Source organism: Passer domesticus, chromosome 20, assembly GCF_036417665.1.
Source record: "Passer domesticus isolate bPasDom1 chromosome 20, bPasDom1.hap1, whole genome shotgun sequence".
NCBI lineage: Eukaryota > Metazoa > Chordata > Aves > Passeriformes > Passeridae > Passer > Passer domesticus.
The window spans coordinates 6,585,630-6,873,987 of NC_087493.1; the positions used below are offsets into that span (position 1 = coordinate 6,585,630).

Below are 288,358 nucleotides of genomic sequence, written 5' to 3' on the forward strand. Positions count from 1 at the left end.
ATCTCAAAAATCACAAATATTTTTCAAATAACTTGAATTTAATCAGTAAATTTCCCATGTTAAAGGCTGTTTCTAAATATTTTTGTGTTATGTCAGTTATTTTTCACTCATCAAGTCCTGTAGCTACTTCTGGATTAGTGTGTGCGTGTGGAAGTATCCTCTTGCAGACAAATTAAACTGCGTTACTCATTGCACCAAATACAGGAAACCAAAACATAAAATGTTCAAAAAGGAGACCAAATATTGAATCACTGAAAACACAGGCACATGCACACACACACAGAGATATAGTTGTCTTCCTCTAGACATTTGCAGAACTCAGATAAAGACCTTATTACCATTTTATAGGAAAAAAAATAATTTTACTGATGAAGGACGGAACAGGTGTTCAGATCTCATACAAAGAGAGAAAAAAGAGCCCGTAGTGAGAAACAGGAGAGAAGGAAAATTACGATGATAAACGGGAGCACATTGTGTAAAAAATAGATTTTAATCATCACTGTTAGGTTACGTGAGCTTATTTGAGTCTAAGACTGAGATAAAGTCCCTGAAATTTTAAGCCCTGTCACAAGTCTTGAAGGTTTCAATTTTTTCATCTGACTAATTGCTAGATGGCAGAACTTTTTTTGTGCGTTAATCTCAAACTGAGATGTAACAAAGTCACCTGGCTCAGTGGAAGGAGAACATTTGTCTGTAGTCTAATGAGAAAGGAAAGCTGTATCTCAGAGGAAATGCCAAAAAAGTGCCAAATTGGAAAATTAAAAATATTTCAGGAAGGATACGCAAAAAAACATCTACCCTTTCCTTTTATATGTGTTCAGTATTTCTGTCTGGATTACCCACAGACATTTTTAGCAAGGTAGCCAAATTGAGTTTGACATCACTTGAAGGGAGATTGAGCTGATTGCTCAAAATTTTGTTTGCTCACACCCACCAAGTGAACCCACCAGTCAGGGTGTCACAAACAACTGAGATCTTGAATCTAATACCTAAATATTCTGCTCTATTCAAGAAGAATTTGGGATAGTTTGAGCCTGAAGTTTCTCCTTTGCTCACACAAACTGAAGATTGTGAAAACCAGTTATCATTATAGTGCAACCAAATATTACTGCAAGCTTTGGGGGTTTTCCTCCTTTTTTTGTGGATTATTTTATTGAGGGGTTTTAAATCATCACAGTTCACTAACCAGTAACAGTTAACTTACACTGTTAAACATTTAATTCCCAAATACACTCTGGTTTGTGTTTTGTTTGTTTTGTTGGGTTTTTTTCCCCCAGGGAAGGTTTGGTTTTCATAAAGATTATTGCTACATATTCAAATGTAAGATAGGTTCTGCAGCCAGCAGGTGCTCTTCTGCCAGGTAAATTGTCATAATGAATATCTGCCTTCTAAGGTAAAGCTGGACAGAGCATTTTGTTTCCTAAGAAAGTGACAAAAGGGTAAATCTATCTTCTGGACCAAATGGCCTTCACTAGAAGCACAGCACCTCCAAAAAGATAGCAGTGAGCAGATCTCAGCTTATTAGATACTTGTCAATACTGGGCAGCTGCACCTGATGCAGGTGACAGCAGGGAAAAAGGATGACTTTAATATTGCTGCCATCCCAGCAGCAATCCAGTTAGGCAGGGAGCAGAGATACTGCCATGAGCAGCACTGCTGCATGCTCAGCTGGCCTTCAGCTCTCCAGTTTTCCTACAGAGCGCAGAGGTTTTTCATATTTTGGCCACAAAATTATCATGTGAGACAGGAGAACTACCCCTCCAACCCACACAAATGTGCTTTTTGTGCATTAAGTTCCTTTAGTCTAATAAGAGCCCCTAAAAAGAAACTGTACTAATTTTGTGTTGGCATTTGTCAGAATAAGCATTTAAAAATATAGATAAAAGAAGATATTTTAAGGCCATTATTATTGTGGCATCCTTTGGCAATTGCTTTCCCAATAATTTTATTCTGTGTCTTGAACTACTGGAGTTTTTCCACTCTTGTCTCTATAAAGACCCAAACCACACTTTTTTTCCAGTACTTTGGGACAGAATTTCCTCCTCTATAAACGGTCACGCAGCCCCAGTCTCTCCAAAAATTCCAACCATTTTTGTGCTGTTCCATTAGTTTAATGGGGTTTACAAAAATCCACAAAACATCAGCCATTAGAGAACACTCGTTTATGCGCAAAATTCACATAGAATTGTTGAAGACCAAAATAAAATACTCAGAAGCAGCAGATTTCCTGGTTTCAATTTAAATAATTTAAAAATACAGATATTTATAACTGTTTATAAATATTAGTGATGAGCTGTTAGATTATGAAGGGCACATTACTAATAAAAATTAATATTTGAGTCATTTCCAAAAGCATAAAACTAGAGACAACCAGACTGGTGTTGCTGAGTTACTCAACACACTGGTCTGGTATTTACTGGAGGTAAAGACAATGCAGCCACCCAGAAAACAGGGTAATACTCAAACAAGTTAGAAAAATAGATTTTATATTTAATGGTACCCATCTAATTTTAATTTTCAAAGGCATTTTCAGCTAAAACAACTTGAATGATTCATCTTTCATCTCTCAGCAATGATGCTATTTACTTTTCTTATTTTTTTCCATTGATAGGAAGATTTTACTATAAAGGAGCATGAGCTTTTATTAATGAGTTACACAAGAATGGCATTTAGAGTTGCTGCTTAGAGAAGGAAAAATGATGACAAATATTTCATTAAACTTCATTACATTTCTGTCTTTCATGTAAGTGAACTGCCTTTCTTTCTCATTGTCAGAAATCTACATTTGGAATTGTACAGCGACTGCTTTCTTAATTATGATCCCGCTCAAACTCAATTGAGTTTCTCTCTGTCTCTATTTCTTCCTTTTCCTCCTGCTGCTGCTAATTAAGATAAATATATCAGAAGTGCTGTTGCTGAAGGGAAAGCTAGAGCAAGTGTCATCGGTCCCCGTGATATTTCCCATTTTGCCATGAGCTGTCAGCAATGATTTAGGACCAAGTGCCAAGGATCATATTAATCTTGATAAAATTAGCAAATGTTCTGTGATGTTGACATCCTTTGGTGCTAAATGACATTCCCCTGGCTGGACCATTACCACTGAGGAAAAAATACTCTTTTTTTCTCTGAGGACAGCAAACGAGGGCATAAGGTGAACATGTACTGTTTTCCCCAGAAAGGCTGAAGGACAAATTCAAGTGTTACTTGCTCTAAACATTTAGCCTTTGTTTCAGCATCATTGGTGAAAATCTGTGACAGACTCTTAAAGGATATTAAAAAGCTCTTCTGAGGCCAAGGAATGAAGGAGGAAAGAATTCTATTATATGTCTGCTTGATGGAGGAAACTGTTGCACAAGGAAATACTGCGTGAGGAAGATTATCTTTGCACACAATGTACAAGAAATAAAAAATTTTTGCTGTAAAAGTATAACCCTTCCTGCAAACAGACGTATGCACATGTCCACCTCGTGTACATCTTCCTGGACACAGGGTTTTCCTAAAACTTTCCAAGCCTGGCTCTGTACAGCAGCCACAGACAAAAATCACCTCCAGAACAAGTGACTGTGTCAGGCTGAGCAGGGCTGTCCCATTCCTTCCTTTCTTTGTCCACATCACTCAAGGCATCTGTACATATTTTTTTCAGTCTGAGGGAGAAAGACCTTATTTTAATTCTCTGAGTACAACCTCCCCCAGCCCAGGAGACACAGTAAATAAACCAGAGCTTTGTTGTGCTTAGTTAAAAGCTTCATTAACCAGCTATTAAAATATGTTTTCTTTGCACCCCTGGGCAGGCAAGAGGTCAGCTTGTGAGATTTGTTCAGCTGTGTGATCATCCACACTCATTTTATGCTCATCATGGAGAATTCCACTCCTCACAAGGGCTTTTTTTGACCTTACACATGACCAGAACCACTTCCTACAGGACCAGAGACACCAATGCTGGCTAAAAACTTATCACACGCTTCCAAAACTGACCTCAAACCTTTCAACGGGGCTCATATCTGACCTGACAGCTGAATTAAGCTCCAATGAGCAACAGCTCTTTACTCTCTTTGAATAAATATGCTGATATTTTAGGAAGGGTAATGCTCAGGCTCTGTCTTCACAAGAACCTGGTTCGTGCTCCAGAGCTCCAGCCTGAGCGTGGCCATTTGCAGGATCAGGGTTTGCCATGGCTGTGCTAATGCATCTTAATACTGAAGTGACCCTCAGTAAATTCTAGAGTTTATGGATTTGCTGCCACTGCAATTTAAAAGTAGACAGCTCTCAGCAAGGTTGAATTAACATGTGTCAGCACAGATTTACACAAGCTTAGCTGATAACTTCCTGGCGGAAAAGGAGGAAAAAGTTATGTTTAAATGAAAGCCTGGAAGTTGTAAGGAAAATGCAGAATGAAGGGAGAGGTGCAGATACCTTCTCAAAAGGAGCCCAGCTCCAAGTGTCATTTTTACACTTCTGATTTTCATCTGGAAGGATTCTTGTTGGAGCTTTAGAATTTTAAACATACATAAAATAATTACTATATAAATGCTACAGAATGTGATAATAAAAACATTAAAGGAGATCCATTATGTTTGGTAAAAAGTGTCAGACATGATTTCATACTCTCACTGGAACTGCTGAATTAGACTATATATGGTGTATGAAATTGTTCAACAAGACTTTGCCTATAAAGTTTATGTAGTCTACTGACTGGCCGTTCCTTAGTTTAATTTTCACTTTAAAAATAGGGATTGTGAAATAGAATATTTCTCACCCTATTTAAGGCTGGCTGCTATGACTGATTAAGGATACTATGTTTGCTTCCTGAGTACATTAAAGCCAGGGATGATAATTCTTGCAATACTGATTTTTCGAAGGTTTGCATTAACACAGGAGAGAAATCTGTTAAAAAACCCAAACCAACAAGTGTTCAGGGACATCCATATATGGACAAAAAATGTGCACATCAGTATTTAAACTTGAAGTAAACTTATGGATGGCTTAATACATATTCAGGACTGTTTAAAAATATAATTATCCTATTGTCACACTTCTTATTTCCAGTGGAAAAATGTGTACATACTGCTTTCATAATCCCTGGTCAAATAGGAATGAATGGATCATGTAAGATTCAGACTTTGAGAGCAAAATGCAGTTGGAATAAAATTTCTGCCTAAGAAAAATATTCTCCACAGAAAAGCAAATATAATCTAAAAAGATCTTATCAGTGGGGGAGGGGATGTAGGGGCTGGCTGTTCATACAGAATATCTCCACCAAATCCCATAAGATCTGATTCATCATAGGCTCTCCTATGATTTCCATCCATTGGATAAGACCACACTCTACTAAATCAGATTCAGAAGACAAATTGTCTCCAGTATTATGGTGGCTCATTTAAAGACTGTAACCCATGGCCAGGGCTTTTAATGTTGACTATTGAGAAACTCTTCTGTAGAGCCAAATACACTCTAGGAACATCTCCCTAAGTTTCCTCAGCAGAGAACTTTGGGAAATGCAGCTCTAATCCTCAGCCACTTTGGAAACAAACTGCTATAAATTTGTCTTCTCTTCAAACTATTGCTGTTACTTATTTACTTCAATCCAGGACTATTCCTGCTCCAGTGCAGAGATTATAAGAGATACTTATGGAACAAGTGACTTTTTATTCAATTTTTTTAAAAAGCATAATAATTATTTCCTTGTTCTTGCATAGGACTTAAGAGGCAGCTACCGGTTTCTTACCAGGAAATTGTTTCAATCACCCAGCAAAATCTTTGCAATAAATAGCACATTTTTATGGAAAGGACAATAGGAAAGGATTCTGAAGCAGGATGAGAGAATACTAAAGGAAAAAAATTCAGTATAGGAAGCTGCCCTAATGTCTGCAACACAGCTTGTCAGCTGTTACTCAAGAGGATTTTAAAAACATTTAAAATGTGTTCATCTCTTTCTAGCAACATAACAAGAGCTAAATGCTTTTAAAATCTAAGCTATTTCTGCTGAGCTACAATTCCTGTTGTCAGGCCAGTTCTCAACAAGACATTCCATCAATCATTCTACTAGAAGGAAACTCTGAGTTTGAAGACACTACTGAAATAGAAGAGTCTCATGTTTCATTCATAACATTAATATTTATACTAAAGTTCTCCTTGTAACCATGACAGGCAATTAAAGAAACTGAAAGCTATTAGGAAATCCAGTTTATAAGAGAAAGTTTGTCAACTTCTATTATCTGTGCAAGACTGCAGCTGTCATGGAGGAATTCAGCTCTCACTGCTTAAACAAAAAGTTTAAGAGCAAAACCAAAAGTTAAACAGAAGTTTAAGAGCTCCCAGTCCCATCGTAGAGTCTGCAAGTCCACAGGGGAGGCAAAGGCAGAAAGAAATAGGATGGCTCCTGCAGGGACAGGAATGTGCATCACATTTTCTCACCATTACATGCTGTAATGCAGGAACTACCATCAAAGCAACAAATAAAAAAATTTAAAAATACTGGAACACTTACTACTATCAAGGGCACCTTGCATTTCTTGTAAATTAAGAACAGTAAAATCACCTCATGTGTCTGCCTAGTGTGGATCCATTCATGCAAGGAGAATGCAAAATCTTTCACACAGGTTTGGATCATCCAGCTGTCAACAAGAACATTAAATAGAAATATTTAAACAGTTCTCAACCACAGTCCAGACACAAACTTTGCAAAGCTGAGTGGGCTTGAACGTGAAATCTGGACTGTTCTACCCTAAGGAGAAACAGCAGGGAAAAAAAAATCACTGAGACCAGAAGTGAAATTTAAGGTCTTCAATTTGAGTCAAATAGGCTGTTTATTTCACCAAAGAGCAAAATGAAATATTGAACTATTTTGATTAATAATGTTAGACTTTGTCATAAAATCAAACTTGTGTTCCACAAGTAATTCAGTCGTTTCAAAATTCAAATCAGTATGAAAAGCCTGAACTGGCATTAAGAAGTCATCTGAACAGTTTCTTGGTTTATCTTAATAACCATAACAAGAAAGAAATTCTGAAGGTATTATTTAACTTCACTCTGCTAAAAAAATCAACTCAGACTTTCTGAAAAAATTTTGTATTTGATGGAATTGCTATTTGTGATCAAAAACAGTTGTTGAAATTTCCCTCCAGCTCCAACAAAGATGTTTTCAAATATGTTCTCTGTATTAAGCTCATTACTTTGATTTTATAAAATGTCAGACAGTAAAATTTAGCATAGATAATAATGTAAATGAGAAACCCTGTAAAACCTAAATTGACATGCTGTCTTGGAGTTGGAAGAGTACTTTCAGCTTATTCTTTTGAATACCATCAATTTTTCCACTCAGTTTAATATAACTATCAAGCAATTAACAAACCAATCAGAATATTGTGAATTTCAATTCATTTCACCAAATCTCCACTGAAATGCTCAATTCATTCAGTTGACAGATTACTATGGGCTCAGAAACCCACTGTGATCCCCCTGCTTCTGCTTAGCCAGGAGGAGCTGGCTAATAAAGAGGAATGGGAATGATGGAAGTAGCCCAGAAAATAAAAACTTTATTAACCAAAATAGCAAACATGGCGCAGGTACAGAGACTAGATTTCAAAGACCCTGAATGGGACGAAGGCAGCCATTCAACGTATAGGGACACAGGTCCAATCACAACATGAACTCAGAACCTTATTCAAACTAGGCAGGAGCCAACTGGAAACAAGAACTGGAACCTTGAGCAAATACAGGGTAGTCCTTTTAGCACACTGGCTCCCAAGAACCCATGGTTCCCACTACGTGCCCCCCTCAGTATACTGAGGCATACTTTGGTCTGTGGCCAAAGCCCTCTGTAAAAGCATCTGCAGTAAAGATCTCAGCAGGATGAGACTCCACAATCACTATTAAAAAGCCATTACATTTACCATGGGAAAGGCTGGTAGAGAGTATTGAGAACACCATCAAAGTTCACACAAATGCCACCAATTACTCTATTTTAGCAAGAGTAATTACTATTTGCAACCAGAGTGATGAGTTTCATAAAATTATTGATTTCTACTATTTTAAGAATAACTGCACTTCATCCATAAGCCATCACATATGGCCAGTGGGTCATTTAGTTCTTTCCCAACTGAGTGTTCTTAGCAAAGTTCCAGTCTGTTTTCTTCCAATCATTGTCCAGTTTATACAGCTTGAATCACTGCTCTACGCGTAGCCTTTGCCACAGTCGGTACTGCTCCGGCGGCAGCAATGCCTGTTTCTGCTTCCCGAGCAGCGGCCGGTGAGCCCGTGTCTCGGCCGGCCCCGCGGGGCCGACGTTCCCTGTTCCACAAGCTGGCTGTGCGTGCCGATTCCACTCCCCTGTGCGCCGCAGCCTGCCGGGGAACCATCCTTTCACGGGCAGCCACCGCCGGTTCCTTCCCCGGGCACGGCGGGCGGTGGAGGCATTGCCCTCAGGGCCGCTCTCTCGCGGCTTCCCGGGGCATGCGCGGGGAGCGCCCACGCCCTCAGGGGCTCCGCTTCCACCGGCGGCAGAAACCCTGAGGAGCCGCGGTCGGTCTGTCCCTTCGCTTTCACCACCTCGAATGTGACAATCGCCTCCTCCTTTCTCCCCGCGTGTAGGTCGGCTGACCCGATGTCTTTTACGCTTCCACCACCACAAGCCACGCCGCTCGTCATGGGCGGGGCTGCGCCGACAGTCGCCAGATAGCGGCCCCCGAGCCCTGGAGCTTGTACCCAGCCCTTCTGCCCCGCGGCCGGCAGCTGGTTGCTCGGCAGCAGTGGCAGGAGATGCTCCCCCGCCTGCTCCAGCTCCTCCAGCCTCGGCTCCCAGCCGGGACGCTGTCTGTGGTGCTGAAGATCCCCGGCTCTCCCCGCCATTCCCGGCCCGCCCGCCACTGCTCGTTTCAGGCTGCCAGGGGACACGGACAGACCAGAAAAAAGAATGAGGAACAATTCTTATCTAAACTTGCTGCACCTGCTATTATGAACATGTAGAATGTGTTATGGAGATTGTTTACCAACAAATTTGTTTCTTAATTAGCCAATGGTGATGGTGTTTTGATTGGAGGACCAGTTAGGTCCAGCTGCATTGTAATTGTCTATAAAAGTGTGGGCTTCTTAATAAAGATTATTATTCAGCCTTCTGTAATTGCATGGAGTATGTGTAACTTATTGCCCGATCCTATCCTGTTGCGCTGACATCCTTAGGTTTAGAACAAATGTAAGTGCCCAAAGTGTGCAATTATGAGTTAAGGAGAGGGATTTGTACTTTATGAACACAGACACCAAACCCCCAGTTGGTACTAAAGACAGGAATTCTTGGAGAAGATAAGGAGCTGCAACACACAGATTAGCCTTACAGATAAACCAGGAGATAGCTGAAACACCCATTGATTTGACCTTCTCACCCTGCCCTATTTAAAATGTGATACAAACATGATCTTCAGAGCATGGCCATGTGAGAGAGGCACTGCTGCCGTCCAACAGCTTCCAGCACAGGATTCCTGGTGGGAATTTCAGAGGTAACAACACTCAGAGGGTGAATGTTGCTCTCCAATCAATATTTCCTTGTGAATAGATCTGCTTCTCCTACATATGCATAGAGGAAAGACTTTTCACTGCAAAAATGAAATTGTCAATGCATGTATAACATCTCTGGGGAAAGTAACGCCCTTCCCTCTAAATAAGAAACACTTAAACAAATGTAAGTTGCTTCACAGGGAATTTGAGAGACTTCAGAAAAATGTGTGTGGAACAGATGAAAAAATCAAAACATTAATTTATGTGAGGTCTGTGGGATCTTGCATCAGGCTTGATTTTTTTTCTTCTCTATTATTTCATTCTTAAACATTAACAAGTACCTGAAAAAGAAAAGAACTGTCCATTTCCTATTTCCTACATGAGGCAGCTAGAATGCTTTCTTCCAGGATTCAGTGGCTTCCCTGCAGTGTGGCTACTGCATCATCATCACATCTCTGCTCCCAATTGTCATAATTGCACTTCCTTTGCTAAAGGAGCTCCAAATTTAAGCCATCCTGAGATCCAAAATAAAGGTTGAATCAGTTCAAAATAAAAAAAGAGCTGTTCACTTAAATTAATGGAGAACTGAGCCCAACAGATCACTACAAGCAGAAATTGCAGGGGGTTTATGACATGTTCTAAAGCTACTTTTGGAAGGATCTGGGTCAGTAAAAATTAGGAATTAATATGGAATGGGTGTGAAATGCAAGTGGGAAATCAAAATATTCAAAACAGAAAAGTAGAAGCTAGTACTTGTCTTATATGATGGAATTCCTGGTGGATTGAAGAAGTTCATTGTATTTTCCTTTGCTATCTTTACCCAATTTTTCTTTTACCTCTGGAATCCCAAAATCTCACTATTAGAAACTTGTGGAACTTTTTTTTATTGGGTTTTATCCTTTTGCCATTTAGTGTGGGTGGTGACTTCCTGTCCACAGAGCCAAAAGGTGTAATCACTGCTGATTGCTTGGCTTTGATATCCACTACAGTGTCCCTCAGTCACCTGTCACACAGCTGCCATGTGAAAGAGGGTGTCATACACTGAAAGATTAGGATCCTTTGGAAGGAGCAAGGAAGATGAGCAAAAATGGTTCTTGTGAAAAGGGCTTGCAAAGGAAACCCTATATTTTGCAACCAGAAATTCTCATATGATATGTAGGAATGGAAACTGCCACCTCAGTGTATATGTTCTTCCATTACTCTGTTTTCTTTCATAATGGGACATTTTTTGCACCATGACCCTCAGATACCTGCTCTCTGGAGTGTCAGCTTTTCTCCCTGAATACTAATAAACATGATAAGCTGACTTGAATTCACCCTGAAAGGTGCAAAATTAACAAAAAAGGTCAGGGCATGTGTTTGGATGGGGACAGAATGTGCCATGCTTGTACCCTCACCAAGGCTGGTGGGAGCCCAGTGCACGCAGAGCACTCTGATGAGTGTGGAGCACTTCCCCCACGCTAATCCTGGAAATCCTTGCCTTCCAATCCATGCCTTACAATCATTAGCTTGTGTTATGTGTGGGTACAAGTCCCAATTGAAAGAGCAGCTTACTAGAACTTTGAAAACACAAACATCAGGATTTCCATCTGATCAAGTCAGCTCTGAGTTTTGATAGACTGTCACCTGAGGCAGCTCTGATTTTCAATGATTAACAAACAATTGCAGTGATTTTTATAATTCAGCATTTGCCAAGAAACGAGGGAGCAAACACTTGTCACTGTACCATGCATAGGGAAAGGGAGGTCTTGTAACTCCAGCATACATCTCCCTTACGCCTTGAATTATATCCTCCTCAAAAGGCATAAATGCTTGCAAGCAATGGTGCAGATAGGAGCTAATACAAAACATTAGCAAAGGTGTAATTTCATCTTGCCCTTCTCTGTGAAGACTTGCAGGATTTAATTTCCAAAGGGACTGAGACAGTAATCAACTCATGTCCATTTACACTGCCCAGTTATGAACACTTCTACTGTGCCCTATTGAGACAGAGGATAATTTAGGAGACTCCAGGTCACTGCTTCAGAGAACTCTTATTTAATGCTGGTACTCAAAAATACATTTGTGTTGAACATCTCTGTTGGATTGAAAAGTCTAAGAGTGTGGTTCTGCTGGCAAGATCCTGCCAGGACTTAAACTGATTTTTCAGATATATGTGGCTGCTCAGCTAATTTTTACTTTTCTGCCTGGTTTGCTTAAGGGCTTTATTTCAGTGACTGTGCAGTGTGCTCCAGGAATACTGTTTGAGGCTCTACAACTGCATCATGTTGAGGAGATAATTTTCTCTCCAGCTCCCTGCTCTGCTGGGAGCTGTTTTACACTGTTAGTACCAGGAGCTCTCCCCACTTTGCTCCCGGGCTCTTCAGTATATTAAGCCCACCTGCTAGTTAGACTCCAAGGAGTCACAGGGATTAATTGGATAAGCCATATGAAGTTAAGACTTGCTTAGACCACTGCCAGCTCCTGCCTTCAGACACATTCCGCCTCTCCTGTCCTGCTTTACCCTGAAGCCCTAAGCATCCTGATTGTAAATTGTGATCATTACTTCAGCTGTTTGCTGCTGGGGAGCTGTGCTAACTCTGGCTCTCTAATCTAGCTGAAAGAGCCAAGCCAATCTCCTAGTCTGGAAGGTGCAGGGTGATTCCCACACATGGATGATTTTTGGAGCTTGAGGTCCTAAAAATTGGACAGCATTTTCTTTGCAAGTTCAGCTGTCAGGCCAGGTCTGGATTGTCAGCTTCGGAAAGCACCAGCCCCATGTTGTACCGCAGTTGCTGACCTCAATATTTGCCAATCCAAAAAAAACCCAAACCCAACAGTTGTGCTATAATGGCACAGGAGCTCCTAGAGTTAAATGTCAGTATTTCCATTAACAACCCAGAGAAGTACTGATGTGAGATCAGCTCATTTTGGTCACGGTGCCAGTTGGTGTCCTTCACCCTCCAGCATCAGTGGTCTCAGCAGAAGCACATTAGACTCAATAGGTTTAAGGATTTACCTTTAACACCCCAACCAGAGCCAGGCCAGCAGGCTTTGCTGGGTTCTGTCCAGATTGTTGAAAAGCCTACAGGAGCCAGAAGCATCACACCAAGGTGTTCTACAAGCCCTGGCTTTGCATGTCAAATATTACCAATATTTGGCAGCAAACGTCACTTAATTAACAATCTCCTATTTTAAAAGCAGATATATTATTTTAACAACACTCCTGCTGCTTTGAAGAATTCAGAGAAAGATGAAGCTGGGACCTGATGATAATTCCAAGCCACCTCATTGCACCTTCTTGGCAAAGCTGTTCAAAAGCCCTGTTTCACTTCTGCACTGATCAGTGGATTGGGTGCTGCTTTCAAGCTATAATACACATTTTGTTTTTTGATGATTCAATGGGGAAGTTGATGTAAATAAATAAAAGAGGATGTCTTTAGAAACCAAACTTTTGAGGAAGATAAGATCTTAGGAGCAAGCTGGAAAGTGTCTAAACTGTATCACAGCACACTCATAATGGAATCTAAGCTGTACATAGAGTGTCAGAGATTTAGATTTCAAAATGAAAAAAAAGCTATTAGAATTGTTAAAATGTTTTAAAGATATTATGCAGCAATGTTGCAATGTTTTTGCTCTCATCAACGTGTCATTAAGACATACAAAACTCTTCCTTAGTCCGTCCATCAGCACTGATACCTCCAGCATGGCAGAAACCTTGGAAGGGATGACAAAACAGGTCTGAGGTACTGGAAAATCTCAAAGACACAACAAAACCAATAAACCACAGAAACCAAAATACCAAACAACAGCTACCATCACAAAAATAAAACAAGTCTGGGTTTAAGAAACGCAACTCACTAAATGCTGGTGAGCAGGGACACACTTTCTGCTCTAACATCCAGCTTTCAACATGGGTGAAAATTCACTAGTTTAATCTCTTTAGGAAACTAAATTATCACAGCTTTCTCTCATAATCAATTTGGCAGATGGCTTGGTTTTCCTAGAGAGATGACAGCATTAGAAACATTTTGAGAGTCATATATTCACACATGTAGCATTCTTTATCTAAAGAAGTTTACATTTCCACTACAAGCTGCTAATAGTTTCTCATAAAATTAAAGACATTAATTATTAGCAACTGATCTCTAAAGGTAAATTACCTTAAGTAATTCCTCTTTGATCCACATTAAATCCTCCATCGTGCTATTGATTTCTCTTAGGCTCCACTTACAGAATTTATGTTTAAAAAATAAGGAAGGAATGATTGGTAATGGGTTGGCATTACACTGAAATGGCTTAAATTCTCATCACCACCCACAAAGTTTTTCCATACATTTTAAACACAGTGATTCCAAGAGATTCTAAGAGAGTCACTAATACACACTGCAAATGTCCCTCCATCCCTTCAGGGAATTACAGCTCTGACACACACAGGTTTGGGGGAAAAAAAATGGGGTGGGATGGGTTAAAAGGGTTAACTAGCACCCTGTCAGCTCAACAAAGAGTTGGAAATTACTTTTCACCTCCTCAAGTTACAGAGTCTCAGAGTTAGTACAAGGGATTTGCATAGACACAATTATATGAGAGTTTAATTTTCAGCTTTTGCTAGAAAATTTGCTAATTCCCTATAGTTTCTTCTCATGGGTATTTACTTTATAGTTCAATAATGTCAGGGCACAGGTCAGTCACTAATGCTCTCCAGAACATTTACCATGAGACTACTAATTAAATTAAACAATTTATGTAATCTCACTTTCCAGTCTTCAACCTGAGCACAAAGGCAAGACAAAGAGAAAAAAGCCTTATAAATAAACTTTAATTTTCATAAATATTAAGAAAGTTAATGACACCCCCTATCCCAAAGTAAGATGTCAACCTGCTCCCTTCGTGCAGCCTTTCACATCAACCATTAAATTTTAATGCAGCAGTAGCAGTTCTCATATACAAGGTGTCTAATCCTCCTTCCAAAATCACCTGCTCCAACATGATACTGTCTACCACCATTCAGTATGGTTTGTGCACCCTTTGCACTCGAGGAAAAGAGGGAAGTAAAAAATGAAAATTTAATAAGGCTCCATTAAGTTGAGCAGAGATAAAACACACCATTATTCTCAAGCGTTAATTCAAATTAAGAGGCAGTCTGCATCAATCACAGTGACTTGCAGTTCTTGCTTCCTGCACACACTTTTGTAAGTAGCAATTGGGTTACTTATAGGAAAGTAGGAACAGGAACAGGAAAAACACCTCTTCAAACTGCAATAGCACAGTGTAAAATTCAGCAGGGTCCCTCAGCCTTGGAGATCAAGTCCTGCCTGTGGAAATGTCTGCTTCCAGAACAAGATATTCTCACCATCTAAACACAGCCCCCAAAGCACTGTTCAACTCCCTGCTGCAGGTAAAAGTTTGGAGTGTCACCTGCTTAATCAACCAGCTCATGAAAGGATGAAAACAGAGTAAATACACCAGATGCAGTTTTCAAGAAGGGCAGTTCTACTAATATGCTCACCCGCTGTAACTTTCCAGATCAATAAAAGCAGCCAGACAGAAAGCTTTTTGCTGCAGATAGAGACTTTCCTTGCAGGTCAGAGCCGTGAGCGTGGCACAGTGGTGAAATACCAAACAGCACAGGAGAAGCAGACCTGTGCAGAAACATTTATCTTGTTGAATACCAACAAGCTACACTCCAACAGTGGAGCTCTGTCAAAGTTACTGGCTCTGTCAAGCCTGTTTGCCCAAGCAGGAAAAATCAGATCAATTAAGCCACAACTTTTCCTGCCCTCAGTTTAGAAACATGTAAACATGGACTAGAGCTCTCCAGAGTTTTGAAATCCTCAGAGCATTCCTTTATTGACACAGAATTGGGAAAATGAAATCTAAAACCAGTTATAAATTTCCTGTGCTTTTTTTGTGTGTGTGAGATTAGGAGATGAACTGAGAACTCCCTTAGTTTTGTACTAGTCACAGGTCTCAGAACTCTCTCACTGCTGGCTACATTGACATTAGGCTGCCATGAGACTCAGCAAGGATTAAAGCAGTAGGAGAGCATTTTTAGCAGTTTGATTATTATTTTTTATTACAAAAGATTAGAAGCACTTCCTCGCTTCACTAAGGGGAAATAATTTCAAGCCAAACCAGCAGAACAAGTCCACCAGGAAAGCTGTAACAAAGGTCAAAATAATTCCAGCATTAAACATTTTGAGATTTTTATGCAAGAATGATAAAACAAGTAATTCCATAAAACCTGAAATAAAAAGCACTTATTTCAATGAGTCAAATATTTGATTTTTTTCTTTCCAATTAATTTCATTAGCATAGTTTGAAAATATGGTTAATAATGTGTTGCACCCCTTGAGGATGCCCAGTTATGTATTAGGAAATTGTGACGTAATGTTCTCTGCTGCAGACTCCTTCAGTCCTCAGCCTTTTTTGTTGTACTTATCTATTGCATAACTACAGTTCCCATAGAATTCTGCATGAGTCCTTGTTAAAAAATAGCAGCAATAAATTTTCCTCCAAAATGCAGGTAGGAATCCAGAGTCAGCTGTTTTAAAATTTATGAAAAGAAGCAGTAATTTAAACGTGAGATGGAAGCAATTTTATTTCCATTTCAACTAATGCTAATGTTCAGATTTCAGTTATTAAAATTAATTTGCTTCAATTATATTAAAATCGGTGGAATTGTGTGCCACTGTATTGATGGATAACAGTAATAAGCACTAAGTATGATGTTTGAAACCTCTACTCACTGTCAGCAGGAAGCATAAATGCAGCCACATAGGCAACAGAAAATGGAAAAGGAAACTCATCCCTCTCATAAGACAAAAGCAGAAAACTACACACAAAAAACCTTGCTATCCAAAACCCAAAATTCTGCCTGCATTTTAGGTGAATCATACTTTGATACTGATACCATATTTATAGACTTAGTGAAGCCTGCACAGCTCTCAAAATTCATATCCTACAAAGTGCTCCTGTGTTCATTTTATGACACAGAGTTCATCAAATTCTCCTGTGCACTTCCATTACATCAGGTAAAGCCAAAGACTGGTTTTCCCCCCCATCACCATTGCCAAAACCAGAGATTTTAATTTCCAGCAAAATGTATGGGTAGGGCTGCAGAGCAATGCTAGGAAAAAAATATCTTCATCATCTCGGTAATCTTTAAAGGAGCTTTGATTGATCTTGTTTACAAAAGGTTTACATGGATCTAGTTTTACTTAAGATTGGAGAGCATGTAATAGGAGACCATAAGGCTAATGAATGTAAAATTCTTCAATATTGCGATCAATTACCAGCTACCTTACATTTATCACAAGTGACTGTTTTTCTCTGAGCTGATTCTAAGCCCTTTATCTTCTAGATTTCCCTTCTTCCTTTCTCTCTCTCTTTTTTTTTTTTTTGTAAGCTTATTGCATGTTTAGAAAACCTTCAACAGAACACAGAAAAGAAATGAGTTGGTACAGTATTTGTGCTTTCAGGCAAATCCAACTGAAAACCAAACCCTCTCCTCATGGATCCATTGGATCCTTCCCAGTTCTAGCATGGAACTGAACAGAATATTTAGGAAGAACCTGCCACAGACATAATATCCCTAAGAAGTCTCTTAATTCAGTGACAGCTGTAATTCATCAGGGACAGCCTCTTTGAGGAGGATGATATTATGGGACAAGTACTCGTGTCATCTGCAGCGTTCCTTCTTGCTCTTGTTTGAGCAACAGCACCCACAGAGATCCACAGTGCTGGGAGGTAAGAACAGACCCTTCCAGATTTCACAGGGATAATGATCCCAAACCTTACTAAAATACCTGCAATTTTTCTGCTGAACAGGTTTTTGTGACTTTTTTTACACAACTCAGATCTCAGCTCCATTGTCCCACGGTGCTGCCCCAGAGGCACACCCATGGTTTTGTGCATCCCCACAGTCCATCATCCAGCCAGACAGGCAGAAATTTCTCAGCCTTCCAATGCTGCAGTCACAGCAGTTCACTGAGCATCTCCTCATTGTTGATTTTGCATAAAGAGAAGAACAAGCCCCAAGGCTGCTGGATTCCCAAACAGGATTTTTTATTGTCTACAGCTCAAGAGATTCTGGAGTTGTAGAGACAGAACCAAATGGTGACAGCTTAGTTACCCAGTTACTTACACAGCCTTGAAAGAAGGTGTGATACTTAAAATACACAGGGATGCCACCAGCTGGAAAATCTTGACTGGGAGACAGTAAAATAGAAATAAAGATTGTCTGAATGATTGAGAACTTGCTCTTGTGTGCTTTCATGTACTTCCAACAAAGACAGCCTTTAGACAAGACAGTAGTGCAGAAATTAGAGTTTCAGAGCTTGGAATTCATTAACTGGATTATGGCATTTTTGTTTAAAACAGTGTTTAAATATGCAGGTTGTTCCTAAGCAACATTATTCCCTTAATCCCTGAAGCTGAGGAAAGATCTGCTGATTGTAAACGTCCCCTTTGAATGGATCATTCATTGCACCAGGGTTTTCAGGCATGATAAATAATTCCAGCCCAAAAGTTTGCATTTACCTCTGGTTTTTGTTGCCCTTTACTTCCCCATGGCAGCATTAGAAGAGTTCTCTTTAGGGCTCAGGTATTATATTGCAAACTAATGTGGACCTTTGCTAACATTTTGATTTATTTGTAGTGTGAGTTACAGATCCCTTCAATGATATTGAATGGCCAAATGATGTGAGGTCAAACAGAGTTTGCCAAAAGCTAATGCATCTCATACTAGACTGCATACGAAACTTGTCTGCTATCATTCTTCCACCATATTATTATTGTTGTTGTTGTTGTTGTTGTTGTTGTTATATTTATCTTCTACCTTTGGAGAGGACAAGACAGTCAATATGGGGATTCATCACAAAGTAGGCAGAACTTTTCCAAGGAAGGAGCTTGCTAATGAAAGTATTGCAGAATGGTCTGTACATTTTAATGGACCTTGAACAAAGATTTGAGCTTTTCTTTTTCATTTTTTTAAACACCACATGAATTTTTATTAGTATATTACTCCAGACTTGTTTTGAATACTTAAGGGTCACCTTCCTTGTTGGAGCCTGCATAATGGCAGAGAGGGCAAAGTGGAGTGGAATGAATAAATAAGGGAAGATTACACTGTACCTTTCAAGGACGGGAACTACAAACAAAGTTTGGGGGGTTGTTTGTTTTGGTCTTTTCCCCCTTCTCAGTTTGAGCCTTTTTTTTTTCCTCTTTAAACTTGTCAACACCTCGTGCACTGTTAGGAATGACAAACACCTGTCATACTTGGGACTGGTAATTAATTTTTAAAAAAATAATACAATATTTTTCTGTCAACCAAAAGCAGTCTTGATAATTCAAGCTTCAAATTAGTTTTTGCCTAAGGGTACCAAACAAGAGCTAATGACAACTTCGCTATAGATGTCATTAAACATTTAACCCGACCACATTAAGCAAAGCCCACCCCACATTCTGCAGTCAGCCAGGAGGGGAAAAATATATACTTTTTGAGGATAAAACCTGATATATTCCAAAAAAAATCTGGGGTTTATGCAAACAGAAGGTAAGCTACACTGATAGAGTGTAGAGGTATAAACCCTGGTTCTTGGCATTGGAGGGAGGATGCAGAAACATGAATTGACCCCAAATGCAAAAGCCTTGACCAGTACTGATGTGTGGATTAATATCTAGAGTACCCTACACATGAATTCCTGGGGACAAGGGCATGGAAGGCTCAGAGCTAAGGAGAGGGGTGTGCCCAGACCTCAAAATCCCGACAGGAAGAAGGATTAAAAAAGTCAGTTCACTGCCAAGAGCGGGTTGCATGTTCAAAGCCTGATGGGATCTCAGGATTAGGGAAGAGAAAGCAGCAAGCACACACGGAAGTGGTTCAGCTTTTTAAATAATAATTCAGATCACTAACATCCTGACTCTCTCCATGGCAACTAAACTGGATTGCCTTGGAATGAAATTGTGGGTTGCCAGTTTTGAACCCTTGTCAATAAAGAGGCATTGGAGAAACCCACTTTGGTGCATTTGAAACTGATTTTCCTCAAGGAAGTGATTTAGTATACTTGTACTTTTACATAAAAATATTAAAATTATTTTTATTCATTGTTGAAACCAATAAATGTAGGTGAAGTACTCCCAAAACCTTGAAATAAAATATTCTGCAGAACCATTGACAGTGGAATGTGAAAGTTCCACTAAATATGGGCTTAATTGTAACTTCCCTAAGAGTTTTTAGAAAGTCATTTTGCAGCCACCTGTAGAAAAGAAAATACTTTCTGCATGACAATGGACAACAGAACCAGATAAATGTGTTCTCTCACCTGGCTGTGTTGAGATGTTCCCTCGATTTTATTGTCATATCAAAACATGGACTTCCAGAGAGAACAGAATAAAATGAAGAGTCATGCCGGGATCCACAACTAATCAGCAGAAAAACACTTGTAATTGTCATATTTGTTGCATGGGGGCTTAAATCAGAAACCTGTAACTCTTTTCAAGATACAAGTAATGGAGGTGCAAAAAACCAGAAAACTCCCAAGACTATGACACTGTAAACTCTTGAAGCTGAAGAGCACATTTTGCTCTTTCTTTGTTAAACATTGTATCACAGATATTAAAAAATGCAGGTCAAATTCTGAAAGGTTCTGAGCACATTTGATGACAAATTACTTATCCCTTGCGCACTCAGTTGAAGAGGGCAGTAGATTCTTTATGTGATTCTCTGTGAATCTAGATAAGATCAGAGTTATATTTGACAGAACTCCCTCATGAGGGATCCCTCACCTCTAACAAGATCTACTAGCTTTGCCATAAAGTCTGTTGTCTGCTTTGTCTTACTTCAGGGACTGAGCCAATGCATTCCTAAATTTCTGGTGGCAAGGAAATTGAGACCACTAGGAGAATATCTATTGTGGCAAGCAGAACTCAGGCATTTCTATACCAGAATGTAGCCCCAAGTCAGAGTAAATCTATCAGCAGTGGCCAGCCTTTGCTTTGCTTTGGCCACGAGTTAGCTATTGGATACCTGCTCTGCAACTGAACATTTTCTCCTTGAGGAGAGAAAAGTAGTCTATTTTTGTCCTTTTAACTGTCAAAAAGAACTAGGATCAAGTTTCTGATTTGCCAGATTTTTATTTTAGCAATCCACTGAGCATCTCTCCACCTCGGTTTTGTGGAAATAGAGTCAGGATTTTTCTGACCCATGGACATAGTCAGGATTCATAGTTACCCATCTTTACTTAGTCTTGACATTGATGGGATTTGCCTGATTTTGCTCCTCTCAAGTCAACATTTTTGCAGTCATTTAAAAATCATGTAGGGACCTGTCCTTAGGTGCAGTAACAAACTCCTGTTTTGATCATGCAGTGTAATCCAGACTCAAATAAGAGTCCCTTATTCCACATCACAATTTATGAATTCATCAGTCTGAAAGGCCATTATCAGAAACTCCACAGAACATGACGTGGTACATGTCAATGCTGAGGTAATTCTGCCATGATTATTTTATTCAGTGCTTATTAGCAACAGCCAAATTTGCCTCACAGTCAATTCTTTGGGCAAAAGGCAAGAATACAGCAAAAATGAAAACATGCTATAGGCAGCCGTCATTAGCAAAACTGCCTTTTCTTGCTTCAGGAGTGTCACAATTTATGCTCTATCCAGACACATTACTTGAAAAACAATGCCACTGCCACATGGCAGCCTTTCATTTCATACCAGCAAAACCTCCTGTAGCCTATGCCAAGGGATGATCAGCTGTGAGGGTTTGTGCTGCTCTTGAGTTTCTTGGCAACTTCACAGGAAGTCTATCTGCATTAAAAGATTTTAAAAATCAAGCCCACTTTTATTGTCTCAAATTCATTAGCCTGAAAAAAATCTATTAAAAATAATTGAAGATGTCTCATATAGTTATTCAAGGTTTTATTTATCTTCCCATTATAGTTTGATAGATTATGACATCTGTGCATATGACATCTATGGACAACCTTCATTTTCATCAAATACCACCTGAATTATGTCACACATCACATAGAACCTACCCTAGGAGTACAATCACCCCAAACTTCACAGAAGTGTCTCCTTAGAGCTGCCAGAAAAGGGCACACTTCTCTTAGGCTTCAACAACACTGTCAGCTCACAGCTGCTCTAGATTTCACCATCATTTTTCTGGCAGCTTTGCATATTAATTTCTGCTATTGATTGTGCAGAGCACTGGGGTGTGTAAGGGTTTGCTTTGAATGTGAAATCTATTCAAAATATTTAAGCAATACCCGTCCCTTTATAGCTTCTATTTTACTATCCAAAGTTTAGCATTTCCCATCACTTTTTAAGCTTCTATTTTACTGTCCAGAGTTCTTGCTTATAATATTGATCATTCTTGAGTTTCTGCCATGACTTATCCTTACAGGTCTCTAAGAAATGGGATAGTATTTCATCCACATCCCATACAGCAGCTTTCTAATGCCTGCCTTCACATCTTGCTCATCAGGAATTACAGACTTCAGGTAAAAACTCCTGTAAAATGTCATCCCCAATTATTTATTTGTTTTCAAGTGACTTTTAATTAAACGTTGATGTGTGAAAAATGTCAAAACCAACTTTTCACAGATCCCTGAATGCAGTTGTGATCAAGTTTTAAATAAATAAATAGTTGTCATTTTAATCAACAGCACAGAGCTGAGGCAGGAAACAGTGCAAGAGCACATTCAGAACAAAATACAGGTTGTGTTACAGGTGTTCCAAGGATACTGCTGTCAGGCTCTTCTGCTGTTCAGGAGTAAATAAATCAAGCATGAAGAGAACTAGAAGTCAGCACTCTAAGAAGTGATCTAAGTTTGCTGGTAGCTGGTTTTCCAGAAACAGTAATTCAGTAAAGATTTCATGGAATACCTAGCATCTGCATATTCTTGTCAAAATCTAAACTGATTACAAGTCAAGTCTGCCAGCAGCCTGAAACAACAGAGATATATATATTTATGATGGATGTGGGAATGTATATAATTTTAAAGCTGTCAAGAGGACACAGAGTTAAAGAACTGCATTATTTGGTTTTCAGCAGATAAAGAAAAAAAAGAAATATCGAAACAGGAGTCTTGTGTTCTGTCACAGGTGGGTGGAGCTTGACAATATTCATCAAGCCCTCACAGCTAATTGGCATAGAGATAATGAGCAACCCAGCATGAAGGTGGCAATGGGGGCAGACAGAGCTGCAGGAACAAATTCACCTCCTCCTCAAGTGTGTGCCTAGGACAGTGTCAGGGGCTCTTTTGCCCAGCTCTCATTTACAGTCCTACAGCACAATATTGCAATAATCAGACAAACTTTCAGACCCAACTCCCCCTGTCTCATCTCTCATTCCACTCATTATTCTACAAAAAACCTTAAACCAAAGAGCAAGTTAGTCAGTTAAGTATCCTTTGTGAAAATACTGTATTGTAGCTTGAATAATGATATGGTAAAATTTAGTCCAGTGGCATTTTGCTTTAATTCTACAATGACTTCTGAATTAATAAGTTCTTGACAACATGAGCTCTGTTCCAAATAGATCTCTTAATGCCACCCATATGAATGACAGAGATATTACCAGTGATTACTCTTGATTGGTTTGCCTATTATTCATTTTGTTACCATGCAAGAACAACTGGCCTTATTAAAGTACATGTTTGAGTCTCTAACTTCAGTTAATAAATCAATATTGAGTATTTTCCAGAACTGAGAAGTCTGCATTGAACCATACAGTTCTCATGCAAGCAAATTAAGTTTAAATAAGCAACTAAAGACTATCAATTAAATATATTAAAAATATCCATATTAAGCCCAGTTTTTTTCATTTGGCTTGAATCTTAACAAGTAGGTGATCAGCTCCATTAATAACACAAGTGCTATCCTCACACTAGTACACTCCCACAAAAAGAAAGCAAATATATTGCAGATTGATCAAAGAAAGGTGTTCAAAACCACAACTTTGATAATCAGAAATTAATTAATTGTTCCTACAGTGCTTTAGAAAGCATCCCACAATATTCAAATCCAATTGAACTGTGCTTCTGTGCAATAAGCCAAGCACTTTACATTTAAAATTACCACTGTCCCTTCCAAAAGGAACTATTGCAATTAAAAAGGTGTTAAGAACAATCATGATCTGGTTCAGAATTAAATCCATCTTTACACCGTGGTTAAGGATTGTAAATTAAATAGAAGATAACTTCTCACCTCTGAAATTTGTAGTAGTATTTCTCATTAATTTGAGCTCATTTAGTCCAAGTTGACTAGAAATGCCCCGAAATCCCCAACACCAGATATTTCCTGTAGGTGGGACATTGTTGTGTTAAAATGAGAGGTGCCAGTGTGTCCCAGGGTTACATACAGGCTACAACAGCACTGCAACCTAGAGCAAAATGGTCCAGAAACTTGCACGTAACAGCAGTTGAAGAGGTAAAAAGTTACAGATGATGCAAAGGACACAGACAGCTGTCATTCTTCCTGGGAAAATAAGATGTGGTCAAAACAAACATGATTACTCAATTTACAGGAGAGCAGAGTAGCCCGTCTGAATGTTCTCTTTGGCCCCAGGATCTAGACATTTTCTCATGCTTACATTCAGTTTCCTCTGGCCTATAGTCAAGCTTGCTTTCAAATGGGTTTTTCCTGTGTCAGTGATCACACTGATCAATGGATACAGGGCACAGGATAAGGTCTAAAGGATATTTATCTATAAGAGTTCACAAGGCTTGAGTTTATGTAGCTGGAGATACTGAAATATCTGCATTGTCAGAGATCCCTAGGATGTTTGCCTCTTTAATGAAATGGAGCATAGGTGCCTTTAGATGCCTAATTTTGAGTATAATTCATTGAAAAAATCAGCAAATCAACCATTCTCAGACCTGGCCTGAGATTGTTTAATGCCATAAAACTGAAAGGATGGAAGCAGCCAGAGAGAAAATGGAGCAGCAATTCTGAAGCCAGACCAACACAAGGGCTCTGTTTGGAAAAGCAAAGGAGCTCAGGATGTGCTCAGTACAGTCAATGCCTTGTCAGAAATATTGGTTAGAGACAGGCAGAGTTTGGCTATGGATCAATGATGGCTGCAAAGTAGGGGAATGAGGAGGACATTTACTGAACCATAAACAGCTGGAAAAATCATTATCCTTCGTTTAAGCCTGCTTTATAATTTTCATGGAAGGTTTTGGATTGGAAGGGACCTTAAAGCTCATCCAGTTCCAACCCCCTGCCATGGGCAAAAACACCTTCCACTTTAGCAAGTTGCTCAGAGACCTATCCAACCTGGTCTTCCAGGGATGGGGAATCCAGAATTTCAGTGGTCAGCTTGTGCCACTGCCTCACCATCCTCACAGTAAAGATTTCCTCCTAAGAGCTAATAAAAATCTACCCTCTTTGAGTTTGAAGACATTCTCCCTTGTTCTGTCAATGCATGCCCTTGTAATCTTTTTATCTATGGGGAGTAGCCTAATCTGCAGAGCACACTCATCAGACCAATTAAGACTGCACAAACATCACTCTGAAAAGGAGCCTCTCCCCAGTAAACATCCACTCTAATATGATCACATCTCAATGCAAAGAGGGAGGTATGAAAAAGAATGCCCATGTTTGATATATTTACGAATTTAAATTTTAAATACTCTTGCATAAAAGGCTGTAGCTCCACAAAGAATTTCAGCTATGGGAAACAAACTGGCATACAAAACCTTTCATCCCTGCATAGCTGGGGGTCATTAACACAGAGTCCTCAGGCTAGGGCATTAATTTCCCCAGCTGTCTAAGAGTGAGATGTACAAAATATCTTTTCATTGCATATTTGAACAGTACTAGACTATTAGACTGCACCAGGGCTGACATTTGGAGTCTTGGCTCGAGGGGTGTGTGTATGTGGTGTAGGTTTATTGTTGGTTTTGGTTTTGTTTTTTATAGTCTAGCTGTTTTTATCTAAGTGAATATGTCCTGCATTCTGAGACAGTCACATGTGGGTCTGAAATACAGACTGAAGTTTAAGTTACGAATCTTTCAAAAAACTTTAAGGATATTCCTTTATAATCCTTGCCCTTGTTAATTCCTCAGAAATACATTCTATGACAAAAGATTGTCAGATGAGCTAAAAATTAATAGCAGACAGCTGTATTTTCAAGTCATTTGACTTCCTATTGCCATCCATTCTGGATTTGCCCCACAAAACCCACACAAATTTGGGGCATAGGCGTTCTAATTATGCAAATGTGGACAGGAACATCTATTGCATCTGGAAGGCAAGGGAGAAAACAGAGAGCTGAGTTCAAGCACCAGTATCTTCATCTCTAAGTGTTAGACCACCCATACCCTGATAAATGTGGGTATGACAGCCCTGAGTCATTGCTTCTCAGTCTACTTGGCTGAACCAGCTCATTATCAGAGTTTATTTGAGCACCTAATAAAATCACAGCATTTGTAAAAGGTACCCTTTGTCTGTATTTCCCACAGAAGGACATTTTTCAGTCCAAGAAAAGGTTATGTTACAAATCTTAATGATAATATGAATATAAAGAAATCCTTTACAATTTAAACAGGAGCAGCGGGGGAAAAAAGTGTAGGTAATTTTATCCACTTATTTTTTTATTTTTTCAAGACTCTCTCTGAGAGAAAGAAGTTGCAGTGATATTTTGAATTTGTTGGGCAATTGAGTGGGTTGGCAAAATAAAGCCAGATGGCAATGGATTACCCAAATGTTTCACTGTGGGAAGTCATTTGCTGTGCCTCCAACAGGATTGTTTCACAGATCCCACTGGGCTCAACACTCCCACAGCTTACACACCACCTGCTGCCCTGCTGTGGGGTTTATGGCATGAGGAGCAGCTAGACAGTGGCCAGTTGCAGGTGGCCACTGCTCCATCAGCTGTGGGGACAGCAGGGAATGGAGTGGAGACTCCGCCACACACAGCTTTCAGTGCAAGGTGTGAGTACCAGTGGCCAGGTCCTACTTGCTTTGAAGTCACCAGAAGTTGGCATGACAGTGAAAGCACCAATTTAAAGACATCAGTGGTGTCCTGGGTAATTTATAATTGTTTTGCAAGTGCATGACAAATCAGGTCAACTCAGAACTGCCCAGTAGCCCTGATTCTCCACTCTCAAAGTGATGCCAAGTGGATACAGATTAAGCACAGGAAAGCACAAACCTGTAGCCTGTGCCTGGCTAAGACACAGAGCAGTGAAAATCGCTGCAGTAACAAACTTTCCAGGATGAGCATCACTCAAAAATGCACCCACTACCTGGACTAAGAAACGCCCAGGCAATGACATTCTGGGAAACCAAATTTGTGGCATTCACATTCTCCGAAAAAATCCCTTTGCCCGGGATTTTTCTCCTGGGAAGCTGAGAGGCCTCAGAGAAAAGGAAAACATTTCCTATCTCATTTGTTTCTCCTGTGTTGTGCTAGACTGGAATGTGTTTGGAGATTGTTTACCCAAAGATGATTGCCTTTTTGGACTTGGGTGTGAGTTGTTTTGACTCATTGGCCAATTAGTGCCAAGCTAAGTGTTGGGACTCTAGAAAGTCATGAGTTTTCATTTATTATCTTTTTAGCACTAAGTATCTTTTCTGTATTCTTGAGTATAGTATAGTATTCTTTAAAATAATACAGTAAAATAAAGTAATAAATTAGCCTTCTGAGAACATGGAGTCAGATGCATCATTTCTGCCTTCATCAGGGGTGCCCTGCAAATACAATACAAATTTTTGTTGCTCCTCTAAAGCAACCTTTTTAAACAAAAGTATTTTCAAAAATAATCAGTATTGGAAAAACAGTTCATGTATCTGGTTCTCTTCCACTAAAGCACCAAAAAGGCTCATTTCCAGGGCTGACTGATGGTGTAATTCAGATACAACTCTGGAGTGGACTGTTCTCTCCATCAGTCTTTCCTTTAAGTAGACAGACCAAAAGACAATAAAAGTTCACAGTCTCTAAAGCCACATTTTATTACAAAATACAGAAATAATAAAGTAGAAGATGAGTCCTTAAATATAAAGAATTCCCAGGTTTGCTTAGGGAGACAAAGTAAATAAAATGCTCAGAAACAACCCACTTCAACAACACCAGGAAGGATGACTCGAGTTCTTTGTGCACCAAATTTGTGCATAGCTTGTCTGCAAATTTCTTCCTCTAACATGGCTCTTACCATGTTCAGGCAATGCTTTTATTTTTTGAATGCAATTAATCCATCCTCTGCTTTACACAGCCATTGCAGGTCACACTCAAGCACCTTAAATTTCTCCCCCCTAAAAGGGCGTCATTCACTTACATGCTTGAAAGCATTGTGGCTACTTAAAAGTCTTCAGTCCAAGCTGTGGACAAACCTCATGGGACATTGATCCTCATGTCCCTGTCCACCACCAAACTACAGCAGCCAGCTCCTGGTGAGCCATGGGATGTTCAGAGCAGGTGGTGCCTCTGCCCTGCAAGTCAGGGGTCTGTAAAATACCCCCAGTCATCCACCAGAGCTTCCTGGGAAAATAGCATTTTAGTACCTCTTAGTACAGATAAGCTGAGGCAGCTTTTATCTTTTTCATAGTTCTGGTATTTCATGCTGTCTGTGCAGCCTCAGCTTCAGACAAAATTCACACAGATTGTACCCCCATCTCTTCTTTTCTTATATTCACACATAATAATGAGGGAGGAAAGCGGCTGTCAAATGCTATAGGAAATCAGGAAAAATAACTTCACATTTCAATTACTTTTACATATCATTAGGACTGTTTTGCAGATGTCTCCTTTGCAATTTCAGGAAACCATTTTAATTCAGATGTTCCTACAGCCAGGTAGCCCTAGATTGACTATCTTTGCATTAAACCACTGAAACTTGGAGAGAGGAATTTAGAGCAGCTAAGTTATAAATCTCTTGTTGCATTAAAGGGTTTCTTGTTAAAAAAAGAAGAGGCTTGTTTCTCTCTTGTGACATGACTGAGCACTGGGATCTTTTAGTTTAGGTCATTAACACACCAGTATAAATCTATTTCTTGCCATCCAGTTTCACTCATGATCCCTGTGACAAAATACGAAGATCGGGGATTTTTCAGATTAAAACTCTCAGTCAATTCAAACAAACTCATGAAGAATTACAGAATAATAAGAATGCATAAAATGTTGGATTTTAAAATTATTTTTTCAAAGGATTCCTGAAAGTTAAAACATTATTAAAAACAACAAATGTGCAGCTATTTTATGCAACATATGAAACATTTTGCCTTTGACAAAATTAATGCAAGAGCTGAGACTTTCACACAAGCATGACGAAAAAGCCTCACTATAAAAATGTCTCCACTTCAATAACAACCAAGTATCTGAAATACTCTGTTTTTTTTGAGAAGAACAGAATTAAATTGAGAATGCTGAATTAACCATTGCCAGTTTTAAATGAGATGTGGGGAAATGAAACACCTTTCCCACAGTGCTTCAGACTTCTCTGACTTGAGCCCTTGTGCTCTTGGGCCACAAAGGAAAACCAGCTTCATTCAATACCTTTGATCTTTACCAATGGTATCAGAGGCTACATTACTATGTTCTTATCCATTTGCAGTTAATCAGATTAAATGAAGAGGATCGTTGGGTTAATTAGGTGAACAAGGCTGACTAATGGTAATAAGCAAGAGAATGCATAGAGCAGGCTTCAGTGGATAAAATGTAATGGCAGCTACTGGCATGAAGCAACTACAATTATTTAAATCAGTTTCTGTTGAAGAAAAAGCAAAGTCTGGTCTAGCAGAGCACAAAACCCTCAGCCAGCCATCCTGGCCTCAGTACTCACCTGACAAAGTCAGGTCTGAAAACAATTCCTGAAAAAAGAGCACAAATTGCAACCTTGTTCTGAGACTCTCTTCCTAACTTGGAGACTCTTCCATTAAATTTCACAGGCAAAACTTATAGTCTGGATTTATGTCAAGGAGAAAGTAAAAGTTGTCTAATTTACCATGTGCAGCTCAGCTTTGACTCAGATTCTATTCTTGAGCATTGCATTATGCAAACTACTTCATAAAGCTCCATAATCCCCTTAATGCAGCCCACACTGGTTTAAAAATTTAAAATCACTATTGTTTCCATTATCCTTTTAATTGGATGATGGCATGACTAATATACAATATAAAAGTAAACTATTTAATCACACATAATCATCCTGTTTTACATTTTATTCATGCCAGGTACTTCTAAATTCAGATGTTATAATGTCAATCAATATAAAATTTATAGCCTTCAAGCCTTTCAGACCCACATTACCTCCGAGTCAGTAAAATATTGAAGCATGACTGAAATGCATAGTAGGAATGCAGTGTAAAAATCAATAATTGTATAGCAGAGAGTGGATGCTCTAAACATTTCATGTCAGGTTGTTGTGATTCCTCGGTGCGTGTGAGTGGTGGAGGGAGAGCACAAGGAGCATTATCCCTAATAACAAGGCTTGTTGCATTGGCCTCAGCTGCAACGCTCCTGGGAAACCCAGAAATTCTGTTCTGCTTCTCTACCAGAGGATGAAGGAAGAAAAAAAATGAGGAGATAACATAAGCCCCTGCCTTACTCAGCGATTTGATGAGCTGATTCCTATGCTAAATTGAGCACCATGCAGAAAAAAAGCATCAGAAACTCCTCTAGCCATGCTCACTTTTCAAGAGGAATTCTTTCTGGCTGAAACAATGCCCCATGCAGCGTTACATTGATACTGTAAAGATATCATCTGGTATTTTACACTATTTAAGTGCCTGACTACCTAAATTATTTTGTTAGAGGAAGGACTGCACATGGATTGTAGCAGGCAATACCAAAACAGAACAAAAATGTCCAAGATTAAGGTACACAAGCAGCTCTTTCTGATTGCCAACAGAGAGGCCAGACAGTACATTCTTAGTTAATGCTCAGTGGTCTTGTCTGAGTTATTTTCTAAAACATCTCCACTAGAGCTGCTCATTATTTTAAAAATTTATTTTCTCATAATGCAGATGAACTTTCTCTTCTGGTAGAAAAGAAAAGCAAATACAAAACTATTAAGCTGCTGAAAAGTCATGTTTTGACATTATATAATCAATTTCTTCACATAGACTTCAGAATTACAGAATGTTTTGAAGTTTTTAGGTTTTGTTCTAAATGTAGGACAATAACTCAATGAAGTGTCTTGATTAACTTAGTTCATATTTTTTTATATTCAGTTCACTAACCATTCCAAGGCTTGAACTTTAGACTCCTGCCTCAGAAATATTTCTCTAAAAGATCAGATGTTCATTAGACAGAAAAGCTTTTTATTATTCATTCCAGTTCCAGCCTTCATTCCCTCTTTAAAGATAGGAGCATCTGTTTTCCTCATGGTGAAATATTAATGGATCATAATTTATACAAAGGAATTCAAGAGAATGCTTCTAAGTTTCTATAAAATATGGTACCTATTTCAATGGTGGAGAGCACACTGGATCTATAGGGGATGTCTTTTGGGGAGGTCAGTGTATGAAACATCTGAAAAACTCCAGTTCTTAGTAAGAGAAAGTTGAGATTTATGCATTAGAATACAGTTCAGAGTAAAGGACAGAAGGTAGTACTTTTCATAATAAGGTAAGAATAAGTTACATGTAATTTAAATTGCAAAGCGATTACAGAAAGCAGGAGTTCTTAACGCCTATATAACAGTGTTATTACAAAAAATAATTTTAAAAAACCAAACCAGTTTGCTGTTATTAGAAATAAATAGTAACTGGTTGAGCTGTACAGTTCCAAAGCTGTCAGATGAAGTCACTCTTTTCCTGAATTAAATAGCTGCCACCTACAAAGCAGATACAAAGCCACTTCAGATGTGTAGAATCAGTGTAATCTGAAACAAAACAAAGAACACCAAAAACACACCAGTGAGAAAGTAAGACTGCTGAAAACTAGAAATGCCAAGGTTCTGCAATATTTGCCAAACAGTTTCTAGAGTTGTCCATCACAAAGAGGAATCAACAAAGCTTATGTGTTACCAGGACTAAATGACTCAACATAAATGGAGCAACAACAAAATATTTGATTGGATTTGGAAGGTTTTTGGGGGTCGGGTGGGTTTTTCTAGCAAGAATTGCACATGTAGTTTGTTTTTGAAAGGTTTTTGAGAACTGCATTGCAGGTAAGAGATCTGTCCTTCATCTCTTGCAGCTGGCAGCAGGTCTTGCAGAAACTATTCAAGTTGGAATTTATAGACTGATTCCAAAAATTCCTACATGAAATTTATGTTCTGTGTTAGGCAGGAGGTCAGGCAAGATGATCACAAGGATCTCCTTGGTCCATAAAACCCGGGAGCACGTGGGAATGGGAATGACCATGGAGTGTCAGTGGCTCAGCTTTTCCCCTCTCACAAACATGGAACAGAGCTTCTTTACACCCTGTCCAACAGCACCAAGGCATAGCAGCCCCCACTGAGACAACTGGAAACAGGGCTCAGGTCAGGGGATTATATTCCCCTGTGACACCAGCACTGTTTACAAACCAGACCCAAAAGCCAGGATTCTCCTTCCCCTTTTCATCCCAGAACAGAAGGTTTCACATTTATGTGGCATAAGACAGCCCAGGACAAACCCAAACCTTCTGCAACAGGATTACTGTCCTGAAGAAAAGCTATAGAAGCTTGGATAAAAATTTTTACTGTTCCTAGGAAGGAATAAAAGCTTTTCCTGAGGCAGAAACAAATGAGTGTCAGAGCCACAACAGCAGGAAAAAGACATAATCGTTTGCTCATATTTCCTCTCTTTCAAGTGAGTGGAAAGTGGCCCACAGCATCTATAAGTACGTTTGTGTACAGTTGCTGTTTGTAAACAGTTGCTGTTTGCTCATCTGCTTTTATAGGTAAGGTCTTTTTCAGAGTGCTAATGTGTTTTGTAGATGCAATAAATCAAAATAAGTATTCATAAAGACTTGGGTTTCCCCAGAATTACTCCCTTTCACATGCCTGCACAAGTTCTACCAGAACCATTTTAGCTCATTTAGTGTCTTCTGTACAATGCTACTGCATAATGCTGTTTAAGAACTACATCCATCATTGATTTCTTCCCCTGAAAATACAAGGAGTGAAATCAGCCCATGTTAAATCACAGCCGGCTTTAAACTGGATCTTGTTGAAAAGACAGATCTTCTCACAACTTCTGTAAGTCATTATTTTTTTTAACTTAACAATAAGAACAGCTTCAACTTCAAGCTTCAAGACACCGTGTTTGGTAGGTTTTGCTTTTGTTTCATCAAGAGCAATTTTAAAGTATATTTAATTTTTTAAAAATTTACCGTTTACTCCGCATGAGTTTTATTCTTGTTTCTTGCACTACAAATCTGTTGAAATGAATAACTGAATTATTTTCAGTAAGACCTTAAGTAGAGAAAATTAATGTAGAATAACACAAATAGTTATGTAGAAACAAACCAAAAAATGCTTTGAGTTTGGTAAACAAATACTGAAATCAAGTCTGCCTCTGCATGAAAAAAGCATGTGAGTTTTTAACAGAAAATAACTCAAATTTTCCATATGATGTAGTATAAATTTAATGCTAAAGAAAAAAGGATTTCAATGTGAATCCACAGCACCAGCAACTCCCCATTCACATGTCAGGCATTGTAGGGCTCCTATGAGCTTCTTCTCTGTAAAACTTCTGTGAAAGCCATTAAAACACCATCAGAAAAGCCAAACTTTCAAAGGCCAGGCTAAGATAGTGCCTCTGTTTCTACTGGAGAAAAAGGAAAGGAGAATCTGGGTTCATCTCTAAGACTGATATTTTCAAAAGGGCTTTTCTTCTTCTGAAAGCAGAGGACTTCTTCTGAAAGAACACTTCTTGAAATTAATGTATGAGTGTTCAGAGCAATAAGGGTTAACTTTTCCATCAATTTTTCAAGCCAGACCGACCATTCCATGTATTTGGGGTAAAGTCAACAATAGCAATAAATATCGTTAATGAAGCTTATTAGAGTTACATTTAGACGTCATTGTGCTGTACAAACGGGGTAGGGAAGTATTTCTGCCCTGAAAATATCTGGCAAGGAAGGAAAAATACAATACATGAACTGATTCAAACAAACATCAGGTCTTTTTCTCAGGTATGGGAGGAGTTAGTAATTATTAGGTAAAGGAATGTGGGGGAAAAAAAAAAAAACACCAAGAAAATACTAAGTGAAATTTAGAACTGAAGAAAGAGCAGGTGGTATGAAGTGAAAAATATTGAGGAAATAGTCAAGCCCACACAGCCTCCTGTCCAGGAAGGATATTTCCCAAATCAGCCTTAGGAAATCACACAGCATTTACATGATGACAATGCCACATATGGTCCTATTGTTTATAACTATCTTACTGGTAAAAGACTCTGAGTAGCATGAGCACATTCAAAAAAAAAAAAAAAAAACCAGCTTGGCTGGCTTCCCTACAGAACTGCACTTGTACAAATATTCCTTCACAGAAAAAGAACAATTCAGAAAAAATAATTAAAAATATAAATATATCAATCGAAATGATCCTCCTCCCTCAGTGGATCCCCAAAGCTGCTGTACCCTGAGAGCAAACCCCTTTCTCCATTCCAAGGATGATGTGTTTGCAGGCAGGTGAAGGCTCAGCAACCTGCTAATGCAGTAAATTGTACAGTGGGGGAAAGTGAGGGTGACAGTATCCAGCTGTAACACCAGGCACACAAAATATAGGTAAACAGTTTAATTACTCAAACCTTGTCAGCTCTGTGGAGAAACTGGTGAAAGATTAAATTTCTTTTTTTATCCCCTTACATTTCCCCCATGTGAACATTCCCCTCCCAGAAGTACAAACCATCTGTTCAGTTAAATAAACACAAACACAGCCTGACCATTCCTTCTCAGCTTCACTTCAAATCAACCTTGTACCACCCCTAATCCTTCTCCTTGTCTTCTGGATGAACAAATGCGTTTGTGGTAAATCAGATTTTCCTTTTCTTGGTATACAGTCAAGTCAAGGGGAAATCATTCTCTGTGGAAGATTTTTGAACCTTATAAATAGGAATTTAAGGCTTTAAATAATCACATATCTGACAAAACATAAAAGTGGCACATGACCTATGGCGGCCAATTTGGGGTTTGGTTATGGTGGTAACAGCAGGGCTGCTGGAAACTTCAGCTGAAACATCCCTGATCCACTGCCCTTGTCCCTCCCAAGGCACTGCCACCTCCAAGAGCTCTGTCCCTTGTTCAGAGCCCCCAGCAAACAGCAGCAGGTGAGTGTGCTCACTGTGAGTGAGCAGAGCCAATGGCTCAGAGCAAACCAGGCTTGTGGCAAGTCTCTCCCAAGATGAAGAAGCAGACTTTATTATGCAAACGGCAATTGCAGCAATCTTTACAGAGAAGCTGTTGACAAGCTTTTGGCAAGGTAAAAACAGACAGAAGAAAGCAATTAATTTATTATTTTCCTGAGTGAAGAACGGTGTGTCGGTAATGGCCCATTGTAAGCATGAATAATACTGAAGCTGGGAGCAACATGGTATAATTTTAACATTCTACAGCCTTTTTTAATCAATCTTATTGATGTTCATCACATCCATAAAGCTGCAAAGAATGGGTTTACTAAACTTAAGGAAAATATAAGATCTCATTTTGCGCCTTTCAGTTTCTTCATTATGTTGCCATAATGTCATCTGTGTAATATATTTCACCCTTTTGCCTCTGTTTTAGCATTCATTTTTTGATTCTGCTGTGATCATGTCTGGTTCTTTGAAGCAATGAAACGAATTATTATATATTGCTTTTACTCCACTGCCACATCCAGGAAAGGAGCAGGATGTGCTGAGAGTCAAAAAATGTTCCCTGCTTTAGGACTGGGAAGTCAATGTTAAAACCAGAATATCTCATCACCCTCTGTACTGTGAGAGCTACACCTGGGACCAGTAGAGCCACCTCCTTCTTTGCAGGAAGACTTTAGACAAAGATTGGCCAGTTTAGAAACAAAATCACAGAATTGTCAAGGTTGGAAGAGACCTTCATGATCATCTAATCCAACCATCAACCCAGCAGCACCCAGAGTCACTGTGCTGAAGTCTGTGGTATAAAAAAAAAAGTCCAGAGCCCTGTGCATACCCCTGGACAAAGGCTGCAAATAAGGTTTTTTAAGCCAGCTCTTTCAGAGAAGATATGCAATGTCCTAGATCATGGTAGATCATCAACCTGTAATGGGCAAGATCAACACTGAGTGTCCCTCTGAGCCAGCAACTCGCTCTGTACTGATGGTTTTAATAAGATAATCCAAGATGAAACAGCTGTACTGGAGGCACAGATGTATTTTGGTTATGAATGGCTCATTAAAAGTCCAAATCAGGCAGAAAAAACATTTAAACTACACCCATCAGCTACTGTGTCAAAAGGCACTCTTGCCAAAGTCTTCCAGAGTTGGTTGGGACAAAAAAAACTTATTTTGCTAGGGCTCATCTCATTTTCTCTTTCTTTCGAAAGGCCACCATCCTCTCACAAAACCTAAAGAGATCACTGCACAAGGGCTGAGATTTAATTAAGAAAATAAACTAAGTTTGAGAACTGAAATACATTTTTTTTTAAATTTCATGCCTGAATGAAATATCAGAATCATTTTAGACTTTCCTTGGAAGAGACAAAATAAAAACCATAAAGAAACAAAACAAAATGAAGATGCACACACAGGGAATTGTTATCTGAAGGATTTTGCTTTATTCAAAAATTTTGTTTTACCTGCAAAGTTTTCAAAGTCATTACTGAGTATCTTAAATGAAATTATTCAGAAGTTGTTTGTAACCACATGCTTGCCCTCAATCTGCCTCATCTTAGTTTGTAATTCCTCAGGGAGAATGACACATTTTTTAAAAACAAAAAAGCAGAAAACAATGTATTGGAATCTTGCCACTTATTAAAATGAGCATCTACACCCAACTAGTTGTGTGCAGACAAAAAAAATCTCTGAATACATAATTTGCAGCACAACAGCATGTAAATACATTCAACAATTCATTTTGCTCAAGAAGCCTGAGGAAAAGGGACACAAAACAAAAATATGTGTGAAGCATTCCAAGTGCATCCTGCTATGTTTGCAGTGATCTCTTAAAAACAAAAAGGGCAATGAATGGGAATTAGATCACCCATTTCACCATGACTCTGTAAAATGGTGATCCAAAGAGAATGAGGCCACAGTGAGATGTTCACCATCAGTCTGATTACAACAGCTGGAGCAGCAGCTGCCCTGCCCACTTCTCCGAGACTCCCTAAATTAAATCACACAGCCCCTGGAAAGGAGGGATGAACACCTCAGGGAAGGAAGGCTCGTTTAGCCCGACAAAAAAATTCACATGTAACTATAGGCTAACAAACTACAGATGAAATATTAAACCCCTACATTCACATTTGAATAATTTAAGTCATCCAAATCTTTAAATTAATTTACGTCCATCTATGTTTCAATTAATATGATTCACTGGTAGATTTTTAACATTGTTTAAGGAGTTTTAAAGAAACGCCATGGAGTTGTGAAGTTTTATTTTGCTATAAATGTTATAAACATCAGTGTGATATTTAGCCTACTTTTCAACTGATAATATAGGGAAATATGTAGAATTAGAAGCTTTACAGGTAAGGTAATGAGCAGTTTTACAGATTAGCCTGCTCTGTACTCGAAGTACGGCACTCAAACAAGCACAGTCCAGTGTCTGTAGTGTAACACACACCTATCCAGACAAAACACCACAAATTTCCACATTAGTAGGTGTCAAAAACAGTGCCTATCAAAGCTCAATTAAAAATCCACCTTTGGACATAGCCTTAATACAAGTTTATATCCTGTTCAAGCTTTTACTAGCTCTCAGGAATCCAGTTATTCCATCATAACATTTATATACCTGTTTCCTTTAGTAAATAACCAGGTAAGTCCTCAGGGACTTAGGCAACAATGGTCAAATGTGCACTACATCCACAATCTTATAAGTGGGAAGGAAATCCCAAAGTTTGGGAATGACCAAAGTCAGGGAGCTCCTATCACATTCTCCTGTGACTTACATTTCATATCCTGTGATCACATTTCATATGATAATGAAATGTTCCCCAAACTTTTATTATTTTGTCAAAATGCATCACAGTGCCCAAGACTTAAGCACTCAACATATGCTTGCAAGAAATGTCTCTCACTTAAGGCAGATGTTTGTAAGAAGGTTTTTCATTTGGATAAAGGTCACTGACTACAGCTGGACAGGTCACTCTGTGCCACATGGCAAAGTGTTTCTTTGACTCAACATGAGATTTAATATCCTGTGAATCAAAGCAGAATGTGCTTTTTGTTTGCTTACAAAGAGGTTTATTACCACACACCAGCAAATGCTGGCAGAACAGAATGTAATGACAGAGATGCACAAACCTCTCTGTCCTAAAAGCTCCAAGCACTGAGCAGTACTCATTAGGTGGTCACAGCACAGGGAAGAAAAGGGATGACTCTGACCATAACAGAGGGAGGCCTTTCTCTGTTTCTCAAAATATCACTTGTAATTTGGCTCCCAAGGCTTTCTCCCTTTTCCACAGAGACAAAACCAGAAGCACTCAACTGCCAGGGTGTGTTTAGACCAACATCTCCCTTGCTTTCACTATCCCATGGCTCTACCAGAGACTCATTCACAATTTCAGTGGAATTGGGATAGCTGGCTCTGCGGGTGACACAGGTGAGATAATCAGGCACGAGATGCTTCTGGGCTGCTTCACGACCTTGATGTATGAGTTTAGTCAGCCCTGAAAGCATGAAAGCATAACAAGTTAGTCCATAAAATGTAAACAGATTTCTTGTATGCTTGGATATTTTCCACTCTGTATTTAGGATAAAAGATATACTTTATACTTCGCAAAAATCCCTCTACTCTGGATTTTACTGTTGGGATTGAAGTAGAAGAGCTGTTGTGAATAAAGGAGAGTTTGTGCTACTCTTCTACAATATCTCAACACCAGCATCTGTTTTCATGGATTTATCTGACTTTTTCTTATCTTTATTGAATAGTTACATGGAGGGTAAGATATTTCTCTCCCATATCCTCTATCATGAAATGAATGAGTAAAACCCATGACAGTGACATTTGTGGTGTCACACAGAATCACAGAATAATGAGATTGGAAAAGACCTCCACCTCTTCATCCTGGTTGGGTGGACAACAGCAGACTCCCAGTAGGATGTCAGTCTTGTTGGTCTTCCCCTTAATTCTCATCCATAAGAACTCCACTTCATCCTCATTAGTTTCAATACCTATGACATCCAAAACCTCCCTAATATAAAGGGCCACCCCTCCACCTCCTTTTCCTTTCCTGTCTCTCCTGAAGAGCTTGTAGCCATCCAGTGCAGTACTCCAGCTATGTGGGCTATCCCAGCATGTTTCTGTGATGGTGACTACACCACAGCTCTGCTGTTGGACCATGGCCTCCAGCTCTTGTTTTCTGTTACCCATGCTGCATCCACTGGTATCCATGCACCTCAGCTGGGCCACTGATTTCTCCCCTCACACAGTCTTACCGTCCCTGGGCCTGCTTCCAGAGAGCCCAGCTGCATCCCCTTCCCCCTTCAGACCTAGTTTAAAGTTCTCTCAATAAGGTCTGCCAGTTCATGAGCTAAAAACATTCTGCCCTTAACAGAGAGATGTACCCCATCTGATTCCAGTAGAGCAGGTGCCATAAAAGTTGCCCCGTGATCACAGAATCCAAAATTTTGCCGATGACACCAACCCTTGAGCCACTTGTTAATGACGTGAATTCTCCTATTTCTTTTATCATTTTTCTCTGTCAGAGAAAGCTCAGGACGTGAGAACTTGATGTAATAATAGTGCCTGATTAAATGCTTGATCTCTCAATTTTTTTTGCAATTGATAGAAAATGAACACAAGAACCTTGCAGAAGCAGAAGACTGAACTCATCCCCAGGTATTCTAGATCCAGTAAAAGCTTCCACAATCTTTCACTACCATTTTTTTTTGTCCCGCTTCAGTTTTCTACACCCACCAATAACCCCTGTGCTGCGAGCCCACCTTGTGAAAATTTCAGGGAAAACACACCACTAGAAGAGACTGAGTCTGTCCATACAGAAAAGCCCCAACCCTCGATATTCATTTTCGGGTGTTATCAAGCCTGTCGATGCATTAACATTTGGTTTAGCTATTAGAAAGGACAAAAATCTAACTGCAACAGAAGCTTTCTACAAACAGGCAATTAAATGCAGCAGGTCCTGCCTGTCAGCAGCTGCAAATCCCACACATGTGGCTGCTCCTCCCACCACGCTTCGTTTGGGAGCCCAAAGCTGTGAATACCAAGTGCCTGCTGTGAAGCTGAAGGCACAGAGGTCTTCACGAGCAGAAAGCTGAGAGTCACCCCTTTCGACTACTGCCAAGTGCCCCAGGGTGGAAAACCACAGCAGCATTCAGACAAGGAGATGGTTTAGAGCAGGAGAGTCTTAGGGGATAATTAGCCATAAATCATTTAACCACAGAAAACACTCAGAGAACAAAGAGACTTATTTTGCAACCGTTTTTCAAAAGATTACTATAATAATCTTATTATTCAATTAGCAGTGCTCTTTAATGACCTTGTATTTGGTTTCAAGGCCTTACATTCACAAAGTATCTTTACACTCAATCTTCCCACATTTCATCTCAGACATTTTACAAGCAATCACTGATCTAAATTCCACCTGAGTTATTCTTTACAGCATACTTAAAAGGTATCAAAGTACTAAACATAGTACAACAAACACTGGTATTTAATTCTGTTATATAAAATATTTTCATCGCCATCCAAAAAGATAATGCAGATAGCAATTATGATAATAGTGCAGATTATAGACTACAGCACTTATAATTTACCTGCTACAATTTTACTAAGGCAAGCATTCTGTAAGTCTCCACACTGCATGTCTATTTGCAAATTCACTGTTCAACCTGCTCTGGCTGATGTTATATGTATTCATACATATTCAAATGAAAACTGAGAAAAGTAAGTATATGACTGTGAGTGCTTATTAGAATGCACATCTCCCAGCAGATATATTAGCAAGTAGCTTTGGGTTATTAGCACTGCCAGGGCAGGACTGCAAAAAGGAACATTGTCAGCCTTGCTGTTCTGGACAGGTTCCAGGGCTGGTAATTGCTTTCTGCATGCTGGAATCATCCCTGCATTTAGAGTCAAGACCTCCAGTTCCCAAATACTGTAAGCTGAAGAAGACTTTGCACTGGCTGGCTGGAGGGACTATCATGTGTTAAATGACTACAATATCACAACAGAAAGCAGTGTCACAAGCCACTGTAGTGTACACTGCAGGGATCAGAAGCCTCTAAGTGTAATTTAAAGGTGGCAGTCTAAAAGGAAAAAAAGAAAAAGGAGAAAAAAATAAGATGACAAAAAGTCCTTTTAGATCTCACAAAGAGCTTCCTTAAAATCTGTACTATTAAACTAGAAGTAAACCAGAGAGAAAAGGGATTGAAAAAACAAATCCTTTCTATTTCTAATGACTTGGTAGACACTCATCATATAGGTCTTGTTGGCTCATGTTCTTGATTAGCTTATCCTCAGCATGGTGAAGGAAAACTAACAAACCAGAGAAAGAGAAAGATTTCATACTTCTCTTTCAAGATCTCTTGTTAACCTCAGGGTTTTGTGTTGGGTGTTTTGGGGATTTTTTGCCTCAGATGAAAAGAAACTAAGAACAAAGAAAATGTCCTTACTCTACATCATCGTGTAGGCAAGAGATTCTGTCAAAGTGATGTGCCTCTAGGATTTGTTACAGAAGCTGACACTTCAACAGGTTTTAAAATAAATTTTAAATTAAATGAGCTGGAAAAAGAAGAAAGAGATTGCAGGGAATGGTCCTCAGATAGATGAATGAGAGCAGCAATGCTGAAGATTCCAGAACTAAGTTTAATTCAAGCTAAAGATCTCACATATTATTTCTTTAAGGTAAGTGAAATTTACTGCTCAAAGGAAAAGCTTTGTAAGATTATTTACAACAGCCCATCTGAGCCATTTGCTTGTCAGTGCAAGTGGCTCAATGCAGTGCATCTTTTCCAGGCTAATCCTAGAAGGCAGGACACCTCTTAAAAAGGAAAAGCAACACCACAACTTAATATAACTCAAGCAATTATTAAACCCCTCTTGGATTCCTGTCTATTTTAAAGTATTTTAAAGTACTCCTTTTCCTCATTGGTATTTTTATTATTTTTTCCATCTCTTTGCAAGGTTTTGGAGTCTCTAAGTTCAGTTGTGTTGACCCACTGGGTTCACACATTAAACATCTCCTGCAGGTACCACAGCATCAGTTCAGCAGAAAACCCTCATGACCTCCCTGTTTATCCTCCTGAGTCAGCCCAGGTGGAGCAAATTAAAAACACTGAAGGAACTCAGTTCCCTTGGCTCTGAAAGGGAAGGGAACAACAGTGAAGGTGGACATTTTCTGGTAGTTTGTTTTCCTTCAGAAAGATCCTCTCTGACAGCTCTTTTCCAAAGAATCTTGACTATATCCCAGGCAAGGAAAGAACTACAACTAGAACACCATAAATCTAAGGGAAAAAAAAAAGAAGACCCAACAGTTTGGTTTTTTTAAATCAGTGTAAGATATGACCCTCATCTTTTAATACTATTTGGAGTAGCACCAATTTGGAAATAAAACCAAACAAAATAATCTCTTTTAGACCAAGTATCCAAACATCTGCAGCCAGTTAAACAAATTGAGCAGGATCTGTTTTGGAGAGCTCTATCACAGAGCATTTAAATTTTAAATTTCTAAGGAAAATGAAAGTCTGTTTTCCAGGCATAGTTGATGGCAACCTGAGCAAGAATAGAAGAAAATTAATCTAATTTTGGTTATATATAGAATGATTCACTGTGCATATTGACAACAACTATGCTAGATGCACATCCCTTCCATTACTGGCAGAATTATTGATTTTTTTTGCCTAGTTTATTTCATTTTCTTCAAACTTTATCTAAAAAAACAAAAAGAAAAAAAAAGGGGAAAAAAAACCCCCAGCAAACTATTATCCAAGCAAGACAGCTGGTGCTCAGAGCAGCAACTGGAAAAAAGCATCTAATTTGTTACTAAGCATTCAGGATGCTAGCAATCACCTAGACAGCTCACCATGGGAAAAAATCAAATGTGAATGTTATGGGAGAAAATGCACATACTCAGAGATTGCCAAGTGGAATGTCTCTCTCCCCTCCCTGAGATTATTTTACTTTTATTTTCTACAGAAGAAGCTGTGGAGAACAAGCAGGGAGCACCATTTTGAGTTCCACACTTAGCAAAGCCACCACAAGGACCAACAAGGGCTTTCCCACAGAACCCACCACAGGACAACATGCAGCTGGGTGCCAAGAACATTCTCAGTTCTCCATTTGAATCACACACTCTCAGGTTAGCTCATTTATAAAGTTGTCTTTATAAATATAAATTGTCTTAGGTTGCAATGTAAAATATTGTAATTTTACACAAAAGGGAATAGGGAAACACAGGTGTTAAGTGCCTTGCCCAAGGTCACAGAGCGTGGCTGTACCAGAGTTAGACACCCAGCCCTGACTTTCCAGGATGCTGCTGAAGTGATGCTGCTCCTCTTCAATTACAAAGCCTTGTAAGTGCTCATGTGCAGCCTGTGAACATCTTTAAAACTCTTCTGAAGAGAAGACCCTTCATTTCTCTGTTGTGCTGCCTGGAGTGGGGAGCACAGCTGAGGGGAAGGGCTCAACAGCTGCCCAGCAGTGCTGTACCTTCCCTTTCCTGCACCTAGCACCTGACCTGGCCCAGAACTGTGCATGGGAAGAAGGGAAGGCCACAGGGACTGAAGTGTGCTGAGGTGTTGCACCACTCAGTAATCCTTAAAAATTAAGAATTCTGGATTGTATTAATCTTCCATCACCCCTTCTTGTTAGTCAGGCACCTTCCTTAAACATGGAAATAATGGCCTCAGAGCAGTGAAGGCTCACTGGATGTTATGGGGACATATCAGATTTGGGGGCTTTGTTCACATGTCTATTTCTAGGAAATGAGAGAACAATCTACAGGAAAAGGGGAAAAAAAAAAAAAAGCAAACCACATGTATATTATATTTTTCTCTCCTAGACAGCTTCATGATCTATATTGTTAATATAATGGCTTAGCTTGTTGCATTCTTCAATTGCTTGTCACCTGAACTTGGCAGACTTTGGAAGGCCAGAAATGGAGAGGAGGCAGCCAGTAATTACCCAGGGCAACCCTCCCATCGTACTAGTAGGAGAAGCAGAAGACATTAATTATTGGATATCTATCTTTCTGTTGAAAGAAAGTGGCTACAGTTTCATGACAATATGCTTCTGTTAATATGCCACATCAAAAGTTACCAAACCCATCAATTTTCATCAGTATTTTTCAAGCAAGAATAAGGAATATGTGTATTTCTTATGGTCTTTGGTAGCTGCACTGTCCCCTGGTACCCAGATAGTGTTGTATTGATATTGGGTGTACAGTTCAAATGGGATTAAAGCATTTTGTTGCACAAAGGTAAAGCAGTGGGATTTTGTTTTATCTGCTTCCCAGCTACTAAGAGTTTTTGATACACAGATTTATCCTCCTTTAGCAGTTCCATCTCTCCTTAGTTCATTAAAAAGTAACAAGACTAATTAAGCATCACTTTGAGAATTCATCATCTGCTAGGGGGAGAAATGTTTCCAAATATCATGGAATTACTCAGTTTTCCATATTAGAAAAGTGACAGTGTCTGACAGAGATAAGTTTTCAGCTCTTTTGATTGCTATAGCTGTAACCACACTGTAGTTGTTGGTGTTATTTACCACTGTTTACCACAAAGCTAACACTTCATTCACAAGAACAGTTATTCATAAATACAAGCAGAGACACCAAAAAATTAGATTAAAGGCCCTATTGCCTGTAAATGAGCTCTTTATGAATAAGGATTACTTGCAAGAGCAGAAGGTGCTCAAGGAGATCACTAAATCAAAACACAGACTCAACCCCAAAAAGGAATCTATTATAATGAGAACCAGAGAAAAGTAAACAGGGCAAACATTTGGAGTTGGAGGAGAGTGGTAACAGAGAGTAACCTGCACCTCCCACATCCTCAGTAGTGTAGAAAGAATCATTTTTGCCTATTGCTGGCAGCAAAGTGGGAATATTGCTCCATTAGCACTATCCCATGGCCTCATGCCTTGTCCCCTCCATAATTCCTCCAGACTTAACCCCTCTCCTCACCTTTTTAGAAACAGGGGAAAGGGTGGCTGCAAACAGCTACTTCCAGCAGCTTTCTGATGGCACAGATTTTCTCTTCATCAGAAGGATTCCCCCAAACACTTCTCAGATTACTTTTAACAGACTTGGCACTGTGGGATTCCACTTGCTTCACATAAATTTGCCTAGTAAATTTAAGAATTTAGTGCTGTATTATGAAAATATGTGACTCATCAAAACGAAATCCTGAAAAGCCTTACAGGTATAGAAGACAATAAAAATTCACCTTGTCAAGTTCACAAATGCTACATTAGTCTATGTAACATGGCAAAATAAAAGAAAATAAATTGCAGATGTTGAAAGTGGGATCTCTAAGAGGATATTCTTTGACAAACAGTAAGGGGATTAGAATAACAAATATGAGGTTAGGGTAGTTGCATTTCAAGCCTTCATAGTTTTGGTGAAAGGAAAAACCTACAAACTGACCTTGTGGCTGGATTACTGGATCAAGTAATGGATCTGAGGTATAATGATCACAAAATGGTTTTTACTGATTTTCACTCATTACCAAGACCCCTGGAATTCAAGCATCCATGTTAAGAAACTACAGGAAGTAGAAGTGTGGAAAAAGTGGGATGCTGCTGGATTATTATCCTGGCTGACAATGTGTCATATCCATTCTCTAGTCAGCACATCTTAATGACAAAAGAGGCACACTTCACAGTGAGAACAGTCTTCCCACAGCCAAATTGGAAAACTGGACTAAGTCCATCTCTTACTCTATTTGTGTGTTTTGGTTTTCCCCTGAAAACAGGTTCATGGAATAGAAATCAAGTAGGAGAGTGGAGAAGCGTGGCTGGACCTTTATATTATGAGATATTCCCAGATACTTCAGCTCAGGTGTAGCTTTTGATAATGCATCACAGGTCACCAGCACTAAAAAAAATGCATGTGTGCCTTATGTCTGATAAAATATTTAATATGACTGTACTAGAAACTCTAATTATGTGTGGAGAGTTGAAGGAGAACCATCCAGATTGGATAGTGACAATTAACCAGCTGTGATGGGGAACAAAGGGAAAATAGCCTGGACTAAGGAGCAAACAGCAAAGGCATTTACATAATTTACACACATCCTTACATTTGTAAATCAGGACTGGGAAATACCAAAGCTATTAGCCCCACATAGGGTCACCAGGCACTTGTGTTTCTACCAACACTGAAGAAATAGACACAGGTGTGGGTAGGAATGAAAGTCATCCAGAACTCAAGGAACTACAGATGTAATAAAAATAAAAGAAAGCATCCTATTTACAAGATTAAAAGTTCCCCTTCAAACTGTAACCACTCAGACAGTATATAATTTATTTTGGTTATATCTGAAAGGATTGTATATTGATACTGAGCATTTCCTGAGAAGGTTTTTTAAAAAATGGTCTCTTAGCTGCTTGATTACTTCCCATTGGCACAATTAAAAATTCATTGTCAGTAACAGCACACCAAACTTTGTATGAAAGAGTAATCAGAGTGGAACCACTTACCCACTCCATACAAAGAATATTCTTACCACTCATTGACTGTCCGATGTTTGATTTAAAGCAGGGTTTTTTTCCTCAATTTGATTGGCAATTAACAAGATCAAGACATTTTTATTCTTTTTCACTCCTATGGAAAACTTCTGCCTTTGTATTACCTCCAAATACAGGATCACATTCCTTTTATCAATTCATAATTCAAGTAATGCACCCTTTCTTCTCTATAGACTTACACTGCAACAATGCACATTAGTTAGAGATGCCAGTGTATGCTTTATTACAAAAGTCAAACTAGGCTTTATCCATAATTTTCTAAATCTCATTAAAGGGTTTTTCATACTGCAGATAGGATAAAGTAGCACTTTGTAACTGGTGCAGTGAATCTATTTCCATCAGTAGTTCCAGCAGATGACAAAGGAATGCCTTGGGGGTGAGCCTGCTCACATGCAGATAAGGTGCCCTGCAATGAATCACTGTCCTCTGCTTGTTAATAAAAGGTCAGGGATCACAGCGTCACTATTTTTCCAGCAGAAAGAGAAACAGGGACTGGATTTTCTTTATCCTTTTTTTTTTTTTCCCCCTTTCCTCCTCACTGAAGTACTCTCAAGCATCCATTCGTGTTCCCAGTGTCTCTGGTTTGCAGATGAGCTCTGCCTTTTGAGACAGCACAATTGTGTGATGCATTTCTAACCAGCCTGTGCTGCTACAGACCTGGAGACTGCACATATCTCAGACTGCTTTGCAGGATGTGATTCAGCTCTACTTTTCTTGTTTAGAACACACATTTCTCAGTAACACAAAGCCTCCATTTTTAAAATAAGGCTTATACCAAAAGCTATGCCTTGGAGGACGTTTCTAATCAAGGATTATCTTCTAGGCCTGTCAGTTATGGCACTTTTATTACTCTTGACTAATTCCACGACATAATTTTTTGAACAAAAACATAGTAATAAAGGTTTCTCTATGTAACTTGTCAATTTATATCTGGCAGTCAAGGTGAAGTTTTGATTTGAAAACTTCTTTAGCCGCAGGCTGTAATTCAGCAAAGAACTTAATATCATGATCAAGTGCTTTGCAGCACCAGCATTTTGGTGAGTGCATCTTGGCTCCACGGTCATTTCACAACCTAAAATTCCATAAACACCAATCACAGCTAGTCAATTCTTCTCATTTAAGCTTGCATTTTGCCAGAAGTCTGCCCAAATACCCCGATATGTTGTTATCACAATAATTTACTTAGTGAAATTTGCAGTTAAAAACTCCAGGGCAGCCATTCACATATTTAAACTGAAAAGATAGTACTGGTATAAGAGCTTCAGCTAGCCAGGAAATATTTCCCAACAACATCATATATAGTTGGTAATCCGGTTTAAAATTATCAAATACACTCTAGGGAGCCTGCTCCCAGAATAAAGCAATCCAAAACGCATAGACAATCAGGTCCCAGAGATAATCCTTTTTATTGCATTTTGCAGCAATTCTTTCTCAAAGTGATCCAAAAGCAGCAGGGCTGCAAAATCCAAGAGGATAAATAGGAAACCTTCCCTGAGAAAGCTTCTTGACTGACAGATTGGAGCAAAGGGGAGTCAAGATTCCAAAGGAAGCATCTGGTCACTGCTAAATGTATTTTATCAAGAGTGGAAGATTAGATTTGATTAACCTATACAGATACACTGGATACAATTCACCTGAGCAGAGCAGTGCATTTTACACTATAGCAGACTTGCAAGACTGTTGAAGTGTTGTGTGGGTCTTCTCCTGATATGAAATTCCGGGAAGAAAGGGAAATAATAAAGGAGAATCTTGAAAGCCAGTTTCCCTCACCTGCTTTTCAATTTTCTTGTTAGAAACTCACATTACAGCCCCAGCTCCTCTGACCTCATCCTTCCCCTAGAGAAATCTCACAATTTTGAAAGGATGTTTCTCAGCTAGCTATTTATTATGTAAGTAGAGAACACACTCCACATGGTATTTCATGTCTTCTGATACCTAAGAATTGCCCCAGAATGCCAGCCTTGCAGTCTGGAAAGGAATGGCAGAGGGAGTCTCTCATTAAACCTCCTTTGGTCTCAGTACAGTTGTTGGATGAATCACTTGGAATGGCAGTTGTAGACCCTACATCAGACAAGAAAGGCTCACACTTTTTTGGGGACTGTGTTTCTCCTTTCTTGGCTTAGCTCCCTCCAGCATCTTGGGACATTTTGCTGAATTTTCTACATCAGGTAAGACAGCACAGTCTGACTCTCTACTGCAGTTATAGCTGAACAAAAGTGATACAAAATTTAAAAAACTTGTCAGCATTTCCAACACTTTTCTATGGATGACCAAACCTGTGGGAAGGGGAAAGGAATACAGTGGTCCTGTGAAATTCCCCTGTACACAAAATGTTGACTCTGAAATACGTGTATTTCCCATAGAGGGAGGGAGATATCCCTGTCACTTTCCCTACTTACAATTTTAGAATGTATTGGAAACTCAGAGGAACATGCAATCTACACCACGCTGAACTCAATTCTCATTTATACAATGCTCCATTTACAGCACTCTGTCAGCTCAGAGGACCTCTGCAGCAGGAGTAATTACAGATATGCACACTTCATGGCCCCATTATTCCAACAAAGTGGCGTAAAGAACCTCTGATGCAGAAGTAAATCAGGCCTACTTATTTTTTAATACAGTGACTTTAATATGGTTGTGTTTTATCTTCAATTCTGTCTATATATTTCAGTCCTCTCTTGTGCTATTGCATGGTATTGCTTGATACTATAGTCAGTCTTCCTGGAGTACTGCATGTTTAATAAAATATCAGAAGGCTACAGGTGAAGAGTAAACTCCTAATTCAAGTCACATTCTCAGTGACAGGGGAATGAGAGCCCATGTGTTTTGAACTTGGGCCGTTTTCATTCTTTCAGATATATCTGCAGTTCTGCCCTGACTTCAGGTCTGCAATCAGCACTTTATTCATCAACAGCAGCTCCACGTTCACAGCATGGTGGAGATTTCTCAACTCAGCTCCTGTGATATCTCCAAGTGTTGAGCTGATTTGATTCTCCTTTCTGGCAATACTCTTTGCTCTTGTTTTCCCCAGCTTTAGTAACTAGTAAAATAAAGGAAAAAACTTATTTTCTCCCTTTTAATAATCTTTCTACCATCAACCAAATACAGGGATCATCCTTGTACTTAATAGGAAAATTTCTGGACTTCTTTTGGCATCTATTCCACCATATCATATTTTGGAAAGTTCCCTAAAACTGTAAGATAAAATACAGGTATGCTGGGACAGGCTGTAGCTAATCATACCAAGGGACTGAGACACAAAGGGACATGTTCTAGGTAACCATCTCAGTAAAGCTCAAAGTGTCCTTGGGGTTTAGGTAACATAGCAGGGATTCTGGGTAAACATGACAGGGATACCACACCTACCAGTTCTTGGAAAGCCTTTGGGATATCCCTGAAAAGCTTTACAAAATTCCTAGAAAAATTCTAGTCAGCGACATCCTTGAAAAAAACCTACAGCAAGAAATTATTAGAAAGCTCTGGAGAAAGTCTAGAAAGGTTTTCAATTGGGAAGTTACCAGAAAACATGAGGGATTCCCCCAAAAGGGTATACACTAAGCAATTTATGAAGAAAAAAATAGCCCCAAAGAAACAAAAAAAAAATCATGGAGAAATTCAAAGAAAGCAGTAGGGAATTAATATCTTTTTAATTTTCTGGAGTGCCATACTTCTGGGGTTAGGCATCATTAAGGAAAAAGGAAAAGTTATGCAGCAATGAGAATAAAGAATAAAAGGGGACAGAAGGGCAAATGACAAATTAAGAACAGTTAGTTAATAATACTAATAAAGCATTCCTTATTGTTGTAAGAGACATCCATTCGTTGCAATCATCTCCAACATGACTTTGAAGGATCTTTATCTCTTCTCACCACAGAATCTCACTGTGTTGCTGTGTCTAATCCTGCTGTCCAGTCTCTTTGGGGGAAGCCCACAAACCCAGTGAAATGTTCCTAAATTTGACAGAAGTGTGGAGGGGGCTTGAAGGTACTCTGACCATCGAGTTTTTCATTTACACCACCTCTGTGCCAGGTCTACTTCATGATGAAGATCAGTGTTAAGTGTTGTACAACCACTGTACTTCATGGTTTAGAAAATATTATATATTATAATGGTCTTGGTGATGATGTAGCCAGAAAAGGACCTTTTATCAACAATTGTGTTGAGGAAAGAAACATGACTGCAGTGAACTCAAAGGTGAGGAAGGGCCCTACTTGAAAAATCTGAGTTGGCAGCATGAACTGTTTTAAAAATAAAATGTGAGGGAAAAACATCTTGGGGAAAGGACCAAGAGGGAGGCAAGAAGAGCAGGTGCTCTGCCTTAGCCTTGGGTCATGGCAGCCCATGGATCCATGCACACAGCGAGGTCTCAGGAGTCTGAACTGCTCCTGAGTGAGTCCCTCTGCATGACATGACCTGGAAACTGAAGTGATGGCACAGGGGAGAACTCCTGACCTGAAACAGAGGCCAATATGAGGGTAAGCACCTCCAGGAGGGAACAAATTTCCCCTGCCTGGAGGCCAGCAGACTCCACCCAGATGGTGAACAGGTGATTCTCCAACTGGAGTGCACCCTAATCATCACAGTGCACCCCAGAGTGCACTCTTCCATGCACATTTCATGTTCTCACATCTAGATTTTCTCAGTGCAGAAAAATCAGGACCAATGGTCTGGACTGTAGACATTTCAACAGATTTGAGCTCCCAGTGATTCCTTCTTAAACTGATAAGAACTGGTAGGAATTTTCAAGGAATTATCACATTAATTCCAGAATTTCCTGTTGCACTTAAGAAGTCTCTCATCCTGAATATGGTCCTAGTCCAGGCTTTGGTGCTCTCCTGTGTTGTACTGCTGTGGACATGATCAACCAGCACAAGACAGGTCAAAACCAGCACAAGACTCAGATCAAAAGACTCTTTATAACTAATTCAGCAACAAATATATGTTATCAATCCCCTTTGCAGAAGGCTGTCTAAAATGACTACTTCACTGTTTGCTGGACCATGCACGACACATTCAATAGATGGGACAAAAAGAAGACATTGTTGAACAAGAACCAGAGGATATGGATGCATGAATCACACTGAAAATGGTTGCTATTATGTTATGGTTACTAAATCCTATATTGCCTTTTTTTTTTTTTTTTAATGTCCCCAAACAGACTGAATATAGAAATGTTTCACTTACTGGAGCACTATTAATACACGTCTGGAATAACAAGACCTGCCTCCTTGCCCTGGTCTTCCAGTTGTCCCCTTTACCAATTCCTGTCACTACAGCTCAATTAAATTGTTACAGAGCCTTCCCCACAATACTGTAATTTCAAAGTAATTCCTAACTACATCCATAAATTATAAAGCCCTCCACTTGCTCCTGGATCTCTGGGGAAAAGTAACCAGTGAGTTTATGTAAGAATGCCTTGCACAAGGGAAAACAACTGAAACAAATGTATGTAACTTAAACTTGTTGGTCAATTCCTGTTTGTTTTATGTGTCTGAACTGTTCAGCTCAGACAGGACAGCAGCTGCAGGCAGAATTTTCAAGGAGAACTCTCTGCCTGACATCTTAAAGATATCCCTCCTAATCTCCACCTTTACTTTTGCATTGACACTGATTTTGATGAAGTGACTTGTCCAGTGGTGGAGGTTCTAAAATGGATGATTTCTGTGTAACATGCCAGAAATACAGAATATATTCTCTTTGGTGTTTCACAGAGCAATACTGCCACAGAAATACACATTACGAAGCTGATTTCTTTGTGGTGGCAAGTAGTGTTTTATAGGAGGAGAGGAAGAAATCCACACAATGGTAAGACCATAATACCAAGGAATTACTAATGAGGAACAAGGGAGAGACAGATGACAAAGACTGGAAAATAAATGCAAAGATGGATTTATTGCTGCTAACAGATTGAATGAAATGTGGTGGAAAATGCAACAAATTGGGAAAGAAATATTGAACTTCTAGATGCTCAGATAGATATGACTAATGTTTATAAATTGGGAATGTATGTAATTCCAATTCAGCTGGCAGAAGATAAAATCCTAGAAAATACAAGGCCTTCAATAACCTTTTTACCAGTTAGCAGTCCATTATACTGAGTTCTTTTGACTTGATCTGCTCATAGACTGATGTTACTTAGAATTTTACTTCATTTTACTTTTTCTGAGTGGCATTATACATTTTTGTACAAAAGAGGCAAAAGAGTTTAACGTGCTTTTACTACATGAATATAGAAATTTTAATGAACTCATTTATAAATGATTGTCTGTAATGCTACTGTACAGTGCATAAAGAAATCTAATTAAGTGAGTCTAGTAGCACTTACACTGTCAGTCAACAGAGCTGCACTACATGATGAAGTTATTATGTGTCCTATTTGCTCTATACACAAATTAACATTTTGGGTGGTTGCTACTATGACCCTTTTACAGGCTGAACTTCACATAAAGTAAAACACATACCAAATGGAATTAAATCTAATTGAATAATGTAATCCTAGCCTCCATCTATTTTCCCCGATCAAAGATATAATAGCATTTGTAACACTAATTATTAATGACTTGCAACTTGTCAAACAGGTTTTTAATAGTTGAGTTAGGATACCCACCATCCTGTAATTTTAAAATTGTCTGTTATTTACTAGGATTACAGATTTTAATAAGTGATGAACGCCTGATGCACTTAGTAAATGTTGGCAAAAGATGGTTTCTGTATTCTGCACCTGCAGCTCAACTGAAAAATTATTATTATTATTCTATTTAATAGCAGGACACTTAAATAGTACAAACATTTCTAACCCCAAATAAAAGTCCAATAGCTCTGCAGAATAACCCATGCAAATTTATGTGCAAACCATACAAGAAGAGCAGATTGGTGGCTCTTGGTTTTCGTAAAGATGAGTGTAAAAGAGATGATTGACATGAAGAAGTAATAACTAAGTTTGTAGATAGTGTGGATGGATAATTTTTAAAACTCCAAAATACTGCCTCTCTCCTCTCTAGCCCATGGGATTTACCTCATGTACATAAAACCAGGCAGCACAATCTCCCTGGGCCATGTTTGGGAGGGATTGGCAGTGCCAGAAGACAGAAACCCTCCAGCACCTCAACCTCTGGGACATCCAGCTCCCCAGAAATGGCCTGACTGCAATCATGACTGTCCTGTCACCACGAGTGACCACAGGGGCAGGGCCTAAGGGGTCAAAATGTTATACATGTTAATTCCAAACATTTTCCAAGTTTTTTTTTTTCCTTGATGAAGATTATAACTGAAATTCTACCCTGTATATCAGCTTACTCATGTTAAATGAGGTTTTTTGTTTCAATGATTAAAGGTACAAGGACAGAAAGCAACTTGTGGTGCACAAAATAACTTGTTCATGAAGGAGTTAAAAGTGTTCATCATAAGAAGCACTTTGAAAACACAGGAAATTCTGATTCATCACTTAGCTGTGGGCTTATGTGACATTTACAACAAGCATGTATATTTTGAGATAGTTGACAATGACATCTTTATGTTTTTGTTATCAAAACTTCCATCTTACAATCCCCTTTGGTCGTGAGTATTGTTAAAAATGTGCCAGGGTTATGGCTGTTCATACCTTTCCACTTCTAAGTGGTGCGATGATCAGAGAAGAGCAAAGTTTTATGATCCCTTCAAGGTATTTGAAAATGACATTAAATGATGTTTATAAAGATTTCTAAAAGTCAGAAGAGTCTTCTTTTCTTTTTGTGGGCTTGTTCTCATCCTTTTGAATTGTGATAGATGTCAATTCCTCCACTCTCCTTCTAGAAAAATACAAAGCATAAGTTTCGCATGTCCCATAAATCCACTGGCAGCACCTGCAGATCAGTCATCATGGACTTCCTTCAAATAACAGCTTTTCTTAGGACTCACATGGTATTTATCACCAGAGCTTACTGTGGGCATTATCTGCTGTATTTTTACATCTTTGTGAGGAGCAGCAGCATTTCACAGAGGAAAAGTGAGGGAGATGAAGCCGATCTAGAAGCAGGCATCAGCACAAGCAATTCATCCCAGAACCTGGAAGATTTAGAGGAAGGAGTTAGGAGAGAAATGTTTTCTTCTGCAAATGAACACACAAGTTCAGTTCACACAGGAGCTGAAGAAGTGCCATTCCAGCTGCAGCTATTCCAGTTATTGACTACAAACTGCAGTTGTGCTTTTTGGGACACTGTGCCTCTCCAAGACTTAAAAAAAAACCCCAAAACCTGAGTGCATGGTTTGTTTTAAGCACATTAATAATTCCATTTGCTCAATTACTTTTGTGATGAAAGTTATCCAGCCAAACTGAGGCCTAATTTCAAAGGAAATGTGCCAGAAATCAAAGGGTGAATCTCCCATTCACTTTTTGGGGAGAAGCTCAGGCCCATACTTGTTGCTTTGCAACATGTGAAAAGTTGAATAGATCAACATTTAATATTGGGCATGTTAATCTCTGGTTCCACAGCACTCATATTTACTGATTTTGCTTAAAAAATGATACTGGAGATGTAAGGTATTTTCTTGCAGAATAAATATCTGTTTAAAGAAAACCTTGACTACAAAATGTTTAAAAATCTGGAGACAAGAAGGACTAAGCATGCTTCTCTTCCTTCATAACTGCAGAAAAAGACAATGTATTTGCCAGACGCAAAATGCATAAATACAGAAAAATAGCAACTAGAAACAGGCAACAATTTCAACAAGATTGTGCCTCATTTTCCACACATCCACAAACCAAACCCTCCACACAGAGAGAAGCCAAGGAATGTGACCTTTTTTTCTAGATGTTCCTCCTTTAGGTTCTAGAACAAAGCTCAGGAGAGAACAACTTCTAATGAGCTCACACACCTCATCCTAGGCAGTCACACAGGAATCAATGTGTGCTCAGAGTTTACCTTTTTCCTGACAAACGTCCTAGTGGCAAATCTTAGCACAATGGGAGAAGTGGCAAAATACCTCTTACCTCATGTTCTAGTGGAACATAAGTATTCAACTCAACCCACCTCAAAAGCAACATCTACTTAAAATTTCCAGCATAGCCACCTTGACTCACACATCTAGAATATTACTATAATATTGCAATCACCATTTCTAAGAAATTATATGAAACAGGCGCCCAGGTGACAATTGGCTGTCAAAGTCTGTAATGTGGAACCAGTGAGATCCATTTCAGAAAATGTTTCAAGATGTGTGCTCTTTACTTTCATAGTGAGATGACAAAGAATTCCCAATATCAGAAAATACACATTGCTTTTGATCTTTTAATTAATTCAAGCTTGCAAGAGATAAGGAGGAAGGCAGAGAAACAGAAAGCAAAAAGTTCTCTTTTCTGCTTTGTAGCTACTGCAGGTGGTTGTAGAAATAGTCTCCCTCACACCAACAGAAGTTGCCTGAATGCAGCAGAAATGGTCTTGCACAGGTTCTGGGGCAAGGTGCAGTGTGGCAAACCAGGCACCCGTGACTGCTGATACAAGAAAGGGTCATAGAAGAGGCACCAACAGAGGCCAAACAGCCCTGTTTGCCTCGATGACCCTGCTGGAACACTGGGAGTTTAGCAAAACTTCCATCTGCCCATAATCTCTGACATGAGTCAGACAAAAACTGGATTGCAAGAATGTCCTTTCTCATAATCCGCCTCTATTGGACGATACTGCAGTCAGTACAAAAAACAACTCAATCCCCAAACCCTATTTTTTAATATTTTAATTATTTTTAACAGGCAACTTTCCTAATCTACTCCCCAGCTGTGGAAAATATGAAATATGATATGAAATGTGAATACTACAATGACTGTAACCACTGTACCACCTGAAGTCCATTTCGTCTGGTGACTTTGACACTAGCAAAAAAAAAAAAAAAAAAAAAAAATCAGTTTTCCCACTCTGTGTGCCTACTCAGAAACCCCCAAATCTGTGGGTGCTAAACTGAAAAGAATCCCAGGAAATCTACTGGGGTTTGTTGAGGAACTGCAGGATTGCATGACATTTTAAACACTTTTGTGACTGACTTCTCCCAGAAAAACTAAATCACGGCATTTTACATATAGCTTTTTGAATTTGAAGAATGTTATTTCACAAATACTTGCTGTCTTAGCACTGTTTGCTGGAGTTCAGACATGAAAAAGGGGAGTTGGACTGAAAATAAGTCTTTATGATAATGAATAGACTAACTCAAAGGAAAAACACATTGATTGACCTCATAGTTAAGTGTCAGTCATCTACCTTCTTTCTTTGTTGGGGGTATTTTTAATTTCAAATAAATTGCATCATTATCTCTACCCGCAAAATGGAAATTCCATCTTGGTTTTGATAAGGACAGTCAATATGAGAAAAGAATTACTTTAATGCTCATTGAACAGATGGGTTCTTAGGGGGCTGTATTTTTATAATGATATGTTAAATTTTTTATCAGTTTTCCTAGTGAGATCAGCATTATTTATAAGCACTGAAGACATCAGCAAATACAATCATGCCAGTAAGAAAATGTGGAGCAGGAGCACTAGAAATTAGTGGCAACATTACCACTGAGTAGAGGCACATTCTCAGCAATTCACCAGCAGCTTTTCAATGGTGACTTTCTTAACCTCTGAACCAAGAAGTTACTTAAATATCTTTGTCATTTGAATGGGGCAACCTAAAAGCTTAAAATGAGACATGTGACTGAGGGCTGAGCTCAGACACAGACGAAAAAACTCATAAGTTCTTCCATCATCCCTGCCATGGAGCCAGAAACCCCTGGGACAGGGGGAAATCAAGAAAGAGTGGGAACTGCTCCAGCTCTGCCAGCTTATTGCTGGAAACATGCCAGAATCTTTAACCAACTTCAGTAGAAGGCCCTTGCTGATGGGACTTATTTTAACAGCTTTGAGCCAGGGAATGCACAGGGAAACTCCAGGATCTGACTGGGGGAACCTTCAGCAGGGCAGGAGTGAGGAAAGGCAGCAACCTCCTCCAGGGGAAGCCACAGTTCAACCTATTTTGCTCAGAAGCTCCCCAGTTCAGAATAATTCCTACAACTGATCTTTCCTGATCCAAGCTAATTTTGAGTCAAATGAGTCAAAGTGTTGGCTCCTCTGAGCAGGTATAAACCTGTGTTATGTTGGTATAAAAAACCTTTCAGCATGTGGAGTTAGTAGGTACCTTTTAAACTCTGTTTACAGAGCTAAAAAGGTGTTTCTATGTGGATCTGGCCTGAAGAAACTTGGGTGTCCAGCTTGTAACCAATATATTGAATGCTTCTAAGCTGCCAGAAGTCCCAGACGAAAATCTGAGATAGTAAAATCCTCACAACTGAACTACACAAATATACTTCAGAGACCTGTCTGAATCCACTTTGCAGTCATTTTAACTTCCAGACATGAGTAGTCAGTCCAATGACTCCAGTACAGCTTAAAGGTTGCCAAGATTAAGAAGTTTAGCCAACTGTATAAATAGGAATGGAATTCAAATAAGGGCAGTAAATATCAACCCCCTTCATTTTAGTGAGTTACAGGAGTTTTGAATGGAAACACCTACAATTAAAAAAAGGGTGCTGCAGCCAGAATTTTCATGTGTTTGGAATGACCCTGCAATGTACACAGCAGACTGATGTTCTGCTCCTGTCTCCAACACACCCAACTATATTAGACCATTTCACTTGGGATCAAACAGTCTATGCCAAATTCTGCAGTGAAAGCCTGATCCAAACATCATCTCAGTCTGCAGAAATATTCCAATTGATTTCAGTGGGCTTTGGAACAGGCCCACATTGGCATCTATTCAATTTTATTGAACTAAGTTTTCCTGGGGAGCTGCAGGAGCCAATATGGGCATAATGACTTCAAAGCCAAGCATGAAGGCCACTGCCAGTCAAATCACATCACAGTGAGGAAATGACAGCAGAATTAATTCATTATTTAGCTAGATTAAAAAAACCCTCAAGATTCCAAGATCACTACTGTATTTTCCAGGTGAAGGAAACTTCCACGTTGCCTTTGATCCCTCACAGATTTTTCAGTCTGAGTCACGAACTACTTATTTATCACAGGCCACTGAAATAATTATAAGGTTTGCATGAGGATTATAAGCTTACTAAAATCATGCACAAAATTTAATATATTTGGGAATTTTGGCTATCTACTAGCAGCCAACATCAACTACCTAATTTTTTTCTGCCATTAAACTCATATTAAAGTCCAACTGATCATCAGTAGGAGTTAAACATGAGCTTGCCCTTAGGATTTTGCATTCTCTCATCACCAATTCAGTTCTTTGCTGACCTAGTGGTCAACACGCCCTTTTACAACAGGTCATCTCACTTGAGACATTTATTTCCCCACAGGTGATGCCATAATTTTAAGGAGACTAGTTTGGGAAAAAGAATGACTGTGTAAATATAAAAGACAAGGTCTCTGTGGGGGTTTATTATGTTCTAGATTGGGATGTTATTTTAACAAATTATTTGGGAAAACCCAAAAGAGAATTCACAGGCAAATCCATGGAAAACATTAATCTGTTTGAGTAAAGGAGTTTAGTAAACATCAATGGATCAATACAAATCTTTACTGAGCATTTCCTAAGTGTGCTTACATACACCTAGACTAAAGATAGATAATGCTACTCATACCTTCTACAATCCCAGAAGAGGAGATATTATTCTGGATTTTAATACGGCCTAAAGAAGACAATTGCATAGAATACTTAAGTATTAAAATGATATTAAGCATTCTGCAAACCTGTCAGGGAAAGGATTTCTTCCTGCTGCAGAGCCCCATTGTTTAACAAAAGTCTATCAATACATATAGGAATTGTTGTCCATAAACCTGGAATGACAACGCCTCATGTCCAGACTCACTGTTCTCACTGGGCAGATGATAGCAATTAATTTGAGTGTCTTTGTAAAGCCATAAGAAGAGATGTAGGAAACATCAGCAGAGACTGCTGCAGTGCAAAGAGCACTTGCACTACCCTGGAAACCAGCAAAATTAACACAAGCAACACACTGACTATTAAGTGCCTGCAGTCTAATTCTTCCTTTCAAAACAGGGATGATTTTGTCCCATCCATTTGCTCTGAAGCACTCAAGGATTTCTTGATCTGCCACAATTAAATACCATATTTGAAACCTCGGAGTTCCACACTTTTCTCAGAGACTATGGGAATAACGTAGCCCTGTAGTTTCTTCTCTTCAAGATGGTTTCCTTCCCCGTTCAGAGATCCAGGCATCCTCCTTTTGCTAGAATCCACACAAAGGTGCATTTTACAAGTGTGCCCCTGTTTGCCCCAGGTATGCCCAGGTTTGAGAACTGCTTACAAACCAATCTGTTTTCAACCTATTCTGCATGCATCCCCCGCCGAAGTGTTTGTAATGTGACCTCTGCACACCTGCCAGGAGCTGGGAGATCAGTTTGATACCCAAAGCATCTTTCTCCCTCCCCCTTCCCCCTGGTTTGCCGTGACCACCGGAGGCATCCGCAGTGGATGGTTCCCCGTTCTCTGAGCCCGGTTCTCTCCGTTCTCCCACGGCACCCGAGCCATCCCGTGGGCGCCGGGGCAGCCCCGCGGCCCGCCCAGCCCACGGCCCCCTGCCTCCGCCAGCGCTGTCTTGCCGTGCCCACTTCCCGCAGCCAGGGAACCCGGCTCTCCCCGCTCCAGGTGCTCCTCTTTTTTATTTATTTCTTTTTTCCCCCCTGGGGAAGCGGGTGAGAGCAAAATTCTCCGCACACTTAAACACAAGTGAGCAACATCCTCTGGAATGCAGAAGACACCCCGGCCAGCCGGCAGCCCGGGGGAGCTCGGTCTGCCGGGCGCGCCCAGCCTTCCGCCGCCGCTCCGGCCGGCCCGGTCCCGGCGCAGAGCGGCCCCGCCGCCGCCGCCCGCGCAGGCACCGCCTCCGCGGCGGAGCGCGCCCCCAGCCCGCGCCCGTGCGCGCCGCCGCCCAGCCCCGCCGTGCCCGCCGCTGCCGCTCGCGGCCCCCGCAGCACCGGCTGCACCCGGGGACATGGCGGAGTAGCCGTGCTCCGGGGAGCAGGGGGAGCTCCGAGCAGCTATGGTACCTCCCGGCAGCTGAGGTGGAGATAGGCGGTGGCGGCTCGCAGCTTGACCTCGATTTGTTTTTGGGACTGCAGGCTGGACCGGCGCGTCCGGTGAGCTGGGAGAGATAAAAACCAGGAGGATATTTGGGGTAAGTGAGGGATTGCCCAAAAAACTGGTGCTGCTTCTCTTTTTTTCTTTTTTTTTTTTTCTTTTTTTGGCCGGGGAGGAGGGAGGGGAGGATATGCAGAACTGTTGTACCCGGGGAATGCTATCAGATATGCACTGCAGCACGGGCACTTCGCTAACTCCCGGCTGGAGCCTCCCGGTGCCCTTCCGCCACCAACCCGACAGAAGTTCGGCTCTGAATCTCTTTTCCTTCTTGTTTAAATAAGTTTTTAAAATACTGGCATCCTCAGCCAAGCCGCCGGACGATGCGCACAAGCCGCGCTTGATGCGGACTCCGCACTTGTGCCGTTCGCATTGGGGGACACACACACACACACTGACACCCACACGCACTGACACCCACACACACTGACACCCTCCTCCGCTGCCATCCAGCCCCGTTCCCACTGGCGGGGGGCTGCGGGGGCGCATCCCGGGCAGGGCGCTCGGTGCGCGGGGCAAGCCCGACCCCTGCAGTCGCGCGGCGGAGCCGCCGCGGCGCGCCGGGATTGCGGCGGGGCCGGGAGCCGGGGCTGCGCGCTCCGAGCGCCGCGGGGATGGCGGGGCTTGCCGCCGGTGTTAATCTCTTTCCACTCATTCCGTAGCAGCAGCAGCAGCAGCAGCAACAGGAGGGGAATCCCCCTCGCTCCGCCGCCTCCTTGCCCGGCATGCCGGCACTGCCCCGCTGAGACGTGCAGAGAGTTTTGGGGTTAATTTGCGCCTGGCCGTCCCCTGGAATAGAGACTCGCCGGATATCGGATCGGTTGGGGTTTGTAGTCTATGTCGTGTTGGGAAATCTGGTGGAGTTTTTTCTCGCTCGAGGAGGAAGAGCCCGGTGTTGGCAGTTGGCTTCGTGGTCTTTTTTGGAGGGCGAAGGAAGGGAAGGGATCTCACTTGAGCCGTGCGGAGAGAGAGCTCGGACATGTGTTGTCAGCACATCTGGGGAATACAGTCTGCAAGTCCGAAAGGAAATTTGCTGGGATCGTTCAAACTGCGATATTGATCTTTGTTATTTTTTTTCGCCGAGGGATGCACTTGGCATGAGAATCGGAGGATGGAAATTGTTTGGGAGGTGCTTTTTCTTCTGCAAGCGAATTTCATCGTCTGCATTTCAGGTATGCAGCGAGCACAGAAAGGGCAAGGGAGCGGGGGAGGCACCGTACGGGGTTCCCAGGTGTCCCCTTATTAAGGGGTAAGAGGAACAGTTAAACCCAGGTCAGAACTGTAGCTGAAAAATCCGTGAATGATGTACTGTGAGTGGGTTGTGACAGAAATTGACTCTCGTAATTTCCCTCTCCCCCTTAATTCCAATACGTGTGTCTTAATTATCATTCATTGGTTGCAGTAGACAATACGGTGTACTGATAAAGGAAATGCGTATAATTCCCTGTGTACCTGATTGTGATAATTTTTTGCAACATTGCCGTGATCCCAGAATTTCATATCTCTTCAAGTTCTTAAACTTGGCTGATATGCAGATCCTGAAGGGCTTGTGGGTTCTGGATGGAATTGTCATGTTCTGGTGTCACAGTTCCAGGTCTGCAAAGGGAGGCATAACAGTAAAATGTGCTTTTAAAATGAGCTTTACTGTGTCTGTGCTCTGAAAATTATTTTTTTTCTTGAAAAGAAAAAAAAAAAAAAAGCCCCGTTCAGGGAGCCTCTGTGCTGGCTGGGATTTACAGCTTTATTTTAAGCTTGCAAAGATTGCTCTCCCTTCAATATGTAGAAAGTCAGGTCATTTCAGTTGTCACCACAGCTTGTCCAGTTAATGAACAGGCATAGCTAGTTGTCTAGCATAAAGGATTTGAACAATTTATTCTTGGGGAAAAGCATTCTCTGTGACTGCAAAAGCCCTAGCTCCCTTGTTAATTTGTCACGTTGATCGTGCTGGAATAATTACGTTGTGGGAGGCAGGAGCGGTGAGGTGGCCAGTTTTCTACTTGGGGACACTTCAGGGAAGCCCATGGGTTCTGCCCCATGGGAGATGCCTGCATCTCCCACTGCTCCACTTCCCACAGGCTGCCTCTGCCCTCCAGCCATTGCATAAGTGCAGAAATGGGAACACGAGCAGCACAAGCAAGGCACTGCTGGAGGGAGATCCAGGGTCCAGGTGGCCATTTCAGTGTTCAGCCTGGATGTCCGTAGGGAGAGGCAGCTCCAAAGCTCTCCTGGGACCATGCAGAGATTGGCTTGGGCTGTGTCCCAGCCACAGCCCTCAGGCAGCAGCACCTGCAGCATCCCCCCCTGGCAGCTCTGAGCCCCACTGCATTTCCTGCAGCATCTCCCAGTTTATCCACCCCTCCAGCCCCTGGGCTGGGGCACACATGAATGCTGGGGGCTCAGCATCCCTGTTAATTTGTCCTGCCTTCACCTGCCCTTTTATTCCTGAACAAATAACATCGCTGTCAGCCCAGGGTATGCATCAGCCTTCCTTTTATCCCTGCAGACTGGCACCATCTGCCACCAGGCACCCGGGTGACACTGCCAGCCCTCCAGGCTGACCTTCCACTCGTGCCCATTGGTACCATCAGAAAAATTCACTCTCCTTAGAACAGCAAAACCTGCTGCCTCTTGTCATTGAAATCTCACCTATTTAGCTCAGTGTGATGTGCCACTTGTCCAGTGCTCCTCAAATCAGGTACTTTTTGAAGTACCACAGTGAGAAGAGCAAGCTGCAGCTCACCGCTCTCTTGGCCATTGTGACAGTGATATCCTGAGACAGAAAGAAGCTGTCCCATTCTGTGCAGCTGCTTATGCCTTGCATTTAGCTGTCAGCGTTCCCTGAGCTCCTGCCCTCCTTTCCTCTTCAGACAGGGGAGCCCAGGCTTCTGAACCAGTGGGATCAGTCCTGCAGGGGCTCCTATCGCTCTCCATCTCCCTCTAGCACTAGTACCTGATACTGTACACTCACACCACGTCTGCTTGGTTTTTCTCTTTTTTCTTCTTTTTTTTTTTTTTTTTTTTGAGGGAATAAAGGGAATAAATGAATGGTAGGATGCTTCTGCCGCATGGTTAAAACTGTGGTTTCAGATAATTTTGACCACACAAAGACTGTATATGTGCTTCAGCCGTTTTCTTTTTCCTTTTCCTGGGGATTTCGGTTTTTTTTTTCAGGAATCCTCACTATCTGTCGTCTTAGTGAAAAGGATTAAGATCTGTAGATATCTGACTGGCACTAATGCTCTGTATGTTGCCTCTGCCATCCTTTTTACACTGGGTTTTGTAGCAAATTATCTAGCTGGAATGTCTGGATAACAGTGCGAGTAGGAGATGTCATGAAGCCTGTTAAGGGATTGCCTCAGCACAGGATTGCAGATTGTATTTTAGCACTTCAGCACTGGTCATTCATTCAACATGTTACTTTAAAAACCCACTAGTTCAGCACTAGTGCTGCAAATTACTGGATTGTGAATTAAGGATGTGGCAGTATTTTCTTTTTTTTTTCCTTTTTTCTTTTTTATTCAGTTGTTTCATCAGTGAAGACTCAAGACAGGTCTGCTGAACGTGGATCTTTCCTGAACATTAGCAAATGCTTGGTTCAGTGTCTGTTTAAACCTGTGATCTTCCTCCTGCTAATTCCAGTGGTTATTTGGATTAGGGCCTATTAGGGACTGCTCTTCAAAGGGATAATGTCATTCACTGAATTGAACACTGTTAAGTTCTTTAATCATTATTAATAAACTTATTAAACACAGTTCAGTGTTATGTCTTTTGCTGTGTATGTAACATTTAAGTATAAATTATACTGAATGTAGCACTTGTGCTGTGTTTCTTATTTAAAGTAAGTAATGATGAAAGTATACAGTTGACTTTTTGATATCTTACATTAATGAATTTCTTGAAGACTTTGTATATGGAAAGTAATGTAATCTGTTAAAAAGAGGTGTATGTATATTTTCAATATATTTTATACTTAATTTTTTTTTATGAGTCAGTTACTTGTGTGTATGAGAGATTGATTGTTTTGGAAGAAATTATACTGAGATCTAGAAATTGTATTGGGGTTTGTTTTTTTTTATTACTGCCTCTTCCATGTGTTTGGGAAATAATTTATCTGTGAACTTTAGGAACAATATTTTTATTTTCTTGGTGTACTGAATAAGGCTTTTGCTGCTTGGAATTGCTTGTTTGAAAAGAGAATCTAGTTTCCTCATGCAGATGCAAATGAGAAATACAAACAGGCTGAAGGACCACAAAAACTGTTTCTGTCCTTCAGACAGAAATGAAAGCCCTTGCTTTCCTTCAAAGTCATATTTAGTCCTTTGAGTTGTAGTTTCTGAGAAAAATAGTCATTATTTGACTTTTGAGGTTTTGTCCTTTTTATGATACTGTTCAGCACAGAAGGAGCACAGAGCAGAGGAAGTGAAGATGTTCTGTAGACAGAATGCTGGAATAAGCCCCCACTAGATGTTGTTTCTTTGAAGATGCAGGTACTCCTGGCACAAGAATTACACTGTTTACATACAAAGAAGATAGTAGTTGTTGGATGATGTCCAGAATTTCCTTCCTGAGTAATAATACCACCAAATATGAATTAGCATCAATGTTCTCAGGTAGCTGACACCTTTGCTTACACAATCATTTGTATGAACCATAAGGAAGGCTTTTTGTGAATTCAAATATTAACAATCAGTTTCAAGGAAAAAAAGCTAGGAAGTTGTTATTAAAACTTTGCAGGATTCTTGGTTAAATAAGAAAAATGAAGTTGTTGTGTGAAGTTGTTAAGAAGGTTTCCATGTACATTTTCTGTTAATACATCAACAAAATTATTTCTAAAACCTATGTGGTCAACATATTTGTGCCTTCCTATGAATTGATATACTCCCCCTTATTGGTTTGGCTTCTGGGAACTAATATGGATAGAAGCAGTCTTGTTATTTGGAAGTATTTTCATCCTTTGCCATGCTGTCAAGGCACATGGGCCAAAATCCCTTTTATGATGCAACTTCTGTGGCCTGTTTGGCAGCACACAACTGCCATAAATCATGTATGGTGAATAACTGAGGTGGTGTAAAAAACCCTTCACCTATCCAGGCATTCCACTGTGTATTGAGCATCTGATATGGCATCTCCTGGCACTGAGGACTGGAGGTGGATTTGGAGCACACTGGCACTTCATTTTCTGTCTTGAAGCTTCTGCAGTCTCTGAGCTCTTATTACTTGGCATAACACAGAGATGCCCTATAGGAGCTCTAAATTATGCCAGGGCTGGAATTACCTGTGGAATCATGGGCTGTTAAGTCTGATAACTCTTCTTCTCATAGCATCACACAACCTGAGATAATTCAAACAGAACTATTCTTGTAGACGAGAAGAATATCAAAGCTCTAATGTCCAACATTAGAACAGTGAATGGTTCATTATTAGGACAAAAATGTTGAAACCGTGTTAATTATCCTCAAATAGTGTCACAGAAACGGCTTTGTCTGTCACTTTTAAAAGTAAGATATGTAATATTCTAGGGGAAGGAATTATTCATAGGACATACGTGTATATATGTATACACACACACATATATGAAAGTGGGCACTAGGCATAAAGGAAGGTGTAACATGTAGAGGGTTTCTGGTAACTAAGAACTTTACCCATTACAGTATTTTTTTCCTGCTTTAATACCATCTCCAGAGCCTCATGTCTGTGGGCAAACCTTCATGCCTGCGTGAAGTTTGTTGATGATAATGAAAATCCACATGGATTCAGTCTGTCTGCTGACATTCACAGAATGGAGGGACCATAGGTTGGATCCAGAGGCTCTCAGTTCCTCAGCTCTGGAATGCTTTCTCACTTGAGTGATTTTTTTTTCCACTTTCTCAAAAGGTGTGAAGATGTTTCTGCTTGAAAATTCTATGGAAATAGCCTTTGAAGTCTTCTGTAGTCTGCTTTTACCTTTTTTTTTTTTTTACATCTTGTATTTTTTATAATTTTATTTATTTTTATTGTTAGTTTTACAACTAGAGCGTGACCAGATAGGCACTAAAGTGCTGGAACAACACACATATTTTTAAGTTATGTTAAGATAGTAAAAGGTAATGTTTATGAACGGTTTTTGCACACATTACGCTGAGCTATTTTCCATCCAATAAACTGGTGGAAAGAAACTGGTTATTGCTGCTATTCTTTTCCATATCTCAGTGAAGTAGATTCCCAGTTTTCAAACCTCTTCATTGTGTTGTGTTGCCTCATTGTAATCCAGTTGAACTAGATATCAAGCCTCCAATATAAAATTATCAAAATAAGGAATCAAACCCCACTCAAATAAAGTGCTCTCTATTTAAGGGTGCTCTTTAAAATGCAACTGAGGCTATCAAGAAGTTTTGCCCTTGACATTTTTGGAAAGTTCTCAGTTTTTAATTCTACAACAGCTAGATTTTAAATGTAGCAAGTATTGAAATGGGTTTCCATTTGCATTTTCAATATTTCTTGCGTATGAATGAACAAAGAATTCCTGCTCTCTCTAAAAGATTTTTTTTTCCCTGTTGCTATTGGTCAAAATATCACTTTCTTTCTTGGTTGAAAGGTGGTAATTCAGCTGAGGAGAAAGTTGCTGTTTTCATCATTGCTGATTGTTTTTGACTAAACTTAACATGGCAAAGACTGAAGGGGATGATTGGCCCATCTGGGCTGTTAATAGAGAACTATATAAAACTGTGCCATCATTATCTCATTACCAGCTCAAGCAGCAGACAAAACTAGATGACAATCAGTTATGGACAATACTGAAATACTGTGATAAGTGTTATTTTGATCGTGTCTTGATTTTATCTTTACTGCACACCATGTTGGGAGGAATATGAAATAGGGATCAAATTGTAATTGACTTGTTTAGAGGCAACACTCTACAATGGGACTGCATTTCCATTGTAATGCAATCAGAAAATAGTTAGCAAAAAAATGGCACTGTAGTAAATAAATTGAAACATTATTTGTAAATAAATGGGAAATAATTTTTTTCAAAGGATAATAATCTGGCATTTGAGAGAGTCGAGGCTTTACAGCCAAACCTATTTACAGTTGAATTCAAAGCAGTAAAGTATTTTATTGCTGGTTTTAACAATTGATAGTTTAAAAGCTGCCAAGGGTCTTTTAATAGAATTTCTTGGAGATAAAATAGTAAGTTATTGTGGTCATGAAAACAGAGGGCTGAAACATGGTAGGCCTATATCCTGTGTAGTGCCTTTCTGGTGAGGTAGTGCCTCATTCATGCACATGGGTGTTCATAAGTGCAAACTTCCAATTTGCAGAATTTATCATGTATTGCTTAGCAGGTGACAGTTGAGGTAAAGGTAACCTATATTTACATCCACCCTAAAAGTCCTTGCAACTCCCAGAAATGTTATAAAGGGCTTTGGTGTTACTGAGACTTGGGCCTTAAAATTGCAAAAATTGAACTGTCAGCAGTGAGAAAACCCTCAGCAGTGAGAAAACCCTTAGATGGCAGGTGTCTGTGCTCCTGTAGACTGCCAGGTAAAACCCTTCAGGATCACAGCCATAAAACACTTAATTTACTTCTACTCATCTTGGAAAATGGAAGGTGATCAGTTTCTACATATGTTGCATTCAGAAACTGAAATCAATGGTCAGAACGAAAGTGAAGAAATACTTTCATTGTCAGATGTATGTTTCCACATGGAAACATTTCTGTTTTGAATTCATGAATCTGTAACATTTGGATTTCTGTAGTAAAAATAGCATTAAACTTAAATGCACCACAGTTTTTAACTTTTCTGATACTGTTGCTAGAAAAATACCACAGTAGCTGTAAGCCACAAATAACTAATTAGGATATACTTTTTAGAAAAATACTAAAATAGGCATACAGTCTTTTTCCCTCCCTTTATCTTTAGTCCTTAACTTGGTCAAGCTTTAAGTATGGAATGGAAAGAATCGTGCACTGAGTCAACCAAAGCAGCTTCCAAGCACATGCATGGAGGAGGCAGCTAAGCAACGTTATCCTTTTTTTTCCCCCTCTAAATGTGTTGACATCTCTATGTTTTGGAAATAGCATTTGAGTAGATGAATTTAGAGGGAAATGTGGTTTCTGAAAAATCATCCTCTTGTCATTTTTGTGGGTTGTTTCCAATTTAAGTTCCTTCTTGCTGTTAACTACTATACAGCCCTGTTCTGCTTCAGGAATAATCCCAACAGGATTTTTTGCTTTGCCAGCAGGACTCCTATGGATCGTTAATGCTAAAATAAAAAGATAATGAGTGCCAGTGAAGGGTCTTTTTTACGTGTGACCATGGAAAACAAGTGTTTGAAGTGATGTTGAAGTGGCTATGTCCTCCAGCAAGCCCTACCATTCCCAGTAGGATGGTGTTTGGGTGGCTAAGGGAGCAGGTCAGGAAGGGTTCCTGCTGCCACAGCTGAAGTTTGTTTGGCAATTCGACATTCTTGGACTGCTAGAAAAAACATTAACTTGCATTTGCCACCATGGCAGAGAAAAGAAACTTCAGGAAGAAGGTGGTGCTGAAAATTTATACCTGCTGGTAAAAAAGCACAGTACTTCAGTAGTGTTCCTGGGAGTGAAATTTTATGCAGAATGAGCTCTTTGTTTCTACATGATTGGAATGCCACACGAGTTGGAGTTGAGGCCTGCTATTTCCCACATGGGAAGCAGCAGTTATGGAAGGGAAGGGCTGCTGCTGCTGGAAGGGAAAGGTGTTTGAGTGACCCTATGATTGTCCCCACTGCTGGAAAGGAAAGGAGTTTAACTGACCCTGGTTTTAATCCTACTTGCTGGGGTGTGTGTAAACACTTACTGACAGGAGAGTTCTCTGAATGGGACTGCTTGTCTTGGTTTTTCTAAGAATGAAAGGTATGAATGAAAGAGCTTTGCATTACATTTCAGTTTAAAAATATTTTTTAAAAATTTTGTTGTCAGAACTTTGAGCAGTTTGCAGGGAATATAGTGTTGGCCACACTTTCACAGATGGAGAAGTTGAGATAAAATGTCACATGGAAAGTCAGCAAGACTTTGAGTAGTTGCAGTCCATTTTCACTCTCATTTCTGCCTTGTAACACAAGGATTGCCCTTGGCCTGTGTTTCTGGTCAGGGTGTGGGGCTGGATCCCCTCAGTGAGTGCAGGGTCAAAGAAGAGCCGCAGAGTGTGTCCCCCTCAGGGGCCAGATCCTCCTTCTCTCTTTGCCTTTCTACTACGAGGTGTTTTTTCTCCTCATCATACATGCAGTGAAGTTATGTGAGATACAGTTATGGTATACATAAGAATTAAATCAATTGGAATTAAATAGGTTTTCAGAAGTTAGCACGATATTAAGGAAAAATTCAGATGCAGACATGGTTCTTCCATAAATGTGTGTTATTTAAATTCTGTTTAAATTACTGAGATTCACTCCGTTGGCCTTTTTCTGGTTCTGTTTGGGCTGTGAGTAATGAGTGGGTTCCTCCAAGTGCAGCACTTTGCTGCCTCGTGTTTCACATCCCCTCACTGTGGGGGTAGGTGACAACACACAGTAAAGGGCACCAGAGATTTTGGTCCTAAATTGTCTCTCTGAAATTTGCTCTCAGCAGCCCAACAGGTTCCTTTCTGTACTGCTGGAATTCTTGGATATGCTGTGAACACATACGTGAATTTGTTTTGAGGGTGAAACCTCACCCCAGGGCATTTTGCCCATCATGTCTAACCCCTCCCATTTTTTATTTTGCATTATAATCACCTGGATTCAACATTTTTGGTGTTTTGGGATATTTTTTTTGTTCACATTCATATTTATAAGCATTATCTTATTGTTATACTGGTTTTTGTACCTGCATAATTTTTATCTTCAGTAGCCCTCCCAGTACTCTCTTCAAGTTGTTAACAATTCATCTTTGCAAGTCTGCAATTGTGCCTTTGCTCTGGAGTCACAGGTATTTAGCTCACTGTGAAACAGGATGGAAAATACAGTAATAAATAATATTATTTATTTTATTAGGTAGCATAAATATAAAAGCTAAAAACCGAGTCATCCTCTTTACATTTATTTTGATATATAACAGCCAGATTCAGCAAAATGCAAAACTTAAAAGACATGTTTAGGTGTTCTGCTGAATCTGAGTCTTAACATGTAATTGTATAAGACAACTTAGATTAAGGATGTGTGAAGTGCTTTGCTGAAGCAAGGAGTAGCAGTGGTATAATACCTGAATAATACAAAATCTTAGGAAAAGCCCAGCTAAGATGAGCAAAAATTTTCATAATCTCGCTTTAAATTATATAGTTGTATAGAAAATAGGTTTTTATCTGGGTAAAATAATCTCAGTTCTGTGTGGTAAAGCAGAGATGCAGGCTTTTCTAGGGTGATGGAAACAGCAAGAGAAACTGTACAATCAGAATTCATATAAACTGGATTGTATTTTGTTAATTCTCACTATGTGGATGCCCTGAAAGAGACACATCATCTTCCACAATAGTAAACACAAACCAGAAGACTAGAAAGTGAAACTACAAGAGGTGAATTGTAATATGCAATGTTTTTTATATGTGAATTTCTGTTCCACTTTCTTCCCAGCACAGATTTTAATTTTCTCTTGATTTGATCTCAAGTCCTGATGCAAAGAGGACATTCAGTGGAATGGGGACTCATCTGTGGGCCAGGTGGTACCTACAGAGATGTTTGGGACACCCCATGCTAGTTCTGTGCCAGCAGCTGGCAGAGTTTAGATTGGATAAGCAGAGTTTAGTCCGACTGAGAGAAAACTCTTTGGGAGGAAAATATAAAATACTTGAGGATCTGTTCCTCTGTCTGAGACCAAGCGAGGCAAACATTCTCTACACTGCTAGTGGCATATTCAGTCTGTGTCAGCAGAAAAGTTGCTCCTGTTTTAAATGAGGTAAGGCTCATTTATGGTATTATGAATCAATTTCTACCACACACAAAAAATTCTTGTACTATTTATAAAAACAGCTGAACGTCTCTGCAATACATTTACATCATATTTATGTATTTGGAGTATATCTACCAAAGGGCACAGAGCTTGTAGACTTTCTCCTCTCTCTCCTCCAGCCCTTGTCCTACTTTTGTGCTACTTAATGCTTCACAAACAGCAGCAAGTAACTCTCAGAACTGTCCCTTTTTTCGTTCTCTGCTCTGTGTGACTGGGACCTTCTGTGTTTGCTGTGTTTTTATGTTTTTAAATATTTATTTACTTTGCAGTAAATAAAACAGTGTTTGTGACTACAAGATAGTCACCATCTTACTTTTAATCCTCCTGAAAAGGAGCCTGTGGCTCAGATTTCAGACCACAGGTAGCAACAGCTGAATTTAAATCCTTTTTGCAAGGTGTCTCTTCCAATAGCTTCTTTACTGATATGCTGATAACTGTTGTGGAGGACTAAATGATGAAATGTGTCTGGATCGCTTAATTTTGTCACATTACTGGTCATTTAAGAATTTATTCTAGTCACTGAATACTCCAGAAGTTAGTATCTTTGAAATAAAGCACTCTTATATTTAAAACCTAGTGCATTATTTTTAAAACTCCAGTTTTTTGGATGTAACTTTCACTGCTATTATATAAACTGTACAGAAATAATCTCCTGGCATTTGCCTAGGATGACACACATCAATTCTTACATGTTTATTTAAAATCTTATGTAGAAAATGAGTATTTGTTTTTGGCAACTTTGTGTTGTACATTTTTCCAGGAAAGAAAGAAAGCTTTGCTAATACAGGCTGAAATGAAATGCAAAATAAAATCTTCAAAATCAGCTGTTAATTCAGGGAGGTAGTGTGCAGAGGCATTACTCTGCCATAAATGTTGGCCTAGAGTTTAGTTAAAAATTAAGCAGAGCTCCCTTGTAATAGTCCCTTGGTAAATAGTCCCATTAGAAAGGTGCCATGACCTCTGCAGTGGGGATGAAGGTATGGGAGCTCAGGGACCATGCTCAGGGTCTTTAGCAGTCACGTGTCAGAATGATTTTCAATCACTTTGGTTATTGCTGGATTAAAATTGAGGCTGCAGAGATTAATGGTCTGTTGTTACTAATCCACTAAGCCCCTGTTCCTAGATCTTTTAAATTGACTGAACCGATAGATTGTTAAGTAACTGAGAGATATGGATTTGTAACGGTTTTAACTGTCTTTCTTCATGTTTGGTGTTAGCAGTGTCTTATTATTTATTGCTCTTTGAGACTGATCTTGGCTGTTCTTGAACAGAAGTGAACTTCATGCTTTTTTATTTCCCCTATTCTATAGCACACAAAGAGTGTGTACCATTTCTAATAAATGTGGATGAAGAAAGCGTTACATTGTTTAGATATGAGCTGGCATTAGTAGAAGCTAAAATAAGAAGTACAGAAATTAAATGTTGGTTTTGCTTTGTGGACAACTCTCCCTGACTGTTAAAGCAGCCCCTATGTCCCTTCAGTCTGCCATTAACAGGGCTGGTTGTCACCACAGGTGGGTTTTACTGACATTTCAGGATGAGGCTGAAGTCAAAATGGCTGCTCAAGCTTTTGCAGAATTATGTTTTGTAAACTAGCAGAGTATTTGGAGTGTCAGGGCCCAGGGCTTTTTGCAGAGATCTAGCACAGTGAGACAATGTCTGGACTTATTTTCAGTATTTAATTTCTGTGCAGGTATAAAAAAAATCTCCAGGTAAAAAGCAATGTACAAATTTTTAAAAAAATCCAAAAACACAGAGGAAGAAAATAATGAAACAAGTCATCTGTCTACTGAGAGACGAGGCGACTTTAGACACTACAGTGGTTTGGGGTTTCAGCAGGGGTCTGTAAATAAGAGTTTTAATAGGTCTTCATCAGTACAGTATGGGTGAGACAAAAGTTAGGGCAGAGGGAGTGGACTGTGGAAGAAACCAGACTGGTGGAGGCTAGGAGAGTTTGAGGGGCGTTTAATCTGTAGGAATGTCTTTATATGGGGCAGAGAGAAGGATGGAGTGCCTTGTGTGTGTGACTCTATTCACCACCTCTATATGAAAGACTGTGAACTGGAATTTTTTTTGGCTTTCATATGTTTGCAGTTTGGTGCCATGCCCCATGCTAAAAGTAAAATTAAAGAAGAATCTGATTTTGAGTTCTAGAAGAATGCAAAATACAGTTTTTCAAAAATTATTTCCTTTAATGAAAGGAGCTGAGTACCTGGTGCCTGCCAGAGTGGTGTGGGCATACACAATGTCTGTATGACATACAGAAGGGGTGTTTTATTTTGGTTTTGATTGGATAAATAATGGCAGTCTAAACAGCAAGGTTTAGTGTTTAAATAAAGTTCAATGTGACTGTCTCCTTAATAGGAAACACAGTTGAATGATCACCTAATTATATCTTGCTCTGAATGTGGTTTTGATTCCTGTCTGTGATAAAACAAGCAGGGATTTTTTGCCTTTGTTTTCTCTGCAGAAGTTATGAAACAGAAGAAAGTATAGTTTTGTGTTTTAACGGTACTTGGAATAATCTGTTTGGAAAATGGAAGTAATCTTTCTTTGTAACTTGCATAAATTAATAACCCATTAAAATCACGGAAAAATAATGCATTTCTGATTCAAAGGGTCAGTATTTAGTAAAATTTGATTATTATTAAATTACTACAAATGTATTCTACATCTTTATACTAGCATACAGCAAGGTAATGTGCCTTAACGTTATAATTGACTTAAACTCTGCCAGGGAATTCCTGGGATTAAAATAAACCCTTTATCTCATGCAACCATCTTTGTTTCTGAACCCTGGTGACTTGGCTTATTCTTTTGCCTTCTGGTTATCTCAGTTCATAGTATGTCTTGATTAAGGACTGCAAGGCGCTTTTACATCTGTTCTTGTCTCAAAGCTTTGTAGGATAAAGTGGGCCAAAGATACCTGATCATGCAAACTATGGACCTCCAGTTATGTCTTTCAGATTTAATAATGTGTTCAAAAAAATGTGTTCAAATAAAACTGGGACTCTGGAAGTAAACCCAAAGCACTTAGATTAATTTCTGGCAAGCTTTCTTGATGAAGAAGAAATTAATGATGAAAGACTGAAATGTATATGAATGGATGAAGAAAATGAAGGTTTTGTCCTATCAGCTATGAGGAAATACTGTCTTACTTTGTTGTATAGGCAATACTTTATGTAAATCAGCATAACTCAAAAAAGCTGTTCTAGTACATTAACAAAGGAGTGAGCCCAGAGTTTGGATCCTGCAGGTTCAGGTCCTGGGATGTGGCATTTTTCCAGCATTTGGGTGAGCCTGATATGCTCACTAGCTCTGTTAACCTGAATGTTTATTGCCTGGTTAAATCCAGGTTCAAGACTGGCTTAAATATTGTAACTGTTGAAAAATAAACATGTAGTCAGCTCATTTTTGGGAATTTGTTTTAATAGCAGTCATACATAGAAAACCCGATTATTGATGGTCCATTTTTCTAAAGCTTCTGCCATCTCATGCACTTTTGGTATTCCTGTTTTTTTTCTCAGTTGCTCTTAGAGGCAATATTAACAGATGGTAGGCATTGCTCATTAAATCTGCATCTACACCTCTCCAAGGACTGCAAAGATGTTGGGAAACAGACTATGTTACTGTAGTGATTGCTTAGAAGCCTGGAACTTACTGTGCTATTCCTACACAGTTTTCACTATCAGTGGATTTTGAGCTGTTGCTATAGACTATAAATACATTGGTGAAATTATTCTAACTTAACCAGGTATGTATATGCATCTCCCTCATTTTTCCTTCTGCATCTGAAATGAATTTACATTTTCCTGGTGGCCACTAGTAGTGAATCTGCTCTCAAATCAGCCCTTTCTGAAATAGCCTTTTCTAGAGCTTTTTTTCTTTGGGATATTAACATGTTATTTTAAACACCTTGTCTAATTGTCTTCAACAATGCAGAAATGTTGAGCCCTAAATGTGATATGAGATCCATACTGCCACTTACAACTAAACAATTCTGTGAAAGGGATCATTAAACTCATCATAGACTTCTTTTTAAAAAACCCTGTTTTGAGGCTGATGAAAGAACAAAAGCAAAAAGATTGAGTAAAATGTCCATGTATCCAAATGTTCCATACTTGCTGTATTTGTGCTTTGGCAGTGTCATAGTCAACAGCTCTTCCCTTTTACCTAAATGAGTTCATGCTGGACATAAAACCTGTATATCTGTAGCCTTTAGTGGCCCACCTTGATTTCCATGTCACCTGAGCTGCTTTTCCTTTGCCTTGAGGTCACTTTCTCTATAATGCTGAGCTCTTCTTGCTGTTCTGTCCCCAGTTGTGACACTTTGAGGAGATGAAATACGGAGATGTTCCATTGAGGCTGTCTGACCCTAGAGATGTCTTTGCCAAAGAAGCTCAAAAGGGCTTCATGCCAGTGTGGAATTCACCTTCCACACGTTTCTGAATTGTTGGGGAGAGATGCAGAAACCCAACTAGCAGATAAGAATGCTCATTTTGTTTTCTTGATTGCTCTGATTTGGAACTAATGGGATCTGACTGGCAATCCCAAACACATCAATATAACCAGAAACGTGGTACTCCATTCTTGTTCCTCTGAAGCTTTTCTTTTCTTTAGTAAAGTGCTGGATCAGAAAGGTGTTGATTCCATGATTCATGGAGAGCTAGGATTTAGTTCACATTCATTTTATAGTTGACCCATGTTTGGGGTAAGGAAGCTCAAATGCAGTACTGCATTAAGTGAAAATGAAATCTGCCCCTACCATTTTTACAGAAAGAAAACAACCCTTCTGTGTTTGAACTAGGCACAGCCAGGAGTAAAAATTAATTCTCATAGGATTCTGCATTTGTTGTTTATGATTTTCTGTTCTCTAATGTTCTGAAAGCAAAGGCTGAATAAAAAGGTATTTTAAATTAAATACCAGTTTCAATAAAGGCCTACAAAATATTGTATAGGCAGTCCTAGGATGAAGTTAGCCTGGTTTGTATTAATTCAGTTTGTTTATTTGGAAGATGCTGAAGTGAATCCAATTAAACCAATCTAAATATCTCCAATACAATTTCTGAGCATAGACAAGAGGATTGTCTACCTTATATGCACATTTTTTCCTCGCAATTTACAATATACTCAGGGAGATTTGCAATATGAAGGAGCCATCTAAAGTAGCAACAAGAAAATAAGAGATTTTTTTAAGTCCCCAGCATCAATTAAATGAAGAGTGGGATAGTGAAGAGTGGAATAAAGTGTTCCTTCATATACAGTTAATAGAAATTGTGTCCCTAAGCAGGATTAATACAGAATTAATTGATAATGATTGTTAATTATTGACGTGCCAGTGATGGGATTTTTGTCAGTAGCGCAGCAGGATCGATCCTGTTTCCTAAAGGTGCAATATAGGAAATGTATCAGTTCTCCATAATTTCAAGTAATAAAAGCGAGAATTGAAGGTGCTCCACTGAGTAACTGGAATACTTAAGCTGTTCTTAATTCTTCCAGGAGTCTTGTTTCTGATCCCAGTAAAACCACTGAAGTTCTTACCATTAACTTTCACTCTACCAAAATTGGGCTGTGACTTTCACCTAAGGTATTTCAAAGCTTAGGCAGTTTGAGGTCATTGACTTTCATTCCTGAGCATAATTTTCTCCTCACCATTGTCTGTCATTGCTTGCACTCCAATCCTGAATTCTGAGTTAGGAGAGAAGAAGAACATGGGGAGATCAGTGAGGGATCCCCCTTGCAGAGAAACAAAGAATATTTGGTTGTGAAGGTTGAAGTAGAAAAGTGGAGAGACAGATAAAAGAATGAGATACAGATTAATAGGGAGAATGCAGGTAATGGAAGATAGCAGAGATTGGGTGTTCCATATTGTACTTTGCCAGAAACAGATGAGAAAGAGCATTGATGAGAGTCCACTTTCCTAATTGCTTTTGCTTGTGGTCCTAAATAGTTAGGAATTGGACTGGTAGCTCCCATAGGAACAAGACAATGTCTTTGTTTGAAGAGTCACAGAGATAGAGATGTAGAGACCCTGATTGTTCAGTCATCAAATCTTGATTATTTTTTTAAAACTCAGAGCACAGAAGCTGCCAGAATAATTGAAGACAGAATTGTTAATAACTTAAATGCTGAAGTTCTCCACTGTGTTGCTGTTGACCTTTGAAGAGTCTGACTGCTTACTGAGATTATTTCATTAGTATTTGCACATTGACTTCCTGCCAAAAAGTCAATCTGCTTTTCCTTTGCATGGTTTTGTTATTTTGAAGGTCTTCAGCTGTGGAATAAAATCCGCTATGTAACAAAGAGCTGACAGAGTCAGATGCTTGCCAGTAAAAGCCTTCCCAGGTACAAATCTGGTGAGGCTGAAATATTACAAGTGTTTTATGTGGCCTCCTTTCCCTTGTGCCTTACCTAACATCCTTGTTCCTGAAGAAAGGCAACAGTTGGTTTTAGTTCCCACTGTCCCCAAGAGAATCTTCTGCTTGTTATCTACGGGGTAGAATTTATTTGAACCTGGGACCTTGACTTTGCTTTTGTTCTTTTATCAGCCTCAAAACAGGTGTTTTTTAAAAAAAAAAGAGCTTAATGATCCCTCTTGTAGAGTTGTTTAGTTAAAGGTGACATTATGGACCTCATGTCATATTTAGGTGCTCAGAATTTGTGCATTGTTGAACACAATTAGATAAGGAGTTTAAAATGACATGTTAATATCCCAATGAAAAAAGCACTACAAAAGTCTGTTTCAGAAAGGGCTGATTTCAATTAGTTTCATATGCAGAACAAAAAATGAGGAAGATGGATGTATGTTATCTCTTCTTTTTATTCTCTTTCCATGATTTCCTCCCCAAAAGGAGAGGAAGGTCAGAATGTCACCTGAAAGATCTGGATGGAGCTATCAGCTTCCCATAGGCAGTTCAAGATGTCTGAAACATGAATGTTCTGTTTATTGAGCCTACAAGGCTGAGATCAATTTTTTTATGATAGACAGAAAATGATGATCCTGTCAAACATTTGGAGCCTGGAGGACGAAGGTAAGTTTCATAACTTACCACTAGGCCCTGGGTTCCATCCTTTAGTCTACTGGCAAGGTCTGCATTCCACAGGGGATGCACTAAAGTAATTCTCATGTTCCAGGCCAGTGAAGTAAACAAACAGCTGCAATCTGCAAATGTTGCAGAATCGGGATGAGTTTCAAGGAGAGCCCAATTAGAAGCATATGAAGGCAGCCTGGCCTGTCTCCCTGGAATAGGGCATGCTTGACTGTGGGTATTCATCTGGTGCCTGACAGGATGGAACTCTCCTCCTAATTGGAGCTTTTGGATGCTACTACAGCCTAAATGATATTCTACACAGTAAGTCAGCATAGCTCCACTGATCTTTCTAAATATACACCTGAGTTGTCCTAGCTAGAGACTGCCTCTTCCTAGAGGTGAGAGCAGTAAGGATTATTGTTCTGTTATTCCTAGGTTAATGCAGCAGAATCTCTGGCTCAGAAGATTCGTAAACCTCTACCTGTTATGGCAGGACGGTTTAAAATTAAGGATCTCTCTTTGCTGTCTATTTCTGTGTTCTTTTTTCCAACATTTTGCTGCTTACTAGCAGTTCCCAAACTTGTTTCCACCTGTATCCAGGGCATGGGATAACTGGAGATGGAGCAGCTTTGAAGGCAAAAAAGCTGAAAAAGCTAGTGCTCAGCTCAGTACCTGTGTCCCCAGCTTTTCTTCCTGTTCCTCAAGTGTCCTTTCATTGCTGCAACTGCCAGTCTAGGGACTCACTTCCCCAGGCATATCCCCTCTCCTACTCCCAGGAGCTCTTCAGTAACCCACTGTTAAAGGAAGCATTTGTGTCTCATCTCTGGGTTGTTCCCAGGTTGCTTGATCTCATCTACTGTTCTTTCATATAAATCAGATTCACATTTATTATGGTTGCAAATATTATGCCCACAGATGCACACCACATCACACATATGCACAGATTTGCATATATGATTGTGAGAAAAATGGAGTTGGCATCTGAGGGAAACAGATTTCCTTGGAAAGCTCAAAATAAGTTCCAAAGCTTACGTCTTATCAAATGAAGGGCTTTAGGCTAGATTTTGTGATTTTCTATTATCTAGGAATGGCTGGGTGAAGACAGTTGTGCTGGGGTGAGCAGATGAGCAGACACCTGCTGTGGAGGAGATTGTGCCCAAATGAGAAGCTATGGAATGGTGGAAGCAGAAAAAGGGGAAAAATTAGTTTGAGAAAGTAGAGAGTTGAGTGACAAAGACTGGAAGGACCTCATTTTGTAATCACCTTGGTAGGTACTAAATCAGACTATTTGATAAAGGATTTTTTTAAAGTTTTATTTAAAAATGAGAGGAGAAGCAAGTGAGGAACTTGTACATCTTCACAACTAAAGTTATCTTAACACCTTAGAAATTTCATTGCAAAGGTTGTGTGGGAAAAGGCACTAATTGAGCACGTTATTTTTTAATGCAGAGGTTGTGGGATGCAGTGAATAAAGCAAGGGATTGCAGGAAGAGGAAAACATAGTCACTGAGGAATTTAAGGCTTATCTAGAGAATAGAATTTCATCACTGTCTCTGGCAGAATTTGTGTTGCTTGGCAACATACTTTAACCAAATTTTTTGACGGTGTTCACTAATTGTCTGTTCCAAGTTTCCTCCAAGGCCTGATTTGGAGAAGTATTTACAGCTGAAACAGTTCAGTGGGAGAAATATTTTATATGTATCAAATGGCCTGCAAGTCTAAATCCTGTTAAAATGTTCATTGGGGCTATCAGTTGTCTACTAAAAGATAGAGAATCTTTCTCTGGCTCTGGCTTTCATTTGCACATTTGAATAAAAGGGACACCACTTCTTCAGAAACATTCAGGGAATGAAACTGAAACATATTGGGAGTTTGAATTGTGTGCTAAAAATCCATTATACTTGTACCTTGAAGTGCCAGGAAGTCTGGCTGATGTGGCCTTTCGTGGCACTGCTGCTTGGCTTCAATTAGTGAGCTTTTGAGGGTTTTCTTCAGCACTGAGGGTCTCAGCAGCAGCCCCTTCTCTCTAAGTTCAGTCCTGAGTGACAGGGTGAGGGAAAAAACATCAAACAGCCATCTTAAGCAAAGGATAAAACAAAGCCAGTCCCCTCCTTTTACCCAGCTTTGCCACTTCCGACTATGAGCTTCAGCTGAAGTTCTAACAGATCATCTGACCTAGGAACCGTAAAGTTCTTCATAATTGTTGGTGCAGATCTGGGCTCACATCATGTTCTGTTGAAGTCATTGTGGATTTGACCAGATGCAGTAGAGGAGAAAAAAGACCAGATCCCTAACAAGACAGCTTTTGTGTCCTGCTCAGCAGAGATATCACAGCCTTGTAAGGAGAGCAGTCTTCTTCTTCACTGTGGTTTAGAATGAAGGTTGGGAACCTTTTCTGTCATGAAGTCCAGACAGGTCTTTTTGAGAGGAAAGAGCAAACACTAAAATTCATCCCATTTTCGTCATGTTACTGTAGGATACTGTTAATCTGACTGTGGACCATATATAACTTAGGGGATTCATCCAGCTCCTAAAGTGCTGATTAATTTGTGTATTGAGGATCACAGACCATCCAGCTCTGCCAATGCATGGAAAAGTATTAACAAATTTCTACATTAGCCTTTTATAAAAGGATACCAGCATGTGTAGGAGGTAAGTAAAACATGTCCTGTTCTCATCCATTAGGAGTGACTGTGGTTCTTACTTCAAAGCCTGGAGAAATGTAAGCTATTAAAGCAGTACTTTCTCATTTTACAATACCTTTTAGTCTAATATCTCAAAATATTTTCTATTACTCATTATATAGAAATAAAGAGATGCTGCTGCTCAGGGTGTACAAACCTCTCTGGGTAGGTCAGAGACAGCTGACTCACAGTTCACCGCCAAATCAGAATGGTCATGCTTTGCACTGCATTTCACAGATATAATTGCCTAGACAAACTAAAGTAATGAAAAAGCTGCCTTGAGGGTCTGGAGGCTCACAGGTCCAAATCTTGTATTATTCTTAATGCAGATTTATGTGAGGCAGGGCAGCTTCGAGCTAGTTGATACTCAAAATAGGGTAAATTATGCCATTTTTTATTACATTACTTAAACTCAATACAGATGTCTCTGTTAACATTTTAAGTGGATTCTGACCTCATTTATGCTGATTTATGGTTGAAATTGTGTTTGGAGTAGTGACACTAACCCTGCTAGTATTGTACTAGTTTCTATTGACTGACTTCACATGAATTGATTGAGCCCCTCTGGGTGTCCCCACAAGACTGACTTCATTGAGAAATAGTGCTAGGGAGAAGGATGATGATGAATATATGATGAATGATACAAAATGCCTGTTTAGGATAATAATTAACCTAAGGAAATAGGCCATTTTATGTCCCTCGTGTCATTTATTACTGTCAACCACATTTCAGCTCGGCACCAGTGCAGATGATGCCACACTAAATTCAAGAATGTTGCTGAATGCAAATGGACAAAAAACGGAGCTATTAAGTAGGCTTTTGAAGTTTAGGGTTAATTTATTTTTCTTAGTTAGCCTGTCTTTAGCATTTCTTGTCACTTTTTTTACAGCTGAGGTGAATGAAAAGTTGTTCAGTGAGAGCAGAAAGACTGGCGCTTGAGATAGGCAGTGGCAGGATTTTAAAATTGTTGTGCTTTTTGAGACAGTTGAAATTTGCTGACCTTCCAGAACACCTCGACATTTACTCAAATTCCAGCAGTTATCTGTGGATTCCCACTGTGTTTAACAGCAACAGGATGGGGAATGTCTTAACATACTAATGTGTGCCTAGCCTTTGATCTGTGACATGTCTATGATTGTGTATTGAAAATTCTTTAAAGATGTCTGATGAAAAGTGATTAGTGACCACTTTTAGATTATAATTTTAATTTCCAAAATGCAATGTCTAATCTTTGGGGGTTCGTTTTAACACTCAGTAATGTAGCTTGATGGCCCACAAAACCTTACCTTTTTTTTTTCTTTTACTCTTTGATGTAAAATAGCTACTTAAGGAATTAAAGGAAATAATATATTGACATGCTTATGTGGTCAAGGTTGAGTTTGCTAAATGCCAGTCAGGCCAAAATGTCACTTTACTTATGCCAAATACACCAAAAAGTTGAGCAATTGAATTAAATACCACCAGGCTAAAAATTGTTCTTTTACTGTGAGCTGCTTCTGGGATAGAGGAGAGGGAAGGGTGTAGATCTTTCCACTCAAATCCAATCTACTGTTATCCCTACAAAGACTGTTAGAATAAATATTGCCTTACAACTGCTAGGATAAATATTGAGCATTACTGGATTGCCATTGAAAAAAAGCATCTTTTAAGAAAGCCTGAACCCAAAATTTATTATTTTGGGGTAGTCTCCTGGTTCTTTGGGAGTAAAGATACAGATACTACTTACTTCATTACTATCTGAGTTTGCTCTGTGCACTGTCCTGACATCTCCCACTCACTCAGGCTTGCTTTCTGAGGGCAGAAAAGAATGAGATAGAGTAAATATCATCACCATTGTGTGAATGTGCTCCTGGAATAGCCCTGCATCCAACCAGCAGAGCTGGGCAGCAGCAGCACAAATCCAATGCCACATTCTTCACATCTTCTTCAACCCAGCTGAGGGTTGAGAAAATCACAGTTAAAGAAATCCCTCCTCAGAAAGAAAGATTCTGATGCAGATGGGTCATGAAAAACCTTGTGTTTGCTCTCTGCTGGTACTCAGTGCATATTTGAATTCATCAGGAGAATTCCTATCAGTCTGAGTGCTTTGGAATGCCCCTGGTGTAAGCTGCTGTGAGAGCAGCATTTATCAAAGTGTCGTGTTCAGCAGAGTGCTGCGTCAGTCTTGTTAAATCTGATTAATCATCACTTGGACAAGAAAACTCTTGGAGTTACACTGGTTGCTGGCATTACTGAGAGTTATAGACTCAAGTTCCTTAGGCTGTGCCAATAAGAAGACCATAAAAACACATGAATTGGAGAGCCAGGGAAAGAGGACATGGTCTAACTTTGGGAGCTGGAGACAGAATGGATTTGGCCAAAAGTCTGACAGAATAGTTTGAAGCAGCTGCAGCTTGGTTAAACTGTTTGTTCTCCAGTGCAATAATGGGGGTCTCCCAAGTGACCTGTATTTTACACTGGCTCTACCATATGACCACAACAACTTCCTGGGGGGCTAAAAAAAAAAAGCAAAAAAAAAAAAAGTCTTATCAACATATTGCTGCACAAGGCTGTGTTGGGGAAAAAACAAACATATGCCACATACAAGTACCATAAGGGTTTAAGAAAACATATTATTCCTTTTAGGTACATGGCTGGATCAACTCCAGTCATGTGTGGAAGGGAGGGGATAAGTCTGAGTAGCGTGAAGTCAGTTGGCATCTTCTGGTACTGTGCTGAGTTTCCTGGGTAGCTGAGGGAAAACCTGGCTTTGCCTCATGCCACTTGCAGTGAAACTGGCTTGGGATGAAGTTGAAAACTGGGTAAATAACCCTAGTGTGAGATCCTTGCCAGTTCTGTCATTCAGTTTTGGCCCTAAGACTCTGCCTAACAGATCTCAAAATCAAATTTACAGAATCAATAGTATTGTTTGTTGCATAATTGTATGATCACCCAGCTAGAGATGGTGGACTCTGCTTGTGTGCAGGATTCATCAGCCCTCACTGGGTTTCCCTGGTGGTCACTGTAGAGTTTCATGAGCAGCTCAGCAGGAATTTATACCAAGGGCAGAACCATGATGAATTAGTTGAATGTCTCCTGACAATTTTAATATCTGTGAGGCTAATGTCAAACTTCCTTATTTTGTGTTGACACAAGCAATATTTTGTTTATTATAGATTAATTTCAATATTCCAAATATTTTTTTGAGAATCTGCTAATCTCCTGAGTAGTTTGCCTAGTAGTAGCATTCAGGAGGTTTTTTCAAGTGGACTTGAAGATTTTTGAGGCTGGCTGAGATACCATGCATAAAATTCAGTATATTCTAGTTCAAAGATGAAAGGACTGGAAGTAACTGGAGTCAGACTTCTCCCATCAGCATCATTACTGACTTCTGCATGCCTTTCCACCCTTTCTTTGGCTTTTTCATTTGTACCTCCAACCTTTTCTTTATCTGTAAATCCAAGACTTGAGTGGGAAAGGCTGAAAAATGGGGAAGGAGGTGAGTACAGGAGACACTTGGTTTAGGAAGTAGATCTGTAGATATGCATATCCCATTGTTCTGTGTTCTCATCCACAGTGCTCAGCATATGAGGGAGACTCAGCAGGCTTTTTTTTTTTTATGGCTAATCAGGTATGGGCTGGCTGTGTCTCCAGGGCTTGTAGTGTGTTCTGCAGGCAGCTGCACAGCAATGAATTTGCCAGGGTTATTATCCTGCTTTGTTCATTGAAGCATTCTCTGATCAGAAGTAAGGATCTTAACTGAAAGAAATAAAGCTACTCTGAATTGGCCTCAATTCAGGGACATTTCGCTGTATTTCTGGTATTTTGAAAGCTGGTGTACTGGGCCTCTAGGAGTTACTGCTGTTAGAGTATATTGCTTTGTACTGTTGCATTGTGGTTGTGTTTTTTAAGGTTAAAATCTATTTGTATTAATAGATGGACAACTGTTTAGTACTTTTATAAATTACATGAGTTAGCCAGGGAGTATTATTGATGGGCAGGTGTCAGAAACTTGAACAAGAGGTGTAAAGCTCTCTGGTCTTCAAAGGACACTGAAAACTACTAATGTCTCTGCTTTAGATACACCAGACTCATAAGAGGGGGAACACATACATTTAAAATCTGTGGCTTCTATTTCCAGTTCCTTGGTTTTGCCCTCACCAAAAAAAAAAAAAATCTTTCCTCTTGCTACTGGAAGAATAAAAGATTGCCTGAAACTTTAGTGGATTTTGATTTGGAAGAAAAAGGAGCACACAGATGAAAAGAGGGAAAGCTTGGAAACCCCTGATGAAATCTCTGCAGTGGCATATTTCTTCTTTCAGTTCTTTTGAAATAGATACATTTTTAAAATTCCTATGTTTGGTGGCTTCTAAATCTTTTTCTTTTATCTGTATCCAAAGTCATATCTCATATCTCAAAAGGCTGGTAGACAAAGCCATGAACAACAGGTACTTAAATGAAGGTAGGCTTTTTTTTCTTCCTGGGATTTCTGCATCAGTAATTTAGAAAGCAATTAAAATTCCAGACCAGAAAAATGAAGCAGGCAGGTTCATCACAGCCAGCATGAAACATCTTCCATCTTAACTTCAGAACTAAAATGGAGAGAGAAAAGAAGCAAATCCAAATTACTGCTTTTGACTCATGGCTTAAGTGGTTGCAAGGATGAATAGGGGACACCCTTGCAAGGACCAAGAAGCCAAGAAATGTGGTTGGGTTCAGAAGGAGCCCAAGGTGCACTATTTCTAGTCAGGAATATTGTTAGTCAGGATAGGATAACACAATAGCTGCATCCAAGTGCCGGAGTAGCACTGCTGCCTCAGGAATCAGCCCAATGAGTGGGAAGGAAATTTTTTCTTCCATGATTAGTGGATAAACACAACTAGATGGGTGGTAGAAATACTCTCTGGTGAATAATTCACAGAACTGCAGGCCATGGCTGGCACTGGGGCTGCTCTGTGAGGGCAGCAGTGGAGCACCAGGCCATGGCTGGCACTGGGGCTGTGGCTGCTCAGTGAAGGGAACAGCAGAGCACCAGGCCATGGCTGGCACTGGGGCTGTGGCTGCTCTGTCAGGGAACAGTGGAGCACCAGGCCATGGCTGGCACTGGGGCTGTGGCTGCTCTGTCAGGGAACAGTGGAGCACCGGGTCATGGCTGGCACTGCGGCTGTGGCTGCTCTGTCAGGGAACAGTGGAGCACCAGGCCATGGCTGGCACTGGGGCTGTGGCTGCTCTGTCAGGGAACAGTGGAGCACCAGGCCATGGCTGGCACTGCGGCTGTGGCTGCTCGGTGAAGGGAACAGCGGAGCACCAGGCCATGGCTGGCACTGGGGCTGTGGCTGCTCTGTGAGGGAACAGTGGAGCACCGGGTCATGGCTTGCACTAGAGCTGTGCCTGCTCAGTGAAGGGAACAGCGGAGCACCGGGTCATGGCTGGCACTGAGGCCGTGGCTGCTCTGTGAGGGAACAGCGGAGCACCGGGTCATGGCTGGCACTGGGGCTGTGGCTGCTCTGTCAGGGAACAGTGGAGCACCAGGCCATGGCTGGCACTGAGGCCGTGGCTGCTCTGTGAGGGAACAGCAGAGCACCAGGCCATGGCTGGCACTGGGGCTGTGGCTGCTCTGTCAGGGAACAGTGGAGCACCAGGCCATGGCTGGCACTGGGGCTGTGGCTGCTCTGTCAGGGAACAGCAGAGCACCAGGCCATGGCTGGCACTGGGGCTGTGGCTGCCCTGTGAGGGAACAGTGGAGCACCAGGCCATGGCTGGCACTAGAGCTGTGGCTGCTCAATGAAGGGAACAGTGGAGTACCAGGCCATGGCTGGCACTGTAGGTTGTGCATGCTGTCGGCAATGCAGGAAATGCGGTGGCGGAGGCCATGTCTGGGTGCAGGCAGCCTCTGCTCCATTGGGGAAGTAGCAGAACACCAGGGCATCGCAGCAAGGAGCTGCCTTGTGAAAGTGCTGAAACAGGGCATGACGTGTGGACAGGGAAGACAGTTGGGGAAGAAGCAGGACCGCAGAGAGGAAAAGGCAAGGGAGGGAGGACAGCCAAGCTAACCCTCCAGGCGAGACCCCACTCCTTCCAAGGAACAGGAAGAAACTGGCTCCCTGCTTGTGTCCCAGTTAACTGGTTTTATTTGCCAAGTCTCCTCCGACAGCCCTTTTTTCTTGGGCATCTGGGCATTTTTTGCCCCACCAGCCGGTGTGGGGGTCACTCACAGCCCCATCTTGGAAGCCTCCTCTCCCTGGACTGGCTGTCAGGAGAACCTTCCCCAGGGACAGGGCTAATAGCACATGTACAGCCCCTTACAGGAATTCTTCACATCATATGTAACATATGTTGAGGCATAAATAAAAATCAGATTGGTCCCTCTCATATGGCCAGAAAAACATTTTTTTTTTACTTGATGATCTCAGAAAACTCCAGGACATCAAGTTTAAGTGCTGAGGATTTAGGTTGTCCAGTTAGCTGTGAGATGATCTGGATTAGTGCCCTGTCAGCCCCAGGATGACTGAAAATCTGGGACTCTGAATCCAGGTCAGTATAATCAAAATAATTTTGCCTCCCCTTTGCCATTAGCTTTTGAAGGATGGTGGTGTTTGTCACATTGCTTTTTCTTGGGTGTCAGCCAGGAGAAAAGGACTCTGCCTGTCTCAGGCATGAGCATCAGTTTGTGTTGACTCAAGTAAAGTTTGCACAAGACCCACAAAGTGCCACTCCTAGTTCTCCTGAGTCCTCAAGGGACATTGAAGGCACCCTTTCCTCTTTTTCAGTTATCTCCCTTGTCAAAACCATGGGAAATAGTCATAATAGTATTGCTTAAGCATTTTGAATTCTCTGTATATTATGCATCTCTTTGAAAGGTTTCCATATTGCATTATGGACTGCAAGTTTCCACATGCTGTAGAATTCAATGGGATTTGAGGCTGTGTGTATTTTCTAGGATCAAGCACCTAATACTGATGCCATACCATTATTTTTGAGGTTAATTGGAAGACCTTGATTTTTACCCCTTGAGTCTGCCTAAGCAGTAATGAATACTTAAATTCTGGACACAGCCCTTTCATGGGAAGACTGACGAAGAAATAATTTCTCTTTCCTGAAGTGAGAGATTTGGGAAAACAACAAAAAAAACTCATGCCTGTGGCAGCTAACAGGACAGTCCCCAATTGTTTGTGCTACTCCCGATGAGTAACTTTGTGTTTAGAGAGTGCAGGGAGCAGCTGGGGGCAGAAACCCAATGAGACATCGATACTTGTATGTGCTGCTCAGGAAGGAACTTAGTGGTTTCCTTTTAGAGGAAACCCTATTAATTTAGCATTAATAATGCATTGAACTTTAAAGCCTCAAGGAGATTGAGGCCATTTCTTTGAAGTTGCTGAGTGTCCCCAAACCATGCTGAAATTGATAATTTGTGGGAGTGGTGGGTGTGCAGGGTGATGGAAACTATGAGCTGCTGTGAAGTTGGTATCACAAGATACCTTGCTGCTTGTTATTGTATTATTTTGTAGAGCTTTTCAGACTTTATATCTGCACATAATTAAACAACTCAGGGGAGAGGAATTAACACAACACAGAATAGGCTGCTGGGTGTGCTGATGCTCCCATCAGAGACTCGGGGAAACACCAAGACAGCCAAATTGTATTAATGTAGTTTGGGTCTGCTGAAGCCCTGAGTGTGCCATCAGTGACTGAGATGAAAGGTGCTGAATCCCCCACTCCTTGCAATCAATATTATGTTCCACTTGCTGCTATACAGCTGCATTTTTTCCCCAGCAATATTTTAATTGCTTTTATTTCTTACAGTACTTCAGCTCTGGAGAAATTTTGACTCTTGTGCCAAAGAAGACAAAGAGCAGTACCTCCTTCAAAAGTAGTATGAACCCCATAGGGGAATGGGACCTGAGGAAGCAGAGACTTGCATCCCTAGTTGGTAGTAATCTCTAGGTAAAACCTTTGGTATTCTTTCACTCAGAGCTGCTCAACTTCCCCAGACAGCAATACAGAAGTTCCCTGTCTCTCAGTTGTTCCAGAAGTGAAATTTTGCCAAAGAAGAAAACACAGAACATGTATTATTTTAAAAATTGAAGCCAATTACATTGTGTAATGCTTCCTTAGTACTCCAGAAAGTTCTTGTAGAGGGCAAACACCGTCTTTTACGTTATGTGGTCTAACTCCTGAACATGGGTTTTAGTCACATTAAAAGCAAAGCAGCTTTATAGGGATGTTTGATATTCTACAAATTGAGTTAGTGGTGGAGAGTTTAATGTCCAGTTGGGTGTTCTTCATAAACATTATTGGGAATTATTCCTGCTCACAGATAGCTTATTTCAACACATTTGATAATATTGAGAGGTCAGAAGTTGTTAAGTAATTTTATTTCTACCCTCCTCAAAAGCCACCTACAGGGGACCAGTAGGTGCAACAGTTTGCTTTTTTACAGTGTAACACCACATTGTCACTGCTGCCTGCTTCCATATGAGCCTGCCTGTGTGAAATCTAACCCTTTGGCCAAGGTTTATAATTGGAATCTTATCAGAAAACAAAATCACAATAAATAGAAAATAGACAAAATAGTCACGTCTCTGTGCCAGAGCAGAGTTCCAATGGTAGTGCCTTACTTTTGCCCTCAGATGTGATAAAATCAGGTCACATCCGCTTTTCTTGTGTTGAATACTGCTTGGAATTCACGGCAGCAGTGAGAGCTTTTACACATGGGGATGGAGGAAGAAGGATTTATGGAATTGGAAAGTATTAACTTAATGAAAGAGCATTTGCATGTTCTCTGAGCAAAATGTTATCCAGAAAAAAAAAAAGGAAAAAAGAAAAAAAATCTGGCCTAGCTTATGAAAGCATTTTATTTATTGGTGCCTTTTTAATCCTTTGTTATGTTTCTCCTCCCTCAGTGTATGCTGATGCTCACAGTGTAGGCTGTGAGATTCATAAGCAGGCCAGCCTTTCTTGTCCTGTAGCTACTCATCTATAAATGATGCTTTGTTCAGTGCCTGAAATGTCTGTTGTTAGGGTCTTTTAATATAAAAAGGCTGCATAAAAAACATCTTATATATACAGCTGAAATTATGTACAGACTTGCTTTAAACAAACTAAATATTAATTACTGAATTTTCAGCTTAATGCATCTGCTTAGTTCCCCTACTGCCAGGTCCATTTCATCCTATTTGCTTTAAGAGGTGTTTGTTGGTGTGAGCCAAAAGCTGGTACTTGTATGACTGAAGGTGTTGAAAGTCATATTTTACATTGAGTAAGTCTATCTTCCCTCCAAATTTTAGGTAACCTACCCTTGGGTTTAACAGTGCACAAAATATCCATGTAAAATTCAGTAATCAGAACTACTTAAAATAATTACAAAGCAGGTGTTGCATAAGATTGTGGAAATGGAGTTCAGCAAAAACAATTAAAACTTTTCTTAAAGCTTTCCTTTTTATTTTGTTTTAAACTGCCCTGTCCTGTTATCTGCAGGACTACATTTCTGTTAGGACTCATGATCTTCTGAAACACTGCAGGGAAATTCCTCTAATTTTAATCTCTGCCATTGGCGCAGCTGTCTTGGATTACTTTGTCAGTGACTGACTAAGACACCTTGAGTGTGAGGAAGCTGCTCAGAGTGAGCTGTGGAACTCTGATGGAAAATCGAGTAGCATTAAATAGCTAAAGCAATAGGCTTATGCTGGCTGGGAGAGAACCAGGATAAGGTTTCTAAGTGAAGATCACACCAGCATCTAATACCATGTAAATATATCTTTCACTTGCAGTGTTCACCATGGTAATCACAGATTTGAGGATTTTATTTTTCTTGTAGCAGACCCTCTGCAATTTTTGTGTGAGTTCCCTATCAAAGCATTAGCAATGACTTAATGTTACACTAAGTTTATGAAACTAATGGCTCATAGTTGCAGCTGGTTTTATTTTTAATCTCATAACTATGCAGAAGGGTATAAATTATAAAAATGTTGTCATATATTTACTGCCATGGCAATACCAGTCAGGTTATCACAAGCAAAACTTCTATGATGTTAGATGAGATAAACCTGCAGAATATTGATATAGCCATCAGAAGAGCTCAGATCAAAAAAATCCAGGTGAAGAAAGATCTTTTCCTAACTGCTGCAAGCCTGATTCTCCCCAGCCTAGCATTTTTCATCTGTGTGAAATGGCAGTAAAGTGAATGGAGAATTCTGATCTGGCAGGGTTCTACTCTTGGTTCAGGCTCAGATATGAATGACATATATGGTGCCATCAGATAAAAGCCTTTCTATGATTCATGTAAGTATAGAACGTAAATAAGTAATTGTAGAATGGCTTTTTTATATCTTGCAAATAAGCATATTTACTGAGGGGCGTTCTGTATTCGATGCAGCATTTTCTGTTATGTTAACATCAGCATTCCAGCAAGATGAAGACTTCTTAGCACTGCAAATGCTTTGCAGGTATTCCTGCAGGTGCTGTGCAGCATCTGCAACGTGGTACCTGGTATCCAATACAGTCCTGTCTGATCATCTTAAAATACATTTACTCGCCCAGTAAGAGCCTTTCTTTTTTGAAACATGAGGCTACTCACTTTAGCCTCTGAGCTAGAGGGAGTTAACTGCTGACTTTATGGGGCATTGGCACTTTGCTGTTTGCATTTACTGTGCATTTTTCTGATCCTGTACAATGCTGTTGCCCTGTGCATGGAAGTGCTAGGAAACAAGAATACACAACAACTTGCAGAATTTAGCCTGTAATTTTTTGCTCCACAATGAGACATACCTACAGTAATCTGACAGAATGAAAGCAACATGTCATATGAGCTCCAAATAAATATCCTGTCTCCTCTGCAGCAGCTTATTGAAAGAGATCTGACATAATGGTGCTGTATCAGCAGAGCTACTAATCTCAGATACCAGAGATTTCTGTGCTAGAGGAGGGAACACTGCACAAATGGAGGTCATTCAGTATCCTGGAGCACTTGGACAATTTTGTCATTTTGGACTGTTCCTGCTAATGGCAGAATACAATGCTGCTGCTAAAAATGGCTGTTGCAGAGTTCCTTGTGCAGGTAACCTTCTGTGGCTGTTCAGAGGAGCTTGTTTATTTTCATGCCTTGTTAAACCAACAATGTTTCTAGGAAGCAAAAGCCATACTCTGGGTTTTAGTGGTAAAAGCAGGAGCCTTGGAGGTATCACAAGTGGAAGTTGTGGGGTTTTTTTGTTTTTTTTAAGATATTTAACCCTCTTTAGGAATAAAGGATTGCTTTCTAGACCTTTTGTCTCCCCCTACCAACAAGGAGCTGCCATGGAGGAGCTGCAGTGTTCTGGTAGGACCACAGCAGTGTCAGAGGCCACACAGAGAGACACATGTCTGTTTATATGGTCCTTGGGTGAGAGAATTGCAGGAAGAAGTACAGTAGTTTAACTGAAATCAGAAGGATGCTGAGAGAATTTTGCTATTTTCATGTGTCATGAGATGGCACATAGGAAGAATCCATTTCCTTGGCAACAATCCTTGAGCCATAAGGTTGAACCTGTTTACTCAGGCACAGAGCCATTCTGTCAGATGGGTATTAATACACCAATTGCAGAGAGCCTGTGTTGTATGTGCATCAGGTGTGAGTGTCCCAGATAGGATTCCCAGCAAGGATTGTCCATATGGCTGTTCATTCTAAATTTATATTCCATTGTACCATTACTAATCCAGGTATGGGTCTGATTATATTTCGAAAATAGGGAACAGCTTTTTCCCCCTTTCGTAAGTCCTCTTGCCCACTTGCATAAGACAGTTTGGAGTGATTGTTTAGAAGTTTCTGGAAGACAAATTTTTCTCCCTGGCCTTACCAGACCTCTTCCTTCTGCATTCAGAGAACTGAGAGCTTTATAAATCTTTTCCCTTTTTAAGTATCTTTTCCCTTTTTAAGTAAAGTCCCTGTAGGGTCCATCCAAGTAAATCTTTGGCACCAAGCTGGATTTCACATGCACTGCAGAGTGGAAATCTGTGTTCAGTCACTCTCTGCATTACTTTGCAGGATGTTTTGCCTGGACTGCTATAAAATGTTGAGGTTTCAGGGTTCAGAAAAGAGCACAGCACTGGAGATTGTCACCCTAACTGCCTCCTCACAACCCCACCTGCCTTGCCTCTTGGTTTCCTCAGTGGACTCAGTTCTCTGTACATCAACAGTGCTGCTAGGGTTGCTCTTGCTCTCCCTTAGATATAGCTAGGGCACAACATCTTAGTTTGGTATTGTATTTCCTGTGTTTCATTTTCATGTGAATTGAAGACATAAGGATCTGATGTCTGGGGAATGTGCAGAGTGATGCCAGGTCATGCTCTTCTCTGATAGCTGAAGCAACTGCACTGGCATCCAATTATTTAGTACAGAGCTTTGATAATCTAGTTTTCTTGCTCATTTCATGCAGCCTGTTCCATACTAATGAAGCAGATATGAAAAAATGTCATCAAAATACTTTTTCCTGCTATTCCTTTTGGAATTAGCTATTGTAAGTATTGGGGTAACCCACTGAAGCAGAACTGCAAAGCCAGCATATTTCAGTTTTGGTTTAATATAAACTCCAACTCTTCTGGACCTGGCATGTATCATTCAGATTGCCCCAGAGTGGGAAAAAGCAATATATTTTTCAATTGTATACATTTTGATGAATGCTGATGTTAGGCAGCTGCATTTGAAAATATCCATCCTACCCGAATTCTTATCTTGCTTTTACCTCTCTAAATATATATGATTTTTTTTCAGCTACTTCTAAAATGCATCTGCCTCTTCCTGGCTGAACCGATTTGAGCTGTGTGTATGACTAAAAGATGCACTTTAATGCAGTGTAATTTCCTGGAAAATTTTAAGTAGAAGAATTATGGCTCTACTTTGTTTGGACTCTTTAGTATCCTCTCCTACTGCCATTTTGGAATCTTTAAGAACTTCTCCTTTTGAGGACATGAAAGCAAGGGCTGAGATTAAAAAAATTGCAGTTCAGACTGGATAGTAACAATTTTCTGCTCATATATTTTGATTGTGAGTTGGGATTTGCCATTTTGCAAATGTTTTTACAGTGCGGTCTAGCACAACTAAGCCATGCACAGTTGGAGTTCTCCAGGCAATGTTATAAAAACTAAAATATGAGGACAATTTCATCTGCAGACTGCAAAGGGTGCACAGTGGAAGAGTCCCTTCAGTGTAACACATCACTACTCAGTTAATGGAACAACATCAGTCCTGCAATGAGAAATCTACATCCATGTGTACCCCATCCCACTGGCATGGCTGGATGTTGGTAAGGCAGTGTATAGGTCCTTCTGTCAGTACATTCCATTAAAGTACATTTAATTAACAGGAGTTTTATTTTTGTTCCTGCAATATACAGTCAGTTAAATCATAAATACTCTTTTGTAACTTGATAGAACACTATGATGGTCTTTATCTTGTATCCCTTTTAGCCTGAATTTCACATCCTCTTCATAATTTCTAATGACAGGAACAATTTTTATTACACTGCTGGAACTTTTCCCAGGGTAGTTGTGTTTTTCATAAATAATACGTGATTTAGAATTGAAACTGCAGCAATAAGCTGGTAAATCCAGCATCTTCTGTAACTGAAAATTTATGTAAAGAAAAATTTGGCCCTAGTGAAAGAGATTGAAAGTGTCTTAAAAAAGAAGACAACTTCAAAATCTAAGTCAAATGATGCACAAGGTAACTGAGCTTTCCGTAGCTCAGGGAGAGTTGCTCTAAATAGGAACATAGCAAGCAAACCACAGGTGAAGACAGAACATATTGGTATATCAGCTCTTTGCTCTTATGGAGATCAGCTGAATGTTTGTCTTGCTGTGTGTCTGTGTGCCCTTTGAAAATATTTCCAATTAATAGTGACTTTACATTTTGACCACAAAGTTTGCTCGAATTCCAATTTAAAGACAAAGAGAAGCGATGACAAAGAGCAGCAAAGATGTCCAAATTCTGCTCATTTCTGCTCTTGGCTTTTCAGGACTTTGGAGAAGTCATTTAGGCAACAAGTCTTATCAGGGCAAACCTCATACAAAGCTTAGGCTTTTTGTGGCTACAACCTTCAGAATATTGATCAGAGAAACATTTTCTTGTGTTCCTGCACTGTGCTCCAAGATGCTCTCACACTGTGAAAGAGCTGCATGTCAGAGACACCAGTCACAAGCATGTTTTTGCCAAGTTACCTGGGTGGCTGAAGAGGGGGAACAGGTGTGGGTGCTCCAGAATTTGTGAGTTGAAATATATGAGAAAATCTTTTGACAAAAAATAGCTCACGAAAGGTATAGAGCGAAATTGAGTGTTGTGCTGGTGCTGGCTAGCTTTGCTAACTTCTTGCAGTGCAGATTTTTTCTGTGGAAGAACCAAAAACAAATGTTTGGGTGACCTTAGCCAAGGCAGCAGGCTTGGACACCATATGCCTGTCCAATCTGAACTCGGAAAAGCTTTTTTCATCCTGTCTGTTTGGTGTGCCCATAAAAGGTTGTCTGATACCTAGGTATTATGATCCCTTGACCAAAAAGCAACTTAATATTAAATCAGCTGAGGTTGCCAAAGGGAGCAATGCTGTAGCTGATTGGGACATTTGGACCAAAGAACTAGTGGTACTTTAGATACTTGGATGTGTGCAATAAATGACGGACAAAACTATCAAAGAAATTTTTATCGTACAAAAGAGAGATGTAGGAAATAAAATCACAGGAAGTTCTCAAGATCTTACAGAGATAGTGGATACAAGTGTAGACATATCTGAAGGCTTTAATGGACGAGACTTATTACAACAATAAATAGTAACTACTATCAGATTTGACTTATACCCTTTGAATAGATCTTTTATAGCATTAAAAATTGCAGTGGTGTAAAATAGTAATGCTTAAAGCAAGTAAGAGAGGTGCCTGAAACAAGCAAAAAGAAATATGTATTGTAGTAGAGCTTTGTAATGCAATGTAGTCAATAAGAAACCAAGTTAAGAGAGTTTCTTTGTGGTTGTACCAAGAGGGGGAAATATGGGAAATGGTAAAGGTAAAAAGATTTCCAGAAAGCTGTAAAAGCAGGCCTTAGAAAGAGAAAGGAGAGAAAACTTGGAACTAGATGCAGCTGCAAAGTCTGAAAGTAGAAAAAGTTACAATAGTACAGTAAGCAAGGACACGGAACAATAGCTTGAGTTTCAGACTTGGCTAAGATGGATCTTAAGACTGTAGAAAAATATGCTTTGCAAGGTAATTGGAGGTTCTAAGCTTAATAATGAAGTACTGTGTATTGTGAATAGAGAGCATACAAGCAGGCACTGTGTGAAGCGGGTGTGCTTTTAGTGATTGCCTAGAACAATTGTCTGTAAGCTTTAGCAATATGCTATTGGCTGGAAAGTTTTTAAAATGCTCTGCAACAAATAAATCTTCGGCTGCTGCTGGCAAGACGTGAGCTATTGCCATCTTTCTATTGTCTCAACCATGTAATGAGGCTGATGCTGCAGTGAAATCTCAAGGAATGTATCCCAGCAGTCCCATTCTGTTCATGAAAAACCACCAACACAGACAGAGAAGATGGAAAAAACCAAATTCCCGCCTCAGCACTGGAACCTGAGCCAGTGTTGGGGAAGCTGTGGGCTGTGCCTTTCTGGCCTGGTTTTGGAACTCGGAGCTCATGGGATGACATGGAGCAGTGACAGACACAGATATTGTTGGCTGTGGTTCACTCTGCCACTTGTTCGCATGCAAAGTGAAAGATCATTGGGAAACTCAGGAAAGGAAGGGCAGAAACTGCTTTTCAGTCAGACAACTTGGACTCAGCTATTGACTACTCTGCACTCGTTTTCTCAGCATTTTTATCCCATATTGACTTTATAGGTAGCACAGAAGCTACTGGTAGTGCTATAAATCCTCATTTTCTACCTGAATTGTTAAGTTTCATGATCAAGTCTTCCAAAGCAGAGTGTATTTTACTGTGTGATGAACAGGGACAAAGTTCTCCAAGATACATATGCATAGCATGATTCTATAGATTGAATAAATTGAATAAAGGTCACCTAGGAATTGGAGTGACTCTTCTGTAGAGGAAGAGTTACCTTGTAACTTGTACACTCTTACCTTGTTTAAAGTTCCTAAAGTTTAGCTAATTAAGTCCTATGTTTTGCCCTAATTTTATAGTTTCTTTGATTATTTCTTTCTAGCTCAACAAAATTCACCAAAAATCCATGAAGGCTGGTGGGCTTATAAGGAGGTGGTCCAGGGAAGCTTTGTTCCTGGTAAGTGTAATTTTAAAATTTTAGATTTCCTTAAATTTTTTTTTTACTAGAATTAATATAGTTGGATTTTGGGAAGATATTTTGTGTTAATTTGTTTTCATTGCAAAGTTTTTTAGTTGGCAAGTACTCAACATCACACTATTGGCAAAGTGCAGAAAGGTTTCTGTTAATCCATCATCCAGACCGTGGCTGTTTTTCAGGGAAGAAATCACTTTGATGACATTCCTCATTTCTCTCAGTAAAACCAACATGATGCTGCTTTGTGAGTGTGTGTGTTCTGTACGTAGAAAAGGGAAAGGGGCTGAAAAGTATTACTGTTAACTGGATGAAATAATTTATCTGTTGCAACACTTCTAGGTAATAGCATTTCTACAATTTCAGTTAGATTTTAGAGTAGATTAGCACAGGAACCCACTACATGCAATTGTCACTGATTTTTGTTTAGTAAATAAACTGTGACAAAAAAAAATTAAATAACTGGGCTTCATTGAGATTTAGTAAATGATAATCAAGAGGCAGCTAAAAGGATTCTGTGCAGTATCTTTTCAGTGTGATTGAGATTAATATGCATTACTTGATGTGTATTAGCTATATCTTATAAGGTAAAGTAGTGCTTCTTCAGGTTTTATCATGAATGCATCAAGAAAACTGCTATGTGATCCTTATTTTCTCATAATATTAGAAAATGTTGCTTGGCTGTTGTGTGAGCTGTTCGTGAGGATCTGTAGATTTGACCTATCATCAGCTGCTTTCAGTGTTGTGGGAACTGTTACAACCTGACAGTCATCTGAAATTCCCAAAATGCTGATTGCTGTGTTATGAATTCTAGTGCAAATGAGATTAAGTATTTCAGCCCACACATTTCTGGCACTGAAATGGTTGTGAAAATCTACAGGCCTGGAGCTTAATTACATATTGATGTAGCATAAAGTAGCTTTTCAGATGTACTTGAGATTGGTTTGGGCTGTCAGACACACTCCAGTGTATTGTGCATGTTTAGTTCCTCATAGTGACAGCAGGGGAAGAAACCTGTAGAATATAATCACCTGATTTCAAGATTTTTCCGCCTGCCTGAGTTTCATAACTCAGGTAGATTCCTGGCAGAAAATGAATGAAAAAAATATTTGCTAAACAGGCATAAACTTAAAGTTACTGAGAAAAATAATATAATTGTCAGAATGTGTAAGAGCCATAACCAAGGATGCAGGGACTCCAGGCAGCTTATTACATCCAAGATGTCACAGCAGTCTGAGGTTGTGGGTGACAGAGCCTGTGCCCACAGCTGTCAGCTCCAGCTGCAGACAGGCCTGAAGACCCTTTAATTTTGATTACAATGCATTATATACTTTTCTTTGCTGAGCATCTTAATACAGAAGAACCAAGCTATAGCTTAACTTTTACCTATAAACTATCATAACTACTGTAATTACCGTATTCATGTTACTATTCTCCCATCACTAAAAGTTAGTATGTTACGGTTTAAGCTAGAAGTTGTTTTTCAGTTTTGTTGCAGTGGAAAATTCTGAGACCTTTGTTCTACTTGCAACATTGGTAGTCTTGTTTGCCTGTGGTATCTTTATTCTTGGAAACAACATCTTGTTGAGGTAGGTTTATCATTTGCTCTAAGCCATAAAAACCCCTTCTAACTAACATACCCTTTGCCTTTTTAGTTATCCAGTAAAAGTGGATCGACAATTCTTTTCTTCTGTATCAAAAGTTGCTTTCATTTTTATTCCTTCTTCTGATTCTACATTCAAAAATCTTTCTGCCAAGCACACATATCTGTGAGACTCTCTTGTCAAACTTTCATCCTTCCCAACAAGAATGTAAAGAAACCTGTGATCAGTTCATGCTTATGGTGTTCTGGTCTTAATACTGTGAGACATTTAGGCTTAGGAACATCCTTGAAATATGAATGAGGAAATAGTGATGACTCAGAAACTTCTGGGAAGGAAGAACTTTTAGAGTGGTGTGGAGGGACACCTTTCTGAGGGAAACCTGAATTATCAATGTGTTGAATATCTGACTAACCCAGCACACATTCTCAAGAACTGGTCCAGAAAATCAGTAATGAACAACTCACTGAAGCAACCTTGAAGAAAGCAAAGGGAATTTGGATGTACCTTTCTTTCAAATTAAACTGCAACATGTCAGCCTCAGCAGAAGAGAAAAATCCCGTGAGACTTTACAGTACAAACAACTAATTTTTTCTCCTAGATTTGGGAGCCTTTGAAAACCATATTTAAAGTATTTCAAGGCTGCATTTGTGGCTGTGCTCTCAGACTAACACATCACAAAGGATCTGTTGGTGCATATTAAGATTATCCATGTTGGTGGCAGTCCTGTATCAGATCTCACGTGAGATGCTAATTAGCACCTGAGAAGTGAGAGCTGCCGGGCAGACTGAGGAGCTGTTGCTGGAGTTGCTGATGTGCACTGAAGCAAACAGCTACAGCCATCTGCCATGGATGTTTTCTTCCCACAGCTGTTTGTCCTGACCCAGGGCTGGAAGTGAACACCCCCAAAGATATTAGAAAGGAGTGTTGGTCCACCAGCCTGTCACTGCAGTTCAGAACTGGCATCTCAGCTAATATCACATGAATCCAGCTCTGTAGCTGCTTAGGGGAGCAGCCACAAATGCAGAGATGATTAATTAGGGGCAATATAATTATAAAACACTCCAGGAGGAGTTGCCGGAATTTGTCTATCACAGCTTTAGCTGGGTAAATACTTTTCACCTACGCAAAGCCACTGTGTGTCTTTGAACTCTCACTTCTTCCATGAAGAGCTGTGTAAGAATGAAGTTAGGAGTGTATCACCTGGGTTAGAATGTGCTATTCATAGGTTTTTCTGCTTAGTTTGTTTTGAAGCATTTAAGCCAAGTCCTAAAAATACACTGGATCCTGTGCAGATTTGCCATTGAGCAGCTCATAAAATCAAGGCATATTTCATTACATTTCCCCAAATCTAGACTCCCCATATTGTGGGATAGATTTTAGAAAAAAATAATTTAAATCCCTTTCTAATGTTCATCTGGACACAGGTTTTTTCCCTGCTATAAGCCACTGAGCTGGAGTCAAGGATGTGTATCTCACAGAAGGGAAGGATGTAGGCAAATTTCCCAAATTTTCTTCTTTCAGTGCTCCAAGAAGAGGCAGCATTGAGAGCTGGCAGGTTCTCTCAGCACAGGAACTGTGGCTCAGGTCTGTCTTGGTGCCCAGCCTTGAAAGAGAGATGCAGAGTTCTCAAATGCAGGAAGGAAAGTTAATCAAGGCTGGATTCGTGTATCTGCAGCTAGAGCAGAAACCACTCTCCATCTCTCAGCTGTTCTACAAACAAAGAATTGCTCTTATGATTTAAATCATGTAGACAAGTAGAAAAGTAGAAAGTAAGTAGAACTTCAAAATGTTAATTGAATGCAAATTAGGTTCCAAATTAAATTTCAGGGAATGTTCAAGGATGAAGAAGGAATACTTTCCTTTATGCATGGTGATTTGCATAATAAAAAAATAATTTATATTATTACAAACGCTTATTACATAGACTTTTTCTGGTGTGGAATATCGAAGTAGTTCTTGATGGGTTAAAACACCTTTAAATAGCCTTTTTCATGTCTTTTCTTTGGCTGTGACTATGAATATGTGGTGTCACTGAAGTCATGCAAGCAATTTCCAGCTGACCAAGACACTCGTATTCCAAATTCATTGGTATCTTGTTGTTTCTTCAAATAGATGTGTATAACCTTTGATAATCGTTGTGATTGCATTGACTCTTTTCATACTGGTCCCGTTTTTTCATACCATTATGAAAGTGGGCTTTGGTAAGCATAAAATATAAAGGTTGTTAAATCTAATTTGTGATCACAGAGTGCACTTGGCAAACCTCCATTCTGTTGTGGAAACTCTGGACTATGTGATAGTACAAGCATGTAAGTGTTTCCTTGCCAGGGAAGACATTGTCTTGGGCTCCCCTACTGAATTATACCAAATCTAAAGTTACTTTATAGGGTGCTAATGCCAACCTCAGCTAACAGGAGGATATCCATCAAATAATGAGTGAACATTGCTGAGGGAGCAAATGATGTTCTCCTTCCTTGTAATAAAAGCTGTAAATGAACTCTGATTGCAGATGAAGATCTCCATCCACCAGGATTCATTGTTGGCCACAGATCACCAGTCAAAGCCTGCCTTTTTTCCTGAGGTTCTGAGATGATAAATCCCCTGTTCATGGTTCCTTCACAACTTGATTTACACTAAAAGGGAAAAAAACTGCTGGAGTTCTGTGATGCTATTCCTGCCTTTTGCAAGGATGCTGACCTTGACCACCTGGCAACGCAGCACTGGCTCAAAACATGGGCACTGGTTTGTCCATGGCTTGAAACTGAGAGATGAAAAACTCAAACCCACACACTTGTTAAACTTTCAGCTCTCAGTTGTGCCACCCTGCAGTCACAGAGGGGCCTGTGTCATACACTGAGATGGTGATCACTTAGTGTGGCTGCCTGAACAGCAAAAACCAAACCTGCTGATTCCTACTCCTGCACTGCTCACTTTTCTAACTATAACATTTCTCCTGGTCTTATTTTGGAACTTCAGGAGGCTGCAGCATCTCTCACCATCTGGTGCATTTTGCTTATCAGTGAAAACAGTGGTGCTGTCTGAGCTACAGCAGTACTTTAAACAGTATGCACACACCCTTCAAAATCATGCAGTCTGCTGTTGCCTCTGAGGAATTAACCAGCCATATATAATTATTTATTGGAACAATAATAGCAGTTTTTCTTTTAGAAAGCAATATTTTAGAACAGTTCATTTCTTCAGGGTGATGGAACATAGATACTGGAAATCATTCACTTAGTGATTTGAACTTAGGTTACTATATATAATATGTCAGCTTTGGTTGTCAGTTAAAAATAGCTTGAAGGAAATATATTTCATAACAGAAATATTCCTGGTTTCTCACTTCCTTTGGTGATTCTGCAAAAATTGACTCTTTACAAACTATGTAGCTATTAAGGAGACTAGATTTAAAAAAAAAAATATGGGAGTTAAATATAATACAACATGGACTTTTTCCCAGTTACAATACCTGGTGGCACCATGATTTGGTGCCACCCATCTATTCAGTCCTTTCTAAAAGGGGGACTTTTCAATAAAGTTACTGTTTTACATATGGCCTGTAACTGCAGCCATTTCACAAATAGATCTCTAAATGCTGTTTTTCCCTCTAATTCAGTCCTTTGATGAAAGAAAAAAAATGTTTTAGGGTGCCAGCAAAGTGAACTAATCACAGTAAAGTGCTCTGAAGACCTAAAATTTTAAACCTTCACAAACTTGTGACTGAAACACAGTTCTTTGCTAATGTAGTCTCAAATCCATTTTCTTTTAACAGCCTAATCCTCTTTCTTAGCTGTGGCTTTTCCTCCTCAGTTACAATTGGTATCCATGATGGTACCATGGCGCAGATGTACCCTGGCCTTTACTTTGTTATCCTGACATGACCAAATGATTCAAGTTGTCTTTCTGCCTGTTCCTAGTCCCACCAGGCACTGCAAAGGTCAAGCTTCCCTTGTTATAACCACCACATGAAGTGCCAGGTTGGACCTTGCTGTGCCACCAGCTGTCCAGGGCCTGTCCTGCTGCACCTGCAAGTTTCCCTGCCAGGACGTGAGCAGTGTCCCTCTTCTGCTTCAGGAAAGTGCAAATAAGGAAAACCTTGAAGGCAGTGACTTGCAGATTCTTGTCAGATATTGTCCCTCACACTGGCTGCTAGGTTAGATAATGTTTTTGGTGTGGGAGTACTCCAGATGAAGTTGAAAATCTTCTTTCTGATGAAGCTGAAAATCCTCTTTCCCACTATCCTGAAGCGGATGCTGTTTATCTTGCAGTGACACTAAATATGGGTTACAAGCACAAAGAACAATTAAGTACCAGGAATTTTTTGCATAACTGTAGCTACCAAAACCTGCATGGATGATGGCTTGTAGCTGGGAAGAAGTTCCAGAGGTTAATACCATTTGGACAGTCATTTACTCAGCAGTATTCAAAATATGCGCTGTCCTACAACACTGTGTGTTTACAATCTCTACAAAACCTTGCAGTGAAAAGTCAGTGTGTGATCTTACAAGGGTTCATCATTACATGATGAGCACATCCTCTTAAGCTTCTGCTTAAGAAAAGAAGGCTCATCCCTGTGCACTGCCTTAGCATATTCTATGGGAATAGAATATATCTTAGTATTGTAACCTGAGGCAGTCAGGTAGGAATTCAGCTTCTTGTTCACTAAGACTGTTCACATCAGGATATTATAGTGACTTCAGGAAGAAGATTCTAATTACACTAGTGATGTAATCACCAGCACCAATGAGGACTTTATATAAACACAGTGTGCAGCTTTTAATTTGCACATCTAATTAAGAATTTAAAAAGAAAAGTAAATGAGACTGTTACCTAAAGGTGGATACATCCTATGGTATGCAAGTACTCTCCTAATAGACAGCTATGCTTTTACTTGTAAATACAGATTCATGGGGTTATTTGATCATAGCATTTCTTCAGTAACCTGAAGAACGTGGAACTATTATTATTATTTGGATATTATTTTATATTATAATATTATTTTATATTATATTTTATTTTTATTGTTATTATTATTGTTGTTGTTATCATTATTATTATTACTATTGTTATTATTGTTATTATTATTTGGATAACGTGGAATTATTATTTGGAGAAGTTTTACATGCTGTTACTTACACAGAGTAAAATACAAATATTCTATACCATCAGCCCATCATGGCATATCTGGGCACATACTGTTTGTGGTCAGTGATAGATTTATCCTCTCAGAACTCACCACAAAATAGTCACCTACTTAATGCATTTCCAGGTACCTGCTGTCCCTGTGAGCTGTAAATCACATTATTGTGGTTAATGAATCTGCCCAAAAAAGGAACCTTCCTGAATCTTATTGATTTTTTTTTTTCCTAGCACTGAAAATATTACTTTAAATTGTCACCTTTTACCTTTCTGGATAGAGACTGATTTTATATTGGGGCACTTGTTCACTTCATATTTATATAATGTACAAAAAAAATGCATTAGTATTTCCAGACCAAGCAGTCACCAACTTTATAGCCAGGACATAAACCCTGAAAATAACAGCATAACATCATAATGGGAAACCTGACAGGTCGTTAACTACAGCAGTGCAAACAGCATGCCTGTAATTCACAAGTGCTTGTAGACAACAGCCTGGCCTGCAGCCTTTCAGAGCCTGCAGCATTTCAGAGCCTGTATGACCCATAAAAATACTCAGGGATGGAGCACAAAATAACCAGGTCACACTGGAAGTTGTTCACTTGACACCAGAGCACATAGCAGACAGATGTTCTACCCCAGCACAGAGGTGGTTCTTTAGGACCCTTTTATGACCTCCTCTAATTTATTCTTCCTGTGTCTTTAATATATATGAGTTTGTCGTGAGGATTTTGGTGAAGAATGAAGGTCTTTATTCAGAGAGATCATTTTACAAATATTAAATGAGATGCAGACTAAATGGAAAAATGGATAAGCTGAGTTCAAGACAGCAGTTGGAGGCTGGGAGAGAATCATGCAGCCAGTTCAGATATGTCTGTGCCATCAGGCTGGTCTGCCTGGTGTCCCTGTGCTGTTGATTAAAGAAGAAAAAAATGTTCCTGTGGATCCTTTGAATCAGCCCTGTGCTTTGGCTGACATGAAGCAGTGCAGCTGGCCCAGCAGAGAAGCAGCAGGATGGGCACTGAGGGCCTGGCACCTCTTGCACAGGCATTACCAGAGCTGCCACTGCAATTAATAGAACTGGAGAATGTTACAAATTACTATCTGCAGTGACATTTTGTCACTATCTCATACTATAACTTCAGAGGCAAGGCAGGAAGGAAGCTGGATATGTCTAGGCCAAGGAACAGCCCCATTCCACAGCCACTTGTTCCAGTTCAAAATGAAGCCCAAAGGCTGAAAGCACTTGCAGTAAAACAATGACATTTCAATCGACAGATGAAGAGATTGGATTTTTCCTCCTTGCTTATAAAATTGGTCAAGTTGGGTTTGGTTGAGTCTCTGAAATCCAGGCATCATGTGGTTTCTACACTAGAATAATTAGGATACAAGTCTGGCTGAAGTAGTTGCTACAAAAGCAAGAGCTGCTTCCGATTTAGAAAATCCTAGGTTATTACTCCTGTCTGAAAATAGGTCACACTGGAAACAGTGGGATTTGCTTGTTGAGACAAATACTACAGCCCTTGAATAAAGGCCATTAGAAGCTGATTCTTAAAAAAAAAAAAAAAAACAAAAAAAACAAAAACAAAACTATTTACAAGATTGTATTCCCTTTACAGTGGTTTTATTTAAAACCATCTCTTTCAAGTTTTTTAACTGCAGTGAAATTATTTATTTCCACAGCTGTGCAGTGAGCCTCCATCTCTTTTGCCCCAGAGTGTTCACACTGCAATTCCATTAATAATGTCCTTTTTGAGGAAATCACATTTTAATACTGTATCCTGTGCTTCTCATGGAGGAGAGGGGCTGAATGGGAGGATTAAACCTGTGCACTGGCATCATGCTGGTGTTACCCACAGCAGTACCAGGTAGAGGATGAGCAGCAGGATGCTCAGCTGTGAGAGGAGCTGCTCCTCCAAATCTCAGTCAGGTGCAGTTAAAGCCATATCAGGATGCAGCTGGGAGTGATAGCTAATTCCCAGCTTTAGTCCCAATTTAGAACTGCAGGATTTAGCTTTCTGTATGACTCAGAATACAGCGTATGACATAGGAGAGAACATCTCAGATTATGAAGTCAACGCTTCTGTTTTTCCAAACTGGGCTACCTACGTAGGTCATGGCTTCAGATTTCCCTTTCATGAGTGCATGTCAGGGCATTTCCCAGGAAGGAGTTCAGATTACATTTTGCTTTTCCTATACTGCAGTTGGGCATCTTCAAATAGCTTTTCTTCCTTCAGATGAGGCTTTCCTAAAATAAAGAACAAATGACTAAAGTCTAATTGGCTATGGCTGAAACACTTATATTGCATGGCCTTGGCAGGCTCTATTATCCACACACTGACATCTTCAGAATTACTTAATATTTTAATGTGCATTTAAAATTGGTTAACAGGAGTATAAATTAAACTAACAGCAAAACTTGTCTCTCAGGGTTTTATTGCTCATTGTAATTTTATGTTTATGGGCTTGCTGCTTTGTGGGAGGACTTGTGCTGGTTTAGTTTCAGAGAGTGCAGTAGGGAGAAAGAAGGTGGTGCCTCACCCAGAGCCTGGTGAAACTGATGGAAGTCCTGCCATTTAACTGTCTTGGGGCAATGGTCACATCTTTCTCACTGCCAAAGACTTGGATTTACTTTTCCAGTTTAGAACATTGTCCAGAGAAAATTTATATTTAAATACAATTTGAAATACTTTTCCCAAACTTATTTTACATGATTCTTCATGCAACTCCTGTGCCTCGTTTAGTAAAAAAAGAGTAACCAAGAGGGGAAAAAAAGATGAAAATTACATATTTGTTGAGCTGTGACATAAGGGTTGTGTGTTAAAGAAGCTGCTCCTCTTGACCTTAACAAGCAGCTTTTTCCCATGAGAAAGTGCATACAAAAGATCATCTGCAACCATAAAAACCTGTGTGAGAATGCTTCAATTAAGCAGCCCAGAACACTGGACTGTGGAGGCTGTGTGGAATGTGTGAGAGTGTCCAAGATCAAAGAGCAAGAAACATCTGCTCTGCCATTTCTTTGTGTGATTGGTTAGTCTCCTCATCACTATGGCTGCATAGTTTGATCCTAAACTTGTACACTGAAAAAACATATAAATACTGGTGTGTGCTTAATAAAGTGATTCTGTTGACTTAAAACAGGGTCTGTGTTTTTTCCAGTCGCTACACTTTTTGTAGAGATATGACTCAGTTCCTACACCTCTCAGGGAAACCCAGATGGAATTCTGGAAAGGCCAGAGGAAAAGTACTAATTAAAGTGGCAAAAATTTAATTGAATTAAAAGACATGAAGCTCTTCTCCTTTTCGCAGTTTTTTCTGCCTTACCATTATTTGTCCTTTGTTGCTGATTCTGTAACTACTCTTTTCACAGCCTTTTCTCAATTAATACATTAATAAATTACATCTGGGCAGGCTCAGATATTTGCTTAAGGAAGTAGTCACTGTAAGAGATGACTCAGAAACTCTTCCAGCTTGTTACATCAAGTAATGAATATTTATGGTTATTGGTATCCGTTTCTCATAATAAACACTTTACATTTGCATAGTTTTTGCATTAAAACTTTGCCTAAAATACCATTAGATTGTAAACATAAAGACATGAAGGAGCTTCAGAATGTGAATATTATGAAATACAGAAGAAAAAGAAACTTCCTTGGTTTCACACACAACACACACAACTTTGATTTAGAAAGTGCAGATTGAAACACAGGAGTTGTTTTTTCCAACAGTTTTCACTTTCAGAGCTGGGTTAGTGTAGCAGTGTGAGTAGATGGTGAATTGCTGCTATCTTCCCAAAAGTGTCTCCACTGGAAGGCATTTGGGCAGGCACACAAACAGTCACACTGTCCGCACACACCACGGACAGCTTGATGAATGAAAAGCAGGAGGGGTCTTCTGTATGGAATTCCAACAGAGTTTGTTGAAGCTGCACGCCAAAGGAGTCCAGGGATAGAAGACAGGGAAAAAAGAGGGTCCAAGTTTAAGTATAGGGAAGCAAGAGCGGGACAGGGCATGCAGGGCACAGTATCAGGGACCAATGATCTGAGGGCACAGGGGTGGCACAAAGGCATGGCAAAGGGCAAGAACCAGTAGGGAATGGAATGCCTGGGGGGATAAGTGGGGATACAAGGACCAGTGAGCAAAGAGGGAACAGTGAGCTTTCTAGAACTGGGGTACCAACATGGTAAAAGGGGTAGGTAAAGTCAACTGGCCAATGGGGAAGGCAGAAGTGGGATCAGTTAACATGGTGCCACAGAGCACCGTGGCAGAAGCTTTTTTCCTCAGCTTGACTTATGGGGAATACCTGGAGCCTATGGTCTGTGCTTCCAGGGCATGATCATCAGTCCTTCCCTGGCATGCTCATGGGCCTCCACAGTTTAGCAATCTTAGTTCTGGTTTGTGGGCTTGTCGAGATTGATGTCTAGATCTGCAAACTTTATTCAAGTACTTCAAAATGCAAATGACTGGCCAAGGAAAAGAAGGTAAATATGTGATACACAGCTTCTTCCAAAAGGCTCTGAGAATTTGGCATCTAACTGGCTTAGGTAAGAAGATCCCAGGAGGCACCTACTGTATCATTTAGTGCGTGAAGATCCTCATAATTCTGTCTGTAAAGTTCCAAAGAACTCAAATAATCTTTAAGAACTTCAGTGCCTGGAAGAGTATCCTTTGTTCTCTTAGGGGTTGAAAGTTGGGTAAGTAACTGAAAAATCAGTTAACCCCCCACCTCCTAAACCCTGCCACAAATGGAAATCCAGAGAAAGTTAAATGCCTTTAAAGAACTATAGGCAGCAGAAATGGGTTCAAGTGAAAGATGTTCTTGTTTCTTGCCTGCTTGTGGGAAGATTTCTGGTAAACTGTTTCTAATGTGCCCTTCAGGAAGCTGTTACTGAGAGACTGGCATTTAATTTTCAATTTCCTGCCTGACCTTGTTCTGCAATATTTTGCATTGGTTTTCATGCATAATGTACACTAAGACACCTTCAGCTACTCAGTTCATAATAGTGTTGCTGGGCCATATATTTACATTGAGGATTTTGTGAAGCATGCTGATCCTAATTGGAGGAGAGAGGATTCTGAGATTGCAGACTTATAAATACAAAGCTCTTGGAATAATGTCAGCTGGCTTTAGTAAGAAAATGTTTTCCCAAGTGTTTTAAACATATGGTTTTGCTTACCAATCGCACACCTACAGTTTTCCTAAACTACATTGAACTGCAGTAACACCTGCCTCTGAGAGGAACAGGGTACTAAATCCTGTACCATGACCTGTCTGCAGACATCACCTCTCTGGGACTGGCCAGAGGGGTGCACTGGGTTCTTCCTTGAATTCCATACACTTTTATACAGTAAAGAGTTGTCAGCACCTCTGCCTTTTACCATACCTGGGCAGAGAGAGGCAGTGAACATTTCTTTTGTCAGTAAAGCAAAGCTCCACTTTCCCTCCAAATGTCTGGCTCTGTGGCTTGACATACCTGCTTTTATAGCCAGAATCTGCAGTCAAAAACAGTGCACTGGGCACTCCAGGCCAGAACATGCTCTACTGTGATTATGCCAAAGCTCCTACTGATGAGACTTCTAAAACCGTCTTGAACTTCACAGGAGTCCTCCATACTGTAATGTTAAATATGCAGGAAATTGATATTTTAGGAAAGTGCTTTTCTTTACAGATGGAGTTTAACAAACAGAACCAGATTCAAGTGTCCTTATTCCGAGACTCTAAATATGGTGTGTGTTTTCACTCCCTAACTTGCCTCTTCACTTTGTGACATATTTTAAGAGAAGTCAAGATGATGGTGTGCCTCACCTCCATGTAGCTGTGGATAATCTTGTCAAAGAACAACTTGATTTCCCATTCTGTCCCTGCCATACTTCACAAGAAAGTAACTTAAATACAGAGAGAATTTCTGTCCACTATGAATGGACAGAATTGCAGATAGAGAATTTCACATTATTGATGGACATAATCCCAACTATATTTACATCTCCTCACTGGCTGTCTGAGATAATGCCCAGATTTGTTCATTGTCAGAGTCTGAATTCAGTACAAGCTTAACAGAAATGATGAAACTTGAGCATTTTCATGAGCTCAGTTGGATATTTCATTCCTTAAACTCCACTGATTCAGCAGACATTCAGCCACCAGCAGAGCTCCATAAAACCACCTGCTCCAAAGAACATGCAGAAATTCCTGTGTCATTGCACTAAAAAATGATAAAATTCTGCTTCATATATTTGCAGCCAAAATCTCCAAACAGACTTAGCCATTGTGTAGTGCAAACCAAAAACCCAGCAGCCAGAGAAAATCACAATATTATATTTCACCAGCTTCTAACACCTTAATGTCATTGTTCTCTTCATGCTGATACTCGGTTTTTGGGTTTTTTCAAGCCTCTTTTTTTAAAACTGTCTTCCTTCCCATATGGCTGTCCAGCTGAGCTTCATACAGACAAATTTGTATTTGTAGATATACCTATGCCTATAGAGATAAATTTTCACATTTAAGATTAAAATGTTTGAGATACAAAACGTTTATCTACAGCATACCTTCTGTAATACCAGGAAACAATATATGTGTGGTAAAAATTAATCTAGTGGTTGAAGAACAGCAAATGTTAATTATTTTACAAGAGAGAACTTAATTAGTGGAACTTTATGATGTCTGAAGATGGATAAAGTGCTCCTTGAATGCCAAGATCTTTGTATGAAGATGCACAAATAATTCCAGGTTGGATTTTAATTTTTTTTAATTGCTTTTAAGAACTGAAATAACTACTGGGATGTAAAAACTTTTTTTCCACAGTGTTGCCTTTTCAGGAGTCTGTCCCCTTATTTTTGCATTTTTCATGGTTTTTAACATTGAAATTTTTTTGTGAACATGTCACTGATAGGATTTGGGCTTTTAACAATCAGTTTTCTAGTAAAAAGCCACAGGAAATCAGGATATGATATCTAATTCCAAATTAATATCAGCTAACGAATATTGGGAAGATCCTATTATCTTATTTGTAGATGCAGAAGGTGGATCATCTTGGTAGTTTCCAATGTCTCTCTGACCTTTTTACCCCATTTCTTATTCCTAAAGAATTTTTTCTCTGCTCTTTTTTTTTTTTTTTTGGTAATTTCACCACCCCAAGTACTACATTGTACACAATGCTCAGCTCTAGTTTCTTCATACACCTTCAGAATACTCTTGTGATTATTTTAAATAGCTTGCACCCTGTCGTTTGCAAATAATGTAGAATATTTTATCCAAACCAATGTTTTCAGTGATAGCTGAATTGGGGATTTGAGCTTATTTTAAATTTCAAATGCAATATCAATCATTGAACCCTCAGACCAGCCTGATTCTACTTTCACCTACAAAAAATAGATCCCAATTTTACACATGAGAAATTTTGTGCACGTTTCTAGTATGGAATCTACTGCAGGTAATAAATTTGATAAAAGATCATAGGAGTTTGGATATTTAATTCCCTCATTTCTGGCCTGGTGAGTGTCCAGTGTTCTGTGCAGACACAGGAAGCTACTGGGGCCAATCAGCAAACGAAGAGGATGTTTGGGATAGAGGAACAACATTTCCATATTGTGCAAAGGATAGCAGCAGAAGAGCTACCACATTCACTCTGATTTAGCTATGCCACTTAGCACGTGCTCAATCCAGCATCCTTTCCAGTTGCAGTATCCAAAGTTAGGAATGTACTTAAAGGAGGAACAGCAACCCACAACCAAGCTTAAGAATGTCAACAGCAGACTTAGCTCTCATTGCAAGGTCCATGAGCAATGGTTTCATTCAGATTTGGTTTTTGCTTTGACCAAAATAAATGCAAAATTTTATTTAGTAAAAACAGTGAAACCAGAATTCCTCAACAAAACTGGCAGCTGAACCCAAGAACATATGTCCAATTTACTGTGTGGGCAAGGCATTTCTACATAACTCTAAAAATAAGTTGTTGTGTATGTTTTCTGAAGGTGGGAGTGACCTTCTGGAGATACTTGAGCTTTTAGGAATCATCTTCAACGGGAAATGAATCACCTACTGAGTTCACTGTGTTCTGTAGGTATTTCTATTCTAAATTTAGTGTCTCCAGGACTGAGCCTCTTCTCATCATTTTTACCTCAGATTTGCTCCAGTATAAAGGGTGTAGAGAATAATCTGGGTGTGTGGAATTGCTTCTGAATTCTACCACGACCAAAATTATAGTAATGAGGTAAAAAGTTAATAATTGATCGTAGGTACGCATGATATGTAATTATGTAAGACTGGTATGGAGCTCCTGTTCTAATATTCATTTTTAAACTGATTATAATTAACTGAATAAAATGAAGTAAGATTTCCTTGTTATAAAGCCTCCCAAAGCATGTCAGTCTTAAAGCAATAAGCAATATCCTGTATGTTTGAGGTTTTAATTCCTCAGCTCTGCACTGCATTGCCATTCAGAGTGTTACATGTGATTGTAAACAAACAGTAGGGAGCCTCAAGGTTAGTTCTTGCTTCAAGAAAGAAGATGATTCCATTTCTCTTTACTAAAATCCTATTTTACTGAGAGATAGAAAGATAACATGAGAAACAATCACATGTTGTTAAGGAACAGAAGGGATTAAAGAACATGGAAAATTATGTAAATTGGGTATTCTTCAGCCATGGTCTCTGGAATAGGTCATGGGAAGTGTTCATGTAGGCAAGCTAAAAAAATGGGAGTAAAGACAAAAGTCATAAGTAAACACTTCCAGTTCTGGTGTCACTGGCTCTCCTGAGAGTCACACAGCCATGCCCCCACCACAACCAGTCAGGCGAAGCCCTGCAAATCTGAGCTTTTGAAAGAAAAGCTGCTCATCAGCTTTTATAGTGAAGAAATACCAAGCAATTCTTGTTTGGAATGTGTACTGTGATTCTATGGGCAGGCTTCCCAGAGAGTGGTGGCACAGAGAAGCTTCCTGGCAGCAGGCCAGCTGGCACCCTCAGCAGCACGCCGTGATCTCTGGAACCCCTGAGAAACAAGCAGAGCTTCCTCCACAGATGGCTATCAGCCTCCTCCTCATCCGTTCCGCAGCCTGTGACTCCCAAATCAATATTTTCATAGGCAATTCAAAATTCCAGCTGTGTTGGAGTGCCAGGCTCTTTCTTGCTCCGAGGTCAGGATGAATAAAACTCGGGAGATGTTGTTTTTGAAGTCTCGCTCTGAAGTTTGTTATCCTTATCTATTACAAACTCACAAGATATGAGCTCTCTCTAACGAGTCAAGAAAGTGACCTAAAATGGTGTCTGTTCAAGGCTATTTAAGTCCCAATTATCCAATAAACAGTTGACATCTATATTATTTATGCTTCTAACCCAGTTATGATCACCCAAAACCCGCAATGTGGACATCTTTCACACAATTATTAAAAACCACCCAGATTCCTGAAGAAGAAGGAAGAAGGTGCAAAAAACACAACTAACCCACACCCAAAATTCTCCATCTTGGCTCCCATATATCACCATATACTAAAATCCCAAATCTAAGTTTTTTCACCCTGTGAGATCACACAATACAAACTATATCGCACCATCCAAACTACACACACACACTGTTTCTGTCCTATCACACAATTTTTGAAGTCTTTTCCAAGGTGTCAGGTCAAAAAAGGTGTTTACTTGAGGGTTGGTACCCTTAAATTCAGAAAGCTTGAAGTTTTCAGCCATCAGAGTTCCAACAGAGCTGGACCTTCTGTGGATGTGCACTCCTCCAGCCTGTGATGGTAACCATTTTCTTCCATTTTTACATGGCTTTAGCCAGTGGTTTCTGATTTTGAGAGTCTTAATCCCCAGTCACGAGGGACTGCACTTTCCAAAGGAAGTTGTGGCATCATCCGTTTGTCTGGAACCCTGCTGTCCTCTAAAGATTACCAAAGCAAAACAAAATAACTTCGCAATGGCAATTGGATCAGATTCTAACTTGAACAATGAATAAATTTCTAGGTTTAGTTTCTGCCTTTGCCCTTGACCTTTGTTTTGAGTTACTTGAACTCATCCTTCAACATACAGAGAGAGAATCAGGGGTTCCAGAGAGGTACCTTCTGTTTTCTGTTAATGAACATCCTTAGTCTTATACAGGATTTTAATCTGGCATCATATTTGAGTGGAAGAAAAATCAAGACTAATCCTATCTTGAAACTTACATCATGAACCAAGGTTTCAGATAACAGTATTTGCACACTTGAAATTTTGTTTTCAAACACCATAATTAAAGGAATACCAAGGAAAAAATGTGAAAGTAATACTGGAGGCCTTGCTGTACCCTCAGATCACAAGTGTTATAGATGAGTCATGGGATGGTGGGCTCTCACAATTAAGGGGTGAACATGATATGTATGCTAAGAAAAGTTTTGTAGATGTACAGTTATGTTACTGTAACATGTGCTCCCCACATCAGGGGATAGCCTTGGTAGTCAGGGCATTTGGGAGGGTTGCCCTGCTACTATGGGAACACTGATCTCCAATAAAAATGTAAGAAAGTGAACTCCACCACGGCACAGCAAGGAAGGATTCCACTGACAGGATTCTCTAGGAGGAGCTGGAGGTATAAAACTGGGATTATCTATTTTGAAGACGAGCCACATGGCTGGTAGTCACAGGCAGGAGGGTGGGCAGGCTCCCAGCACTGTAATTTTAACTTTTTTCTTCCTTTTGTTGTATTTTTGTTAAGGTTTGATAAACCTTTAAAATTTTAAAAGTGAGCAGTCATTTCTCACACTAAGTAAAGGCATTCTTGCAGGTCAAGTTAAGAAATACCTAACTCACTTTCATTAAACATTGTTTTATAAGCATTTCCTTCACTGATTCATGTTACTACATTAACTTAATTATAATTTTGTTTTTCCTGGGGACACAGAAATGTAAGCAATGAAAATAGAACAGAAGTCCCAAAACATTTCTATACAAAAGTACTTGCTCTGGGCTTTATGTTGTCCAAAGACATTTTAAAATTATTGTTCCTCGGTTGTATTTATGAAATAAATGGATTACAAATACTGGACATGCAGCATTTCTGGTTTTTGCTAGGTATTTTGTCTTGGTTTGAAAGGCAGGTGTCTGCTAGGGAAGGCAGGAGCCTCTCCTGGAATGGAGAATGTGACCCCCTCCCTCCAAATTATTATATTTTTTTTTAAATTAAGGGTCTCTCAGGCAAAGATACAAGGATAGAGATAACAGTTCTTTACTAGTATGTATAACATCTTTTTACTTGCCCCCCAGTCTCCGGTATCTCTGTCCCTTGGAGAGAAACTCCAAGAAAAAAGAAGTGTAGCCAGATGCTCCATTCCTCTCCTGACTTCAGCCACAGTCTTGTGTCTTCCTTAAGTACCCATAAGTATCCATAAATACCCAGTGGTTAGTTTCCTAGCAATTTATGGGGGAAAAAAATTCTATAAGTAAAAGAAAAAAGAAAGAAACCCAACACCCAACAGTATTAAAACTTTCCAGTCTTGATCTCTGCTACTATTTAGATATATTTTCTGTATTCTGTCACTTTTGCACTACAGTGTTTCATTTCATTTCACTGAAAACCTCTTACAGATGGCCAAACCGAAAAGATTATTTTTAGAATATTTCAAGGCTGATCTGAAAGGGCATTGTCAGACCTCCAACAGGGTACAATTTAAAAATCTTAATCATAATTTTTAGCAGCAGAAGCTTGTGGCTTTGCACACTCCATATATTCCATATTTTTTAATATAAATGTTAGTACCAAATTTCACTGTTCTGCCAACTCTTCACACATCTCAGCAAAGGATGAAAGAGCGCTGACCTGGCTTTGTGAAAATGTGGTCTGGCAGCAACTGTAGTGTCTCCAGAACATCGAGGCTTCTGTTGTACTTATTGCCAAACCACTGTCGCTGTCCTGATAAGCTTTTGTCATGTTTGTCTTTGAACAGCTAAATAACTGAGGTTTCAGTTGTAATGTCTTTGAGATTAATTGTAAACATCTGCCAGTCGGTGAGGACAGCAATTCTTGTAGTTGTTCAGCACAGTTCCTGAAAGGACACTGGTTTATTTATTTTGTAAAGCCCTGCTTTGCAATTTCTTTGTAATTTAAGATTATGTGTCTGGATTTTTCCTTTCTCTTTCTCATTAACAGATGTTTTATGTACAATTTTTTTAAATGTTGTAAAAACTGGAAGTAGAAATCATCATCATAGCAAAAGTTAAATTGCCCATTAATGTTACATTTCATTGTGGAGACGGCATCATTCAGAAGTCTGTGTCTATGTGATCTGTAAAATCCTATTCTATTGTCAATAAGAAAAATTAATTTAAAAGTTTCACTGAAACCTGTTCTGTAAGGAAATAAAACTTTTACACTATCACACAACCATTTGTCAGAAGCAAAAATGCTTCTTTCAAAGGCCAGTACAAGCAGGAATAGATGTGTACATAGATAAGCAACCTGAGCAGATGGCTAGAAAAATGAAAGTAAATGGCTGAGAAGACGTCCCTCTGACATTCACTACTAGAGACAACAGTGGCTGTTAATAAAGCAGAGTTAATTCTATAGCAAGGAGTGAAATATTTAATCAGCACTACTTCATACATAATTCAATTAACTGCCTTCACTCATCAGTATTAACAAGAGCTGGAGCTTGGATTAATGTGCTTGAGCTTCATCACAGCACACACAGTCTGCTTAAATGCTGCCAAAACTTAATAAAGTGCTGCCAGTCAAATTATAGTATCTGAGCCTAGTGCATCAATGTGCTGCTATCACAAATCATCCTCTACTCACATTATTGTTTGCTAATTCCTTATTTATGCTGATCTCTGCACTAAACAATTTAATTAGTGCACAGTGGTAGAACAAGTTTTAATTTCTTATCCCTTCCTTGATGACATCTTTAGTATCATCCAAGTTACTGTAAATGGTGTAGCCATGTGTTTTCAACCCCCTCATTTTTTTAAATAATTACTTTAATCAGATACATGGATTGACACAGCAGAATTTCTACTAGTCCAAAAAGGATAAATGCTAAATTAATTTCTGTCTTGGTTCTAAAGAACATTCCTATTGGGGTCTGTGTTTTTCTGTGTGTAACACAGATCTGACTCTCAGCTCCCATGAATAGCCCTGATTGTGCCAGTTGCTGTGGCTTGTATTTTTTGTGCTTTCTGTGCCTCTGGGAAGTGAGAAAGGACAATGAAGGTTTCCAAAGTAGTTTTCTTTCTGCCAATGAGGGACTTGATTCTCAGAAGCTGATAAACCTTTCTAAGTAGAAGCTAAGAGTATGATCCTTTGGCATTATGTCCCATCCTGTCCTACCTGTGGCCAACCTCACCCGGGAGGCTTTGGAAGAGCTAAACCCAATCTTAAGAACTGCTGAAAGGGAAGGGAAGCAGCCTGACACTGCTTATTCCACCTTTAACTCTTCTGAAATAAATCTCTGCTGCTTCACAAAGCCCTTGGCTACTTTTCAGCTGGGTGAATTGAGACCAGACCCTGGCATCCAAAAGGAGATTTGAAAAGTGCTTTGAAATTCAAGTTCTGGAAGCATTATAAGCCGTCATAAGAATCACAGCAAGATAAATGACATCACAGAGAAAGGCAGAGGAACAAGCTGTTTTATATATATTTTTTTTTTCATCTTACCAGAAGAAGAGAAATGAAGATGTCAGTTGCAGCTTTTGGTTACAGCCAAGAGCCTGAGTTCAGGAGTCCACAACATGAGTTTGAGGGGAATTTTGTTGGAAAGTAATTTAGAGTTGTAGAACCTTCAGAAACCTGTTTTGGAGGGACAGAAAGGCGTGTGCAATTCACACTTGACTGTATTCCACCTGAATAGAGTGTCCCTTTCACCATATATTCCTGTCACCTGGAGTACGTGGAATCAAAGGAAATCAAAGGTTTCATAACCATCCAGTCCCTCAATCCACGAGGTGAAACTAGTGGAGGCTGAATTGGAAGTGGTGTCATTCTTTTGGGACCTGTAGCCCTGTGCTTGGCATCAAGTCTCTTGAGGACAAGTGAGGACTAGGGAATGCAGCACAATACATGAAAGGAAGAGACAGCAGCCAGAATTTCTCAGAAGAACAGAGAAACTGGGTCACTCAAGAACTACATAAGGAAGAATGCTATTTATGCTATGTGTTCAGCAAGTAGTGCCATCTGAGGAATTAGCAACTCATCCAAAAATTAGAGGTTAAGGCTAAGTTGGTTGTATTTTTAAAACAGAAAACAGTGGAGAATCAAACTCTCAACTCTTGATACAATGCAGCATGACTCCATTAATTTAACCAGAGCCCTCACCAGTTCAGAACTGTTCCTTGCAGTTAATATTTGTCCTTTACCATGTTTTGATAGGAGTGTTAGCAGCAGCAAATGAAATGCTAAGTCAATACCAAGTATTTCCTGACCCCATGTCCTAATCAGAACCTGTATAACAGTCACAGATTTTCAGGGGTTCAGCACTGTGCAAATGCCTTGCAGGTGGTAAAAGTTTCTCTCTTAAAGGAGCATAAAATGAGCTATGTTCACACTGGAGAAATAGTTTGAATCTGCTGATAAATTTGAAATCCTACTTCATCCTTTTGAGTTCTATTTAAAATAGAAGAGATACAGATCATCTAAAGGGAGACATACAGTGTCTACCCAAAATCTGGTTTAGACTACTAATGAGGCACTTAGGCTTTCAGCCTTTTAACAGAAGAAGGACAATCACTTTCGAAATCAGTTTCTTAGTTTCAGGCACTTTTGGTGACATTGAAAATAAAAAAAAATATCCAGAAAATAAGCAGACAACCCATGATGTGAAAGTGCTGGTGCAAGGAGTGTTGCAAAATGGAAACAGTAGAGATGGTTATGAATGGGCTGCACCAGGATTTTTCTGTGCAGTGTCTGCGTTTATCAATGAGATAAAAACCTGGCAGCAAATATAGCACTATTGACTTATGAATTATTTGGACAGAGTCAGTTCAGAAACAACAGAATAAGGAGCTCATGCAATTCACTGTAGCAAAAGAAAATGGCGTGCTTGCAGTGGGGGGACATTAGAAAACTTTCTTGTTCCCCCATGTGTAGTCCTGCTAGTAATTGTCCAAAAAAAAAAAAAATCAGAGTTTTTAATAGTAAAAAAAAGAAAAAAAATTGATAGATCTTCCTGACAACCTTTTCTGCTTGTGAGCTTTCTGCCCTGCACACAGGGAGTGAGACAGGCTCTGTGCTGAATGTCACTGTTGGCCAGAGCTCCAAAGGCAGCTGTAAATTCACATCTCTCACAGCAAGAAGATGGTGCCAGATAATGGGTATGGATTTTCTGTACATCATGACTCTGTGTCATCCAGCTACCACCTGTACTGAACCTAATGATTTGTCTGAATAAAGCAGTACTCCATAAACTTTACTGCTGAGCAAACAGCACGCTGTTGGCAGCATCATACTCTGCTGTCCCTTTCAGCTCATCAAAAGATGACTCAATTACCATTTAAAATTTTATACTGCCTATGAAGTCACGGACTGGAGAATTAGTAGTCATCTTGAAGGTATTTTGAAAAGACCAAATATGTCTTAATGTGAAGAAGTAACAGGTCTGCATGTTAGTGTTAAAAGGACAAGCCAGTGTTGGTATTAATGTTTTAGGATGTGCACAGTGAAGAAAATTATGGATTCTGTCAGCATCTAAGAGGGGATGATCAGAGATGCCCAGATTATTCAGGGATTAGAAACAGAAGAACTAGAAATTACAATTTCTTTTCCTTCTGGAAAATTCAAGGCAAATGGTTAAGATAGTTAATTAGAAATAGACTTGGGAAGCTTGGCATAGTTTCCTTTCTTAAAAGCTGTGGTAGGTGTTTGTCTCTAAGGTGCTTTTATCTCATAGCAGAATTTCAGGGAAGCTGCCTTAACTTTACATCTTATTTAAGGTTGAGTCTAAGTCCAAAATATGGGTAACATCTTATTTAAAACTGGAAAGAAACTTACTTAATTTTATTGTGCCACATGGTCTTGTATAGTCAGTGGTCGGAACTGTTACCTGAAAGCACTTTTTAACAGGGATCTGGTGAGCATGGCAATTATCTTCTCCTAAGTTTGGGTGTCCTCATTAGGTGATTTTCTTATTGTTTGGATGTCCACAGGGTTTGGGATACCCAAGTAGGTTTTCAGGGATCCCAAGGTCTAGGATTTACTATCCAGATGATTCTACCTGAGAGTGAAAAAAACTTCCTGCAGAAGATTTGAGGAGAAGCCCCTTCTCCTGCTTGGAGAGGGACCAACCATGTTTTTACCAGAAAGTGCAACTCCTGAGCAGGTAGGTAGAAGTGGATCAGTCACTCACGAGTTACCTCTAATGTCCACATAGAAATAATTCCCAGGAGAAGACTGACTCCATCAAAATATGCAGAGTTTTTTATGGTGTTAACACCTACTTTGATTGTGAACCCAGGGCAGCCTCAGCCTGAGGAGAGCAGCAGCTGCCTTGGAAGCTGATCTGTTTGTTTTGAGTGCAGAAAATGAGGCTCACCTGCTTCGTGAGTTACTGAGTGTTTTCAGACTTTTAAGGAGTTATAAGTGTTACCACAGGGAAACAGAGGCCTTTAAAGAAACCTCGCTAGGCTGCAAAAACTGTGCTTCCTACTTTTTCAAAGACATTTCTAGAACTGGAGGCTTCCCAATCACTGGCATGTGTGGAGATGCCCAGGCAGGTCTGTGATGAGTGCTGGGGACTGGAGCATTAGTCAGTCCATCTGAACTGCTCTATCCAGACAACATTTCATAAGAACTTTTGATTTAAAATGCATTGCAAAAATCCTACCAGCAGCAGAAGCAGTTTCAGATGGCATCAGAGAAGAAATTTCCCAAAGGTTACAGTTTATGGGGTTTTATTTCTCACAGAATTGGGAGTGCATTTTTTGAAGTCAGAGAAAGTGAAAACAGGCTAAGTCAATTGTGTGAACAAAGACATATTCTTCCTCAAACCCCTGAAATTATCCCCTCTGTTTAAAAGGTTGTGCCTATTTTGATTTTATTATATACTACACTGCAAAACCAGAACATACATGAAACATGTGGAAGTTAAAGGGGGAATTTCAAGGATTGTAAGAGATATCAGGCATAAATTTGAAATTAGATGTGGACAGCTTATTTAGTATGTTTTGTCAAGTGCTGTGTATTCAGAATGTATCCATAGTTGAGGGAAGCTCTTAACTGTAAGCACTAAAATTGTATTGTTCCCTTCTAAAGCTCTTAAACTTATGATGTGGTGATGCTGAAGGTTTCAAAGGAGTGATTATTACTAAAAAGCACAATCATAGCAAATCAGTGGTGTAACAAGAACACAGGCCTTGTGAAGTTTCTGAAATAATTCACACACAAATACAGCAAAAGGTATTATTTCACATCATAAGACTGACAAGTAAATCACTGGGCCAAATCCCGAGAAATGATATATAAAGACCATTTTTTTCTATTAAATTGGCCACACTTAATGCTACAGAGACTAAATTGATACTCCTCTTGTAGTAGGCTGGTTGTAAGTGGTCCAGGAATTGTCATTCTATTGCTCTGGTGGTTTCCTTTGGCAGCGTAATAGATATATCTGTTACTTCAGCTGACAACAGCAAATAGTGCAGAACAAAGAAGAGGCATCACTATTGATGGAGGTAAAGCCTCCAATGACAATTGCCTGCCTCAGAGACACAAACTTTGCCCTGTTCCTCTTGCACAGAAGTTAAGTATTCAAGGAAACTTTGAGTAGTGCAGTTCAGGCTTTAGGAAAATCATGAAGCCACGAGAGTATTTGTTTTGCTAAGGTTTTGTGATTCCCATTCAACTTTCTACTATTGTGAAATCTGTTTTCAGGATTATTCTGTGCATTGATTTCTAAAAGTATTTAGCCTGTGACACAGAGGTGAATTGAAATTCATATTTTCAGTCATTATGGAGCTACAGATTTTGCCTCGGGCCATTTTTTTTTAATTACCTGGTGTATTTTATATTCATAATAAATTTCAGAGTTGATTTAGAAGCTTGGATCCATAAGATAATTCTTGAAACCTTTGCAGTCTTTTTCATATGCATAGTTATATATTTTCTAATCAACCTCGATGTAACCATTTAACACTTTTCTATCTAAACGTCTTTTCATAAGGTAGGTGTGATTTTATTCCTCTGCTGCTGTAAAGACCGTCACATTCTGTATCCACAAAATAAGATGTATTTCTGGGTGAAGGTCACAAGTAATTAAGCCTCCAAGGCACTATCTCATATTGAATCTTGGCAGCCAAAAACGCAACATTCATTATCTTTTACACATCTCCCTTGGAAACAATTGATGCTCATTCCTTCTGAGCTGTTACAGTCTCTGGCAGGAATGGGCTGTCGGGAGTGTTCCAGAGCTACAGGCCTTCTGTGACACACTGGAGAGCAGATTCTGCTCTTTGTGCATCCAGGAGATTTTAGGATTCCACATCCTGGCATTGCTCCTCTGACCAGTGTCCCATTGCACTGCTGGAGGATGTTTGGTGCTGCTGAGATGTTCTTCAAGGTGGAGCAGCTACCTTGCAACTCAAAAGGTGCTCATGCATTGCTGCATTTCTCATATAAACAGTGTGCTGTGTACTGGCACTTTTCACAAGCTAAGTCCTTATAAGCCACAGTAAGAAAATTTCACATGGTTATTGCTTTACAAACTCAGGTCCCCTGCGAGCACTGCTGAGTGGCGTTTTTTGTGGTGCCATGTGATTGACACTGAGCCATGCAGACACACAGGTTAGAGAAACAGCTGGATAAGGAGGGCTCTGAGACGATCACTGCTGTGCTAAACAGCTGTTCAGTCAGAGTTTGTGGAGCTGCTAGTTGGAAATAACAAAGGGTTCTGCTTGCAGTGCTGTTTGAGCTAACCTTGAGCACACACCTGACATTCACAGCTCAGTTACTCCTGTGTCACAGTGTTTTCTTGTGCTATGGGCAACACAGCAGCAGAGTCCCAAGCTCTGTCTTACATCCAAGAGGGAGCATCCACTCCTTTCCCGTTCCCTGCATCCATTCCTGCTGCTGCACTGTTCAAGGCATCCCCTGAGCAGCCTGTCCTGGGGGTCTGCTCTCTGCCCTGAAGCTCAGCCCAGCTTAGGACACAGCCCCCATTGTCCAGCTCTGGCTCCTTTGTGTCACCCCTGGCCTGTTCTCCCCCATCCACCCCATGAGCCATGCCCCAGGAGACTGCACACCCTGCACTCATGGGAAGCACAAAGCAGGTCCTGCCCATTTCAGAGCCTTGGCACAGCACACAAATAATTTAAGAGCACATGATCTGCCCTGTCTTGGCTAATTTTTGATGCAATAGTTAAGGCAATACTTCGGAATGGTTTAACTCAGCACTTCTTATTTAATAAAAGAGCTTGGAAAGGCCTTTTCTTAAATTCAAGCATGAAAAATAGAAAATCTTCCCTTATTTTTACCTGATTCCCAAGAATTCAGACAATACATTTCAGTCGTTCTGAAAATTAGGTAAATAATGATCAGCCTGACACCCATCATAGTAGTGACCACTGACATTCAGCTGATTGATGATGCAGGAACTTCTTGGGTAAGAAACAGGTCTGTGTCCTTCACAGGACAGAAGTCAGGCATGAAACAGGAAATACCCTTGCACTCAGCTATCCCATAACATCACAGAGAGTAATTCCTGTGCAAAGAGTTTGTCAGGTGCTTCAGAGACCTGCAAGATGCAAACATTGCTCAAGAGGAAGAGAGAACAGAAGTGAGACTTCCCTAGAGGTTCCTTACTGGGACTCCCATAAAAACAGGTTCATCCTGAGTGAGAGGGACCACAAAGTGCATCTGCCTGTTGTGCACAGAGAAACACAGAAAAGTATTTCAAATGAATCTCTGGGTACAAGAGATCTGGATTCTCCAGGAACATGGAAGTTTTCCTGGATAAGGATCTTGCTGGCTGCTGTGCTCAGCAGCCTGTCTGCAGGGGCTGGCTGCCACATGCTGTGTGTACAACAGGTGGTCAGGGAAACAGGGACTGGATTCTGCCCCAAAAGAAATAATCAGATTTGAGAGTCTTCACCACAAAAAGGAAAATGGATCATTCAGTAAATGGTCAATCACTGCCCAGCAATTACCTGAATAATTTGATGTAGTCTCTGAGGGGAAGCCAAGGTTTCTTTCCATTCCAAAATATTTTGTAGTTATGACTCTGTTTAGAGTTGTGGCTTGGCAGCACCGGGTCGGACTTCTAGGAGATCAGGATTGCCCAGACAACATTTTTTCCAGCCTGTGAGCAATTGCATCAAGTCAGCTGTGCTCACTTCTGGCCTTTCCAAGAATAATCAAAGTTACAGAGTGTTGGTAATCTCACTGCAGAAGCAGAATTCCCAGGCAGAGCCGGAGCCCTACAGGATGGGGTCAGAGAAATCTGATTACTCCAGAAAACACCAGAGCAGAGAACATAACTGTTCCTGTCTTAAACTGTCATTACAGATACAAACTGTTGCACAGAGTTCAGTGCTGAACTCTGCTTGTCTTTGCAAGTCAGCAGAGGCTGGACATTTCTGCCTCCCTGCTGTCATTAACTGCAGGAGCCTTGTGGGAAACCAGAATAGTGCAGAGCTACAAGTAATTCTCGAGGGGTTGCTACCACACACAAAAATGCCTTGGAGAATGGGACTTGTTAACCCCTCCTGAGTGCTCCTTACACCTGCTTTTTTCAAACTGAATCCCCTAATGCCCTGCAGTTCCAGAGGGAGATGCTCAGTAAATCCATTCTAATAAAGGATGCACCAGCAGGCATGCACTGGATTTGGCAATAAATAGTTAAATTCCAATTTAATACCTGAGAGTTATGTTTCTTTTAGTAACAGTATACTGTGAGGCACAGGGATACTTAGAAAAAGCACTTTTGATAGAATAAATATGCTGTCTTTTGTTATTTTTTATGTTCCTAGTTTAATTTATATTTTTCAGCAGAAGGATCGATAGTAACCCAAAGACTAAAGCTGAATCTACAGAATAGAGCTCAAGGTATCTGCTGGATAAGCAGTCTTTTCCCTTAAAACAATAAGTTTCGTATTACTTTTCTCTGAACAACTTTTTCTAGTCAATTTCCTCTATTTGAGGTTTTCTTCACCTTTCTTCTTGATCTTCTTTAAAGTCTTACATCTCACTCATCCTGTCTCAGAACAGTCACTCATTTTAACAGCACAGCCATAGTCCCCAGTTCTACAGCATGAGCCACAAAAAACCCCAGAGATGAAGGAAAGATTAGAGATCACAGAATAGCTTAAAATCTGGGTTTCCTGCATTTTAATGCAAAGTCCCATTACAAGTCCAGAACGACCATCACAGCTTTTATTTGCATTTCAACTTTTTCAGTCTACACTTCAACTCCAGGCCGAACTCTCCCCCTTTTCCACCCCCCAAATTCCAGTGAGTGTCAGGCAAATGCTCTCAGTCGTGTCTGTGCCTGTCACTGATGGCTGAGGGACTGACCAGACCTGGTTAGAAATTACCAGCTGAGTGGCAGTAATTGATGGCAGCTCATTAATTACACCCCCATCCTGGGCACTGGCAGGCAGAGGAATGTCCCACTCAAAGGCAGGCAGGGCACAGACCCAGCCCCCAGGGACTGGGGATGGACAAGAGGGAGAGGATGCTGCCTTCCTCCCCTTTCTCATTTTTAGTTCATTTGCCAAGAAGGATTTCCCTTACCCAAGACTGAGACTTTAATGAGCAATCTGTGCCCCTCCACTAAACATCCCAGTTGCTTTTCAACCTTTAAACCAAACCGTTCTTTAATCTGTTTTCATAGTTTTGCTAAATCTTTCATCAGCAGGACTTTCATTCCATGGAAAAACCCATTTCCCCCAAAGCTGTAGTATCTTTTTGACTGGAATGAAAGAGAAACATAGTCTGTTTTCAGAACTTTAGTAACCCTGACCCTAGAAGATTGTTACCTGCTTAGTTTTGGACCTGGATATACCTCTCCCTCTTGGTGCCCCTTCCTACTTCCTAATCCATTACATGAATAATGAAAAGAGAAAAGTCAATATCAGAAGCATCTGTAAACACCTCTACAAGCAGCTGACTTGTATTTTTCAGAAACATTAGTGCTTGATTGTATAGCTTTAGTATGTGTGAACTCACCAGAGGGTGGCAGAGAAAAATGTAATTACATACTTTTGTAAAACTGCTCTTTACCCCAAGCTTAGCATAATTTATAGAAGTGAATTAGTCTGGTTTAAGTACTGTGATGAAAGGAGTGTACTGTGTTCTACACTTGTATCCTAAATTTGTAGATAAAAATAAGCAAAAGCTTTCCAGGGCCAGAGGTCACTAATTTTGATTGCTAAATACTTTTTCCCAGGTAATTTAACTCTTAATTTAAGAAAGTGTTTAATTAGGCATAAATAAGCTGCTATAATTTAAAAGAAAAAATGGAGAGAGTATTGCATGAGGTCTTTATTAAAGGCATAGCAGAAAATAGCCCCTTTTTAAAACCTAGTATCATGCCAGAATTTCAAATGCTCATTTTCCCCTTCCTGTTTTCTGTTATCTCTCATTTAACGAGCGCAGTGGTTGAACTTTTCTTGTCATTGAGAATCCTTCATACAGAGGGAAGATGACATTTGAACAGACCAGTATGGAATGATGAGTATGGAATTAGCAGTATGATGCTGCTGGAGTTCTTAAAAATTTTAATTTTTTATATGTTTCAAGATTTATTGCTGAAAATTTTAAATTTTTTTACTATCTCTTGAATAATGGCAATGCTGTCTTACCCTGCAGTATATATTTCAGCTGTCAACACTTTGCTGCTTAAAAAGAAATTAGAACACTTTCAGTTCTCAAATTTGAAGCCATTGTGATAGTGTCTAATGTTACTGCAGTCTGGAGATTTCTGTGACCAATTACTGCTGAATGCCATTCTATACTCTGTCATTTCTTTGGTGTCCCTGATTTATCTCTCAAAGCTTTTATGACTTTACCTTTGGCTTTTATGTAGAGGCAGAGCAGGTCATGTGGTTATCCAGAGGAATTGGTATGATAATTTTCTTCAAGCTGAGTAGGTGGAAATAATTAATGGACTGCTTTATTGATGTACATAGATTACTGATTCTCTCTGTGGTTCCAATTCCCAGCCTCAATAAAGAAGCTTGAGATTTTATCTGAGGTACCAGTAATTAATTACACAGGGCAAGAGTAATCACTGCACAAATACAGTCTTTAATGGTGTTTTACACCATTGCCAGGGCCAGTGCAAAGGCTTAAAAATACAAACAAAGATGTGCTGATGGATAAGTTGACACCTTTCATTTAAATTCATGAACTCTGGAGAAACTTAAATTTAGAGAATCTGTGCTCCTTGAAGTTGAGCAAGCTTCAAAGAGGAATTTATAGGCTTGGTGCAGTAAAACAGAAATAACCTGCCTGTCCTGCCTAGACTCCACCTCATGTCATTGACAGGGATCAGTAGCAGAGACCTTGGGAAAAACAAGCATCTATAAAAATAAACACCATAAAAAATTGGATCACATTTGCCACTTTTTGTCTCTCCAAGCCTGGTGCAGGTTTTAAGCAAGGATTTTGGCAGTTCACATCACTGTGGTATTCATCCTAGTGTTTTGTGTGACCTGAATGAATCTGTTAACTCTATCTGTTTATACTAAAAGTCACTTTTCTGATGCTTGATTCTGAGACAGTTTCTCAGATTCATTCCTCATAAAAGAGCTCCTGTGTGGGAACATCCCTTGACACCATTTTGTGAGCAGTAAGGAAAAGAGCTCATACTGCTTTACTGACACATAATGTTTCCTGTGCTGCTCTTACAACCTGATCTGTCACTATAGGACATGAAATAAAACTATGTGGACACACAACTCTTAAAGGTAAAAAAGAGGCAGTTTAATTTCTGACTCCAACATTTATAGATTTCCAAAAGTGGCAGTGGATTGGAGGTTGAAAGTGCCACCTCTCCAATGACACTGGACAAACTAACAGTCCGTCAAATTTCTCCTCCTCCATAAAAGAATGCAAAAAAAATCAATTTTTAAAAAATTTGTATTGCAGTTAGGCAATTCAGATGTCATACACCCTTGTTCCCATCCTGGGAAAACTAGTGGCTCCTCTCAGCAAAATGCAAACTGTTCCCTGCAGGCAATACAATTCTGCTTATCTGCAAGTTTGCTGTTCCTATGGAAGGATATCCTTCTGGGACACCTTTCCCTCCTTGCTTTCCTCTGGAGAGGGGAGGCTCATATTCATTTCAGCAAATCCTTGGTACTCATCACCAGAATAGCTCTCAAGCCTTCCATTATTTTTCTAGCTGCTTTTGTTTCACTGCTGTTTTGCATAGGTTTGGTAAAAGCCATCAGAATCCCTCATCCTTTTGTGTCATGCTGATACTGAAACATCTTCACCTATCTCAATATAAATTGCTCCCAGTAAATTGAAAAGAGAGCAGCTGCAATAAGATACAGATTAAACAAAGAAGTCAGAGATTCCTGCACAGGTATAAAATGTAAGTAATCCACCTCACCATACAGCACACACACACACAAATCTGTTGTCCACAGTGTGCCAGTGCCACTCCTTACAGTTTCAGTAAACTAACAGAGTTTGGAGAAATAGAAACTAGCACCTAGGGTGGTAGTATATAACAGGGAAATAACAGGGAAAGTGACGAAAGTTCTGAAAAAAGGCAGGAACAAAAAGGAAAACAGCATAAGGAAACTACCAAATTACAAATCAAACAATAAACCTACTAATAAAACAAAAAACACACCACAACATGCCAGCATACAGAGGATATAAACTCTGAATTTTCTGTTAGGAGAAGGTTGAAGGCATTGATCAGACACAAACTTATGATTTGATGTCTGTATAATATGTTTGCAACAACTCAGCTCCCAAGCAGTGTAAGTTTAGGGGATTTATAGAGGAAGCAGAGATGACACAATCACTATATTCAGGCTTTGGGTACAATAATCAGGAGCTGGAGCACCTTGTTAAATGATATTTTGAGGTGGTATTTGGCCTGCATGCAAACTAGAGAGTCACAGTAGCTCCTGTACAGTACAGGAACTGGCTAAAATGCTCCAGAGGTTCACACACAAAAAAAGAGCATATTCCACACATGAGTAGATTTTTATGGAAATAAAAAAGGAGATACTGTTTCATTAATGACTTAAGCCCTAGTAGAACCTTGTCTGCTAGTTAAACTGGAATAAAAAATGACTACAATTTTTATATGTTTTCCTACATTCATACACCCGATCTCTTCAGACTAAACAGTTAATTCAATACCTGTGTTTAATTTAAGCTGTGGCTTCCTACCTGAACATTCTTAGATTTTTCTATTACAGTTCTGAATACTTTTAGATCACTTTGGGCATCTAAGCAGCAGCACTAATTACTTTAATTAAATGTAATCAGACATTAATATTGCTTAATATCCCTGTCCTCTAGTCAACTTAGGTGTGCAGTTCTGAGTCAGTCATCTTAATTAACCTTGGGCTGAAGCACAGGTGGAATCACTCTGATCCATGGGGTGAGTGCAGCAGTGGGGAATTTATCTCTTTTGTGTGCCCAGAAAGAGCAGCAGCACTGGAGAGCTCCTGAAGCTCCAGCCTGGGGTGTTTAGAGAGGAATCAAATTTAGCATAAGGACTAGTGATTCGCTTTCCTGTTGCTCAGTAAATATTCTGCAATAGCAAAAGAGCTGTTTATTACTGAACCTGGGATTATATCTATTATATCTAAGAGGAAAAGAACTAACCCACCTTCTTTCCTGATACAAGGTTATGTGAAATCATATGTTTTGGTACTATGAAGTTTTAAATTTCAAGATGAATTTGCCTGTTTTCAGTTTCAAAGTGTGTGTACAGACAATCTGACAACTTTAATCACCTGGCCATCTGCCTGGCATGTACTGCTCTTTCCAGACTTCCATTAAACTTGCACTTTCTTATATTTTGCAGTACCCTCCTTTTGGGGTTTGGTGAACTCAGCTTGGAATCTTTGCTCAGTTGGGAAAAGACAGTCACCTGTCAATATTGAAACCAGCCATATGATTTTTGATCCCTTCCTAACTCCTCTTCGCCTAAACACAGGGGGAAGAAAGGTAGGTGGTCTCTGTTCTGGTGTATAAAATAAATGGTGTTAGTAGATTAAAAAAAAATTTGCTATATTTTATTTTTCTAAAGCATTTACTTTTTATCTGTCAGCTCCAAGACAGAATAACAATGTAGCATGTTTTAAAGATTGTCCTCAAATCACTGAACTAATCAATTCTGTTTATCCAGCTGAAGGATTGATATTTCAATTCTGAAATTATTTTATACATAATTATTTACATATTACCTTATTTTATACATAATAACCTTTTATCAGTCTTGGCAATACTCATTAGTTTATAATGGTTTTGTGTTGCTTTTCGTATGTTGGGGTGCCTAAAAGGGTATTTTAAAGTATTTATTGCTTGTTCCATGCAGGCAGTTGTCTCTTACCCAACTTATGTTACAGACCAAAAGGGATGGCAGTGCTATTTGCCAAATATTTATACCTCTTTGATCCAGTTTTTTGCAATAAGGCTGCAGTGAGCAGTGATGTATTGCTTTTTGTGCTGTCCAATGATTTCAGGGCAGTGTCAGGTCACACATTTACAATTTAAGCACCATCAGATATTATTCTGAGTTGTGCTCTTATTCTGTATGTGTGATTCTCCATTTCCTGAGAAAGTGGCTTAGCAGGTCCTGAAGTCTTGAGTGTCATTGATACAGATAATTGGATTTCAAGATCCGGAACTTCAGCACAAGATATTTAATGAGTTTACATGCAGAAGAAGAAATGCTGCTTTTGAGGAAACTCCCCAGGTTCCAGTTCTCTCTCAGGCCCAGCTTTGTCTCTTAGTTATCCATTTTAATGAATTCAGCAAGCAGCCCATTTCAGATAAACAGCCCTTTCTGATAAACAAAGCCAACCTTTATTCATTTGCAAATCACACTTCTCCTTGTCACAAAGAATGGCACCCTTTTACTTTCTCTGCTCTTTTTGCTTTGGATTCACTTGAGCACCAAAGCAATCAGCACAATAGAATATCTTACATTTAGGCAGAAAGCACCTTGGGTTTCAATATCCAAAGGCGAGTTTCCAGCCTGTCATGGGTGATTGTGGTGGATGAAAAAATCACTCCACTTCCCACTCTCCTGGTCCTTTGCTGGGACTCCTTCCTCAGTTCACCTCTGCAAGAGCTCTGCCTTTGGTCCCCCGATTTTTGTCCCTTGCCCTTCTGTAGCCCATCTCACTTTGGTCTCCTGGTTCTCTGTGGACTTAATTTCAAAAGCCCCATTTCTAGAATTCTTTAAGACTCAGTACAGTTGTTGGCCATACTTTTTTTTATTTTTTCTCCTAAAAACACGTTGAGCAGCAGAATTTGCTTTAGACAGCAAGTGCATCCCTGCTAAGTAATTAAACCTTGCTACATCAGTGACCTTATGTCTTATGAGTCATTTTAGGTCACACTCAAGGACTGAAATTGTTGCCTAAAGCAGGTAAAGTTCTATTTAAAACCACTTTATTTTTAAGGCAAGCCAGGACATTATACCTGATGTTGACCCCTGGGGAAATAAAAGCAATTGATGTCTGCTGGCCAAGGTCTGTTATTCTGTAGCTCAGTGTGCATAAATGGAAGTTAATCAGCAAGATCCACACATCTGCCTGCTCATATGGGGCATTAATGAATACAATTGTGTATTATTTAAATTAATATCCATATAAATAATTGGTTCATTCTATGCGTTACAAGATAATGGCTACATTCAGCAGCTTCTAAACTAAAACAGAGTGGGAGAAAAGAGATTTATGGATTGAAATCAGTTAAATGGTTTCTCTGCCAGTTAGTTCTGATTCCATGCTGTTCAATGAATTCAGAGTATTACTAGCATTTTTCTCAAGAGTGCAATATATGACAACTGCCAAGGTTTGCTTTGGTGATTACTAAAAGGACAGATACTGGTATGAACCATATTTCAGCACTGCAGGAATATAAAAAATGAAATGTTAGAAATGGTCCAGGAGGAATGGATAGCAATAAGACATCAATGTCATCTGTAAACTGACTTGTGATATACTTTTAGAGGTCTTAATAATGATTTTTGATGTAAAGTAGCTTTGGAAAGTCAAAAGTCTGATGTGAACATCAAAAACTTTAATGAATAAAAAATGAAATGTAGTATTGCCACTTAAATAATTGTTTACCATTTCTTATGCTTCTACAGTTCTGCATGCTCTGGGATGTGTTAGTGAGTGAACTTGCAGTGCAAACAGCAGGTTAAAGTAACTTGTTTATTTACCCTCATCATAGAATTTAGAATAGGAAAAAAATGCTGGTTTTTTTCAGAGGTAGACTGCAGACTTTGCTGTTAGTAGATCGTGCACATGGCAAAGTTCAGGATCTGCATCTTACTCTATATGGGGGCCTTTCTTTCCCTACTGTTTCAGTTGTCCATGAGATTGCATCACTTTGGAATATGTGAAGGCTCAGCTAGGCTCCTTGGTGTGTTCTCAGTTTCTGGTTGTCTCTGACACAGATCACCCATGAAACGAGTCCTGAACAGGCACAAGAATGTACTTCTGCAGCTTCTTCATTACTCTGCTTGACATTTAATCTTGTCTGGTGCCACAAAACAAACTCACTTGCCTGCCATGGGAAATTTCCTGGGAGATCCTAGACCTGGAGAATGATTCACTCCACCAACAGCACCGTACTCTGGTGCTGAGCTTGGGGTATGACCTCAGTTTGGCAGGAGGACCTTGCAAATCATGTTTCTGTGTCTCAGCTGCAGTTGTGCAGTGATTCAGAGCAGACCACGGTGTCCTTGCAAAGGTGGGTGTGCTGTCTGTGGAAATGCACTCACTGGATGTAATCAGAAACATCAACAGGATCTGCTTTCCTGGACACTGGGCAGCAGGTCCATTACAAGGTTGAAGATGTTATTGAAACTGAGCTAACAGATCCCAGCCAAAGGCCTTGCCCATCCTTTCTCCCTCCTCATGTTTCTTTCAATAAGTTGCTATCCAGTTTTCAGTCCCTAATGATGAGACTTAGAGAGAAAAAAAAAAAACCAGACTGGAGCTGCAACTGGCCTCCAGCTGCAATTTGATATATTCAAAAGAATTTTTAAATTTGCCCAGTTTGTTCTTAATGCCCCTTTCCTATTTTCTAGTAGACCCTATGCTCTGCATTGATAGTATCTTATTTGGATTTATTTCATCCTGCACTTAGGTCTGTTTATAAACCTAGATATTTATTTCAAGCCTTGCAGAAGCAAAAGTAACATATATCTTGTCTATGTACATGATTCTCTGGGGTTATAGTCACTGGTATGAAAAAGGCTGAAGATTTTTTTCTCTCCCACTGATCCGGCTGTTATAGTAAAAGTATGCCAGTCTCCTCACACCATATGCTTTAAATGACATATAATTTTGTATTTCACCGTTAAAACACATTTCCTGGACTGAAAAATTATTATTATTTGCTTTTTTCTCTTGTTACAAACATTAATAAATGTATGACATATTGAAATGTAATAACATATAATATGTTGTTTAAAGTGTGTATTTTTGACACAACATCAATGAAATATTGTTAACTGAGAGCCGACTCTAATGGATGGGGATGTTCCATGTCATTTTGTACACAGAATTTGAATCATATTACTAAGGTCAGGATACCTGGGGAAGGTGCAGGCATATCCAAGGTTGTTCAGCTGCCAGCAGTTCATGAGGCAAAAACCTTGCCATGCTAAAAAGAATTAATAGAATCCGCATCCCTCTCCTCCTGGTAAATCCAGACCTCAGCATTTACAAGTCTGTGTTTGCAGTTTAATGGCAAAAGCCTGAAATTTCTGTTTATCAGAGATTTTTTTTTTCTTCTCAGAAAGCAAATGTTAGTTACCTGGTATGGTCAGTCCATCCTTTAGGATGGTGACATTCAGCATTTAAGCAGCTACATTGCTGCTGTGGCTACTAGTGGCTGCCATCCCCTGTGTCTGAAGTGGCTCTGGAATTCTGTAAATCTGGATTAGGATGTGAGTGGGGACTTCATAATGTGTGTAAGGTGTCTGCTGCGCATCTGGGAAGGTGCCCCACTTTGGCTGAGGCTGTTTGTGGCAGCAGGGTGCTGATCTGGCTTCCCAAAGAGCCCTGCTGGTGGCAGCTGTGAACTGGGAGCTGTCCAGGCCTCAGCTCCTGACAAACTGAACCTAGCCATTCAGGAAGTGATGGAAAAGGTTCTTTTTTTTTTTTAATGTTTTCCTCACTTTCATCCAAAATGGTTAAATCAAGAAATCACCAGATATTCAGCAGGTATTTCTGCCTTGCAGCTGGAGTGGGTACTGTGAAAGACACATGTCAGTTCTGCTGGGAGATAAATGACACTGCTGCCATTCCCAGTTCTCAGTAGCATTTGTTGCTGGAGAGAAGTGCAAATTCAATGTTTCTCATCCCAGAAGTGTTAATCTGTGATGGTTGAAAACAGAAGCAGGCACAGTTTGCTTATAGATGGAAGAATTAAACTATGTATTTTAGGATTAGATGCTAGAAAGGAGCTTAAGGGGAAAAACTGAAAAATTGTTGTCAATGAACTCTATTTAATAATCAAAAACAAATCTGTGGATCGGCATGGGATCTAGAGAGTGGAGGAGTGGGAGCATTTAAGCTGTGTGTCATCCAGCAGGCTGAGGGAAAACATCAGTAGATGATTCTGCAGCAGACGAGGAAAATGTAATTAAATTTGGGGTACAAAACTGTTCTTACTGTAAGGGACAGTGTGTATTACAGGGGCTTATAGGCCTTATAAGAAAACTGGAAAGATTAAATAATCCTTTTGCATGTACCCTTTTTTATTTGGTGTGTGTTGTTCCTGTACAGAAAGTGACAGAGACTCAGAGCTCATGGTGGTGCTGTTGGTGTGTGGTAGCCGTGTCACTTAGTAAGTGTGAATCAGTAATTCTTTGTCTGTATTATGTCATTTCCAACAGAATCAATTAGAACTGAGCACTCCAGCAAGGTATTTTGTGTCACTGAACAACAACCAGACACAAACTACCAGGGTAGGTCTGAGAATGGACATTTCAGCTTTTAAGCTGGGAAAATAAAATAAAGTTTAACTTGACTGCCAAAAATTGTTGGGCAGCTTGAACTGCAAAATGTGAAGAAGATTATTAAAATAAACATTTTCTCTTGTAAGCCTGCATAGAAGAAGAGCGTGTACTGTGTTCTTATTCATTGCAATAACTCAGTGCCACCTGTGTCAGTCAGGCTGTTCAGCAGGAGAGGATGTTTTACAGAACACAGTAATATGTCATGCTGACACATGTGGGATATACACTGGGATGAGGAGGAAGGGGAAGGAGAAGAGTGGGCAAGGGCTAATAAGAACAAATTGTGTCTCTTTGCTCTCTGAAGATGTTTAAAAAGAAATTATTAAAAAGAAAAAAGTAACAGCTTCAGCCTTTACTCCTTTATCCTTTCTTCCGTGTCCCAGCCAGCAGCTGGAGGCAACATATCAACACTGTAATTTGCTATTGATGGTTTTAAACCTGTGCTCTCACACTTCTGTAGTCCCCCTTTTCCTGCCACTCTGCGAAGAGTGCAGAGAAACCTATCACAGACATAACTGTAAATCACAGCATCTTCCAGGGCTATGCCAAGGGCAGCACAGCTGTGCTGAGGTGGCACTTAGAAGCTGCTTTGAAGTTCCTTTGCTTTCACTAAGTGTTTAGCTTTATCTGTGTATTTCCTCTAGTCCTGTATCACATTGGACTAGTTAAGACCGCTACCGAAAACAGTGTTCAAATGTGCTGAGCAAATAAGCCTTTGGGAAAAAGCAAAAAAAGGATTAAAATGTGACTTATTTTTAATCATACAAATGTACTTACGATATTGTCACAGCCCTTCCAAATAACTGTATTTGTGTGTTTACTTTGGTAAAGCATTTTATTTATGTGATGGACATTAATAGCTACTTTTGAGTGACTGAAATGATGCAGATATACATTTGTGATCTCTTCTTTCAGTATCGTACTAAAAAACCACACAGCTGCTGTGGTTTTTGTAGCATGGAGATGGATTGGGATGTAAATCACTATTGGACAGATATGGGGCTATTTACTGGGTATTGTTCAATTAGAAGCACAGAAACACTGTTAAAGAGCCCTCCTGGTTTGATGTTGCCCAGGGACATATTGAATGCTGGAGACGAAAATTCTGCCCTCAGAACCTCCCTGCCAAGATGGATTTGGCATGGACAGAAGGATATTGGAGATCCTTGGATTCATCAGCCACAAATCAGGAAATCCATGCCTCTAAATCTCAACTCCAGGCTTAAAACTTCGTCACTTTGTCTTGTCTATTAGAAACCTTCTCAGTAAAAGTAAACCACAGGCTACCCACGACCAGATGGATGTTTCATCCAGATTTTTCACAGCTTACACCACATTTCTTTTATAGATATATATTTACAGAAGAATATTGTTTGGAAGCATAGGGATGTATGCCAGTTTTTGACAGAATATTCCTCTTGTTATATTCACGCTGGTAGAGAATATATATATAAATGCATGAAATATGTCTAAGATGCAAAAACCTTAAAATCACACCAGCAGGGGGAAAAGGGAGTGACGAAATCGCAGCTGGCAGCCGAGGAGGAGGTATGAAATTAGGATAGGAAGTGAAACTAGCCTGGCAGAGGAGATGGGGGTTCTCACTGGTATGAACAGGAGATGGCCCATGGAGATGTTCATCTCAGATAAACGGAGCCATCAGGGACATACATCTGAATGTGGGATTCCTGAAGAATGGACACACATCGGTTTTGGACACAAACAGGGTTTTGTCCAGCACAGGACAGAGAATGGAAGCAACGTGAATATGGAAAACCCTGAAAGGAGACAAAGAGACTGTGCTGCAGCCTAGAAAAAGGGTGTAAGAACTCTGTTGAACTGTGGGGGATTCGGTGCCACAGAGGGGGATCTGTGTTCACCCAGCTCTGATCCTGGGGTCGGTTGGCTGTATATCAGTCGCAAAATAAATTCTATTTTTATTAAATTGGCTGGATCAATTTTTACCTATAACACTCTTATCATACAAAGTTTTGTGCCATCTACTTACCCATTTGTCTCAACCTAACCTCCCAAGCCTACAGTAAGGAAGAAGCTGTACAAGGCTGAGCTTCAGCACCGGCAGTGAATTCTCCTTGCAGTAAGCAGCAGCTTGATCATCCTCCTCCAGTGTTGAGAACGAGAGGAGCTGAGCCCAGCCCCTCACCTCCCAGCCAAAACCTCACAGTATCTCTGCCCTTCCCAAGAGAATGCCCCTCTGCTGTGATAGTGCAGCCAGCCCCTCTCCTCCACCTCCTCCTTAGCCACATCTTTTGTCTCTCTTAAGTACCAGTGGTTATTGTCTGTTAGCAATGGATGGGACTAAAATTCCATGGGAGAGAGAACCAAAAGGAAAACTCCTAACCCTCAACAAAGGTACTAGGTCAGAACCCAGAAATCATCACAAGTGAGGAAGTGTTTCACTTGCATCTCCGTCATTCTTTGGGTGAAAACCTGTTCCATTCCCAGATGTCTGATAATGCTGTTAATAATGTATTTTACAGTATCTTTTCTCAGCTAGTTCTGCACTGATTATGTCATTTAAAGGATTATGTATTATTTTGACTAATGGACTTTGCTCGTATCCTCTCCTCCACTTAGACTTGTCTTTTCCTGAAAGCCCTTTAGCTGTAAAACTACATATTGTTTCAATATCTAAAATCCTTTGTCTAGTACTGTTGGTCCTTTTTTTAATGCCCCATTGTGCCCTGCATAACTAATCACAAGCAGAGTGATGTGCAGTAAACTGAAGAGATTCCTAAAAAGAGGAACTACTGGGAGGAATGAAAAACTTGAACTTTTCTTCCTGCTTCTGGGAAATACCATCTGTTATCTTCAGAAGGTTTGGTACTCCTGTGGAGGTGATTGCTGGAGACAGAGAGCTGTGCTGGTGTGGGAACATGCAGCAGCCTTTGAACACTGCACACAGAAATTATGAACAATATTACAGCATCTGGTGGATGTAATGGGAGAATAAACCTGCTGGTTGAAATATTGAGTATGTCAAATTATTACAACAAACTTTATAAATATTAGTTAGGCTGACTGCAATCATTTTTTAATAGCGTGAGAAGACAGAGGGGAGTTCTGCACATCAAATGCTATGAAAAAGAATGATGTTGCTGTAGAGAGCAGGAGAACCAGCTCCCAGTTAGAGCAGACAGAAACTGGCTGCAAACAAGAAGGGAATTGGAACAATTCCAGAATGAGAAATATAGTTCTCATCTCAAGATCTGCCATGATAGCAAGAGTCCACAAAGCATTAATGAGATGCATTTTCCAACTTTTTGCAAAATGAAAGTTACATTTCTTTGGCTTTTTGTGGTATTTTAAGCCCAATCAATAAGCTTTGCAACCTGTGCGATAGATGAGTAATGTGATGATTGGCTCTCACAATTAACAGACAAATATCATGTATAAGGGTTAGGAAAAGTTCTGTGGATTTATAGTTTTGTTTTACCCCCTTGCGTTGTTATCAAGGGACAGCCAGGGTTGGGACATCTGGGAGGGCTGGCTTGTCACCATGGTGACATCTGACCTCCAGTCAGGATTTGAGGAAGAGATCTCCACCACTGGACAGTGAAGAAGGAGTCGATGGACAGAACTTTGGGAGGGGGAAAAGGGTTAAAAGGCAAAACCTCCATTGTGTGGGTGAGCACACAGTGGGAAAAATCCTTTGCTCCCAGCACCATAATATTTTCTCTATTCAGTCTTCTATTGTATTTTTGATAAGGTGTAATAAATTTCCAAATTTAAGAAAAGTGAATAGCTATTTCTCATAGCTGCATCCTCTTCTGGCTCACTGAAGCTGACTGGGCTATCAACTTTCTGTCCTGGTGCACTATAAATGGGCAATCACACATTATTTAATGACTCAAATGGACACCTTTGGTGATACTGGGTACTTCAATGAGATATGCAATTGTTCCCAGCACATGCGACTTTTATTGAATTATTATTGAAAACATAATTTCATGCTTGGTTAAGTTGTAAATTTAATTCATGCTCTAGCAAGATTTAGGAACAAATATGACACTACCAGTGCTCCTCCAAGATGAGGCAGTTGTAGCTGCCCAGAAAGTCTGAACTGGCTGAGCACTCACTGGTTGCTTTTCAGCACTTCCTGCTCATGGATTTAAAAGTTCAGGAGAAACTTTTCCATCTAAAGGTGGCCAGTTGTGGCTGAAAATTGTCACTTAGTTGTAATCCATAGGTTGAGTGTTGTGGGCACATTGCAGTCCCAGTTAGTTGAATAAAATTGAGTTGTCACCAGGCTTTTTGGTGACTTCAGGATACAGTCTTTGAGTGAGCAAAGGACTCTTCAGGACTTTGAGCAAAGGACTCAAAGGCTGCTTAGGGCTTTTTGTTAACCAAAAATTCAACATCTTGGTTGTGTGTGCATTGATTGGGCATTTCCACAAAAACTACTCAGTCAGTGAGAATTGTGTGAACACTGTGTTCCAGAGACACCCAGTTTTTTCCTTTTCAACACAAAATCCTTGAGAGGCTGAGCTGGATGAAGCCTTGAATTGCTTTATGCAAGACTGACAGAAAGCTCTGTCAGCCAGCACTGCCTTTAGTCTGTCTGTTGAACAGAACCTGGCTGCTTTAATCCTGATTTCTCTCCAGAAACATTAACTCATATTCATCTGCTTAACACAGGCATCTACGAATGGCCTGGGAAATGGCTGCTTTTCTTGGTTAGAAAAAACTAGCTTTTAGATGCTCACAGTTTAATGAAATTAATTTTTCCCTGTGTTTCTTGAATATAAATCAGTTCAGACTCAAAGTAAATGCATCATAAATTAAAGGTGCAAGAAAAATTTTCAGTGTATTTGACAAGATGAACGGGTAAAGCATTCACTAGAAATATATTTTTCATAATGGGTTGGAATTTATGGAAACTCTTACTGACTTCATATTTAAATCAGTAATTTAGCATCTGCAATATTTCTTGCTTTAAAGGTCATAATTTTTATCTTACTAATTCAACTGATCATCTAAGAAGCACAGTACAATATACTTGATATAACTTTTTCTTTAACAATCAAGATTATTTAATTATTTTTGCAACTTTTTGCAACATAGTCATGTATTACAAGCATTATGTCTTTCACTCATACTGGTTCAGCTGGCAGTATTTGATTTTAAATCCCACATCATTCCATGCAGGTGAAGAACCAGAACCAGACACTGATATTTATGCTGCTTTCCTGAAAGTCAGTAACATATTGAAATTGAAACATATTGAAATATTAGGTCTTTTGTGCCACAACTACCCAAATTATACTTTCTCAAGGAGCCCTGCCTACCTAGAGAATGTTTTATCATTTTTCTACAAAGAATCTGTGGTAATATTTTTACTTGAAACAGCAAGGTTTAGTTCTGTCCTTTTCCTTTCTCTGTGCTTAAATTCCTGCATTTCTTCACTGACTCTGCAGAGACCAGTGAGAATTTTTTTCTGGCCTGTTGGTGTTTGCAATTAACTTTTAATTAAGAACTTCTGGAGACTCTTTTGTACGGGTTTGAGCTTCTTCACAACCTTTTGAAGCTGAGAATGCAGCACATCTCACTGGCTCAATTTTTCATTAACCGCATTTTACTTATTTTACTTTAACACAGAATCTCATTGCAGTCAGTGGAGCAGGTTTTGGCAAAGGAAAGTATTTGGGAGTGGATAGCAAACAGTCTCTGTTCTAGTTGAGGAGCTGGTGGATATGTGTCTTGGGGATGGTTTTTGTCCTATATCCATTTTTTTTCTTTGTTTTTGTTTCTGGTTTTGGGTCTGGAATGGTCGCGCCCCCAGCTCTGGGTGTATTGCAATGGGTGAGAGCCAGCCCAGGATTTCCTGAGAGGGTTTTGGGGGTGGGGATGGTTGCCTCCTTTTGGTGGAACAATCATCTCTGTGGCCATGGGCACGGTGCCTCTAACGAGACACTGGTGCCATGTGGGCTTTAACTATTTCTTTTTTCCCCCTTTTCCTTTGGCACTGTGACTGGGGCTTGCCTGCTGGCTTCTCTGCTGTTTTCTTGGTTGAGAGTTTTTGTGCAGTAGTGAGATGTGTCTGTCACTGCTTTGTTTGATGTTATGCTGCTCTCCACATTTAGTCATTGTTCTTGAACCCAGCTCCTGCATACCTTGATATTGTGATGTATCGACCAAAGTAAAAATACTTACAAAATAACTTTAAAGATTTGCATTGAATGCACCATCTTTCTATCTCTGCCTGTTGCAGGAAGTAAAATTACTCTTTTATCCTATAAAGTCTTGATTATCTTCTCTTGGTCTTGGTGTCTGTTTAGAAAAGATTCCTTGCAAGTGCAGGTAGTGCTTCTCTGTTGCCAAAGTGCTCTCTGTAATATCACATTTTCTCATTTAAATACTTTCTCAGTGTTCTGCTCTTTTGTGATTGCAGCTGTTTTAAAGCACCTTAGCTAAAGCCTTTTGAAGAAAAATACACACAATGCCCTTTATGAGCCTTTCTGGCTTTGTTTCTCACGATCCCTAATAATTTTCTTGGAATGCATACATCTTCCTTTGGCAGTTGCGGATGGGGTTGTAGAGTGGCTCTCAGTAAACAAGGGTGCATTTTAAACAATCAGCAGAGTGCCTGTGAAATCATTGCACTGCATTATTATAGCTTATCTTTCCACTTCCATGGTCTGTAGTCTTCCCATGGATTTATTTCATCTGTGCTTGCACGCAGCTTTGATGGTGCCGTGTACCCTGCCCTGCTTAGACTCGCCATAAAGCCTCATACTTAAAGGATAATGGTCATGATGGGGGAAGTATAAAAGGCAATAAACAGCTTTTGCAGGTGGTTAAACACACTGAAGCAAAGCTGAGGCATTGGAAAACCCCAAAAGCTGTTTATTGTAAGCACAACACATCAGCTGTGTTCAACAAGCCACAACATTAAATAAAAGCTTCTGCCTTGCCTTGCAAGTGCTGGGAGGTTTTGTCCACCAAATAGATCTTTGCTTCTCATTTTTAATGCTTTGGGTGGCTTTCTTTGTCTCACATATGGTTTAACAGGAGATAGTTCCTGAGTAATTGCTTGGGATAAAAGCAGCAAAATGTCTTTTTTCAATTCACTGTGGAGGTTCTTGATGACAGCCCTTTCCTCCTCTCCAACCCCACAAGAATCCCCCTTTATCCCCAGCTTATTTTTCCCCTCTTGCTACTACTTCAATTGCCCGTTTCATAATTTATTTTATTTGTTTGGTTTTTATTTTGTTTTGGTTAGGTTTTTTTTCTATTCAATGGTGTCATGGCCTCCACTTTCCCCAGCACTTCACAGAGTTTTCCTAAGGAGAATGCCTGAGGCTGGAACATTCAGCCACTTCAAGGGAGAGGTTAGAAGACAAGTATTATGAGTCACAACATTTGTAGCACCAGGGAGTCTCTGTTCCACAAATAGCACTGCTTTGGTAATGATGAGCTATCTAAAACCAAACAGTCTTTTTTAGCAATTATAATTTACTAAACTTTGTGATCTTCAAGAGTATTTTCTTTAAAACAGGATGAGATGTCCAGTGGAGCGACATTTGATAAATTTGTGCAGATTCTTGTGGGTGTTCCTATCAAATGCAGTGAATAAATCTGCATTTATTATTTTCCAGCCCAAATTATTATTTTCCACTGGCAGTTATAGTAGTAGATGCCACCATGGCTATTTGTGTGAGTCAGACTTCAGTCACCTGCTGACACAAACTGCATGGCAGATAAATATGTCGTAGGCCAACAACCCTCACAGAAGACTGTAATTTTCTGTGGATGTCTGACAGTGATTGATAGAGACGAGGACTCCACAGTTTGCATGCATGAAGCTGATTTATTGATTAGAAAGCTCAGTATATATACCTTTTCAGCTCTAACTAAAAATTTATGTCTAGTAGTAACATTGCTTAATCACAGCTTCGCACAGACTCGCGCAGACACTCACAGTCCTGCATGATTTCTCAAAAACAAAACATACCACGCACACCGTTGCCTCTTGCTTCCTCCTTCAGGGTTCTGCCTTGACTTGCAAGGGCTTGCAGCCTGCTGGGCTTAGCACATCCCCTTCAGTCACGAGTTGAGCACTCAGTCTTGCTCTCCAGATGTATTCTGATAGATGTAAATTGAAGCAAACTTACAGTCTAATGAAAGAGCATTTAATATTTTGCACTGGTTTCACATAGACAACATTTTTGCTGTTTATTGCTGAGAATTGCAGCACAGTTCTTTCTCATTTATAAATTAGACCTTGAGGCAGTGTCTTCCATGAAAGCAAAATATGAAAGGAATAATCTAAGATCGGTAACCAGCTGAGACTGAAGCTGTATGCTGTGAAACAGAATTAATAGATAAAGTGATCAGAAAAAAGCTGGTTGGTAATTCCAGTTAGGAGTTGGCTGAGGTATTTTTTTCTTTCATCTTGTTGTTTAATAATTTCTACAAGAGCAATGTTTTCAGGAAACCGGTATTTACTCATTTATACATGGAAGAACATCACAGCAGCATTATAAAAACCCTGTGTACATTACATTCTTGTCTCAGATAAACACAAATCCAGCATAATTCTGGATTTGCACTAGTATTACTGAAGCACAAATTTATCCTTGAATGTCTTTATCCACTGTGCCCTGTTAAGGTTATCTAGGGCAAATCCTGACCACTAAAATCACAGTTCAACCAGGAGAGGGGCATTCCTTACCCTCATGAGAAGCAACCAGGACATTCCTGGCACAGCAGCTCCGTGGCAAAATGCAAGAACTGCCTGTAGACGTGGGCAGGGCTTGTGCTGACTCCTTGGGAAGGCAAATCAGAGCAGACATGGGTGTGAAAGGGAAAAACACACCCAGGAAAAATATGCTGCATCTGCAGTTGCTGGGATACATCCAGGGTGACTGCTCTGCTCATCATGGATTGTGCTGTGCCTTCCCAGGGAGTGCAGAGATGTCACATCCTGAAAGAGGAAGAGTAAAACTGACTGCTTCCTGGGAAGGTAGAAAATCCTCAGGTATCATTGAAAACATGCCAAAGATTTCAGGTGTCACATTCAGAATGGGAGTTAAAGCTAATGATAGAAAACATATTTTAGGAACCTCATTTTTCTCTGAAAGGGATATGAGCTGTTCCCATTTCAGGTTGGGAGAGAAGCTCTCAGAGACTGATTTGGATTGTTTCTCACAAAGGTTAATAATCAAACGTTGTTCTCTTTTCTTTTTGGGCACTCCAATGACTATGAAGTAAACAATATCCTTAGGTAGCTTTTGGTATTTATTTGTACCTTCAAATATAGTCAGAATAATACAGAGAAAATATTTGTAGAAATAAAATAGGATGCTTATTCTTCTAAGTTTTCAATAATTTTGAGTTAAGCAAGACTGGTTTTTAACTTTTTTTTGGGTTTTTTGCCAGACACGTTACATTTTTCATTCATTAATTTCACCTGTGGATTATATACAGCTAAAAGAATGTTTTCCTGATGAGCATTCAGTGAAGCCAAATGCTTTTAGTGGGAATTCTTCAGTTGAAATAGATTTGGTGGAGTTTTATCCCCTTATTGTACTTTCCATCCAAATGTTTGTTGCTCATTACAATTAAAAACATAAAGTCTGTTATTTTCTGCACTATAAAGACAAGTGTCACAGTAAAGACTAATTAAAGAGAAACAAAGCTTTTTTTTTTTTTTTTTGGTTGTTGTGGTTGGTTTTGGTTTGTTGTTTGTTTTTTGGTTTTTTTTTTCACCTGAAACATAAAACCATTCCCATTACAGATATTTCAGAGGAAACTACAAGACTCCTGGGACCATATTTTCAATATAGTTCCATACCTAATGAAGATTTACAAATGTTTTTAATCCCATTTTCAACAACAGAACTTAGTGCCAGAATATGTCTTTGCCTTTCAAAAATCACTTCAAGTGTTTATTTGCACTCAAGGACTGAATTAGTTTTAAAACTCCGACTATTAAACTTCTGCAAAGTAACTGATCACTTAGGGCAGTATTGTCCTCCACTAGATTAAATGGACTTCTAATACTGTATCTTCATCTGAATAGATTTTCTTGTCATCCAGAGTTAATATGAAATATACTGCATTTTGTGTTTGCTGCATGAAAGGAAGATTGATTTATTTCAGGTACTTTATAGGCTATTTTATTATTCACATCAAGATCTCATCTATTCCCTCTGCATTCATATTTTATAGTGCTTTAACTGATTGAGTTGGTTTGACTCAACACTTTGATGGCACCTTTGCCATGGAGGCTGCACACACATAATACAAATCATTTACTTGATTCTTTTCAAAACTATTTACCTTGCCCTTGGGTTATTTTATGAACTTCTGGCCTTTTGGTTCTGACCAGATTAACTAGTAGACAAAGGCAGGTAATACACAAGTCCCCAGGGGTAAAATCCTTCCGTACTCACTTATATCATCATATTTGCAGTGCTGTAAAATACAATTGTTTTCATTGTAATGCAGCAAAGACTTCAGAATTTAGCCCTGAATTTGTCTACTTTCCAAAGCACCTCCTGGTCCTTTTTTTTCTGTCTGGACTGCCAGGTTTCATCCCCACTGAAATCACATGAACAATACTGACTCTCACCCCTGTCTGAATTTCCTCATTTTGTGACACAGGAAGGCAAGATATGTTTTTATTCCCAAAACTTTGGTTTTCCTGCAAAATCTGAGGTAACTGTGATGGTGAGGCAGAAGCAGAGCCTGAAACTCTGCTCCCACAAACAGGTATTCTGCATTATCCTTCCTCAATTTGAAACAATTTAGAACTCTACTGTACTGATTATCAAGAAGCCCTTAATGAACTAATTGGAAATGGGGCCTAGATGTCAAGTCTTAAAAAAAAAAAAAAAAAAAAAGGCATTTAAAGTATTTTCAGAGAAAATACCAAAGTAAGTTTGGGTATATTTTAAGATTTCTTTCCCTTTATCTGTTTTGTTTTCTGCTCTCCATGTTCCTGCATCATAATGCAGGAAAAGCCAATGAAGGGAGTTTTGTTTAACCTGGGGATTATCACAGGATTTGGTCCTTCTAGCCAAAGTAAACTTCCTACTGCTTTCACAATTGTGAATTGTGTTTCTGATTGGGATTATGGCTCATTCAGAACCTTCAGTAAATTTACACTAAATTTTTGTTTGTGGTTGCTCCCATATATAAACTTTAGGATTCCAATACAAATGCAAAACTCTGGCTTAAATGTATTCCTATAGTAGGTCATAGTCATGCAATCCCTGAAGCAAAGCTTTTTAATGGCAGAGTTGCAGAGAAAAAAACATCAGAAAGGCAAATGCATCATTTTTCATTAGGAGGAGAAACACCTGTCCTGCACGTGTGTGTAAAGTCCTGCTCAGTGAATCTGATTTATTGCACTGTAATTCTAATGTCCTGTAAAAAGAAGTACTGGAGGAATTCTCTAATAGAAATTACTACTATTCTCAAAGGTATCATCAGCTAATAAAGAAATCACATTATTAACCTAAATTTCAAGGTAAAATTTATATATCTCTGGTGTAAAGACTTTAAAATTGTTAATTCACATACTTTGTTGTAGGTTGACTTAGTAATGGCAAGGAACTCTGCTCCAAACTGTTACTTTATAATTCTTCTTCTAGTTCAGGTTTCCTTTTTCAGCTTGTTTCTGTGTTTTGTTGTGATTTTTAATCGAAAAATCTAATGCCTGGCATACATTCTTCAGCCAAAATCTTTACATCACAAGGATGAAAAACTGGTGGTGACTATGGGGCTTTTAAGTGTTACCTTTCTTTACAAATCCTATTTTATGTTTCATCCTCTGGCTTCACTTCAGTTTACAAACATGGCAAGACTGTTTTAAATCTCAGAGAAAGGTAAAATAAAGTGTCCAAATAATGGGTTATAAGTGGATAACCTGTTTCTCTGGCTGGAAAGCTTTCAATGTCTGGCTTTGGCAAACAAAGGCCATTTTGAAATGGTGTTTGGGCAGTGACTGAACCCACGTGGAGGTTGTATTTACAGCACAGCAGTTGTCAAATAACAGTCAAAGTAATTTGGGCATCACAGGAAATAATAGGAGTGATTCTAGTGTTTTCTGTGAAAACCTTTAAACTCCCATTTCATTAAAAATTCCACTCTGCAGCTGGTAGCAGAGATTTACTGGGCTTCACCATCTGTGCAGATTAATGTTTCCTAAAGGAGAATGAATGCAGCAGATGAGATGGTTGGCTTTTCAGATCACACAAAACCCCAAAGTACAATCTCTTTCCTGACTCTTGCATCTTACACCTGTTTCCTTTTAATCACATGACTGAATTGTTTAGGAGAAACAATTCCAGCTTTCCTTAAAGCTGATTGATTTGAAGATTGCAGATCACCATGATTCTCATGAGCTGGTAGCTGTGGAGAATTGGTGATTTTTATTGAGTAGATTTTTTTACAGATTGGTTGAGCACCTTTTTTGGATGTTATTATGCTCATATCCAAGAAAAATGTCTTCAACAAGCACAGTGATTTAAAGGCATTCCAGTGTGTGCTCCTGGCTGGATTAGCAGTGACAACCAATATGGGGAAGCTCAGCTGCCTCCAACCCACACCCGTGTTGTTTTCAGTCTCATCTCTTCTTTTTGACTGGCCATAACTAATCTTTCCAGGTGACTGAGCGTGTGATTCATTTAAATTGTGATTATAAATCAATCCTATGTCACATATCATACAATGTTACAATTTTAAATTACATTAGCTTCACCACACATCAAACATCACAATTAATTCTTGGCAGTGATTACTGTATTAGGATTCATAAGTAAAATTAATAGAATTTCTGGGTTTGTCAGGAAATGGGATCATCAATTTGACTATTTCTTGAGGGCAAGAAAGGAAAGCACAGTACCTGCTTACCAAACCAGGTATCAACCCCTGCCAGGATAAATATTCTTGGTTATTTCCCTGAAATACAGGACATTTTACTCTATTCTGATGGCTAATATCAGACCCTGGTGTTGAGGGAAGGCAGATCCATGGCATGGTGGGCTCCTCTCTGGAGAGGAGAAGGCAACAAGGGCTGGGACAAGGAGTGGGGCAGCTGCCCCATCCAGGGCAGGGACTGCCAGAGCATCCTGTTCCTAAGACACTTGGCCCTGCATAAGGAACAGCAGCAGCACAGGGTGTTAACATCCCCATGGATTTATCACTAAAAAAGTCCAGCACCCCAGAAACCACTTGTAATACAAACATGAAAGTGGGTAATTAAACTCACTGGCAACATTGGTCCCTGCTCTCGCTTGCCTTTTCTTTTATTGAAACCCAGCTGTTCTCTGACTGTTGCCAGGGGTAACCAGAAGTAACATTCAAGGTCATCAATGAACAGCAAGTCTTTGTCCCCTGGATATTTCCCTCTCTCTTGAAAACTTGCATCCTAGCATAAATTCCTTTAAAACAACAAATTTTGGTCAGTGTAGCACTTGGGTTTGTTGTTTTTTAATTTCCATTCACTGCACTTCTTTGGTCAGTCCATTACTGCTCCTCCGTGTTAATTGTAAGGCACAATATCCCAAAGAGCTCCTGGACCAAGGAATGTCTCAGAAATGTGTCACAGTGCCACCAAGGCTGCTCTGTCCTCCTTTGGGACAGACTGGTGACACCAGCCTGCACATGGACAGCACCAGCGTGCTGTGGAACAAGCAACTCTCCTCTCTCTGTATGTATTCCACCTGAGCAGCTGCAACTCTGTTCATTCTGGTATTTTGAACATGTTGAAATTATCTTTTCCCCTTTCTGTAGCACTGGTGATTCATTCACAGAGTTTTCTGCCAAGGAAATATTTTATAGAATTCATTAAAGCTCTTTCAGAAGTAAAAAGTCAGAGTAGCATGGGAAGATAGGGGAAAAGTCCATTCTTCTAAATGGGAATTTTGTGGTGATTCATCATAGCAGTTCTACTTTATATGATTTTCAAATGGTTAGCAATTTTCTGTATGGTTTAAATTGGTTTTATTATGTTTGTTTGTTTGTTTTTTGTTTTGCTTTGTTTTGTTTTGTTTAACCTGCATTTGTCCATTGCTTGGTTTACACTTTTTATGTAAATAAAGTGCCTGATTGTGAACTAGACAGAAATTAATATTTTCAAATATGTTAGGTGTTGCCTGTGAGCTCCCCTTGCATTTTTATTTTGTCAGTTTTCCAAACCAATATTTTTCTCTAGAAAGATGCTAGTTAAGAAATGAATATCTGGGAACAGAGGAACCAAATTACAGCTTTGCTTAGGTGAACATAACTGCTTTTGATGCAAGTGGGAGTTTCCCTTGTTTATCTGGTGTGTAATTTGGAACAGTGCATTTTACATCTAATTTGACCCAGGTTTGCCTACACCATATATGTAAGATAGAGGGAACAAGCACGGCTGACATCAAAGTGTTTATTTGGTACCTACCCCGGCCTGAGAATATGAACTTTGAAGAGTTTTGCAGCCAGAGGTGAAGAGAGCTGTCAGCTCTACCTCAGTGGAAATTTTCTGTCCCAGGCTCATTTCAGCTTTTCCAGAGGTGCCCAGTTGGTATCAAAAGGCACTGAAGTGTTTTTTGGCTGGATTATGGAAGGTGCAAATGACATTATTTACTTATTTTACAAGCAGATGACGATGATGATGAAGTATTAATTACTTACAGTGCAGTGGATAGATTTTAAAATTTACCAAGATGGCTTTGAAGCTTCTCCATGGAAGTCTCCTTGATGGATAAATGTCAGCTCCTTCTTAGAAGAACAGTTGTGACTCTCACAGTATTCCAAGTGCTGGTGTGACAGGTGACAGGGGAGGCAGCTGGACTGGATCTGGGGCTGGAGCTGGGATGCAGCTGTGGGATCATTCCTGCTGGAATGGGTGAGGAAGGATGGAACCTGCACACAGGTGGAGCAGGAGCTGAGAAGGATACACAAAACCAGGCATCCCACAGCAAGGGCACAAGATGGATGGGGTTATCATCCCTTCTAGGATGAACACTGTCATTTTATTTGTGCTGTGTGCATATTCCTGACAGGCTCTCAGTGCTGGGGATGGGAAGGTGCCTGTGTGGTTCCCAGTCTATCACAAACATTCCTGTGAAGCACAGAGCAGCTTCATGGACTGGTACAGAAATTCAGTGTAGACTTAATTGGAACAATGTTTATGCTTCACTGCTGGAGTCAAGGCTGCTCCTCTCTTTTGCTTCATCTCCCCTCCTTTCTTCCTTTCACAGCCCAAACACTTGCAGAGGATTTCAAGTTAATTTACATCCTGCAGAGAGTAAATGGCAGAAACTGTTTCTTACAGTTCTGCATTAGGACTGACTTCTGTGAGTTTTGCAAGGAAATCATTATTCCATCAGGAGAGATGTATTCCTTTGGAATGGAGTTACCTTTGTTACCTGTGAGGCAGCATTTCTCTGATGGGCCTCATCTTCCACTCCCACCTGGGTGAGGTGGGTGTTTGTACCTGTCAAAATGCACTTGGTTCATGCTGTGAAAAATAATTAGTTGGACAATGGAGCTGCTTTGAATTTACATGTGTGACTCATCCCACAACCCTTCCTGTGTTTGTGGGATTGGGCCTTGGATTTGGGAAATGACTGACAAATATTCTTCTAAACACCTATGATTTCAGAACAATGAATCTTGCTGAAATGTCAGCACTTGTGAAAATGGCAATTTGTTTACTAGGAAATTTAAAAAATGAGCAGCTTTTGATAGTCAGGGCAGCAACATCTATGTGCTCTTGAAATTTCTGAGAAATACTTTCATATTCTGTTCTACTGTGCTCATGGTTCCCACACACATGTGGCACCACTGGTGATGTCTCTTTGGAGAACTAGTCCTCTGGGTAGATTTAAAAGGGTGGGTCCAGCATTAATATAAACTCCATTAACTCTAGCATATTTTGATTTGCAGAAGTAATAATGGTGATAATGGTGTATATAGGGCCAAAACCACCTTTTTTCCTCCCTTACAGAGATTATTGCATTTTTTTCAATGCATTTTTCAAATGAATAATGAAACACCAGGACACAACCCAGAAATACTGTTACCTAGGAATAAAGTGCTGTGCTTTAGCATTACAGATGAGTAGAACTGAGATGTTCCTGTGACTTATCCACACCTAATATTCTGACACCAACTAAACATCTTTGGTGGCTTGTGAAACACTACATTTCCACAGACTGTGCCTTTTGTGCCACTAGCCTCTTGTTAACAGGATTAAGTTGTGCTGTCAAGAGAATGTGAATGTTTCCAAACATGTAGGATAAATGTTGTAGGATATTTCTGCCCAGTACTCCATTAATGAGGAGTGTGCTGACTGTACTGCATGTTCATAGTGAGTTTGAACCATTTCACATCTCTGAAATTCAGGGAAGAACTGTTAAAATACAGGTATTACATTACTAATTCAGAAAAAATTAAACCAACCCATAATATGAGTTAAACCTATTTGAAATCCCTTAAAAATAAACATGTACTGATGTAAATCCATGGATATATAGCTACAGTTTTACTCTGACACCACAAGTTTACATTATTCATTGAATTAATACTGTGCTAAAAAATCCCCCATGCAAATCCATTTAGAAGTGTTTGAGTTAAACATGTCACATTACTGAGCTGACAGACTTCACCTTTGTTGAACATTCACAAACCAAACCTATTTTCTCACAGCTGTCTGGAATGCCAGAAGTCTGTGTTTTTAAAGTATTCCCATAAGATCCTGTTCCACTTGTCTGTTCATCCTGTCACTGAATGCATTGGTTTATGCTCAGCTTCTCTTTGGTAGACAACTGACTGATTTGCTGATCAGAGAGGCACTTGCAGACCTGTCTTCTTGGAAATACAGGCATTTCTAGTTCTGCCCATTTTAAACTTTGTCCTAATATTCCAGTCTAAAATTGGTGAACCTGATGCACGTCCCCACCATCCCACTTTTAGCCCATTTAAAAATAGCCACACTGATGTTATGAGCTTCAACAGGACAGATTTGCAATTTTCTGTATTAAATGTGGTGAAAGCTCTGTCAGAAAAAAAAATGTTGTTCTAGAAGAGACATGTTCCAGACTAGAGAAAGTGGGACCATCAAGGAGAAAGCAGAATGTCAAGGCAGTGTTTATATTTCAAACTCATCATGTTTGTATTTTAAACAAGAAGGCTATGAAGAAATCTGGAGAACAGATGTAGTTCAAGGAAATGCAGACAAACAGGAAAGGAAAGACAGTATGGGTTTTCAGATAAGTACATAAAAAGTTATTTTAGGTGGCCAGACATGCTGACAGAAGAAGTGCCCATGAAAATGTTCTGCTGTTTGTGTGGAGAACTTCGCTGAGCACTTGGAATTGTTTCTCAAGGCAGAAGCTTGACTAGCAGAGTAGTCCAGTATAAAGCTTCAATATCAAGTGTCCTGCTGCTGCTGTGCTTGTGTGCAGCCTTGGCAGAAACCTGGCAGGGTGGAATCCCAGCTCCTCCAACCCCTGTGCCAGGAGCACTTTGAGCACTCACTGCAGGGGTTGTTTCTGCCTGGCTTTGTCTTGGAGCAAGGTTAAAGGCACAATGCAGATCTGGAAAAGGAAAAATAGGCCTTAATCAGCAATTTAGCTTTTAGAACTCTGGCCTTGAACATAGAACAATATAAAGAAGGTCTTATGAAAAACAGAGGAGAAATTAAGGAAGAGCAGTAATAGACAGATTTGGGAAAACAGAGGTATTACCCACCTCTTACCAAGCATTCAGGTTTCATTCAGGCTGCATCTGCTGTGTGAAGAAACATCAGGAGAAGCTCAATGGAAAAACCATCTGTGGGATAATTGTCCATTTTTTCCTTCATTTCACCTATTTTCAGTGAAGCTTAGAGACCCAGGACCAACACTCCACTAGTAGGAGGCTTCCCCTTATATCCAGACTTTCTGACATCTGGAAAACAACTTTTGGTGTCTCTAGACATGCTCAATCACCTAATGACATCACCATTTCCCACTGCCAGAGCAGAACACCACAAGCACGAGTAAATAACTTGGCAAGTGAAACCCCCTTGTGAACCTCACATCCAGTTCCCTGGACAAAGGGAAACCTGTGTCCACCCAGGAGCTCACCAGCTCTCACAGCTGAGGATGTTCCATGTTAATAACACACTCCCCACCTGCACAGATGGTCATTCAAGGTGCATTTCTGATTGTGTTCCCAAGTGCTTCCTCTGACCTCTCTCCATACCAGGTGAGCCCCTCTCACTGGACTCTAAGAATTTTCCTGATAAAGAATCCCTTTTCACCTGCATGATCAGTCCCTTATAATCCAACCAAGCCAAGAGAGTTTCTCATATTTATAAGGGATAAAGGAATCTTTTCTCACTGTAATGACCCCAAAGCCAATGGCATGCCCTGAGATACCAGTGGCAAATCAGTGCCCTCCTGTGCTCCTCTGCAGGCTGTCCTTTAAAGGTGTCTGAAGCATCAGCTTGAGAAATGCATTTCCAGAGTGAGCTGAGATGGCAGGTAGAATTTTAACAATTGTTAAAAAAAAATAAAAAAAAATATGATGGAAGCAATTCTCTTTGGGAAATAGCTTTATATATTTCATAGCACCTGGTTTAATAGCTGTGATGCCCAATCCATGTTAGCAGTCCCCAGGCACAGGAGAAACACAAATAGTGAGCAGCTGCTTTGTGGAGGCCACAACACATCATCAAAAATTAAAACAGGGTTCAGGGGTTATATAATGGAATTTACAGAGCTAACAGCAGTCTTGTTAGCTGGTTTCAGAAAACTCCCTGCAGTCAGGCTCCCTAAGGCTGCTGCTCAGCCTAATTTGATTCCCATAGCTTCTCTTGGACAAAGCAAAACACCCAAAAGTTTTAGTTTGATACTCTGGGTGGGTTCTTACTTAGAAACAACACAAACTTACCCTGGGAAGCCTGAATAAAATCTAAGGGTCATATTATGTCCTTTGGAGTTGAGGCTAAAAGAGGGAAATGTGTGAGAAAAGCTGTCCAAAACTGGTTTTGCCAATTTTTCCCATTCCCTCTTACAAATAAGGAACACAGGACCTGTCCTTCCATCTGTTTTGAACCCAAAGCTTTATGGATGATTTGGTTTTGTGATGGGAGGACCTTTTGAGATCCTCAGAAATTCCTAAACTGGGGCAATATACCTTCTTAGGAGGGTTAAAAAGAAGCATCAGCTCTGCCTACTCCTTTTGTCTCCTCCTGCATCCTCAGAGCACATTAATGCAGATAATGCAACAGAGGAGGAGCAAGCACCACAACTGCCCAGGATTCAGCTCCATTGTTTCCAGGCTGCACCCGCTCCACAGAGCTATAAAACACCAGTAATGCTGTTTTTATTGCCCTGAAGAGTGTGGATACCTGATGACAATGAGAGGAATGGGAGAGGGAAGGGGATACGCAGCAGGAGCGAGGCAGGGAGGGAGCCCTGCCGGAGGCTGACATCCTCAGGGCTGGCAGGTGAGTTTTACAGTGCAGAAAAACAGCAGTGCTGGCAAGATGCAGTGAGAAATAAACTGCTGATGGAGCACACAGGTTTGGAGCTTTGGAAAAGCTGAGTGGCAGTGTGTTGTCTGGATAAATCTGTAGGTTCTTCTCGTTCAGTTAGAAACTGGCCCCACACCAAATTGTCCAGGTCAAACAGGCCGAAGTTTTAACAGGTTAAAATCAAATCTAACTTTAATAAACAAAAAGTGTAGCTCATCTTCACTGACGTTTTCTTTACTCTTTGTTTAAAAGAACTGGATTTTTATGGGACTGTTTTAAACTTAGTTATCTTATTTGTTTTTAAGTATGGGTGAATACGGAATGCTTGAAACATGCACTGGAACCATATTACACTTTAACAAATAAAGTGCTTTCCAACAGTGAGAGCTAGTAGGCTCTGAAGGAATCTCCTATGTGAAATAATTGATCCTCTTAGTACTTGAGAGTCTCAAAACTGAGCAGGGCAAAGTGTTCTGTGAGGAACATCCTGAAGAAGTCTTGCAAGATGATCTTTTTTTCTTCATGTACACAAGGCACTATGGCCTTGAGAGGAAGCTTCCATTCCTCTATTTTCATTGTCAGTGATGCTTCTTAGATTTGTTATTACATGAGGTTAAAAATATTCAGCGGAAATATTTAGTTGCTCTCTCACTATGAAATCTTAATCAATTGGTACCTGTCAGTTTCTGATATACACAACAAAGAGCATTTATTTTACAGTCAGGAATTTGTCTTAGCCCAACTTTATTTATTCTTCTTAGAAACACAGGGCTTGTAACATCCATCTTAAATGTTTTAACCTAAAATGTGTAAGTGGGCTCTGTAGCCTTTTCTAGAGCACTTTATAACCATGTCTATTAATTTCTTTGCAGTTTGATTTTGCAGGTTGAGCCTTCATAGCACAGGATGTGACAGTTTTTATCTGGTTTTATTTTTATTACTGAGTACAAAGGTAGAATTTGTCTATAATGTTACTGCTGCCCTGCAGCTCTGGTAGTTTTTTATGCTCTGTCTTTTTAATGATTATGTGTAGCTTTTCTTCCAAATGCCTCTTCTGCTGTTTACTGGAGTTGTGAAGTATTTACCAACTTCATGAGATGTGACCGATGAATAAGGAGGAAAAGGGATTTGATTATTTAAATTGCATGGAAAAATATGCACACTGTCAAAACAAAGAGTGTAGGATTGTATTTTCTCTTACAATCTACAAATAAGGAGTAACTGCTCTGGAAATAGTGGAGTAATATCTCTGCAAACCCAATTTAAATACCAGTAAAATTAGATCGCCCAATCTGATAAACAAGAATACTGAGGTTTAAAGATGACATTTTAATTTGAAAACTTTTTACCTTTTACTTGCTGTCAGCAAGGCTAAAAGTAATTAAAATTGGCATAAAATATTGTCTAAATCCTGGTTATTTTCTTTCCTTTCACTACACTTCCTATGATCAATTTTTCTCATTTTATGTGGATTTTTTTTTCAGCAGTGATAGCATTTTGCTGTTATTACATTTATTATTCATTATTTTGGATATGATACTGCACCAATTGGAAAGGATCTCAGGGAATGTTTTCATATCCAATGTGGTTTTAACACTTCCTTACTAAGCTGGGTATTGGGAGTTGATTGAAGCGTGCTGAGGTTGGGATTGGCTTGAGTGAATCAGCATAAACTGAGTAATGCAACTCAGAGTACTCCAGATTTATACCAATGCAGCTGAATTAATGATCTGATTCCTGAATTGTTGAGTTTCACTGAGGCTGCATCCATGCAGAGAGATGAGCATTTCCAGAAGCAATTTGATCAAAAAAGATGGGTGGGCAAATTGTACACTTTAGGTACCCTTTGCTCTTCTCTAATGGTACAGAAGACTATTAGTTTAAAGCTAGAAAATTAAGGTATTAAACAGCAAAAATGAGATTACTCAGAAAAATGTAGGTGATGCAAACCATCTCAGAAAAAAATCTTTTAGCTTTCATTTGGGTGCCATTTATGCCACTGCATAAGTATTTATGCTGTAGATGAGGTAACTGGTGGACCTGGTTGTCTTGGCTACCTGCCATTCCTGTGCAGGTGCATGGAGCACAGTGCAGGACATGGTCAGTGCAGCCCTAAGGAGTCCTGGACACGTGTGCTGGGAGGTGCTGCTGGGACTTAAATCCTACATAGAAATGTCTCTCGAATATTATGCAACTAATAAAAAGGCCATAGGTTGATTTCAGTTTGTTTTTTAAAATAATCCAGATTTTGTTTGTTAATAATTTTATATAATTGCTGAGGTACAGTGCAGCTTATAGGAAGGCAAAGTATGCTCTTTTACAGTTATCTCAAGAAAATAAAATATAGCCTTGAGGGTCATCTGATTATATTATACTCCCGTAGTTTAGAAGATTTTCCAATTGTATCTATTGATAAAATTACTTGAAGCTGAGGATTAAAGAGAAAGGTTTAAAGCAGAAAAGCTGATTTAAGACTGAAGATCTTTCTTAGCAGCATCCATTTAAAGTTAATCTTCGATCATCTGTGAAGCTGATTACCTAATATATAAAACCTATAAAAATTATCCTCTTTTATTACACAATAGAAATATTGTATTCTTTCAAATTCAGTCAATCGTGAGTAACATTCAAAAAATCTCTTAAGAAAACATTGGTCAGAAATGTAACAGAGAGCTTTAAACACACCACGAGCATGGAAGGAGGGGAAGGACAGAGAAAAGCTTTGTCATTGTCACTCAGAATTGAAATGGAATCCCAGGATCATGGAGAGGGCTTGTAAGGCAGAGAGTTCCTACTCTAAAGATAGTGAAGGGTTTAATATTTAAACATACAAGAGGATCATGATATACTCTTACAGTCTGTCTATTGATTACACATCCTTTTCAGCCCTGTGAAATACCCCAGATACTCCTTGATGCATCATTGTGAAAGTAAAAACAAAAACTGTCTTCAGCTTGCCAGAGTTTCTCAGTGGACTTCTTGCAATCCCGTCAGTAACTGTGATTTCAGCTAACTCTGTGTCTCAAGTCCAGTTACCCACAACAGCACCAACACCCACCTGAGGCCAGGAGCATCCCTGCCATCTCTTAATAGCAGAGCTCCAGAAATTACTCCACTGCAGGGTCTCTTCTGGGCATTTCTGTCTGTCAGGAGGTTTACACAGGAAGTAGGAGAAGTTTCCTGAAGTTTTCACATCCTCAGACTTACTGTAAATGGAGGGGTTTTCATAGAATCTTTTTACTGACTCCCCAAAACCAAAGAGGGTGGGGGTGGAGAAACAAGATGGGCAACAAAGGCAACTCTACTGATTAGCAGAATCCAGGCAAAGACTAAACACCTGAGGAGTCATTTCTCAGTTTATGAATCACTTTGTCTCCATCCTTTCACTTTGTTTTACAGGTTTGTTTTGAATAATAGAAGAGCTTTTAAGTCCTCTCTGCTCCCATCCTGTTTGTATTCCAAAGGTTCAGTTAACTGTGCACCATGCCAAATAAATTAAAGTCCAGAACAGTCTTGAGCAATTAAGAAAGCTGCTGGGACATCTCATTTTCTATACCTTCAGAGTGTTGTCTGTTATTTCCATTTATAAAACAAAACAGAGGGCATAAAACTGAGGCTTAAGGTTACTTTATCTGGAAGACAAAATCTTGCTTGCCAAAGATCAAGGTTTCCCATTATCCAGATGTGAAACGTTTCTATCTGATTTCTGTATGAAGCTGTGAAAGGTGTTTGTCATGCCTTTTGTCATACAAACCCATCACACATTTGTTTTTCATGTCTGTTATGTGACCCTTAACTTGAAATTAAGGGGCAGGCTTTATTAGTCTTACACTTAGGCAAGCTTGCGATAAGCATTTTGAGGAGAAAAAATATCCTTTCAACATCTAATTTGGACAAAAAAGATTTAAGTGTAGGATATTTCTGAGTAAAATGTGTTACTGGCAGATCAGCAGTGCCTTTTCAAAGTGTTTTTATGTTGTCAGAAGTTGCAGCTGTTGAGATGTTTGCAGATAAAACCATTTTGCTCATTAAATGTGGCTTGGGTGACACAAAAATTTGTTCTGGGAAGTGCATTTTCTGAACTCAGGTATGATTAAAGAGGGTATAAGGGTGCAGAGATCCAGTCAAGGGAATCTTAAGTGTTGGGCATGAGGATAATGCACTGCTTACAGGGCTTAATCCCATGAAAAGATAGAACAGGGGTTCCCAGGCAGGAATTACTGTTTATGTACTGAATTTTCTCTCTGAGTAGGTTACTTTTTTATTTTGTTTTGTTTGTTTGTTTGTTTTCATGCTTAATCTTAGGGGGTTTTTGACTTTAGGAGGCTTGGTATCAATGAGCATTAAATTCAATTTCATGGCGTTTGTGAGACCTATTTTCACAGAAAAATGCTCCTCAAGGCATAAAGTTACTGTCACATCAGAACAAAGATGAAAATGCTTATCTGTTTTCTAAATGACTTGGACTGTTTAAAGAGCTCCTGTTTTAAATAGCCCAAATAATTCCCTTTGCTTGCTTAGAAAAATAAAATCTAATTTATAGTAATTAAAGCACTAACCTGATTAAAAATTATCTCCATCATTCTGTACTTAATACCCAGCAGCTTTGCTGCTGAGGCAGTATTGGTTTACACTGAGAAGGGATTGCTCTGTTGAACAGGCAAGTTCAGCAGCAGATAAAATAGGGGAACAGGAGCAGCTGAAAGTGAAAAAGAAGTTGGTAATTTTAGAAGCAGTTTTTTAATTCCCTGTGAGTTTATTTGACCAGCCATAACAGTTTCATGGGAAAAAGGGAGAATATACTTCAGAAATAGCTCGAACTGCTGGAGGGTTTTTCCTCATGCATGACATGGAAGTAGAGCAAATTCCTGGAGGCTCAGAAAGCTCCATCCTGAAAGTTGTCCTGGTACAGCTCTTTTACAGTGACATTTGGGGGGAATGCTTTTGGCTCCAACTTCTATGTCTGCACTTATAACCAATAAAACCAAAAAAATGTGAACTGGAGTAGTGCCAAGATTTTCCAAGAGTGTCGACTCCTGAACTCCAAAAGGAAAGGAGACGTGTTAAAATTTGCTACTGCTGTTTTAGCACATCATATTTTTGTAATTGGAACAAACAAGTGGAAGTTGTGGAATACAGCCCTAGAATTCCAGTTTTTAGAAAGGGATCCTTCTGGAATGAAAGAGTAAAAAAACTTTTTCTTAATTATGAGACATAAGTTATGAATTAGATTTTATGAATTACAGCCTTGGAGTAACCTTACAAAATCATAGGCATTTCAAATATCTGAGTAGAATTCAACCTATCATCTCATTAAGTTGTTAAAAAACTCTCTTGGAGAAAGGACAGCAAATAGGTTGAAGATATTTTTACCATCTACAGTTATCTAACTGTAACTCATGTTTCATGTTTCAAAGGAATGTAAATGATGCCTTTTTTGAGTGTACTGGGAGTTCATTAGTTAGAAACAATATCCCATTTCCCAGAGTCACAGATCCTACATAATACAGAGAGTAAAAGGGGATACATAACCTCAGAGGTACCTATTTTATTCTAGATTTCCAGTGAGTAAAAAAAGCAAGTGCAGGGTATCATATTACATTATAAACTGGAAGTATATTAAAAATAAATCATCCTCATGCATCATATCTTGCTTTTTAAAGGAAAAATATGCATTAAAAAGATTTGTTCAATCATAGGTCTGCCTTCTAGCATTAGAGATCAATGTGCAGTCTGATTAAGTTGTGCTCTATAGATTTCTGCAGCCAAGTTCATCAAAGAACCCATTTCTCTTCCTCTAATGATGCTTGAACCCAAAGTTCTTCTCTGAAGTACTTTAATTTTCACTTGGTCATTACAAGAAGACAGTAACGTAATGAACTGCAAATAGGAGACGAAAGTAACATAAATCATATTTGCATCCTTTTTTGTGATACTAGCATAACACTTCTTTCATCATTTTAATGCCTCCAGTGTTTTCTGCACTTATGATGATAAAAATTAAATTATACTGCATTTTTTGTTATCCAGCATACCAATAAAAATATCAGATCATTAGAATAATCAAGATAAATTAATGCCAGAAAACTGTAATATTATTTTACATTGTGCTACAGTAAGTGTAAAGAGTGAGTTTCCTGCTGAGATAAAAAACATTTACCATTTATCATAAATAATCAGTGAAAATTTGTAAACTATTCTTCTGTGAAGACCTGCTCCAAAACACTTATATGGAAAACATAACCCACTTGTGTCTTGCCTTGCTGCTTCTGAATGAAGACTCTAAAATGAGGTAGTAATTTAAGATTTTTTTTTCTAGCCTCCTGTTTCTGCCTTCTCACTGTGCATAGTTTTGTATAGCCTCAAAAACCATGTTGCCATTATATTTTTTTAAAATAGCAACTAAGTCAATCATGCCAAAGAATACCTGAAAATGTAAAAAAAAAATAACAAAAAACCCCCCAAAAAATCATGAATCATATCCAAAGGTAGTAAAAAGCAGAGTGAAAGGATAGAAATAATTGCTGATGTCATTTTTTTGGGTTCAGTGCACTGGTCTGGAATCTGTTGCACTGTACAGGCAGTTGGGAGCCAGCAGAAAATGAGGATTCTAGAGGATGTGCCTGACAACAAACAGGCTGATGTGCTATGGAGACAACACAGGAGCAGTAAAGCCTGGCAACATTTGGAACATGGTGCAGCCCCAGCAGCAAAACCCCTGGGATTTTTGAGAAATCCCTTTGTTTCAGAGTCATTAAAACATTTCTGCAAACTTCCCATTCAGTTGTGTGCAAAAATCTGCACTAATAGCAATAAAGAGAAGGCAATGCCACAAGGCAGGAGGGCAAATATTCCTTAAACATAATGATATGAAAATAAAATAATGAGTGTGAAGCATCTGCTCTTTATTGCAAGGGAGTTCTCCCTGGTCTCTTTGGTACTTCCAAGGAGAGAAGCCACTTCTGCTGCCACTCTTCCTTCACTCACCCTCCTCATCCTCTCTGTGCTCTGAAACCAAAGGTGGAATTTTCTCTGACAATCTTTTTCTTTTTTTAATGCTACACTAATTTTGCATCCCTGTTTTTGTTCCTACAATCTGCCTATTAATGAAAAGTTCTCAATATATTAAATTAGGATATGTTGTCAGTAGAACTGGAGTGTTTTAACTCCTGGGTGTTGCTCATAGGGGATGAGGTCCTTGCACTTGCCATGTTCTGGAAAGGCTCTGCCATATATGTATAAATAAAATTAATATTTCTGGTCACTGGAGCCTCTTAACCTTTTTTTTAAATGGAATTAAAAGATTGATTTAATTGCAAATAAATGATTCAAAATTGCCATTTACACTTTTGCAGTGTAATGTTTTGTAAACAGTAAATATTTTTAGCAGAAGTGCTTAGTGAAAACTGAAAGCAGTGGCTAAAAAGGGATTTTATGTAACTTTTGAAAAATAAGAGTTTTCTGAATTTGGCATTGCTATACTTCACCCTAGCTGAACAGCATCCTTATAAAACCAGAATGGGAAGAAAATCACTGCAGTAGCTCTGCAAATGGGTCCCCCAGTGGCTTTAGGAATTTGTTATTAAACACAAAATAACATTTAGGGTACTGAGCATCCTCAAAATGAAGGAATAAATCCTTAACAGGCAATCCTGTGCAATCACATATACAGCTAATTCTCCAACAATAATAAACTGTTTAGCTTCATATGTTTTAATGTCTTTTATGCATTTCTTTCTTCGTTTATTTTAGAAAATTATCTAATTTCAGTAGTAGCTCCAATGGGAGCTATTGCACAGTATTAGGCAACAGAAGCAGCCTAGTCCTGGTAAAGCACCTTTAAACATCGTGTAGTATTTTTGAAGAAACATAAAGCTACTTGAGACTTCAGTTCAGCTTCATGAAGCTCTCTACAAAGGGAGGATAAAACCGTTCTTTATTAGACTTCTCAGCTGCAAAGACACAAATGCTGTTACTCCTGGCCCCACCTGGGATTTGCTCTAATAATCATCAGAGGTGAAGCTCTTTCGCCGTTTAATTATATACAAATCACTGACATTACCCAGCTGTATTTAGGAGTGGATCTAATCCTAAAACATAAATTCCATCATTTAAAAATTACCATTATTTTTTCATGTATTTTTTGCAAGTGAAGACTTTCCTTCAGCACTAAAATTTCATTTTCAGAAATGCATGCAGTAGCAACTGCAGCGGTCAGTGTTAATAAAAAGTTAAGAAATTGCAGTTCTCTGTGTCACTCTGTTGTCATTATCATAGAATTATAGAATGGCTTGGGTTGGAAGAGACCAACAGAATTTCACCTCTGAAATGCAAGTTAAGAAGTAAGGATTTAGTCCAGATTTAACCGTATTTTCCTGATTCTGTAATTTAATTACGTCAATGATTTAATTTTCCTGACCAGCCCTTGTGGAGAGCTGGCTAGGCCTGTGGCTGTCAAACCTGTGCCCCAGCCCCATGTTCTGAGAACAAATAAATGCTGCTGTGATTCCACCTGATTCCTCTCACACATCACACTGAAGAGGAATAATATTTTCGGTACTAATTCAAAGTGTAATCTATGGAAAATACACTTGCTCATGTGTAATTGCAGACAGAGCTTGTCTGACCCATAGAGTTTGTAGTCACGTGAAAGTGGAAGAATTCATAGAATCATAGATAGATTCAGATATTGTCCTGGATCCCAGACAATATTCTTGGCTCATCCTTATTAAAAAACTGTTTTCTGATTAACTGAGATGACAGCCGTGAAAAGGGAGATGGTGGAGTCCCAAAATATCCAATGCACTTACTGTGCTATGTTATCTGTGTTGTAAAAAAAATTAAAAGTAAAACAAATTAAGTGATGCTACGTCTTCTGTCATATTTAATGCTGCAGAACATGGCCTTGGTTTGAAACCCTGTCAGATCATCCTGAGGAGAAACAAAAGACGTGCTTAAAAATTACCGGCTAGGATGGGAGGGGAAAAGACCTCTCCTCATTCTTTTATATCCCTCTTGCACCCTCATCAGGCAAGTTAACAGAATTTTTGAGCTCTCCCTTATTTTTTGTTCATCCTCCCTGAGAAAAAATCCCAACCTCTTCTTTCTGGGGAATAGAGTCTGCATTAATTGCTGCTTCAAACAGCATATACTTAGACATGGAAATTCAGTCTGAGATGAGACAGTAATGGAAATCTTGGCCCCCAAAAGGCAATAACTTATCTCATAAGGATTCTACTGCAGAAGAAAAGAGACAGAGAAAATATGCTATGGGGCACATAAAGAATCGATTCCAAACAAAATGTGTTTCAGAGATTTCCCACAAGGCATCAGGAACTTCTTAATGCAGCTCATTCCCAAATTCCTCCAGGGACCCAGTAAATAAAGGCAGCTCATTCTGCATCTTCACAGATCCATGGGAATGAGAATATTAAAATGCACTTGAGGATGCAGAGAGGTGCCCAGAGCTGCCACAGCAGCCCAGGCACAGTTTACCATTCATTGCCTTTGGGCCTGACAATTTAGGCTTGAGCAAGGGTCAGAAGTCCCTGATGGGGCTGGGGACCATTCCCTAATTGAAATTTGATGGCAGCCGAGCAGCTCATTGCCCTGGGTGCCCAGGACTGGAGTCAGGGATGGCTAAATGAGCACACAGAATTCTCCTGGCGCAGCACTGTTCATGCATCTCTCACCCCCATGTCTAAACTCATCCCAACCCTCCAAATTCAGCAGCAGGGCAGAAATCCTAATGCATTGCAAGGACTCTGCAGCTGAAACCAGGCTGTAACAATAACTTCACATTTGGAAAAGGTGCTTTTCTATTTTTATTATGCTTATTCATTCAGTTTTAAACAGCTGTAAAGAGAACCTGGAAGCAAAGAGTAAGTAAGAAGGGAAAGGCCCAGTGCACAGCTGAATCCAACTACATTAAATATTAAATTCTTTCTACAATAAATGGGTTTTTGCAAGCTCTGTTGCAAGCTCTGGAGCAGAAAATCTGATTTGTCAAGATCATCCACAAGAACTCATCAAACAAAGTGGAACATAAAGAAAAAAAATATTTTTTTATAAACTTCGTAACATGGAAACATGGGATAGTTCCAACTCCTGTTTTCTGACAGTTTAAAAAAATATACAAACCCTGTCCTAAATTTAATTTCACACTTTACACTGTGAAACAGCTTCTGAACTTGAAAGGCAGCAACAAAAAATCCATACAATTTCAAAATACACAGTCATTCCAGACTCCTGCAGTAGTAGCTGGATCACCCACACACATTTCCTTAAATCTCTTCTATGGGTTAGGGCTGAAGACGATTGAAAATATTTTTATTCCTCATAGTATCACATAGCAATCACAAGGTGAACATGTATCCATGTGTGTATGAATATCCTAAATGTACTTTTTTGCTGCAGAACCATGGACAGCATTTTTAAAGCCAAGAAAGATGGCAAGGGAAGGAAGACTAATGAACCTCTGTAAGTGACTAGTGTTAGTGACTGCACACAAGTCAGAGTGGGGTTTTTCTCAGGTGAAGAAGGATAATATATCAGTATGAAAGAAAGGTTTGTGAATTAGATGTGAAGTCCAAAAGGAGAAAATACTTCAGAATAAATAATTTTGTTGGAAATATTCTCTATTGTTTGGAGAACATTCACTGAAGTGATCAGGTCATTCCTGCTTCATATATTGATGATTCGAGTATCTTCTAAAATGATATTTTTTAGGATAAAAGAGATGCTTGTGTTTCTTACGAATTCTAACTCAGAAAAATACATATGTGAAGGTAGATTTAGGTAGATCTTTAAAAAAATGGGCGCCAAATCCCTCCTGAAATTTAATAATTTCCTAATTATTCTAATTTCCTCAGGCTTCCCTGAAAAACTCAGTTTGGTACCCATACAGCTAGTTAGAAATTCTAAGACCATGAAGAACTGAAAGCCACAAAAGACTTGTTGACTTTCTTGGCCTAACACTGACCAGTTCTCTTGCTGAAAAATGAATGAGAAGTCACGGGCTGATTATGGAATTAGTCAACATGAAGCCTGATAGAATCTCCTACCATGAGAACATTCTTTTATGCCATAGCCATGAAGCAGAGCAGTGAGCAGTTGTGTTTACCTTTACTGTCAGTTAAATGCCAGAAGATGTTATTTCCTTGAAAATCCCACAGATGGGGTGATCATCAGCAGACTGAGCTGTGCTGTGTCTCCAGCAGCCATAACTGCAGATAGGCAATGCACATAAACCTGAAAAATCCCTTTCCTGCTCAGGGAATGTCTCTGCACTGGCAGCCTGCAGCTGCTGCCTCACCCAGCTCTGGATGAAGAAATGCAGCAGGCAGGCGTGTGGAATGCAGCATTCCAGCAGCATCCACCTGCCAGAACCCATTCTGTGTTGCTTTGAAACCTGGGCAACCAGCTGTGAGAAAGGGATTCAAATGACCCGGAAAGAAAATTTGGCTGCACTGAAATCCATGGCAGAAGTCTCTTCTTCTTCAGCAGAGCCAGGATATCACTCCTGGACGTTGCCAAGCTGCTGTTTGTATGGGACTGTTTTCCTGCTCAAGAGTGTTGATTTGGTGTGGGAGGAGGCTGTTTCTCCTGGAATTGATTCTGTAACTGAGTCCAGACCTAGAGGATTCATCTCAAGCAAACCCCTTCCACCTTTAATTTCCAAAGGAAACTTGAAAACCTACCTTCCTAATGTCAAGGAAATGAGGCTTCTTTTCCAGAAAAAAAAAACCCTCAACTTGGATACAATTTGCAAGCCAAACCAAGCTGTTAGAAAGGGGAGATTTGATGAAGTTGTGCACTGAGCTGTCGACAGGCCCTGAGGGAAGGGTTTGGAGCCAAATCTGTGAGAAGTCAGTGGTCAGCTCATGCTCCTATTAACCCAAATACTGCTAACTGACAGAGCCATGGATGCAGCATTAAAACTGGAGAGCTCTGGGTGTGCAGCTTTGCATACTGGTCATTAAACAGCCTGGCTGGAGCTGGAGGCTCTGGCTCAAGCTCAGCTGCCGTGGATTCACAGGAGTGTCCTCGTGGCACCAGCAAAATCCCGATTGTACCCATCCCTCCTGCAGTCCATGTGTGACACAAAGATAAGCAGCCCTCAGATAAGAGGAGGGAAGCAGTTACATATCTGCAGCCACACAGAAAATTGCTAAATATTAAGAAAAAAATCCAGTTTTGTGTGCTAGTGAGAAAGCAGAGGAGCCTCTTATCCCCTCACAGCTGCCATGGCCTTCTTGCACCTTCACCCTGCAGCTCCATCCAGATCATGGCAGAAACAATCTAAAGCCACAAGAAGGAATTATATTCCTAAGGACCCATTTGGCACTGAAAACCCTTCTTCTCTACTGGAAAAGCCACTTGTATGTGAAAAAATTCAGCTGGCATGTTTGGTGACCAAGACCTGCTTTTGTGCCACCACAGTGAACTACCACAGCCATAATCTTCTATCCTGTCCATTGCACAATGTGTCAAGGGGTTTTCTGTCATGATGAAGAGATATTGTGCAAGTTTAGAATCAGAGAGGTTTTTTCAAATTTCATTTTTTAATTGTTTCAGTTGGGGAAAACGAATTCCTATGCTATTGGAAGGGGTTAAAAGGATAATAAATGTTCTACTACCTGGATTTGAGTTTTAATTTTTGTACGCAATCACTTTACTATTAATAGGCTACTTTTCCCTGTTTGGGTTTTTAATTCTGAAAATATTATTAAAATAGGCAGGAATTTTCCTTCCTTAGACCCTAGTTTGTCTTTCACATGTGGTTTCATGTCTGTATGTAACAATTCACAAATACACTGACATAAATACTTATTATTCCAATAGGCTATTTATTTCTGGATAGAATTACTCAAACCGAGTAGACAATGCATCAGACCAAATCACTGGGGTTGACTTGAATTTTATTAGAGTGTTAACCTCTGAGATTTCCAGACACTGCTGACAAGGAAGTAGCAGAGATTCAGCCTCTGCCTTTATTTAGTTGCACCCACAGTGTATTTTACAATAAATGTATTTGCAACTACATGCAATAAAAAAATCTATGAATTTATTGAAAAAGTTATGGCACCCACCACTTCTCTGAAGAAGGAAACTATCTATGGGAAAATAAAGCATAAGTTTAGAATGTGGGAGCAAAGTAGTTGATTGCTGGTGTAATACTTCAGTTGTCATTGGAATCATAATTATAACAGAACTTTAGAGGTATTTGAAAATGGCTTGAGAAGACTTTTAAAATCATTAAACTGGTAGAGAAGACTAAAAATCATTAACCCTGCCAGAGAGTGTTGTGGTGATACTGGTTTGGCATAACGTGCAGAGAATGGCAACATTCACTAGGCTTTGCTCTTATTTCCTTTACTCATGTAGGTGTTTGCATAAGGGTTGGAGGCTTTCTACAGTGCTGCTTATTTGGAACTGAAATTTATCTTTCCCTTAGCTCCTGAAAAATAATCCCATTTTTCAAACCAAGAGAAAATAGTGCGAATTATTCGCTTTGCTTCATTATTATAAGATACTTTATGGTGACACCAGAGAAGTCATTATTTATAAGATATGGGATTATCTTTTGTCAAATCTTCTAACTTCTTGTAAACATCTTGAAGCAATGAAGTAAATTTTGAATCATCCAGTAAAAAGTGCCCAAAAATGATAAATAGTTGCATTATTTGCACAGGATTGCAACTGTAGTGTTTCTTTCAAAATTGTGTATTAGCTTTTACTTCTGAAAAATAAGACTTTTGATAGGACTTTTTCCATAAGTGCTTCACTTTATTGTAACACTGAATATCTACCCTGCAGGTTAGAGGTAAAAGGGACAAAAATTAGGGCTAGGGAGAATGTAGGCTTCTGTTTTTGAGAGAAAGGGAACCAAAATTAAAATAAATGTAATTGTAAAGGAAAATCTATTGTTTTCCAGAAATAAACTGGATTATTGTGAGGGAGAGAGAGAGAGACACACTCTGTGTTTTTGTGTGTGCATGTGATCAGTTGTGGGAGTGAGTTTAACTGCAGCTGTCCAACTTTGGCAGATTAATGCACTGGAGAGAAGGTGACTTTTTACACACCAAACCCAGATTTTTCTTCTGGAATAAGGGCTAGAACACAGCCAAGGGTACTGTGACATTGAGCTGGAAAGCTCATTTTGTTCAAAGATAAAGTGCTCATCTGGTATGTTACTAGATGTGGCCAACCCAAAAGAGACACAGCTAAAACCTGATGAAATCTTACTATTTAATTGTTGTTTTAACATGATTCAGGTAAGATCAGAAGTAATTTTCCTACTTTCTGCAAAATGTATTTTCAATTAAATACCTGCATCATTACATGGTGTTTCAGAAACAATCCATTCCTCAAAATATTAAAGGCTTTGTCTGAAAACCAGCCTGGTAGTTGAGTCAAGTAATTTCTCACTTCTTACTACTTCAGGCCCCGTTTTGTCACTGTCTTTACAAAGACATCAACATTACAACATGTTTCTGGTTCAAGTCTTTAAAAGGTGCACCAGGAAAAATTAAGCCATTTTTAATGTTATGCTTTATCATCCCCTCTTCTTTGCAGCTGTAAAATCCCTGAAGAACATCAATATGGATTTTGTATTTGTTTGGAGGCTGGGATTCCATTCTTTGAACTTCCAGCCTTTGTGCATATCCTCAGACACAGAGAAGGCCAGAGCACCACAGTTTGAATTATACAAAGTTTAAATTAATGCTGCTGCTCTACTACTGAGAGCAGAACCAGGCACAGCAACAACAACGAGCCTGAAATGTTCTGAAAGCAAAACCAACAGGGCACAAAGAGGAGCAGAATTTAGTTAATACCAGACAAAATATTACTACTGCAGTAAATGATGAGGGGATGTCTTGCTGGTTTCTGTCTTTGAGGAGCTCCAGAATGGTGACATCATGTTCTGCATTGGCAGGTTTGTGTAAAATTCAGCACAGAATTAAAACTCAACAGCACAGACCAGCCCATCTTTACTGCTATTAACAATGTACTTACTGCTGAAACACATAAATAGAATGTGCAGCAAAACAAGGCATTAAAATGTTGTTTAGATTCTTCTCCCGGAGCACCAATAAAGCTTTACTAATAAACTATTTTTTTAAGATGGACTAAAAATACCCGTGTCTTTCAGTTACATTCCAGAAATCAATAGGAAGAAAGGTAAATTAGTGCCCCTTCTCTGATATCCCTGCTATTATGGTCTTGGTGGGGTCAAATTACTTTAATTAGATTTTCAAAAAATATCACATGGCTTCTGTATGATTTCCCTGGCTGTTTATGCACCTCCCCAGCTTTTAAAATCCATTTCCAGGAGATCAGTCATTGATTTTGAGGAGATTTAATAACCCAGTGGTAACTGTATAATCACCTGCAGCTGCCATGATTGCACTGGTTAGACTTTCTAATGGCTATAAGCAGAAAGTCAATATTTCCAGCAAAAATATGCACATGTTCACAACCTAGTCCCATAAAATCATCTGGACTTCTGAAAATGTGCATCTGCTTCAGAATGTCAGTTCAGCTCCCAGGTGTGCTTTCAAAGCAAATTCCTCATCCCTACTCACTGAGATTCAGTTCACACTGGGGGAATCCACACAATGTGAGAGCAGAGGTGGAAAAATCTGACATCACTCTGTGTGTGTGTGTGGTGTTTGTGAGGGTCCCAGGATAAGAGAAGAGATGAATCTGACTCCATTATTCTCAGAAGGCTGATTTATTACGTTATGATATTATATCATATTAAAAGAATGCTATACTAAAACTATACTAAAGAAAGAGAAAAGGATACCTCAGAAGGCTTAACAAGAATGAATAATAAAAATCTGTGACTGACTCCTCAGAGTCCGAGACAGCTGGCTGTGGTTGGTCATTAAGTTAAAACAATTCACATGGAACTAATCAAACAATCACCTATTACATTGCAAAGCAGCAAAACACAAGGAGAAGCAATCAGATAATTACTGTTTACATTCCTCTCTGAGGCTTCTCAGCTTTCCAGGAGAAGAAATCCTGGCAAAGGGATTTTTCAGAAAATATCATGGTGATGTGTGCGGGCAGCAGCATAGATGGGGATGTGCAGGGGGTTTCAAAGGCATCTGAAAAACACACTTCTCACAGCAAGATCCTCATCCAGCAACCCAAAACTTCTGGTATTTGGAGCAGTGTTGTCTCACCCAAAGTCTTGTAGTTAGGAAAAGGTTTCCTACAGCTAGTGAGAAGTTTCAGAGGCTGGGAAAGATAGCAGAATAATTTTTGAAGTATTCTGATTTCTCTTTTTTGGCCATCATAATTCTATTGCTGACATTTTATCTGGGTTGGTTAAGTTGGTACCTGGCTTTGGATTTTAACTTTGTGTTGAGGATAAAATACAAACTGGAAAACAACATTTAAATATTTCAAATAACCCTCCCATGGAGATGTTGCTGTGGCTGGACAGTTTTCAGAAGCCATCTTTGGGGATGTCTGGGCAAGGTGCTGGAGTTTGTAATACAGACATCTGCTCAGTTCCAGTCTCCTGTTAATTTCATTCCCTTTCCTCTTCAGTTTGGGGAAGCTCTTCCAGCAGGCAGCAGCACAGAGACCTGGCATGCAGTTTGCACACCATCTGGAAACATTCCTCCAAATCCTGTTATTATCCTTAGGTGTTTTGCCATTTATAACAAGGAAGTAGAAAATTATGACTTGCCTGGGTAAGAGTCCACCCTGAAAAGTGCCTTCAAAATGCCTGCAGTCCTGGCCAATTTAATTTGTTTGCAGCAAAATATTTGTTCTTCAGAAATGCCGTCATAGGTAGCAGGGAAAAGCCTTTAGCTGAGGAGCATCTGGAGCACCAGGAACTCCATCAGCACTGGGGAAATAATCCTAGTCTTACCTTTTGTTTGCACTGACATTTTTATAGGGGCTCTTCTTTTAGCACATCATTGATTGAGTTTGAAACAGCATAATCAATTCAGTGGGAATTACCAGTCGTAGATTACAGCCAAATTCAGCTTTCAGTTATGGCTGGCTGAGTCCACATAATTTTGCTGCAGTTACTGTGTATTTACCTCAGGGTATCAAGAATTAGAATTCATGAATCTGCATTTCCAAGGCAGCATGATATTTAGAAACACTGGATAGTAATTACTAATTGAACTTCATTGTTTAACTGTAGGTTGCTTTCCTCCTGAAGAGACCTACCCATTATCATTAATTAACATTATTTAATCAGGATCTTACTTTCCTTCTGATTTCTTGGAATACTTTTTCATTGAATGCTTTCAAAGCATAATGTTGTTTCCTTATATTTGACTTTAAAGATATCCTATTGTTTATAACTCCTTTTTCTACAGTGTTTTTATTGCTTTCTTCTCATGGGTATTTAATTCAGCTGTGCTGAGTTGGGTTGGCTTTTGGGAAAAGGAGATCCATGCTTGGGGTTGAATGCTCTTCTCTCACTTTACCAATTATAATTATGGAAGTTGTGCTTTAAATGCAAGGGGTTGTTCACACCCTTTCCTGGGAAGTTTTCCTAGTAATATCTGGAGGAAAAAACAGGAATTCTGTTATTTTTTATCACTTCCTCAGTACACAAGCCTGATTTCCATTGTGATGATAACATGGCTTCCCAGTTCCTGTAATTGCTCCAAGTCCTGCAGTTTGGTCTAAGAAGTGGATTTACACAAAAGGAAGCCTTCTCTGTACTAAAAAAAGTCCTTATTCCCAATGGATATTTAAGAAAAATATGGAAATATGACATTGAAACAGTAAGTCAGTAAAAAAAATAATCCCTCCATATATTTCTTGAGCCATTCATTATTTCAGTGTGTTTGTTGGGATAATTTGGAGTGGACAAAAAAATGAAAATTACCAATTATAGCTGCTTATATGTATCTTGTTTTCCTTATATGAATGTGTAGGTGAGTCCTTTGAATGTCTGATATTTATTATCAATCACACCTTAACAGATAATAACAGATATTTTGGATGCACTTTGCTTTTATAGTCAGATTTTCGAAATAGTAGCAGGTGGCTTGGAAACCATTACTCTTTTTGAAACAGCTTTTGCTGTTCTCAGGTTCAGTTCCTGGGTTCAAAACTCTGCTGCAAACGCAGCCCTCATGGGTGTCCCAAGACTGATCAGAGCACATGTGGCATCCCTGCACTGAGGGTGACACAAACATGACCTTGAACCTGCTGTGGGGCCATCTGAACAGATGAAAATAACATCCCAGCATCTGAACTGTGCCCCATGGAACATCTTGAGTGGGGCATCTCAAATCTGCTCACTTCTGACTTCTGGAGGATCTAGGCTGCCAGTGGTTGCAGTGAAAAGCAAAGTGCACACAAAACCTGCCCATGTCTGTCAGGTTGCTGACCAGGAGGGTGTCTGGGTCTCAGATGATTCAGAAGCAGATGGGAACCCAGTGGGTGGATAAATGCAAAGCTCACCTTCAATGAGCACTTGACAAAGAAAGGTCAGAAATGAAACAGGAGAAAAGTCACAAGTGAAAGGGAGCGAGTGCCTGGTGACACCAGGGAGGATGAAACTGTCTTTTCTCCACAGATAGACTGTTTCATATAATAATTTACCTATCAACATCTGTTCAGTTTTTAAACTACTTTAATACTGACTGACATTTCCTTTAAATTGTAACTTGTGCAATTTAATGATAACCTTTAATTTCCTTCTACCTGTGTAAAGGGAAGAAGCAAAAATAGTAAGAACTAAATTGCATACATTAGAAATAATTCCTATCAGAACAAGGTAAAGAAGTGCATTCAGACACTATAATGTGTGAGAAATTTAGATGACTTTCAACATTCTCCTTCCTACAATAACTGCTGTTTGGCGCTAATTTGTGCATGATTAATATCTTTATTATTGTATCATGGAAGATCTCTTCTACACTAGACTGGAGACCTAATTTTTAGAAACTTTAAGAATTTTGATGTCCTGATGATTAGTGGGAACTGAAATCTCGGAGCTTTCTTATACAAGATCAGAATTGTTATGAGTGTGACACGTTGGCCAGAGCTGCACTGGCTTCACCTCTGCAGCTGGCACCACGAGTGGGTCACACCCCGGGAGCAGGATGACCCAAGGTGAGGCTAGAGAAATTGCTCTATGGCCTTTTTGGCTGTTTGGGGAGGCAAGGACAAGGGGGAGGCCTTTTGCATAGGATAAAAGAGGATTTATCACTCTGGGGAATCTGGGGGCAAAAGAAAAAAAGGCAAGGCTGCAGTAACTTAAATATGGGGGAAGTTCATAGGGAAGGTACAAATCATCAACTAATCAGGGCTATCCTGGGGAGGAGTAAAAGGCAGGGTTCAGAAAAACATCATCCAGTGAGGGAAGTAGCAGGGCAGGATTGGGTCACTTGGACTAATGGGATGTGGAACTTCAGGGGATTTCCAAAGGGGATTTCCAAGCAGGGGGTTTCCACAAGGTAGGATTGACAGGGAACACACTGGAGCAAGGGGCAGGTATCCAGGTGAATTGACACTGGGGTGGGAGGGTGTAATTTGGACCAAACCATCAACCTGGGCAATAACAGAACATACCATTAACAAGAAACACACTGCAACAGGAATGCCCATTTGTCACAGTTGAGATGGACATGACACTTCAAGGTTCATGCAGCAATAGCAATCTTTATTGTTCACAGTTCACTTTTACATGGTTTTCAAAAACCATGTGTTCAATCCCAGCTGGCTGGTAACTTGTTACACCCAGTTCACCAGCCAGTAGCTGCCTGTGTACATGCTGCCAAATATTGGCCAGCATCCATTCCCTGCAGTTAAATCCTTCTGCTTTTCAGTGGAAACTCTTCCTTAAAGATGTTTTACTTCCTTTCCTCATGGACTGGTCAAGTCAAGGTCAGGGTTACTTGTGACTGTGAGGCCTTCAGGCCAGCTGTTTGCTGTCACACCCATTTACCCATTTGGTCTGTCAACACACCCCAAAAAAAAGTTGTCTTAGTTTCTTACGGGTCATTTCCATCAGTAAGTTTGATGATATGAGGCTTCTGGCTCTCTGTTTAATAATGTAGTGCAGAAGATAATACTTCAGAATTGATTAAATATCTACTTCAAACGCTAGTACAAGTGCTTTGGATTCCATTTATTATAAATTGTTTGCATGTTTGAAAAAGAAATAATTCCTTAATGTGGAGCCAATGCTTGCCATAGCTCCTCTTTTTTCCCCTTGGTCCAGTTTTTATGTGTTGCTGGAATGTGGCAGCTCTGATAGCAAGAGTCTCAGGAACCTGGAACTTCAGAAATAAATCCAAGCACTGCATTACAGTAACTAAATTTTGCTGCTTTTCAAATTATGCTGCTGGTCCTGCCTCCTATTGTGGGAGAGAGGAAGGAGCTGGTGGAGAAGGTTTAATTTTCACCCTGCCTTCTCATGCAGAGGAAGGGAGGTTCACTAAGGTGAAGGGTTTGGTTTTTAGGTCTAATGCTGTGGTTTGGCTGCATGAACTCTATCAAAGGAAAGAGTTTTTACCATGAGTGCATTGCCAAGGCTGATACCAGGCCATCTATGTATTTAAGCTTGTTTTATTTTGTTCAGTCAAGCTGTACCTCAGATTTCTCAAGTATAACTCACTGGGGAAATGTTGGCCAGGGTACCTCACTTGGTATTTTTGTAACTGGCAGTGGGAAGACTCTAGTCTCTTACAGTGAGGGAGATTCCACTGAGGCAGATTTGGTAAAAGGACATAGGAAGGCACAGAAGTGTGTAACTTTCTCATTTACTGTTACACTGACCACAAGCCAGTCCAGGCTGAAATTTTAACAATTTAAATGCAAAATTCCTAAGGCCTTTTTCACAGGTTATGTCAACTACAGAGCTGTCCTGTTCCCATTGCTGTGATGGTGACATCAGCTTTAGGTCAGCTCGCTACCTGGTTACTCTCATGTCCCAGAGAACCCCATTCACAAGTTCCGTCCTTTTAGCTGAACTGTTGAATTGAGAGAAATCTGGACACAGAAATAGAAGAATGGTTCAGCTTGGTTCACCAAATCAATCACTTAATCTGAGTCCACCTTTCATTTCCTGGGCTGTTTATGGACACCTCTGGACGTGGACACAAGTGACTTAGAGGGATACAAACACAATTAATACTATTTGATCTACTTCAGAACCAAGTATTTTCCTTTACCAAGTCTTTAAAGCCATCAGACCACCTGCACAGCTTTTTACTACAGTCTGTAGAATGCAAAATATGTAAGGGTCCAAGGTATTTAGCAGATTGTACCCCCTCATGACCCCAGCCCTCATCCCACTGCTTGGGCCATCAGCTCCTCTGGGACTGAGATCCTTGGCTCTCTAAAAGTGTGTGTGAGGATTGCACTTCATCAGGATCAGGAATCTTCTTTGGGTTTTCTCACTGGCAAGTTTAATTGAAAAATGGGGAAATCAGTGGCTGAGAGTGAACTGACAGCAGAACCTAAGCCTCTGTGCATTCATCTGAATTAAATAAAATAACTTTCACCTGAAACCAAGCAGGCAAGGCACCTGCTTCCAGCCTCACACCCACACACTCTCCTGTTCCCTGACTCACACCTCTCAGCATTGTGCAAGCAGATCTATTTATAGCCTGCTGGAATAGCATTGCTTATTTTCTTGCACACACAGGCCTAATTAACAGCTATCACTCAATTTATTCTTGATTCAGACATAATTAACAATATGCTTAAGTAATGATTTTGCTTATGCCTGTTAACTGCAGCCAAACTTGTCAAACTATTGCTCCATTAATTTAATCCTTCCTTTTGATTTAGGGAAATTCAATTACTGTGAAGCAGTTAGTCATATAGTAAATGTTTTCAAGTTCTCTTCTGTTGCTTGGAAACTTCCTTAGTATTTTCTAGATTATCATACTGTGTTGCCAAGGGAATTCATAAGCAAAAAATGATATCTTTATAAATTGTCATGTGTACCTGACTATTTTTTACAAGTTCTGTACAAGCATTAGATTCATTTCAGTAGTAAATAATTCAAAATCATTTAGATTAATTTCAGTTGTAAATAATCAATCAAATGTCTTTTCTTCTATAATATCGTTTTACAAAGGGGAAAAGAAGTGGTAAAGTCATTATTATGACTGATGTCCTTGTGTGTCACTGCCAGCCCAGTGCAGGTTAGCAGGATCTTCCCTACAGTCTGGAGACAGCAGGAAGGGAAATATTCCTCCAGAAACAAAAGAGGAGCCACCTTCCACCTCTTTTCCCTGCTGGGAGCTGGGCTTCAGCAGCTCAGGCTGCGTTGGGCATGTGCCCAAAAGCTGCATTTTGGAGCACAGGGTGATCTTAGAGGCTTCTTTCTCTTAACTGTGTGAGAAACGAGTGTTTTCTTAACACCCTTCAGCTTTGCCCCCACCACAGCGATTACACACGTTCCTACTTGGCTCATTTCAGCATATGTTTATTCAAGATTTAACCATATGCACCTTAGCAAAACCATGGAATTGCAACTGCTCAGATCATTAGTGAATTCTTCCCCCAGACTGGCGGGAGGGAATTCTTTCACACGCTGAGCATGTCCCATTAAGTCCTTAATATGCTTGAGGATATGCTGTATTGTGGTTCCTGACACTATGTGAGTTTTCAGAACAGAGGCAGTTTCCTAAAGGTCTCTGAGCAGCCTCTGCTACACTGGGTGACTAATGCCACTTGCTAGGAAAATCCTGATTCTTTGACTCTCCATTTTTTAGCTTTATTCCTCTATTCAGCTGCCTGGAACAAGGCAAGATAGAGGTGCTGTTATGTTGTCTCTCAGGACTTCAAAAGATACCCCAACAGCACTGTCTCTGTTGATGAAGGGAGAGCTGCCTTGTGCATATTTCTGTCACTTCAAAACACACCCTGAATAAAGGAACGAGTTGGGAAGCACCATGGGGGAATCGGAGCACAAATGTTCTGCCTTGAAGAGCAGCATGTGTGAGCTGCCAGCTTTTGAAAGGTTTGTGGTCATTTGGAGGGAATCTTCAGCCATCTACACAGCTCAGGGAAGGCCTGCTTTATTCAGGAGAGCTGAGGACTGGGGTCTGCGTTTTCTGAGTGATTAGGCCTCTTAAAAATTTCCCTTGATGCATGAAATAAATGATATGCACCTATGCTGTCATTGTTTGAGTGAATAAGACCTAGTTTGAAACTCCCCCAGCTCCCACTGATGCTTCCAGAGCTCCAAACCCAAGGGTCCTGTCTACACTGCAGTTAGTATCAGTTTATGTAACAGTAAATCAGCTTTGTTCTATAGATAAAGCCCCTCTTAAACAATGTCCTGTGTTTAGTTTCCCTACCAATTAAAAGTAAATCCATGTAAACTCTTGCACAGTTTTCAGATAAAGACTCGAGGCAATTAAAGACATCTCACTTTGGTCACACACCTCCCCCTGTGACAGGGGTTTCAGTCTCAGTCCTTGGAAGGGGAGCTTAGAGGGGTCTCATGTCTCAGTCCTTGAGGGAGAGGCTTCTCCCATCTCAGTCCATCTGTCACAAAGGGAGGGTCTTTTCATTGGGACCACCAAAAGGCCATTCCAGAGAGAAAAGTCCAGCCAGGTTGGGAGGTGGGGAAATTCCAGAACCTGTGCTGTGAAGTGATGCAGGTGAAGGAGGACAAGGTGCCCCTTTTCTTTTCACTGAGTGCAGTGTTCCATGGGGTGGGCAAACACACCTGTGAACTATGGCTTGGCTTGCTCCAAGCTTTGCTCAGGCTCCCAAATCTTGGTGGACAAGGGTGGACCTGGATGCCAGAACAGGATCCTTCTTTTTCCCTGGTGGTCCCAGTTTCTGTCCTTTTTTCACTATGATTTTGAGTGAAATTTCAGGCAGACACTTACAGCATGCCACAAAATAGTCACTAATTTAATGTTAGAAGAGAGGCACAGCTGCTAGCTGTATTTATCATAATAATAAAAAAATCATATGAATTTAAATATGGCACAGATTGGAATCCTGTATTTTGCAGGTATTGTTAAATATCCCCTGAAGTTGTTCCTCCTATATTCTTTGGCAGTAAGCAAAAGTTTTTCTCTTTAGAAATCTGTAGATTCTGTGAAGTGTCAGGTTTTGCTGTAAAATAGGATTTTGCTTTAGAACAATGAAGAGGTAATTCCCTAATTATCAATGCACCATATTGCAGGGATTGCAGAGACTTCAGACACTGGGGCTCTTGGCAAAAATAACATCCTTTGACAGCAGTTTGGAAGCAGCTCCCTTGCATGTCAGAAACAGTGTGAACCCACAGCTGCACAGGCTTCAGCAAAGACAATATTAAAACAACTTTCTATATTTAGCTTTCCAGATAAACAGATTTAACCAATTAGTTGCCAGTGGGATCATGTCGTTTGTGGTTTCAGGGCTCTCTCTGCCAGAAGCAACTCCAGGTTTTCTGGCTGGGAACATCAGGCAGTGGGGAGAGGCTCACTGTTGATCTCATTTTGTTTCCCTGGAATGTGTTTAAGTGGAAGCAGAGCTGGTTTGGTACCCACACCTCATGGAAACACAAAGGTTGCAGCACCAAGGTTGAGATGGAGACATCCTGCACATCTTGGTGACAGGGAGTCAAGCACAGGGAAAAGGGGACAGAGGCCTTTGGGATCAGAGGGAAGTGTCAGTGTTGATGAAAAAATGTCCTCCTTTATCCCCCCAAAACACTGCACCACAAGAGTTAAAATGAAAAAAATTTCAACTCTGCAATATGGAAATGTGGGAATCTGCAGTTGAAAATGAAAACTTAAACAACCCCTGAGATGTTTGTAAGAAAGGAGAGGCTCCACCTGTGAATTTATCCTGGAAAAGGGAATGCAGTAAATCCACAGGGCTGAGCATGATAGCTCTGTGGAATTACTCATGTAATAAGATTTTGTACAAAGAAGTCAACACTCTGATTTTTGTCTTAATTCATGTTGAATCATGTTGCACCTTATAGTAATAACAGTAATTTTCAGATACCATTAACATTTTTTGAAGGAACTGTTTAATATTCAGAGCTTCTTTTTTGTCTGATTTATCAGTATCATAAGTTTAGGAGGGCTGCAGGAGTAATTTTTGTCTGTGCTGGAATACATACAATCAAGAAAAATCTTTTTGCTTGACAAGCCAGCTCCTCCCTGCTCACTTCTAGAGTTTTCATTTGAAACCAAACTGTCTAATCTTTCATTAAAAATTGTTTAATGCTCTTTTATTGTCACTTGCTTTCATAAATACTGTCAGTGCATGTGATACCCTCTCTGCTTCAGAACCTGCTTATAGCTGTTTATTCACAAAGGTGATAAAATACATTTGATTTACACTTAAACAAGCTTGAGGGCCCTGTTTATAGAATATCTCTTACAGTCACATTAATTCCATGTTGTGGAAATCAAGCTGGGAATTCCAAACAAAATAATAATCATTTTGTCCAACTGGGGTGAAGGTTGAATCTTGAGAGTATAATCAGGTTCCAGAAAATGGAAATATGCCGTGTCATGAGTAAGAGACTAGTAAATACCGTGTCATGAGACATGCATAGTAAATACTGGAATTAAAAATTGATTAATATTACTAGAATTAATTAATATCAATCAGACTTAATTCTTTCCTGATGCATACTCTTAACCTATAAGTGGAGTACATGCAGTTGAAAACATTCAGTGAGCCCACTGCAAAGCTTGAGTTGAAATTCCTAAGATGTAACTTTTCTCATCAGTGTCTAACTTGTTTTTGTAGTTGTATGGTGTGTCTATATCATCATCTGCAAAACCAGCCCACAGCCATCCCCCTCACAAAACTGAGCCCAGGATTATTTTGCTTAACCTTGGAGAAGAGAGGAAATGGATCAGAGAGGAGCTTGGACCTCCCCGTTGTGTTGTTGGCCCCTTTCCCTGGCTGGGGCTGTGTCAGGGCTCTGCTGCTCCTCTGGAAGGGGCTCTATCAGCTCCCTGTTGTAGCCCTACAGTGAGACATCATCTCACCTCTGCCAGCACCGAAGAGCTGCTGCTCCTGGTAGTGTGAGCCTGGAGAGCTGAGCTTCCAGCCTGCAGCTCTCCCCCTGATCCCTGCCACAGATCTGCAAGTGTGGAACTGGAAAATAAACCCCAAACCACCAAGCTGCAGCTCTTCCTGAAGCTTAATAATAATCCTTTGTAGTGATTTGAACTATCACTAACAACTGCATCAGTAGCAGAGACCCTGAAGATAGGCTGGTCACAGATCAGAAGGATATCAGGAAACATGAAGAAGCTCCTTAATTAATTTCTAATCCTTTTTCAGCCTTAATCTTCTTCTTTACAGTAAGATCTGGCATTACACATTTTCTGCACACATGCTTTCTAGATGATGTAGATTAAGTTTTAGGTCTCTGAATTGCTGGAAGCAGCATGTTGGTAGTTTAGCTCTTGTGTTGGAATGCCCAAGATTATTCTCTGTGGGCTGATATATCCAGCTAAAATATTCATTAGAAGTATGTGAAGTCATTCAGGATTTTAATCCATGCTCTATTCTGTGTTTCGCGAGAGTTTCTTCAATCTCTTTGCCACAGCTGGGGCTGTTTTATTTGTGCATTTATTCCAGAATTAGACTTACAAATAGCAGTGCTGGGATAGGGGGCAGGAGGGTACCAAGTGAATATCTTGTTTCTAGGAATAAGAATAAATTATTCTGCAGATCTTTTGAGTACATATTGTATAATCAAGAGGTGGGGCTTTTTCTTTTTCCCTTACTATCAATTGATAAAATGTCTTCTAATTTATTCTGTGAATACCTAAAATAAGTGGAGAGGCCTCTTCTATGACCCTAACAAATAGAGATGTAAGAAAGGTAGCCACCAAGCACCCTCCTCCACCCTTACCCTGGAGCAGAATCTGAAGTCTCCCAGTTTGGAACATTTGAAACAGATGTTAGAGATTTCTGTCCCTATCAAATTCTGTAGCAAAATATTTTCAGGATCCTAAAGAAGGACCATAACTGTCTTTCTTCCCATGCTTTCTAGAGAAGCTTCTAACCTTCCCTATGATTAAGCAGGAATCTTCCATGGAGATAGAGGTTTTTTTAATAAGGAGTTAGTAAAATTTAACAACTGTCTGGACAACTATCACCTGATCTTGCTTCTGACACTTCCAATAGGAGAGTTCCAGGCTGCAGCTACAGTAAAGAACGGAATGTTCATCCCTTCAAGTTCAGGAATGAAGGTAGGTCAGTGCTGACAATGTGTTTTAAATTGTTCCTGACTCAGATGCTCTTGCAGCACTACCAGATCCATATTTAGATAAGAATTTATAATCTGCCCCACTGCCTTGGTGGGGAGAAAAAATGTGTTCAGGTAGCTGGGATACTAGATAGCACTGTGCTGTGGAAGGGAAAGGTTCACTCAGCATCTCCTGTTGGGTAGAAGACAACACATCCCTGTGCTGCACACTTTCATCAGGATTTAGGTGAGTTTCAGACCTGCAGAAAATATTCAATTCTTCTGCAAACACCAAGAACAGAGACACACAACAGACAATGGCTTTACCCAGAAGAGCAGGAGACACTTGAGACCTCCCCACATGTATTTAACTTCCTGAGTAACACAGGGACAGGTATTGCATGAAAAACAGATTTAAAATTATGACTATCCCCTGTGTATAGGACTGTAAAAAAAGAGATCAAACTAACCAATTCACTGAAAGATGGAGGAAAAATCCCTTTGCACAATTACAGATAAAAACATTAGGATTCACATTTTTCTAAAGTGAAAGCCTAAGGGAGGTATTTAGGAGTTTCTGAGGATTATTAGAAACCTAGAATGTTATGACTTACAGAATTCTGTTTACTTGGCACTTCAGAGAAGGAGTTTATGTCAGCTAAGGTGCCTGGATAGGGAAAAAGTTAGCCTAGATCAGGATTTCTCTGAATTGGAGCATGTGTGGAGCACTCCTGGTCTCCATGTGCTTTCAGCACAGGGCTTCATCCTCTGGCAGCTGCTGGAAGTTGTGGGTCAGGGGAATTAAATCCCTGACCTTGTGGCTCATTTCAGGGTGGTGGCCCAGACTTAGAGGAGCACTCGCCTTGAGTGTAGATATTTTGTGTTAGAGGTTATTGGTTTGACTTTGCTTTGCTTTTGTGAGACAGGATGTACAACAAAAGGCAGGGATTTAGGAGTATCAACCTTTTTTTTAAATATATATATGAAAAAGACAACAAGCAACAGTATTTAAACCAATCTGAAATCCCTTAAAGGTGATTTGGCCATAATATTTCTATTCAGGTTTTTACTCAATACCTATTCCTAAATTGTCGATTATCAGCTTGTGTGTATCACACAATATTCAGTAATCCCTCAGTGCTTCTGTCATGTTCTAGCTCTATAAATTTATGTTTCAAGCTGGAATTTTTATACTGTGAGAGCATAAGCTGGTATGGAAAACAGGAAAAAAAAAAAAAAACAGAAAAAAAACAGGGAAAAAAACACCCAAAACTAAAAATAAAACCAAAACAAAACCAACAAAAACAACAAAACCAAACCAAACAAACAAAAACAAAAACCAAGAAAGCAAAAAACTTTTAATTTCAAAATTTTTCTAAAAGAGCTGGAATTATACCCCGAATACATATCTCTGACTTGACATGGCAATAGCCATATATGTACTTGGATAATTATATAGATGCTTTGAGTCCTCAAATGGATCCGTATATATATACAAACCCACAGTTTTAATACACAAGCTGCACTCATTCTTGAGGTGAAACTTTGAAACTAAAAAGTCTTTTTGATATTCTAACTGTCACATTTTAGGATGTTTGCCCCTACATGAATTTTGTTATAGTCTGAGGTATACAATAATTTTCTGTTGTTTCCATTTTATTTGTTTACTTTATAACAGCTGTGCCATCATGACATGAACCTTCTGCCCAGAGAAACCCACAGCCACTCAGCTGTGTGAGGCAGACAGATTGAAGACACCCTGAACATGTGCAGAGGTTTCATATACTCAGAGAAAAGTAAATTCCAACAATGATGAAAAATATTTCTGCAATTAGAGGCAGCTTTTTAAATGTTCCAATGTTGGCCCAGCCCTGAGGTTCCCACCACTTTTCCTCTGTGAGCCAGAATGTTATCTCAAAGTATTGGGCACTTTGGCCCAGTGTTCTCATTGCAAGTGAATGTCAGCAATGGAGGGATAATGGATTAGAGCTCCAGCAAAAACTTCCCTTATAAATTCAGTCCTTTGCCAAGTCTGTTGATGCCCTACTTTCAAGACTGTCATAGCAAGCAATTCTGGGCACTCTGTTTATTAAACACAGGGTGCTAAAATCAATATAGCAATATCTTCTTGGAGAAAATTTAATTCATCAATGGGTTTGTCATTTTAGAGATGAACAAAGGATTTGTTTATTAGGCATCATCTAGGCATTAGTAATAGTTGGTAGGAAAATAATAAGACATAAGCCATATTAGACATACAAATCTTTAAATTACATCAGGGAGTGGACATTTTTCTCCAAATGAAAGGCTGGGAGCATTTCCTATCTCTACTTTAACCTATATTAGTCAGCAATTACATACCAAAACCTGGTACTGCTCACAGATTCCAGTGGCTCAGGGGCAGCAGAATCTGGGCATTTAAAACCATTAAAAATACCGTGTGTGCTGAAGTTTTCACTGGACTCTTGTAAGCAGTATTTATTTTGATCTGCAAGAGTTAATTTCTGAAAGCTCCAGTTCAGCCTGAGCACTGTCTAATTAGTATGAACATAAGCACATTTAAAGTATTTTCCTCTTCTGCAGGCAAGAACAACAAACCAGAGTGTGAGAAGGAGCTCTAAAACTCATCTTCGTTAGGGATAAAGAGAGGAAGGCTATCTTTACACTGTGAGTAAGATGTTCAGCACCTCGCAACTCCTCAGCTTTAATTAATCACAAATAGGACTGTGAGCACAGAAATACTTGTGCAAACACCCAGAGCTGGGGAAGATCTTCCTACACAGGCATTTGAGAGCATCCAGCCCCAGCTGGCCACAAAGAAGGAAAAAAGGTTAAAAAAAAAAAATCCAGAAAGAAAAGCAATTGCTCATAAATAGGATTGTGGATCCATAGCTGAAAATGGACTATTGAGTCTTCCTGGGAAGATAATAGAGATGAACTTGTCAACAGGTTTCAACAGGTGACACATTCCTGAAACTCTTGGAACAGAGGTGATAAAATACTTCTTCAAAATTACCTTTTCTGTGTGGAAAGCTGAGATTCTTTCTAGTCTATCTAAATGGTATCTGTATTGGAAAAGCATTTTCATATGCTGATTCCTAGCTAATTTTATCCCATAACTCCTTCTTCTTTTTCCTAGGGATTCCTTTGCAGAGCCAGATAAATCTGTACTTTGTAAGCAAAGCAACTAAGAAAAAAGAGGGGAATTGGTGGCAAATTGTCACAGTAGTAAAACTCATTTTCTAATAGCCTTTTCCAGAAGAGTTTCTCACCATTTCTTTAGGATTTGAGCTAATGGAAAAGTGTCTTTCACTCTACGTGGAATAAGGCATATGTGGGAATGATCTAATAGGGCAAAAGTTCTTCTTGGTATCCAGAGCCTTGGTTTTGGTTACTTGTAAAAATACTGATTTATGTAACTGCTGTGTACATGGAGCTTTTCAGGAGATCAGTATATGGAACAAAGGACTGGCTCTTCCTCCATAGCCATGGAATCCATAAACATGGCAGGGAATGGGTAAAAAACCAACCAACTAAAGAAGAAACCCCAAACCAACCAAAATGAAAACAAAAGAGGAAAGAATTAACACAATTTTTTTTGACCAAGTTAAGCAGAGGAGTGCTCCTGCATGAATCTGGAGCTCAAATTTAAGTTGGAACACAAATGTCCTGCTCTTCTATCCACCTTGTATTGTGCATTGTCTGGGGGAATAGTGAAGAGTTTTGGCACAGAGAGAAGTCAAGAAAAGCAAAGATAGATTCAGGACAGGGATTGGTTGTTTGTTTTTCTTTTATTTCTACCTCTTCTGCAGTTCTGCTGTTTTCTCAACATAAAAAGTACACAGATGCTTTTGAGGCAGACAAAATGAGAACAGTAAAACAATTCTCAGTTAAACTGCAGCAGTAATAATTGGAGCTGGAAAGGCTAATTTATTCACCTTCTTTAAAGAAATAGAAAAGGCAGACCAGGACTAAACAGCTCTCTTCTGCTAAAAAAAAAAAAAAAAAAGATCCCAGTGAAATATGCTACTAGGCAGAATAACTCACGATTTTTGCATGCCACAAAGGATTTGCCTTGACACATAATGAATTTTATTGAGGTCAAATTTCAAGTTATCTAAATACTAGTTTACCTCCAGAGATACAGGGCTCGGGAAATTATATTGCAATAATTATGATTTTTTTTTCCTTGGCACTGATTTGAGAAGCAGTGAATATTATGAATAACACTATTCTCAAAAACTTTCTAAAAAAGCTAATAAAACTTTTGTCCATTTCATGGCTAAAAAGCTGAGTTTATAAACTCTACCTTTCCACTAATTTATAATTTCATTAAAGCATTACCATGCTTCTTTGGCTACACCACAGCTCAGATGCTGTGGTTTTCCTTAGGATCAGTTCATGGAATGTCATGGCTGGAGTAGGCACAGAATCACAAAAGACAGCAGCAGTCCCTTCATTATTTTAGAGAGTTTATGAAAACTTAATAGGCCTAGAAATTCAAACATCCTGGCAGCAAAGGAACTAGAGAAATAAATAACTACAATAAGTGGTGTTTTCTAGCTCTTGTAAAATTGAATCATTAACCTTAATAATGGTGTGTTTTGACTGTGGTGTAAAACAGATGAGCTTTGAGGGCACATCCTTTACTCTAGGCAGGAAGCTCTGTGATTCTCAGGCACTCAGAGCTGCTGCTCTGCATGCAAAACAACAACAAAGGTTTTTTATTAATCTTGGCCTGTGTGAGAGGACATTTTTCTCCTCCTTCCTATTAATAAAGCTAGTAAAAAATAAAATATTTCACTTCTATAGATGTATATATAGAGATACATATACATACATATATAAAGATATATAGATCCAGGTAAATAAAGCAGTGAGTACATTAAAAACCTACACAACACTACAGTGTTAATTACTTAACCTGAAAGATACTTCTCAAATTCATTTAGCACAGCCTTTTTGCTAATACTATGCACAAAGAGTAAAGTAGAAGATGCACCAACAGTTTAAAAGAGAATTTCAATCATCAATCAACTGGCTATATCTCATCCTCTCAGCAGGGAAGGATGTGTTAGGAATGAAAGTACTGAAGAAAATGTAGAAGCAAAATCAAGATCTTAGAAAGCTGGAACATATTTATTAATACACAGTTGATCAAATGAGATTTAAGCATCAAATGTCTGTCTTGCTAGATGGTAAACATAAAGAAATTAAAACACAATAATTTCAATATACATCCTAGAAATTTCTGTCTGATCTGGATTCCTTTGGAAAACCTCTAGCTTTTCAAGCCAAGACCTCTCTGAAAGAAGAGCTCTGAAATCAGGAAGCTCCAAAGGTCAGTGTATCAGTGTAACTCTCTAAAAAGGAACTCAGGCTCTCTGTTTTTTAACATACTCAATTTTACCTTTTGAGCCCACATAAAAAAAATGGAAAGAACAATTTTTCACAGATTTGTATTTCTCACAAATTTGCTGGCTTCTCTGCCATTTACAACCTTTTAAATATTTATGTAAACCTTCAGATTTTGAAAAGGCAGCTCTTTTGACATCCCTTTAGCAGAGACAAAAATTATCCTTAATACAACTTTTAATGCAGATTCTTCAAAAAAAAACCAAACTAAAATCTTTATAGACTGCAAGAATATATTAGGGTAAGGAGCTCTCCAAAACCTCATTATTACTTTAATTACTTTTTGACTTAGCCTATTTATAAACTAAGGTTAATAAACTAAGAGGAGCGTGCAAATATATTTTTTTCTTCCTTCATATAATGCTTGTGGCTGTCACAGCACAGGATGAGGGTTGCTGTTAGTGGTAAAAAAGTGGCAGTGGACACACAGGATTGTTAACAGCTGAGTTCTTCAGTCAGTGAAAGTCTGGCTTAGAATGCCCCAAAATATCTTTTCTACTCACAATGGAATGCTTTATATTAAGGAGAGCATGACATGACTGCAAAGCTGGTGTCAGCATGCCCAGTAATTATTAGTGCAAGACACCATAAATTTGGCTGCATTTGCTTTAGGCTCCATAGTTACTAACAAGCAGAAGTCATTGTATTAATGGAGTAGTGGAAAGAAAAATGTTGCCTCAGGTTTTAGCTTTTATATTTTTCAGACTCTGCACTGCTTTAGTGTGTGGGTCTGGGCTTCATATTAGGGGATGGTGAGCTCTATTCACAGAGTAGGGAGACAAAACAATTCATTCTCTAGCTGGGGACTCAAGGACAAATGATCCAAATCTCAGCCCAAGAGCACAAACAATGGTGGACTGAAGAGAGAAAAACAAGAAGGATGGGACTGCATGGCCTGGAGCTGTAATTGGACAATTAGCTCCAGTATGCTAATGGACCAAAACTTAAAAAAGTGTGAGACCTCATGACAGGTTGTCCATTTTCGTGGCCATTTTGGGTTCACCTGGGGCACAGGCCTGGCTGGGCTCTTGTGCTGCCCAAGGTGGATCTGTTGAGGCCTCCTAATAAATCCCTGCTTTATTCTTTAGCTTTGTCTAGTCTCTGTTCTAGGTCAGCCTTCACAAGGCATCACAATGAATCACTTTATTATCCCTAAAAGGCAGCATGTGGCACGTGCACTCTGTGGGGTGTTACCAGTGTCATTGGAGCAATTTCTTTCCTGCACATCCTATGGCATATAATTATCTCAAGACTAACCATGACCCTGCGGGTCCTCTATTAAAATTGTATTTTGTTACAGAATGGAGTATACATTATTGAAGCAGATTATTTTGATTACTGAAATTTGACATATTGTGCTTATTAGCCAGTAAGCCTGAATATTTAATTTATGAGGTTAACTCCACATTTTTTACAGACCAGTCACTTATGGGAAGTAAACTGGCAAAACTGCAGAGGAGTGAATGGGAGAAGTTCCTACTGAAAATAGTGCTTTAAAAGCAGGAAAAAAGTGTGTCATGCCATGTACTGGTAGATGACACATTACATTAAGCCGGTAAATGGGTTAATTAAGCTCATTAACATCATTTCCTTTTAAAAAGTTTTCAACTGAGAAGATGAAAAGATTACGTTAATCTTTACACTTCTCTCTTACATTTTACATTTTTCACACGGGCCTTTTTTAATCAAATATTGATGATGGTGCCTGTTGTTCTTCAAAGCCCAGCAATTAGATTGCAGCTCCCTCCCAGTAAGTTGTGTTTTCTTATCTTTATTTCTCTTCTCTCTCATTTTTTTTTTTTTCATAAACACAACATAAGGTCCATTGAATTCTTGCCAGAAAAGCCACTCTGGATGTTTTATCTGATGACCAAGAAACCTGCAGAGCCTGAATCCCCCAAACCCTTCCTGAGCTGTGGAACAGATCCCACAGTTCTGTCCCACAGCTGATTCCACCACTCCTGAATTAAAGCTGTGGATAAACCCGATGAATTTTCCTTTTCTTACAGCTGTGGCTGTCCCTGTGGGAGACAGGTAAAAGTTGTGTGGAATGGGTGGACGCTGCTCTCTGCTGGCTGCAAGGAAAGCATGCAGGAAACTGAATTTCCCCTAAAATTGCTTTCAAAAATAAAGCATTTCCACAATTTCTTTACATAATGTTGCATGCAGTGATTTGGCATAAAGGCAGGGGAAAGGTATTAGGATAAAATAACTTTTCAGATGTATAAATATTCCTTGAAAGCACCTAAATAAAACTGCATCTTCTGTAGAAAATAACTGCTTAAATACAATTTTGAAAGTTCTTTTGTACATGTATCTCCATACACACAGAAAGTTCCTCAGGACCAGGGTAAAGATCTCAAAAGTTTGGAAAATCGATAGACCAGTTGTCTCCTATTTGAATATGGCAATCTCCTCTTTAAGAGAAGACTTCAAAACACTACTTCATTAAAGAACTGTTAAATAACAACTCTATAAAACCATTTTATATTCCAGCTTGGGCCCCCTCTAGCAGCAGCTCGAGGAATCAACACCATAAAACTACTGAAACTAACCAGATACCGTAAGCACAATATTAAGAAAATGAATGTTCCATGTAGTAGCCACTGCTGTGAAATAAAGGAATATCATTCTGCTGCAGAGAGAAAAACAGGTGCTCTGGCAGGTTACTTCTGAAATTCTGGTTTGGTGCAGTGCTTCTGCACTGCCCCTAAAGTCAGATTTCAGATCACAGACCTGAAGTCTATGTAAACTTTACTTTCAAACCCTGAAGCAAAAGCAGCCTCTGCTTTGCACAAAGGAGGTGAGAGTAGTTTCTACAGTCCAGTCAATTTAAATCAGGGAGGAAAAAACTTTATATCACAGGACACGGTCAAGATACTGTGAAAAACCACCAAAATAACCCCATTAAATGAAAGCAATTTGCTTGAGGGACTCAGAAGAATGATTCAATTTATTACTACACATAGAAACTCAAGTTCAGATAATATTAGTTAGAGAATGAAATTTTCCATAGGACAATTCCTCCTAACTGTCAAGAGGAAAATGAACCAACCTGGCAAAGATGTTGACGTATCCCAGTGAAACAAAAAAAAAACAATTGCATATTTATTTTTGCATTTTTTCACCTTCAGATGCATAGATGGGGGATGCTATGACATATTTAATATTAGTGTCAATGCTTTAATGTTTCATGGAGCACCTGTTAGGGAGAGCAGCTGAGCAGAAATCCAGTGCATCTCACAGGTTCCTTGGGATCCCCATGACACTGCTGCCATTGCTGAGGAGTAGAAACCAAAGGTAGTGGCAAAGGGGTTCAGGTGCTGCTCACAGAGGAGGAAAGTCCACGATTCCCACCCCTCCCAGAGTCTGCACAGCTGCTTTCCTATTGTGCTGGAACATGGCACTCCAGGAGGAAAGGATGGAAAAGCCAGGCAGCAGATGATCAAAAACCGGTTATTGCAGCACATAAAACCAGGGCACTATAACTCCTTCAAAAGACAACTCAAACCTTGGTGATTTGTTTCCCTCCAAAGCACTAAGCCTTCTTTGGACTGTATTTATTTTTATCCTAAAGAAAGGGACACCTAATATTCCAGATAAGATCCAAGGACACCAGAGGAGGCAGCCATACACAATTGATTTTCCTGCTCCCTTACATTCAGTGCTGCTCCAATGGCAGGTACTGATACAAGTTTAAAAATGTTCTTGGAACTAATCTTCAGCCCACTTTTAACTTAAATAAATCCAAAAGGCAATATTTCACTATTTGTAAAGGCCCCAGGAAGCAGAGGGTCTGTGCCACCCCTTGAAGGTGACAATGAACTGTAGATGTAGCATGGAATTGAAAGGCAAAGCATCCATCCCCTTTCCTCTTGCATTCCCTGCTCACATTTCTTGCATGTTTCACCCTGAAACAGGCTTCCTTTTCTCCTGCTCAGGGTTTTGAACAGAGCCTCTTTTAACAGAGGCTGTAATATAAAGATGTAGGCCAGAAAGGAAAGTATTTTCTTCAGTCCTAGTTGTGGAAGAAAAGACAAAGGGAACAAGATACAGAGTTAGCTGTGACAAAACAAAAATGTTTCCATAGATGATGGGTTAAAAACCACAATTTTTTGCGGGGGGGAAGAATGTTTCTGGACTGGTTTTTATGTGGATTTTGGTTTGGTTTAGGGATTTTCCTGGGGTTTTTTTTATTATTGTGGGATTTTTCCTAGTGGTCATAAAGTCTGTAGCATTTTGAGATAAATGTACAGCAAAGAGATTGTGTTTCTTGGGTGTGCATTTTTACTGACTTTGCTTATGTTCCACCTTTCAAAGAGCAGAATTGGGACTTTTTTTGTGGTTGCAGGGCCAAGTTATACAGAGCTACCACAGGATACCCAGATCTTATTGAGAAATGAAGTATTGAATACATCAGCAGCCTATGCCCATGTGGATGTTTTGCATCAAGATAAAGAGAGAGAAAGTGCTGCTGGAGAATTCTGTGCACAAAGCTCTGTGAAGCAAGAATTAAAAGTAATGAGATTAAATAGAAAATAACTACATCAGGAATATGTTAATAAATTAATTAAAGCCTACCGAAGTTGAAGTGTTCCATAATTAAGATTGAAGCCCGTGAGCGTGCTCTCTTCTGTCTGGGGATTTTGCCACGGATAATATTACCTGTTTGGAAATGTTTCTAAATCTGTGAGGAAAATGAGGTCAACTGAGATTGTGGCCTGATCATTAACTTGTATGATTTTGGGCTTTCCTGTTTTCTCAGACCAGCTTTATGGATGATTTTATATATTTTCTCTACTGCAGTCTCATTTCTAGCACATAAGATAAATGTGAATATTGATCTTTTTTAAAAAGAGGAGGTCAAGATTTAGTGCTTATTTCTTCCCCAGGTTTGTTTGCTGAGTTTTCATCTTTGTATAACTTTCAAGTCAAACACTCAGAAAACAAAGCAGAGCAAGGAGCAACACAAAGGCCACCATGCTGAAACACCTGAAATCCATCTGACTAATTAAGGAAATAATTATATAGATCTTAACAGGTCTTTTTTATGAGCCTTTTAAACTATTCTGTAACATTTTTTCCAGTCCACATATAAAAATTAAATACTGTGCTTTTTGGAGTAGCAGAGATTGTTCACTGAGACAGGAAAAGGCAACATCTTTCCCATAAGATGCCCATTCTCCATACCGTTTACTTTGTAGGGTAATGTACAAAATGCAGAAAATACTTCCTTGTTAACTTCTACACCTGCAACCTTTCTTAAGGCCACATGCAAGTTTGCTTTCCCCAAAACCAACTTAGTTGCCTGTTCTGAAATGAGTCACCAACACTTTAAAGGCTCAGTACTAGAAATATGGAGAATCCTCGTATCAGTAGTGAACAAGATCAGAACCTCATTTTCCTGCTATAGCCCTTAAAACTGCACAAAAGGAAAAGAAAATTTATTATTTGCTCTGCAAAAGGCATTTGTGGGTATTGAGCTTGCAAACAGAGGGTGAACACATTCAAGTGTTTCTGTGTCCTAACTGTAAATGGTTATACTAGAAATGTACACCTGTAAAGGTGGTAAGATTTTGGGGTTGTGTATAAACCAGACAATATCCTGAACGGCAAGAAATAAATTCACATATTATGGTCCTTCTCACAATCAAGGACAGCCAACTGTAGAGCCTGGGCAAGTCATAATGTCGCCTCACAAAAAAAAGTTCCTCAATATTTCAGCCTTTTCATTCAGCTGTGATCTCAGTACATGGAAAATATAACACCCTACTTCATAAATGGGCATGTCCTGAAGGTGCAGTTTGGTGCTGAATCTCAAGTGGTCTCTGCAGCTCCTCTTTCTTTGGACACACACAACAAAACCAGTGCTTCCTTTAAACCTGAGAAAGCCCTTAAAAGGGCTTGTATTTTTCATATTGAAGATCTTGGACTTTGTTCTGCCTGGTGCCCAGTCTGTGCCCATGCAGGAGAATTTAACAGTCTCACTTCTAGAGTTCACACTTCTCAGGACAGAAATGAGGCACCTCAGATGCTTCACTGCTTTACTGGTATTCCCCATCTGCAGCTATGCAGGAAAATTCTGGTTCCAAAAAGTCAATACCATGTCATTATGAGCACTGCACTTTTATGAAGGACAAATGTTACTCCTGTTCATGAATTTGCCTCTTATCATTTCTCCTCTCTGTTCTGTGGAGAGTGATTTGATTCACACTGGGGGTTATTTGGGTCAGTTTTACTTGGGGAGAGAAAATAATGGTAACCTCATTTGAGATTTATGCCAATTTAAGTAAGAAAATGGATTCTGAATATTTTTACATAGCTGCTGAGTTTAACTGAGGGTTCAGTGAAGAATGAGCTTCCAAATGTGAATAAGAGGCTTTATCCATTTTCCCCTGTTTGTTTTTAAACTCCATTTGCTATTTATGATTACCAATTTTGTGTCATTTATATTCAGTGTACTGAAACTGAGTTCAATAAACTAACCTTCTTTGACTTATTAAGCTAAACTTGGTATTTAATTATTATGCATGCAAAGTCAAGTAAAAAAAGTAAAGAGCATTTATAAATAAAATCATTGTGGCATATTTGCAGCAAACAGGAATATCTGTCTTTATGACTTTTCATAAGAAATTTATTACTGCTTATTTTAAATTGGAATAAACACAAAAAAAAAAAGTAGAACATCTGTATCAAAGTGTAAAGAACCACAACAATCAAAATCTGTTTAATCTCCTTCATTTAGTTCAAGTGCACAGTCTGTTCTGTGTAACTTTTTATAACATACTGTGAAAGAAAACAGGTCATTTAAACTCAGTAATTAGTATTATAGATAAAATGACACTGCAGCACATTACCATAATATTAATTATGGTAATACTTACTATTAATTACCATGATACTGATGTAGTATAGGATATAATACATAATATTCAACGTCTTTAATTTTACATTGAAGTACAACAAAGCATATTGTTGCTACACTTCTGCTTCTCAAATTAAATGAATGTTATTCAAGTGTACATTTGTATCCATGCAGAATGTTTAAAAATAAATAATAACTCTAATTCAAACTGGTATATTTGACTTTCTAATGGCATAAATTAAAGAACTTCTTGATCTACAAACTTTTTCTAAGACAGTGCAAATAATAACAGAATTATATTCCATATGAAAAATTTGTGCAATCATTTTTCATTACAACAGCTGTAAATCAGTTTGCAAATAAAACACAACATCCAGCCTTTTAAAGAATAAAGATGAATCTTAAGGAGATATTTGATGTGTAGTAGGAACTAGGCATATATAATCAAATTGGAATTAATTCTGTACTCCTCTGGCTAAAAGACCTGACAATTGTACACATAAAATATTTATAACAAAACAAAGAGACTTGCATGGGAAGACGGTGAAAGTTTTTATCTGCAGCTCCGGGAGGCATAGAGTTCCCTATTAATGAAAAATTGCATCTCAGCTTTTTGCAGCACCTTTACTTTTGGGTAACTGTTATAAATATTAAAAGAAGGGGGGGAAAATTAAATTTCAGATTTGTTCAAGTGTACTTTAATAATTTATGTCAGCTGAAATGTTCCCATTTCCTGTGCAGAAATTTTCAAATGAAGCCATTATTCAGACCTGGCAAGAAAAGTACTCTAAAAACCTACTTAATTAGAAGTGCAACAGTCCTATTCACCACGTCAGCCCAAGGCTAAAATGTGTACATAGGGTTTTAGCAAAATATTTGAATAAACAACGTAAGGTTCAAAGCAGAAATTGAAGTGTGACCCGAGGTTGGTTGTTTCATCTCACAACCACAAGATGCGTCGCTGTATTTGAGTGAAGGTGTGTAAAGAGCAAAGTCTCCAATCAGTTTGCTAGATTTGCAGATTATTTTGAAAAAATCTTTTTTTTTTTTGTCTCCTCTCCGCTTTGTTTAGGTCAGTGGGACAATGTACAACACAGGGAGACACGTGTCCCTCCGGTTAGACAAGGAGCACCTGGTGAACATCTCCGGGGGCCCAATGACCTACAGTCACCGCCTGGAGGAAATCCGGTTACACTTTGGCAGCGAGGACAGCCAGGGGTCAGAGCACCTCCTCAATGGCCAGGCCTTTTCTGGAGAGGTATGTCACCATAGGAATTACCCACCTCTTATTTCTGCCCGAAGGTATTTGCAAGTTAATCTGTAAAAATTGTTTTCTGTAAAAATTGTAGCCATTCTGAAAATTAGGGAATTGGGGTTTTTTTCTTTTTTAACCAAGCACTGCAAATTTTGTGACTTATATCTCCAAATGACACTGCTGTGTTTATTGTATATCTGTGCTACTTACAAACAAACCAGGTCTCTTTGGATGGGGCCTTTATGTCTCTTGTAAAGGCAAGAATGAGATTAACTACAAAGTAATGCTGGAAGTGCTTCAAATTCCCACAGAAGTGCTACTTCTGTTTCTCATTGGTGTGTAACACTTCACATTGAGTACCATCCTGCCTTTGATTCATGCAGAAACAAGGTGATACTTAATTCTGGAGATGACTCCACAGAATTCTGCTCAAAAAATAAAGTTAACTGCATACATAGTCCCTGGCGGAATAGCAATGCTTTGTGTTAAACACATGTCTATAATATGTATTTCCTGTTCCAAGAAAGACCATAATTTCTTGATCCTGATACCTATTCTAGAATGGCCCATTATTCTTGCTGGATAAATATTTTAGTGGCTTAGATGGAGCCCTTTTTCAAGATTTACAATAAAGTTTGCTGACTTTCTGGGACAAACAAAATGGGATCCTTCCATTTTCCTTCTATAGGAACATTCTCATATAAAAGAGATGCATGAGGTTTGCAGCACCCCATCCTCCTCCAGCTTGGGCCATGGCTGTGAACTACGCAGTGTCCAACTCTACAACTCAAAATAATGCTTCACAGTAACTCTGTGTTACTTTAGGGATTATTTTTAAAGCCACTCTGTTACCATTTTTTCAGAATACCAAAAAAAGAACAGCTTTTTTATCATAAAGCACTTATTTTCTCAGAGATGAGTAATCAAATTAACATCTGTACTATGCATCACAGACTGGTGATGAGTCACTTAATGTGTGGCATTTTCTTTGGCACTGAGCAACAGCAGTTATTTAGGAGTAAGAAATTAATTGCAGCATTGTTGCATGATGATGTTATAATTGATGGTAATCATTGGCTTTGTTTTATAAGCTACATATGACCTGTGGCAGCTTTTTTTGTGGAATTACTAATGTCTTATGCAACTGATTTTGGTTGCCTTTGTTCAATTCTATAAGTGAACTCATCATGTATTGTTCCTTTAAGCTCTGAAAGTAAAGGATGTTGTAGCAAACAAGATCTTTGCTGTTCAGACACATGAGAGTAATATTCAAACTAAAAAAGTTAACTGAACATGAAAGCAAAAATCTGGTTGAAACATACCATGGGACTTCTAAGGTATCACCACCACTTCAGATGCTCTAAAAAGAGTTTTTAAGTTTTTAATTCATCAGTCCTAGTCTATAACAATGTAAAAATGTAGAGCATTGTTTGGCAATACTTATTACCTAGGCTCTTCTAGTTTTGAAAGTTGGAGTTCTGAAGTACTATTAATATTTGGTGTTTTTTAATAGAGACCTCAACTTTTCTTACTAGGAGCATAAAACTGAGCTTAGTGGAAACTGATGTCAGTCAGTCAGGCACAGCTGGATCTGCAGTGTGTGCAGGATTCATCTTGTTGTCTGAATCCTCCTGCAGTGAATAGAAAGAGCTCAGCACCTTCAAAGGATTAATCAGTCCTGACAGCCAGAGCTGAGTCTCTTAGGACAAGGCAAATCACTCTGTGGAGATGCATTTCCCTTGACAACAGAGAACAGACAAACAGCAGGCAGAAGAGTTGAGATTCAAGGACTCCTTTTCAGATACTGGGATGAATTCTGTCCTTTGAAGGTGTGTTTTTCAATGTTTTGGGCAAGTGAACTCCAGCAAGGTCAAGCATTAATTACTAATTTGAGCCTAAATCTGCACAGTTAAGTCTTACTTCTAGAACATGCTATTCCAAACGATAGGCCCAGATGCAAATCAGTGGTGCTGAATGACTGCAGATTTCCAGGGAAGGGCAGCAGCTGATGGAGTTCTTTGAGTGTACATCCACCCATGCAAGTGCTGCTTGTATAAATGAGGGCTCTTCCACAAGCTCTCAGCACTGAGGGATGTAACATCTTCATCTCTCAGCAGTGAGAGGGGGAATGCTGCAGGTAAACAAGCCAGCTGACTTCCTGGGAGAGTGTCTTGGTGATGTCACAGGTACTTTCAAGGCTTGATGCTAATTACTATTCACTCCTGCCTTAGATAATGCTGTCAGTGGAGATGGGATAAAGAAAAATAACTGCCTAGGTTCATTAGTCTAATTTAGCTGGTGCAGGTAAGAATAGCAATGAATATTTGCTGGCTTAGGCTTTAGGAACCAGGGAAAAATCATTGCAGGACTGCATTGTATGACTGCTAATTGCAGACTGAGCTGCCAGGGCTGGCCCTGATACTGCTGGTCTCAGCTGTGTTGGATGAACCCTCTGTGGGCCTTCCAGAAACCTCTGTTTAACTGGGGAAACAATTCCCAAGTTACCCAAGAAGGATGATTGTGCTGGTTTTGCATTAATTGAGTTTTGCTGAGGAGGGAATGAGCCCAGGCATGCCAGTGATGTTCTAAGAGAAGCTGTTAAGAGCTTCCTCCCTGCCTGGCAAAAACCAATTGCTGGCTGGCTCTGAGAATACCCATGCTGATAAGCCAAATAAAGAGTAAAACACACCCCTGTGAGATGCAATTTTAAAATGAACAAAGCCCAGGATTTTATCTTTTTTTTAGCTTCTGCCCTGAGTACAGGCAACAGGCCAGCCCGGCCCCTCCGCGCGGTCCCGGCAGGGCCAGGGCCTGCTCCGATGTAGCGCTGGCAGAGCCGGGTCCCGTTTCTCTCAGAGCGGCCAGGCAGGCCCACAGTTTGGCTGAAATTCTGCTGAGTTTCACCAGAAACTGCTGGGGAGAGGAAGCCATTGGCCCACCGGGGCGACCTCTGAGTTCTAGCCTGGCTGCCGAGATCCTAGCAGACCATCCCTCCCCTCCCAGAGCAGCCGCCATTGTTCTGGCCCGCGGCCCTGCCATCCTGGCCCAGCCCCTCCAGCGAAGCCTAAAACACTCCACCTCAACTGCCCCAGCCACTGCCCGGGCAAGATATTAACCTTTTTAGTGCACAGATGAAACCTACAAACATCAAATCTTTCTCTCGAGTGAAAGAAATGCAAAGAGTGAAGATACAGAGAGAACAACATGAGACATGAAGGTCATAAAGAAGTAGTCAAGTCCCAGATAGGAGGGGTTGAGGAGATGCCTTAGTCCTGGCATGAAATCCTCTTGTAAGGCAATGGAGAAGGTATAATTGGTATATCAGACTCCTTTTCCCTCTAACTCATTGAAAAGCATGGGGGCATGAAGCATTCAAATTGTAGATGTGAGCAAAGGCATCTATGCTAAAGCAAGCAGATATTGAAGTAGCTGTGAGCCCTTGAGAAGTTTGAACACAGAGAGAGAAATAAGAGTGAAGACCCTTTGCCCCCATAGAAAGAAGAAGACCTCTGTTCCCAGAGATGATCTCAGAGATAGATAAAGAGAACCTTTGCTTTTGAACAGCTCATCCTTAAAATAGTACCCCCTAAGTTGACATGGCCCATAAACGCGGCTGTGGGAAGGCTGCAAAAGATGGGAGTGACTTCATGATTGCAGATTTCTGGGTGGCTGCTATTCGTGGAAATTAAAAGCCATGACAGAACAGTTTTCTTGTGAAGAAGTCTCCATAGCATAGTCTCCATAGCAAGAGAGACTTCTATCCCTAAGTGAACTGAAGAAAGACTATTCTAGAAGTGATAAACTGACTGAATTGTTTCTGTACGTTGTCAGTGGGAAGGGGGGGGGCGGGAAGAAGTGTTCTGAAGGGTTTAGTCTGATTCTTATTATTCTTTTAGTTCTTTTAATAAAGCTTTTCTTTATACTCTTTAAAGTTTAAGCCTGCTTTGCTATTCTCCTAATCCTGTCCCGTAGCAGAAAATAAGTATATTCTAGTGGGTGCATAGCGTTTGGCCAGCCCTAGACCCGCCACATTAATCTATTCCAGTAGATCACGATCAGAATTATTCCTACTGCTTCTTTCCTCCATTCTCATCCAGTCTGTTCCCTCATTTTCACTGAGGTCTCCAAGTCATATTAGAATCAAGACTGCAGAGAGGCAGGGGGTGCTGGGGAGAGGGCAGGGGACAGGACAGCACCTCTCCCTCCTAGCACTGCAAGACTTAGATTGGCTCAGGCCTAAATTAAATCCAAGTCCAGACAAAGCAGAAGCCTTTAAAGAGTCCCAATCCACCTTGAACCACCTTTTAATGTTCTTTACACATCTGGAAATCCTACTGACATCCACACTAAAGAAGTAGTTTATTTTAGGGACCTTTATTGCCTAGTTCTGCAAGTGGACAGGCACTCAGAGCAAGTTGAAGAGCACTGGAGTAGTAACATAGGATGAAAAACAGCCTAGAAATAGCAGAATGCTTCAGAACGTGCTATGGACTGAATGATACAGAGAGGCTTGTAATTTCCAGTCTTTAGCTTATAACTAGGTGTTAAAGGCAGTCAAAAGAGATCTCTACAATAATCTGGTTACTTTTTAGCCCCCAATTATCACTTTAGTAGACAGAATAATTGAAGTAATGTTTAAATAGTTCAAGTTTAAGGGCTTTAAAACTGTGCATCAGATTCAGCAATATGTTTGGCACTGGTAACATGGAAAGGCAGGCAGGCTTTGGAATGCTTAAATAAATAAATGGAGTATTTATTTACTATTATATGGACTCAAGTGAGTTTAATTCCCTGTTCTTTGCAGGAGCATCCTACTGTATTACAATGATTAAGGGAAAATCTTGGCTTAGGCAAAGTCTCTGACTAAGACACCAGTCATTTGCGTCTGCTGCCTAATGCCTCTATGCAAAACAGATTTTAATACTTTAGAGTCTGTATCATTTAATGAAAAAGCCCGTTTTCCATTTAATCAGCAGAATTGGCCTGAGTGCCATAGCTCAGGCACTGTCTGCCTTGTTAAAATAAAAGGTAGCAACTTCCAGAAGTTTATGGTAAAAGTGGGACCCTTTAACTTTACCATGTGGCAAAGTCATAAAACAATTTTATGGTCAATTTTTTCCCCTAAGCATAAAAATGAAAAATGTGCTGCAGGAGACCTCCAGTCATTTCGCAGCTGTGCATTGTGGCAACCTTATCACTGCCAAGGCAGAAAGTCAAGGAGCTTAATTATTTGGGGTTATGCACTTTTCACAAACTCATGGCTGGAGACTTTCAAACAAGAGACCGTAGTCCACAACACATGAAAAAAAATTCTTCTTTGCACGCCCTTCCAAAAACCATGGACCACTTATAAACACACAATTATTTAATTTGCTACAGAATAATTAAAATGAAAGTGAGAACAGGATCTGAATAAATGGATAAGTATTGCTGTACACACAGTTTGGAACTGAGATTTACTGCTGCTAAAAGCTGCTGAGAAAACCAATACAAAAATACAAGAAAATGAAGAAAAAAGGGAGAAACTGGAAGTTCTGAAACACCAGTCTCCTCCTGCTACTACCATTTCTTTAACTGCAGGCATGTTTTGTGTGAGTAGGGGACTTCCAGTGATAGTAAAGGATTACTTATAGGGAAATCAGTGTTGTAAATCCAACTTGGGATATTTTTAGAAGCAGGACTGTCAGAAAGACAGCCTATGAGAACCAGACAGCCAGCTGGGATAGTTTAATCCAGCCTGTACCAGAATGCAGAGAGTACTCTGAATTGTTAAATCACAAACAGTGGCTCTGTTACTGAGACTTTCTGTACACCCCAGACTTGCCTGTGAAGTTCCAAACAACCTCCAGAAAACACCTCATGGTGGTGTCATTTATAGAGGAAAAGCTTGAAATCAGATTGTACTAGCACATCATCCTTCCTCTTCCTCGGGAAGGAGGATTAAATCAGATAGTGATACCATTGAGGAGAGGGGACAGGAATCACCTGCTTCTTCCTAACTCCACTCCTCCAGGTGCTCACGGAGCCAGCTGTGAGCAGCCCCTACTACACCAGGTAACCCCGGCATTGCTGCCAACAGCTTGAAGAAGGAAGTTCAAAATTCTGATTTTTCAGTTGTCACAGGCCACTGGTATCACATTTTGCAGCCTCTTGGAAGTAGAGCAGGTAAATTTTAAGTATTTCAGCCAGGAGATAAGGTTACAATATTCCAGTGCTTATTAATGTTGAAAAATCAGCCTCTGGAAAAAGTATCAGCTGAGGAACATGTGTCTAAAGGAGGGGAGACTTAGTAAAATCTCTATAACCTTCAGATGAATGTTGAGCTTCAAAGGAGAAAGTCAGTAGATAACGAGTTAAATTGCCATAGGAACAGAATATAAATCAGGGAGAGGTGGTAGTATTGTCATCACTAAAGAATAGGGAGACTGCTCACATGAGTAATTCAAAATCCCTAAATATGTCTAATGTAGTGTTCCAAAGAAAGGAGCAATGCTACTAACAACCTGTACAAAAGCCCTTGCAGCTACTATGGGCAACCACAAAAGAAAATACAAAGCAATGAAAGGCATTTTTGTTATAATAATTTAGCAAAACAATAAAAACCAGCAAGCAGTTACTGTAGACCTTACCTTGGGCAAAACTCTCATGGACACTGGTCTGGGGCAAAAATATGATTTGGTATTTCTGTACTAAGTGTGGACTGCTAAAATCCCCGTTAGCCCCATCTGTCCTCCCTGATAGCACCCCTGAGATGGATGGGGGATGCTGGGTATCAGATAATAAATAGGAGAGTCCAGGGTTAATGACAGATGAGCCACAACCCTGAGGATCCAGTGAAGCTTCTTAGCCTGTTTGGTGCTGAGCACTCACACTCCACACAAGTTTGTCTCAGTATAAGCTTAAGTGGGATCAAACCCAGTAGGAATTAATTAATTATGTTCAGCTACTTTTCAGTGCTTTGGTTGGGGTTTTTAATGTACTTGCCATGAAAACATTTTGTCAGTGACGATTTGCCATAGGCACATTAGAAAAACACCATATGCAGGTTATTACTCTGAAAGTTCTATCAAAGGCAAAGAGAATTCTGGATTTTAGCTAGAAAAGGCAAGTCCATTACTGTCCATCTCCTTCTATCATCTTGAACTTTATTTACTTTTTCTTATCTAAGTACGAACATGCCACTACTATACTACTCTGCTAATAACAAAACCAGTTGGCAACACAGCCTTCATCTGTTTAACCTTCAGTGCAGGACTGGCCAGAAACAGCTGTCACATTCTCTCAAATGCAAAATTCTTATGAACAAATAAAATAGATTTTTTAAAAATTTCTTTTCCAAGGCATGTTTAATGTGAACAGTATATATTTAGTGTATTTTGTTACATGAATCTTTGCTCTTCTTCACTTTGCCAATTTCTTTTCCATTTCCTCTGACAATCAAAGCAAAGAGTGATCAAAACCTGAGCTATCTGTCCCATACAGCACCTCCAGCCCAGCCTGATGCTTTGAAGTCCATGTTCACAGCACAGCATGGGGGCATGGTCCCATCCTTTCCCATGCTGACACAAGAATTAATCTGACAGCATCCATGGCTACAGGAGCTCAGCCACTCAGTTCTCATTACCTGGTGCTCTTTTGCCTCCCTGAAGACTGAAGTATCCTGATGAGGTTGTGCAGACCCAACTTCTTCTTCCTGCTCCAATCCACCAAACTCTCAGTGCAGCACTTGCACTGCACTAAAATCCATTAAAAAATTCATTAGAGGAGCATGGCTTTCAAATTGGGGTTCTGCTGAGATTCTCCAGAAGAAGCAAACTTTTGCTCTTTTTTATTTTATTTTCTGGGAGAACAGAGAAGCTTATGGTAATGTGCATAAATGATAAATTAGCATACTTGGCTGAAATAAGGAATTCTGATTCAGAAAAGGATAAAAGACTTCTTAGTACTGCTAAGTGTACCACTGTCAAGTGCTTTAGAAGACAGGTTAGTGTTCATTGCTTGCTCTCTTCACATTAAAAAAAACAAGTAAGGATCAATAAAATATCACAAAATATGCTACCAATAAAAACATCATTAAAATATATATAAAGCATTTGCAGAACAATCCACCATGGGCAGCACATGAAGCCTCTTTACCACACACTCCTTTAGCAGGACGTGCCTGTATTTCAAAGACAAAAACTAATAAAGGGTCAGACACATTGCTCATCCCGGTTCTGAGTATTGTGGTTTTGGAGCTCATGGGCTGTTCTGAAGAGTATTGTGGCACTGACCTGTGGAGCCAGTTTTACTCAAATCACACATTACTACACCAAGAATGCTTCAGTTATTTTAAATGTTGGCACATTTTGTTCCATTTTTTCCTTCAGAGCAGTGGAGGCAGTGAAATATTTCCAGTGAGGTGGCTCATGGACAAGCCTGGGAGGGTGGTGCTGCTGTGGTTTCAGCAGCACCCTTCCTGATTTAGGCACAATTTAGTGCCACAATTAGTGGCAGGCAGGAATATTTCCATGTGCACCCAAGGCTGCAAATCACAACCTAACCCCAGGAATTCTCATGTAAGGCAGAGTACTGTGTGGGAGCCTTAAAGCTGCCATGCTCTTGGTACCCAGGTTGTCCCTTTGAGAGTCTGTCTGTACCCACAAACATAATTTTATTCACACTTAGCCAGCCCTTCTTTGGGGAGGGGTATCACAGGAAAACCAGCCAGTTCCTGAAGGCACCTGGTCTGCAGGCTTTTGGATTAATCACAAGACAAACTGGCAGGAAGTCAGGGAGATTTCTGATAGTCTCTGCTTGTCTTTCAGAAAACAATCTCTTTGAAATCAAGTTCCCTCCACAAGGTACTTTGGTTTTGACACATAAGCGTTTTCCAGCAAAACCCTGTTTCAGCAAAAAAATCCCAACTAGTTCTGCTTATGATTAGTGCAAACCCTTATTCTGTGTGAAGCCCAAGGGTGTGTTCAGTTAAGAGGATTTTCGCTGTTTGATTTATAGCTTAGAGCCTCCCCATATACTGTTCCTAAGTCACAAAAGGCACAATAGAGGAACTGTTCTTCCTCCTGACTGGTAGAGCCATTCCCTGGGCAGTTAATTAGAAATAAAAAGAAATCACCCTTATTCTTCCAGATTCTAATGAATGTCAGTCTATTCTATTCTCATAGGATTTTCTTTCAGAAATCCAGGAAAATGATGAAAGGAAAAATGGCAGGGCAGGAAAAAACCCAAAAAACAAAAGCAACAACAACAACAACAAAACAGTTCCAAAAGCCTTTTTCCCATGGCCTATTTGAAAGTACCTCACTATTTTTTAGATATAGTCAGTATTGAATACTTCAAAGAATGCTGGAAATCTTCTGTTAGAACTTTGAGCTGTCAGGCCGCATATTCAGGGTTTATTTCCACTAATCTTCATATACATAAAAAAAACCCTGGAAGAAAGTGAAACCATGGGGATGATGACAGATGTAATTTGGGATGTATGTTTGCTGTAATTGTCAGAAGCACAAAAACTGTGGGGGTCACAATACAAGACAAAACAGGATGCAATCTCTAGGATTCAAAATACTTAAATACACCTAAATTTAAAAGGCAAACTCCATTGTGAGCTTTTACATGAACTTAGTTTTTCCTATTTTATGTACACAAGGTATTACCAAATAATAAAGTATCCAGAAATCACTAATATTGTAGAAATTCCCAGAAGATTAAGGTCAAAAGAGAATTTTTAAGACACAGGCTTCTTTCCTAACAAAGAATATCACATCAGTTTTTTGATGTCATCCATCTTTCAAATGATCTTTTAAACTCATCAATATTTTGGTTATGATCACCAAACAATCTTTGGGCAGCTTGGAGTAGATCAATTTTTATCTGTGTACTGCTAGATAGTATTCCTTATTTTGTGCTCTGAAAGTGGCAACTTATAACTAAAAGTGAATGTCTGTTATTAAATCTGAAGATGTACATAGTTTAAAACAAAATAATATAAAAAAGGAGAATTCTAGAAAACCAACAGAATTACTGAGCTGTATCATCCTATATCAGCTGAAAATCTGTCCTTTAATGTTTATGAAGAGGAAAATAAAAGTGCAGTGAGGAGCTGGAAGAGACCATCTGTCTCCTTTTAGTTTGTTGTTTTGTTTCAAGCTGGGCCTGAACCAAAATCCTAATTCAGAGATGTCCAGTGCTGGAAGCTGTCATGTCATGGTCCCCTTGGAAATTTGGAACTGCTGATGGCTGCACACAGCAGACACTAATGACAGCCCTTGGAATGCTTTCGGCTTCACAGCCATTAGCACGTTTCCCCATTAACTACCAATTACCTCACAGGGTAATTATTGTGCTGAGTTTACAAATGATAGAGGGTGAGTCAACTGCAGTCAGGACAACGGGCATGGCAGGGTGAACACGTGAGAGCTCATGGCAATTGCAAAGACCCAGAAATTTTGGCCACCTGATTTCTCAAAATTCATTCTATTATTATTCTGTTCCATTTATATGGAGCACAATAATAATGGGCACCTTAAACAGGCAGAACTTGCGCTGTTGCTGCTCCAGTCAAAGTTCATCACCCCAAGACAATACACTGTGCAAACTGCAACATCCAACTGCATCAAAGATCAGGAATGAACCTCCCATCATAAATATACAATATTGTACCGCCCAGAAAGCCTTTTATCATCCATACATGAACCTGTCTCTCACCAGCTACTTTTTAAATTTCCAAACTTGTAAATATAGAAAAAGAGGTAGATAAAAAAGATGCCAGATATTGAAGACTGTAGTATAATAAATATGCCAAGCTAAGTAGATCTCAAAGTACTTCTGGATTGCAGGGCCATAAGCATTTGACAATATTAAAAATCAATGAAGCAGTGAAAAATAATTTACAAGATGGGTCTTTGAAGTTCATGGAATGCTGATGGGATGAATACCTCTTAAAAAGTCTTCAATATATAGTAATTTTTCTTTGGATGCATAGTCTCAGATTTATTGAACCATTTAATTATTTTGACAGTCTTCATACTGATGCTAATCAGGAGACCTGTAACTGAACAACTGTTTATCAGACTGCTATTAATGAAGCAAATAAAGCTATCCTTAGCATGCACACATTTCATCTGTACACCTTTCTTACACCATCCCTCTGTGGAGAAGTGGAGCTGCACCAGTTCCTGATGAGCAAACTGCACTATGATAACAACAGCATGCTTCCCTTGTAATTTTAATTCATTTTGGAAATCTTATTTACAGCAGTGACACTATATCTAAAAAAGCTACATATGGCTAGGTGAACACCTTGAGCTACAGACAGTAAAACTATTGCCAACAACTTGAGAAAAAAACAGCACAGCCTTTGTAATCTGAAATCTGTGACCTGCTGTGATGCATCAGCCTTCAGGTTTTTGGGCCAAATTTTCTCAAATGATCAGCATAGTGAAAACTAAAAACCATATGTGTGTGTGCATACATATATAAAGGTGAGATAAAACCAGCAACAGGTGAATTCTGAGCTGGTTTGAATGAATAATCCACTATTTAATACTTGGTTAGGTGAAAATATTTTCTAATGTTTATTAAGAAGCTGTCTTTGGTGTTTTGATTAATGAAAAATTTTCCACCTACTACTCCTCCTCCTCCTCCTCCTGTTCTGAAACAATGTGAGCTGCTGCTACTTTAGACAGATTGCACTGAATTCTTTTTCCCTTTATTGCTGCAGGCTGTTCTACCCTTCTCCCCATTTGTTATTAGCAGTAGAAGAACTAGAAGGAAATGGGAGTTTGGGGAGCTGGCAGAACTCCAGCTGCTGGTTCCCCTGCCTGCAGAGGAGTTTGCCATGGCAGCACCATCTTCATTCCTGCTTTTCTTTGCTCTGGTGTCTTGTCTGGACTGAGATTAGAGCTTGTTTTCGTAACACAAATAGACCTGCATGGTCAAAAGTACTTTGTTGAGAGACAGTTCCTCAAAGGTACAAGCAGATCCTGCAGAAGTCTCTGGCAATTGAGCTGTTCTGCAGCATCACTCCCAGAACATTTTCTCATCTAACTGCAACAATGACCTGTGTCCAACCTCAGCCCCAGGGACTGTATGGTTTTATCTGGGTCCTCTCAAATAGTAGCAATTACCTTGTCCACTTAGATCTACTTTTATTATTAAACTGTTTATTTACCAGGCCTTTGGTTGGCCAATAACAGTGTAAATATGATGAGCATATAAAACTGCACAGATCTGTGAGTAAACTACTCCAATCACCTCAGCCTGCAGAATAATCTGTGCCTGTCTCACCCATGAGATTCCCAATACCAGGATTTGTGACAGTTGCCAGATGCCCATCTCCAAGATGTTCCTCTATTACTTACAGAATTTTGAGTACTTCACATGTAAAGTATGGTATACACATGAAAGATGCTAAAAAATATGTTCTGTTCTAGTGTTTCTTACTTAAAAATTAGAAGTTCCAGAAAATATAACAAGAACATTATTTATTAAGAGTATAAATATAGTACTTTCTACTCCCTGCTCAGAGTATGAGCAGATTAAGCCTGTGCCTGTTCTCCCAGCTATCTTCTGAGTTAAAGGCAGTTCTTCTGTTGTCTTTTTAATTTATTTTTTTTCCAAAACAATGCGTGTATTTTGTGGTACTTCAAATAACACAGAATAAACTTAGCTAAAAAATTATAGAATAGAAGTGGGAGCAGAAAAGCTCGTTGTGCCTCTCTTAGTTTGCTTGCCCTGACAGTCTTTTTGTGCCTCCCTCTTTGCTGTCTTACCTGATCTGGCACAGAGAGAGGTCAAACAAGGTGAATCAAACAAATTAAAGTAATTCAGAAGGTTGGGGGTTTTCTCAGCCACAACATCAATTCTGCTGAATTGCAGCATCACTGTACATTTAGGTAGTACATTAATGATGCCCTCCTTGTGTGATAAAGTAAAATACTTTTATAACACAGTTAATGCAACATTTGGTATACTTTTTTTTATTTCTGAAATTTGTTGATTCTAATTTTGCTACAACAGAGCTAAAATTCAGAATGCAAAAACGTGATTTAGCTGTACAAAGACAAGGTGAGATACTGCAACCTGCCAGAGCACTTGAATTGATTCTTCTGTGATTCCAGAAGCTCTTGCAATAGCCACCAGTGACATCCCCAGAGTGATGCAGGTGGTGGAGCAGCATCACTGCCCTTTCCCACTGTGACAACCCCCTGGAAAAGCAGAGGCCTGGTGTCAGACTTGTATTCACTAACCCTGAACCCCAGTGAGACAGGAAAACAGGGTGTATTTAAGGACCATTTTGCCTCTCTAGGAAATGCACAGTAGGGGATGGAACAGCTGGATGGCAGTGATAACACTGGAAGAATGACAGATTTTAAGTGACAGAAAGAAACGGATCAGAAAAGGTCAGAGAAGAGGTTTGGTGTGTATAAAAATGGCAATATTTGGGTTTGAACATGCTCAAGGAAAACGCCACAGCTTGCATGGCACAGGCAGCATCAAAAGAAAGGCTGAAAAAGAGCAGGAGTCAAAGGGAATCCAGTTCTGCTGGGCACAGACAGCCATGGGCATGGCTTTGATTTCATCTTGTCATCTGCTGACTCTGTCCAGGGCTGACAAGGGTGATGGGAGCAATCTTTCAGTCCATTAAATGAAGGTGGGAAGCCTCAGTTCTGTGCAGAAATATAGACTGACTTGATAAAACAGCTGAGTTTAATTGGAATTACAGGGGGAAAGTAGGCAAACTAAAATTTGGGCTAGAGCACAGAGCCAACAGCAACTTTATATAATGTGGCTGAGAGATGTAATGTCCTAAAGTTCTAACAAATGCATTTTTACATCTCATCTTGGGAGTCTTAGAGATTTTTTTCAGGAAATGTCCTAAAAATCTCAACCTTGATGTTCAAACTCACAATTGTTTTCAGCAAACCTATTTCCCTGGTGAGTTGCCCTCTTTTCTTCTGCAGCAAATTTCTTCTACTTGACTCCCAGTTCTGCACAAAGTGATTTACTAGACAGATTGCATTTTTTTCCCCTTCTGGAAAGTGTCAGTTTCTGAGCGAGATCAAATAACCTTCTGCACTTCAGTATTGACTAATTTTAATTATTAAAACCTTTCTCCCAGGAAAAACTCTTCATGCTGTTTGCTGAGAAACCACCAATTTATAATAGGATTCAGGGACTTCTTGAGGAGGGAGATCAGGGAGCTTTGGAGACAAAATTCTGAATTTATACTGGGCTCACACTTCTACAACATTTTTTTTTAAAGTAGGAAGAACTAGATTTTTTTTCTTTGCCTTCTTTCCATGTGTCTCCCTTTAAAATTGAGATAATGGGCTTTGCAAAGGCTAGAGAAAAGCAGCACATAATTTGTTATGCAGTAAAACTAAATCATATATATATTTAAATGATTTATAAAGCTAAATACTTACTTTGCATATATATTAAGCTTACTAAAATCAGAAATAAATCTTTTATTATTAATCCTTTTAGTGATACACAGTCCCCCACTGACAGTTTCATATGGAATCCTTTCCTCACAACAGCCTGGCAAATTGATATTGTTAAAGTGTCACAGAAAGAAAATAACAGCTACATTCCTATTTGAATTTCTCGCATTTAAGTTCTCATGTTTTCACATCATTGACAAATAATCAGATGTTTTAGCAAGGTAATAGGATAATTGCATTGTTTCTCCTTAACTCAAAAGCTAAAGACAGCACTACCTGCATTTAAAGTAAAACTCAGCTTTGCCTACAGACACCACAAACCAACCTATCTCATCTCGACAACAAACTGTTTACTGCAGGATAATGAAATTAAATAAATGCTTAAAGATGTAAGATTGACAAAGTAATAAAGCTATAGAGAGAGTCAACATTATCTTCAATTAGGTGTCTACTTTTGCTGAAGAATTCTTAGCATTACAGTTCAAAGAGCTGGATTTTTATCTCTAGTCATTTTCAGCTCCATTTCATCTGTGCACTAAGAGAAAGGGTTTTGGTTTTTTTAATTCACTGTGCAAAAGCCATACCAGAGGATATGGTACATAACAATGAAATTAAATAAAGGAAGAGGTGTCAGGCACAGCACTAGGACTAACTGGAGAAAGTACATCTGGGAGAACTGGTGAATAGTAATTGCATGGGGGAAAGGCTAAGAGAAAACCCACGGGAGACATTGCTTGTATAAAGCCATCATTTCTTGTACACCTAAAAAAGAACAACACATTTCCATCACTGTGCACAGTCAAATATTGCCATGATTTTATAGGATTGGTATTAATTCAGAGGGAACCAGAGTATTTACCACAGTGCAGCACTCCAAACTGGGGGCAGCAGGAGCGTCATCCACTCTTTGAGCCATTCATCCTCCCCAGGGTGTTCTGGCAGGGGGAGGTGGCTGCTGTCAGGGTGGGAGAGGGGCAGGCACCACTACTGCTCTCTGCCTGCCCTCCTCACTGACCACAGAGTTATTCAAACTGGAAAAGACCCCTGAGCCCAAGCTTTGACTGCTCACCACCTTGAGGTGTTGTTATAAAGGACATGGTGCTCCATGAAGAGATGGAAGCCAGTTGTACCTTTCACTCCCCAGCCAGACATTATTCTCCCATAGAAGCCAGAACATCCCCACTCAGCTGGTATTTCAGGAGTCTGTAGCTCTCCCAGTGGGAGCTGGTGGCAGCATGAAGTGAACAGTGGGTGTTGTTTGCATGGCAGTCAGGAACATTCTTAAGGCCAGGCCCTTTGCCAGCCAGAGTAAAGAGCTGCTTTCTCAGCCCGACTGAAATCAGGCTTTCTGACAGTAGATAGAGTTTACTGCGTGGACAGAACAAATTTCAAAGAGTTCTATTTGAATCACTTCCCAAAGTGATCTTTTCTAATTGAAGAAAGTCCAACAAACCAAAGACTGGTTCTTCAGGAACTCAGCATGTTAGAGCATGGCATGTTCCCTGATCTTCTTTCCTTAAGGCAAAATATCTCTTTGGCATTTCAGGTATTTCCATTCCAGGATTTTCAGCACTTCAGCATTTCACCTGCAAATGAATACAGACTCTGTTGTCTAATATGGAAAAAAAACTTTGACTTCTGTTGTCTGATGTAGAAAGTCAGCTGATAAAAAATGCCACTGTGACTTCACTGCTGCCCCTTTCACCACCATCATATTTATGTCCTGCATTTGTTCAGCAGGGTTTGCCAACACCCTGCTTCTTCCACCAAAGCCTTCAGAGGAAGCTGAAGAGCTTACTTTCAAAAGATAACTCTTTGTTCTGGCTCCAGAGTGTCACTTATCTTCCCTACTGAGTTTAACACCATTTAACTCATTCAGAAACAAGATAATTTTGTATTTGTCCGCCTTAAGCTGTACTATCTCACATTCTTAGATAATCCCTCTCCTCTTGTACTTGCTTACTATTTCTCAACTTCAAATTTGCCTATTAAATTACAAACAATAAACTGTCTCTTATGCAATTCATATGAACACCAAAAGGCACTTGCACTTGCACTTCCCTTAGGATACGCTTCCAGGATATTAAACAAAAATGAAAAAACTCACTTATCTTCTGCCTGCAGGGCAGATCTGTGCCAGCTTTCGCTGAATCTTTGACTCCACACCACTGGCAGGTGTTAGATTTCTCAGAATAATTTCTAAAAATTTTACTCTAATTTATTGTCTCACCTGACACAGCATTAATATCCTAAAGGACCTCAGAAAGTTCAATAAAACATAATTCCATAAATGGTTTTGGCTATTTTGAATCAGGCTGGGCTTTCTCAAACTCTTTTGTGTTTGAACTCTCAACTTACATTCAAACAGTATCTTAACCAGCAATTATGTCCATTTCAGTTTCTTTTTCTCTTCTATTAGGCTATAAAAGTTTTCCAGTTGCCATATTTTGAGGTGCTGGAAATCAAGTGGAAATCCCACAGTCTTCTGCCAGAACTATTTGGATTCTGACCTTTTTTGTGCTTTTTATAGGTGATGTGTCACAAATTGTCATGGATTAATGACAAAGATTGAACTCCATAACATAACATTCATTATTGAGATGCTTTCCCCAGTACCAGTAATGTTATATCTGAGCCTCCCACAATATTAATACTGGAGAAAAATACAGCTATTTCCATGTTGGAGTTGACAAGCTGGGCCAAGATAGGAAGGAGATATGCTCAAAGGCAGAGTAAGACTTGAGCATAAGTTTTTAAGTCACAGGTGAGCAACCCAGTCACTAAAGTGGAAGGAGACTCTTGAGAGAAGACCATGGGGAAAAAAAATCATAGAATTTTTGGAAAAGACCTTTTAATTTAAACAAGTTCAACTGTTATCCTATAACTTGCCAAAGCCACCTCTAAACCTCATCTCCAAGTACCACAATCACATGTCCTTGTGCGATGGTAACTCCACCACTGCCCTGGACAGCCTCTTCCAGGGCTTGACAACCCCTCCTGGCACAACTTGAGGTAATTTTCTCTCATCCTGCTGCTTGTTACCTGGGAGAAGAGACCAGCCCCCACCTGGCTACCACATCTTCTCCAATGGACAGTATCAAATGCTTCTTAAAATACATCTTCAGTTTTATTCTGTGCTTTCCTATTATACACATATTGCTGGCATCTTAAGAATATAAAATCTGCCCTTGCCCATCATTCCCAGCCCCACAAACAGAAATGGAACTACAGATGGTTCTTTAGCAAGGTGGACTGAGAGGGCTGGTGGATTTTGGAGAAGGCTTGAACTGCCAATTCCTCTGTCAGTGACCTCCTCTGGCATCCCTTGTATTCAATGTCTCAGGAGAATGCAGTGAACAAGAGAAATTACATCAATCACCACTTCCCCACATTCTTGACATGCAGGAACTATTTTCTGCTGTTTTCTGGGCTCATTGCTAAAGAAACAGAATTCTAGCAGAAATACAGAGCACCATTATGTAACTGAATCTACCAAATGGAGCATTTATACTGAGTTCATCATCATGGTGTCTGAGCATCTGCTGTATTTAAAATGAGACAACAATTTAAATGCAGTGTTTAGTCAGAAAATCCTGCACGAATCCAGAAATGATGATAGACTCATCTAATAGTGTTTTTTTCCCTACATTACCCTTATTCTCTCTTAAGATACAACTTTTGCAGATGATGGATTTGGTTGGTGCCAAATTACAGCTTGCAGTGAAATTCTGCATCAGCCAAGACATAATCAACATTAAGCATATGAGCCCCAAACTTCAGATTGATCCTCACACAAAGCAAATTGCAGAGAAGTGTCATTTATTTATGTTTATCCAGCTCTTGCTCATCTGCTAACAATGAGTGACAAGAGTGGTTGAGTGGCAGGTCAGCCAAAGATACCCATGGAGCAACTGGCTCAGCAATGACTCCCCTGTCAAAAACCCTCCCCGAGTCACTCAGCAGCCAGCAGCCAAGGAATTCCTCTGTACCTCTGAGGCTCAATTTGGGTTTTTCTTTCCTTGAATTTTCTGCTATGTGGAAGAGAGTACAAATAGTTGTAACACTTGTAACAGTTCCAGCAGCATTTGGATGTCAGGAATCCATCACCACTCACTTTTATTTTTTCAGCTTATTTACTTAATTTTTTTTGTTGTTGGCACAATGGCGAAAGTCCTGAATGCAAATTCTGAGATATGCATGGCCAATCTGGTCTCTTCAGACAGTAATTTGTACTTTTTACTGTAGTCCTGGGGTGGGGATGCTTAAGAAAAATGTCAAGTTTTAAATATTACCTAAATTAGTCTTGTTTCCCAATTGCAAATAAATTAAGACTTAGGAAAGTATTCAGAATATATATAAATAATAAGGAGAAAGACTTAATCGTCTACATTTCATTTAGGTAATTTTTTTTTTAAATATTTTCTAGCTGCAGTGGTTGCATATAAACAAGAAATAAGGCTCTGTTAGAGCCTCATCAGGCTCTAAGATACCAGATCAGCAGCCCAAATGGCATCTAGAAATAACTAGAGAAAACTACTTCAGCCCTAAAGCAGGTTATGGCAGAGCCTTTTATATATTTATTATATATTAATTTGTAGGAGCCATAATACATGCTGAAAATATCACCCCATGTTAATGCTACCAAGGAACACTGGCTAAGGCTCACTGTTGAACACCCTTTATTGCAAGTTAGTTCTTGTTACCAACTGCTCTAATGAAATGGTTAGACTCCATTTGTAGCTTCAGTGCTAATTCCAAGCATGCCATTATTGCTAATAAAGTAGATTTTGCAGCCAAGAGTAGTTAACCCAACTGCATTTCCACTTTACTGCACAATTATTGCATTACTTTACACAGCTGTCTGCTCAGAAGCAGAAGAAAAATTAGTTCCTTCCTTGCATTCTTAGTCTTATTCTTTAAAGTGAAAAATAATAATGATCATCTACAATTCATATTATCAATTTATCAACAAAGCAAGAGCACTGCATTGCTGTGGGCTTATACATAAAGAATAAAAGGTACATCTGTGGATTAATTAATCAGGGCATGGGTAAAACCACCTTGTCAGACACTAACATTTCATGGTTGAGTACCCTGGGCATGAAAAGATGGGTTTGTTCATCAAAGATAAGAAAATTCCCCTGCATCACTGCCAGGGATTGGTCCAGAAAAACAAGAAAAATCAGGACCACAGAGCTGGTCCACATTCTCCCAGCTGGTGCTATGCCTTTCCACAGAGCAAGAGATACGTTTAATTTAATTTAGGACAACTTTAAAAACAGTTTTGTCATTCACACAAAATTGTACCGATCTCATACCTATTCATACCCACAGGTGATGCAACACTGCCATTCCTTCCAAAGGGTTTAACAATACCTGTAAGAACAATTATATTTTAACAGTGAATAACTATTGTTATTAATAGCTTTTAACTCAGTAAAATTATTTTCCTCTCTGGGCACCCACTGTGCAGAAACTACATTTCTTTTGCTATTTTTATTAAACTTTGGATAAAGAAAAATGTATAATTATTTTCCTTAAAGATATCTTAGACATGTCTTACAGGAACTCTGAATCAAAACAAACATTTAACAGGTCTTCTTGAACAATTTCATTTGCTTGTGTTCCCTGCTGTGCTGGAACTATACTTTCTGCTTGCTTTCTGTGAGGTACCCCAACAGTTTCTGAGGTAGTGCAGCATAATATAAATACTATGGTTACAGGTGAGCTGTTTCCTGCTGCCATTTACTTCATGCTTTGCTTCTCTTGTCATTTACAAATCAAAAATATTTATAATTTTTCAAGTGAGAAGAAAGGGTATTTTATTATACCCAAGAGGTCTGTGGAAGAATGTCTGTGAATTACCACAATATTCTAAATTCCCTCAGTTTCCTATTGCTCCATTTTTGGCTGCAGCAGAACATGGACAGTCTTGAGAGGCTAAAAAGCTCTGTTTCTGATTCTGGTCTTGGTCCAGTGCACATTCTTGGATGATGGAACAAGGCCACATTCTGTTTTTTCATCATAGAATAATTAATCTTAATTAATCTTTTTCCTTCAAAATAGATCTTCTGCAGCTGGAGGAAAACAAAGAGGTTTCACTTGTTCTGTGACAAATTAATCTTAAAGGAGGAATCTTCCTAAAAAAATCAGTGGGTTAAAACAAAATTCAGTATTGCCTTTGAGCCCTGAAACCCAAACTAAACTCAAAGGGTGCTTTCAGCATTTTAAGTCTGCTCTTACTGTGATGTGCTTTTAATATAGTGTCATCTTTTGAAAAGTGAGATTTTCATATATAAGCAATTTTACTTTTGTGGCTTCACCTTCACAGAAGACTCCAGTAATATTTTATAAAGACCAAATGCTTACAGGTATTTCAGGCAACTTAAAGAAATTATTCTCAGAGGAAATTTAATAGGGAATTATGGTTTCCTATCCTGTTGTATTCTGTGTTTAAGACACTTTTTCATTTGAATCTTTCTAAATTAGCCTGTTCCCTGTGAGAAACTTTGAAAATTATGCCTCCTTAGATGGTCAACCTTTTTCTAAAAAAAAGATAAACCTAATGAATTTAACCATGATACCATGGAAACAGCTTTAAAATTAATTTGGGTGCAGGGAGGAATGATACAAGAGGATACAACTCCAGCACAGAGAAAGTGACAGGTTTGAGAAGAAAAAAAAAGAGTATCTGTTCATTAGGCACTGAGACCTTTGTTTGGGACAAATATCCTGCATGTGGTTGTATCTGCTTGAGGGGTTTTATTTCTGTAAGTGCCATCAAAAACAAGAAACAAGAGTTTGATGTTGACTCAGGGTTCGCATGGGTGGAAGGAGAATTTGTCCCTTGCTTTTAGCCATTCCTGCACCCCGCATTTTGGTTTATTATATAAAATGAGTTTATCTAATTAATTGTTATTCTGGGACTTTGTACAGAAGGAGGTGTAGTCTAAAGCAGATTTCATCACTTATTTCCTTGATAATTCACAAGTTGTTTGGCTGCCAGGATAAAGAGTTGTACATAAAAAGACAAATATGTGACTAAGCCTAAAAATGTCAGTGAGTGCACAGTCCCCAGAACAGGGATGTTACCAAAGTTCAGTAGTACCACAAAGTGATGATGAATGAGCATTATAATTATGTGCTGGATGAGACCTTCACTGCTTTCTGGCTGTCAGGGTTTGGTGGAGGACTCCATTGGCTCCTTTGGCGTGTTTTAGATAGCTCCCAATTGAGACAAGACAAAAGTAATTGAAATTAACACATCATAACAGTACTTTTGACCGTACTTTTTGACTTTTTGGTCTCTGAACTGCTGGCTGTAAATAGCAAAGTTACACACCAAAAATTTTCTGATCTTACAATGCAAATTTTCTCTTTCAGAGTTTTCACTGCCCTTTTTATATCTGTGTCCAAGCACTAAAACAGCATCACAAAGGGATTTGGGGGGTGGTGAGAGGACAATACTTGAGGGCCTTTTATATAAAGCTGATAAGATTTACTTAACAGAATAATACATTTTGCAGTCAGGGCAGAATGTGGGAAATAGAACTGTTTGAATGCATAATTTATTTCTTACCCTATCTTGGACAGAGATAATAATGGTGTAGGTTACACATAACTTGGGATACTGCTATAATCAGATCAGCGCATGCATTGCTGGGCTTACGCCTTTGGGTAAAGTGAGGTTTAGTCTGTGTAACTTGATTGTGCACTGCAGATCCTGTAGGGACATCATTCCTGCAGAAAAATCCTCACAATTACATTTCAGTACTGAGTAACCAGACCTCACATTCATCCAAAAGACAAGTTCACCAATACAGGCATTAAACCCTGTTTCAGTGATGTTTAGGGTTGTTTTTTTCCCTCATTATAAACCTGGACAGCACATTATAATGGAATTTCTTTACTGGCTTAGTCTTGGACCATTTGAACTGTTACAAAGATTATCAGATATAAACCAAGTTAATACTGATCTTGTTCACAGAATGTAAGTCCAGAAATTTCTCTGAACAGCCTTTAGAAGTATCAGCAAATGAAAGACAGACCTGATTTTTAAATGTGAACATCAGGCTGCTGCAATTCTGACAATGCCAGAACAAGAACCTTCCTTTTCTAATTGACATCTGAAAACTAAGATCTTTAGGCTAAATAAAGCTGATCAGCTTTCATCTGTTCAGAAGTACTTAACTGCCACAAGAGTTCATTAAATTTGTTCATCTTCAAAAAAAAAATAAAGTTTGCAATGTAAATTGTAACAGTGTCTGGTGATCCCAGACAAATCAAATATCAAGGTTCGGGGTAAGACTTTTAAATAGGTAGTGAGAGAAGGGAACTGTACCTTTGTAATTTAAAAGTTTTAGCCAATCATAAAACTAAAAAGCAGAAGGAAAGCTGCAGGTGCTAAGGAGAACTTGGTAAACAATAATACAGTAAGTGCTTAACTGTAGGAGCCTCTGTAACCAAGTTTGCAGAATCTGGGGCAAATGAATATCAGTATTTTGAATTCAGCGAGTGGTGGTTTTCACAGTTCCAAACGCATATCCCATATGTTTCCTCAGTTATTTCAACCCCTGATTCCTCTGTGTTTTGCTTCGGGCTGCAGAGTACAGATTACTTGGTGCCCGTGGCAAGTGCTGCTGGAACAGGGAAATGATGTCAATGATGTCAGCCCCTGCCGTGCAATCTGTAACTGGATATGGGTGAATTCAGTGGCTGGCAGTTCAGAGGAAAACATGCTGATGCTGCACCAGTTGGAGCCAGATGGTGACTGAAATTGTTAAAATGATATGTGCTGCAAATGCCTGAAAATTTACCCTGCTACAAAGTACCCAAAGCAGAGATGGGATCCCGATACAAACCAAGCAGTGTGTGGGTAGTATTTGCAAACACTGTATGGGATTATTTGCCACTGGTTAATTGTAATCCTTTCCTTCACCCTTTTTTAGGTTCAGCTGATCCACTATAACCATGAGCTGTACACAAATGTCACAGAAGCTGCAAAGAGTCCTAATGGGTTGGTGGTAGTTTCCATATTTATGAAAGTAAGTATTCCATACTACAGATTCCTAATATACAGACAGTAAATTTTACCTGAACTGTATTAAGACTCCTAATTATGCTACAGCAATGCCCAGAGGCTCTGATCTGGAATCCAGAGACAGTTTCTTCCTAACTGAGCACACCATCTCTGTTCCAAAGGTTTTATAATATAAAGAAAATTAAAAGGGGTAAGGGGGGTGGGGAAAAAAAACCCCTTACATCATAAACATCACTCGTAACACTTTAATGGCAATAGCAGAAGTCACTAGCTTCGCAGATTTAGTGTTTCTTTATGAAATGTTGTTTATTCAAATCACTTCTAGTAGGTTGAGGTCCTGGGAAAGAGGGTATGTCATGCTGATGTGTCCAAGCCAGCAAAATCAGTTTTTCTCTGTCTTTTAAAAAATCTTAAAACTATGAAAACTGCAAGAATGCTAAAAGTAGAACTTCTAATATCTTACATTTCACAGAGCCACAAAGACATGTGAATATTTTGTCTCCATCCTGTTGCATTCAAGGTACATAGTTAAGTCTATAATTTATACTGATCTAACACTGAACTCAAGACTTCATGGTTTTCCCAAAGGTCTTTAATTACATTGGACAAACCTTTTCTCTCAGTTTATAGAAAAAAAAATATTTCCCCCCTCCAAATATTGTTTATATTCTGTCATTATGTATCTCTGTTTCATCAGTCCAAAAAAAGTGTGTATTTCTGAGTAATGCTGAAGTTCACCTCATCACACCTTAGGTATGGGGTATCTGTTAGTTCCCCTCAGTACTCTAATCCCATTTCATAAAGGTCCTAAAAAAGCATTAACTTCAGATATAGTATGCATTTCACAGAGTATACTGAATATTTAGATATAAAAAGGCAATATTCACACAGGTCTTATTTAAGAAATATATTTATGCTACCTTTTTTTTGTTTGTTCATTTTTAAAATCCAAAATGTATTGTATTATGACCCAACAATCTGACCTGCACTCATGAAAATGGGAAAATTAAAGAGAAGACAGAGGGAATCTTGTCAATATTTAGAAGTACCTGCAGGGAGGTGTCAGAGGATGGACCAGACTCTGCTCAGGGCTGCTGAGCAACAGGGGGCCAGAATCTGACACATGGAAAGCTCCACCTGATCATGAGGTGTTACCTCATATATTACCCAGACATAAACCAGAGGAAGAGAGCTTTAATTTGCAAATAAAATAGCCTGCTGCAAGGAAATTGTATTTATCAATAAATAAAATAATAGAATACTAGTGAAAGTCCTGCCTAGTTTATCAACCAAATTTCATTAACAAGTTTCATCAACGCTGTTGGAGAAGAAACCTGTGCTCATGCTTTTATTCAGACATTCATTTCTGTTCACCCTGTTCCTTGTGTTTTATTTCATTTTACCAACTTTCTATCAAGCTTCATTAGAAAAACAAGTAAGTAATTATTTCCTTCTCCCACAACAATGAAAAAAAGGCAGAATCCAACTGGAAGCGTATCAAAGAGCACACGTGGAAGAGCTGCAGTTCTGGCAAGGAAATGTCTGTGAGAAGATTTTGACATTGTGCATTTTCTCTTCTGTAGGTATCTGAATCATCAAATCCATTTCTAAATCGTATGCTTAACAGAGACACCATAACAAGAATAACATATAAGAGTAAGTTTCTTTTAATTTCCTCTGGTAATTTTAATTTCCAGCTGTGTTCTTTCAGTATCAAATAACACATTTAGTGATCCTGAAACAAGAGACACGTCGTTATGGGCAGAAATTTCAGGTTTGCATTACCAGGAACTCTGCATGATAAACTCAGGAATATGAAACTCAGGAAAAAGCTCATTAGGTCATCACTTTATCAAACAAATTTTGAACTTCAAAGACAGTTTTGTATCTGAAGGTTCAACAACAAATGAATGAAATTATATTTGACACATACATATACTGTAGTCACACAGAATGCTCAGGAGAACCTGTCTACTGTTAGCAGTAAAAGGGACATGTGGAGCAGCCTGGATTATATTGGATCTGGTTATGTCAAGATGATGCATCATTTACTGGATTTAGTATTCATCAGTGTTTTCTTTTTGAAAGAAGAGTTATAACATTCCTATTCAACTACTGCTGCATTTAACAGATATAGGAAGAGGTTATTAGCATAGCTTGTATATTTGTTGTATTCACATTTGAAAAGCTCTTTAACTGATGATCCTCAATAATTCCATGTTTGTATATTGACCTTGTGGAAAACCGGAGCTTAATTAAAGTATTTTAGAGAAAATAATGAAAAATATATATAACAAATTAAACCTCTTCTCCTGAAAACCTCGTTTCCTTTGTCAAATATTCTAATCTGCTATGAAGTTTGTAACTTTAACAATATCAGAATTTAACTTTCAGAAAGTAGACAGCAAACATATAACACAAATAACACAAATAATTCCTTGTCCTCTCCTGTGACACATACACCTTTCATTCCACTGAGGTTACTCTGCTTTTACCTGAGAGTTAACAAATCTTGTTACATCTTTAGTCCAAATAAGATGCTTGTATGATAATGAAACTCATTTCTCCACAATACCTATGGAAAGGAAGGCAACAGAGGGATCTCCTCAGAATGTTTTTTCCAGATTGTTCTATCAGTATCATCTTCTCTGTATGGAAGAAGCAGATAAATCCCATTTTTAAAATGCTTGTCCTGATTCCTTGCAAAAACACAGCAAGGCTGTTCTGCAAGAGCTTCCTGCCTACCAGTGCTGCTGCAGCATCCTGGAAACAGGGAATTATTGTTAAGGCTGAGAGTGCTTTTTCCAGGTCTTTCACCCACAAATTCCATATTCCCAGCTTCTGGGAACCATCCAGATGTTCTCCCATGGGACCCACGCTCCCAATAGCAAATATTTCATTTCTATGCTGCATTTACAGTGGAAACTCCTTCTCTCTGGATCTGTCAGCATCCCACAACCTCCCATTGCTTGTTTTGTCTCCTTACAAGGGAAACACGACTCCAATCTCACCAATTTGGGTATACTAAATGAAATTCCTCATGAAGATGAACACCTAAAACACAGGCTGGAAAAGCAGTGATTAACAGAATTGTTTTAATTTTTACCACAGTTTTCACTAAGTTTATCTGTTAAAATTAAACCACTGGCAGACACAATGCACACAATATTCCACAGGGCACTGGGTTACTTACTGTAGTAACAAGTATTGACTGTGAATTTTTAGTATAAATTGGGAACATGAAAGTGTTATTGAAAGTAATTTTGCAGTTGTCTTGCATGATGGATTATAGCATCATTGCTGAAAGCTAATTTTACCTCTTACACTGCAAGGATTTCTAGTGTGCCTTTAGTAGCTGGAGTTTTGCAGCTTCTGCTTTAGGGCTCCACTCCTGAAGTCAGCACTCAGCACGGTGCTGACAAAATGCCCAGGCCCCATGTGCTCCAGAGGAGTGTGGAGGGAATGATAAAAGGAACGCTGGTTCAGAGTCAGGACAGTTCAACCATAAATAAAAGGTTTTGTTTGTGTTTTTTAAAGAACAGCAACAAAATTAAGTGCTGTCTCTCCTGCTCATGAAATTTCCACGTGCCAAGAGCATTAAAAGGGAAATTCCTACTCTTAGATATTAATGGCTAAAGTGAAGTAAAGTGGACCCCAAGGAATTTTTAAGGAGATTTTAAATGTTTATTTTGTTCTGTTATCACAGCCCAAAGAATCTACTGTGAGCAAGCTGAAACAAGGGTTTTTTCAGGCTTTTTAGTCAAAAGCTGTGTGGATATTTCAAAAGAAAACTGCTTTATTATTCCTCATTAAGTGTGCCATTTGAGGGGATAAGTTAGTTTTCTTTCAAAACAGTTATGCTACATGAGCTTTCATCCAGTATTTGCTTGACACCAGGGAAAAAATTAACTTTTTAGATTCCCAAAATTCCACATGAAAATTTGGTCTTGTCATTGGTAAGCAGAGAAACTGAGGATCTCTACATTCCTTACCCTGTAAATCTAACCTAGATCCTCTTCTGGATTATCGTGATATGAACTTTTAAAATCAAATGTACCTTCCTCCACTCAATAAATACTCTATCCCCTATAAAAAGCATTATTATAAACAGAACATACACAGATTTTGCTGTGAAAGTCAATCCCACACATCTAATACAAGCCTAGGGATAAAAGGATTTACATAATTTCCTAGGTAAATTGTCAGAGTCAAGGCCTTTATATAAATGAATGTGAAATCTAATGAAATCTAATTTGTAGAGAGAAAAATTCCTGGGTTTGGAAATCACCATAAGGCACCAGCAGATCAAGAGAAACACATTGTGGGCTGCAGATAGGAATGATGCAGAGCATCCAGGAAAGGCTGGATGGGTTTATGAAAGGAAGCTTGTCACTGGCAAGAGATCATACAGGGTGATTTTGAGGGTTTTGAATGTATTTGCAGTAAATGTAAGCAAGACTTGGAAGTGCTGCAGTCTGGTATTAATACCAACCCACCAGGTCTGCTTCAACTCCAGAACAAGAAACACTTACCAAGATGTGGGGAAAGGACAGACCTGTTCATGGGGAAAGTGTTGGTAACCAAATTCTTACTGTGTAGTCTTCTCCCATGCAATCATTTGACTTCCCATGGGAATATAACTCATATACAGGCATTAATAAGTACTGTGTTGTCTTGGACAAACCCTTATTTCATTCACCCCTATCTTTGACTTTTCCTGAAGTGATATTTTCCTCCAGTTTCTCATATCAATATCACTCATCTGTATTAATCTTCAGTTAGTTTTCCATCTCCTAGTAAACATTTCAGGGCAAATTCTACGCGGTTGAAATAATTTTAGCCCAGCTGAAGCCAATATGGCTGTGAGAAAACAGATTTGGTCCTTAGGGATCTCTTCTGCCTGACTCTGTGCCCCTTGGTGTTGAAACACGCCACTTTCCATGGCTCATAAATAATGAACAGGATGTTCATGTGGGAAAGGGAAAAGCGTGTGACGACTCGTTGAAAACAGGCATTGGCATGAAAAAAGTCCATCAGTTCTCTTCTGATGCAATTCTAGCACAATTACCAGTGCGCTGTAAATAACGTTTTTAATGACCAGGACACAGGTGTATTCAGTCATCTCTACTTGTTCAAATATGAATGCATTTTGCCTGTGTTTGCATGCTTGTGTCTGGAAGATTTGGGTTTAGAAAGAAGCTGTCACGGGCCATGGGCCAGTGAAGTATATTAAAACAGGGGACAGTGTTGCCCCCTCCCAGGCACTAATGGCACTTCCCCTCTGTTTGAGGATGCAGCCAGCCATGCAGCACTGCCATCACCCAGCTCAAGCTGCAGGGGCAGGGCAGAGGGCTCTTTCTCTAGCAAACATGAGAGGACCAGCAAAGATTTTGTTTTGTAAAACAGCAAACACATTTAAAATATTAAATAACAGTAAGGCCCTGATCAATGAGGCAGAAATATTACACTCTCACCTTGGCACTTTAACTGCAGCTGCCAATATTGTTGCCCCAAAACACTGTACCACGTTGACTCTGCTGTGTTAAAATAAAAAACAAGGTCACATTTTCTCTGCCTGTGTTCTTTGATTTTCTGTTGCTCAAGACAATAGTCTGCAGCCCTTCTTATTTTTCCATTAGGTTGTACAAGACAAGTCTTTTACTCATCTAAGTTATGTCCTTCAGCTACAATATGTTAAATTCAAATTAAATTGCACCTTTCTTTTTTAGCTCCTATACACTTCCTTGATCATTTGGATTTCTCTACAACTCAAGGTCAGCTTATGTTGAGCATTGAAAGAGGGAACACACCTCAGTGTGCACTTTTCCTTGCCCGTATTTTAATGTTCCCTCTGCAAATGAACCAAATTGGAGACACCACACACAAGTGAAAGAGTTCAAAGAGATCTCACAATGTTACAAATCATAACCACCCCAGCTTTCTCTTAGACACACACAAGTAGTGTATCAGTAATAAAATATGTTTATCCCTGAGTGGATAAACTGCTACAGCCTAAGATTTGGCAGGAAAATCTGAGTTTTAGCTTTGACAGCACTGCCAAAAGTACTGTAGGGCCAGCATTACCCAAGAGAAAAAATGCAGATAGTACAGAAAACACTGAGGAACTCTGATGAATTTTGAAATATATATCTCATTATATTTAGGTACATATCCACAGAATAAATTCTGTTGCAGAGGAATACACTTCATTAATTCCCAGGGGGCCTTACAATAAAGGCAGGAATCCTGGTACTGCTTCCCAGCAATCCTTCCACCTAGAGTTTAGCTTTCTGAGGGAGCTGGCTCTGCACCCAGGCCACTGTGCACAGGAAAGGCCAGGAGGCTTCATGGAGCAGCTTTATTGTCATGCATTAACTGCAACTTTATTGTCATGCATTAACTGCAACTTCCTCTGTGGCAGAAGGGCAATTAGGTTTTAACCCTCTTGGCCTTCCTGAGGCTTTGTCAAGCAAAAATTGTTAATGACCCTAAAAGATGGAAAGTCAGCATTCTCCAAAGGCTTCTGCCTCTCAATCAATAACTGCAACTTCAAGAAGCTTTTGACTCCAGCCCCTAAATGTGATTCAGAGTTGCCCTGTGAGTGCCTGTGCTCAGTTCCCAGCAGGTGTGAATGGGAATCTCAGTGCAGATCCACCCAGCAGGGTGAGGGATATTACTTGTGCTACTTGTTCTTGTCTAAACTGCTGGAGCATCCAGAGAACTGAACCTCATGTCATCATGTTTTGGAATTAGGAGACATGAAAAGGGTGGTAGTGTTTGTTTTGGTTTTTGTTTTGTTTGGGGTTTTTTGTTGTTTGTTTTGGGATGCTGCTGTTTTACCTGAGTTGTTTTCCTCCTTTGTTCTCCAGATGATGCATACTTACTACAGGGGCTTAATATTGAGGAACTTTATCCAGAGACATCTAGTTTCATTACATATGATGGGTCAATGACAATTCCACCCTGCTATGAAACAGCAAGCTGGATAATAATGAACAAACCTGTCTACATAACAAGGATGCAGGTAAAGCAATTTATAAATTACTCAATCTAGGATAGGTACAAAATATTATTTTAAACATAATATTTATAGCTTTACATTAGATTCAGCTCTTGTGCTGTAGGGATCTCTGCATGCTATTTATACCTTTTGCAAAAGCATTTAAGAGGTTTTTGTCAAAATAAAAATACTAACTGTTAAGAACTCCATCAGTATCTACACACACAAATTTTAGGGGGGGCCCTGTTTCCAGTGAAGGTTTGATCAAATGGTTTTCAGCAGTCTCTCCACAACTGCATCATTCTATGATGCTGTGAACAGTTACTTGGAGACTCTAAAGCAAGTACATCAGTGTTGTACAAACATAACTGAGGCTATCAAGGATAACAGAGGCCATTCCTGGCTCTGAATAAACACATGTCAATAGCACATTAATGTGATAGAGATACAGTATCTGGGGCCTTCTGGAAATAAAATCAGCCAATACTTTCTGGTATAGAATAAAATTACAGGATACACACCCCAAATACCTTTGGAAAAATCAGATTGATGTATTGAAGCCCCTATTAGAGAGAAGCAAGAGAAATTATGCAAGAAAAAACCACAACTTCACATCCAAAAGGAAGCTACAGAGGAAACACACCAGTGGAAAAATCTCAAAAACTAAATTTCTGTACAACTTGCTTACAATCCAAAGCCTGGCATCAGAAGACAGCAAATTTAAAACCAATTGGCCTCTTCCCCAGAGTTTCCATCAGTGAGTTGCCTACAGAGCTGTGAGCTGAGCTAAAACCTCCCCTCTTGTATACTGGAACACCAAGGAATACTTGAACCACCATCTGTCTGCCCCAAGCAGGCAGCAGAAGAAATATGGCCTGAGAAATGAAATGAAGAACAAGAAAATAACCCTAAATATCACTCTGGGATTTAAAATCATAATAACATTGTAAATAACATTACTTTAAAAAGCCTGAGATGTTTTATTTTTGTGATATTCCTTCTGTCCAGTTTAATCTGGAGGTAGTGAAAGCACTTTGTTTCCTTTCTAAATGGGTGATTTGGGAGAATGACACAGCTGAGCAGAGGCAAAAATGCTCACTATTGTGAACTTTTCAAACACAGGACCTGAATATTTTCCTACAAGCAACATTTTTAGGTCCAACATTAATGTGCAAAATAAGGATTCGAAAATTTCTACTCTGTCCTTCTATCTATAGTTTATAACCTCATGATACTTGCTCCTTGTCATGCTTTAATGGTTAATCACATCATTAATACTTAGTTATATCCTCCATTATTAATGTTGAAAGTGGATTTTGTGGAATACTTACTGATTATGTTGTGTGCTCATACTGAAAAAGCAACTCCCAGCTCAAGTTTTCCCTAGAAGCTGTTAAAGACTTCCAGTACATAAACCCCAGCTACTGGATTTCCCCATTAAATGCCATAAACAAACCTCTTAAGTTGTACACTGACATGGAATATATTTTGTTTTTATATCTTTAAACCAAAACATTGAAGATTTCTGGTTTGCAACTTGAAACTTTTTTTTTCCCTCTCTGATTTTGGTTGACTTGAATTGATTAAGAGTTGCATAGTCACCATAACAGCCATTTCTGCCAACCAGTGCTGGATGCACAGGATGATTCAGTATTTCCCCCTGTGCTGTGAAACCAGCTCAGAAGAAGGCTGGGCTCTGCTGTAGGAACACTCACAGTCACAGCATAGACAGAATCATGACAGACCTGTCAGCAAAAAGAAGCTCTCACTTTTTAACATCATTAATTTCACGACTTCAGCAGCATCACTGTCAGTCTGTCAGTCTTCCTGCCCATCCAGCCTGCCCCTACCTAGTCCTTGAATAAAACCAACCAAAACTGTGGCATCTCAACTGAAAGCTACACTGTTCAGGAAATTAGCCCTTGTCATTCATCAAGTCCATTTGCTCTGTACCAGCTGCTGTCATCCAGCACTGTGGACTCCACTACTTTCTGGTTCACCCAAGGATACCTCAATATTTTCATCCACTCCCCACAAAACTGGTTACTCTCATTTAAAATGGGGTTCAGAAACAGAAGAACACGCATGGAATTGTTTTAAGTTAACTCTGACTACAAACTGTCAGAGTTAAATTCTGTTTTACTGAAATTCTGTTTTACTGAAATTCTGTTTTACTTCCAGTTACTAACTAATCTATTTAAAAGTCTTGTATGTTGTTTACTTACAGCAAAGACCAGAACTAAAACCCCCTTGTTTTGTCTTTATAGATGCATTCTTTGCGACTGCTAAGCCAGAATCAGCCATCACAGATATTTCTGAGCATGAGTGACAATTTCAGACCAGTCCAGCCTCTCAACAATCGATGTATCCGAACCAATATCAACTTTAGTTTACAGGGAAAAGATTGTCCAAACAATAGAGCACAGAAACTACAGTATAGAGGTATGTTCCACCTCCAGAAAAACCCTTTCTATGCTTTCACTGAGCTCCTTTCTTTGAGAAATCCAAGGGCATAACAAGGCATACAAATAAGAACACTTAAAACTCCAAATCTGGGGGAATAACTATGTCAGTCAAATGCCACACATTTGAAATAGATGAGTAAATGTGCAGGAAAAGCATGACAAAAAAAAAAAAACCAGCCTGGGACATTGAATATGTTTTTTAGAAGTAAATAGGAGAGGCCTTGGTTTTCTGGCCTCATTTTAAAGTCTTCTCCCCTTACAAAGTGCATTTTGCTCTGGTTTACTCACCCACAAAGGGGGATGAGCTAGTCTTGATGACAACTGATCTCAAACCAAATTAGTAATTGATAAGACTTAATTTCACTTTCAAGGTGCACCACCATAACAAACACCTAAACTGCTCAGTGTTGTGTCAGGCTGTGGATATAAACCATGAAGCAGCTCAGTCACCTGCAGCTAGAGTCCTGCACTGCCACAGCTATGGCTCACAACTGAGCTTTGATGTGTCTCATGCATCTTTGAGCCCAGGCACACAACAGTGTTACCTGAAATAATGGTGTTAAAGTGCCCTCACAGCAGTAATATCATCATTATGAAGGCGTAGCACTAAAGGAAAGGAAAGGACATTTTCAGCAGCAAGGCAGATGACTGTGTTGCAATACTTAAAAAACAGTCATTCAGACTTAATTCTTTTCAAGAAAAAGGAGGAAACTGAACCTCCTGGCTTTTTAAAGACTAATTGCCTAATGCAATGTTAAATCAATTTGATTCACAGTGTTAAACCAGTTTCATATTTGGAGTTTATTGAAACATAATTGTTTTTGTTTGTTTCTCTTCCAGTAAATGAATGGCTCCTCAAATGAGACAGAGCAGGCAGAACCCAAATCCTCAGTGGAATGCTCCTTCTGGGAATTGACATCATCTACAATGCACCCAACCTCCCTCTCTGGGCTCACATGCACCATGTGCTGTGGGAAAAGAGCTGCCATGTTGGAAAACTCCTCAAAATGTATTCATGTGATTGGTGGCCATTTAAAAACAAAACAAAACAAAACAAACAAAACAAAAGAAAACAAAAGTATTACAGTAAACATGATTACAATTTTCCTGAACTAATTTGGAGTCACAAAGAAAGACTTTTCAGACTTTGTACATATGAAATTCTTTCTCTTCTCCCCCTCTCTCCCTCAATTGAAAAAAAAAAAAAAAAAGAAAAAAGGTGGCTCAGTACAGCATCAAAGTGGAGTTGTGTTCTGTGTGCCAAGTAATCCTTGGAAAGCTGTCATTATTTCACTATCATTAATGGACACTGACAAGACAGAACAAGACTACTGTAAAGGAAACATTTGTAGGTATGATCTTTCTGTTAATTTAATTTTAAAAGGGACAGACTTGAGAGATAAGTATTGTAAATATATCACTGCAAAATATAAAGGAAATTGAAATATTTCCCTTTGTCACATATCTGTAGTAGGATTTGGCAAAATCAGAATATATCCATTTTCTGTTTCTTGTTTTACAACATCATAAGTTGTGTTGGTTACTATTAACAACTCAATAAATGTGTTTAACAAATTAATTTAGTTAAGTTGCTTTGATTTCTTTTTTTCCTTTCTTAAATAACTAGCCTCTACTATTTGTGGATGTATTATTTGTAGTTTTCTTTTTTTTTGTTTATTTTTTTTTTGTTCTTTCTTGTTTTACTTAATTTCTTTGTTTGCAGCCCATTCAATTGAGTTAAGGACAATTGGGAATGCACTTAAAGGTGGTATAAGTTTAACTCCACTTTATGGTCCATTATTAACAGGGACTGGGCTCAGAAGCAGGAAGCAGATGAAACATAGTTCAAAATTGTCATTTTCCTTGCTGAAGCAATTATTGGGACAAACATTCAATCCTGTAAATGGGTGGTGAAAGGGATATTTTTTCTTCACAGATAAAGCAGGAGCTGGCCAAGTAAATGCAAATGCCTTTTTTCTTATTTATAATGGTCATTCACTGTGTTTGGTTACTGTCAAGAACTCAATAAATGTGTTTAACAAGTTCACACAGCACATGTTTGACCTTCTTGAATACTGAGGGATTTTTCAGGTTGGTATTTTTTTTCAGTCTGGAGAGGGGTCAGGCCCTATAATCTCCCATCCCTAATGCTCACATTGTACCACATTTAAGTTCACAGAAAGCAAGATGAAGCAAAAAAAATGCTCTGGCACCAAGGAATTGTTTACATCAAATGGAAGAACAGGCACTACAAGAAGTGTGAGGGAGCAGCCAGGGAGCTTTAATGTGACAAAAATGTTATTTTATCTGTGCCTGAAGAGAACAGTGCAAGGAGTACCTGACAGGAAAGTCAAGAGTCTGTGGTTTGGAAAGACTGCAGCTTGTGAAGTGAGAAGAGGTCTCAGGGGACCCTCAGCATGGAGATGGAAAATGGTGAGGAACCCAGAACTGTCAAGAGTTCAACTGCTCAGTGCAAGGTGCAGGGAAGGCTCGGATCAGAGGGGCTGACACAAGGGTGCCCTGTCTGCACTGGTGACCCTGGTTTAGGATTCTCTCAGCACGTGGGTAAATTACTTGATCATCAAAGTGTTCAATTTCCAGGATCCTCTTTCCATATCCGTAAAATACGTGATTTTCAAGTTACTTCATTTGAAGCATTTCAAACAGTTTCCAACCCCATACAGTGACAGAAAAATCCACAACACAACCACAGAAATGTCACACAGCAAATATTACATTGTAGATTAATACTGTCAAATCCTGTAATTGAAAAAAGCAAAATTTCCACCTCAAGGTTTACCTAGCTAATAAAAACTGAAAACCAATGGAAGTCACATGCCTCCAATATTTTTGAGTGAACTTATAAACTTGTTTCTCCTACTTGTTTGGTGCCTTTTAAGCTTCACTTAGGGTGCAGAATAAAGTTACTGAGAGCATAAAATCCACAATGCATCAATCTACATTTTTGGACAAATATCCAGCAGTTGTTGGTCCAAGTTTTTCCATAACAGAAGGAAGATAAGCCAGGCCTCCATAATAAAGCTTGCAATAAGCAATAAACCCTATTTTCTATTTTAATGGAAGCTGATAGAAGGGATTTAAGGGGAGACAGATCTGTGATAGAAGGGACTGTTCCTAGGAAGGAATCATGTGGTGCTTTGGATTAACCCTGCAAATTGAGAAAAGGAGCAATTATACTGGGACACCACAAATATATTCGCCAACATTTCCAACTTCACTTTGTGAGTTAAGATTTTATATCTTGCCATGAATTGCTTAGGTTTTGTTTTAATCACAGTTTGCAGCAGAAAGAGACCCAAACACAGCATTCTAAGTGTTTTGCCTGTTTCAGTAGTGCTCACATTTAGACATCCAGCACCAGTTGTTCAGATCAGGCGTGGAGCTCTGTCAGGACACTGAGCAGCCAGAGAAAGCCACACCCTATCACAAAGCCTTCAAGCACAAAGATAAAGTTCCAGGATCAAGCAGCTGGCACAAGCTGCTTGTTCTTAGAGCCCACACAACACCTGCCCAGAGTAATCCACCAACCTGAGCACTTTGTCCACAGCACTCAGCAGGGTCTGGCTGCACACAGAGCCCAATATTCTTAGAGAGGGCTGAATGTGGCCTCCTTGCCATCCCTGCCTGTACCATTCAGATCAGGAACAGGATTTTTTGCTGGTGATAAGGCTCAGCACAGAGGGGAGGTACCTGGCAGGTAATGCACACCTGGCAGCCTGTAGAGTTGACTTTGATGACCAGTCAACTCCACAGGCAGGACCAGGTTGTCATGCCATGATGATAACAGATATTAAGAACCTAATAATGGCAGAAAATGCTCAGATTTGTTCACTCACACTGGAGAACATGATATCAAAACAATTTAGGTACCAAACGATCAAGTTCATCTGATGATAAAAAGCATGAGAAAATGCAAATTTACAATACTCAAAACCCCTGTGCTTCAAGTAGTAGTCAAAAAAATGTAATAGCTGAGTTTTGTAAGCTCAGGTTTATGAGCTCCCTTGATTTAACCAAAAAGAAAAAATATTCCTATGCAGAAAATCAGAACTAACTAATCAGTCCCATCAGAACTTTCATCTGTGGGATGAAAGCAGAAAGCAAAGACCTTCAGCATAACTGTACCTATAGATATCATGCATCTCTCTGTCCACCTTCCTGTTCCAGCCTTCAAAGCTGAACCAGCAAACACCTCACAGACATGCCTGGAAGCTTGGATATTTTATTATAAAACAAATTCCTATAAAACAAAAAACATCCTTTCTCACCATTCAAAACCTCTCATCTATCAAGTAGATACTCTGAAAGAAGAGGGGCAATGGAAATTTTGCTGAAAAATTGAGACTTGAGATAACAACACCAGGAACAAAGATACTTGGAGATGTGCAAGGTTGTACTTCCTGTACTGATCCAAACACTCAAAAACAGACAAGGAACTCAGTCAAAATAAGTTGCTCTGCAAAGATCAGAACAACTTCAAAATCTGTGAATTCTTGTTTTTATGAATAGCTCTGCTTGCTCAGTGTGTTCCACATCATGGCCTTAAGAAATGCCAGCACTAATTACTGCTCACATGATGTTAGTTTGTCAGGCACCAGAGACATTGTGGACCTGGTGGAAATAATTTTTATATACTTTGTATGTCAAACAGTAGGATCTTTCAACACATTTCTTATAAAACAAAGAAAAAAGCCAGGATAAAACTTCAGAATCCTTCCTGCTTCTGACAGGACCTGCCTTTGCTCTCCCTATTTTTCATTTTCTGGGGATTTCATTCCTCATTACTTCTACCAGTACCCTCCTCTTACATTAGCAGCTCTGAGGAATGCAGTAAATTAAATTCATCCCACAGAATCACAATGCTGCCATGAACATATGAGAATTAGCCAGTTTCTTGATACCCAGGAACTAAAAGGAAAACTGTAAATGGCCAATGCTTTTAATTGCAGATACCAGAGTTGCAGCAAAAAGCAGATGTTTTGCACATTTTACTTTACATCTCAAAGCTTTACAACAACTGCACCCCAAAAAACCCCAGATATTTGGTTCCTAAACAAAAACACCATAAGTTTTTCAGGGAGATAAGCTCTAACTGCTCCATGTTTGGATTTTTTTATTAGATTTTGTTCCCCAGATGTAGTGGCTGACACAGCCTGGAGAGTTTACTGTATGAGATGCTGATTTACTGGCAAATGGCTCAGCACAGTTCTCAACAACACACTAAAATTATTGAAGGAGCCTGTTTGTATGGCAAAGAACAAGCACCATTCATAATATGAAATGTAATGTAGGCAAGTGTTTTCTATTTCCTACACTGTCAGGTTTTATTCTAATAACTAAGGATGTGTCAAATACATACCCAGAACAGAAAATGAAAAACAGGATAATAAATATTCTAAGGACAGGAAAATAACACTTAGGTTTTGAATAGGGGGGGGAAAATCCTCAGAAGTATTAGAAAAACAGCAAAAATATTGACAGTTTATGATTTTAGGCAGATGTTCCCACCCCATTAGGGTAGAAAGAGCTGGAGCCAAAAGTAAATCCAAGGGGAGCAAAGTTACAGTGGAAAATAGTGTAGTTGCTCCAGAAGGAAGGTCAAGGCTATGAAATTCACCCTTGAGTGAGTATTCCCGGCATAAGGAGAGAGCCAACACCTCACATCCCACTTTCTGAAGCATTCAGGTATTTGCACATGTCCAAATGCACCAGGACCATGTTTGGACTGGGTCAAGGGAAGGTGATGCTGAGTCAGGGTCAGAATGTCCTTCCCTACTGCTCAAGGGCCATTTTGGGTCTGCCTCCTCAAGGATTTTGTGAACCCATCTCAAGGATTTTGTGAACCTTCTTCAAGGATTCTGCAAAGAAATCATCACAAATGCCTCATGCTTGCTTCACCTGCTGTCCTGCTGTGCCACCTAAGCTTTAGTGAGACTCCCTGGAAGTTTATCCCTGCAAAGCTGCCCTGAAGGACTCCTGGACAAGTGCAAGATTTAATGTGCTGGATGAGAAAACAATTGCAAACCCCACATGGTAAAGAGATGGGAATATGTCAACGTGATGGGGAAATATCATATTAATATTCAAATATGCTACTAACATCTTATGAAGGAATGCTAAGACAACACAGAAAGTCATAAGCACAATGGCAGAAAACAGAATTTGGGAGAATCACAAGGGGAAAAGATCAATCTTTTCCCTCTGCTCTGAATTTTCTCCTTAATGATGTAGCAATATAGCAGCAAGCTGATTTCAGCTTGCTGCTTCCTTTCAGACATGATTTAAAATTGACAGCACTAGGAGTAATAATGGCATTTACAGACATTCATGCCAAAGTTTCACAATACCAGAAGCCTCTCCCATTAAACATTCATTTATTTATATCTGTTCCTTGAGCTGCAGAAAAGATACAAAAATTGAACTCCATTGATGAACACCCAACTGCTCCCTGTGTTTCTCCCATACAGATGGGCAGCTGAGACACTTAAACTAAATCACTGAGACTCTGCCCTCCAGCAAGGAGTGGCCTGTCCTGGAAGCATGTGAACTATCAAAGGCAAGCATCACCTCTCCAGATGTTAAATCATGCAGCCCAAGCTGCAGAACAACAGAACTTGGGCTTTTAAAATTTTTGATGAATCCCTTCTTAATTCCAAATACAAAGGATGAAGAATTGTGAATAATTCCAGGTTTCAGCTTTCAGTATTTGACTCTTTCCACTCCTTATATGTTGCTTGTCTTACAGAGAGAACTCTTTGTAGGAGACTGTCCTGGTTTAGGGTAATTTTGGGGAGAAAAGCCTCTAAACAGGTTTCTTTAGAAAAAAAATTTAAGTGGCCCCTCTCCTAAGTGGTTGGGGAAAAAGATTTCCTTGGAGAAAAAGTGTAAAAAACTGTTTATTTAACAGGAAAAGCATTTACCAGCACAAAAAAATGAACAATATTATATAATAAAATCTCTTGGTTTTCTAAAAGAGATGACAAACTCAGAAAAGTTCTCTTTGTGGGCTGTAGCTCGGCTCACTCAGTCTTTTATCAGCTCCTTTGGTGCTGGAAATGTCACAGCCCAGGCCCAGCCCAGTGGGCCACAGGTGTGAGCTGACAGTGCTCTTCTGGGTGTTTAGTTCAGAGCAGATTTAAACAGCTCCAAAGAAAGAGAAAACGTGCAGTCCAGGGAACTTCTCTACCTCAGCTAGCTAAGAAGTAACTAAAAGCAAAGGAGAGCTTTGTTCTGTTGCCTCTCTGTCCACAGAGAGCACAGTGTAGGATGTGGGGGAGTTAGTGTAGTTTCTGATAACAAACTCCATGCTTCTTTTCTCCCCCCTTTGCTCTCAGAACAAGTCTTAAAGGTGTAAAACTTATCATCTAGTGTAAACAGAACAGACTATTGGGGATACAAGCATTTTATAGCCAATCCAGGACAGGGTCAAACTTTCCTGTCAGCATGGAAAATGTCAGAGGACATAGTTGTTATCCTAGGTAAAGTTTCTGTGGGGAGTCTAAATGATCTCAACTGAAATATCAAAGCTCTGCCTTTTGTAAGGCTGATACAACAAATGAAATAAAACAAAACAAAAGCCAGACAAACAAAAATACTTAAGCAGGTAGAATTCACCAAGTATTCTATTAAACAGCTTATTTCTACTAAAGACCTATCATTCAATGCTGTCTTTTTTCACCACAATGCACAAGTGCCATGAGGGGCTTCACTGAGGATGCAGAGCCCTGGTGCTGGATTTCAGCTCAGAATGCACCCACCCTCTTCCTCCCCATGTCATTCTGCCAGGTCAGAGGGATCTTTAGTTTAACTATTCGTGTGTCTTTCAGATTCTCCTATTCACATATACTTCCCATGCACAGCAAAAGAATTCCCAGCAGGGCAGAGGAGTATTTTGCCACCAGACATTTAGAGCACCATTCTCTCTGTAAGCAGAAATTAGTCCTATTAAAAAAAAAATATTAAAAAATTCTAAACTAGACAGATTAGGTTGGCTCATAAAACAGTTACAGCATTGTCTGGGTTCCTATGCACATGCAAACAGCAAAAGGGAACACTGCCAGCTCAGTTGTCAAAGCAGAGATTGATAACATTTTATGGGAAGCCACTGACCCCCTGTGCCAGTGTCAGTGAGGGTGGCTGTGCCTCTGTGTGAGTGACACCTCTCTGGAGGCTCATCTGCACAGCCCAGAGCTGGGGCTGCCAGCCTGGAGAGAGTGCCCAGCAGGCTGAGTGCCAGCCCCAGACACACATCCATGGACCTGCTGCTGGGATTCATCACCACCAAGGGAAGCAGCAGCGACCGCCGCTGTCGGGGCAAGGTGCCAGAACACATGGACAGCCTTGTGCTGCCCTGCCTCTGAGCTTGTTTTCATCACAGGGATTTCAGCAGCAGCCAGACTAGAGAGTAAAAATGCAGAAGATTATTCTGCCTGGTGTGTCCTGCTGCCCCAGTCAAACAAGCCAACCAGCCTGGCCCTCCCTGCCATTGTCACGGTGTCACACACGGAACAATTGTGGTTCCCATCTACACAAGTGTTTCTACAGAATCCAACATTCCATTTTCACGGATCATTGTCATTCCCAGCCAGTGTAAGCAACCATGGAAACAGAAGAAACCTGGGGCCAGGTTCAAGTTTAGAGAAACTGCCACCTGCAATAACTGAATTGTGCCTGCTTTATTTTCAACACCTTGATGCTGCACTGTGATTTGGAAAGGACTGTGATCTTCATATCCACATGAAATGGATGAAAAAGTAAACATCTCAAAGCAGGAATGAGGTTGGATGGTTTGACTGTAACAGCTTGCTTCTTTATGATGTTTGTTTGCATGGTTACTCTGAATTTTTTGTGGTTTTTTATGTCTTTGATGTTTACACCTGAGAATAATAGTATCAAATTATTTTTCCTTTATTTGTTCTTTCTTTGCAGTTTTATGATAAATTTTCACAAATTAATGAGAAATTTGCTTGTTTGGGACACTTAGAAGAATAACAGGTCCTACTTAAATGATATTAAGGTCCCTTACATAAAGGATTCTTCAAAGTTACACTGACGAGCAAGAAGGGAACAAATTTGAGGTAACCATGCTTCTCAGACAAAAACACTGAAGAGACAAACATAAAAAAAGGAACTTCTCCAAACTTCACTGCCTTAAAAATATTTTTTTCTTTTAACAGATTTTACCTGTAGTAGATTTACAAAACTGAGCACAGGAATAACATTCTGTATGAGCAACACCATAAATACAGTGAAATTACTAAAAAGAGACACACAGCAATGCAATCTGGTTGTTTTTATAGTGTAAGATTTGTCACTGTGAATCAGGAGGTGTTGCGAAAGGGCAATAAAGTCTAGTGAGTGATTGTGACAGGCTGGATCCTGGCAAGGTAAGCAAAGCCCTTTGTGTCTCAGGGATGGGCATTTTATCATGATGGGTGGAAGAGAGAAAGAAAAAGAAAAATCAGATGACACTGACTTCAAGATGTTTCCCTTAATGAAAGTTTTCATATCAACAGTCATTACAATGCTAATGTCAACACTTTTTTGGAAGTAGTACCCTTATAAGATTCATTAGGGATGTCATAAGCATCCCACAACATATGGTGTCTCAAATCCAATTACTTTTCTATTCAAACCATGACCTTGAATAGGTTTTAAAACAAGAAAGAACACCAGGAAAAAGCTCCCATTGCTTATTTGATGGCTCAGTGGCATAGTACTGAAATTCAGAATTATGTCAAGTTGTTTTTCTGTTTGTTCTGCTTTCCAGTTTTGTATCCAATCTAAAAAAAGGGATGGAAATTTATTTTAGAAAAACAAGTATTGGCAACATCTACTTCCTGAGACTGTGCACGTGGAAAGCACAGTGTACACAGAAAAGGACATTTTAAAATACTTCAAGCAGCCTTTGGCGGGGTTTCAAGTATCTCTAATTCTGAGGGCTAACATTGCAATTCTCTGTATCCTGCATGGCCTGGAGCTGAAATCCCTTCTCTGCTGTGATAACCTCCCAACCCAGATGTACAAGAACCTCTCACCAACCAGCATTTCCTCAGTGCAGCTGCTGCCTTGGGTTGTTGCATCCCAGGTCAGTAAGGGAGATGCAGAAACTGGGATACCTTGGGGGGACACTCACTTTTGAGACAGGGCAACACAGTGGGACACTCTACCACACTTCCTTGCTTCTTTATGTTAATGGTTCCACTTATATCACACCTATTCTCATCCCCAGTTCTAGAATGTTCCCTGTTTCTGCTTTCCCTGTTGGTTCTCATTGCCTGCAACTCCTCCTCTGTATCCCTGTTGGTTGTTTCCCTCTGACACCACCCCTAATCCCTCTACCCATTGGCCCTCAGACCTGATGCTCCACCTCCCTCATCCCATATAAAAGCCCTGGACCCGTCTTTGTTCTTGGTTCTTCTGTGTCTGATCCCCTTTGGTGTGCCAGGTAATAAACTGCCACTGGACCCTCACGCAAAGCTCCCCTCCTGCCTCTTCCTTACATCAACCTGCACCTTGCACCCAGCGGCACGAGCGTCTGGTGCTCGTCCTGAGCTGTCTGCCTTTGCCTAAGGGAGATGCTCTTGGCAAGGGAGTGACCTCAGCAGCTTCTGCCATGTTCCTTCACTGGGTCATGTCTGGACATGAGTCTTTCCAGCTCAGTCCATGGGAAAAAAAAAAAACACAGAAATCTTAGAAGTGTTCCAAAGACAATCATTTAGGCCCTTGACCTGGGTAATTGAAGACATAAAAAAAAACTTTTTAATCTAAATTTTACATTTTGAAAGTACCAGTTTTACTCAAAGATTATTTGGCAACTTTTGTCAGATATAGTTTTTCTTCTGCGACCATCTTCCTCTATGTGATTTTAAGAAAAGCCCCAAGGATATTTTGTGTATATGAAGATCTAAAAATCAAATCCATTCTATCTCAAGCATGTTATGCCTCCAGAAAAGAAGTTCTTTATATTTATAAATGATATCTTACTGGAACTTCTCCTCTTGCTACAATAATAGGGCTAGCACTGTGCTGCTACACAAAAAAGAGAAAATATTTCTATATCCATCTAAGTGGTTATAGAAAACTTACAATTACTTGCCATGTTTTTGCAAGCTCTTCCTAAATCAGATTATATTGTTACAATATAAACACTCATGCTTTTAATGGTACAATTAAATCTAGAGCAATTACTGCATGTAGTTTCCATACTTCTTCACTGAGCTTTGCTGAACTATTCCAAATTATTCTTGCAGTTTAATGCATTTAAATATGTAATTATGTTTAGCACATTTATTACAAACAGTCACTAGGTATCAAGTTCACTTTGAATATATTTTCTAATTGCTACTTAGAAACACTGGCAGACAAAATAAATGCTGAGGCTACATTAATGCACAGATAAGTTGTCTTGGTTTGAAAAGACAGGTGTCTGCCAAGGAAGGCAGGAACCTCCTCTGAAGTGGAAAATGTAAACTCCCTCCCTCTGAATTGTTATAGTTTTGAAATAAAGGGGGCTCTCAGGCAAAGGTATGGGATCAGGAATAACAGTTCTTTATTAGGCAAGAGAATAAAAATAAAATAAACAATGCAGTGATACAAAGCAATGCTGACAGAGTCAGAATACAACCCGACCTGACACCCTGTGGGTCAGGGTGTTGGTAGCAGTCTAATTGAAATGGTGGCTGCATTCCTCCTGGAGTGCCAGGTGTGGTTCTGTTGGAGCAGTGAGCCCGTAGAAGGGAGTAAGTCTTCCTCTGAACATCTAGTGGAGAACACAGCTGCTTCTCTGGGAATCCAGAGGAAGAAGCTGGCTGTGGTCTCCCAGATCTCAGATTATATCCAGGTAGGAATGCTTGGCTCCACCCTCTGGGCGGAGTTCCTCACAATGGGATGATGGAGTTTTATCAGTCGTGCAGTGACACTCAATAGCCTGTTAACAGAAGATATCTCCCCAGAGGGAGGATGAGTTGTGGAAGAAAACTTCCCAATTAACAGAAGGTAACTGCCCCATCAGATAGGAAGAGAATACACCTTCCATTTCTAACTTAAGACATAAATACATTAACCTAAGCCTCTGTTAACCTTTATAATGATAAGAACATTAATTCAAGACATTCACTCATGAAAATATTCATCATTTTCCTCGTAACTTTAAAGTAACTTACAAGCAACAGATAGATCAAATATTATTTATATTTTAGAAAATATTGATAAAAGATAAATCCAAGGGGAAGAAAGAACCCATGCAATGAAAAAAAATGAATTGAAAGAGCTGGCTTGTCTCAGTAGCCATCAGGATTATCCAGGGAAGTAGAGCTCAACAAGAGAGGCCATCTTTTACAATATTCCACCTTTGCACTGTTGTGTACAATGTGAGTTTTGCAAAATGAGAAGCTGACGAGCACTGCAGTAAGAAATATGGTCATTCAAGAGAGGTAGTAATCAGCTTTCTGGGATTTCTCCACAGCCTGGGGGCTTGTTAGACATTTGTTCCACCAGAAGCTGTGCTTGGAATCTGTGACAAATCCCTGCCCCTCTTAGGCTTTTGTTTGCACCTAAAGAAAACATGAAAAAGCCTTTTTTTTCCTCCACCTTTACAGAGTCAGCCAAAAATTATTTCAAGATGCTTTAGTGGACAGAAAAACCCAAGCACCTGCAAACTTTGCAGAATCTGTGTGAAGACTCAGAGACTTGATGAAACAGAATATTGCCACACCAACCACCACAATATGTCTATACTACAGAACACAAACACCAGTCTGCTGTTGAAAAAGAAACCTGAGTCAGACAGTGTTGTATCCTCACATGAAGACTCCCGAGCCAGCATATTTGAAGTTTATCTAGGCACTGCAAGAAGAATTACATTTACTCATTTCTTTAGTAGCAAACTTTCTTCCCCCTGTATATTCCAATGTGGTTTGGTTTTTTTTTATTCCATCAAACTAAAGTGCCTTTCCAAAATTCTGCCTCTATTCTCAAGTACAAGACAAACATGTTTGTAAAAAGCTCATTATATTATGGCCTTGCACTTAAAGTACCTATGCAAGTTTAAATTGACTGCAGAATTCTCTTAACTCTGTGAGAGTTTCTTGTATCTACCTTTGTGCTCATTGTCCAAGAAACGGTGTTAATAAATATATCAGTTCTTCTCTCCCCTGCAGCTCAGAGCACTGTAACACTTATTTATGCATTTTTATACACACATACAAATTGTCATATACGTGGCAGTCATTGATTGTTCTGTAATGGTTGGGGGATTCATATATCACAGCTCTGGCATACTGATGTTATCGTCTTCATGTTTTCAGAGCCCTGAGGAGTTCCATTTTTTAGGTTGATACCATAATTTCTCTTGTTGTCAGTTCCAAGCATGTATTGACAAGACTGTCAAGAAGTCACCTTTTATGCATTTATTTTCTCTCCCTCAGTTAAAGATTTTCAAATTATAAGAAGGATAATTTAGCATTTAAGGTGTAAATAAATCCAATTGAGACAATGCATTTAAATTTATTTGTCTTACAGTACAATTAGTCGTTCCTGTCCAACAAAGCATTATTTTTATATGGCTTATTGTCTTTTAACTAATATCCAGCTTTTCAATCCAGTAGCTAGAACTCAACTGATTATTTTATTAAATAAGTTTCTATGCAGTTCCATGACATAGCAAAATCATATTTATGTATTATAAAGATTGTATCTTAGCACTAGTACTTTAGAACTCTACATAATAGATGTCACTACAATGAAAAGTACTATGGGTGAATTTCTACAAAAAGAGCAGTAAATAAACAGAAATTTGAATTCTTCAAACCAACTCTTTAGACTAAGAATGACTGCAAAACGTAATCAGAGTCCAAATATCAAATTTACCAGCACTGTAAAACCCACATCAATAGGATATGCAGAGAATACATTATTAAAATTAATTATTAAGTATTAACACCTGAACAACATGGGGTATAAAAGTATGCGGCCAATATTAATATGGATATTAATTTTCATGTTCTGAATGCAATGTCTCTTGTTGCTAAAGGATCTGAAGCACACCACAACTTCAGTGTATTTTTCATTAGTACAATAAGTCTAGCTGACTGTATGATATAGTGCTGTTATGCTTAAGATGCCAGTAAGTGTACAGGGTAATACTCAATAACACAATTAACAGGGAAGGCAACATTTCTTGGGCACTGAAGGAGCCAGTAAATATAGCTGAGAGTGAATCAAAAGGGGCTGCAGCAAAAGTGACACCTTAAAAGCATATTTTGAAAGTTCTAAGTATTGCTACAAATTATTACTGGAGAAAATAAAGCAGCTTGCTCGGATCTAATTTTTTTCAACAGGAAGGTGATGAAGGAGGAGAATTTAGGGTGTCTCTTCACCCTTTTAGAAGCACTCTTCAAGAAATAAAATATCCATGTGTCCTAAAAGGTAAACCAGAAAGTAAAACATAAATATCATGAGCAATGTACTGCTACAAAAAACACCTTCTTTATCTCACCTGTTCTCACTTTCAAACAGAAAAATGTGGCAACACTTTTCAGAAGAAAAGCCCTCACTAGATAAGCACCAACATCCCTGCTCTACCTCACAGCACTGTGAAATTCCAGCACAGGATCCCATGACCAGCCCAATTTGCAATCCTCAATTTAAATCCTCCTCCTGCTATATAGCATCAAAACACTATATATACACATCCCCTAAATTTAGGCCTTAAATTAACCATAATCTCAAATATAATCAATCACTGTTCATGCAGAACTTAAGGTACCATGCCAAGCATAAATTGTAATTTAAATATCAAGGCTATGTGTGCTGCATTCTTGTTTTGGATTAAACAACTATTGGAAGATTTTTCTAGCATTCCCTAAAGTATTCACTGCTTCAGCAATTATGAACAGCAAAAATAATACTTCTTTCAAAAATCTTCATAAACACTGATCAGATCCAAATTTTACTGAAGGCCTCACCCTGCAAAATAAAAAAAAAAGTGTAAACCATACATTTTGGCCAAACATTTGCAGTATGTCATGAAACATCTTGATTTCAAGGACAGTGGCAAAGTCAGATCACAGAAGATTCAGGCAGTTATTGTCATACCAGAGGTAAGGTGGCTGTGGCTGATTTCCCAGGATCCCAACTCAGATTCATGAAAAGGCTCCTCCCTGGTGTTTCTTCTTGTCTGCTGTCACCTCAAAAAGATGTTAAAAAATAGTCTGATGGATGCTGGGTATGGAATAACTCAGGTAACACAAAGGCTGCATTTTAACGTGCCAGAACTCCAGATTAATATCTTTCATTCCAACATATTGGAAAACTCAAATCAAGAACAGAAAAAAAAATTGCAAAGAGGAGATTTGGGTGGCTGCTGATTTTAAGTATAGATGATGAACAGTGAAAAGAAAGACAGACACACTGACATTCCCAAAAGCCTAAATCTTTCTTCACTTGGAATACTGACTGTAGCTGTCTCTGCTGTGCTATGAATAAAAACTTTTTTTGGTAGTTCTGTGGTTTAGGCAAAGACCTGACAGTGGACTCATGGACTAACACAAGCACCAATCCCATCCCTTATTATCTTACAATAAAACCCTCATATCTTTTCTCAGTAACTTCCCACGGGCAGCACCACACAACAGTGATTCCCTCTTCTAACTGCACAATCCACCAACTCCTTCCAGTCCCTCACACAACCAACTGACCCTTCCCCTGACAGCACACTTCAACTGGCTAATTCATCCTTTTATAACACCTGCCTTATTGGACAAGCTGCAACCTATCCAGGGCAAGGCTGTGTCCACTCTTTGGTAATCAGGGGCGAGATTGCCTCCAGCACTATCTCTATTCTTTTACAATCTGTTCTCCCACAAAGACCTTGGAATAATGATTTGTGAGCCAAAGGACTGGGCTTCCAGGTACAACTTAATTTGGGGTCAGTGGTCAGCTTCGTGTCCAACACCGGGATCAAAAGGGCAGGACCACATCTTATCTGCATTCAGCAAGGAGAATTTTTCATGTTTAGTATCCAAATTCACTGCTCAGATTACAGTAATGGCAAATAATCCCAGTGCCAATAACAAACAGTGAGTTACATCTTTACCACGGCTGACAGCTTGATTTCAGTTTTGTGGTCTTTTCACTTTTTTTACTATTTCATGAAAAAAATACATATAGATTTGAATTAATTTACTTTGCATTTGCGGTAGAGAAAATCTTTTATTATTCCCTTTAATTACAAAGAAAATCAGCAGGATCATGGAGGAAGAGAAAAGCTGGGGAACTTCTATCAAGCAAGACATTCACAAATGTTCATAGTTCCCTCCTGCAGGAATGTGATGCTGGTGGCATTTGTAATTATACATCTATCAGCAGCAACACAAAACATTTTATTATATTTCCGACACATTTATTTCCATGCCCTCTGCTTCCCTCAAGTGCTAGATATACTCACCCTGCTGGACTCCCACCTGCTATAAATCACTTGCTCAGCGTGGTTTATCACCTCATTTAAACAAGCCAGAAAATCCCCAGTAAAGCTGAAAGGACCAAGCCACCCTTTCAGTAGCTTCTTTATGTCCCTCTGCACACACCTGGATGATGCTAAAACATCAATCATCCTTCTGGGAATGCTGAGGTACCTGGAGCTGCATCAGGGCTCACACTCCCTAAGATTTATGCTGGGGAGGGTGGAGGTGCTCTGCTATATACACCACATTTCTTTCATGTTTCTCTCAGGTTTAAGGAGCTTGGAGCCCACACAATACCAAAATTTTCCCATCCTTATTTCTTTGAGTTCAAATAGGGGAGATCACCCCCTCAAAGTTTCCATTGAAGATAAAGTATTTTTTGTGACTGCAAGATAAGTCTATATCAGTTACTTAGAGGAGAATGTAATGGGAAAGAACCCAGCAGATTTTTTTTTTTTTTTTTTGAGCAGTTAAAACTCCAGGATAAACAACACTACTTTCACACAATGTTTAGATGAGCAGTGACCTGGAAGAGGAAGGAGGTGGCTGCTGTTTTGGTACCTGTTAAAGCACTGTCTGCTGTGTAAACAACAAGCATAAATATTTTTCCTTCTGTAGTCAAAACTGAGTGTTATTTGTTAACAATTCTGAATTTTGCAAGAGCCAATAGTAACCATAACAGGGTTCAGCATGGCAAGGGGTTAAGAGTCTCTTATTAAAAACATGCCCTTGAATTAACATGCCCAAATGCAGCCAGGTATAGGGACACAGGTCCATCACAGCATGAACTCAGGATATCACCTTATTTGAACTAGACAGGGAGCCAACTGGACACAAGAACTGGAAACTTGACCAAATTTAGAATGCTTCTGTTCGCATATTACTGATTCCCATGACTCCACTCTTTCCCACAGTGGCCTGGTCAGGTGTCCCTCCCCTCAGTGCCCTGCCTGCCATGGTTTATGGCCAAAATCTTCTGTAAAAGCATATGAGATCAGGAATCCCAGAAGGACGAGAACCCACCTGCAGCTTGTTCAGTTTCTAGAAAATAAATCTTGCAAACCAGTAAGTGTTATGGTTTGCTGGGATTTTTGATGGCCATCTGGCCCCAAAACAATTGTTTGCCAAAGTATTGTCTCTAATCATCATCTAAGAACATATGCTTATACTTTTCTAAAGCTCATTCTAAAGGTTACATGCACCACATAAAGAAAAAGCTAAAAAAGAGATATAAGCAGCAAAATTCCCCACAGCCACGGCATGAATTTGATAGCACTGTAGCAATGTATTCAAATGAACTATTTCCCTGCTTCCATCCTAACAGGCCCCACAAAAACACACCTGCATTTTTACTTGATAGGTTATCAACAGCACTTGTAAATCAGTGTGCTTACTGTTGTTTGTGAGCAAAACCAGGTACAACAAGCCAATAAACTCGTATAAATCTGCACACTTTAATATGGCAATTAATTTATAAAGTAGATTATACAACAAGGAAAGTTAAAATATGTTGATGCACGGGGAAATTTAAGTGTTTAGGTATAATTCAAAGTCTAGTATTCTGTTGGGTGCAGTAAGAATTTTCCGTGTTATTTTACAAAAAAAACCACACAGATTAGATTTCAAGTCAGCACATGTAAGCATTGCTTTAGTAGTGCAAGAAACTTCAGTTTTCTTACCATAGCAAAAAAATTTAAGGAAGGAGGAAGTCATGTCCATATCAATGATCAAGGAATCCATTTAGAGCTGTTTACAAAGCACTCTTTTTTCTTATTTTTTTCTCATTTAAATGTTTTTCATTCTACTTTTTTATCAAGCACCACTGTGGCTACAGGACAGACCTGGCCCTTTCCATCTCCTCTGGCCAAGGCAATGGGAAAGGGAAGCATAGAGCAACTGAATGGGCACCTGGCTGGTCACTACAAACACACAACTCACTGCTCTCTCACAACCTTCCTGTGCACAGTGCACATCACTTGGAAGAGTCATCAAGGCTTGATAAATTACAATTTTTCATTAGTTCATTATTATATGTTCATTACATTATGGTGTTGCAGAAAAAAATTTGTTTACAATTCCCTTTAAAACAATTCATGTGGGTGTTGCAAGTGATCAAGCATTATTTTAAAAGCTTCCACTTCCTCATTCTTTTAGGTTTTATGTTAAATTAGAATCAGACTTAAGCACCCTATAAAAGAACCTGTCCTCCACAGGGAATTACCAAGACAGAGACACAAATTGTAATGCAGAGAATAAAGAAATTACCCTCTTACCATATAAATTGGATTCGATAATCACAGATTTATCATGCAGAGTCAGAGATGTATCTTAGAATTTTAAAAGACCAAGATTCTTTAAAGTCCACAGAAGAACAGGAGATAATGGAAATGCACATCATTAGTTTCTTTGTGTAACTCTCCCATGACATCTCCACATTGGTTTTCTCCTCAGCACTGAAGCAATGTCTTAGTTTACCAAGGCAGCCTGTAACTTTAATTCTGGTCTCATCTAAATGCACCTGCCATAAGCATTACTTTTGCCTCAGTGACTACATATATTTTGCAAACTCCATACTCAATGATAAATCAGAAATGAAGACAACGATCCTGGATAGAAACCCCTGTAAATGCAAAAATGTACAAAAATCTGGATGGTTTTAAATTCAATTCCTCTCCGAACTATACAATAATATATTCTTGGAAGTTTCCTACTCTGTTGACTAATTAAACAAAAAAAAAAAAAAAAAACAACCAAACAAAAATCCCACACACAAAAACCACACAAAGATGTTTAGCAATTATAATCATCTCACCGAAGAAGTTTTCTGGATATTGTCTTGGATGAAACTGTGAATGAAAGAGCTCAGGCAGAACCCAGGTCCTGATGCCAATTTCCCCATAACACCTTCAAATGCTGTCATGCAACACACCATCCCTGCCAGTGTGTTTTTTGCTTCTCAGCCTGAACTGTTTTTCCTCTCATTCAAAATCCTCATCAAAACAGCAAAAATTCTCATCAAAATATCGTGTAGCAGTGGATCCCCATCTGCATCTTTGTATCCCTGAGCACCATTTGGAGGGTGGAAGAGGAAATAAAGGCCTGAAATGAAGCCCTCAAAATATACTGATAAAGAACAGGCTTGAAATGCTATTATTTACAGAAGAACCAGGGTAAAAATGTTTATTTAACTTTACATAAATATCTTTGCTGTTTACATTCTATTCATAAACCATTTCTATGTATGTATATATATACACACACATATATACACTTGATGTATATTTCACTTCAATAAATATTTTGCCACTAAAACCATAGATGTCAGCTCATGACAGGGCTTTCAGGGTACAGGGTGCTTTACTCCTCCATCACACTCAGCCAGTGACACCTACCTCAGACATTTGGGGTGTGTCATCACAGAGCTAGTAAACACACTAGAGAACACAAAAACCCCCACAATTTTTCACTAAAGATAATGACTTTTTAATTCAGTGGGAATTAGATTAGAACCAAAGTTCACAAAACCACAAGTTGAACTAACCAATACAACAGCCACACTGCTAGAGAACTCTCAGAAAATCCTCCTTTGCTGAAAAGTTGATGTTTATGCATTCAAGTCATCTACAAGACTGAAGAGCATAAATTATTCCATTACACATTGGCAGTAAATTTACACTTACTCAACTAGCTTCAGATCTGATTGTTTCAAGTGGCAGAATAGGAAAAACTGACTAAATCTGAAAGATCTACCACCTGTTCACAAGCAATTTGCCAACAGAAAGATGCCAAAGTTCTTTCATATTTATCAGGAGCTGCTTGCTCAATTATTGATTGTGCATGACTGTAAGACAAAACCAGCTCATGACCTGCCTGGATCACAACTGACAAATAATCAGACCCACACATATAAGTCACAGAGGAATTCAAGTGGATAAAATAAATACACAGTCAGTGCTGCCAGCCCTCCCACATAAATAAGCAACAGTTTTATTCTTGCAGTGGATTGAACTGAGAATTTACCTCTTCTCACAATGAGGGAGCACTCAGGACAAGCAATGGTTTTGATTTCAGAGGAATTACTTTGTGGATAAGAATATGGGGCCATGAACAAACCCTGAACAATGGGAACCACTGAGCAAAATCTGCCTGTCATGTGCCTAAACAGAGCTGAATTGGGCTACCCAGCTTGGTTTTGTGATATCAAATATCCTTCATTCACAAATTCCAGTGAGTCTCATTCACACTGGATCTGCCAGGTTTATCCAACAGGAAAAACCTGAATAGGCAACAGCACACCAATCAGTTATCTGTAGGACATACAGAGGTATCTTCAGGAAAAAAAACAAACACACAAGGGGAATATGGCCCAGTTGCTGGAAGTTTTCTACATCTCAAATGTTCAAAATGGAAAAATAAACATTTCCAAATTTAAAAAGTGTTTCAATTAAAATGGCTTGTGCACTTTATTGTGGAGGAATCAGAATCCTAAAAATGCACCCAAATACATGAGAGGAACTCTGCTGTTTCTAAGACCATCACAACAGATATTCCATTTTTAGTGTTTGCCAGCTGGCTTATACACTACATAATCTTCTAAGCTATTGGAGCATTTCTAATGGTTCAACATTCTTAAAATCAGATGAGGCTAATTATAATAAGACCTTAAGTTATAATTTAGCTGTAGAACAAGATGTTACCAAAAACTGGATATAAAAAGTCACTTAGATTTCTAGGCTCAGAAGGAAATTCTAATTAACTTTGATGGAAGTGTACAGCAAGTAACATGAAAAGCAGCCATGAAGTTTAAAATATTAAACTAGTTATTCAAAAGGCTTCCATAATGTGTTTACTCACTGAAGAAATCAGAGCCCCTCAGAAAGATAAATAAGTAATTTTTATTTTAAGAAATTTGTGAAGGAAGTTTGAAAAATGAACACTGGTGGTAATTGCCTCTGGATTTCCAGCCAGATGATTTAATTTAGTTGGTTGGAGTGTCCTTAATTGCAGCTAATGCTTTCCAAAAAATAAAGGGTGAATTAAAACGGACTCTTGTTCTTTCAAATGAGGATTTCTCCTCTCTTTAAAATTCCAGTCAGCTTTACAAATGAATAAAAATGCAGACAGGGCAAAGGATAAGTCCTGCAGCACCCAAATGAAATTCACTTCCAGGACATTTGCCATTTTGCTTGCAAGTGGCAGCAACACCAGCACTGCTGAAGAGTCAGAAAATCTCTGTTTTAGTCCTTAGGAAGTGTAAGTTTCACTCCACACTGACAGTGCTTCCAACAGCAGGAGATGAGGAGAGCATTGTACACAGCTTTGGAAGTTGCTCCTCAGTGGAGCCTCTCAAACCCTCCTGGCTCTGCAGGGATTAACTGAGAAGAGGTACAAGGTAAAAATACTTGGGGAAATCACCTGCTGCCTGCAGGCCCAGCTCTGCACACGGTAATCCACCAAATTCCTGCTCAGCCTGTGGGCACTCACAAACAGGTAATTAATTCTCCTTACAATTGTTCCATGTTCAGTATTAATCTACAGTACAGATTTTAAGGTAAAATAGGCTGCCAGCCTAATAAAGACTACATCAACAAAAGAAAACCCTGTGTCAAAAGGCATATCTTAAATATTAAAATTCCAATAAAAGGTCTTAATGAAGGTACAGTGCTCCTTTTGGCATTATTTTAAAATCTTCCTCATGGCTTTGTCTACACATACAGCCCATCACATTATTTCAAGTATTTTAGGCTACATGCATTATAGTGCTGTTCAAAAAATATCTTAATTTGTATAGATATATTTTATTTTTTAATTATTACAATGGCTGCAGATAAAGAGAACTATTTCCATTCCAGCTCCAGTTGATTTACAGACAGAACATTTTCATACAGCAGTAGTAGCAAGTACAGACAAAAAGGAAAGAAAAAATGAACAGTTCTATCACCTGCTTTTGGTTTTGATGACAATCTATTTTACTGTGAAATCCAAATTTTGGGATGCACAGATGAGGGTGAATATGGACTGAAAATAAAAGGCATAAATTACAAAGTTTAATAATGTTACATCTTGGTCAGGCACCACTGCTTGCTCTTATCTTGCTCCTACATAAGGTCCCAGAACAGATATTTAACATTTGTTCCTAATATTAAGTGCCCTTTAAATCAGGAAAGAGAGTTTAGGACTAGGATCTCATAGGCAGCTCCTCCTTCATCAATCAGCTCCTACTGATCTATTGGATAGCACAGGAAGTACATCTCCAAGTCTGAGGGAAATAAATACAACACGCTGGATCAACACCAAGAGTGACCAGGGCTCACAGGAGCAAACCCTCCAGCACAAAATGATCTAATGTTTTGTGGTAAGTCCAAAAGGAAAATAAAAATGAGAACGAAACATAAACACACACACCAAAAAGAAGATGTAACACTGAGAAATTCTGGAAAGCCTAAAACTTTTACACTGTTGCTGTCACTCACTAAATGCTGCCACTGCCACGTTAACAGATGACGTATGGGATGGTAAATCACCCTGGAAATGTACTATAAAAACATCTTATTTGTGCATTTATGGAAATAGTGTATTTTGGAAACATGTCGTTCTACCTCAAGCCAAAATACAATTAATAAAGTTAAAAGTTATATTGAAGCTCTTTATAAAGAAAAATAGTTCAATATTCAGAGTATGGACAGCTTGCAGAAGGTGTAGAAAGCTGCATGGACAGCTTTGCAGAAAGTGGGCATGTTTCCTCTTCCTCAGCTCTATAGCTGCAATTCTGATTTAGGAATAAAAATAAGAAAATTAAATTTTAAATAATTGTGGGAAAGAATCACCCAGTTTCCACTGCTGTTCCAATATGCACCTATGGCAACGATCCACTTTCCTGAAAGTTCATTGCCTCTTTTTTTAAAAAAATCTTTTTCCTCTACAGGCAGCAATTTACACACAGCTTTCAAACTGCTGGAAAATCTTATAACAAACATCTGCACAGCCTGCAAATTGAGAACATCTTCAGTGAAATGGAACAAGAATATGGTCTGGATGTAAAACCAGTTTTTAAACGTAAATGACAAGGTCAGAGTCATATACTAAAATGGTCTGTTTAATCATCCTCTCAAAGCATTTAACATTTTGTTTAACTTACAGAAGATAAAAAATAATCCAGGCAGGAAAAAAAAAATGTTCTGTAATGGTTTAGAAGAGCCTGAATGTGAGCAGGATTGCTCGATACTCTCTAAATAGGAAATCTGATTTCATTCAGCTGGACACAGAAAGCAAACAATTAAAAACTCCATTAACAAGAGTGGATGAGAGAAAACATGGAATACATATTTAAGTCTTTATTTTGGTAGCATTTGAGAATATCTGTGTCCCATATGGTGCATCAATAAGATACACATTTCTGGTGAGTCAGGTGATGCTACTTCCTGGAAATCACCTCAGCCTCATAAAACATCAGTTTGTTATTTTAGGTGCCAATAATCAGTAGTAGAGTGGCATAAAGTTTAGCAGAATTATTTACTTCAGATAATTCATTTTCCCAGCACTTCCAGATTCTCCAAATTTCACAGTTTCAGGTGGTTCATCAAGAACACAGACACCATGGATCTGCTCAGGTTTGTAGAAAGACTAAAAGAAGAACAAGCAAAGCTGGGCCTTAAGGGTAGAAAGGAGGCTCTGATAAAGCAAACCTAAAGCAAACATAGATCTTTCAAGTCACTGATATTACTGCTTTGTTTTAGAATTTCAAACAAAAAGATAGAAATGTCTGATCAAATAATACAAAGTTGACTAACTTGATTTTGCACCCCGTTGTCATAGGTGTCAGTAGTTAATTATCAGGCAAAATTCACAAATAGCAAGCACTCTCCTAAGAAATTAGTTCTATCAGCTGTAGATTTGCCTATGCAAGGACAGGAGAACCTGTGAGGACATGGATGGCAGTGTGAAAATCCACTTTCTTGTAACTGGCTGGTTTTAATTCACCACTGCCTGGTTGTTTTAATTCACCTCATGTATTTCTCCCCACAGCTAGAAAGAGAGTCTTTAGAACTTTAGGCATTTCAGTCTTTGGAGAAAGCTTTCATAATTCACAGTCATGATGAAAAGAAACCTCTTTCCTTAATCAAATTGTGTACCTAATGAAATGATTAATCACTTTGACTGTTACATGAAAATGAGGCCTTATTACATACATTTAAATTTGGGAGATTATACGATACATGAGTTTGAAATTTTTTAAAAAACCAACCAAATGCAAACAAAAATTCCCATCTTTTCCTTATTTACTTGGAGCCAGACTGAAACAAACTTTACATGAAGACAAAGGAAGAAATTTCTCTAAGGAACTCCTCACCACTTGAGCTCCTGAGACCCAAGCAGTGGACAGAATTTTTTCAGGTAATTTGTAACTAGTGTGATTACCATTTCCTTTCTGGATAAGAGCTCTGAACAGAAGGATATAGTGCCAATTCAAGACATCCTTGCCAGCTGGATTTTGCCAGAATAGCACTGGAGGACTAATTTCCTGGGAAACCAATTTATGAAAAGCATAAAACCTTTCATATCCTAAACAAACACTAAAATGAGACAGTAACTTAATGACTTGTTAATTACCGTCCTGAACATTTATTTTTGTTTTAAAGCTTAGAAATCATAAACAAAGAATGGAAAAGAATTAAATCTGAGAGCTGTTTGTGCAAACACATCAGATTTTATTAAGCAACAGAAAAGGCATTAAAGACACAGCTGAGTGTCTGCTACTCTATGTATATGTGTGTGTGTGTATTTATATACAAATATATGTACTTGTGAAAAACAGATACAACACATGGAACAGCAGCAACAGCCTCTTTTAGGGTTTGATCTTGCACTCACAGAGGTGAGTAGTGAGTCCCCATTTACTTCAGTTGTGCACCATCAGGAATTTAATAACTCAACTATTGTAACCCATTTATTTAAGACTTCCAGATGCATTAGTCAGCAGAGACATAAAAGGCAGTTTAAAAGTGAGGGGGAAGTAGAAATTAAAATCCAAACTCATAGTCTGTTCAGTGGAAACACACTTGGATGGAGAACCTGGAGCCCTATCTGTTGCCACAGCTGGAAGCTGCAGGGGAAGCCCCAGCATGTTTTGTCTTTAGGATCTCATTGTTCAGCATTTTGCATATGGAATAGAAAAATGCATCCAGAACATGGTGCACAATAGATTTGTCTTTAAAACAGACTGAGGTACCCAGGATGCACAAAGATAAACATCTCCAATTCCATGGTGTCCAACCTTTTACCAAAAGGCAACTTGCTTGTCTTTATATTAAACTTTTCCTCCCTTCTCTAAGCTTTCATCATATAACTTCTTCCCTTCATGGTTACATTTCCCTTTCTGCATCTCCCTTTTTGGGTCAGTTATGTAAGATTGTATACAGTCCTGTTTGCAATATTTCATTAAAATCTGGGTGCAGTAAGAGCAATAAACACAGGCAAGGGCTTCCCCTTCTGTGGCTGGGCATTCAGAGCCATGTGCAGGGTTCAAAGGCAGTGCTTTCAAAAATTCTATTAATAACAAGCAGCTGTCAAATATTCTAGAAAAAAAAACCCAAAACACTGCTTCCATCATATGTTAATACTAAAAATTATGCAGCAGGGAAGTAAAGAAAGTTTATGTTGTGACTTTTGATTTATGTGATAATTGCAGTGATTGACAAGAGTCTGAGCAACAAGGAAGAAGTTATGGAAGTTTATAATGCACTGACATTTGCAGGCGAGGATAACTGTCACAATTGTCAGAACTTGAACAAATATTTAACTTTTTGGCTTCTTCAATAATGAGATCTCTTCTACTTTCTGATATTTAGTTATCAAAACTCCATTATCTGTCCTTCCTAGGCCAACATACAATAAAAGCATTCACAATGAGTCACCTTTTAAAATGTGATCAAAATAAATAAAAAAAAATTGCTGACATTTCAGCAATAAGGTGGGCTGAGCACCAGAAATGCTTATGGAAATAGAGCAAAACCTCAAAAATTTCAGAGTTCCAATTCCACCCCTCTTCACATGGGCATAAATCCTGGGGCAGCAGGCACTATGCAGAGACCAAAGCAGAATTTTCTTCAACAAATCTAGGTTTGAATTTCTCCAAAGCTTGACCTATTTTTTGTTTTGTTCATCCCTCACTTAATAATAAAAATCCAGCAAGCTTAGAGAATCCTTAAAATAGTTACAGTTTTTCAAAGCAGGCAGAGCAGCACTCCAGAGGGCATTTCCCTGTTAAAAACTTCTTTACATACAGCAAAGATGAACTTAACTCTTCTACCTTCAAACTGACCCCTTCAAAGTTTGGTAAATATAACAGAATAGTTGTTAAAGACTGAAAGATTATAGATGCAGGGGGGAAAAAAGAGAAACACATATGCCAATTTAGTGCAGAACTGTAAAGCAATACCCAAAAAAAGCAAGCTCCCACAACATCCTGGCTACAGAGAAAATAATGAATTAGATGATCTCTAGGGCAAAAAAAAAAAAAAATCCTATTGATTTAGAGATCATGCTACAAAAGAGTGAGTATTTGAGATTAGCCATGGTTAAGGAGACCACAGCTCACAAATCAGATGTAAGAAATTGCATTCACACAAGCCATGAATTGATAATCACAAAGCAGAACTACAGGAGTGTAGCCATGATATTTTCTGACAAAGCCTTTTGCCAGGATTTTTCCTGAGAAGCTGAGGAGCCTCAGGAAAGAAATATAAACAATAACTATGTGCTGCTGTGGAATGCAGCAGGTGCATCTGTGATTGGTGCATGTTGGTTGTTTCTAATTAATGGCCAATCTCAGTCAGCTGGCTCGGACTCTCTGGGAGTCACAAGCTTTTGTTATCATTCCTCTCCTGTCCCTTTCTTGCCTTCTGATGGATCCTTTTCTCTCTATTCTTTTAGTATAATTTCAATATAGCATTTTAATATATTATATATCATAATATAATAAAACAGCCTTCTGAAACATGGAGTCAAGATTCTCATCTCTTCCCTCGTCCTGGCACCCTCGAACACAACAATACAGGAGCACAGTAAGGAAAGAGAAAATAAAGCACTTCCATGTATTCCCTCCTAATAAAAGACCATTCTCACCAAGTATTTCATCCCATGTGTCAGAAACTACCAGGATCTGGGACCTTGGGAGAAGGATCTCAGCATGACACAGAACTTACACCACTGGGCTCACTATCGGAATTTTCACTTTGGTGGGGAAAAAAAGATAATTGGGAAGTCATTCCTACTAATATGTGCAGGGAAACAACATCAGAGAAAGAGTTTTTCTCCTCCCCAAAAAGGGGAAAATAACCCAGTTTTAAAATGTGCATAAGCAAAGAGAAGGGGAAGGATGCAAAGCCTGGGATAAGGCCATATGGCATTTCCCCAGCCAAAACATCATTATTCTTCCATTAGTATAATAAAGACATAACATTCTAAACCAGAACTTGACTTGAGTGCACAATTCAGATTTAAAGTTTGAAAATTCAGGTAGAGGCTCAGGCTGTTGCTTTGAGAATTACTGTTTTCATACCATAGGGGTTGGTGTTGCTGTTTTGTGAGGGTTTTTTACATGAAAAATTAAGCATCAAATAAGTTTGAAATTATTTTTGATTCCTACTTTGGTTTAAAACAACAAAATGAAAAACAGCAGCAACACAGAGCTTGTGTTAAGGAAAGAAAAAGTGTTTTGACAAATAGCACCCACTATTTCAGGCAGGAAATGGGATTTGCATAAATTCTATTATATTTTTAATATGTGAGGGTTTATCTTGCTTAACAACCTCCACAGGTACATAAATTAAATTATAGATTTGCTGCATGTGTTATTAAATGAAAGTCTGAAATTGCACTGAGAAGATTTACAGCTTTATCTGGTGAGATTTAGGAAAAACACAGAATAATTCCTATAGAAGAAGGGTACGGGGCAGCTCCATGAGAAGAAATTATAGTCTTATTTCCTTCCAGGTGGCAAATTCCTTCCCACGAGTCCAAAAATAGTTCATTTTGCCAAAGTCCCTGTAGGTGCAAGGTTGTGCCAAGATGTTACAAGAGGTTTTGGGAGGCCAGAATTGCCTTTGTGGTTCAGATGAGCAGCCAGGTCAGAGCTGAATATAAAACACTCACCCACCTTTAAACCTTGTATTGCCTGTCTACTTCGTGCCTGAAGCATCACTGATTATACATTCTCTTTCCTAATAATTTCAATCTAAATCAATCATATTTAAAATATTGTTAAATTATGTTGAGTTTTTATCTATTTAAGATCAAGTCTCATTAAGCCAGTAAGAATATTAATTAGCTAGCAGCATATGGCATCATGTGTTCATTATTCAGGTGTGTCATAACAACACCCTATCAATATAATCATGCAGATTATCCATGTCCCTTTTATTTGAATTTTTCATTTAACATCAAGCATTCTCTGTAATTAAGAAAATTGTTTATTTTTGTTCAGAAATCCAGTGCGGAACATCCCTAGCCCTACAAAAATGGTAATTCATTATTGCTGATTTGCTGGCTTTTCCCCCATTTGTCCTTGGCCAAATTTACTCATTTATGAAATGCCGTTCGTAAAAAATACAAATTAGCTAAATCAGGGGTTTTTTTAGGTTCTCTCTTGATTAAATACTTCCTGCAATATATTAGTGACAACTTCTAGATCTCACATAATTCTGAAATTTTTTAAAGCAACAAACTTGCAGAATATTCCACCAGCAAAGAGCAGATCTTTCCTGGAAAAAGCATTTATGGAGGTACCATTTCTGCAAAGCCTTCAACAGTTAAAATGACAGACAAAAAGAAAAAAATCAGCAAACTCCTGCAATAATCTCTTTCCAACACCACCCAGTGCCAAAGCTCCTTTATGCTTGGCTACGAAATCTTTGAGGTCAAGATTGTTATTTTCATTTTGGCATAAAGGTCTTACAGAACTACAGACTTTTGCAAGTTGGGATATATTAAAAGACAACATGTAATCATGTTTTCTCAATTTCATCTGGAATTTAAAAATACATATTTTCTGTGCTTGAAATCTTGAGCCTTCTGCCTTTAGCTCCAAGTATCTCTAAAGTATAATAAGTCCCACTGGTCTAATTTCAGGTTAGCAGCTCATTGGTTCCTGTTAACAAGACAATTTTCCCAAGCATTTTTCAAATCTACTCATTTAATAGCATTATCATTGTCTTCCAACTGTGTTAATGGACTCCACAAAAATAGACCTTTGTAATGAATATGCCTGCTCTCACCTCAGCTTTTAAACTCTTCGAAGATTTAGGTCCTTAGAGCTGAAAATGTAATTCATATGTCAAATTCTGCTCCCACTGAAACAAAAGTCCTGCTGGCCTCTGTATCTGTCCAATGTAATCAAAAGTAAGAACTTCATTATGACCCAAACCTGAGCTTTATCCTACATTTCTCACATAATGAGCATAGAACCTTCCTTCTGCTCAATTCACAACCCTGTCTTTGCATTCCACCAGTACAACAAACCCTGAGAGACCTCCCCAACTTACTCGTTTACACCAATTCTCCTCAAAAGTCAAAAGGGAAATATATGCTCTTTCTTGTCTGCATGCTACTTCTAAATCAATCCCTCAGGTACCCAAATAAATTAATTGCTATTTCATCAAAGGACAAAAAGAAAAGAGTTACTGGCCACTCATGGCACATCTTCAGGTAAAGTAATCTCCTGAATGTTTCATGCAATTATAATTCACATACTACAGTGATTTTTGAAGAAATGTCTGACTATTCGATATAACTCTACAGAGCAACAACAAAACATAATCAAATAGATATTGTACTGAACAGCCAGACTTGTGTTTTAATGAAATCAATGCAATTGATCCAGAGAGGATTTAACACCAAAAACACAATCATGTTGTTTACAGTCTGATTCTGGGACATTTCCCTGGAATTAAAGAGCAGAGGCTGTTTCCACAGCTTGTTTTAGTCAGCATTATGACTGGAATGTGGATCTCCCACATAACAAAAGCAGTTGGGTCATCACACTTAAAATATCACAAGTATTGTGGAATGCAAGAACCATTTCCCTCCAAATAATTTTTCTTGGATGCATCATGTTAGAAGAGGCTGTGAGTACTCACAACCTGAACACAGCTACTGTTGAAATCTCTCATTTACCAAATAGAATAACTCAGATGCTGAACCTCCCTGAATCCCGTCACCAACAGCTAACAAAAAGCTGTCTAACAGCAGTTTTTCTAACTTCAGAGAGAAGCTTAGATTCTACCTACTCATTTTCCAGGTAGCTCCTGTTCAAGAAAAAACAGAATCCACTGAAATTCTCTCTACAGCACACAGCAGGAGGGCTTTCCAAAGTGATGTTGCTGCTGATTACACACTACAGGGATGGACAAAGGAGCAGAACTCTCACCAGTACAGTGGAGAGGGATAAGGAGATTGCTTGGAGACAGCAAAGGAATCCTCAGCTGGGTAAAGGTCTGACTCTACAACTCTTAAGGATGCAGCAATGATCCCTTCATGGCAATTTTTCTCTATTGTCTTGGGATTTTTTTTCCCTCCACTTCAGTAAATACACCATCCCACCTAGTTGGAAGAGACTGACACGAAGCTGGGTAGGAATCATTAGCTGATAGCACCAAGAGGTTTGACACCATTTACACAGAGCACACATTACCGAGAGAGAGAGAAATTTAATATCAGTTCAGCCCTTAAAAATAAACAAAATCCTTCTATACAGTGTGACTTTTTCCTCACTGAATTCTCTCCAAGGCTATTTTTAGTAAGCCCAGCTGCAGGGCCTGGTGCTAAACATCAATACAATGTGTAATGCCAAACACTTTCACTGGCACTGAGAGACAGGGCTGCCCTCCACAGAGCCATGTTTCTGCATGAACAGGGACATGAAAGCAGCGTTTTGTTCCTTTGGAAGATGGGAATAATGAGCACTCTCTCTCCAGGACAGAGAGAGTCAGAATGTACACAAAGGTTTTTAATTTCCAGTTTTAGGAGCCCCAGCTCTCTAAGGAGGGATTCACCTCTCCAAGGAGGTGGCTGCAGCAGAAGCAGCAAGAGGGGCTTTCAATATCCACACACACAGAACCCCTTCCCAGTTTCCACCTGAGCTTCACCAGTTGCCAGGCAACAGCTGCACGGCCACACGGTCCTTTGTCCCATATATTAAACAAGGAGCAAAAAAATTTGATGTAGCTTTGTGTCTGTATAACCAGGTACAGGTATGGGCACAGGCACAAGCGAGCAGGGAGCTGAGTCAGGACAGGAAAGCAAAACCTGGACCCATCCAGGGAAAGCCCTGGGAACCTCTCCCCTCAAATAAACACTTCGTTTTTTTGTAAAACAGGGTCACATCATCCTCACAGGCCTGTCCTCCTCCTAAACAGGATTTTTTGGGAGGATGGCAGAGTACAGGTTTGGCTCTGCCATGAGGGGACAAACCCCTCGTAGGCTACACTGGATCCACAGACACCTTATGGTGGCAAAGAGGTTCAGCCCAGTGTCCTTGTGACTTACTGGAATGCAGGTGAATTATGTGAGAAGCAACAGAAAACATTTTTAAAAAATTAATCCAAATCAAAATGTCAAACTTACTATCCAAAACAACTTGGGGTTTAAGTTGCTGCCTTTCAAAGGCAAACAGAGGCTGGGCACTCCTGGCCCTGTTCCCTCATTCTTCAGCCAATCCAAGCTGCTGTGGCACAATTTCACCCCTGTGCCACACAGGAGCAGAGTTTATAAATGCTTAGTGAGCAGTATTAAGTTCTCACAATTTATTTGTCCAGTAAACACAAAGGAGTGTGGTTTTGGTCACAGGGAGAGGTGATATGCCTACAAAGTCACATTATTTCCCTCAGAACATTTTCTCATAAAACTTTGCACTGACATGAACCTCTGGAAAGAAATTTGAATAAAACCTGCAAATTTCTACTGTGGACAAGTCCTGCAGAATGTGAGGCCCAAAACCTTTCCAATACTGTGTCCTTGAAGCAACACACAGTGTGCTTTGTGACATGCAGAAAAGAAAGAAAAGAAAGAAAAAAAAGAAAAATAGGAAAAATAGGGAAAAAACTCCCATTTTTCTTCTTGGTGTTCCCTGCTACAACAATTCACAATACATTGACAAGCTTGAACACAAGGAACATGCATTACAGACAGGATCAGACAGGAAGAAATCCTCAAAATGCTTTATACCTTCTATACCTCTGCTGCTTATAAATTATTATTCTAGTCTCTCTAAAGGACATTTTCAAGTGTGATGTTTAATGATCTGTTTTTCTTGTTTCATTTTGCTTTGGTGTCAGATCTTTTTCTCATTTATTGTAGAGAAATAAAAGTATGCAGAGAATCAGGGAAAGAGAAAATATGCGGAACTCAAGTTGTCACAGTCTCCATACATTAATATTAATTAAAAAAAGGATAAAGAAATATAAGGTAAGATTTGAATTTTAGGAGGGGAAAAAAAAAAGCTCATTGTGTTAGGAGCAATGAGGAAACATTGAGAGCCTAATAAGAGTTATGATATCTCTGTACCACAATTTGACAATTCCTATGTAGTGCTTTTTTACTACTGGCCATCTTATTTGTTGAAAGCTAAGAAAAATATTTATTTCTTTTTAAATCAAAGCCCTTACATTATTGTACCAATTTAACCGGTTACTTCCTCGCAATAGAAGACCATAAACAACAAAGACCAGCCTGGTCAGAAAAATCTCTACATTGATATCACTGCTTTTGAATTTCCCATTTCTTTTGCCTTGTCTAGGCACATCTACACCCCTTTAGCTTAAAGCAAACCAGAACCAGGATTAATATAATTAATATCTTCATGGTGTTTCCAACTCACTCAATAGTAAGGATTGCTGGAAGTGTCAGAAAAAGAAATGGCAAATATTTCAGCATATTTATCATAGCTGGTTCAGAAGTGAAATTGTGAACAAAAACCCTTTCTTGTCACTCCACCCCCTCAGAACACTGAGAATTAAACAGGTTTTGGTGAAACAGACACAGTAAATAGAAATTTTAAATCAGAAGGTTTCTAAACTTGCCCAACTTCCTCTAAAACAAAGTATTATTCTGCTTCATCTGTAATTTCCAGCATTTATATAATATTGTGAATTAGAACACCATTAACTACCTGTCCAATGCCACACGTGTGGTCTGTACAGAAGCATGCTGCTGATTCCAATCCCTTCATATCCACACTAGAAATTTAAGCAAATAACTTCATTTAAAATGGAACTTCATGGCTTTGGCAACTCATTCCAAAAGAAAGCAGATACAAAGCAATCACAAGACATTTTTTACCTTCATTCATATGTAAAGTTGGAGTGAGGAATGCTCTAAAACCACACAACATCTGCATTTCCATAAAGTGATCTTTTTTTGCATGAATATTTGATAAGCACAGTCCTTGACTATTACCATTTTTAATGACAAGAGATGAGAGGAAGCAGACTGCAGGTGCTGATCTCCAAAAGCAATTAAAGCTACATATTTTGCCTTTCTGGAGGTTTATCATATTACTGCAGGAAAGCTCCTCACCAAGGAAGGGGCATAATGCAGGTCTGAACATCTGTGGGCAGTTCCAATGCACCTACCTATGCATTGCCCTTAATGAGGAGCAGAACAAAACAGCTCAGACCCAGTTCATTACATCCTCTGGTGCTCATAAATCCACTATATTTAGAGTTAGGGAGTACAAAGATAACAGGGTTAGAAACCTGCATTTTACCAGGATGTCTGGAAGGAAGAACAGTCACTGATATACTCAGTTTGTTTCTAATGGGCCTTGTTGTGGAAAATTAAAACTTCAGCTCTGCAAATCTCACCAGTCAGAGCCTTTTCCATTCTATTTTTGTCCTAATTCATTAATGAAATTAGGCTTAAGCAATTACTGTACCTGTGTGCCTATCAATCCTTGTAATAACAACTTGTTGCCTAGCCTTAATAAAGTCAGCACAGGGGCAATAGCCTTTAAGATATTAATTTCTTGCACGTGGGGGGGGGGTTGTGTTTATAGGTTTAATTACCAATTTTTTCATATTTGCTTAACCAATCTAACAGAAAAAGACCCCAATATTTAAATTTTAACAAATGTTTTTGAAAGGGTTCTTTTGGATAGCATTACAGCAAGAAATTACAGATGAAATTGCTTTTGACTTTGTACCTATGTGATGATTTTTAAATAATAAATGCCCAAGGAACTCAACTTCCTCCTATGCCACAATGTTTTCAAGCTAAAGACTGGTCCTGCATGCAGAAAAATCAAATATTTGGGAAACACACAAACATTTTAGCTAGGGGAAGGTCAGGAATATGCCCCCCTCCACCTCTGTCTTCTGGTGTTTGTTACATGACCTATCAGTATTTCAAATATTTATCACAGTTACAAGCTGCAAATCCAACTTCAGGCAGCTCACACAAGTCAGCACTGTGTGGTCTGCTCACTAAAATTGCATAAAGTAATTCTGTCAAGAACTAGAATATATTATTGTTCCAAAGAGTACTTGAGAGTGGCGAGTAGCTGTTAAATGCTCCTAAACAAGGAAGCAAGAACCTGCTCAGCCTGATACACCATGACCAGCAAAAAATCACGTATTTCACATCACTGCCTTTTTGCATATCAGCAAATCAATAGTCACCTGTAAATAACACCTAAAATTGCTGTGACCATTCAGGGCTGCTGGACTCAGAGCAGACTGTCACGATCCGCTCGTACAAGCGAGGCTCGTGATGGTTCATTACCCATCTCAGAGTGCAAAACACAACACAGTGGGGATTTCAGGATCAATCCAAACAAATGCACCTTTTATTGAATGACCACAGCAATGTGATAGAAGGATTAAGAGGGAGAAAAAGAGAGAGAGAAAGAGAGAGAGAAAGAGAAGGCGTATAGCTACCAAACGTAGAGCCTAAGTCCTTTGGTCCAGTCGGTGGAGTTTGCCCAGTCACATCAGGGAGATCTCAAAGTCCTGGTTAACTCAGGGTTCTACTATAGTCCATTCCTGGGGGAGGGGGAACAGGTCTTGAAATAAGTCTATTGAAATCTCTGAGGGGGGGAAAAGGTATTGAAGACGGGTACAGACAGTCCGTGTTCTCAGCAGGATAAGTCAATATCAGCAGTGAGTGGGACCCATTGTTTCTATGGGAAACCAGTCCTGGTCCAGTGAACACATCTGTAAGCAACACTTAGCAGGCATCCTGCTTCAGCCAGGCCAGCACCCCTGTATCAGAATTATGGAGATCTCAGTCTCAGTCCTTGGGAGGGGGGTTTCAATCTCCATCCGTCACGGTGGTAGTGGAGCAGATGAAGGATTTTCCATGGGGGTGCTACCAAAGTTGCCCCAGCAAGTTCATCTGGCCAAGAGGTGGGAAAATTCCTGGGCTGTTGTCCTCAGGGTCCCGATTTCTGTCCTTGGGACAGCCATGAGGCAAATAAGGGGAACTTCAGACCATCTTCTTTCACACAGACACAACCTCCCCCAGCATCTTCCCTTAAACCTGCCCCTTCTCTGCCTCACTGTGCACAGTGGAGCACAGATTAATCAGATTTTGGGCAGGGAGCATTTTGCAGATTTGATCTACTCTGGGACACCGAACAAATTAACTCCATTTTCACAAGATCAGAGGTTTATATGTTGATGGGAGACTTGGGCACCTTGCTGGCATGAAGAAGCAATAAAACATGAATTATTGTTGCAACATATTTTGCTTTAGAACATTAAATGATAGTTTGAGGCTTTGCAAGTTGCAACTCATGAATAGTAAACTGTGATTGATTTGTTTCCCCCACACAACATCAAATAATCATCCTGGTATGAGCTCAGCAAAGGCTGCTTTTAATGGGGTGAAGAACACAGAGATTTTCCATCAAACTGATGCTTTTTCCTTGGTCCTAAAATTAGGAGCCAGACATAGTTACAGGATAAAAGATTTTTACCTTGATATTTAATAAGAATCCTTATGGTGCAATATTTTGCCAAGTTGGAGCACAACAAAATGCACACCCCTGATAGATTCCGTATACTATTTTATAGACCTCACAAATTAGCATATCTAACAAAGATGCCCCAATGAGAGGCTTGAATGAATAGTGTGATATTCTCCCATCCCAAAGTATTCCCCCCTGGATGGGCCAAATCACAGTTTACAGGATGTGTACCAGAGGAGCCTCAGTTTCCCAAGACAGAGCTGTCCAGCCTCCAGCTGTGAGGCCTTGAGGATGTTTGGTCCTCTGGCTTAACAGGATACCAGGAACTATGCTAAATTATCAGGCTTAAGGAATTACAAGTATGCATGCTAAGAGCTCTGAGAATACATAAAAAGGTACATAAAAGAGCAGACAAAAATATCATCTTGGCATCAAACTAACATGGAATAGGAAATCTGGTACGTTGCTACTAATTATGCAATAATTATGCAAATATGCTACTAATATGCTACTAATTATGCAATTAACATAATCATCCTTCTTAAATCACTTTGCTTTTACTACATCTTTACTAGTTTTGGTGTTAAACCTCACTTTTGCTCAGATCATTGCAAAGGGATTCCCTCCTTTTTTTAATCACTGTCTGCATCTGCAGTTACCAATTTTATTTGCCATTATGAAAAGCAAAGCAGCAGAGGATGAAATCTCATGATAAAGCAGGTGATGTTCCCATGCACTGCACTGGAGAGCCAAGTCAGGGGGAAGGATTGGAAACATTGGATTCTGCTTGGAATATCCACAGGAATATCTCTCTCATCTAATCCAGGTGATTTGCTTAAGAAAATACAGGTGATCTGCAGCCCAGAAAAAATGAAATCCAGATATTTCAAATCCCCTGGCAGTGCATCTCAGGCAATGGGCTCTCTTTCCTTGCCTTTAATACTGTGACAGTTATGAAAAGAAATATATATATATGGTTATAGTTATGAAAGGAATGAAATCACAACAAAAATCCCTCACTAGATATAATGATTTCTTTACAAATCTCTTTATATAGAAACTTCATTATTGAGGAGGCCTGAATTCTCAGAAAATTCCACTCTATACGAGGTGACAGCTATCATCCAATCTGCAGGTGAAGTAGTGATTATAAGTTCTTTTATTCTCATTGACGTGTAGTGAATACATTGATATTTCTGAGTTACAGCTCTCCTGCAGAAGTCCTGTATAGGAGTTTTGAATGCTTACTGAAGAACCATCATCTTTAAATAGTATCTTCTTTTCCACACACCTCTCCCACCCCTTCTTCCAGCCCCAAATAGATTAGGATTTCTAAAAGGTTCACTCATGATCATCACCTTCCAAGTCAGGAGGTGTTTTGGTAATGTGTTATTTCAGGTAATTTTGCGTTTAAGCAGGTGACCACCTACCTTTAAGCATATGACCCTCATAATGTGAGCTAAATGATGATGTTCTTGATTTCTACACAAATATGACAGGAAAAGAGCTGGATTGTGAGCCTGCCAGTCCCTGACAAGAACGTAAGCAGGCAGCTATTGGCCAGTGAGCTGGGTGGTAACCACATCACAGGCTCAAATGCAGAGTCTTTTGAATAGCCTATATAAGAGCTGTGCACACCATTAAAATTCCCTCTGCTGCATGAACTCTGATGTTGTGCTGTCTCTCCATCTCCCCTGACCACGACACACAAAGTGCAAGAAGTTTATTTTTCATGAACGCAGTGGTGGAAAACACTGAGTACTTTGGCAAAGTAAAGTTCTACATACAAAGGAATTTAATGCAGAGAATAGGCTTGTGCTTGGTGGCTCCAGTTCAGCCGCTCCCAGGAAACGTTTTATTACCCCTTGGTCTGTGCAAAAGTTTGATTGAAACTGCACAAGTTATAAAAATACAGCCGAAGAAACACAAACCAAAGTATTCACAGTTTTCCTAGCAATGAGGTTTGTCATTCCAATGCAAATTTACCACAGTCTGCAGTGGGAAAAAGGTATTGGTTTCAGGGCTGGGAGTGACAGCAGAGGAATGCTAAAATCCCCAGTTTTCATCCTCTTTCACAAAGTCTTTCTTCAGCCTCAGGAAATAAGGATAAATCACACAAAGATTTGCTCAGCATCTGTTGATAGCTCTAAGTAGTCAGTGCTTTAAAAAAAAAACAGATTTTGTCTACAAAGATCTATTTAAGTGTCATTAATCTGGTGGTTGTTCTAACCTTCTCTGCCAGGATTTGAGGATAACAAACAAAGAAATGTCATAAGAAAAGGGAAAAACATCTTTATATAAACTCTTTCCCTCATTTTCAATGTGAAATTATATCAGAAAATACTCAGCATCCACTGCCCCAGGATATAAACAGAGTTTTAATGGATTCATGCAAGAAATTTGTGGAAGTCTATCCCCTGTAAACAGCTCTTCTTCTTATTCTATCAAAGGCTATTTCAACATCAAGCAGCACCAACCACCTCCCGTGGTGAATCCAATTTTATATCTGCAATCACTGCTCCCAGATGGTGGATATTATCAGTCAAGAATATGTCTTTAATAACAACTTGTTTGATCTATACAGCCTCTTGCAAGGAGCAGATCCCTCAGGCACAAAGTACTTTTCACCAATATTTCTCAATTATCATAAAAGAGGGCTGCATAACCCCTGTCTTGAAAAGGTTCCTCACAAGCTTAATTTTTAGAAAGTAGAAAACAAAACCAGATGCAGATTAGGGCCAGAATAATTGAATGCCTTCCAAATCTTTTTAGTTGAGGGTGGGCAAATATAAAATCCATAAATACATGGACACTACCTGAGCCACCCAAACTTTTGCCCTTTACTTCTCTAACTGTAGACTTGTTTCCACTATAGTCAGATAACTGTCACCCAGTATAGTAACAAGGCAAGCCACCTGGCAGGGAGAAATTATGAGGAGGAGTCCATTTTATCAGAAGGCTAATTAATTACTTTATTATACTACATTATTCTATATTACATTACATTTAAACTGAATCTGCCAAGCACTCAACTGCACTCCACTGCACACAGCCGACAGTCCCAACACACACACAGACACACACACACACAATCAAAACACTCACACCAGAATCCAATTGCCAATTCCCTTCAGGTAAACAATCTTCCACAATGCATTCCACTTGTGAAACAACACAGGGGCAGCAAATGAGAGAGGAATTGTTTTGGCCATTCTTTTCTCTGCTTCTCTTACTGCTTCTCTCAGGTTCAGAGAATGCAAATCCCACAACCCAGTTTGCAGTTTCTTGTTCAGAGTCAGAGCTTTAAATTCAGCTAAGTCTTTGATATATGTATATATATATACACACAGAGCATGAGTTTTACACTTGGCACATGAGGAGTGCTATGAATTTCTCCTGTGCACTGGAAAATTTAGGCAACACTCCTGAATTTAGGCGATTCACCTGAATTGGTGAACCTGGTCAAGAAGATACATGTCATAAAAAGAAGTGAACTTTGTTAGTTAAGCCCTTTTGAACTTACAGGAGAAAATTTGCTTTCCTTACTTTGTAATTTTTTTTAAAAAAATGCATAATTCCATTAAAGTTTTCTTTCAATGTCACTAGTCTAGAATACACTGCTTCAAGTGGAAAACAAAAAGAGGGAAACTGAAATGCATTAAGACCCAATAAATGAAACCAACAGTCACCTCTCTTCAACCCCATCTTCATCAGATGGGAACCACAACTTTTAGAATGTGATCAGGATTTATTAAACAACTTTTACACCAACAAGAAAAAATAATATCCTCAGTGTTATTTCATGTTCTCTGATTTATTCAATACATGGGGCCTTTTAAACACTTTTTTTTTTAGTATACCATTTAACAGTAGATTCAGATTCGATCTCTTCAGTATAATGTCTGAGTACATTTGGAAGAAGCCTGAATTCTGAAAGTCTGTATTTCTATTCAACATATCTTCTGAACTTGTATTTCCAGAAATAGGATAGCTTTTCATGCTCCATCAATTCATGGCACATTGGAGCTATAAGGAGAAGGAGGGCTCCATTCACCACAATCTATTCGACATACAGAAAATAGTCTGTATATTTTTTTAACAGCTCTAAAAAACTCTAAAGAAACTCATCGTTTAAAAATGGATTGGTCCATGTTCTTCAGATTTATGATTCTCTATCAATGCAAGTCTCATTCTGGGGGGTTCAGTGTAAGTGAGTGGAGCTTCACAGACTAATCTGCACTGCAATACTTAGTGTTTTATTTGTACGTAAACATACATTTTAGATATACATTTTATATAAATATAAACAAAATCAGTCCCTGATTTCACATCAGCATGTTTTGAATTTTAATCAATCCCTTCAGGGCAATTGGAGGTTATGAATAGAGAAGACAAGTTCTGTGCACTCATTTTCAGAGCTATATCCTTATTTAAGCATCCTTTATTTCCTGCCCCTCAATTTGAGTATAAAAACCCTTCCTGCTTTCATGTCAGAGCAAACTCTTGATCAGAAACCAACAACCAGTAAAACATCACAGAAACATTCAACCCCCTGTGAATTATCTATATAAAGGTGGATCACATGTCAATATACAGTAATATCCAGAGAAAAACTGACAGTAGGATAAGAATTGAAAGAATTTAAGTTTAAAAAGAGAAAAAGAAAATCATATCAGAAGCATTGTTCACAGAAAATCAGATGTGTCTGGGCTGTTGATACCAGCATAAAACTATAGGGGAGTGTGGAGGACAACAAGAAAGAAAAGATCAAGAGGATTTAATGCAATGTCTTATTCTTGTAATTCTTTTTAATCAATGAAATTAAACCAAAGACTAATTATTTAAAACTAATCATTTCGTACTTGCTATATACCAACCAAGAGAAAGCTCTTTCTTTCAAGTCCTTCATGTCTGCTATGCCTTGACTCCTGTTCTCCAGGACTAAACTTGAGACATCTATAAAACAAAATAGAGATTCTGGCACTGCTTCTGTTCATACTTAGCTTTGCAGAGTTCAGAGGAGCTTTTTATTTAGAATAAAGGAATCAATATTAAGAGCTGACACTGGGGGGTGCTAATGTTTATTATACACTACTATTTTATTGTTATATTCAACTTTTCCACTAGGACTAGAGGGGCTTCTTTGCCATCCCATCCCTTCATCTGATCTCTTGGGTTCTGATTTCTCCCTCTAATTCTCTTCAATACACACCTGCCTTGCCACAAAGCCACCTCTGCCTCGCTACTCCACTCCATGATCTTCCTGGTCACTCTCCACTTACACCTGGACCAGAACATCCAAGTGGTGAGTCAAGAAAAGAAAGCAACACTAAGCTCCTGGCTGCAGAGAGGAATAAAATATCCATATGGGGAACAAAAAGCCAGCAACACCATCAACAGATGATTTTTTCCAGCTATTCATTAAAACATGCATATATGTAGCCTACTAATATCACACAGGCTCCACATATAAGCAGAAAATGTAACTCTTTCTGGCATGAGCTTAAAGTTGTGCAGCCTGCATAACCACAGAAATAACAATCCCATGACAACAGTTAAAGGAAAGGATTTAGAAAGCCTCATGTGGTGTTAGACCACAGCATAAGCTCAAGCCAGTAGAAATACCAGAGGAAGAAGTTGGACTGCCTCCTGGTGCTGTTTATTTGTATAATTAATTGCTGTCCTAGCCTCAAAAGGTAATGAGGATGTTTGCAATCATGGTGCTTGAGAGCAGAAACCCCTCACTCCCTGCTTTGATTCTGGAGGAATGTGCAATTGCCTAAAACATACCTAGTCCACTTAATGGCACCATCTTCATCAAGTCCTCACTATCCCACTGTGTCAGCCCCCATCCAACAACAAACTACACACTCTGCAGGGTGCTCTGAGGGTTAGTAGTAACATGGGTAACTCAGGCTATTCCCCAAGTTTTAAAAGTCACCCAATAACTCCCGTTGTCAGTGTATTAGATGTTTGTGCTACCAAACACTCAGAGTTATATCAGGACCCCAGAGTCCTGTACCTAGAAATCAATCTGGACCCAACTTACTTAATCATAACATTATCTTCTCTTATCTTTACCCCCATGATAGGGGAAAGCACAGCCTGTTGTTCCTGTATTCCTTGGTGGTTTCACAAACTTCTTTTGCAGCCTGGCAGGTGGCCCAGGGCAACCACTGAGTATCAGATCCACCATTCACCCCTGGAGAAGGCACTTAGGAAAGACTGAATCCCATGTCTTGTGGGGCAACAACCCTGTGGGCCTGATCAGAGCCTTCAGAACAGGTAGGCACAAGCACAGGCACCAAGAGACATCGCACAGACATGAAGTCTGGTGGCTGCAGACAGGATTTCCAGCCAAGCCCTCCCGAAAGGATGCCCACCCCAGATCAGCATGCTCTGCTCCAGAGGATATCATCCTCTGCCACCCATCCTCATCTTCCCCTCACTGCTGCAGCCACATGAAGTGGTGCCTGACCTTTGTAGATTAAGAGAAGCAGATTCATGTGGAGAGAGAGAGAGAGGTGTTTTAATGTAGTGTTTTAATGCAGTGATCACACTGTGTGGGCTCTTCTTCCCTGCAGAAGAGGCTCACACTAACTGTTGTTTCTGAAATAGCTCCATCAAAATCAGCACACAGTACTGAAGACAACTATGATAACACTTCCATATCCATTCACACAGCAAGAAAAATGGGGAGAAAGGAGAGAAGCTATTTTGCAGGATGTGAAAATGGAGCCTGTAGCACTGACATACTGCAGAACTTGTTATTTTCTCTGTAGAAATATTTCATGTCATGCTTCTGACCCGTGAAAATAGTTTAACAGGGAACATTCCAAACCAATTTTTACAGTTATTTTTTTTCCCTCAGGATTGAAATATAAAAGTAACCAGACAATTTCTGCAGCTTCTGGTAAAAGAGATGAAATAAAAAGACCACTATTAAACAGCTTTATAGTAACTACAGTATTCTGGAATCATCATACATACATTGAAATAACACTGCTGCCTTCCACTTGTCACAGGCCTAAAGTGATAAAGATAAAGCAGGAAAAGTTATCCCAGCAATTGCCTGGAGCAGTGAACAGTATATTTACATACTGCACTGGGCATTATGTGGGGTTTAGGGAAGAAACACCATTTAAACAAGCACATGTACATTTTACATATACATAGCACAGCACCTTTCTCTACCTCCTAGACCATTTATATTTGACTGGGATCTTTGCAGCCCAAAGGAGCTCACTGCTAATTTAAAAGCTGCATCCTGCAGAGAGAGTGGATGTTTGCTCTGTGATTGCCATCTTGTGGCCACAGAAACCGATCCTGCTCCTAAACAAATCATCATAGAAGAGGTAACCTTTTGGCTATTCCTTGAGCTGTAAGGGATAATTTAGAGCTCTGGCTGACAAAAAGACAAGTTGTGGTGTCCTTGTTAACAGTTCAGCCAAGCCCCCAGCCCTGTGCACCTAAATATTGGTGGGCAAGGATGAGGGTGAGCAGCTCCCAGGTGCTCCATGGCTTCAGCACAGCAGGAGCAGCAGCTGACTCTGCTTTCCCAAGAGCATGGAAACTGTCTCTGGTTGTTGTCATTAATGAGATTGTTAAATCATAATTTGGTAATGAAATACACCTGAGGTCACATGGCAAGTCATTACAATAAATAATTCAGCAATTCTGGCAATAAAATCTTTTGTCCTTATTTGAACCCACCTGAGAAAGTGCACATATGTTGGTTTAAATGGAATTTACCATGTCTTGATTGAACAAACACCAAATACTATTTTTGATGAGTATCTTAAAAAATATGTCTCTTCTCATATATACATTATAGAATATATTGGCTAGGATTCACTCACTGCTACACAGCATAAGCACAAAAAAGAATTACTAAAATTACCACCCACAGAGTGTCTTGCCTTGAGCTTAGGGTATTTCATAGAGTGAGACAACACAAATCTGAAGGCAAATGAGACTTTTCTGCTATGGTTATAAAGTTTAGCATGCAAAACATCATTTTATCCCTGCCAACAACAGAGTATTTTGATCCTTGCTCTCAGACTTATTGTGTAGCTTAGCACATCTCTGGCATGAAATATGAATACACTGTAATTCCAACAACCACAAAACCCAGAGGCAGAAGCTTGGAAGGATTCCCAGCAAGGACTGTAAGGGAGAGAATTTGCCCAAATTCTTGAATGCTCATTAAGGAGACAAATGTAATTCAGTCTTAAATTTCCCAAACAGGTTTCGACAGAAAGGTAGCCTTAAGGCTTCCTAAACAAGAGTTGAAACATTAAACAAACAAATAAGAAAACCCACACAAACCCAACAGCAAATTCTCTCTTACAAATTGCCCTCTAAATTGGGCACCATTCTAGGTGCTGAAGTTTGCTGGTCCCTTGTGGGAAGAGATGGGATGGAGTTGAGCTTCAGGCTCTGGGCTGTGCCTTCAGAAGCACATGGCAGCACAAAGGAGCACGTGGCAGTACGGGCGTGTGGCAGCAAAAAGGAGCATGTGGCAGCACAGAGAGGCACATGGCAGCACAAACGAGTACATGGTGGCACAGAGAGGCACATGGCCACACAAATGAGCACGTGGTGGCACAGAGAGGCACATGGCAGCTCAGTTGAGTACATGGTGGCACAGAGAGGCTGTCTCTGCCAGACCCTGGCAGGAGGAGGTGCCATGGGGCAGAGCCCTGGGAGAGGAGCCTGCTGGAAGCTGACACATGGGTGAACAGCGCATGATCACCCTACAGAAGGACATTTAGAATATGTGTTGGTGACATGGGAACATGAGATAGGTCACGTGGTGAGAATTCTCATGTAAGGAAATATTGTGCCTGGAAAAAGTGTATAAAACCAGCTTGTTTCTTTGTAGAAACAACTCAGATTGCCTGCCAGTCTGAGTCTGTGTCATGGTTGCTCACAATCCCTTTATTATGTTCTAGGATGTTCCAAAAGCATCCACCTTACCCACCCACAAGAGATTTTTATTTTAAGAATTCCTGTTTTAACAGGTGCTAGAAGGTGTTATACAGAAAGAATAGGGTTTTTTAAAATCTTCCTAAGGCCTCATTATATAAACAGGGCCAAATGCAGATAAGAGATACCTGTTATCTTTCTTCTTTGCCTCTCTTGAGATCTGTTCTACCCCAGTTCTTTTGTCCTCTAGAACTTCCAGGTATGCCAGTTCTTGCAATAAATTACAGCATCCATACATCTAATCCTTTCTTGTCCACAGCATAATGCCACAAGATATTTTTCCCTATCTAATCCCCATTCCGAGATATTCAGCCTCCCCTTTTCCAAAGAACTGACTGGAGAAACAGAAACATCTGCTAATGGTACCAAACCCTTTCAACCAGGGAATGGCATTTGCAGTCTCCCAGCACAGATCAATACGTAAGTGCTTACAGAACAAAACCAGCTTAATTATTCCAGCCAAGGCTCACAGATAAAGAACAGATTTGTTGGTTTAATTATTTGGGGGGGGAGACCAGTTCTTTGTTTAAAAAAGTCCCAACCCCACTACAACAGGTAGACCTTCCTCTTGAGATCAGAACTAACCCACCAAGCATAAAGCAGGAGTGCATTAGTGCTTGAGGCAGTCCTTTACCTGCTCCACAGACAAGAGGGAGGAAAATCTACAGCTAAACCTGTTGCAAATTGGAAATAGAAAGAATCACACAAATATACACACACAAACACCACTTTCCTCCCCCCTTCAGGACCTGCCTCTCCCTCAGCCTCCCGTCCCTGAACCATTCTGCTCTCACTAAGCTGAGCAAAGGACACAGACACCTCAGGTTCCCTCCTCCTTTACTCAGTGCCCCTCTGGAGAGCAACAATCAATACCAAGATGACAGAGGAGAAACACAAAGCTTCAGCCTGACAGTTTTCTCCATCTTTTTCTAAATGTCATCTGCAAGCAGTGAGAGCATCCAGCTTGGGCTGCAATCCCAGCTGCTCTGTATTCATCTTCCTTGTATGACACTTGGAGCTTCAGCACTGAGCCAAACCCATCTAATTAGTGCATCTCCATCCTGCAGCACAAATACTCCATAACACTCAGATCAGACTCAGTTTGCTTGCAGAAAAAAAAAAAAAAAAAGGCAGTAGAACATTAGGTGTGGATTTGCCTCATTGTGAAAAAAAGAACTTTGATCGTAGGAAAAATAAAGGTTTGCAGTAAATTAGAGAAAAGTGAAGCATGAAGCAAAGCCATCCTGAGAGGCAACTAGTAACAGATGTAATAAAAAAAGCCACTCTCAATTCCACTCCAGATCTGCCTGCAGCTGTGTCTCAGAAATCCAGGGGGAAAGTAGCAAAGGGCAGAGGAGAGCCCTGAGCCATCATGACCCCCAGTTCCCTGCACACATAGCCTCAATGCTGCATAACAGCCAGGAGCCACATCTGTGCTTCAGAAATTCCCTGAAAAACAGTATGTGGGTCTGTTTTATTCCTTAAAGCTTTATTTCAACTGACCTAAAGCAAAGAACTTCTTACAGTAGCCAGCACTCAGATTCAGTAGCCAAAAAATATGTTCAGAGGTGGCCATAAATACCCTCCACATACACACATCCTTGCAGAGCAGGCTCTTCCCTCCAGATTGGAGCTTCATTCCTCAAACTGCTCTAATTCTTCCAAAAAACAACCCTTTCAGTGCCCTAAGAGGATGAGTGGCTCCCTACCCCAACATCAGCAGTCCCTGCTCCCATCCCAGGGAGCAGGCAGCTCCCAGGATGAGGCTGCTCCCTCTCCCTGCCAGCACAACCAGGAGAAGCCAAAGGAAATCTTCCCTTCCACTGCTCAGTCCCTTCCTCCCCTAAGGGAAAACAAACACACAAACCACAAAGCAAATAAAGCTGGTATCTTCCAGCAAAGCCCTATTCAGAAAGGTTCCCCCAAGTTCAAGCAAACCAAGAGCTCTGAGTTGGAAGTTGTAATTAAAATCAAGTCTTGGAGGTTGTGGATGGCTGGAACTGGAGCACACACCCTCAAACCTCACACTCGCTTTCTCCCAAAGGAATCTTGGAATTACATCTCAATCTTTTGGCAATCAGACATCAAGGGGGAAATGGCACAGAGACACAGTTTAGTCAATCCCTAGCCCCAGCAATACCAGAGGATTTTCCCCATTGGAGAGATGGACACATTCATAATTCCAACAACGAGCATTGCTTAAAAAGATAATGCAAAAGTCTTCCTCTGGGGTACTACACAAATCTTAAACTGGCTTTCTCAAAGACATTCAAAATGTAACAATAAAACTTCAATCAAAGAATGATAAGCACTAAAGTGGGATCAACAATGTCCAGCACTTTGACATGTGATATGATCCAAAATTAACATGAGCAGCAGGAACAGCAAAAGAAATCCTGAATACACTGATGAAGTTTTTACTTTAATTTTGGGAGGTCCAGAAACAGAAGAAGAGAGACTTTTCCTATAGATCCCCCTCCCATTCTGACCTTTGAGATGTTAGAAAGAGGGTTAGGTCCATTTTGTGTATGATTTCCATGGAAGTTTTATTCCCGTCTTGTAGGATCCAAACCAGAAACTCCACACAATTCCAGTGTTTATTGGGATGCAGGACATAGACTGTTCACAGCCATCTTGCAAGGCTGACCATTGAGGTGGTTATTTAAGGACTGCTGCTTGCAGGAACACATTTCCACCCACCCCAGATGCAGAGAGAACCAAAGCATGGCTGCACATGGGCAAATCTGTGACCTGGTCGTGTATGTTTAATTTCAATAAACACACTGAACCTTCTCAGGTAAAAATTTACCAAATATTTCACAGAAGATGCAATTCAACTGTGCTGTAGGTGACTTCAGTGGGGTCTGTGAAGCCAGATTTAGCAGCTGGCCACTGTGACCAGTCCTAGTGAGAGAGGGGAGGACAGCTCAGCTGCAGCCAAGGCTCATAAAGACACCTGGGCCACACATCCAGGACGTCAGGCAAGTGACATGAACTGCCCTCTATGGCTGTCACTATCTCTGTGAAATGCATGAGTCTGAGTAGCTCTTTGGGACTAGACTAACCTGAAGTTAGGTTAGATTAATCTCATCTGAAGCTTCAATGTGATGTAAAATCTTCAGGGTAAAAAACAAAACCAAACCAAACCAAACCAACCAACCAAACAACCAAAAAAAAAATCCCCAAAAAAAGGAAGGGAAAAAACCCAATGGAAGCTAATCATCTTTCCTAATGGACTTACAGTATTCTGTATGGACTGTCAGTATTCTGACAGTCTTGTTTACTGCTGTTACACGTAACACATCCCATCAAACAGAGCATATATTTTAATTGGCTTCTTGAGTGTATGATCAGTTTGTTTGTGCAGATCTTTCACACATCCACATAAGACAAAAACAGCAATGCTTGAAAAACAGGTTTTTAAACTTTTTAAATTACTGTAAATCACCAAAATTGGCAAAGTTTTTGTGAAATTACTTAAATAACTAAGGTTATAAATACAGAACACAAAACTGAAGCTGCGATACAGCAGGCAAAATTAGTAAGAACAAACAGTGCATTCAGAAATGGCAGCAGAAATGAGAAATAAAAGTGAAATGAAGAAGAGATAGAAGGAAGATAATTAACTGCCTCTAAGATCAGGCTCAGTTACAGCTCCCACCTCTTGTTTACACCGACAGACCTGGGCTGGGACCCCACATCACACTCACACTGTCCCCCAACTGGCACTGCCTCCGACGCCGTCACACGGTCGTCAATGCACAAAGGCGTCTGGATGGATTTCTCACCATGAAATGACTTCTGGTGGCACAATGTTATCTCAAATACCCCAAAGAGCCACAAAAGGGTTGTCATTCCTTAAAAGAAAACCAACCAAACAAAAACAACAACAAAAAAAGACCTCACCAAAATTTCTCTTAAAGGGTGTAATAGCTTCCTTTGGTGTGCAGTGGAAAATAAGCCCAAAACAACAACACAAGAACCAAAGCCACCAGCCACATAATGGGGAAAGGGAAATGGTTGGGTCTGGGTTCTTTTTTCTTTTCCTATTTTTACATCATGTAATATCCTAACTCCAATCAGAATACTTTCTATAGAGAATAAATAGTTTTCTAAAGTTCGTTAAGATGAACAGGAAAAGATTAGTGCCATCATGTGGCACCAAAGTGTGTAAAACTTGTATTTATTTTCTCTAAATGCATAGCATTATTCAAGTATAGCATACACATAGTAGAAAAATCTTATGATTAAAAAAATCTGTATCTGCCAGAGGTCCTTTGGACTTGGAAGGTCAATCAAATTTCAGAAGCATCATCCCCCGATTAATTTAGTGTACATCCCCCAATTAATTTAGTGTAATCCTCTTTAAATAATGCTATGTTAAAAGATAAAGAGACACGACTGAGAATTTCTGATGCATCATTACATAATGAAAAATATTAATAGCTCATGAAACTTATGTAAATCAGGAGCAAAATATGAAATTATTGGAAGAAATAAAACTAAGTGTGTGGGGACTATTCAAATAGAAAGGAGTAGCCTGTACTCAAAGAGAAACTGCTGTATTGGACATCTGTTCATCTCTGAAAAAAACTATAATAATAACAACTCAAGTGCATCATACTCCATATCCAAAAGTCATAAAGGGATACTGTATGAGCCATGGTTCTGATGGGAGATGTCAGTCAAGGGTGATTCTTCAAAATCACTTTACTAAACATGAATGCAGAAAATACTATACAGAGGAAAAAGTACCAAGCTCTTGCCAGTTATTATATCCCAAGACCCCTCAAACCTTGTCAGAACCCAGGACATCCCTCTGGGTGCCCTGGATGGCTCAAGGCCTTGGCAGGGGCTCAGGGATCCTGGCAGGAAGCCAAAGACACTTGGGAATTCTATCTCAATACATGGAGCAAATTACCAACCTTGTATGAAGAATTACAAGCCACAAAAGTTTAAGTAGAATGATAATTAATTAATCACAGGGTGAAAAGTGGAATTTTGGGGATTTTACTGCGGGGGTCTAGGAGGCAAGATGGAGGGATTTGGGCGTTGTCCTGTTCTTCTTCCTTCTTCTTCCTAGCCTCCATCTTCTGGGTGATGTTGGCACATTTGGGTTGGTTTAGAATAGAAGTAGACAGTCTAACATAGGTGATAGGTATTGGAAAATAATGGTAAATAAAGTACACGTGGTTCATAGCATAAAATGTGGACACCAGCCCAGGGGCAGGCAGAATGTGCCCTTGACAGACCTGTTAGACAGAGCTCTGTGGGTCTGAGAAAGAATGTTTTAGATAAGAGACAATAAACAACCCTTGTGAACCAGAGCCGAAGAATTCTGACTCTTTCTTTGACCATCAGACTGGGAAAAAAGGGCTCTCAGGGTCATCCTGACCACAGGAAACCTGAGAAAACCTGAAGAAGGAACCCTGTCACCTTCCTCATTACCTGTTTAATGACTGGTAATGAGGAAGGTTACAGGGTCACATTGTCTCTTTGCAGGACTGGGATGTGCCTCACTAGTAAAAGTTACTTCCATCGGTGCTGCCCACATGCTGATAACTAGTTTAAATATAGTTATTAACCTCATAAAATCTACCAAAGTTAGAATTGTTTTGTTTAATGACCAGCCATTTGTCAACAGCTGATGGTACCCACTGTGTCTTGCATCATAGGTCTTATTAAAAAAAAAAAAACAAGGGAAAAATATGACTTCAAAATTTAACATCTTGGCCTTGTTTGTGTTCATCTTCTATCAACTCCTTCAGTCCCCCATGCAGGTGCACAGCAGCAGACCCTGACAGTGGCAATGGGTAATTTCCTTTGTTTTCTCCAAATCTGTCCTTGTCCTCTTCAGTACCAGACCCAGAGTCACAGTCCTGCATATGCCCTAATTAGAGAAATGCATTAAGCTGCAAACAAGCACAGTGGTGTGTGGCACTGGAGATGGATGCTCTGGAAACACGTACTCGGAGCTCTCACTTCAGTCCCAGCAGGAATCCAGAGTGTTGCCTGCAGGCTGAACTGAGAATGAACCTCCAGTTGCTTTTGTAGGCAACATGTGGCACTTTCAAGCAACATTCCTCCGTACAAACATAAGAAATAGGAATTTACGGTTTCTAATTCTCCTGCCTCTCACAGAAATACTTTAAATAAGCCTCCTCAACTTCCCTCTGCTTCAGTTTGGGAAGCTGAGAAATGTTGGATGTAAAGTATTACAGAAATGTAATGTAGTCCCACTCTACCACCAGCTTCAGAACATTTCAGCATATATTGGTATTACAAATATTGCAGACAGGGCGTGCCTTGACTTGCCTGGCCCTTGTTGCTGAACCAAATAGCAGCAACAGTGGTGTTTCACCCCAGAGACACTTTTGGCTAGCTGGATGTTTTCCCTGATGATTTGTATCCAAAAAGACAACAGTCCAGAAGCAGTGTTGAATAGGTGCCTCTCCAGACACAAAAAATCTGAATCAATCATGTGCATAACTATGAGCAATTCTAACTTTAGACAGACTTAAAATGAGAAAATCTAGTGCTGAATTTTCATCAAGTTAAAAATTTCCCACATTTCAAATTAATTGTCTTTTGGGTTTTTTGTCTCCATAAAACACGTGCCCCCCCCCCCCCCATGTATTATTATTGTACCCCCTCCTGTGATGGGAAACCACAGCATAATTACCCCTTTTATCAAACCACAGTTTTTATCTTAAAACCAGATAAGATTTCTGCCTTCCACAACTCCAACAGGAAGGTTATTTTCAAACCTAATCACATCAACTATTACAAATATTTTTCTTCTTTCAAATTTGTCTATAAACAGTAACATGGATAAATACATTTTTCTTTGCACCATCATTGTCCTTCTGTTTGGACACTGTATTTATTTACTCTTCTAAGAGGGTTTTACTGCAGGATGCCCAGGACCAGCCCATCTCAATCTCAAGATACCAGCACTTCTCTGCAACCATTTATGTTCATTATCCACTCAAGTTCCATTTCCTTGCACAAATTCCCAACATTAATAACACAGATATTGACAGAAAATCACTTTTTCCTCACCTTAGCCAGAAATTGAAAGCAAAGCATTGTATGTGTACATAAAATGGGTATAGATTATGAAGGAAAAGTCTTTAACAGTAATAAATGCACAGTGATTCATCAATCAGTTTTTTGAACAGATGACAATTAATTAATTTTAACTGCAAGAAACAAGGAAAAATGTTAATTGAAAATACTACAATATTGTTCACCTGTTTATTTTTATGGTCTATTTTTCTATTATCCAAAATTATATTGATGGACTTCTCTTACAGCTTCCAATTTATACATGTTAACGTTATTAGTATATGCAGATTACTGAAAATCTTCGGGTTTTACTTGTTTGGCCATGTGGATTCCCAGACTGTGATGTCTGGGAATGTGATGTCCTAGACTGTGATGTCTGTTGTTGTTTTTGCAATATTCAAGTCTATTGTATGTGCAAACCGTATAAAGAAAAATTAGCCCAATTTCTAAGTGTGTGGAAACACATTCCTAGAGCTTTAAGTCAGATTGCAACTGATAGGGTGTCTCAGGATTAAAATTGTTTTTATTTGCAAGACTTATTTTACTAAATGCAATTGCACCTGTCTTTTCTATAACATTCTAAAACCCACATTTGACTTCATCTGTGTTGTGCAAAGCTAAGATGCTGCTGTGAACATTTCAATGGGAGTTTGTAGAAAGACCAAACCACAAACAGCTTCTGCTAATGAAGAAGCTATTTCACAACAGAAGCCTCGTGGAGCAGGAGACTGAAGACAGAGCAGCACTTTGCCCAGAGCTAGAAGACACTTGTAGTGATAAAATAAACATTATTTAGCTGTTTAACCAACCTGTATTTACATAGGTTCTGAAAATGCCCAGGTGCATTGCCTTTTTCCAAGGCTCTACCATTATTAGCTTGTTACAACCCTGTGGTTTCAAAACCCTAACTTTTTGTTCCTGTCATATTCACTATTTTATAATCTTTAAAAGAAATAGGAAAGGAACTCTTTACTAACCTGTAAAATATTATTTACTCAATAGGTGGATGGTTTCTTTCAAGCAGTCACTCCCAAGCTCCCACAGCTGCAAATAGAAATGATAAAGTACCAGAAACCTTCACACAACTCTTTGAGAAATGCTGCATTTCTGTGAACAATAACTATCACCAATATCACTTTTCTTATTCCATAAAAACTTTTATTGCCTTTTTCCTTCCCTAAGAAGATGGGCAAGCACATGTGCCAGTGGCTGCACTGTGACCAGAACAAGAACATGCTGTGAAGTCTATACACTCAGTTTCTGACTTAACTAACAAATAAAGCCAACAAGTGACATGGGAAGGGAGGGAAAAAAAAGTTGAAAAATTGAAGTTCCAATCTTAAAGGGAATGTGCTTGCATATTAGAGGAAAGATTTCAATTGAGATTTTCCCATGCATACAAATATCTACTTGGTACTTACAGGCAAAAGAAAAAAAACAATCAAACAAACAAACAAAAAGGCCACACACAAACAAACAAACAAACAAATGGGCAGGGGGAGGGGGAAGGCAATGACATTATCTGGACAGAATGCTCTGTGGGGCTTTGTCTAGAGCAAGGGTTGCAGGCAGTATCTGCAGACAGACTGTCAATAAAAAGCACAAGTGAGTGGTTCCTGTTTCACACCCCATCCCCTCCACTCTGCCTTCCCATGCAGGTCCCTCCAGAAGAGCTCAACAACTTCATTCCTAACTGCAAAACACGAATACCCACAGAGGGAAGGGTCTATCAGAGCAGAATTGCTGTATTAGTAGTAAATTAAAAGTTAAACACTTGTCAGGTTAGAGGATTTAGATGAGGAACATGAAGCTGTTTTATTAAACTAATTTCTTCATTGAGTGCAGATTCCTGTGCATTTGGAATCATGCTCTTACAGTTTTATCTGAGAAGTAAAAAAGACTATTTCAATGGGCTAAGGCAGATTTACTTTCCTGGAGTTCTTTGGAATGGGTATCTTGCATGATTGAGCAGAGCTTTGTTCAATTCTCAAAGCAATTTACTGGGATTGAGAACAAAATTTTTGGTACAGCAAGTTGTTCAGTCCTGGATGATTACTTCTTATTTCAAAACAATTACAATAAAGGGAAAATGGGTTATGTTCTTGTAAAAATATGACTCTTTCCAAGTAGCAGCAAAGAAACACATGGATACACAATTATAGCTCACTAAAGAAAAAAAATAAGTCAGTCCATATTTTGCCAAAAAGTGCAAAATTAAAACTCACTGCTTCTTCATTTTTTTAATAATTTCAAAAGAGCTATATAAAGTAGGATGCTGTAGGACTATAAAAAGGTAAAAGACTTTAGAAAGTGCAAAAAGGCCTCAGAAAGTAGACACAAAGCTAAGAAAGGCTGGGAAATTTCTAGACCTTCTTATGGGAAACTAGGAAGTTAAAAACCAACTGAATATATTTATATTTATCATAAGGAACAAGAAAGAACAAGAACTTATTGATAGTTCAGGATCTGAGAAATTCTAGATATATGCTTTGCAAAGACAGAAAAAGTTTCAACCTTAAATATTGAATTATTGTGTATTGTTTGAGGTTTATAGAAGTCCTTTTGTTAATGTTAAACCCACGTGGGTCCTTTTCTTATTGGTTAGAGTGTAATGACTTTACACCTTTTCTTGTATGCTGTTGGTTCAAAGAATATGTAGAAAAAGGCTTTGCATAAGCTGCCATCTTGTCTTTGATCTGGATTTGCAGGGATATTGTTATTTTCCTGTGTCTCTTGCTTTTTGCTTGTGTGATACAGACAGATAATAAATCCTAAGTCTGCAGTCAGTCAGAGTCCCATCCTGTTTGTGAGACATGGACAGATCTGGCAGAGGATGCACGCCCCAGTTATCAGTAATGTGCTTTTTTCCAGTCTGTGATATTGGTTCCAGTTCCATGCAGGTTGGAAGTAGATGGTGCAATGCTGAACCACAACACAAGCAGAGCAAGAGTATTGCTTGGGACTGAACCTCAGATTACTGGATCAAAGAAAATGGAAAGCCATTGCTTTGCTCTGCACTTATTCCACTGACAGAATACTTCTGGCAGCTCTGGAAATAGGAACTTCTTTTAAAAGCTTTGGGCTGTGTTCCTCATACAACTGCATACCATTTACTCTCTGGAACTGCAAGTGGGGGAAGGAAAGCAGCCTCACTTTTCAGAGGTTTCTGCAACTGTAAATGAAGCCTATTTGAAAAATTAAGACCTCACTAGCTTCTGTCTGAGGAGGAAAAGCAGGAGATAAATAAATTTCAAGTCTGTGATAAGGTTATTGAATAAAATGAAATACAATAAAAATCATTTAGCAGCTAGAGAAAAATGTAAAGAGAGACAGAGATATTAGCTCTCAGGCTCTTCATTCAGGGAGTCAAATAGCAGAGTTTTAACGTTTACATAAATATCTTGCTTTCAAACATTTACTAAGTCAGTAGCGCATCACTTAGACATGATCAAGCCACATCACCAAGATCTAAATCTTGTTCTGCATCACAGCTCATACAACTCCTGAAGCCCACAGAGCCCCACATTTCCCTGAAACTTGGGACAACATAAGGAAAGGAAAACTTGAAACGGCAGCCTGTGATTACTGTGGATTTCTAAGGATCAAGGAGAACTAGAGATGTACCAATACCTGGGTCTATCATTGAATCTAAACAATTTATTCTAAGGTTCCCAGGTATTTCCTAACAGCAGATCTCTTCAGTGGAAGGCATTTGTACCTAGCAGCAGGATAGCAAACAAGCTTGGGGAGGGATACAAGGTTTTTTCCCCCTTTCACAAAGTTCTTCTGCAAAACAAAGCTTCAAACATCCTCGCCCGTGGCCTCACCTCAAAGTGCCTCATGCCAAACCACTGACAGGACATCAGCTGCTATCAAGGCTTCATAAAAATAATGATTGCATGCAAAAAATCACTTTTCCAAAAGACAGAGGGCCACATTCCTTAATCTTCACAGTGCACAGACATAACTGACAACAAAGTACATGAGAAAGTATAAAAAAGAACCAAAAACAAGACAGAAAATGAGTGAAATCTGGGGATAAATGGATATTTTAACATCTGTTAAAGTAAACAAAAATATCCAGAAAATTGATATTTTAACATCAGTTAAAATTTCCCCTCTGGGCAAAGACAGCCATTACTGTGTCACAGCAGAGACAGACAAGACACCTTTTTTTCATGCAGCAATAGCTCATCTTTATTTTTCACAGCTCATATTTATAGTTTTCTAAAAGCATCATGTTTAATACGAATTGGTCAGTAACTTGTTGCTTCCCAGTTCATTGGTTAGTAGTTGCTAGAGTATGTTCTTACCAAAAACTTTCTTCCTTAAAGACATTTACATTCCTTTTTCATGGGTAAAAGGATGGTTCTCACAGTTAGCCATACTTAGCTGAAGTAGCACGCCTGAGCCATGATTTTACACGAGTAACAAGGCTCTTCGTTTATAAGGCTTTACCCATATGCAAAAGCATTGCAGCTAATTAGTGCTAAGTCTGGTAGGCAATTTTTGGATGATGAGCATACCTGTCTATATAAGGAACAAAATGAGACCAACAGCTCAGTTTGCAGACTAGAACAAGCAGCCATCAGGTGATTATTTTCTGTTCATGAACTACCAACTGTCTCAGAGAACTAAAAATATTTGGAGCCCACCATACCTTGTCTCACCTCCTAAGCAGTTTTGAATTACCTGCCCTACCTTGGTGTGTCCAGCCCAGCCATAAACTCACACTTTGAAAATCAGAAAAATTGCAGATCCCTGCTTTTAGCAACATTCCAGGTTTACAGTGCTTTTTGTGCTCTCTCTCTCTCCAGGAGACAGATCTTTTATATAAATTAATTAGGTACAGTAGAAGGGCTGCTGGTTGAATATTAAAGCATCTGCTTTTGCTGCCCATTTGTACCAAGGAGCATGCTGAAATGCCAGATTGCTGCAGATTTTATGCCAGCCATGTACAAAAACAATTACTTGCAAATGATGTGGACATCATCTGCCCTCCTGTACTGGAACCATTCATCAGCTGTCTTACCTCTGCCATGTATCAGTTGATTCTTTCTAAATTATTCTGCTGGGTCACATCACCTGTTTATTTTAAGTTTTTAGAAGATTGTCACAGTTTTTTTAAACCTCTTTCATACTCTTCAAATTACTCTAGGATCTAACTTACAGCTAACAGCAGAATTGATTAATTTACCAACTGAGAATGAAAAACAAAGTTGAAGAAAATGGATTTACTTTTACAAAAATATAACCTTGCAAATCTTTTCGGGGCAGACAACATATTTTCACTTTGTGCTTGCCTACAGCAAAGGAGTTCTGGTCAGGGGCAGGATTTGTAAATGTCCCCTTAAATACACAGTAAAATTATAAAGGGGAAAATTATACAGGGGAAAGGAATTCAAGGGAGAAGCTAAAAATGGATTTTTGTCTCTGTGCATACAAAAAAGATAAGCCCCTGGAAAAACAGAAGAGGATGAAATCCAGCCATGGAACCAGTTCTTGACCAGACTCCTTTTCCCAGCTTCCCCAGCTGAGCTCTCCCACCCCTTCCTAGAATTATCCATGACTCCTGCCCTCCCATCTGTGTCACCATGAAAAATCAAATTTTTCTTGAACACTGGAGAAATCTGGAGACAGGCCTTGTTCATATATGTGTGCTTTGGACTACTTTTAGTTTGGTTTTTTTTTAATTCCATGTTTTGTGCCATCACCAAAACTGGCACCAAGGGACATCACAGTGGTGTGTTTTGGGGAACAGATTGTTCAGTCTTTCCCCCTTTCCCAGCAGCAGCACATGAGGTTATTAAAGATTTACTATTTCTAGTTCTAGTCCCAGGTTACAATTAACATCCTGCACCACAGGAGCTTTTCAAAAGCTGTAAATTTTACCTGGAGTGCAGAAACCTACTCCTTGCTTTATCCCACTTGGCTTACTTATATTAAAAAGGAAAAAGTGAGGTTGGAACGTAATGATTGAGGGGGGGGTGGAAAAGAATTTATCATGCTGAAAAGGATTTAGCCCTGCAAATGAGTTCTTGGCAGCAGTTGTCAGAATCAGGAATGGCAGAGGCAGCACTCTGGGTGGGGCTGCAGGACCAGAGAACCTCAACAGCCCAACCCCACAGGAGCTGCAGATAAGAACAAAATGCTGTCACAAGGTCTAATAACCACTTCCCTTCCCTCTATTAAAAAAAAAAATAATAATAATGTTTTTATTCAGCTGAGTAAAGATTTACCACAATGAGAAGCCTTCTGCCTGAGCAGAGAAGGGGAAAAGGGGAAAAAATGCCTCATATCAGAGCTGTGTGTTTTTACATAATATTAGACAAGGAGAACATATGAAGTACTTAAATTTTGATTTGAACCTGAAAGAACATCTCGTTCTCTGGGGTAGCAGAGTGCAGCACAGAGAACACTTGCCCACACCAACTACTCTGCATATGCTTCTTCTGAGTAAGAGCACCAGAAGGCTCTTTTTATTAAAATCGTGACATGTTGGAGTTTTTTTTCAGCTGAAGTTATTCCAGTTATTTGCACCTGAAATCAACAGTGCTTCTTTGCAGATCTAAGACAAGCTTTCTTCTGACAAAGCAGGAGGCCTTTTTCATGCTTGTAAACTATCCACTGCTCTTTCAGCTTTAGAGGAACCACATCAGCAAAAATATTGCCAAAAAGAAGTGCACCCAGGTGCAATTCTAAACATCACAGCTCAAAGCATATTGTGGATGCACCAGGGCTAAAACCAAGCTACAGGACCTCCAGGATAAGTGGTGCACGCAGAGTGACCAAATTCAACACTTGTAGCAGAAACTATCCAGGGAATTGAATGACATAAATAAGCATATACATCTGAGTTCTTTCTATTACATGTGTGCAAGCATATGGTCTGGCAATTAATGATGCTTAAGTGTTGTGATACTACTCTGGGCAGGGACTAGCCCTTGATATTGCTGAAGTCTTAAGTAATTTTGCCTAATAAAGTTAATTAAGTATATGCTACTAGCTGGAGTATATCAATCTCTTCCCTTTCATCACAGCATACATAAATTCATCACCATAAAAATTTACTAAGCTCAGTTTTTGCACATTTTCTCCTCTATCCTCCTTATTAACCTGATCTCTGGAATGGCCACTCATAAAGCAAATTGTGTCTGTAAGTGAGATTATCACATGCTTCACAGAAACATGTGCTCTGTGTCCTTGAGAGCAAAGGATCCAAAGGATCATTTGGTATCAAAGTGCAGGAAAACTATGAAGGGAGTAAAGCAATGAAGCAATGACAAGCCCATCAAGAATATAATCTAAATGGAGAGTAGCCCCATTAAAGCCACTGGTTAACTTTGCACAGGTTTAAGGCTGTTACAAGTGGTAACAGCAATTATGTGCCTCATATTTTCAGATTAAGGAGTTGGTTGAGCTTGAGACTTCCTGCAGCTTTCTCTGCATCTGACTGAAAGCACAGAAGAGGTTCCCAGAGGGTAGACTGGGGAAAAGGCAGAAAAAACTTACTAATTTGGGGATTCCTTAAAGCATCAGCCTAGAGCAGCCACAGGCCACATTGCTTTATTT

General features: G+C 39.4%; 2 protein-coding genes and 5 long non-coding RNA genes across 13 annotated transcripts; 3 read left to right on the top strand and 4 right to left on the bottom strand.

The window, feature by feature from the left end:
* Positions 1-49,868: 49,868 nt before the first annotated feature.
* Positions 49,869-60,855, bottom strand: LOC135284464 (collagen alpha-2(I) chain-like). Its single transcript, XM_064396006.1, has 3 exons — positions 59,608-60,855; positions 53,841-54,283; positions 49,869-50,692 (listed from the first exon to the last, which is right to left on the bottom strand). Exon 1 carries the CDS (start codon positions 60,853-60,855, stop codon positions 59,626-59,628), a length of 1,230 nt encoding a protein of 409 aa, XP_064252076.1. The 3' UTR covers positions 49,869-50,692; positions 53,841-54,283; positions 59,608-59,625.
* CA10 (carbonic anhydrase 10) lies at positions 60,272-230,333 on the top strand. 4 transcript variants are annotated; one of them, XM_064395855.1, is made up of 11 exons: positions 60,274-60,406; positions 61,032-61,192; positions 61,451-61,538; positions 97,175-97,249; positions 129,958-130,100; positions 195,152-195,337; positions 218,730-218,825; positions 220,405-220,477; positions 225,691-225,845; positions 228,089-228,263; positions 229,127-230,333. In XM_064395855.1, exons 3-11 carry the CDS (start codon positions 61,478-61,480, stop codon positions 229,147-229,149), a joined length of 987 nt encoding a protein of 328 aa, XP_064251925.1. In that variant the 5' UTR covers positions 60,274-60,406; positions 61,032-61,192; positions 61,451-61,477; the 3' UTR covers positions 229,150-230,333. The 4 variants fall into 4 exon arrangements, with proteins under 4 accessions (XP_064251924.1, XP_064251925.1, XP_064251926.1 ...); XM_064395854.1 differs by having other exon boundaries at positions 60,272-60,406; positions 61,035-61,538; XM_064395856.1 differs by lacking the exons at positions 60,274-60,406; positions 61,032-61,192; positions 61,451-61,538; positions 97,175-97,249 and adding an exon at positions 122,391-122,548.
* Positions 61,906-86,009, bottom strand: LOC135284390 (uncharacterized). Its single transcript, XR_010349798.1, has 4 exons — positions 82,750-86,009; positions 80,247-80,377; positions 70,190-70,303; positions 61,906-61,962 (listed from the first exon to the last, which is right to left on the bottom strand). It is a non-coding gene; the product is annotated as an uncharacterized LOC135284390 (long non-coding RNA).
* On the bottom strand, positions 151,266-153,600 carry LOC135284389 (uncharacterized). Its single transcript, XR_010349797.1, has 2 exons — positions 152,851-153,600; positions 151,266-152,696 (listed from the first exon to the last, which is right to left on the bottom strand). It is a non-coding gene; the product is annotated as an uncharacterized LOC135284389 (long non-coding RNA).
* Positions 169,565-176,611, top strand: LOC135284319 (uncharacterized). Of its 3 annotated transcripts, XR_010349750.1 has the most exons (4): positions 170,626-170,684; positions 171,188-171,333; positions 172,211-172,389; positions 172,701-176,611. It is a non-coding gene; the product is annotated as an uncharacterized LOC135284319 (long non-coding RNA). The 3 variants fall into 3 exon arrangements; XR_010349748.1 differs by lacking the exon at positions 171,188-171,333 and having other exon boundaries at positions 169,565-170,684; XR_010349749.1 differs by lacking the exons at positions 170,626-170,684; positions 171,188-171,333 and adding an exon at positions 170,719-171,115.
* Positions 230,334-236,235: 5,902 nt separating the features above from the next.
* On the top strand, positions 236,236-237,574 carry LOC135284325 (uncharacterized). 2 transcript variants are annotated; one of them, XR_010349751.1, is made up of 3 exons: positions 236,236-237,085; positions 237,236-237,384; positions 237,484-237,574. It is a non-coding gene; the product is annotated as an uncharacterized LOC135284325 (long non-coding RNA). The 2 variants fall into 2 exon arrangements; XR_010349752.1 differs by having other exon boundaries at positions 237,236-237,574.
* A 4,225-nt stretch (positions 237,575-241,799) lies between these two features.
* LOC135284398 (uncharacterized) lies at positions 241,800-243,488 on the bottom strand. The gene is made up of 2 exons (XR_010349807.1): positions 243,404-243,488; positions 241,800-242,727 (listed from the first exon to the last, which is right to left on the bottom strand). It is a non-coding gene; the product is annotated as an uncharacterized LOC135284398 (long non-coding RNA).
* Between the last annotated feature and the right edge of the window lie 44,870 nt (positions 243,489-288,358).

Excerpts from the sequence above, each read along its gene's own strand:
- LOC135284464 (XM_064396006.1), bottom strand. The coding sequence starts at position 60,855 with ATGCGCCCCCGCAGCCCCCCGCCAGTGGGAACGGGGCTGGATGGCAGC.
- CA10 (XM_064395854.1), top strand. The coding sequence starts at position 61,478 with ATGGAAATTGTTTGGGAGGTGCTTTTTCTTCTGCAAGCGAATTTCATC. Across the intron at positions 61,539-97,174 it reads TTTCATCGTCTGCATTTCAG|CTCAACAAAATTCACCAAAA; the intron begins GTATGCAGCGAG and ends ATTTCTTTCTAG. Across the intron at positions 97,250-129,957 it reads CCAGGGAAGCTTTGTTCCTG|TACCCTCCTTTTGGGGTTTG; the intron begins GTAAGTGTAATT and ends TATATTTTGCAG.